General features: G+C 44.6%; 2 protein-coding genes across 2 annotated transcripts in view; one reads left to right on the plus strand and one right to left on the minus strand.

Annotated features, from left to right (window-relative positions):
* Positions 1-4,691: 4,691 nt before the first annotated feature.
* Positions 4,692-186,778, minus strand: FLT3 (fms related receptor tyrosine kinase 3). The gene is made up of 24 exons (XM_077484075.1): positions 186,611-186,778; positions 112,819-112,928; positions 107,832-108,034; positions 102,926-103,041; positions 98,529-98,640; positions 85,666-85,823; positions 85,096-85,220; positions 78,087-78,240; positions 73,366-73,534; positions 69,671-69,777; positions 65,710-65,821; positions 53,844-54,019; positions 52,003-52,103; positions 51,779-51,911; positions 42,686-42,790; positions 26,228-26,338; positions 24,991-25,144; positions 19,860-19,987; positions 17,869-17,990; positions 12,507-12,629; positions 11,219-11,330; positions 11,023-11,122; positions 10,824-10,929; positions 4,692-8,676 (listed from the first exon to the last, which is right to left on the minus strand). The coding sequence occupies exons 1-24, from the start codon at positions 186,660-186,662 to the stop codon at positions 8,587-8,589; spliced, it is 2,979 nt and encodes a 992-aa protein (XP_077340201.1). The 5' UTR covers positions 186,663-186,778; the 3' UTR covers positions 4,692-8,586.
* Positions 186,779-228,302: 41,524 nt separating this feature from the next.
* PAN3 (poly(A) specific ribonuclease subunit PAN3) overlaps positions 228,303-288,358 on the plus strand; it is a 115,743-nt gene continuing 55,687 nt past the window's right edge. The window contains exons 1-6 of the mRNA XM_077484076.1: positions 228,303-228,749; positions 249,299-249,417; positions 251,469-251,535; positions 256,269-256,339; positions 262,980-263,130; positions 287,782-288,029. Coding sequence (XP_077340202.1) covers positions 228,503-228,749; positions 249,299-249,417; positions 251,469-251,535; positions 256,269-256,339; positions 262,980-263,130; positions 287,782-288,029 — 903 coding nt within the window. The 5' untranslated portion in view covers positions 228,303-228,502. The remainder of the gene's footprint in view (positions 228,750-249,298; positions 249,418-251,468; positions 251,536-256,268; positions 256,340-262,979; positions 263,131-287,781; positions 288,030-288,358) is intronic.

Consider the following 288,358-nt stretch of genomic DNA (forward strand, 5'->3'; position numbering starts at 1 on the left):
GATAACACTAAGTTGTTCGTTCATGAAACCGAGATAATCAATGATAGTGAATAAATATTGTGATTATCGTGAGTTTGTGACCACTGTAATGAGGGGCAGAGATGCTGTTCTCTATTTCTAATCACAGCACAATAAGAAGTGAATGTGAAATGGAAGCGTATGAATCAATTCCTCTGCTTCATCTGTTACTGCCTGGTGGTCCCAGTAAAAGATAGAGCAGGCTATATATGATACATAATTAAAGACCTATTGAAGATGGACCATTCATGAATAATTATATTTTTCTAGCCAGGTGCTTGGCTAGAGACAGAGTGCGATTTAGGAAACTACGCTGCAATGCTTTCTGTGCTTTTAACATATTTGAGGCTGAATAAGTTAACACTACCTCGGTTCCACCTTCCAGGGGGAGCTGAAAAGCAGGAGGAGCTATTGAAAGGTTGGCAGCACTGAACTATGGGAGATGTAATTTGAGAAAGAAATTCTGCTATGACAGCAAATGGACAATTGCATTACCATTTGCAAAGAGAGGAGTATTTTCCTGGGCCGAATATAGAGTGATTTTCTCATGCTGTGAGGGGACCGGAGTGTGCACATCTAAATGTGCTACAAGCCTGTGGCCTGAGATAGAAACTGGAATTCTGTTATCCTGTGTGATGAGGACCAGAGACATTCCAGGCTGATCCAGAAGTGACACCTGAAAAGTGGGACTGAAGCTGCTGTGTCGCTGGGACTGGTCGCTGCTTGCAGAAACTGAGAACATAGGGACTGGCCATCTAGCAGCCTTATTCACTGCATGTAGACTTTACTGGGTCTATTCTTATATGCACCACCATAAAGACTGGGCTCCAATGCTAGACGGCTGAAGAACTAGTGCTAAGGACTGCCCACCCAGTAAGCTGCTTCACAAGAACTGTGTCTATTGCCCATAGTAAGAGGTATCACTTTAGGGGGCCTTACATTTCATCATAGCCATTCATTTAGAGTGCAGTGCTATTGGTTACAGATAAGTTATTAAAGCGTTAATCACTGTTACTGTTGCCTATGGCATTGCTTATTGCTGATTTTGTGTATTACCAGTTTTACTATAATTTAAGCAGCTATAACCTAGTGGTCATATTGTCTAGTGAATTGTTATTGACCTTCTTGAATTCTTGAATTTAATTCTTTACTTGCACATTTATGTACATACCAGGTGCAGACTGACCATTGAGGCACTTGGGCAATGCCCAAAGATCGGGGTCAGTAGAGGGCCCCATGAGAGGCTTAGTCTGCCCCTAGAGGTGCCCACACCTTATTATGCAGAAAAGAGAAGGTTTAAGCCCAGAAGAGGCAGTGAACCATGGCATTCCTGCCGATGGTTTATGCAGCATTGGAAGAGGACTGGCCCGGGATGAGAGAGCGAATTTGGAGCCATGGGGATGATGGCAGCAGCAGCCACTTCAGCCACTCTTCCCCCTGGGGAATTGAACGGAGGGGCAGGGCCACAGTCCACATCCCCGCCATGGGGGACAGCTGGTGCTAAACTTTAGAGCTGGAGGTAGCAGAGTGCACTGCACAGTGGAGACATCCTAGAGCTAGCAACCTGCCTTGTGTGCAGCAGGTCAGTGTGTGATTGCCAGCCCAGCAGTTTAGTGTGTCACTCTGGTTTAACCTATACCAGACAGGCTGAGTGTTCCTGCACAGTGCCCATCCACCAAGTGCTATTCCCTACTCTCTATCTAATAACCCTGATTTCTATATACACACAGAGTGCACACTGATATCTGCGTGCCACTCAGTGTGCAGGTATCAGTGTTATATATAGGGAATAGCACTCAGTGTACAGATATCAGACTGACCACTCAGGCACTGCCCAAGGTCAGTAAGGGGGCCCCATGAGAGGCTCCTATCCTGGACTTCACTCATTCCTACTTCATATGTAAAAGGTCAAGGTGGGGAGGAGCAGGCTGATATAGGATGGGGGTGGTGTGCACATGGAGGGCACAGTCTGTATGGCTGGGGACAGTGTATATGCTTGGAGCGCACAGCTCCTCCACAGGTGAGGAGTCCCATGATGAAGAGGGAGCCCGCCCATTGTCCTATGCTCTGTTCAGGGACAGCTCCGCTCATGTCCCTTCCTCTCTGGGCTGGATCTGATCATAGACATAGTTATCAATATTTCCCCACTCCCTGTTATAATGACCAAGAAGTCTCAGGCCTGGAAAAACCTCCCTCTGTCTCTCACTGGGAAGATAAACTTGATAAAAATGAAAATTCTACCCCTTCTATTGTACAACCTTAGGAATTCCCCGGTTTGGATCCCCAAGTCCATCTTTAAATCAATAGATGTCATGATCTCCTCCTTTTTGTGGCAGAGAGGAATCCCCTGTCTCAAATTAGAAATACTACAACATCCTTGGGGGGAGGGGTTCCTCGAAGTTCCTAACTTACTTACTCCTCCTGATGATGTCTCTGTATCCCCGGGAGTGGCCTGTGTGGGCTCCTACGAGGCGCTGTCTCATTTGGTATACAGGGGTCTAAAAGCCCTATACCCACTGACATCCTCCATGCACTCAGTAATGAAGGCATGGGTCATGGCCCAGGGAGAGCAAACGCCTAGCCCAACCAGACTTTCTCCTAATATCCCGCTGTGGAGGAACCCCAATTTAACCCACTTCTTCAGTTACCCGGATCCAGTGGTATGGACCAAATATGGTATTAAAATCTTGCTCCACATTGTATCAAACAGTACTTTATTGTCATTCAATTAATTAAAACTAAAGTATGATTTGCCAAACTCACATTTCTCTAGGTACATTCAATTGCAGAATGCTTTTTGCACACAGTTTGGTAGGGAGCACCTTGACCTTGAGCCCAGCAACCTAGAGCTACTGACCCGCAGTGAATCACTGCAAAAAACAGTTTCCTGCTTACATAAAGATTTATTCCATGAAACAACCCTCCTGTTGGGGCCTTGCAGGAGAGCTTGGGGTGCCATAGCTCTGGGACTGGACAGAGACGATTGGGACGATATGTGGGGGACTGCATTCCAGTATTTAGTATCTAGCAGAGATAGATTGATCCACTACAAGTTCCTACACAGAATCTACCTCACCCGTGCTAGACTGGCAAGGATGTTTGGAACCCAGCACTCCCTGTGCTGGAGATGCGCTGCACCCTTAGCTAATTTTATGCATATTTTCTGGGAATGCCCATCAATTAAAGCTTATTGGTAAGCCATTGCCTCCTGTATAAGGTAGGTCACATCAATCACTATCCCTGTGTCCATTGAGGTGTGTCTTCTACACTTAGTGAAGCCTCTGGCCACTACCAGGGCCATTCAGACCCTTCTTACACTGTTTTATGCTAAAAAGTGCATTATCCTTTCATGGAAGAGCTCTGTGTCACCAACTTTGGAGTCTTGGAAAACATTGGTCAACAAGGAAGTACCCTTTTACAAGGCTACATACTTCAGCAGATGGGCTCTGAACTAATTTGAGAAGGTTTGGGGGGGTGGATAGCTTCCATGGACACGGCATCAGAGTAATCACACTAGAACACAGCCCAGGATCCTTGGTAGGCATAGTAACTCGGAGAGGAGATTGTCTTGAAGGGCTAGAAATTAGTGAGTGGTTGAAGAACTGGAACACTGAATATTTGGGGATAGGCATCAAAGAACTGGCACACTGCATATTTGGGGATGGGCAACGCTCCTTAATTGAACCATGTCACTAGGGGGTGGGGGGGGGGGAGAACGTCACCACTCCACAGAGGATATCTGCTAGATCATATGGGAAGTCATGGAACTGTATCCTTTTGTTATGGTAGACTGCCTCCGGCTGGAGGTAGGAATGTTCGTGTACCTATCTGGGCAAAGTTAGGGGGGATACATCACAAGTTTATGTAATACCTTTTATGTTGTACTGTTTTCTGTTCCGGTAAGTTTGTGGCTGGTTGTTGCCCACAATGTGTGGCTTGTTATAACATGTATTATATAAAACGAAATAAAAAAATTATTTTCACAAAAAAAAAAAATGGACTTGGTTTTTGATTCAGGCCTGCCATACACGGTTCAAATCTCAGCCGGTTCAGCAGGAACCGGTCGAGATTTGAAACATTAATGGGCATGCTGAATGTACCAAGTTGATCGATCGTACAACTTGATTACAACCAGCCTGCCGAATTCTCTTGCGATTATTGCTAGTGGCTGCTATAGCCGCTAGTGAAAATCACTGTCTCCTCCCAGTGGAGATGGCTTCCCTCCTTCTCCCCGCCCCTCTGCCAGGAGAAGACAATGGCCTGGCAGGAGCGCTTCCTGCATCAACACTGTCTGTGTTGATGGGGGAATCAAGCAAATTTCTTTTCTGCAACCACAGGTTGAAAGAAATCTGCTCCGTGTATGGCCCGGTTAAAGTGGACTTTATTTTTATTACTTATGCAAATACATTGTAATGCACTTATTATATTACTTTGTTCACTTCATTGTTACACAGGTGTTTACATAAACTGGAAAAGTGTATGAATGACTGTTTATATATAAGTTTTGGCTTTTGGCACTGCACATTTTTTAGGATGAATTATTTGCTGTTAATAGTTAAAATAAAAAAAAAACAATCATTTTGTATTTTATGAAAATGTTGGATTCTGTATCTAGCAGGGGAGATTTCCACACAAGCATAATGTAACAAATAAAGGCACAAAAACCATGCAGATTTAATATATGTAATATATTTATTGCAAAATGCAGTAACGTGTACAAAATTCTTGTGAGCTGTGAAGCACACATTCTTTTAGCTTATCATTACTTTAAGTGCAATACAGAGTAGTTTATAGCAGTGCATAACAAGTATAGTGTAAAGCAGTGTTTCCCAAACAGTGTCTTAAAGCAAGCCTGTGCTTTTCGACATGTGAAATAACGAAACAGGTTCTCTTTAATCTTCGCTAGTCAGGAAAACTTTGTTGCTTTTCCTTCACTCCTCGATGCTCTCTTTAGCCGCCGGAAGCTAGGAAAGCATCCCTGTGTAAGCTCCAACTTGCTCCAGTCAGAGCTTACATAGAGCTGAGAGCTCTTTCCCCACCACCGCCATGATACAATACTGGGTCAATCACCAAACACTGTCATATGAGAGGATGGCGAGTGAGTCACATACGCCTCCATACTTACAGTAGATGTGTCCAGTATTTTCTTTTTTTCAAAGGCTTAATGAAGTGGTCGGGAGTGAAAGAAAAGTGGGTATGTTCAGCATGGGTGGAGACTTCAAAGAAAACCTGTTGGGTTGCCCATAGTACATGCCATTATTTAATCCTGTAAAAGTGCAACTGCAAGCAAACATACATACACAAATGAAATGCTGACCTACAGATTGAGATACATTATAGCCTACGCCAAAAGATCTGTTGTGATCTGTTGTGTGCTCCTCCCTTGGTCCCTGTCTGCCCTTTAATATTGGTGATGGCACTACCTAGTGTAAGCCATCTGAGCCCATCATCTCACAGAACAGACAAGCCTGATTTCATCCTATGAACTTAGCAGTGTTTATACAGCATATGCAAAATCAGGGCTGTCATGCTCATCCTTGCTTTCCGTCAAAGAAAGGTCAAATAAGCATTTAGTAATATCTGAAATCCCCTTTATGCATACTTGCAGTGATTTCAATGAATTATTAAACATCAAAGCATATATGAGGAGTGCCACAGCTTAAACCTTTAAAGATAAGTTGGCAATGGCAGCATCTCCATTTTCAACCTGAGGTACCCTTTGAGGTCACACTGAGCATACCTTAAACCAGTGTTTCTCAACTCCAGTCCTCTAGGCACCCCAACAGGTCAGGTTTTCAGGCTTACCATTAGGGAGAGTATGAAAACCTGACCTGTTGGGGCACCTTGAGGACTGGAGTTGAGAAACTGCCATAGACCATACCTTCCAATTTTTTGAGATGGGAATGAGGGAGACCTACTAGCAAAAATATATAAGCATATGGCACACACCCTGCCACGCCCCCTTAAAGGAGAGTTATACAAAATAAATGTAAGTTAAGCCCACGCATGCTTTTTTTTTACCACTACTATTCCTTTATACTTGCCTGAAATTTGCAAATGCAGCAATTTAGAATTTGGACCAAAGATTTAGCACTGGGAAACACTTCTTAAAAAGGTAAATTTGAGCCTCAGATCACATCCATTCACTGTCCAACCATGTTGTTTCCTGAAATGCCATTTATAGGCGTCACTTCAGAAATATACATCCACCACTCTGCTGTTTTAATACATACAGTGATAGTAAAGTTTTATTTACTACATATTTCCTCCAGGTTTGTGCAACAATCCATAACAAAACAACTTGTGTATTTTGCCTCTATGCAGAAGTTCCCCTTAATACAGACCAGTAACTACAGCTCCCTTTCTCTCAAGCAGAGAGTTGTCTTGTATATAACCTCCATCCCCTCCCTTAGTTTGGTGATGGGAACTGAGAGGAAGACTAATAAAAAGAAAGGTATGTGGGGGGGGGGTCGGTCCTAAGATGGACACTGTGGGCTACTGTTAAGTGCTATAAAAGCACTCAACAGTACATTGATAAATGTCTGTAATGGTGTTTGTAATGTGCCAATCCATTAACATCATTGCTCTTGGGCTGGCAAACCACCATATACTGGAACTGTGGTGTAATCCCAGTTTGGAACAGCCCAAACATTGTTCCCCCACATCCATACATGGACACATATTTCTGGGAGTCATGTTCTTATAGTTACACCATTAGACATAATTCAAAGCCCCAATATGGCATTGCCAAGGCTAACTAAACTCTAGTCATTTGCTGACCATGAATTATAGATGGCCAAGTGCATGTATAACATATATTACCATTATTAATACAGCCATGCAAATCAAGCAAGTTTTCAAATATAATCATCAGCCTGTTCCTTTCCCCCATAATCACTAATTATTATTATTATTACCACTAATATTCTAACAATTCAAATTTGTCAGACTCTGCCAGGTTAAAGAAATCTTTAGAGGTCTTGAAACACAGGAAACAAGTTGTCTCTGGTACCACATCATGTGCACACCATTGCACTGCCCATTTTCCAGAAAGAAGTAACCTTATTTGAGTAATGCCCAGGATGCCCTTCTGGAACAATGAAACTGCCAACCCTTTGCTTCCAATTGCATCTTAATGTTCACTTGTATAAACATCCTTATAAAAAAAACAATCATCAGATCATATCACCTGACTTTAGAATTCAGTTAAAAGAACACTATCACCCAGTTAAGAAAAAAAAAAAGACATCTGTTGTCATATCTTGATTACCCTATAGTTGTCCACCAAAAACATTCATTTTTTAGTTCTTGGTGAATGCTTTTTTTGGTGAATGTTTTTTTACTTATAAGTGGCAAAAAGAACCTTAAGAAGTAAAAATAACAATGCATGTGAAATAACCACTGAAAAAAATATGAACCCCAATGAAACATGTAGCGTTACTCCAGGCTCCGTTGATTCAGTCACTCGGTGATTCAATCCTTGTTGGGTGCAGCTCCCACAGGGTTCCTCTTGCCCGACTGTCAGAAACTTACAAGGAGAGATGGAAGTGCACACCTGAAGCCGCTGAAATGAAAGTATGACAGGAAGGCTTCTGCTCCTTCTCCTCCCGAACCACGGCTCTAACGAATTTCAACCTCCATGGGCTTACAGTGATTAAAGAGGAGCTCCAGGCTCCTTCAGAAAAAAATGGAAAATTAAGCAGCTACAATATCTGTAGCTCCTTACTTTTAATATAAGGACTTTTACCTGTCCAGGGATCCTACAATGTCCTCACTCGAGCCAAATTATTCAATCGGCTTCAGGTGCAGGCGCTGACATCTAGTAAGGGAAACAGGAAGTGGAGCCTTGCGGGTTCACAGCCTGTTTCCTACTGCACATGTGCGAGTTGCGCTGAGCCTTGTGAATAGTCTCGGAGTCTTCTGGGACCTGTGATGTTTCTTAGAAAGGTGTGACTAAATCCCCATGTTTTTTGAAAATGTCTAGGTGTTTTAAATAGCCTTGCAGGAGGTAAATGTCTTTTTTGCATGTGTGCGCTGTAATATTTTGTTCTGTTGTATGATCTTATGGCTGCACCATCTTTAATGCATCTTTTAGGGTGTCCCCCCCAAATATCTTGTTTGCCCCTTGTGAATGGTCCCGTAGTCTTCTGGGACCTGTGATGTGTCCCAGAAGACTGTGAGGGAAGAAGGGGGGCCGAACGTCCAGCTCAGAGCGATGTGGCGAACTGAGCCGGAAGTGGGAGTGGGTACCTTTCAAAACCAGGTACCCACTCCCCCTTCCCCAAAAAAGTGCCAAATGTGGCAGTGGAAGGGGGTAGGGTGCAAACAAATGGAGATTCCCCTTTTGGGCGGAGCTCGACTTTAAGCCAATGATGGGTGAAATGTGTTACTGGGCGTGGTTCGGGAGGAGATGGGCATGAAGCCTTCCTGTCATACATGAAATTGAGCGGCTTTCGGTCTGCACCTCTCTCTTTCCCTTAATAATTAAAAATATAAAGTTGATAGTGTCCCTTTAATGTAAAAATATTTACAAACAAACCATATTGAATGTTCCCATTTACTGTATCGCTATATAAGCGGTGTGAGCACAGACTGAGGATCCATGTTCTTTTCCTGGCTGTACAAACTGTCAATGATGTTCTTCGAGTTTTGATAAAGCTATATGCACAAAAAAAAAGAGATATTAATTTATTAAAAGGCTGTATAGCTAGTAAATTTGCTATGCTTAACTCACTAGGTTGTGCCTACTGGTGTCAATATAAAACTACTGGGACATGTAGGCATCTATAGGTATCTACTACTATGTTCTGTATACAGACACTTTTCCTAAGCACAAGTTTACATTAAAGTGGAACTGAAGTCCCTGGCCAGAAAAATTTAACAGAAGAGACTTTGTATGCATTCTGGCATATGTGCGTGCCCCTGATGATGTCATATCTGAAAAAAATGCATAGGGCGGAGCCACGCACACACACTACCATGCATGCGCGATTGTCGGTCGCCATTTTGGTTAATGGAGAAAGACCTGCTTTGGATATTGGTGTTTTTACATGCTGTTTTACTATCGACATTAATGCTAGTGCAATACCTTTTAATAAAGCTGGATGTTTTACAACACTTCACTACATAGAGCCTTTATCTTGCAAATCTTTTGATTCATTGAATGTGGGTGAGGATCCATTGGATTGGCTACCAGAAATTACCTGAATGGATGTTCATGCCCCTGCTGTGGGATTTATCATTACTGGTTGTTTGAGCGTTTTAAGAGTAAGGGGGTCACCGGCATTCTAGTATTCCTCTGGTGTGGATATTCCCTTGGTGTCACACTGGCTATTCCTGGACTCCTCTCCAATCTAACACAGAGTCTATATTTGGGACTTTTCTATTTTTTCTATTGCTTCACGGTCTTGAGGTATATCTACAAGCACATTTCACAGTGTGCTTTCTGGACTTTTAATGAATATCATTTGCATGTATATTATTATTTTTCACTAAGGAATGTCACTTATTAATTTTGTTTAGACACACAGTTTGTCATATGCGCTGCACTTTTTTATACTATTGTCTGTGGCAGCAGAAGTAGGAGTCGGGTGGCAGGATAATGTAACTCCAGCTTGCATGTGTGGAAGTTGCTTTAATAGTGCTCTCCCAATGACAAAAGAAAAAAGATGCGGGCACTAAACCTATACAGATCTTTCGTAACTGGTGGAGGAAATTTTGTCATAATATGCAAGTATTCTTTGCATGGGGAAATGAGTAGGACTTAGCTTACTGTATGTAAAGACTGTATGCTTCTAGCAGCTTGTGATCTTCAATAATTACATGAATGCATTGCAGCTTAGGCATACTGATTGAAAGCAACAATATAATACAGTATATAGCAAAGTTGCTTGGTATTCCTGGAATCAATTAAAGAGCTTATGTGTTTTTAAAAGTACAGTTATCTTTGCGAGTTCCAGTTATGAAAGTCTTAATGTTAATTAAAGTTTGGAGTTCGAAATGTATTCTAGTCATGTTTATCTTTATACTACTATCTTCCTTAGGTTTTGTTAACGTTTACAAGCCTAAAATGTTTATATTTATCCTGTGGTCAGTGGCAGCTCTGGCGCTCTATATTTTTTTTGGGGGGGGGGGGCGGCAAACAAACCACTGCCCCCCCTCCAGTTCAGTCAGTAGGGCGGTCAGTCAAATCTCCCGCCCCCACCCCGTTGCTCGCCCATCAGCCCTGCACTTACCCCATCAAGGCCGCGGGCAGCTTCGGTGGCTTCCCCCTACGTCTTCTCCTCGGCGCCTATCCCCCTGCTCCTGGCCGGGAGGAGAAGCAGGAAGACAATAGCGAATATTAATTCGCTATTGGCACACAACTGGATGGGCTCAGGGCGCAATGATCTGCTCCCTGAGCCCAGCCTTTTTTGAAGCCAATTAGAGCCTCGGGCTCTAATCACATGCTTCCAAAAACAAACAAACATTGAAATCCATGCACCTAGTGCCCTGCATGTAGATTAGGGGCCAGTTACATGGATTGGGAGGGGGGGGTGGCGTGACCCTAATGGAGCGGCCGCCACTGCCTGTGGTAGTGCAAGTAGTCCATGGAATAATTTGTGATTTAGGAACTCAGAACATTACAAAAAGTAAGAGCAAGTATGACCAAATTGTGAGAAGAATGGATTAACTAGTAAGGGGACCCTTTACCTGTTTTAAAATCAATAACCTAAAACAATCATAATTTTAAAAAAAATAAAGCAAATGTGGTGACTAACCACAGATGACAGCAGAAAATACACGTTTCTAAAAATGTGGCATACCTCAGATTCTGTATTTGAAATCTGATATCCCAAAAAAGAAACCAGTTCTTTAAATGATGGTCGTTTCCTAGGATCGAAAGCCCAGCAGGACTGCATCAGGAAATATCTGCAGGGAAATGTTTTAAGATGAATATCTTATGAAAACAGATGCTGAGAGTAAGAATAAAAGGGCTCAGGGCGATGATCAATATTCACTCACATTTCATCCGTAGCATAGAATGGCTGGTCCATTTTAAACCCACTTTGTAAGAGCTTGTAAAAGTTTGCATTGACTGGCATGCCTGGATATGGGTTTACCCCTATTGAGGATGGAAATATGATATTTAAATCTGGAGCACAGGGATAGTATAAAATATAATTACTAGAATTACTGTATCTATGCGTAATTGTCATACCAAGTGAGAATATCTCCCAAAGCAATATGCCATATGACCAAACATCACTTTTAATGGTATATAGTCCATCAAAAATGCTCTCTGGAGACATCCATTTAACCGGTAGGCGAGCCTGGAACAAAAACATTAATATAACCTGAGTTATAGTCTTCTGATGAATGGTTTAGTCTGTACAATTCTAGACAGAAAAAGGACAGAATAATCTGGTGCAGTATTTATTTAAAAAATGCACAGACACATAATTGCATAAAATGTATACACTCACATTTATTGGTGCCCAGTCTCTTGGCACCAAAAAAAACAGCCTGTATTCCATAGCACCGTTCCACTTGCTGGAACCAGCGTACATTCCAATTTCTGGAAACGGAAATTACGTCACCACGGGGGGTACGTATCACTCAAACTGGATATGGCACACACGTAACTGTCTCTACATGTTATGCTTGACAGCATCTTCAGGAAGCTCCTTTAGCTTACAGCACCTGGTATTCCAAGGCAGTCTATCATCCAAGTGGAGCTTCCTGAAGACACCGTCTAGTGGAACATGTAGAGGCAGTTACATGTTTGCCATATCCGGTTTGCGTGGTACGTACCTCCGTCAGAATTCACTGAAGCCACACATTTGTGTTTAAGTAATTTCATTTGACAAGGTCAGTCTCTTGCAATCCTCTGCACAGCAGCACTCAGGCTAGGAGAGAGAGAGGGCAACACTAGGAGCCAATAAGGTGTGCACATTCAATGTTGCCAGAAGGAGAGAGTAAAGTGAACAAAGTGATAACCTTATCAGTGTTCTGCTGCTCATTCACTATCACAAGCTGGGGGCAAGGACATGACCAGGTTAAATTGCCTAACTGCAATAGCAAAAAGTCAGGTCACCAGCCTGGATCTTCTCTCTGGCAAGGTTGTGTAAATATGAGGGCTGAATGAACAGAAATACAAATCCTTTGACAGGAAATACAGATTCCCTATATATATTTCAATTATGTATTTACCTGTTTCGTTGAGGTTTGACTTAATTTGTCCTGTATGAATTATGAATAAGGACATTACCAATTGTGAAAGGGGTTTTTAAATTGTATCAGAGAAGACACAAAATGACATTACTTCTGCTAAATAGTACAGCAGTGTGACCCTTCTTGAAATGGGGCAGCAAAGAGTGTGCACAGACATTGTGGCATGGTGTAATGACTAGAACGAATAGCAAATATTTTATTCCTATAGCCCCCAACTATCCACTTGCACTGCCACAATAACACAAAGAACGAAGAGAGACAACCATTTGACTTACATTGCCCTTAACCACATAATTTGAGTCATTTTCTACATCTCTGGCAAGTCCAAAGTCACAAATCTTGGCTACCTTCCCACTACTTATGAGTATATTTCTGGCTGCAAGGTCTCTGTGGATGCACTAAAAAAAGAAACAGAATTATAGGTTGCGATTTACACAGTGGGTAACATGAATATAGCCAAATGAACACAATTTTTTTCCTAGTAATTTCTGGGGATCAGATTCAGGAAGACTGGAAGACCCCCTCTGCCTGGGTCTGTGGATTCTTGTAAAGCACCATGTGCCAAAACATCCCTTCCTCACATCTACATCTCTCTGAATGGACTGCCTCTCTGCACAAGACATGACACAGAGGCTTGATGTTTGTTTCCATGATCAGGGTTGTGCACAATTCAACTCTACCAAGATCTGCATTCAGATCCCTACCTAAGCCTAATCCTACCTACCTAATCCCTACCTAAGCAATGACACCACATTGACGCATTTGATATGACTACTGTGCAAGCTACTGTATATGTCTTATGTATTAAAAGTTTACTATCAAATTTCTTGATGCTGATAGCAACCAAATACATTCTACAGTGTAGAAAGGAAATATAGTTTTGGTTGCTATAGGCGACAAGGAATTCCCTTGTTAACCCCCTTTTGAGAGTTTATGGTCTAGTCATGCGCAGTGTGTTTAGAGCTGCAAGATGTTTTGCATAGGTTTTTGTCCAATTTGTTGTTGAATGTGTTCACACTTGGTGACTGCATCTACACTATGGGAGTTATTTACGAAAGGTAAATCCACTTTGCACTGCAAGTGCACTTGGAAGTGCAGTAGCTCTAAATCTAAGCCCTTGTACACACGGTCAGACATTCTGATGGAAAATGTCCAATCGGACAGTGTTGTCGGATAATCCGACCGTGTGTGAGCTCCATCGGACTGTTTCCATCGGAATATCCGACGGACCAAGTTTTCCAGCTTGGCTATAAAACTTTCCGACGACATGATCCGATCGGACCTTGTCCGATCATGTGTAGAGAATTCCGATCGGACAAAGTGCCACGCATACTCAGATCAAATTCCTACACCAAAGCTATTGGCTACTAGCCTGAACATAGTCCCGTCGTAATGAAATAATGTCATCACACTCTGAACGATCGGACATTCCGACAACTTTGTCCGACCATGTGTATGCAACAGTTTTGGACAAAATCCGTCGGACAAAATCAGACGGATTTTGTTGTCGGAATGTCCGACCGTGTGTACAAGAGCTAAGGGGTAGATCTGAAATGAGCGGAAGCTCTGCTGATTTTATCATCCAATCATGTGCAAGCTAAAATGCTATTTTTTATTTTATTTTCCTTGCATATCCCCCTTGGATCTACAGCGACTTTACTTTCAAGTGCACTTGCAGTGCAAAGTGGATTTGTCTTTAGTAAATAAACCCCATATGTTTTTAACTTTAGCCGTTACCAGTTAGTATACATAAGGGCTGTACTGAAAGTTATGCAAAAGTGGACATAACTTTTTTAATAACTTACACAGATCATTCAAATTTTACATGTTGGTAGCATAACTCTTCCCCTATAGTAACTCTTATTTTTCATTGCAGGTAAATAAAGTATTCCAAGCAGAAGCAACGTGTCATCAGTGAGTTCTTCAAACCTTCATCAATATAAATGGCTCCAACCATGAACCAAAAAATGAAATGTGAATGTGCTAATTTAACAGCCACCCCCTTTAACACTAAACTACCACAATCTAAAATAAAGTAAGGCGCTATTCACTTCAAAGTGTAGACGGTGACCCGTGACTCAAAGTACATGTGTTATTGCAACTTACTCCAAAAAGTAATTGTGACTGCTAATTAATGGCAGTTAAATATAACACAAAAAACAACCTGCAAATATTTCACAAAAAATACATAAACATATGCAAATAAGTGGTAAATCAAAGAATTGGTAAAAAGAAATTAAGAAGAGCTTATGAAAGAAATATCAAAATTGTGCAAGATCTTTAAAAAAGTCTAACTAGTCTGGCTGTGTATTGCTTAAGATCACCTATATAGAAGCACGGTGGATGGGATTGAGTGTTTCGTTGGAGAATCATTGAGTTCTTAATAAAGGAGGTGTGAAGGCTATCAAACATCCACAGAAGGCTACAGAATGTTTATAACACCATTGACATGAGCAGGTCTTGTCACCGGTGACTCTTGTCAATGGTGTCATCACCGTAAACATTCTGTAACAGTCTGTGGATGTTGGACAGCCTGCAGCCCTCCTTCATCAAGAACTCAATGGCAGCACATAGCTTCTGCTTGGGATCCAGCCCTTATATATACAAATTCCCTTGGCTTTACTTTTTTCAAAGGTGTGTTAGGAGGGCTGGATCCAAAAGGGAAAAACATGTTGATCTCCAAGGAAGGGAGCTCGCTGTTATGTGCGGTATCCCTGAGGGTCCCCAGGAAAGTCCAAGTAAAGTGTAAAAAGATAAGAGAGCAACACAGGTCCAGTAAAAGTTTAATGTTCTTGTCAAACGTCAGATGGAGATTATTGTACATTTTGTTGACCTACAATTATGTTACTAGTATAAGCCTCTATTTTGATCCCCAAAATGTGTTGGTTTTGTCTTCTGACTTTTTACTAACAATAATAAACTTTTACTAACCTGTGGTGTTCTTATCTTTTTACACGTTGCCTGCTATAGAACATTAAGGTTTTGTTTTTTATTCTCCGATAGACAGTTCAGAATGACTTACCTGCAGAATCACAGGCTCAGACTTAGGTGGTCAGTAATGATCAAGATTTTGCACACTTGAGCTACTTATTGTACTCAAGCATTACTAAAGCATTTATACACACTATGAGAATATCGGAGAAATGATCGTCCCTTTATTTTTGCATTCTAGTCCTATATCAAAAATGAAGAGGTTACTAAACTTAACCACTTAAAGTGGTTGTAAACCCTTACAAACCACTTTGACGTATAGGTTTAGGAGATATTTCTTGGACCTACAGGTAAGCCTTAATCTAGGCTTACCTGTAGGTCCAAGAAATATCTCCTAAACCTATACGGTTTAGGAGGGATTGACAAATAGACAGGCAACGCTGTCTACGGCGCATGCAGGCGCACTGAGCAGGCTGCAGATCACTGCGATATGGCGCTCGTGTCGGCTCCCGTGCGCGGAGTGACGTCATCGCGGCTCCAGCGAATCACAGCGCTGGAGCAACGAGGCCTGGAAGTCACACCAGAATACATGGCAGCGGCGAAGATGAAGATGGAGGACCGCTTCGGGGGCTTCGTTCTCAGGTGAGTTATTCATAATGAGCTAGTATGCTATGCATACTAGCTCATTATGCCTTAGATCTTGCAGGTTGTATTTTTTTTTTTTAAATAGCCTTTACTTCCTCTTTAAGAACCGAGCCTGTTTCTGAGATTTTACACCAAGTAAATTGATACCCAACATGTCACTCTTCAAAATTGCGCCCGCTCGTGGAATGGCGACAAACTTTTACCCTTAAAAATCTCCATAGGCGACGTTTAAAAAATTCTACAGGTTGCATGTTTTGCGTTACAGAGGAGGTCTAGGGCTAGAATTATTGCTCTCGCTCTATCGATCACGGCGATACCGCACATGTGGGGTTTGAACACCGTTTTTATATGTGGGCGCTACTCACATGTGTGTCCGCTTCTGTGAATTTTTTATTATTATTATTTATTTTACCTTTTATTTTTTATTTTTACACCGTTTAAAATAAAAAAATTCCCTTTTATTCCTATTACAAGGAATGTAAACATCCCTTGTAATAGAAAAAAACATTGCAGGTCCTCTTAAATATGAGATCTGAGGTCAAAAAGTCCTCAGATCTCATATTTAGACTAAAGTGCAATAAAAAAAAAAATCTCCATAGGCGACATTTAAAAAAATTCTACAGGTTCCATGTTTTAAATTACAGAGGAGGTCTAGGGCTAGAATTATTGCTCATGCTCTACCAATCGTGGCGATACCTCCCATGTGTGGTTTGAACACGTAGCACTAGTCATGTATGCTTTCGCTTCTGCACCCGAGCTCGTCGGGATGAGGCGCTTTTAACATTTTTATTTTTATTTTACCTTTTTTTTTTTTTACACTGTTTTTAAAAAAAAAAATAGTGTCACTCTTATTCCTATTACAAGGAATGTAAACATCCCTTGTAATAGAATAAAGCATGACAAGACTTTTTAAATATGAGATCTGGGATAAAAAAATGTAAAAAATGAATAAAAAAATGACCCTTTAAGATCTATGGGCGGAAGTGGCATTTTGCTGTCGCTTCTGCCCTGCAATGATATGGAGATGGGTGGGGGGCCATCTTCCCCTCACTTGTCTCCATGTCAAGCCACGAGAAGGACCCGATCGCCTCCGCCGCTGCTGATGGCTCCGGAAGCACAGCTGAGGGCACCAGAGAACAGCGGGAGAGGGGGGGGGGGCCCTTTCCCGCCACCAATAAAAGTGATCTTGCATCGAATCCGCCACAGAGACCACTTTTATCTTAAACCGGATCGTTCACTGAAGAAGAGGATACCGGGGTTATGGCAGTTAGCAATGATATCCTCCTTCAATCAAATCAAATTACCGATGTATAACGATGGAGGGCGGTCCGGAAGTGGTTAAATTCTCGTACAACAGAAAGCAACTTCGGAAGTGATTTAATGTATTGTATTGTATTCTTTTGTTTCTGAGCATGCATGGTCTGATTTTTTTTTTTCAGACGAAAACTGTACTGATTAAATTAAAATCGTATTATCTGGTATAGTTTGAGAAAATTTTTGCATTTGTCCCTTCAGATAATTTCAGATGAACTGTCATGATCGGCTCTCAAAAGCTGTGTACTAATGATCAGATTATGGTACGATCGCTTTTCTGATAGTGTGTACAAGGCTTTATAAGAAACGCTAGTTGGTTAGGCTGTGTATATTAAACTAAATCTGCCAGTCAAACTGGTGTATCTTTTGTGCAATTACGTGCAGTGCCCGGGGCAACAACAATTCAAAATACATCTGTGCTAATTTGTTCACATTGTTTATGGAAAGTAACCTACAGCATCTGAACAGAGGAAGTTTATATGTAAATGAAGGCAGATGAAGAGGGGAAAACCTAATTGTGAACATGAAAGAGTGATGTCACTTCCTCGAGCCATTTACAGCTCATTCACCCCTCCCGTTTCTCTAGAATTCCTAATTAATCCCACAGTAATCAGACATGTCTATTTTTAGCTGTGCTAAAAAAAAAAACAACAAATAAAAAACAGAAAACCGGTGTGGTGACCGGGTCATACCTCAAAGGTTCGCAAGTTCAAGAACAATCCCATCTATTTGTAGCAACACACTCACCAATTTTGATTCAAGGAACTCCATCCCCTTTGCCACTTGATATGAGAAGGAGAGCAGATCTTCGAGCGTGAGAATGTTCAGATCCTCCTCATTGTACTTCCTGGTGTTTTGGTACTTCATTTCTTTACAAGAAGACACAAATTTTAACTACTTACTTAAAGCTGTCATAAGGAAGACAACCTTTCCAGAACTCTTGAGTATACATGTCATGCAATGTTCTAATTTTATATTAGTCATCACTGTTTGTCACATAAGATGACTGCGAGAGTCAGGTCACTGCTCAGACACAATGACCTCTATTGTAGACTATTCACGTACAATAGACTCCTTTCCTAGAAAAGCTATGTGTATCACCATACATGGGTGCCCCCAGATCTCACAAGACAGATTACCATAAATGGAAATAGGTAGCCTTCCATTGACTGGAGACAGATTGGGTTAGACAAAGTCACACATGGGCCAAAAGTCAAAACCAGATGGGCAGCAACATCTCAAGCTAGGTCACAGGGCAAACCAGGGGTGAAATCCAGGATGTAAGTCAAGGTGTTGGAACCAAATCAAGGGCTAGGGTCAAACCAAGGTTATATATATATATATATATATATATATATATATATATATATATATATATATATATATAGTGAGGGGGTTAGCTCGGCAGTGGGTGTGTGTGACCCCCTGGATGGGTTCACCACACAAAATAAGGCACAGCAGACAGAGTGCAAGTGAAAAAGTGAAAAAAAACAAAGGTGTGGTTTATTCATGCTATATGCAGTGAAAAATATAACAGCAAAACAAAAAGAAACATGAAAAGAAATCCTGGTCAGCTTGACCGCTTACTACACACATAGATTCCCTATCTAACAACTGGGTGCAGTCCAGTCCCTATCTCTCTGGTTTATAAGTTTGTCACACAGGCGTTGACTCACCACACAGGACAGGACAGGACAGGTAGATACCAAACTCCCCAGTTTACACAACACAGAACTGGTTTCAGGATGGAGCATCTCCCTAAGCATGCTGTTTTTTTTTGTAGAGGTCTTAATGAGCCCACTTACTTCAGCTGGGCTCATTAAAGTGGTGTTGCCACCAAAAAATGAAAAAGTGCTTAAGATTCTTAAAAAAAAAAAAAATTGGAATTTTTTTTTTTTACTCACCTCTAAATACCTGTTGCTAGGGGGTCCTTCGTAGTCTGCCTTCTTCCTTGCCCAGGGTGGTGACATCACTTCCCCTCACGCCGCAGTCATGTCGCGCCCTGCTCTGCTCGCGCATGCGCAGTGGGTGCCTGACTGTGAAGCCACAGCCGGGTGCCCACAGTACGAATGACGGCACCGCGAGCAGAGCAGGGGAAAGAGGGGGGGCTTCGTTCCCCCGCATCGCTGGACCCTGGGACAGGTAAGTGTCTGATTATTAAAAGTCAGCAGCTGCAGTATTTGTAGATGGGCACCCCACTTTAACTCTTCCCCTGTAGGACTCCCAGCACTCCCTCTAGTGGTATAAGTCGGCATAAAGCCTGAATCTAGAGCATACTGTACATATTTTCCATCTTGGGTGCAACCAGGTGATTTTACCTGCCTGCTGTCACTATATATATATATATATATATATATAGTCCCTAACTCATATTCATACAACAGGAACCAATTTATCAGCAACTTTGGAGTGTGGGAGGAAACCAGAGTACCCAGAGGACACCCACGCAGGCACAGAAAGAATATACAAACTCCAGGCAGGTAGGGCCATGGTTGGGGTTCAAACTGATGACTCTGGTGCTGCTAGGTGGAAGCGCTAACCACTTGGTGACTGTGCTGCCCTGATCAATCTTCTCCTATAGGAAGAATTGATCTATAGTCAATAACTCATTCAACCGATATGTCACACATGGGAAAGTAGACAGATGTCTCTACCTGCAGTAGTTCTCCATGCAGTCCATGACTTATTCCTGCTTTAATAATCCCTTCAAACATACATGAATAAGACTCTTATTATACCTTCATCTTGGAGGAGCTCAATGTGTCCAGAAGACATGTCCCAATTGTATGGACTTTTGTCACATATGTCAGGTGTAGGAAGTAGTCCACTGTAGGAGCTGTTGCTTACTGAAGTCACAAGTCTGTCTCTACAAGAATACATAGAAGGTACATTCAAGTAAAAAGATACCATTTATGTTATAATTTAATTCAGGAAATTGTGAGAATTTCAGGTTTATACCCATTTCATTAGCATTCTTTACTCATATTACTTTCCAATTCTGAAATTACATGTAAACACAATTAGATCAGATGGACAAGTAGCAATTCAGAAGTCAATAATGTCAGTCTACATATTTTTTTAATGTACTGTAGGTTTCCTCTAAAGTGGAACTAAACTCAAAAAATTACGATTTGTTAAGTTATATGGAATATTTAGAAATGTTATTTGTGACTAAGCAGTACTCTGAAAAAAACTACATTTCGACTAGAAGTCCTTAAGGAAAATAACAATTAACTTCACGGCACTGCCTTTACAAGGTCATTCGATGCCCAGGTTGAAGGTGGCCAACTGTGGGTCTAATAGTGGTGCGCACAGCATGCCACATTTAAATGTATGTAATGTTTGTGGCATGTGTTGAAAAAGTGCCAATGATGACAGCTTAGTGACGCTGAGAGGAAAAAATGTCCCTGCATCTGTGGTGTCACCGAAAGGAAAAAATGTCTAATCATTGGTGGTGTCACTGGAAGGGAAACATGTCCCTGCATCTGTGTGGTCACTGAAAAGAAATAATGCCCCTGTGTCTGTGGTGTGACTGAAAGGAAAAGCTGTCCCTGGATCAGTAAAGTCACTGGAAGAAAAGAATTACCTCTGCATCTGTGGCGTCACTGAAAGGAAAAAAATGTCCCAGTAGTGGTGATGTCACTGGAAGGAGAAAATTTCCCTGCAACGGTGGTGTCACTGAAAGGAAAAAATGCCCCTGTGGTGTGACTGAATGGAAACACTGTCCCTGTGTCAGTGGCATCACTGGAAGGAAAAAAATACCCCCACGTCTATGGTGTCATTGGAAGGAAAATGTCCCTGCATTTGCAGTGTCACTGGTAGGAAAAATTTCCCTGCATTGGTGGTGTCACTGGAAGGAAAATGTTCCTGTATTGGTGGTGTCACTGGAAGGAAAATGTTCCTGTATTGGTGGTGTCACTGGAAGGAAAATGTTCCTGTATTGGTGGTGTCACTGGAAGGAAAATGTTCCTGTATTGGATGTGTCACTGGAAGGAAAATGTTCCTGTATTGGTGGTGTCACTGGAAGGAAAATGTTCCTGTATTGGATGTGTCACTGGAAGGAAAATATTCCTGTATTGGTGGTATCACTGGAAGGGAAAAAATGTCCCTGCATCTGTGGGGTTACTAAAAGTCCAAATGCTCTTGTGTCCAAAGTGTGACTGAGTCCCTATGTCTGTGGTATCACTGGAAGGACAAATACCCCTGCATCTGTGGTGTTACATTGGCTGAATGATTTTGTGGCATTTTCTGAAGAAATATTTTGTCATCTAGGCAAAAAAGATTTCAATGTATTGGGGTATGTGTTATGATGGAAATCCCAAGAATCTGTGAGATGTTATCTATCTACTCAGAGTGGTAATCCAATGCAACCAATCAGAATGAACCTTTTCCTGACATAAGTACTAAAATGTATGGATGTAGTATATACACAAATTCTCTTTTTGTATTTTTGATGGTCTTGTAGGAAGCAGAGCGCTTTAGTCAGCTTATCCGTGTGTTCTTGTGTGTGTTCTCCAAGCAAGGTGTGTACCCTAACATTTATTTGCCCTGCACACTGGCTCCAGCAGGGTGTGCAATTGATAGCATTGTGTTAAGGATGTTTAATACCTAGCAATTAGAAGCTTGGGGGGGGGGGGGGGGGGATTGGTCATACATGCATGGAGTTATTTTCTGGCACAGGGTCTTCCCTCCTGGGCTTTTTACCTGTAAATATGCAAGTATAACACCTGTCCTGTTCATAGTCATTTGGGCCTAAGGATTTGGAGCACTGCAAGGATCTCCCCTCCTAGGAGGGACCCTTAAAAATACTGGCTGCCATGAAGTGCTACATTGAGCCTAGAGGATGCAAAGTGCTGTTGCCCCCCACAATGTTGGTGGTGATTGATTGATTGATTGAGTGGGAAAGTAACACTGGAACCTTTCTAAGTTGTACTGAATTGAGCAGTGGCGAAGCTGGACATTCTTTCACTCAGGCAAAGACTTCGGGGGCCACCCCTTCTGAAAAGGATGGTGTTAATAGAACAGAGGTTGGTGGTTGGTTGAAGGAACATCTACTAACAGAACACATTTTTTACTGAGAACCTGAAATATGACAGAAACTCCTAATATAATGTTTTTTCAATCGACTAATTTTTTTTATTGGGTTTTTTACACATTATACAACAAGGAAAAAAAAAAGAAGAGGACTTATAACATTTCCATCACCTAACCCTACCCAACAACAGTGTAAAAAAAAAAAAAAGAGAGGAAAGCACATCCCTTCCCTATCTGCGTTAATCAGACCCTATTTCAGTTCCCTCCTTCATATTATTCCAAGATGGTACGTATTTTATTTATATTTATTTCGCTCCAGTATTATATTTATTTATTAGTTTCCCATATCATTATTCTACTCATCTGATTGCTCAACCAGATTCAACACTAACCACCAAAGCCCGATCTTTTCACATTTCTTAGGACATCTCCTATGTTTGTAAGTTAGTTCCTCTCATTTTAAATTAAGATTAGTTGCTTTAATCCATTGATCTATCATTGGTGGACAGTTTGATATCCATTTTTGCAAAATAACTTTACGTGTCATATACATAGTTCTCAGCCTCATCACGTGCACTTCAACTGGGGGAGTACCTTCCGTTATAACCAGTAGCAATGCTATTTATGGATCACGCTGTACTTGTGTAGAGCACAAGGAATTCAAAATATCAAATATGGTCTCCCAGTAGCGATGCAATTTGTGGCATCGCCACAGCATATGTATAAGTGTACCTGTGCCATTTGTACATCTTGGGCAGTTGGGTGTAATTGCTTTACCCCATGAATACAGTTTTAAAGGAGTGTAATGTGCTCTATGGATGATAAATAGTTGAGACAAACACTGTGCGGAGGATAAGGATATAGCAGAATGACGGCAACAAAGTGGTTTAGTTATCCTGACCGGATGTCATATGACGTGCCCAGGATAACACAGCCGGCGCGCAACCATGGGGGCGCGCAACACGGCGATCGCAGGTGCTGTGTGTCAGTCTGACACATCACAACTCCGATCTTAATATGAAGCCTCTGACAGAGGCTTCTTACCACGTGGTCAGTTGTGACCAATCGCAGCTGATCATCGCGTGAACCAGTAAGTGCCAGTAAATGACTTTCCTCGGTTCACGCTGACAGGGAGAGCCGATTGGTGGCTCTCCCTGTTCGGGGGGGGGGGGGTCTGTGCTGATTATCAGCACATTATCAGAACAGCCCCCATCAAAAGGTGCCCATCAGCTGCCACTCAGTGCCCAACATCTGCCAGCCTGTTCCCATAATAAACACCCGTCAGTGCCCATAACAGTGCTGATCAGTGCCCACAACAGGGCCAATCAGTGCCCAAAAAAGTGCCAATCAGTACCCCATCAGTATTGCCTGCCAGTTCCCAATCGAAGTGCCACTCAGTTGCTCCTCATCAGTGCTGCCTATCCAGTGCCACCTATCAGTGCCCATCATTGCTGCTTATCAGTGCCGGCTATCAGTGCCCATCAGTTTTTTTCTTTTTTTCTTTATAGCGCAAACATTAAAAACCACAGAGGTGAATAATACCACCAAAAGAAAGCTCTATTTGTGGGAATAAAATTATAAAAATCTAGTTTGGGTGCAGTGTTGCATGACCGTGTAATTGTCATTCAAAGTGCGACAGCGCTGAAAGCTAAAAATTGCCCTAGGCAGGAAGGAGGGAAAGTGCCTGGTATGGAAGTGGTTAAATACATTTTTCAAAGGTTGCCCCCATTCCCCATCACTAAGTGTCTCTAGATCTCTAGTAATAACTGCCAAAGCTAAAATTAATGAAGGATTATATTTTAATAAAAAGGTCTTTGCTTGGCTCTTCAAGGAATGCCGTAACTGTAAATACTGAAAGAATAAGTTATTGGACACACGATATTTCACTGCCAATTTATCTAACCTAGCCACATTTTCTGCTACAATGAGCAATCCTTGGAGGAGATAGGGCGGTAATCAAACTGTGTGTGTGTGTACAGATGATGCCTTTTAAGAGCAATCCTGTCTCATGTGCTGGAAGAGCCCTGTTCTGACATAAGAGGTGAGCAAAACACAGCGCATCTCCTCTCAGCTATCTTCACTCCGCCACATCTCCCCAGCATGCTGCTCCCTTGACCTGGCTCTGAGTGCGGGCGTGGGTAGAGAGAGAGATCAGCGGCCAATCATATAGCATCCAGGGCAGGCTGGACGGGGTCATGTCTGTGTGTCTCCCTCCAGCAGTAATACTCCATATTCCCATCGCACGCATTCCTGGTATGGCTTTAACGGTTTGGATGCTGTAGCAACAACCAGCTGGATACAGGTTCAAGTCACAACATAGATATTTTCCAGCACACCAAGGACCAGCACAAAGTGGCATCCAAACGGTTTAATTTATTGCATGACCACAACAACGTTTCAGAGTCGCTCAGGGTCCCTTTGTCAGGCATGTGACGAAGGGGTCCTGCTTGACTTGGAAACGTTGCACCTTCTTTTGTTGTGATCATGCAATCAATTAAACCGTTTGGATGCCACTTTGTGTTGGTCCTTGGTGTGCTGGCAAATATCTGCATTGTTACTCCCTCCAGCAGATGAAAGCCGTCATGAGGGAGAGGGAGTAGACCGGCTTTCAGTTGCAGAATAGATCAGTACAGGGCATCATTCTGCATTTAAGGCTAATATAGGAAATATTTGAGCTGATCCAACTGTCTTGAGGGGCCAAGAAAGATTTTTTCCCCTCTATGAGTTCAGGTGGATAAATTGCCACTTACTTTTTCTGGTATTAGAAAACAAATGAGTAGTATTTTACATGATAAAAATCAGCACATGAATATACGTAAAAAAAAAAACATTTACCTGAACTTCTCCTCCTGGTTAAAATTATGGTAAAAAGTGAAGGTGTTGTCTTTAATGACATCTGACCATGTCTTGTGAAATGTCTCTCTGTTAGACTTTAAGTAGTTGAGAAGATCACCATAGGGGCAGTATTCAAAAATTAGATACAATGGACCTGCAAAATGGATGGATACAAAGACAAAAACTCTTGTGAACTGATATCAAAGCAAAATATAGAACATGTAACGTGTGTATGTTATATAAACAGCAAAGGTTTGGATGGCAGTAGTCCATATACAGTATAAGTATCTGTAGCACCCTCTAGTGTGTTACTAGTGTGAGGGTAGGTAAAGCATAGTTTGGCTCATATTTAAGCATGATTCATACAATCTGTGTCAGGGTTTATTTGTGTTTAGACTGGATGACACATGCAGACAAGCCTCTGGTGCCTTCCCCTGGGTCTGGAAGTTTGGAGAAACTTCTAGGGGTTAGTGAGCGGAGGCCAGGAGGATTGATCTGCATACTTAGGGGAGTTTGGCCAATCCCCAGCCAGTATGCCTGGCATGGGACTAAGCCAAACCTTAAATATGGATTAGTCATGCTGGCAAGGAGAGTCTGATGGAAGACTGTCGGTGTCCCTTGAGGCAAACCCCCTAGTCTGGGGGGGGGGGGCCTACAAGGGGAAAGACTTCCACATGTAGCAGGTCTCTCTGGAAGATAAAGATATTGGTGTGCTTAAATTTTTCTTAACATTGCCCTGGGAGATCTCTAGAGCAGTTGGGTTAGACTGGTGAAGAGTCAGTCGGGTAGACTGGTGAAGAAGAAGCCAGGTGGGCTGGCATTTCCTGTAGTTGGTAGAGCTGGTAGAGCTGTCTACAAGGGAGTTGGAGGTACTCCAGGATGCCGTTTACAACACTTTGTGCTACTTCCTTAAGGGACTGAGAGTTTCTAATCTTCAAGGGGCTGTTTCACTTAGAAACTGTCAATGTTTGGGAGTGAAGAACCGAATCTGGAATTGTACATAGGGAGGATGTTGTCCCTGGTTTTCATTGCTATCAAGTTGGGCATCCCATAATTCCTATTCCCCATCCAAGTTATTAACTCCTAATAAAAAATAAAAACCAAGCTCAAAGACTGTTCCTTGTGTGTGGAGAAAGTGTGGAAGTTACTGGCCATGCAGAAGTGGGGAACCCAGTCATCTGCAACCCCTACGGGGGGTAGTGCTTCATATAAAACATTGAAAAAAATAGACATTTACCTGATGTGGTACATGCTCCCAGCAAATTCACTATATTTTCATAATGTCCAATCTGAGTCATCATTTTTAGCTCTGACATTAAGGCCTCTTTTTCTGAAGTATCAGGACTTTCTGCAATAAAAGATTGATAAATACATTCACAAGAAGCTGCATTGCTGCAAGGACACTTTAGTCGCCTCCATCCTGGTGAATGTTAGCTATTACCACCTTGGGAACATCAAAAATGAGCAACCTATAGTACATATTTACTACTTATAAAAGTCTTATGGAAGACTGCATTCTCATAATGGTTCATTAATGAAGGCACTGCCTGTTTTTTTAATATTCTAATGCCGCGTACACACGGTCGAACTGTTTGACGTACTTAGTCCGTTGAAACACATTTCAGCGGACAATCCGCTCGTGTGTGGGCTTCAGCGGACTTTTTCAGCGTGCAGTCCGGAGTACTAAGATTTTCGGTTTTTCCAAAAATCTGTCCGTCGTACTTTGGTTTCAGCGGACAATACGGTCGTCAGTATGCTAGTTCGATGGACTAAGAATGGCGCATGCCCAGAAAGGATTTACATGGCGGAAGGGTGCTTTGCTGTGTCTTGGACTTCCTATTTCTAGTCCCATCGTACGTGCTGTACACGTCATCGCGCAAGCTTTCGACGGACTGTTTGTGTATCCGTGTGTGGTCAAGTCCGTTCAGTGGAAAGTACGCCGGATTGTCCGTCGGATTGTATGACGGACTAAGTTCGCCATACAATCCGCTCGTGTGTACGCGGCATAAAGTAACATAGAGCACACTTAGATTAGGCAAGTATACACATCTTTCCTTTACAGGGTAGTTAGTATGGGGCTTTGAATAGGGGTTGGAGTAGATTTAAGTATAGATAGGTTTAGACTGGACTTCAACTTTAAACAAACAAGCACCCCCAAACTATAACATTTCTGTCACCATGCTTCACAGTTGTCATGAGTTTCTTCCCCTGAGAAGTTTCATAGTCTTCAGTTTGCAGCAAACAAGAGTAGCACTCACCCCCAGAGGGGCCCCTGCAGATAGATATGTTTTCCAAGTAGTACAAAGGCTGCCAGTTCAAGCACAGTTCCACCCACGCCAACAATACAGGCTTAGTCTGGGGAGGGTGTCTTTTTAGAATTTATTGCTGAGTAAATTGAAACAGTAGCAATCGATTTGAGGAAAAACTTCTAGCACAAATCCTTATAGTAGCCATCACACATAAAAGACCCAACCAGGTCTTACAATGTCCCAGCAGCTGTCTGCCACTGAGCCTCCACAGGTAGATTCTCAGTGAGGGAGGTACAAGCTCCTTCTCCAGACCAGGACTTCAGAACAATTCCCTCCAGAAAAATTCACTAGCAATCTCCTCCAGGCCCTCAGCTCAGCTCCCGGAGAGTCCCAGACTGCGATTTCTTGTCTCTCTAGCTATCTCCCAGTGAGCAGCAGCCCCAGGGGAAGCAGGTGGGAGAAATTGAATACCCAGCTAAGCAGGGTGTTCCGGCTTTTCGAATTTGCCGCGAACAGCCCAAATTGTTCACTGTTCGCTGAACAGGCGAACAGGCAATGTTCGATTTGAACATGGTTTCGACTCGAAGCTCATCCCTAGTGTACAGTATATAGGGTTGTACACGTATAATATACTTTCTTCCAAATATAGAAAGAATATTATACTTGACTGCTGCCCGATTCTGCAGCTGTCTTTTTTCAGTGTTGGGACTGAGGGACAGTCTGCAAATCACTAGCTACTAGGTCCACAAAGGTCCTTGTAAGGACTGGTATAGGTGTACAATATATAGGGTGCTGGTGCAGGGCTGTGCTGCAGATTACTGCTGGTTTCTGCAGCAGTCTTTTATCAGTGTAGGGACTGAGGTACAGTCTGCAAATCACTAGCTACGAGGTCCACAAAGGTCCTTGTAAGGACTGGTATAGGTGTACAATATATAGGGTGCTGGTGCAGGGCTGTGCTGCAGATTACTGCCCTATTCTGCAGCAGTCCTTTAACAGTGTGGTGACTGAGGGACAGTCTGCAAATCAATAGCTACTAGGTTTACAAAGGTCCTTGTAAGGACTGGTATAGGTGTACAATATATAGGGTTGTGGTGCACTGCTGCTGACTGCTGACCTATTCTGCAGCAGCCTTTTATCAGTGTAGGGACTGAGGGACAGTCTGCAATCACTAGCTACTAGGTCCACAAAGGTCCTTTTAAGGACTGGTATAGGTGTACTATTTGGAAAGCATAGTATAGTACGTTTCCACTGTGCAGAATTGTGACTGCTGAGTGGTTCTGCAGCGATACTACAAAGAGTGACAAACGCAATAAAAAAAAAAGTATTATAACTGGTGTGATAGACCAGTGGCCCCCAAAAACCACAGATTGAGCAGGGTGTTATATACCTTCTTCCACATACATACTGCACTTCTCTAGAGACTTTTGTCACAGGGTCATTTAAAAAATGACAGGCAGAGGAAGAGGCAGGCCCTTCCGCAGGGGTGGTAGGGGTAGGGCAGGAGCAACAGGCTTGAGCCAAAGTGGCAATTTGCAGAAGGTGCATGCGATTACGTCAAAGGACGCATCACCCTTGGTTGAGTGGCTCACTTAGCCTTACTCTTCTGCACCCTCCTCATCCTCTTGATTTGCACCCTCTTCTTCACTCTCTGCTGTGTGCACCCCCAAAGACACTACCACCAACACCACCACCATATACCTTCCGCTTGAGTCACAGGAATTATTTTCCGATCCATATCAAGACATTTCCGATGCGCAGCCACTCTTGGCATTGGATCAGGAAGAGGAGGTAGCAACAACCGCCACTCAGCAGTCTGACGACAGTACCCAGATCAGCCCAAGGAGGAGGTTGGTCCCCGCTGTTGCTGCCTACTCTGAGATCTCTAATTATAGCGATTGCGAAGGTGACGTCGATGATGACGTGTCTAGTGATGTCACGTGGGTGCCCACAAGAGAGGAAGAGGAGGGGAGTTCAGAAGGAGATATGGACCAGCAGATAGGGAGGAGAAGCAGAAAGAACTTGGATTGCACAGGAGGGACAAAGCAGACTGCGAATGTATCAGGAGCGAGGCATCAACCATGTACGGTCACATCTGGTGCTCCCAAGATGCCGGCACATGGCTCCGCAGTGTGGGCTTTTTTTAACTTGTCCGCTGCTGATAATAGTTTGCAGTCAACGCATAAGTCGCGGTAAGCCCAACACTCACCTAGGGACGACCGCCTTAAGAAGGCACATGGGCTGCCATCACTGAGCCCAGTGGGAGCAACGGAACCCACAAAGCCACACTCCAGGCTCTCACCGTCCAGCCTTGTCTTCTACTTCTCCTTCTCCTCTCTCCTCACAATTGTCCTCCACTCCACCTTCCATCACGCCATCCTCACGTTTTTCTGCAAAAAGGCAGGCTTCCGTGGGCCAAATGTTCGAGCGTAAAAAAATTATGACGCTGGATAAACCTCTTGCCCAACGGTTGATGGCTGGCTTGTCAGAACTGATAGCCCGCCAACTACTACCATATAAACTGGAGGACTCGGAGGCCTTTCGAAAATTTGTGGCCATTGGAACACCACAATGGAAGGTCCCAGGAAGGAAGTATTTCTCACAGAAGGGCATCCCAGAGCTATATTGCCAGTGAATGTATCTCTGGCACACAGTGTCGGTGCCAAGATACATCTGACCACAGACACGCAGTCTAGCTGTCATGTACCTGGTGGAAGGAGCCCGGAGTGCAGGGAGCGGCCTCTCGTAAGCCTCTGGCTCGAGATCCCCTGAGAGTGGGAACAGGGACTCTAGAGGTCAGAGGGCACAAGTGCCAAGTCCGTGAAGGTGGGCTTGGTCCTGGAGCTGGTGTCAGGCAGCAGCAGGTGCAGGCGGATGAGACTGGAGCGGCTGGAGAGCAGTCAGCGGCTGGCAGCAGGTGCAGGTAGTACACAGGAAAGGCTGGCAGGCAGGCAACTGGCAGCAGCAGTCACGGAGGCAAACTGGATCAGCAGGCAACAGCAGGGTCAAACACAGGCCGGGTCGTCAATGGGCAGGCAGTAGAGGTACCGAAGGAGAAGGCAGAAGCGTGGTCAGGAAGTCCGAAGGTCAAGGCTGGCAGCAAGCAGGGGTAATCAGGAACAAGCCGGGTAGATCAGAGGCAGGAACAATCAGGTTAAGCAGAGGTAACTCACAGGAACGCTGTAGACAGGACAGCACCGGGCCACTGGAACGGATCTCTTAAGAAGCCCTCTGGGCGCCAAGAACGGTCGCACGGCGTGCCCGTTCGCGCCCACGTGAAACCGTGCAACCGTTCGTGACCCCGCGCACCCGCGTGCGCACGTTCGCAACCTCGCGCACCCGCGTGCGCCCGATCGTACCTGCTCGCACCCGCGTGCGTCCGTTCGTGCTAACGCGCGCCCGGGAAGACCTATTAGCGCTCAACGGACCAATTCTGTGGGTAAGTCTTCCATGGGCCGCTGGAACTCGGGACCGACCATGACATTGCCCCCCCCAAGGGGCAGCCTCCGGATGCCCAATTGAGCCATTTTACTAGGATGGGCCCTTTTAAAGGCAAGAATCAGTCTCCTGGCATGAATGTTGGATTCAGGTTCCCAAGAATTTTCTTCAGGTCCGTACCCTTTCCACTTCACCAGGAATTGAACTTGATTCCGTCTACGCCTACAGTCCAAGATAGATTCCACCTCGTACTCGACTTCACCGTCGATGACCACAGGTTCAGGTGGGACAATCCTCCGGCTGTCAAAGGGATCCGGGATGGCTGGTTTGAGTAGAGCTACATGAAATACGGGGTGAATCCGGAACGATTCTGGCAGTTTTAGCTCAAATGCTACGTCGTTTATCTTCTTTACAATTGGAAAGGGACCCACAAACCTTGGTCCCAATTTCTTAGTAGGACAGGCCAACTTTAGTTTCAACGTGGAGAGCCAAACCTGGTCCCCAACCTTGAGTTCAAGCTCCCCCCTTCTCCTCCTGTCAAAGACTTCTTTATTATGTCTTTGGGTCTTTGCCATGGTCTCCTGCAGTAGTCTGTTGTTGGAGCTAAAGAAGTCGATACTCTCCTGGACCGCTGGTACCGGGCTTTCAGGCAGGTCTTGGGACAAGAAAGAGGGATGGAAGCCGTAATTGGCGAAGAACGGGGACTGACTTGTGGCAGAGTGAATGGAGTTATTATAAGCGAACTCCGCTAACGGGAGCAAGGGAGCCCAGTTGTCCTGAGAAAAAGACGAGAAGCAGCGCAGGTACTGCTCCAACGTCTGGTTCGTCCGTTCTGTTTGTCCATTGGTCTGTGGGTGGTAAGCAGACGAGAGACAAAGATCAATCTTCAAAGCCCTGCAGAGTGCTCTCCAGAATTTAGACGTGAATTGCACACCCCGATCAGAAGTAATGTTTGCGGGGACACCATGTAGCCTCACGATTTCTTTAATAAAAACCTCAGCGGTTTCTGCAGCGGAGGGGGTGCCCTTCATTGGCAAGAAGTGGGCCATCTTGGTTAGCCTATCCACTACCACAAAGATTGTGGAATAGCCCTCTGATGGAGGAAGCTCTACGATAAAATCCATAGATATCATTCGCCAAGGCCTTTCTGGAACAGGTAATGGCTTCATCAGACCCCAGGCCCTGGACTTGCTGCTTTTGTTTCGGATGCAAATGACACATGCCTCCACGTATTCTTTACAATCAGATCTCAACTGGGGCCACCAAAAGGTGCGCTGGACCAACTCGGTGGTCTTGAGGGCGCCGAAATGGCCGGCCAGCGGGTGATCATGGCATGCGCTGAGGACTGGCACCCGAGCCTCCTGGGGAACAAAAATTTTGCCTTCATACCATAGAAGTTCATCTTGGGCCAGAAGTGTGATGTTAGGTGGAGGAGTGGCACCAGCGGAGGCTTGCTTGATCAGAGACAGCAAATCCGTTTGAAGAAGAAGAAAGTTCCCTGAGGTCAGGATGGTATCTGGATGTGGGGAGGTCTCTGGCTCATTGAACATTCGGGACAGGGCGTCCGGTTTGGTATTCTTGGAACCCGGGCGATAAGTTATGTGAAACGAAAACCGGGAAAAGAAAAGAGCCCATCTGGCCTGACGTGGCTTCAACCTCTTGGCGGACTTCAGATACTCCAGATTTCTGTGATCTGTGTAAATAAGGATTGGATGTGCGGCCCCCTCCAGCAGGTAGCGCCATTCCTCAAGGGCCACTTTAATGGCCAATAGCTCCCGATCTCCGACGTCATAATTCGCCTCTGCTTCGGATAGCTTGCGGGAAAAGAATGCGACTGGGTGTAGACGGGCCCTAGGCCCATGTCTCTGGGATAAAATCGCCCCGACCGCAATCTCAGAGGCATCGACCTCTAGGATATAAGGCCGGGTTGGGTCAGGATGCTTGAGGATGGAGGCCGACACAAACAAGCTTTTCAGAGTAGAAAAGGCTTCCTGAGCCTCTGGGGACCATTGAAACTTCAGACCCTGCCTGGTCAGCATTGTGATGGGGGCTATAATGGTAGAAAATCCTCTGATAAATTTCCTATAGAAATTCGCAAATCCAACGAAACGCTGGACCCCTTTTCTGTCAGTAGGAGCAGGCCAATCACGTATAGCGGAGATCTTCTGTGGGTCCATCTCGATGCCATCTACAGAAATTATCAACCCCAGGAATTGAATACTCCGTTGTTCGAAGGTACATTTCTCCGGTTTGGCATATAGCCCGTGAAGTCGGAGTCGGGATAATACTTTCCTGACGTGTTCCTGGTGTTCCGCCAGAGAGGAGGAGAAAATCAGGATGTCGTCCAGATAGGTAATGACGAACAGGTCTAGGTAGTCTCTAAAGATATCGTTAATGAAATGCTGGAATGTGGCGGGGGCATTACATAAACCAAAGGGCATGACTAGGTACTCAAAATGCCCGAAGCGCGTACGGAAGGCAGTCTTCCACTCGTCGCCATCGCGGATGCGAACCAGATTGTAGGCCCCCCGGAGGTCCAGCTTCGAAAACACTGCTGCTGATCCCAGTCTCTGGAAAAGTTCCGGCACAAGTGGTAAGGGATAACGGTTCTTTATAGTTATCTTATTAAGAGCCCGGTAGTCAACGCAGGGGCGCAGAGTCTGGTCCTTTTTTTCCACGAAAAAGATCCCTGCTCCCGCCGGTGAAGTGGAGGGACGTATAAATCCCTTCCTGAGATTATCGTCCAGGTAGGACTTCAAGGTCACCAACTCAGTCTCTGAAAGTGGGAAAATTCTTCCAAAAGGAATCTCTGCCCCTGGAAGTAATTCAATAGGACAATCGTATGGCCTGTGAGGGGGTAAGGTCTCCGCGCCCTTCTTGCTAAACACATCCAGGTAATCATGGTAGGCAGGTGGTACAGCTTGGCGGGTTTCTGCGTCAACTTCCAGGCAGAGCAAGGAAGAGGGGGCCTGGTCGGTTCCTGACAAGCAGTGCTGGAGACAGTAAGGTGAGAGGAACCTTAATTCCCCGGTGGACCAGTCAATAAGGGGGTTATGTGCCTTTAGCCAGGGCATGCCGAGAATGATAGGGAAGAGGGGGGAGGTAATAACATCCAGGCAGAGCAATTCTTGGTGGATCCCGGCAATGGAAGTTAGTAAGGGCTGAGTCTCTTGGGTTACAGGACCGGACTTAAGAGTAGAGCCATCGGCCAGATGTATGGAAAGTCCCCTTGCCCTGGGCCGGAGAGGGATGTTATATTTTGAGGCAAACGCTAAGTCCATAAAGCCACTGCAAGCTCCCGAATCAATAATAGCGTTGGTCTGGACGTTCCCTCCTGGTAGCTGCAAGGAAATGGACACAGTCAAATGGGAGGTAGTACTAGGACAGTCTAACGTAAGGGCAGAAGATACGGAGAGACACTTACGGAGCTTGGCAGGGCAATTACGCACAAAATGTCCAGACCCTCCACAGTATAGGCAGAGATTTCCCTCCCGACGGCGTTGGTGTTCTTCAGGCGTTAAGGAAGGCCTAAGTAAGCCCAGCTGCATGGGCTCCGGGAGATCCTGGCTTGACGTGGTGACAGCGGGAGAGGTAGGAAGAGGAGAGCTGGGAACCCGAGGAAGCATCCATACCGGACAAGGAGTTGTTGAGGACCGCTCCAGGCGACGTTCCCTCAGCCGCCTATCTATCTGAATAGCTAGCTCCACCAAGGCTTCTAGAGTCTCTGGGATGCCCACTCGGGCGAGCTCGTCCTTCAAGGGTTCCGATAGGCCCATGCGGAACTGATAACGTAATGCTGCGTTGTTCCAGTCTGTGTCGGAACTCCAGCGACGGAACTCCGACACATAGTCCTCTACAGGCCGACGACCTTGCTGTAGTGAGTGCAGGGCTGCTTCGGCGGTGGCGGTTAATTGCGGGTCTTCATATAACCGCGACATGGCCTGAAAGAAGATGTCCAAGGTTTCAAGAGAAGGATCTTTCTTCTCTAGTAAGCGGTGGGCCCAGGACTGAGGTTCGCCGGTTAACAGGGAGATGACATAACCCACCTTGGTGGCCTCAAGGGAAAAAGTCCTGGGCTGTAGAGCAAAGAACAGTTCACATGAGTTGCGAAAGGTCCGGAATTTCCCACGATCTCCAGAGAATCTCTCGGGCGTAGGTACCCTGGGTTCGGGTGGCAGCATTACCACAGCAGGAGTAGCAGAAGTTCCGGAAGCAGCAGGAGAAGAAGAAGAAGATAGGGCCTGGACCCGTTCCTCCAGCTGGCTATAGCCCTCTTGTAAACTCTTCACTGCTTGAGTGAGACCTGCGAGGTGGCGGCAAAGTTCATCCATAGGAGAGGCTCCCTGCGTGGGCTCGGACATGGCTGTCCTGTACTGTCACGTACCTGGTGGAAGGAGCCCGGAGTGCAGGGAGCGGCCTCTCGTAAGCCTCTGGCTCGAGATCCCCTGAGAGTGGGAACAGGGACTCTAGAGGTCAGAGGGCACAAGTGCCAAGTCCGTGAAGGTGGGCTTGGTCCTGGAGCTGGTGTCAGGCAGCAACAGGTGCAGGCGGATGAGACTGGAGCGGCTGGAGAGCAGTCAGCGGCTGGCAGCAGGTGCAGGTAGTACACAGGAAAGGCTGGCAGGCAGGCAACTGGCAGCAGCGGTCACGGAGGCAAACTGGATCAGCAGGCAACAGCAGGGTCAAACACAGGCCGGGTCGTCAACGGGCAGGCAGTAGAGGTACCGAAGGAGAAGGCAGAAGCGTGGTCAGGAAGTCCGAAGGTCAAGGCTGGCAGCAAGCAGGGGTAATCAGGAACAAGCCGGGTAGATCAGAGGCAGGAACAATCAGGTTAAGCAGAGGTAACTCACAGGAACGCTGTAGACAGGACAGCACCGGGCCACTGGAACGGATCTCTTAAGAAGCCCTCTGGGCGCCAAGAACGGTCGCACGGCGTGCCCGTTCGCGCCCACGTGAAACCGTGCAACCGTTCGTGACCCCGCGCGCGCACGTTCGCAACCTCGCGCACCCGCGTGCGCCCGATCGTACCTGCTCGCACCCGCGTGCGTCCGTTCGCGCTAACGCGCGCCCGGGAAGACCTATTAGCGCTCAACGGACCAATTCTGTGGGTAAGTCTTCCATGGGCCGCTGGAACTCGGGACCGACCATGACACTAGCAAACACGGGCAGGGAAGGTATATCACTTTTACTGCCCACTGGGTGAACCTTCTGACGGCCGTCAAGCATGTAACCCGTGGCACCTGTGTAGATTTGGTTTTACCGCCACGGATTGCATGCAGGCCTGGCTCTTCTTCTCCGGCTCCTACTCCATCCTCCTCCCTCTCCTCCTTGGCTGACTCCTCCTTTTCCGCTGCTAGCGTCTCTTCTGCTGCACCGCCCAAGCTCCCCAGAACCTATTCGACATGCCAGGTGAGACGTTGCCATGCTGTGCTGCATCTGTTATGCCTGGAAGCCAAGAGCCACACTGGCCCTGCACTCCTTTCAGCTTTGCGTTCATAGGCAGATCAGTGGCTAACACCGCTCAATTTGACAGTTGGTAAAGTGGTGTGTGACAACGGTGTCAATCTGCTTAGCGCATTGAAACAGGGCAAAATTACGCACGTGCCATGCATGGCACACGTCTTAAACTTGGTCATGCAGCAACTCATTGTCAAATACCCTGGGGTCCAGGACATCTTGGGCAGGCAAGGAAAATCTCGGCCGATTTCAGATCTTACATGGCCATGGCTCACCTTGCTGACATTCAGCAGCGACACAATCTGCCGGTCAGGCGTCTTATTTGCGATTGCCCGCCGTGATGGAACTCAACCTTCTATATGCTTGATAGGCTGCTCCAGCAGAAACGTGCAGTTAACGTCTACCTGTACGATATCTGCAGCAGAACAGGTTCTGGGGAGCTGTTTTTCTTTTCACCGTGCCAGTGGCTGCTCATGCGCGATGCATGCAGACTTCTGCGGCCATTTGATGAGTTTACCAAACTGGTCAGTCGCAGCCATGGCGCCATCAGTGATATGGTACCTTATGCCTTCTTTATGGAGCGTACATTGCGTTGTGCCATTGATCAAGCCGTGGAGGAGCAGGAGCGGGAAGATGAGGAAGTCGCAATGCTGGATGATTTCCCGGGGGGGCTACTCTATCTGAGACAAGTCAACAACAGGAGTCTGAAGAGGAGTCAGAGGAGGATGGTGCTGGGGAGGATGAGGAGGAGCAAGAAGAGCATGCTTTAAACCTTTCTGGGATCCCTGTTGTTGTGCGTGGATGGGGAGAGGAGAACGAGGAGGACGACATTATCCTGGATGATGAGCAGGAGCCAGGCCACTACACCGCTTCCAGTTTAGTGCAAATGGGGGCCTTCATGCTCCAGTGTTTTAACAGGGACACCCGTATAAAAAGCATAAGGGTCAAGGACCAGTACTGGGTGGCAACGTACTTAAACCCCCAGTACAAACACAAAATGGCGGAAATGTTACCACCTTCACAGAGGTCTGTCAGAATGGAGCACTTCCAGGCCTTGCTTCGAGAAATGCTACATTCTGCTTTTGCGTGCGCTGGCAGAGGAGGAATTCCCACTCCCAGAGAAAGAGTTGCGGGTACCAATCCAACAGCGCTTGCAAGAAGAGGGCGGTTTGAAGATGTGTTGGTGACTTCTGATATGAGGTCATTCTTTCAGCCGACCCATCGACAGGTCTCATCTGGATCCAGCTTTAGGGAACGCCTAGACCGACAGGTGTCTGACTACATCGGATTAATGGCCGATGTGGACGCTCTGAGGAGTGATGAACCCCTGGACTACTGGGTGGGCAGGGCCTCTGGCCATAGCTTGCCCAATTTGCAGTGGAACTGTTGGCTTGCCCCTCATCCAGTGTCCTGTCCGAAAGGACGTTCAGCACAGCTGGGGGGATCGTGACCGATAAGCGCACTCGCCTAGCTCATGATAGTGTTGACTACCTCACATTTCTAAAAATGAATGAGGCATGGATCTCGAAGGAATTCAACACATGTGACCAGTAGACCAAGTATATCTCTATAAACGATTTATTTAATCGAGCACACAGACCTTTTTTCTACATTTGGCTCACTTCCTTGTACAAAAAAAGCACACCGTACTATATGCCCGTACCCTCCTGTTTGAAGAGGTTGAGCGGTGTCATATTTTTGGGGCCCAGCAGCGAGTTCCTGGTATCAGTGCTGGTGTCAGTGCTCTCTATCTCGGTGCTAGTGTCAGTGCTCTCTATCACGGTGCTGGTGTCAGTGCTCTTACAGTGCTGGTGTCAGTGCACTCTATCACGGTGCTGGTGTCAGTGCTCTATATCACGGTGCTGCTGTCAGTGCTCTATATCAAGGTGCTGGTGTCAGTGCACTCTATCACGGTGCTGGTGTCAGTGCTCTATCTCACGGTGCTGGTGTCAGTGCTCTATCTCACGGTGCTGGTGTCAGTGCACTCTATCACGGTGCTGGTGTCAGTGCTCTCACGGTGCTGGTGTCAGTGCTCTATATCATGGTGCTGGTGTCAGTGCACTCTATCACGGTGTTGGTGTCAGTGCTTTATATCACGGTGCTGGTGTCAGTGCTCTATATCACGGTGCTAGTGTCAGTGTACTCTATCACGGTGCTGGTGTCAGTGCTCTCACGGTGCTGGTGTCAGTGCACTCTATCACGGTGCTGGTGTCAGTGCTCTCACAGTGCTGGTGTCAGTGCACTCTATCACGGTGCTGGTGTCAGTGCCCTCTATCACGGTGATGGTGTCAGTGCCCTCTATCACGGTGATGGTGTCAGTGCTCTATATCACAGTGTTGGTGTCAGTGCTCTATATCACGGTGCTGGTGTCAGTGCACTCTATCACGGTGCTGGTGTCAGTGCACTCTATCACGGTGCTGGTGTCAGTGCTCTATGTCACGGTGCTGGTGTCAGTGCACTCTATCACAGTGCTGGTGTCAGTGCACTCTATCACAGTGCTGGTGTCAGTGCACTCTATCACGGTGCTGGTGTCAGTGCCCTCTATCACGGTGATGGTGTCAGTGCCCTCTATCACGGTGATGGTGTCAGTGCTCTATATCACAGTGCTGGTGTCAGTGCTCTATATCACGGTGCTGGTGTCAGTGCACTCTATCACGGTGCTGGTGTCAGTGCACTCTATCACGGTGCTGGTGTCAGTGCTCTATGTCACGGTGCTGGTGTCAGTGCTCTCACAGTGCTGGTGTCAGTGCACTCTATCACGGTGCTGGTGTCAGTGCCCTCTATCACGGTGATGGTGTCAGTGCCCTCTATCACGGTGATGGTGTCAGTGCTCTATATCACGGTGCTGGTGTCAGTGCACTCTATCACGGTGCTGGTGTCAGTGCACTCTATCACGGTGCTGGTGTCAGTGCACTCTATCACGGTGCTGGTGTCAGTGCTCTATGTCACGGTGCTGGTGTCAGTGCACTCTATTACAGTGCTGGTGTCAGTGCACTCTATCACAGTGCTGGTGTCAGTGCACTCTATCACGGTGCTGGTGTCAGTGCCCTCTATCACGGTGATGGTGTCAGTGCCCTCTATCACGGTGATGGTGTCAGTGCTCTATATCACAGTGCTGGTGTCAGTGCTCTATATCACGGTGCTGGTGTCAGTGCACTCTATCACGGTGCTGGTGTCAGTGCACTCTATCACGGTGTTGGTGTCAGTGCACTCTATCACGGTGCTGGTGTCAGTGCTCTATATCACGGTGCTGGTGTCAGTGCACTCTATCACGGTGCTGGTGTCAGTGCTCTTTATCATGGTGCTGGTGTCAGTGCACTCTATCACGGTGCTGGTGTCAGTGCACTCTATCACGTTGCTGGTGTCAGTGCACTCTATCACGTTGCTGGTGTCAGTGCTCTATATCATGGTGCTGGTGTCAGTGCCCTCTATCACGGTGCTGGTGTCAGTGCTCTATATCACGGTGCTGGTTATCATCTCCTGCACCCTCTTCATAGCCTACCCTGACCTTTCCTCTCCTCCATTGCCTTCATTCGCTCCTGAGTCCCGAATTGTCAAAATTTCACAGATAAAAAAAGAATGCTTGTAGTTGTCGATCCCAGATTCACTTCATACATGTGTTATGTCAGTGGCCATGTGGCGGGACTATGTGTGCACAGCTAGTAAGTATTTTGTGGCTGGAAATATGACCTGTAGGTTTTTAAAGTTTGCCTGCCATTGAAGTCAATGGGGCCCGCCGCGAACTTTGCGGTTCGTAAACTTTTGGCCGCGTTCGCGGTTCGCATTCGCGAAACGTCCCGTCGGAAGTTCGTCCATCTCTAAAAGGCAATAATTTTCATGGTTTTCATGGTTAACCTGCAATTTACACCCCCAACCTCTTTTGAAAATCTAATTCTAGCAGGCAATGCTCAGAAAGGTCTAATCTCAGACATCTACAAAACACTAAATGCCTTACCACTGGAAGCCAAAGGAAAACACGCATATGCACATGATCAAGTGGGAGAAATCCCTCAACGAGGAGATTCTTATAGAACAATGGCGGGCGATATGGTCGCAAGTGACAAAAAGCTCTCTCTTTACTCTATACAAAGGAAACACGTACAAAATACTCCTCTTCTGGTGTATGACTCCAGATATCCTCCACACCATATACCCCTCTAGCTCTGACCGCTGTTGGAGATGTTAAAGAGATAAAGGCACCCTCCTCCATATTTACTGGAGCTGCCCACTAATTGCCCCCTTTTGGATTGCGGTTCAGCAGTTGTTGGCCCGTCTCCTAGAATCACAGATACCCATGACCCCCACATTTTTTCTATTGGGGGTGTTACAGCTAAAACTTCCCACATCATCCAAAAAACTAACACGCCACATCCTTACTCTGTCTTATTGCCCTAAACTGGAAAAAAACATCTCCCTCCCCCTCAGACGCCCTGTACGCCAGAATTAAAGATGTGGAGTTGATGGAGAAAATGACGGCCAGGATACAGGACAGGCTGGAAGCTCATGACAAAGTATGGGGCCTCTGGCACCTCCAAGAGGACCCACCTTGACCAGGTAAAATGAGCTACTATGGTGATGACTTCTTCTTTCTTGTTCTCTCTATCTCTCTTCTTCTCTATCGAGAGTATTCTCGTGACTCTCGCCATCTTGCATAAATAACTACGTAACTACATGATGTTCCAATACATGCTTATCGTGCCCAGACAGGCAACAAAGACTGTTTTACAGTATATTATATGAAGCCTCAAGTAATTGCTGACAAGAATTTTTTTTTTCTCTTTTTTAGTTTTTTTCTAGCATAATGAGTGCTGTAATAATTTCATGTAACACAAATATACTAATAAAATGTTAATTGATACATTTTCATTGTTAAAAACAAAAGTAGAGAGAAAAGTGCATCTATTCAGTGCAGTATGGCTGCTTTCACACAGGCTTTCCAATCAGGTCTGCCTGTCACTTTTCGGGTGGACCTGATCGGATGCTCCATTCACCCCTATGGAATGGCGGATGTAAGCAGTTGACACCCGCTGCTATCCGATCCAATCCTGTCCATGAAATCCAGAGGGATGGTGACCCTATTTTCCATCTGGTGGATCGGATCAGATGGTATCGCATGAAAACGGACAGATGGTCTGTTTTCATCCGATCTCCCCATAGAGGAGAGCATGGCTCTGACAGGTCTGTCCAGGGGTGGACTGACAACTCATGGGGCCCCCGGGCAATAGGAGATTATGGGGCCCCCGGGCAATAGAAGATTATGGGGCCCCTGGGCAATAGGAGATTATGGGGGGCCCCCAGGCAATAGGAGATTATGGGGCTCCCGCACAGTATACACACACACACGCACAGTATACACACACAGAATACACATACACACACTGAAAAGGTACTGGAGAGGCAGGGCAGCTATAATCTTGGGATTTTTAAAAAAACACAGATTTTTACATATTGTCCCTGGTGTTATTGAGGCTGACATCCCTGATGGGGCCCCTTAGTGGCATGGGGCACTCGGGCAGTGCCCGAATGGTCAGTCCGCCCCTGGGTCTGTCTCTGCACAGTGAGACAGACCCGTCATCCACCTACTCAATGGATCGATCCCCACTGAGCAAAGCAGAGTCCGCCAAGTGGACATGCCCATGTGAAAGGACCCTAAAACACTTTAACAATTGAAAAAAACAATGTAGCTGTTGCACTCACTCAGTTCCCTGTCAATCATAGTGCTTTGTTTGTGGCCACATCTGACAAATATGAAACAGGCACCCGGGCTAGCGGTGCAGTGCTATGTGATTCAGTCCTTTCCTCCACTTCAGAGTTACTGTCAGACTGGGCTAGGATGGTGAACACCTACAACTCTCAGAATTCCACACTACAACTTCCTACAGAGAGGGGCTGGTACCCAGCTGAACCATGTATCATCCAATGGTAATAATGTCATTTTCATTAAAGTTGCATTATTATAATGACCAGCATGTTATGAAATGTCATGATGCATTTTGCAGTGATTGCTTAATCATAGGGATCTGGTATACAGTTGGGAAATATGTTGTCTTTATATGAGCCAGAGGTATCAATAAGACAGCTTTGTATTTTTCATGTCATGTAGACAAATATTCAAGTCCAACTGTTGAATATAGCTCTATAGATTATGTGCAGCACTAAATTAAAACATGCCCATGTACACAAACCTCTCTGGAAAAAAAAAAATAAGAGTTTTTTTTTTCCTAGACCACCTCTACTTATGTCAGACTGCCATGAAAGCAATTAGTATGCTACTTTATATCAGTGTAGGGCAACATATTTAAACACACAGCCAAAACTAATTATAGTGTATAAAAAGAATCAAAATCAGTTAATATGAAATAAGATGCTATGAATTAGAACACAGATTTTCAAAGCAGGCAATTGAATCAGTCATAATTTCATTAGATTTGCCTAAATGTATTTAGGTAGACTGGTCCAATCTGCAGAGAATCATACAGTTGGCGGATCATGGTTGTCTGTATTCCTGAACGGCGTGATTTTCTTCTACACCATGTTTTATATCTTTTACCTACCTTTCAGCATTTTGACAGCCACCTGCAATGAGACCCCTGGTTTGCTGATTCCATATGCTGTAGCAGTGACCACTTTTCCAAATGCTCCAGAACCGATTGTGTCACCTAAAATTTATAATGTAAAGAATTAATGTCTGTGTGTTCTGTGAGCATACCACTGTATCACTAGATGAAAGTGTTACTAAACCCTGCATTCACTATAACTAGTCTCCCACGGTACACAGAGCATAAAAACACAATTATTTTAGTAAATATTAATGGCTAAATATATTTTCTCATCAGCAGTTAGAGCAGTCTTGTGACTTCTATCAGTTTCTGGTTAAAGCTTGTATGAGGAGTTATCATTCTCCTCTGACTGACCTATGAGGCTGCAGGACCCCTAACCTTATGTCTAGACAGTGCTGATTGACCCTGTGGCGATCACATTCACCCTCCCAAGAAACAACATTACTCTCTAGCAATACACACCAAACTGAGCATGTGCAGCTTATCACCAAGGCTCTGTTCTATCAGCAGATAGATGGGGGACAGTTGAAGAAGAAAGGGGGGGTTAAGAGAAGACAGGATCAAACAGCCTTTTTACACAATGTTTAGGATTAACCCCGGTTCCACAGTGAGTATAACAAGCATGCTTTAATGCATATACAGACTTATTTTTACTGTTGTGGGATTAGTAACACTTCAATATATAATCTTTATATTAAATGAATTGCACAAAATCTTCATATTATCTTGGATTTAACTAAAGCCAAGAATATAATTCACAGAGCAATAGTCTTATTACAGAGCCATTGAGGCTGCATTCACACTTGGCGTTTTCAAAACACGTGACAAAGCACACAGGAAATACATGCTTGTTAATGGCACATCAAATGGAGTTAGCAGACATGCTTCTTGTCATGCATTTTGTCAAATGTGCTACAAACATACCGAAACACGTGAAGCTCCATGCCTGAAAAGGTTATGGAACTTTTTTGGCACGTTGGTCACATGTAGGGTGGAAATGCACAAAAACCTGTGTAAAAAGAGAGTGGGTGTGCATGTACCCACTACGTAAAGTGTGAATTGGGCTTATATTAGCAAAAACTACTCTGACCAATTCAGCGAACCACTTGCCGACCGCCGCACGACGATGTACGTCGACAGAATGGCACGGGCAGGCATAAGGGCTTACATGTACGTCCTTGCCTGCCCGCGGTCGGTATTCGTTCGGGAGCGATCCCGGACGAGGGGACGGCCATTCATTCATGGCCACCCCCTCGCGATCGCTCCCGACGAATGAAAATGTCCCGTGACATCACTTCCTCTCCTGTAATGTAAACACAGGAGAGGAAGTGATGTATTCTCTCCTCCGTGTCGGTATTTTTCGTTCCGGCACCGAGGAGAGAGCATCGGTGAGTTGCACAAGCACTACACTACACAGTAGAACATGCCAGGCACACTCACACCCCCCCTTTACCCCCCGATCACCCCCCAATTACCCCTGCCCCCCCAGTCACAGTGACACCAATTGCTTTTTTTTTTTTTGCATTGGTGTCATTTGTGACTGTAATAACTGTTAGGGCAGTTAGGGTTAGCCCCCTTTAGTTCTAATGTGCCCCCCTAACCCCCCCAATAAAGGTTTAACCCCGTGATCACCCCCCCTCGCCAGTGTCACTAAGGCTGGGTTCACATTGCAGCGGTTTATGAGAACGAATGTGATTCGCACCGCACTGCAGTGCAAATCACATCCGATCTCTGTGCGATTCGAGTTCAGCCATACAGATAGTATGGCTGAATTCGTGTCGCACCCGCCGCACCCGCCGCAAATTCGCACGGGACCCTTTTTTTGGCCCGCAGCAGAATCGGATCGCATGGGTGTTCACACCATGCGATCCGAGTTTGCAGATCGCACTGCGATATGCAAACTGATCTGGGGGTGTCATTAACATTTCACTGACACTCCCAGCAGTTCGCATAGGGCAGTGTGAACTGTCGCCGGGAGGCATGTGATGCGGGAACCCGCCGCGCATTCGTGGCGTTCCCACATCGCACCAGTGTGAACCCAGCCTAATAAGCGATCGTTTTTCTGATCACTGTATTAGTGTCACAGGTGACGCTAGTTAGGCAGGTAGGTATTTAGGTTCGCCGCAGCTTTTTATAGCGCCAGGGACCCCCATATACTACCGCATAAAGCCCCCTGATTGCCCCCTAGTTAACCCTTTCACCAGTGATCACCATATAACTGTTACAGGTGACGCTGGTTGGTTAGTTATTTTTTTTATAGTTTCAGGGCACTCGCCATTTATTACCTAGTCTCACTAGTGTACCCCTAAATTTAGGGGTGTCTACTTTCCAAAATGGGGTCATTTGGGGGGGGTTTGTGCCATCTTGGCATTTTATGGCCTTCAAAACTGTAACGCCCTTAGAAAGCCTGAAGGCGGTGCTTGGTTTTCGGGGCCCCGTACGCGGCTAGGCTCCCAAAAAGTCCCACATATGTGGTATCCCCGTACTCAGGGGAAGCAGCAGAATTTATTTTGGGGTGTCATTTCACATATTCCCATGGCATGTGTGAGCAATATATCATTTAGTGACAACTTTGTGAAAAAAAAAAAAAAGTTTGTAATTTTCCCGCAACTTGTGGCAAAATATAAAATATTCCATGGACTCAACATGCCTCTCAGCAAATAGCTTGGGGTGTCTACTTTCTAAAATGGGGTCATTTGTGGGGGTTTTGTGCCATCTTGGCATTTTATGGCCTTCAAAACTGTAATAGGTAGTGAGGAGTGAAGTCAAATATTTACGCCCTTAGAAAACCTGAAGGCGGTTCTTGGTTTTCGGGGCCCTGTACGTGGCTAGGCTCCCAAAAAGTCCCACATATGTGGTATCCCCGTACTCAGGAGAAGCAGCAGAATTTATTTTGGGGTGTCATTTCACATATGCCCATAGCATGTGTGAGCAATATATCATTTAGTGACAACTTTGTGTAAAAAAAAAAAAAAAAAATTATTTTTTGTCATTATTCAATCGCTTGAGGCAAAAAAATAAAATATTCAATGGGCTCAACATGCCACTTATCAATTTCCTTAGGGTGTCTACTTTCCAAAATGGGGTCATTTGGGGGGGTTTTGTACTGCCCTGCCATTTTAGCACCTCAAGAAATGAGATAGGCAGTCGTAAACTAAAAGCTGCGTAAATTCCAGAAAACGTACCTTAGTTTGTAGATGTGACAACTTTTGCGCAAACCAATAAATATACAATTATTGACTTTTTTTTTTACCAAAGACATGTGGCTGAATACATTTTGGCCTAAATGTATGACTAAAATTGAGTTTATTGGATTTTTCTAATAACAAAAAGTAGAAAATATCATTTTTTTTCAAAATTTGCGGTCTTTTTACGTTTATATCGCAAAAAATAAAAATCGCAGAGGCAATCAAATACCATCAAAAGAAAGCTCTATTTGTGGGAAGAAAAGGACGCAAATTTTGTTTGGGTACAACATTGCATGACCGCGCAATTACCAGTTAAAGCAGCGCAGTGCCAAATTGTAAAAAGACCTCTGGTCATTTACCAGCAAAATGGTCCGGTCTGAAGGTGGTTAAGCTTCTGGACTGTCTTCCACATTTGGGAAACTAAAAGGAAGCTGCTGAGCTGTTGTTTTTTAATGTTATAAAACATAGACTCAAACGTGTGTTGCAGGGGGCTCTTTGATGAAAGAAATGTAACTTTTACCATTGAAATGAACAGCATCTTGTGATGTCTGAAGGTTTGGCACCTCAATAGGATATACAGTATCTCACAAAAGTGAGTACATCCCTCACATTTTTGTAAATATTTTATTGTATCTTTTCATGTGACAACACTGAAGAAATGACACTTTGCTACAATGTAAAGTAGTGAGTATACATCTTGTATAACAGTGTACATTTGCTGTTCCCTTAAAATAATTCAACACACAGTCATTAATGTTTAAACCACTGGCAGTTTGCTGAGGACAAGCAGACTAAGGACATGGATTACTGGAACCATATCCTGTGGTCTGATGAGACCAAGATAAGCTTATTTGGTTCAGATGTTGTCAAGCATGTGTGGCGGCAACCAGGCGAGGAGTACAAAGAAAAGTGTGTCTTGTCTACAATCAAGCATGGTGGTGGGAGTGTCATGGTCTGGGGTTGCATGAGTGCTGCTGGCACTGGGGAGCTACAGTTCATTGTGGAAACCATGAATGCCAACATGTACTGTGACATACTGAAGCAGAGCATGATCCCCTCCCTTTGGAGACTGGGCCGCAGGGCAGTATTCGAATATGATAACGACCCCAAACACACCTCCGAGACAACCACTGCCTTGCTAAAGAAGCTGAGGGTAAAGGTGATGAACTGGCCAAACATGTCCCCAGACCTAAACCTTATTAACCACTTGCCGCCCGCCCTATTACAAATAGACGGCGGCAAAGTGGTTTGATAATCCTGACCGGACGTCATATGACGTCCTCAGGATTATGACCCGGGGGCGCGCATCGCGGCGATCGTTGTTGCGGGGTGTCAGTCTGACACCCGGCAACTATGATCTCGGTAAAGAGTCTCTGACGGAGACTCTTTACCACGTGATCAGCCGTGTCCAATCACGGCTGATCACAGTGTAAATGGGAAGAGCCGGTGATCGGCTTTTCCTCACTCGCGTCTGTCAGACGCGAGTAGAGGAGAGCCGATCGGCTGCTCCTCTGACGGGGGGGGGGGTCTGTGCTGATCGATTATCAGCACAGCCCCCCCGAGGATGCCCACACTGGACAACCAGGGACACCACCAGGGAAAAGGTAATCCTCCCTAGACCACCAGGGATGCCCATGGTCAGCACAATGGATGCCAATCAGTGCCCATAATGGATGCCAATCAGTGCCCACAATGGGCATCACTGATTGGCATGCATTATTGTTTGGTACTGATTGGCATCCATTAGTACAGTATAAAACCAATGCCGCCTATGAGTGCCCACCTGTTATGAGTGCCCACCTGTGCCGCCTATGAGTGCCCATCTGTGCCGCCTATGAGTGCCCACCTGTGTCGCCTATCAGTGCCCACCCATGCCTATCTGTGCCGCCTATCCATGCCCATCTGTGCCGCCTATCCATGCCCAACTGTGCCGCCTATCCATGCCAATCCGTGCCAGCTATCAGTGCCAATTTGTGCCACCTATCAGTGTCCATCCGTGTCGCCCATCCGTGTCGCCCATCCGTGTCGCCCATCCGTGTCGCCCATCCGTGCCGCCTATCAGTGCCGCCTATCAGTGCCGCCTATCGGTGTCCATCAATGCCACCTCATCAGTGCCACTTCATTGGTGCCCATCAGTGCCGCCTTATCAGTGCCCATCAGTGTAGCCCCATGAATGCCCATCAGTGAAGGAGAAAACGTACTTATTTACAAAGTTTTGAAACTGAAACAAAAAAAAACATTTTTTTTTTCAAAATTTTCGGTATTTTTTTATTTGTAGCGCAAAAAATAAAAACCGTAGAGGTGATCAAATACCACCAAAAGAAAGCTCTATTTGTGGGAAAAAAAATGATAAAAATTTCATTTACAGGTACAGTGTAGCATGACCGCGCAATTGTCATTCAAAGTGCGACAGCGCTGAAAGCTCAAAATTGGGCTGGGCAGGAAGGTGTTTAAGTGCCCTGTATTGAAGTGGTTAAACATCTGTGGGGTATCCTCAAATAGAAGGTGGTAGAGTGCAAGGTCCCTAACATCCACCAGCTCCGTGATGTCATTATGGAGGAGTGGAAGAGGACTCCAGTGGCAACCTGCGAAGCTCTGGTGAACTTCATGCCCAAGAGGGGTAAGGCAGTGCTGCAAAATAATGGTGGCCACACAAAATATTTACATTTTGGGCCCAATTTGGACATTTTCACTTAAGGGTGTACTCACTTTTGTTGCCAGTGGTTTAAACATTAATGGCTGTGTGTTGAGTTATTTTGAGGGGACAGCAAATGCACACTGTTATGCAAGCTGTACACTCACTACTTTACATTGTAGCAAAGTGTAATTTCTTCAGTGTTGTCACATGAAAAGATATAATAAAATATTTTCATAAATGAGAGGGGTGTACTCACTTTTGTGAGATACTGTACATAACTTGGGAGAAAGACCAGAGACTGCTATTTTCTGTTCCCTGTCAACTATTATCAGTTAAGAAAATATTATTTTTCATTCTTTTATTGTGTGCATGTGTATTTCACTAGTACTATGTTGAGACACCTAAATTGCACTTATAATCAGATTCCTTGGGGGTCATTGCAAATTGCCTTAAAATGAACAGTGCCAGGCCATTGCAGAGCTCTTCAAGATCTGATCATTAAAGGAGATGTGTGGCCAAAGCTCTTTTGGTCCTACTTCTCCTGTAGGCCACGGGAGTGCACTTAGTTCTGCATTCCTGTGACCCATATTTAGCCAACAGCAGGGTAAAGTCCACTGTCCACTGATGTCACTCAGCTGGTCTAGGCTCTGGAGAGATCCAAGCTTTAATGTCGGGATCCACTCATATGCCTGACTCAGAGCTCTGCTGAGAGTCTGAGCCAGCTGCTCCTGCCCCCTCCACAGCCCAATACTTCATTAAACATTGGAGGGCAGAGCAGAGGGGCGGTAACTGACAGTCACTGGCTCTCTGCTCTCTAAAGAGTGGGAACTGAATGATTGATCAGCAGCCTTTGATTGCTCAGTTTTCAATGTAGAATCGGAGGGGGACAGGTACAGCATTGGACCAATGTTTCATCCGCCTAGGTGAATATAAAGCCCCATACACACTATCAGATTATCTGCTGATTTTTTCCTTCAGGTTTACCAAAACCATGTAGTAGAAGGGCCTGCCTGATTGCATACACATTGAAACTCCTAAGGTTTGATCTCATATTATATGGTTTTGGTAAATCTGAAGGAAAAACTCAGCAGAAAAACTGACAGTGTGTATGGGGCTTTAGACTTTTTTTTTTTTTCAATCCTGCACTTTTCTTTTAACCACTTGCCAAACCACCACAGTGCATATACTGTGGCAGGTCGGCACGTGCAGGCACAAACATGCACCTTTACTTCATGTGCTGCACCGGGTTTAGGAGCACGCTGCGCACCCCCTGGTTTGTGACAAAAAATTGCAAGCTCCCCAATCCTCCTACTAAATGCCCCAGACTGCCTTCTTTCCAAAAAGGGGTTATTTTGGGGTAATTGTACTGTCCCAGAAATTTTGGGCCTCAAGAAATGAGTTTCAGTATATCAGGAGTCAGGACTGATCAATTTTAAAATACATATACACCATAGTGTAGTCTTCATACAAACCAATTAATACACACTTATTTATTTTATTTTATGGAAGACATGTAGCAGAATAAATTTTGGTCTAAAATTATGACGAAATTTGATTTTATTGGATATGTTTTATGACAGAAATTAGAACATATTTTTAACCGATTCAATACCGGCACTTTCACCCTAACGAGGCCAATTTTGAGCTTTTAGGGCTGTTGCACTTTGAATGACAATTGCGCGGTCATGCAACACTGTACCCAAACTAATTTTTTAGCATTTTCTTTGAGACAGATAGAGCTTTCTTTTGGTAGTATTCAATCACCACTGGATTTTTTTATTAATTTTTTATTTTTTTTAAAGTCTGAAAATTTTGAAAAAAAAAAAAGATTTTTCTCTGTTTCTGTTAGAACATTTTATAAATAAGTAATTTTCTCCTTCACTGATGAGGCGACACTGAAGGGCACTGTTGAGGAGGCACTAATATGCAACACAGATGGGCACTGATATGCAGCACTTATAGGCGGCACTGATGGGCACTAAAAGGCAGCACTGATTGGCATTACTGATGGGCACTGATTGGCGGCACTGCTGGGCACTGATAGGCAGCACTGATTGGTTGCACTGATGGGCACTGATTGGCAGCACTGAAGAACAGGCACTGATGGGCACTAAAAGGCGGCACTGATTGGCATCACTACTGAGCACTATTAGGACTGCACTGTTAATCATTGCCTTGATTATCTGTGTGGAAATGCCGCTGATTGGCTCTACTCTCCTCACACTCTGCCAGTGTGAGGAGAGGAAAGCCGATAACCAGCATTTCCTTGTTTACATGTGACCAGCTGTGATTGGACACAGCTGATCGCATGGGTAAAGAGCCTCTTCAATGGCTCTTTACCAAGGTCGGGGATGCGTTGTGTCTCAGGGACACAGCGTGCCACCGATCGCTACACTGCGTCTCCCCGTGGGCAGAGGTGGTTATAGAAGTTTATAGATTGAGTGATTTTTGTCAAAGAGACATGTTGCTACATTTTTATAGATTTGGTTGGCTGCAGCCTGTGATCAGTGCTCAGTCATGGCTGCCAATGTCAGAATACAATGTCCTCCATTCACCTCATTTGTGTTTCTTTTTTTCATTCAAACCAAAACTAATCTAACAGTGTATGGGCAGCTCAAATGGGTATTAAACCCCAAACCAAAAATGTTATATATTGCAGCTTACTAATCAATAAATGTGGTGGCTGCATTGGTTTTCTTTTTTCTTTTTCCCTCTGTTTTCACCTTGTGATCTGGTCAGTAACACACAACTGTATTAGAGAGCCCCCACCCTGGATGAAGGAGCACAGGGGGCAGCATTATTGCTAATTGGGGGGGGGGGGGGGGGGGGAGTGGGTTAGTAAGTTTAATGCTGCTAGTACATTTAACAAACTGAAGCCAAACTCCAGCTAATATTTTATAAGCAGTTACAGCAAACATTTTTTATACTTTTGAGATAAAGGTTTAACATAAATAAATAAACAAATAAAAAAAGCTGATCATTGTAGGCATCATTGCTAGTAATAGATAGTTTATCTAATCTCTGTAACTAATACATTTGCAAGAAAGCTTTTTTTTTAAAACAGACTTTCTAGGCTGGATCACAAAATGAAATGAGATGCAAGAAAGCCTAAAAAAGAAAAGGAATGCAGCCATCACATCTAATAATTGGTAAACTGCAATATAACAAAATTTTCTTTTGCGTTAGATACCACTTTAAATTACAAATTCTGATTGATTGCTTCGGATTACTGTTTTGCAGAGTATAAAGCAAGCAACTCACCAATTTCCAGATTCTCTCTTGGAAATTCCCATTTTAAGTCATACTCTAACACACTGAAATCAATGTAGATATATTCATTGTCTGAAGGACCAACATACTGGATCATCAGGAGTTGGCTTTCATATTTGTATTTCTTTTTAAGAAAACAAAACAATAATGCATTAGATCAAATACTGGAATAAAGTACAAAAATATTCAATTAAAAAAATAAAATAAAATGTTACCTTCTTGTATTTGCACAACACCACCATAAATACAATGATTACAATAGTTAAACAGAGGCCACACGTTCCACTTGCAATTGAAAAAATAAAATTATTTTGTTCTACAAAACAAAACAAAAAGCAAATCATACAAGTCAATGTAATACAGTTCTACAAAGATAAAAGGTGTATATGGTGTATATGGTAATGCAAACAGCTTGCACTAATGAGCTGGTGACATTTACAATAAACCTGGATTGGTTGCCTTTCCTATATCTATTTGTGTATCTATTATTCCAGCCTTAGGAAATCAGTTAAAGGCGCAGCCCTCTTAACTCAGAAGAATTTCTAAAATACAAAATGCAACACAGTGACATTTTCTTTACCATGGGCACAGAACAGACTGCAGATGGGCACTAATCAGGCTGTATTGATTCTCACTGACCTTGCTGACTTTGCTTCAAAGTGGTTTATTTAAAAAAAAGGTTTTTTACCCTGAAACTTCCCTCTCAAATTGGGGTGCGTGTTATATGCCAATAAATACGGTACAGTATACTATAATATATATATAAGATATATATATATATATATATATATATAGAGAGAGAGAGAGAGAGAGAGAGAGAGAGAGAGAAAGATAGATAGATAGATAGATAGATAGATAGATAGATAGATAGATAGATATTATATATATTATAGTATACTGTACCGTATTTATTTGCATATATATATATATATATATATATATATATATATATATATATATATATATATATATATATATGTGTATTTTTTACTGTTAATTATTTGTGCTGCTTTTTGGGTTCCAAGGAAGTCCTGAGGCACAGCTGCGCACCCATGGGTTTTCCTGACCATCTGCGCATGTATGGGGTTTAATATAGGGAAATAACCCGCACATATGCAGATGTGGCAGAGGGCATTGCCGGACCGGAAGGCTGGGGGAAGAGCCACCTAAGCGATGGACTGAAGGTCTGCTTTAAATTTAACCTGCAATGAAGACATTGGGGGTTATTTACTAAAGGCAAATCCATTTTGCACTGCAAGTGCACTTGGAAGTGCAGGCACTGTAGTTTCGAGGGGGACATGCAAGGAAAATAAAAAACAGCATTTTTGCTTGTACATGATTGGATGATAAAATCGAGCAGAGCTTCCCCTCATTTCAGATCCTCCCCTTTACAGCGACTGCACTTTGAAGTGCACTTGCAGTGCAGAGTGGATTTGCCTTTAGTAAATCAACCCCATTGATCTGAAACTACCAGCACTTTATCCTTGGGGCCTGACTTCTGGGTCAAAATGTATGTAAACTCTAAATCTATTTTTCAGAATGGTTGGCGTGACTCACTGTATTCAGATTTTTTATGTAAATCATTTTTGTGAATCTGTTGCAAAGTTTGTTACTTAGAGGATCCTGTCAGTAACAGCACCTCCCATTGCAGGTTAACAATGCAAATCCATTGCTTATGCCTGGAAGTGGAACCCTAAATCAAGTTTTATTGTAATACAAGTACCTACAGGGATTATTCTTAGAGGGCTTAAAATAAACATTTTAGCTTTAAGCTGGCCAAACATGGATTTAAATTCAGCCGGTTCAGAAGGGACCAGCCGAGATTCGATCCATGTATGGGCAGACTGATTGTACCCAAGTTGATCCATTGACTGGCTTGGGTACAACCAGCCTGTTGGATTTTTTACATTTGCGTACTGCCAGCAGCTATAGCCGGGAAGGCCCCTGGCACTCACACACTATAGGATTTCTGCCTTTTGTTAGAAGGTTACCTAACTTGTAAACAAATTTAAATGGAAAATTGGCAGATAGAATGATACTGAAGAGCTGAACGTACCTTGGTGATTGTATAATGTCTGAGTGCACGTTATCCCAACAGAATTGTTTGCACAACTGCAGATGATAAATGATCCCCCACTATTGTCCAGAATCAGGGAGCTAGTGAATTTCCAGGCCTTTGTGGATCTTTGTGGTGATCCATATGTTATCCCCTCTGTGATCACTTCTGTGCAGCTTTTAAAAAAATAACCTCATTAAAGTTGAAATTCAGGCAGATGTAGGATACATAAAATAATGCAGCTCTGTATTCAAGCGGAATTCCAGCAGTTTCTGAGTTTATTAAAAGTCAGCAGCTACAGCTTGTGGCTTCACAGCCAGGTGCGCACTGTTCATGCATGAGTTTGCACGTTCTGAATATATATATAGCGCTTACTCCCCAAGGAGCTGCTGGAATTTGCCCAGTTTACTCACTGTAGATAGCCCTACAGCCAGGCACACAATCGCAGTAACTGTTTTCCTGAATAACCAGTTTAGGGGTGTTCATTTTTATTTTTTTTTTCATTTTTGGAGAATTTGGATAGGATTGAGGGAATTGAGTGATAGGGATACTCCAAAAACAGAACTATGTACAGGCTGAGGACAGTGAACTCCTTTCTGTAAAGCTGAAGCAGAAGTCCTTGCATATAGCAAACTGTGGACTTGGCTTATAGTACAAGCGGTTAAATGTAAAAATCTTTTAGAGCAACTAGAGCAGAGTTCCTTTACAAGGAATCAGATCAGGGGCGTACTAAGTGGGGGGGCGGGGGGGCGTGCCGCCCCGGGTGCCACACACTGGGGGGGGTGTCAGGCCAGCACCCCCCTCCCCGCAACTGAAGTGTCAGACAGCGCCGTGCCTCGGGTTCGCAGCCCACACAGAGAGAGCCCGAGGCACTGGCAGTGGGCGGCATTGCAGGGGGGGGGGGTGCGAGCAGCACCCGAGTGGAGTGACATCAGCTCAGTGACCCGGCACATTAATTCCCTTCTCTCTGTGGTCACTTCGCGCGGCCGTTCTGATCAGTCTCGGGCAGCGGCTGTCACTCACAGCCGAGCAGAGTGAAGCCGCCTCCCCCTCCTCTATGCACAGCACTGTGTAGACAAGGAGGGGGAGGCGGCTTCACTCTGCTCGGCTGTGAGTGACAGCCGCTGCCCGAGACTGATCAGAATGGCGCGACGTGAGTCACGTGACCACATAGAGAAGGGGATTATTGCGCCGGGTCCCGGATCACTGAGCCGACAGGTGACACTTCACTCGGGTGCTGCCCACACCTCCCCCCTGCAATGACGCTGCCTTGGGCTCGAGGTACCCTATGGGTCCTTAGGGGAGGCTGTGCACTGTAGGGGGGTTCTTTACTGTGGTGGGTCCTGCACTGTAGGGGGGTCTGCACTGTAGGGGGGTTCTTTACTGTGGTGGGTCCTGCACTGTAGGGGGGTCTGCACTGTAGGGGGGGTCCTGCACTGTAGGGGGTCTGCACTGTAGGGAGGTCCTGCACTGTAGGGGGGTCTGCACTGTAGGGAGGGTCCTGCACTGTAGGGGGGGTCCTGCACTGTAGGGGGTCCTGCACTGTAGAAGGGGTCCTGCACTGTAGAAGGGGTCCTGCACTCTAGGGGGGTTAGCACTGTAGGGGGGTTCTGCACTGTAGGGGGGTCCTGCACTGTAGGGGGTCTGCACTGTAGGGGGTCTGCACTGTAGGGGGGTCCTGCACTGTAGGGGGTCCTGCACTGTAGGGGGTCTGCACTGTAGGGGGGGTCCTGCACTGTAGGGGGCCCTGCACTGTAGGGGGTCCTGCACTGTAGAAGGGATCCTGCACTGTAGGGGGGGTCCTGCACTGTAGGGGGGTCCTGCACTGTAGAAGGGGTTCTGCACTGTAGGGGGATTCTGCACTGTAGGGGGGTCCTGCACTGTAGAAGGGGTCCTGCACTGTAGGGGGGTCCTGCACTGTAGAAGGGGTCCTGCACTGTAGGGGGGGTCCTGCACTGTAGGGGGTCCTGCACTGTAGAAGGGGTCCTGCACTGTAGGGGGGTTCTGCACTGTAGAGGGGTCCTGCACTGTAGGGGGGTCCTGCACTGTAGGGGGTCCTGCACTGTAGGGGGTCTGCACTGTAGGGGGTCTGCACTGTAGGGGGGGTCCTGCACTGTAGGGGGCCCTGCACTGTAGGGGGTCCTGCACTGTAGAAGGGATCCTGCACTGTAGGGGGGGTCCTGCACTGTAGGGGGGTCCTGCACTGTAGAAGGGGTTCTGCACTGTAGGGGGATTCTGCACTGTAGGGGGGTCCTGCACTGTAGAAGGGGTCCTGCACTGTAGGGGGGTCCTGCACTGTAGGGGTGTCCTGCACTGTAGGGGGTCTGCACTGTTGGGGGGTCCTGCACTGTAGAAGGGGTCCTGCACTGTAGGGGGGGTCTGTACTGTAGGGGAAGGTTCGGCACTGTAGGGGGGTCTGTAGGGGAGTCTGTACTGTAGGGGGGTCTGCGCTGTAGGGGGAGGGGTCTGTACTGTAGGAGGGTCTGCACTGTAAGGGGGGGGTCTGCGCTATAGGGTGGAGGGGTCTGTACTGTAGGAGGGTCTGCACTGTAGGGGAGGATTCTGTACTGTAGGGGAGTCTACACTGTAGATGTGGGTCTGTATGGTAGGGAGGGGGGTCTACACTGTAGGGGATCTGTGTAACATGCAGAGGGTCCAGAGCTGTGAGGGGCTGTGTAATGTAAAGGGGTGCAGAGGTTCAGGGTGCTATGTTATGTAAAGGGGTCCAGAGGTACAAGAGCTGTGTAATGTAAAGGGGTCCAGAGGTGCAGGCTGCTGTGTAATGTAAATAGGTCCTTAGGTGCAAGGTCCTGTGTAATGTAAAGGGGTCCAGAGGTACAGGGTGCTGTGTAATGTAAAGGGGTCCAGAGGTGCAGGGCGCTGTGTAATGTAAAGGGGTCAGGAGGTTCAGGGTGCTATGTTATGTAAAGGGGTCCAGAGGTACAAGAGCTGTGTAATGTAAAGGGGTCCAGAGGTGCAGGCTGCTGTGTAATGTAAAGGGGTCCAGAGGTGCAAGGCGCTGTGTGATGTAAAGGGGTCAGGAGGTTCAGGGTGCTATGTTATGTAAAGGGGTCCAGAGGTACAAGAGCTGTGTAATGTAAAGGTGGCCAGAGGTGCAGGCTGCTGTGTAATGTAAAGGGGTCCAAAGGTGCAGGCTGCTGTGTAATGTAAAGGGGTCCAGAGGTGTAGGCTGCTGTGTAATGTAAAGGGGTCCAGAGGTGCAGGCTGCTGTGTAATGTAAAGGGGTCCAGAGGTGTAGGCTGCTGTGTAATGTAAAGAGGTCCTTAGGTGCAAGGTCCTGTGTAATGTAAAGGGGTCCAGAGGTGCAGGGTGCTGTGTAATTTAAAGAGGTCAAGAGGTGCAGTTGTGGAGAGGGGGGGGGGTACACAGTAGTGACAAAAAGATATTGAAGGATGCAGAGGTATGCAGGGGACATGGTGGGTGTTTTTACATTTTATGGTGGGGGGGGGGTGCCAGATATAGGATCCACCCCGGGTGCCAAATGCTCTAGGTACGCCCCTGAATCAGATAGATTGAGCTCTTTGGGACACCAGCCGATGTCCCCTTTAGTTAAATACCTAGCTGACTCTCTACAAGAGGGGTGGTAGCAGCCCAAAAGTCTCTAAGATCTCTCAGCAGTCTGTACTCGCAAAATGTCCAGGGACAGTTGGTTGACTCCTTCCAACTTCCAAGCGACACCTTTTTCCAGTGATACCGGACTAGATCTTCAGCAGACCACCCCTCAGCTCTCTGTTACTTCAGCATCGTGAGGCCTCAGGTTGCCTACCTAAGGCCTTATGAACAGCAAGCACATGGTGGCAGCTGTCCAGGCTGGACTGATCCTCTGCAGGAAAAGACCCAGAAGCTCAGTACCTCAGAGAATATTTACAGACTCCCAGCAGCCTTCAGTGCCCAGATCCCTGAGATTGGCCAGGGCTGTATAATATTCAACCTGCCATCTGCATAGCTCCACACCTATGATCCAGAGAATTCTACCACTCCCTGGAAAGCAGAGACCGCTATCAGACTGGCTGATCCTAGCACCTATCCAGGAGGGTGCCATATATATATATATATATATATATATATATATATATATATATATACACACACACACACATGTAGCGCCGGCTCCTGAAGAGCACGCGCTATATGTTTTCAAATTTTATGTTACACCTAAACTTCAGTTTGGTTTGGGTACAATTGTTCCAAATTTGGACCTCAGCATCAGTCTGACTGGACTATAGGATGTTCAGCCTGGCCACGGGGGGCACTGTCTCTTCTGGCAAGCATGGAACCACAGTCTGGTTGGGTGCTTTAAGGTTACCTTCTCTTGGGGCCCGCCCAGTGGGAGTGTCACTCTTGCTGTGCTTCCTGGGTGAGGGTACTTAAGATGCGGATGTCACGTGGTTCAGGGTTCCGGTCCAGAAGTATGTTCTGACTCCATGGTCCTGCTCCTCCTGACCAGCCCCCAGGAAGGCTAGGGCATGGGGTGCGGATAAACCCGACTTATTGTCTCGGGGCTGGGTAGCCCGAGGCAAGGAAACTAAAGAAGGATTCCGAGGTGGTCCCTTTTAGTCTCCGGTAGTTGGAGAGGCCCAGTAACTTCATAGATATCCAGGGGAGGACTCTTCAGAAGAAGGCCACATACGGGTTGGCTTCTTAGCAAGAGCCTGGAGGGGCTGAAGTACCTAAGTGAATCCAGTCTCGTGGGTATCGCCAAGCTGGCTGAAAGATCCAGGTATCACACGAGTTTTCTACAAGTTTTAGTTTCCTGAATGTTCTACAACAACGTCTGTGGCAAAGTCTTATTTCTGTATGTTCTACAACAACGTCTGTGGCAAAGTCTTATTTCTGTATGTTCTACAACAACGTCTGTGGCAAAGTCTTATTTCTGTATGTTCTACAACAACGTCTGTGGCAGAAATTTGTTCCTGAGTTAAGCACCTTGTTGGCTGCTAGGCCTTGTGAGAGAGGGACTATCCAACTTGAGTGATCATCCAGCTGCGAATGGCTATTCTCTGGATTTAGTCAAAGTAAACAAGTCCTTTATTATTGACTTTGACACTAAGAATACTTGAACTTTCTTCCTAATCCTCTGATCCTATTTTAAGAGACCGTTCTTTGACTACGTTTTTGCAAATAAAAATCCCTTTATGCGGATATGTCGTCAGTCTCTAAAGTTACTGGGCCATCTACCACGGGACACCCCTAGACACAAATCGAGGAGGAGAAGGTAGCGGTAAGCCCAAATAAAACCAGCAGCTCCTTCGGGGGTCAGTGCTACACACATACATACATATATATATATATACATATATACACACACATACACACAAACTTATCCAAGCTATTTATTTCACAGCACAAAATCTGATACGTTGTGTTTTTATAACATTTAGGTTGCAAAGCACTGTGCCCATATTTTGGGGAAAACCATCTCAATATGTCGCCTGCCTCTGTCCAAAAAAAAAAATGCATAAGAAGTTATGTTCTTGAAGTCTTTCCTCTGATTCTTTCAGCTGTGTCTGTTGCAAACAGACTTGTTCTTTTCCCAGCTCCCCACTAGAAGTTCCCTTTGCCAATGGTGCATTATGGGAAAGGCCTGGAGAGGGTGCATGTGATGGAGCTGCTTTAGACAAATATAGGCTGAATATAAGTCATAGACTCTCCTGAGCCCAAATACATACATGTAAACGTAAAATGCTTGGTTGTCTGTGAAATTGGATGCCCCTAAAGTCCCGTACACCCGCAAGATTTTCTTATACATACTGTATATAATTGAGGGATGTTGGCGCCAAAGTCTCAAGTCCTACTCATGACAGTATTACTGAAGAACAACTCAGACTTTTATCATTTTACTGGGGTACTAAAGGTATGGGGTCCATCAGTGCTGGACTTGTCTATGGAAGTATCAACAGTGCAAGGTGTGCACAGCTCAGATTGTTTTGGGGAGGGAGAAAAGTGGGGTACAAGGTTTTTTAATTTAAAAAAATGAAAACAGTTTTGCCCCCACTGTCATGGTCTCAGATCTGTGAGTTGGTATTTAATGTCCGCAGACTCAGACAAAAGTGGCAAAACCAAGATGACTGCTCTGCCCCCTTGCATAGTCTATATACATTCAAAGAATTCATAAGAATTATATCAGGGAGCAACACCAAAAGGAACTGTACTCGTTACACTGGCAGAAGCATGGCCAAGGACATTTGTAATGGAATGGATTAAGCCTGATGGGGAACTGAGGGACTAGTTCCCCATCAGTTCCCCTTTACTTTTATTGACAGCGCACTGCAGTGGGAGAATCCATAGTCACTGTTCAGTTAATTAGAGAGTTTTGAATGGGCCTGCACTGTAGGGGGTCTGCACTGTAGGGAGGTCCTGCACTGTAGGGGGGTCTGCACTGTAGGGAGGGTCCTGCACTGTAGGGGGGGTCCTGCACTGTAGGGGGTCCTGCACTGTAGAAGGGGTCCTGCACTGTAGAAGGGGTCCTGCACTGTAGGGGGGTTCTGCACTGTAGGGGGGTTCTGCACTGTAGGGGGGTCCTGCACTGTAGGGGGTCTGCACTGTAGGGGGTCTGCACTGTAGGGGGGTCCTGCACTGTAGGGGGGGCCCTGCACTGTAGGGGGTCCTGCACTGTAGGGGGTCCTGCACTGTAGAAGGGATCCTGCACTGTAGGGGGGGTCCTGCACTGTAGGGGGGTCCTGCACTGTAGAAGGGGTTCTGCACTGTAGGGGGGTCCTGCACTGTAGAAGGGGTCCTGCACTGTAGAAGGGGTCCTGCGCTGTAGGGGGGGTCCTGCACTGTAGAAGGGGTCCTGTACTGTAGAAGGGGTCCTGCACTGTAGAAGGGGTCCTGCACTGTAGGGGGGTCCTGCACTGTAGGGGGTCTGCACTGTAGGGGGGTCCTGCACTGTAGGGGGGTCCTGCACTGTAGGGGGTCCTGCACTGTAGGGGGGGTCCTGCACTGTAGGGGGCCCTGCACTGTAGGGGGTCCTGCACTGTAGAAGGGATCCTGCACTGTAGGGGGGGTCCTGCACTGTAGAAGGGGTTCTGCACTGTAGGGGGATTCTGCACTGTAGGGGGGTCCTGCACTGTAGAGGGGGTCATGCACTGTAGGGGGGTCCTGCACTGTTGGGGGGTCTGCACTGTTGGGGGGTCCTGCACTGTAGAAGGGGTCCTGCACTGTAGGGGGGGGGGTCTGTACTGTAGGGGAAGGTTCGGCACTGTAGGGGGGTCTGTAGGGGAGTCTGTACTGTAGGGGGATCTGCGCTGTAGGGGGAGGGGTCTGTACTGTAGGAGGGTCTGCACTGTAAGGGGGGGGTCTGCGCTATAGGGTGGGGGGGTCTGTACTGTAGGAGGGTCTGCACTGTAGGGGAGGATTCTGTACTGTAGGGGAGTCTACACTGTAGATGTGGGTCTGTATGGTAGGGAGGGGGGTCTACACTGTAGGGGATCTGTGTAACATGCAGAGGGTCCAGAGCTGTGAGGGGCTGTGTAATGTAAAGGGGTGCAGAGGTTCAGGGTGCTATGTTATGTAAAGGGGTCCAGAGGTACAAGAGCTGTGTAATGTAAAGGGGTCCAGAGGTGCAGGCTGCTGTGTAATGTAAAGGGGTCCAGAGGTGCAGGGCGCTGTGTGATGTAAAGGGGTCAGGAGGTTCAGGGTGCTATGTTATGTAAAGGGGTCCAGAGGTACAAGAGCTGTGTAATGTAAAGGGGGCCAGAGGTGCAGGCTGCTGTGTAATGTAAAGGGGTCCAGAGGTGCAGGCTGCTGTGTAATGTAAAGGGGTCCAGAGGTGTAGGCTGCTGTGTAATGTAAAGGGGTCCAGAGGTGCAGGCTGCTGTGTAATGTAAAGGGGTCCAGAGGTGTAGGCTGCTGTGTAATGTAAAGAGGTCCTTAGGTGCAAGGTCCTGTGTAATGTAAAGGGGTCCAGAGGTGCAGGGTGCTGTGTAATTTAAAGGGGTCCAGAGGTGCAGTTGTGGAGAGGGGGGGTACACAGTAGTGACAAAAAGATATTGAAGGATGCAGAGGTATGCAGGGGACACGGTGGGTGTTTTTACATTTTATGGTGGGGGGGGGGGGGTGCCAGATATAGGATCCACCCCGGGTGCCAAATGCTCTAGGTACGCCCCTGAATCAGATAGATTGAGCTCTTTGGGACACCAGCCGATGTCCCCTTTAGTTAAATACCTAGCTGACTCTCTACAAGAGGGGTGGTAGCAGCCCAAAAGTCTCTAAGATCTCTCAGCAGTCTGTACTCGCAAAATGTCCAGGGACAGTTGGTTGACTCCTTCCAACTTCCAAGCGACACCTTTTTCCAGTGATACCGGACTAGATCTTCAGCAGACCACCCCTCAGCTCTCTGTTACTTCAGCATCGTGAGGCCTCAGGTTGCCTACCTAAGGCCTTATGAACAGCAAGCACATGGTGGCAGCTGTCCAGGCTGGACTGATCCTCTGCAGGAAAAGACCCAGAAGCTCAGTACCTCAGAGAATATTTACAGACTCCCAGCAGCCTTCAGTGCCCAGATCCCTGAGATTGGCCAGGGCTGTATAATATTCAACCTGCCATCTGCATAGCTCCACACCTATGATCCAGAGAATTCTACCACTCCCTGGAAAGCAGAGACCGCTATCAGACTGGCTGATCCTAGCACCTATCCAGGAGGGTGCCATATATATATATATATATATATATATATATATATATATATATATATATATATACACACACACACACACACATGTAGCGCCGGCTCCTGAAGAGCACACGCTATATGTTTTCAAATTTTATGTTACACCTAAACTTCAGTTTGGTTTGGGTACAATTGTTCCAAATTTGGACCTCAGCATCAGTCTGACTGGACTATAGGATGTTCAGCCTGGCCACGGGGGGCACTGTCTCTTCTGGCAGGCATGGAACCACAGTCTGGTTGGGTGCTTTAAGGTTATCTTCTCTTGGGGCCTGCCCAGTGGGAGTGTCACTTTTGCTGTGCTTCCTGGGTGAGGGTACTTAAGATGCAGATGTCACGTGGTTCGGGGTTCCGGTCCAGAAGTATGTTCTGACTCCATGGTCCTGCTCCTCCTGACCAGCCCCCAGGAAGGCTAGGGCATGGGGTGCGGATAAACCCGACTTATTGTCTCGGGGCTGGGTAGCCCGAGGCAAGGAAACTAAAGAAAGATTCCGAGGTGGTCCGTTTCCGTCTCCGGTAGTTGGAGAAGCCCAGTAACTTCATAGCTATCCAGGGGAGGACTCTTCAGAAGAAGGCCACTTACGGGTTGGCTTCTTAGCAAGAGCCTGGAGGGGCTGAAGTACCTAAGTGAATCCAGTCTCGTGGGTATCGCCAAGCTGGCTGAAAGATCCAGGTATCACACGAGTGTTCTACAAGTTTTAGTTTCCTGAATGTTCTACAACAACGTCTGTGGCAAAGTCTTATTTCTGTATGTTCTACAACAACGTCTGTGGCAAAGTCTTATTTCTGTATGTTCTACAACAACGTCTGTGGCAAAGTCTTATTTCTGTATGTTCTACAACAACGTCTGTGGCAAAGTCTTATTTCTGTATGTTCTACAACAACGTCTGTGGCAAAGTCTTATTTCTGTATGTTCTACAACAACGTCTGTGGCAGAGATTTGTTCCTGAGTTAAGCACCTTGTTGGCTGCTAGGCCTTGTGAGAGAGGGACTATCCAACTTGAGTGATCATCCAGCTGCGAATGGCTATTCTCTGGATTTAGTCAAAGTAAACAAGTCCTTTATTATTGACTTTGACACTAAGAATACTTGAACTTTCTTCCTAATCCTCTGATCCTATTTTAAGAGACCGTTCTTTGACTAAGTTTTTTCAAATAAAAATCCCTTTATGCGGATATGTCGTCAGTCTCTAAAGTTACTGGGCCATCTACCACGGGACACCCCTAGACACAAATCGAGGAGGAGAAGGTAGCGGTAAGCCCAAATAAAACCAGCAGCTCCTTCGGGGGTCAGTGCTACACACATACATACATATATATATATATACATATATATATACATATATACACACACATACACACAAACTTATCCAAGCTATTTATTTCACAGCACAAAATCTGATACGTTGTGTTTTTATAACATTTAGGTTGCAAAGCACTGTGCCCATATTTTGGGGAAAACCATCTCAATATGTCGCCTGCCTCTGTCCAAAAAGAAAATGCATAAGAAGTTATGTTCTTGAAGTCTTTCCTCTGATTCTTTCAGCTGTGTCTGTTGCAAACAGACTTGTTCTTTTCCCAGCTCCCCACTAGAAGTTCCCTTTGCCAATGGTGCATTATGGGAAAGGCCTGGAGAGGGTGCATGTGATGGAGCTGCTTTAGACAAATATAGGCTGAATATAAGTCATAGACTCTCCTGAGCCCAAATACATACATGTAAAAGTAAAATGCTTGGTTGTCTGTGAAATTGGATGCCCCTAAAGTCCCGTACACCAGCAAGATTTTCTTATACATACTGTATATAATTGAGGGATGTTGGCGCCAAAGTCTCAAGTCCTACTCATGACAGTATTACTGAAGAACAACTCAGACTTTTATCATTTTACTGGGGTACTAAAGGTATGGGGTCCATCAGTGCTGGACTTGTCTATGGAAGTATCAACAGTGCAAGGTGTGCACAGCTCAGATTGTTTTGGGGAGGGAGGAAAGGTGGGGTACAAGGTTTTTTAATTAAAAAAAATGAAAACAGTTTTGCCCCCACTGTCATGGTCTCAGATCTGTGAGTTGGTATTTAATGTCCACAGACTCAGACAAAGGTGGCAAAACCAAGATGACTGCTCTGCCCCCTTGCATAGTCTATATACATTCAAAGAATTCATAAGAAGGAACTGTACTTGTTACACTGGCAGAAGCATGGCCAAGGACATTTGTAATGGAATGGATTAAGCCTGATGGGGAACTGAGGGACTAGTTCCCCATCAGTTCCCCTTTACTTTTATTGACAGCGCACCGCAGTGGGAGAATCCATAGTCACTGTTCAGTTAATTAGAGAGTTTTGAATGGGCCCATTGCAGTGCGCTGTCAATCAGGAGTACAGTGGATCTTATGCCTAGTACACATGGGCTGAATGTCGGGTGATCTCGGCTGGTTCAATAAAAAACAGCCAACATTGGGTACAGGCCAGGGCACAGGTGTATGGCAGCCGGTCTGACAGAAGCCAGCCGTTCGGCCAGCTTCTATTGGACAAGCAGGCTGGAAAACCAGCAGCCCACCAGCTCCCAATCAGCACTCTCAAACAATTTCTGAGAGCGCTGAGCAGAGTGTTCTGGTGGGAAAGCCACCCCCCCCCCCCGTCAGAACACAATAGCTCAGCGGGGGGAGATCACTGTACTAACATCAGATTGTTAGCACAACGGCTCTAACCAGAGCCGTCAGGTTTTTTCTCTGTTCAACCTACTGGATTGAATAAATTGAATGAAAAGAAAAGAGTGGTATGTTCTGCCCACCTAGTGACAAGTTGTTTCTCAAATATGGGCATTATGCCAGTTACACTACTGACTGACTATACTACTGATAGTTATACTACTACTGACATTGGTGCAAATGCTTGCCTGAATTAAGTGAAGGTTGTTCTTAAGGAAACTACTGCCAGAAAAATTGCATTATAACTTTATTAAATTCCCCAGGGAATCTTCTCCTGTTTAATAAGGGGTGGCTAAACAACGACATTCTTGACGGAAAGGAGAGACTGAAGATTTGCTTTATGGACTGTAAGGAGGTGCAGCTGTATTATGTTTTCAAAAAGACACTTTTGACTTGAACGAATTCCCTTGTATGCAAGTCATAAATCACAATGCACCAACCATAGCACTGACTCTCTCCAATATAATAAACTTACTTATGAAACTCATCATAGCTTCTTAGCCATTTCCAGGTTGACAATGGATAGCCCCATGATTGACATGTAATGTTTTTCATATTGGATATTTTACATTCCACCTCAGGCTTTTCTAGTAAGAATAAAAAAAGTACATTTCGATTTATGTTATGCAATTCTTAATTTCATTTCAGTTTCAAGCATACACAATAGATTTAGATCTTGCTAGGACTTATATAGATGTTGGCTCTTTCTAAAATATTGCAAGTATATATGAGTATCTTAAAATTGCAACAGAACATGTGCAGAAATCCTCTTTATATTTACAGAAGAATGGGTGGGCACAATAGTGTTTTGGCTCCACAAGTCTTACCATATTGGTTGGTTTACCTGGGAGGCACCATCTTCCCCCAAGTTAGAATATTTTTTAAGACTGTCAGTAAATGACACTCCTCCCTGATGAGCTCCTGAACTGCTGCTCTGTTTGTCTATTCACATACGGAGCGTGGCTCGGCTACGCACCCACTCTCTCCTCATTTGCTCACTGTCTGTGATTGACAGTAGCAGAAGCCACTGTCTCAGCCAATGAGGAGGAAGAGAACATCCTAGGATCAAGATGAGGCTCAGGTAAGTATTAGGGGGGCTGAGGGGGATACTGCATACAGAATGTTTTTTACCTTCATGCATAGAATGCATGAAGGTAAAAAGCCTTCAGACCTTACAACCACTTTAAGTATACATTTGCCTGCAAGGAATGCAGAGGTGTTCAGTGAATCCGTATGCAGGCAGTGCCATTCTATTGTCTATTGGGACGCACTGACTGCAAAACCTCTACTTTCCAATTAGATATCTGTGCGTGTGCATGTCTCTGAACTGCCACCATCTGTGAACTTGCACTCACATGGTTGTCCAGTTGGGAGCTATGTCCGTTCAGCCTGTTGCACTCCAATAGACATTAATGGGATTGCCTGAATGGGGATGCGCAGAACACCTGTGCATCCTGTGTGTGCAAACACAGCCTTTTGCACTTATTTATGCTTAAAACGTTACTAAACCCAGGAGCCTGCATTCATAATATGGATGCACAGGTGCACAGGACATGGAAATGCAATTATTTTAGTAAATATAAACTGCTAAATACCTTTTCTCATCAGCAGTATAGAGCAGTCTTGTGACTTCTATCAGTTCCTGGTTAACGCTTGTAGGAGGAGTTTTCATACTGCACTGGGCTGTCCTATCAGGATCCAGGACCCCTGAACCTCTGCCTGGACAGTGCTGATTGGCCCTGTACTGATCACATGCACTCTCCCAAGAAAAAAAAATCTCTCCATCAATACACACAAACTGGGCATGTACAGAGTGACTCCAGTAACTGTCTTATCTGGACCTGTTCTGGAGTCAGTGGAAGAATAGGAGGATCTGTGCATACACGATCAAACAGCCTTTTTACACATTTCTAAGGATTACCCTCTTAGGTTCCACAGTGAGTGGTAACAAACATGCTTTACTGCATATACAGACTGATTTTACTAAACAGCTCAATCTCTGTATTTGCGGACGATACTAAGCTAAGCAGGGCAAGCAGGATGTGGAAACCTTGCAAAAAGATCTGAACAAATTAATGGGGAGGGGCAACTACATTGCAAATTAGGTTCAATGTAGAAAAATTTAAAATAATGCACTTGGGTGGCAAAAATATGAATGCAATCTATACACTGGGGGGAGAACCTCTGGAAAATCTAGGAAGGAAAAGGACCTGGGGGTCCTAGTAGATGATAGGCTCAGCAATGGCATGCAATGCCAAGCTGCTGCTAACAAAGCAAACAGAATATTGGCATGCATTAAAAAGGGGATTCATTCCAGAGATAAAACGATAATTCTCCCTCTCTACAATACTCTTGTCCGGCCACACCTAGAGTATGCTGTACAGTTCTGGGCACCAGTCCTCAGGAAGGATGTACTAGAAATGGAGCGAATACCAAGAAGGGTAACAAAGCTAATAAAGGGTCTGGAGGATATTAGTTATGAGGAAAGGTTGCCAGCACCAAACGTATTCTCTCTGGAGAAGAGACGCTTGAGAGGGAATATGATTTCAATTTATAAATACCATACTGGTGACCCCACAATAGGGATAAAACTTTTTCGTGGAAGGGAGTTTACCAAGACGCGTGGCCACTCATTAAAATTAGAAGAAAAGAGGTTTAAACTTAAAATACATAGAGGTTTTTTTACTGTAAAAGCTGCAAGGATGTGGAATTCCCTTCTACAGGCGGTGGTCTCAGCGGGGGGGGCATTGATAGTTTCAAAAAACTATTAGATAAGCACCTGAATGACCACAACATACAGGGATATACAATGTAATACTGATATATAATCACACACATAGGTTGGACTTGATGGACTTGTGTCTTTTTTCAACCTCACCTACTATGTAACAATGTAACTTTTATTACCAGTTTGTTTATTTATGTATTTCTAACAGCCTTTTATGCTTTTATAAATAATGGCTCGGTATTTATATATAAAGTATTTGCTAAAAATGTTATATACTGAATTTATTGTAACATAATAAAGTACTCCCATAGCACTTCAGGAATACCCCTTGTGGTTACATATACCATTAATTGGGAACAAAACAGCTGAAATCACCAAATTGCAGAGGGTGGTTGGTACAATGACCTTACACAGCAATGGAATCTCCCTATACTTCCTCATACACTCCAAAAGGGTTTTGCCAGATTAATCAGATTCTGACCGAAAATGGTATGATGGGATAATAAATTCAGAACTATGCCAGAGGACTGGAACTTATGTTTGTCTTAACTAAGACCCCTTTCACACTGAGGAGCTTTACAGGCGATACAGCACTAAAAATAACGCCTGCGTAGCCCCTGTAAAGCGCCTCTCCTGTCTCTACAGTGTGAAAGCCCAAGGGCTTTCACACTAGAGCGGTGCGCTGCCAGGACACTAAAAAATGTCCTCCAAGCAGCATCTTTGGAGCGGTGAAGGAGTGGTGTATACACCGCTCCTTCCCATTGAACTGAACGGTCACTGCTGTAGAACCGCCGACAAAGCGCCACTGCAGCGGGTTGTTTTAACCCTTTTTCGTCTGCTAGCATGGGTTAAAACTGCCCCACTAGCGCCCGAAAACCCCTCCAAAAGCGACGGTAAACTGCCACTAAAAATAGCGGCGCTTTACCGCCGACGGCCCCGACGCCCCAGTGTGAAAGGGGTCTAAGGTATTAAATATGGCTTGTGCTGGCTGCTATACCAATACCCCCACCCCCTTGGTATAATAACCACACCACAACAGATTGGAGTTGATTGGCCATAACAGCCTTTTATTAACTAAAACATAAATAACAAATGAATAATAGATCAATAACATAATAACCTGAACACAGTGCATAAGGAATGGAACCACAAGGTCCTAATGGGCATCAAAACAAAGAAAGTACTGTACCTGTGTGTCACTTCTTAGCCCGCCAGCCACAAATACAATGACTCGGAGATAACGGATACACATCCCGCTAACTGGGAGCCGTACCCTATACCTTACCTTTTTGTGCCCAAATGAACCTAAAAGCACCTTGCACCCCACCAGTCACCTTACCAGGCTTCTTACACAAAACAAATGATCCAACACAGAATACCAAAATAATGCAGGTCGGGAGGGAGGGAAGTTGTTCTCTGCTGGCTGACCTCTAACTGAAGACCACCCCCACCCCGCTAACAAACCACATCCCCCAAAACTCCACCCATCCCTGACCTTGCCCCAATCAGATAAACTTTCCTTGCTTTTTTAGTTCAGCCAAACTTTCATTACCCCTCCTATACCCAAGCCCCTTTAACCCTTGTCATGCCAGCCCTCCGTCTATTGTTTTTCTTGCTTTACTCCGTGCCTCTCTTTCTATGTAGTTTATACACAGCTGCTAAATGTTTTTGAACGGTAATAATGAAGAACAAAAAAATATAAACTCACGGAATACATTTACAGTGAAGGTTTTCTGAAGCTGGACATCATCATTGTCTACATAGAATACAACAGAGTCTCCGGGCTCATAGTTATGGCTGCAATATTTAGATATACTGAAAAAAAAAAATCAAAGATTAAACCACTTGACCACCGAAAAGGTTTTATTCCCTTCATGACCAAGGCATTGTTTGCTATTCAGCACTGTGCTAATTTACCTGGGAAATGCGCGGTCATGCAACACTGTACACAAATTACATTTTTATCATTTTTTTTACACAAATGGAGCTTTATTTTGGTGGCATTTAATCCCCACTGGGTTTTTATTTTTTGCAATATAAATATAAAAATACAGAAAATAAAAGTGTTTTTCTTCTTTTTTTAAATTTTGCAAATAAATAATCTTTCTTCATAAACTTAAGCTAAAATGTATTCTGCTACATTTCCTTGGTAAAAATAACCCAAATCAGTGTAAAGCATTTAGTCTGTGTGAAAGTTGTAGTCTACAAACTATGATTTATATATTTTAAAATTAAACAGTCATCATGTACAGATGTCATATCTCATTTGAGGCTCTAAAATTCCCCCTGAATTACCCCTTTTTGGAAAGTAGGCAGTCTTATTTAGTAAGAGGCATGGCAAGTTTTTGGGAGTTGTAATTTTTTGTTGAAAAATTAAATAAAATTTTTTTTTTTTACTGGTGACAGAATGTAAAGAAAAAATAAATACATAATTTTGTATTCAATACGTTTTTTTTAAATTTTGTTAAGATTAAGATTTTTTTTATAAATACTCCCATCAGAGTAGTTCAGAGTCATCATAGTGACACTGTCCTACTCTGAGGGATGATCGTGATTTTTGTTTACACTAATATTGCTTATAACAGTGATGATCACTACTATAAGCAATAGTTTCAGTTGTCATGAATGGCTTTCATTTGTGACAGCTTGCCTACTATTGTGATCTGTGATTGACTTCAGCTAATCACATGCTACAGGGTACCAGGTACCATGTGATATCGGTGCGCCAATCACAGCATCACAATATTAAGCAAGCAATCATGAATGGAAGCCATTCATGACTGTTTTATTCACATTGTAATCATGTGATCACTATGATTGGTCATAGAGGTCACATGATGCGGCTGGGTACACGTAGGTCACAGGATTGTGCTGCTGCCTGCACCAGGTCGCCATTACCAATATGTCGCTGAGCCTGTAGCTGCTACCAACTTTCAATAAAAGTACTGTAGTTGGAGAGCAAGTGGTTAACACAGGAATGATTTCGTTTTTTTTTTTACAGTGGCACGTCAGTCAAAACTGAGAATGCCACTTCAGGCCATGAGAAATTTATTGTGTTATTCCCATAGCGCTGTCACTTTAAATGATTTATAATATAAATGTATTTAGACTGCTGCTGTTCAACTAGAACCTAAACATATGGTCCTTGTATCACTATTCCTACTTTGATCACAGTGCTGTCCAAAATTCCTGTCTAGCAATTCTCAAAACAATTGTGCAATGTGAAAAAATATTCAATATGACATACAGTGCATAGTGTATACTAAAGCACCAAACCAGTTTAATATTCCACAAAAAAATAAAAATGAAGAGATCCTTTTACATCAAATGTATCCATCCAATATTGTATAATAAAGTGCTGCCACAAATTGTCCTTTTCATAGTGCTCCTTATTTAAAGTGCTCCAGTGCAGGTCATATGTGCATATATGAGAAAATGGCTTCAGTGCTGTAAATCTTCTGTTCCTCCCTCACTACTCTGTCTGTTAGAACACTCACCTGGATAGTTTCACCCAACATGTTTCGCCTGCTAATCAGGCATATTCAGAGGTGGCTACCTCTGAAGACGCTTGATTAGCTGGCGAAACGTATTGGACGGGACTATTCAGTGACATCATATCCAGCCAGTGGAATGCGCGCCGCGGCTGTGCTTCCTGGTCTCAAAGCAATTTAAACTTTTGTAAAAGTGAGTGTAAATCTGTTGTTTATGGCATTTTTTTAACCCACTATATCCCTCTTATGTTCCCTTTGTACGAGTCATGAAGAGTGTATTCCCTGTTTAAACTGAAGGAGAGGAGGAGTTGCCTGAGCTTTGTAAAGACCCGGGAGGTTAATATCCACATGCCCACGGAGACTTTGTAACTGAGAGGCACAAAAGAATCTGGTGAGTGTTAACAGACAGAGTGGTGGAGGAGGCACAGAAAGTTTACAGCACTGAAGCACTTTTCTCATATATGCACATATGACCTGCACTGGAGCACTCTGAATAAGGAGCAATATAAGAAGGACAATTTGGGGCGATCCAGGCTCTCCAGGACCGTAAGGCCAGGGGTCCAATGAAGAGGGAGCCAAACTGCAGCACAGTAACTGTTGCGGCCAGTATACAGCGGTCGCTCACACTGTGTAAGAAGCCCGGAAGTGATGTCACAGCCTGGCAGAAGTCAGCCAAGGGAATCCGAAGAGTTTGAGCAAACCCTGCTGCTGGGGCCAACTAGGAACTGCCAATGCCAAGGGAGCAAAGAGAATCACACATCGCCGACTGGAGACACTACATATTTCGGGGACAGGCCCCTTCTTCAGGTTATCTCACTGCTGTATAATGGCCCCAACAGTATCTGTGCCTGCAGTTTGGCTCCCCCTTCATCGGACCCCTGGCCTTACAGTCCTGGACGGCCCCCCCATCTGTAGTGCTCCTGTGTTCTTTGTCCAACGGCTTTGTGTTGGGTTTCCCTAAGCCAGTGTTTCTCAAATCCAGTCCTCAGGCCCCCCCAACAGGTCATGTTTTCAGGTTTTCCATTATTTTTCACAGGTGATTTGATCAGTTTCACTGCCTTAGCAATTACCACAGCCGTTTCATCTGAGGGAAATCCTGAAAACATGACCTGTTGGGGGGGCCTGAGGACTGGATTTGAGAAACACTGCCCTAAGCCCCTGTGTCATCCATGCGGCTCCAGCCTCCAGGTACTGTCAGTTTTTTAATCCAAGTCTCTGCATGACCATCAATTGACTGCTGTATGCCTTGGTGAACATTTTTATTTATTTAAAGTGGTTGTAAACCCTTACAAACCACTTTGACCTACAGGTAAGCCTAGATTAAGGCTTACCTGTAGGTCCAAGAAATATCTCCTAAACCTACACGGTTTTGGAGATATTTACTAAAAGACAGTCACCACTGTCTATGGCGCATGTGCAGGCGCACTATCGCCGTTAGCAGCATGCCGTTATGCCGTTAGTGTTGGCTCCTGTGCGCATGCGTGGGAGTGACGCCATCGCTCCTCCAGCGCTGTGAGTGGCCGGAGCAGCAATACCCGGAAGAAGATGGAGGCTCTGCACTACAGGGGACAGCGGTGACATCGCTGGCTCCTGTGTCAGGTAAGTGACACATTACTGGCTACTATGCGATGCATAATAGCCCATTATGCTTTGCCTTTGCAGGGAGACAAAGAAGAAGTAAACCCATCAGGGTTTACGTCCTCTTTAACAATAATAAAAAGTTTTTACTTTGCCTCTGAGGGTCCTATTTATGTCTGCTGATCAGTGCTGTTCACCCCTTTGATTATCTCTTCTGTCCTCATTTGTCTATGAGTTTTGGACAGCGGCGACCACAGCTACATTTCCAAGGAATATTTTTACAGCTCCCCACGTACACATAAGCACATGCATACTGTAGTACATTGATGTATACCTTCTTCCATTCTTTTCATTGATAACAGCACATTTTGTGGGTTTAGACTGATGAATCCAAGCGCATCTTCCAGGGGGAAATGCTTTAAACTCTACAACAAAACAATGTTCTTCCCGGCTGTGTATGTCCTGCTCCTCACTTGTCACATCCATGTCAATAACCCCTTTATCTAAAACGGCATCAGAAAAGTACATTGTAACATTGTAACAGGACTCTAGCTTACATTACTGAAGGTGTACCACCATCTCATCCATTGTGTGTGCAAGGGCCACTGGTAGAGCAGTACAGCCAGCCATTCTAAGCTGCGCTCGGGCCCCATCAGTTTAACTACTTCAGCCGCGGAAGAATTTACCCCCTTCCTGACCAGAGCACTTTTTGCGATTCGGCACTCCGTCGCTTTAACTGACAATTGCGCGGTCATGCGACATTATACCGAAACAAAATTGATGTCCTTTTTTTCCAACAAATAGAGCTTCTTTTGGTGTATTTGATCGCCTCTGCGGTTTTTATTTTTTGCGCTATAAACAAAAAAAGAGCGACATTTTTGAAAAAAGCTATATTTTTTACTTTTTGCTATAATAAATGTTCCCCAAAAATATATAAAAAAATTAATTTTTCCTCAGTTTAGGTAGATATGTATTCTTCCACATATTTAAAAAAAAATAAAAAATCGCAGTAAGCGTACATTGATTGGTTTGCGCAAAATTTATAGCGTCTACAAAATAGGGGATAGTTTTATGGCATTTGTATTATCATTTTTTTTTATTAGTAATGGGGGCGATCTGCGATTTTTATCAGGACTGTGACATTATGGTGTACACATTGGACATTTTTGACACTATTTTGGGACCACTGTCATTTATACAGCAATCAGTGCTATAAAAATGCATTGATTACTGTGCAAATGACACTGGGAGTAAAGGGGTTAACCACTAGGGGGCTGTGTGGTTTAAGTGTGTCCTAGGGAGTGATTTTAACTGTGAGAGGGCTGGGCTACAACACACAGGACAGTGATCACTGCTCTCAATGACAGAGAGCTGTGATCACTATTCTGTTACTAGGCAGAACAAGGAAATGCCTTGTTTACAAAAGCATCTCCCCATTCTTCCTCTCTATGACATGATCGCGGGCACCTGGCGGACATCGAGTCTGTGGGACCCACGGAGACCGTGGCGAGTGCCAGTGTCATTCTGCCGATACATTGACGTGTGCTGGTTGGCAAGTGGTTAAAAGGGGGGGGGGCAGGAGGCTGGTTGTACTGTTGTACTTGCACTGGTTGTACTGTACTGAACTGTTGTACTCCAATCCTCGTCTGCCTCCCCCTGCTAGCTTATCCTCCTCTTTCTCCCTCCGGCTGCACTGCGGGGGGTGTGGTCCTTGCACATGCATGCCTTCCATCTGCTGTCCAGACCCCCCATGTGCCCCTTTCCCCTGCAGCACTGGCTTCCCTCTTCTCCAGCTGCTATAGGCACATAGTGGGATGTTTGTGGATGGAGAGCAGGAAAGTACATATATAATTTATTGGTCCCTACCTTTCCTAAATGAACACAGTGAGTGATCAGTACCAATCACTCATGTGTCCATTCACCACTGAAGCAAAGTAAACTGTGTTTTCTCTGTTTCAGTTTGTGAATGAGCAGGAAGCTTCATAGTGCTTCCAATATATCAATATATTCATTTGTGCAGCTGAGGCTGCAGAGAAAGGGACTGATATCCCTATGTCACCTCTGGCCGGGGGGGGGGGGGGGGGCTGTCAGGTAGGCTGTAGGGGGCCCTGTGATTTCTAACAGCAGCCCTGGTGTGGGCTGTCATGGCTGACTCATATGTGGGTATGTGTCATATAATACATTAATGACAGTCAGGAGTTGCAGTCAGGTGGAAAATTATCAGCCAAACAGTGACCTATTATGCCACGTACACACGAGCAAAATGTCCGACAGAAAAAGTCAGACGGAAGCTTTTCATCGTATATTCCGATCGTGTGTATGCCTCATTAGACTTTTTTTTTTCGAAAATCGTGACGGACCTAGAAATAGAACATGCTCTAAATATTTCCGACTGAACCAATTCCTATTGGGGAAACCGCTCGTCTGTATGCTGTTCAGACGGACCAAAAACGACGCAGGCTCTGAAGCAAGTACGAGACAGAGGCTATTGGCTACTGGCTATTGAAATTCCTTTTTCTTGTCCCGTCGTACGTGTTGTACATCACTGCATTGTTGATGCAAGACAGTTTCAGCGGAATTCCGTAGGAACTCCGTCGCAAAAACCTTCAGAAAACCTCGTGTGTACAGGGCATGAGATGCAATACCTGCTTAGAACTGCCATTGTATTCAGACAGCTGCAGCATCATAGCCAGCAGTGGAGATTCCTGCATCCATGCTGTTAGCATGGATGGTGGAAATCAGTGGATTCTGTCTTGTTCAACTCATGGCTGATTGAATGAAAATTGGGATGTCTATGGCTACCTTAATCCCTTCTTACAAATTCCATCGTTTTTAAAAGTCCAGTGCAGGTTACTAGGATCATTTCATGTAGAAGTTGTGCACATTATATTCTGTACAGCATTCACATAATTGCTTTGCAGTAGTGTTTCCTGGGAACATATTGTAGTTTTACATACACTGTATTGTCAAAAGCATTTGGTCGCCTGCCTTTACATGCACATGAACTTTGGCATCCCAGTCTTCGTCCGTAGGGTTTAATATTGAGTTGGCCCACCCTTTCCAGCTATAAGCCCCCGTACACACGGTCGGATATTCCGACCACAAAATCCTGGTCGGACAAAGTCTTTGGAAAATCTGATCGTTCGGAACATGGCGACGTTCGTTCGTTCCGATGGTACTACATTCAGGCTAGTAGCCAATAGCTTTGCTCTCGTACTTTGATCTGAGCATGCTTGGCACTTTGTCTGATCAGGATTCTCTACAAATGATTGGAAAAAGTCAGATCGGATTTTGTTGTCGGAAAATTTGAGATCCTGTTCTCAATTTTTTTCCGTCAGAAATACCAACGGAAAAAGTCTGATAGAGCCAACACACAATCGGATTTTCCAACAACATAATCTGATTGGACCTTTTCCATCAGAATTTACGACCATGTGTACGGGGGCTAACAGCTTCAACTCTTCTGGGAAGGCTGTCCAAAAGGTTAAGGAGTGTCAAAGAACAAGGGGAATATATGGGATTTTTTAGGTGCAGAATAAATTGGAAAAATATCAAATATAATATTTAAAAGTTTTTTATTTTGAAAACCAGAACAAAAATTAGGTTGAAAGATGTAGTAATAGGCAAGTATAATGTAACACAGTGTTAACAAGACACCATATAATGTAGAAGCCCAACATATGGGCGAAACATGTTGGGAAGTCTACATTATATGCTGTTGTTATGGATTGATTCCTGGTCCAAAAGCAGAATGTATCTTCTATTCTGCCTCTGACCCTAATTCAATGTGATGTGAGTGCATGCATGCAAAAGAATTAACACTGAGACAGTGTTCAGTGTAAAAGCTCCTCATCAACTCTGCCCTTTATTCAAATTACAGCTCCTTTATAGTCAAAGTGACATAAGCAAACGTCATCACATATGTGTGTGTATATGATTGGTTAATCTGTATATCATCCTCTTCCTGTCCAACATCTGTCTCCAGGGACTGAGTGCATTCCAGGATATAGGGGGCATCTTGCATTGAACGGTGGGAGGGGGGAGAGTTAGAAGAACATCTGTTTGTCCTTTTGAGTAAGGAAATCTACTGGCTTTGTTACGTACATATACATGCACAAAAAATAATAAAGATATGAAAGGAAATAATAATATTAGAAGAGGGAGAGGGAGAGATAATATAGTCATTCTATCAGATCCACTACACTGTCTTGTTAAGAAGCCCGACATATGGGCGAAACATATTGGGAAGTCTACATTATATACTGTCTTGTTAACACTGTGTTACATTATACTTGCCTATTGCTATATCTTTCAACCTAATTATTTTTATTCTGGGTTTCAAAATAAAAACTTTTAAATATTACATTTGATATTTTTCCAATTTATTCTGCACCTAAAAAATCCCATATATTCTCCTTGTTCATTGACTAAATTTAGGGATGTGGTGCCAAAATTTAATTGATAGGTCCATGACCAAAAATCCTTTAAGGTTAAGGAGTGTGTCTATGGGAATGTTTGACCATTTTTCCAGAAGCACTTTTGTGAGGTCAGGCACTAATGTTGGACGAGAAGGTCTGGCTCACAGTCTCCACTCTGAATTAATCCCAAAGATGTTCTATCAGGTTGAGGTCATGACTCTGTGCAGGCCAGTCAAGTTCCTCCACCCCAAAATCGGTCATCCATGTCTTTGGAGACCTTACAGATGGTCCAAATTATTTGGTGGAGGGGGAATTATGGTATTACCTTGTGGACAGCCTTCCAAAAAGAGTTGAAGCTGTTATAGCTGCAAAGAATGGGCCAACGCAATATGTAACCCTATAGACCGAGACTGTGATGCCATTAAAGTTCATGTGCGTGTAAAGGCCAGTGTCCCAATACTTTTGACAATATAGTGTATGTGTGATAAGCAGTTACTTTCTTACACAACCACAGCCTCATTTAAAACCAGAGACAGTAAGGCTAAAATTGTTTTGTACAGTCAGAGACTTCTCACATAGATTTCCTTCTGGACCGATTCCACTGAAAATGTTATCCCGAAATAGTCCATATTCCTACCGAATAGTGTAATTGGCACGGTATGGGTCTCATGCTTGTCTGATAAGCAGGATATCGTGGTGTTGCTTCCTCCTATCATCTTTGCAGTTGATGCAAATAACACTTGTATCATTTCATCCCGAAAATTATAGCAACTTTCTAAATTCCATTGCATCTGTAAAAGTCATATTTAGTCAATCACATGCTGTTGTCATAGCTCCTACAGACATTTCATTAACATTTTTATTTCCCTCAATTCTGAACTGTCAGGTAGGTGTGCACAATGTTTATTTTTTTTTCCCATGACATGTTTCCACTTACTTTTTATGCCATAGCTAAGTGGTTGCAATTCAGGCCTGAAAAGCTGCCTATGAGGATACATTAAAAAATTGAAGAAAATAAATGGGGATAAAAGAAGAGTATGTACAAGCTGCAACCAATATTATTTAATTGCTTAATCTGTATCTGTTCCAGAATTCATATTCCTGCATTGCTTGGAGTAAGCATCCAATGGTTTTCACATCCTAGCAACAAGTCAGGACACAGGGGTTGCTTGTTTACTGAGAGTTTTTTTTAGCAAGGCTTTGGAAGGAATCCAAATGGCCTACAGGTAAAGCAATAAAATGAATGATCATTTTATAAATCAGCACACATGTTTAATACCTACTGTGGCCCCTTGACTGCATAGGCTAATTTGTGGATGTGATAGACTCAACCGGGACAGAGGCTTTTGGAGGGGACTGGATGCTTGCCTACCGACTATGGGCCCTGCCATTTGAGGGAGCTGCAAGCATTTAGGAAGATATTCTATTATGTAATGCAAAAGGACATTATTAAGGAGGCCATGATGGTCACTGCTAGCTTGGGACTGGGAATGCTGATTAATGAGATCTGGAAAGCCCGGGTCTTTCACCCAATCGTTTATGGTGTCATTTTGTTGTGTACCTTTGGGGGACCTAAAGGTAAGAGGAGTTGGAGAGGAGGAAGTGGAGTTGTTAGTTGACACTGAAGGTGCGATGAGATTGGTAAGATTCGAACCAAGGGAGAGGGCAGCCATGGAGACCAAGCAAATTTAGTTTTTTGAGGAGAGGGTGGTCAACTGTATCAAAGGCAGCAGAAAAGTCCAAGAGTAAGAGTACGGAATAATGACCGTCTTTACTATTGTTTTTATACCCCAAACAGTAACTGATTGAATTTAACCCTTAGAATAATCACCCAAATATAAACTTCTGCAGTGTTGCTGGATAAATACATTTTAATATAAGAATAGTGTATAGGCACTCTGCGAGGCTAAAAACCTGCTAATATTACCCTTAATACTAAAACATATGTGTATCTTAAACTCATGGCATAATTAATGTATTATTACATGAATAAATAAACTTTATCTGTGCCCATTCCATTTAGTGGTTGCATCGGAAAGCACAGTGTCAATTTTTGAGCTCTATTCACTATTTTGACACTGATTATACTTTCATCGTTTCAGTGTCTCTGGTATGTCAGCTGTTCTTCCATCTGTAGCCTTGTCCACATTCCGATGTTTATTTTGTCCTTTTCGTGTCTTACCTAAATTATCGACTGATCTTATCTTTACAACTGTGCCCTCTTGAAAGTCAGATTCTGATGTGGAAAGTTTGCTTTGCTATCAAGGCATCCTAATTATTAATTATTATTAATTCATTATTAATTATTATTATTATTAATTATTATTAATTATCTCCTAATTAGTTAACTGACAAGCAACCACCCCTAACAGTATAAGGCTAAATCACCTTTATAGGGTAAGCACAGTTGCTGGGGTTCTTTCTATAAGTGGTATTATTTATTTAAGTGGGAGCACTTCAGGCTCTGCATTTAGCAATTGCATGAAGGGACTCCTACTGTAGCACTGTTTTTATTGAATAAGCGCTTGATTCTTTGGTTACATGTAAGTTCATTACCTTTTATATTAAATTTTTCTCTTAAACGGAATTACACTATTGTGGCCCTTATTTTTCTTTGTATGGGTTCAACATTTTGAGTTGGATTTTACCGCTGAGGATTTAACAACTATCTGGGGCACCTGAATGAATAGTTTGATTCGTTACTTCCCTGGAAAATTTGCGTTTGAAATCTCGCATACGAGTGCACAAGCCCTTGTGATCCTTCGAATGTACATTCGTTTGGATCTATTACATCTGGTAAGCCTCTATCTTAAAAGGTGACGGGAATACCACATGGTGTCTGCATGTTAGTCTCATTTAAAGAAGGTGGATGGTGACCCTTATCTCACGTTTGGATTGGATCAACATTTATATAGAGACTCTTTTTTTCTTTTTACCTTGGACTTTTTATTATATACACTTATGAATTATGCACTTAAGGTGTATTTTTTGCACATTTTATGATTTTTGTGTTTAATGTTTTGTTAAACATTGTATGATCACGTATCGTCATGTATTAGGTCACTTCTGTTTGCTTTTTCTAGCGCTACACTATGATTTAATATTTGTTAATGATTCACTGTTTTATATCCTTGTGATTGTGTTAGCAACTTTTTTTGGTTCTTTTTTTGGATAGCGCAGTGTCACAGGGTAAAGTTTTTTGTCTGCATTTAGCAATTGCATGAAGCAAAAATACATGGAAAACTACTTTGAAAAACACCAAACAGATTTCAGATGACCTTGTTTCCCTATTCTGCTCTCCATCCTCACCTCTAAAACCTCTAAGATGCTGGGGCCTTCTTATAAAGCACACTCCTATATTACCTCCCTCACCCTTCTGCTTCTCCTAACTCCTGGAGATATATCCCTAACCCTGAGTCTTTATCATTTAACTGTGTCCAATGCTCCCATCAACTCACACCCTCTGGCATCAGCGGAAATCCACACAATTTAGTTTCTATTGCTCTTCTTCCCAAAACCAGCCTCCCCTTCTCTTGCACCCTTTGGAATGCCTGCTCTGCCTGTAACAAACTCATCTCTTTCCATGGCCTCTTTATTACCAACTTTTGACCTAAAGCAATAGATACCTGCTTCTACACACTCCGATGGCAACACCCTTGACCTTGTATTGTCTTACGTATGCACTTCATGCAATCTCCCCAACAATCTCTCTCCTCTCTCTGATCACCACCTGATTAGATTCACTATCTCCATGTCTTCTACCTCCTCTCCCTCCAACCGCCTGACAGTTACCCGCAGAAACCTTCACCGCCTCAACCCTTCTCTTCTCTACTCTGCTATGACAAAATTTCATTCCTGTCCTACCTAGCCACTTCTGTTCACAACAGTTCACTATCATCCTCCCTAGACAAGCTTGCCCCCCCCCCCCCTCGCAACACACACAGCATCAGGCCCCAACCCATACAACCACGGAAAACAGATGACACCAGAAGTCTTAAAAAACCAAGCCGCGCTCTTGAGTCCCTGTGCTATAAGACTAAGTCTTGCGCCACAAGTTGACTTCAGACCAAAGACTTCAACCAATATAACTCTGCCCTGCAAAAATACAATTCCTGTCTCCTCACTGCCAAGCAAACCTATTTTATCACTCTCATTAATACCTTCTCATCCAGCCCCATCAACTCCTCTCTAACTTTAACTCTCTACTTCATCCTCTACTGCCTCCACCCACTAACTCACTCACTGCCCAGGAGGTCGCCAATCACTTCAAAAATAAGATTTATACAATTTGTGATGAAATCTCCACTGTACAGTTATCTTTCCCACTTAACAGCCCATGTCCACAGCTACACTCAACACTTCCAATATTCAACCCCGCTACTATAGACGAGGTTGCTAATCTTCTTTCTAACGCCTACCTAACCACCTTCCCCCTGGACGCTGCTGTTTTCTCACAAATGCTATAGTCACCCACAGGCTGAATCTTACACTCTCTAACTCACATTTTCAAATTCTTCCTCTCTTATGGCATCTTCCCCAACTCTCTACAACATGCACTAATCATGCTTAACCACTCACAGACCGTAAGATTTCCCCCTTATTTTTTGCGATACGGCACTGCGTGGTTTTAACTGACAATTGCGCGGGCGTGCAACGCTGTACCCAAACAAAATTGACGTCCTTTTTTCCAACAAATATAACTTTTTTGTTTTGGTGGTATTTGATCACCTCCGCGGTTTTTATTTTTTGCGCTATAAACAAAAAAGGCCGACAATTTTGAAAAAAAAAAACAATGTTTTATACTTTTTGCTATAATAAATTTCCACAAAAAATGTAAAAAAATACATTTCTTCATCAGTTTAGGCTGATATATATTCTTCTACATATTTTTGGTAAAAAAAAAAAAAATCTCAATAAGCGTATATTGATTGGTTTGCGCAAAAGTTATAGCGTCTACAAAATAGGGGATATTTTAATGGCATTTTTATTATTATTTTTAGTTTTTTTATTAGTAATGGTGGCGATCTGGGATTTTTAGCAAGACTGCGACATTGAGGTGGACAGATTTTGAAACTTTTTTGGGACCACTGACATTTATGCAGTGATCAGTGTTATAAAAATGTACTGATTACTGTGTAAATGTCACTGGTAAGGAAGGGGTTAACACAAGGGGGTGATTAGGAGGTAAATATGTTCCCTCATGTGTGATTCTAACTGTGAGGGGATGGGACTGACTGGAGGAGGAGAAAGTTCTCTGTTCTGGCTCTCATGCCCGCGATCGCAGGTGGCCGGTGGACATCGCGGTCACCGGCCACGTGCTTTGGGTCCCCCGCCTGCTATCGCTCTTAAAGGTGCCGACGTACATCTATGGTGATTTGTGGGATCGTGCCGACCTGCCGCAATATGACGGCGACTGGTCAGCAAGTGGTTAAAAAGCTTTCTCTTGACCCCACTAATCTTAACCTAAGCTCCATCTCCTTGCTCCCCTTTTCCTCCAAACTCCTTGAACGTCTGGTCTACAATCAACTGAGCAATCATCTTACTGAGAACAACCTTCTGACCCCCTTCAGTCTGGATTACCCCTCAACACTCCACAGAAACTGCTCTCCTAAAACTCACAAACGATACTAATGGCTAAAACCAATGGACGCTATTCTGTACTCCTGGACCCCTCTGCTGCCTTTGATACGGTGGACCACTCTCTCCTCCTCAAACAAAACTCTACTCTTTTGGCTTCTGTGACTGTATTCTTCGCTGGTTCACATCCTACCTATCCCACCACACCTTTAGTGCCACTTACAAATCTACTTCATTTTATCCTCTTCTTTTCTCTATTGGGTTCCTCCAAAGGTTCTGTTCTTGGACCTCTCCTATTCTCGACCTACACCTCCTTCCTTGGTCAGCTAATAGCCTCCCAAGGTTTCCAATACTATTTCTATGCTGATGACACCCTAATCTATCTCTCCATCCCTCAGCTCACTCCATCAGTCTCCGCAGGGATCACTAATTTACTAACAGACATATTAGACTGGATCTCCAATGCAATACTCCCAATGCACAGGTTCCTGCACAAACGGCTTAGATTGGGTGCTGAAATGACAAGCGGCTGGAACTGACTGCAGCCACAAGAAGGAAGTGTCACCAGCACACCAGGATCTCCAAAATTGGGTCCAAAACTTTAATTACATAGTATGAAAAAATAAATGCAACGTTTCAGAGTCACGGAGCTCCCCTGAACCCGCACCTGCCTTCTCCCATCTCCGCCCATCTCCGTCAGGTGACCATGCCCTTTGAGACGTTAAGGCCCCTCAAAGTGTATGGGCTCTACCCCCCTAATGGTGGCCCTGTAGGCAATGCCCCCTTCCGTTCATTGTGAATGCTGCTGCCAGACTCACCCACCTTACCAACTGCTCAGTGTCTTTTACCCCTCTCTGCCAGTTCTTCTATTGGCTTCTGCTCACCCAACAAATTAAATAACAACAACAACTTACAAAGCCATCCACAACTCTGCCCCCAACTTCATCTCTAACCCAGTCTCAAAATACCAACCTAATCGTCCTCTTTGTTCCTTCCAAGACCACCTGCTCTCTAGCTTCCTTGTCACCTCCTCCCATGCTCACCTCCAGAATGTTTCCCGAGCCTCTCCCATCCTCTGGAGCCCCCTACCCCAATCTGTTCAACTATCTCCTACTCTTTCCATTGTTCTTCAGAGAAGCCTATTCTGCCTTCACCTAACAACTGTTTTAAATTGTATTGTAATTTTACTGTCTGCCCTTATACTGTAAAGCGCTGCATAATTTGTTGGTGCTATATAATTCCTGTATAACAATTATTATTATTTTTGGGACATTTATATGAGAGTGCTTTATTGCTATTTGTGTAATTGGTTTGATGATTGTATTTTTTTTGATTAGGTATTGAGTCACCTTTATATGTGGTTCTAGACAATATTGTATTAGCGCCGCTCATATGATTCTGGATTGATTAAGATGTGAAAGTTAAGGGCAAGTTCACACCACATGCAGTCCAGTACGTTTTTGTTCTGCATCAAAAATGCATGGAAAGTAGGTTAAATGGTTTCCAGTGGCATTGTTCACACCAGTACGGTCAGTTTCAAGGCTTTTCGGTTCCAGAAAAAAAAGTTAGAACATGCTGCATTTTTCCTGCACTGAAACGCATCAAAAATGCATGGAAAACACACTGGACCCTAGTATAGTGATGAAAAAACAGGAAAAAAGAAGGAAAAAAAAAAGAACCTGGAATGCAACCAGGAACATATAAAAAACGCACCAAAAACCCTCCGGAACGTATCAAAAGTAAATCAAAAACGTGCATACAGAAACGCATGCGGAACAGATCTGGAGTGCTTTTTGTGGTGTGAACCAGCCCTTAAGGTAAACACTTAAATAATAAGGGGGATGTCACATCTAATAACAAAAACATCAGTAACATGTGCATGTGAGCTGTGGCAAAAAATCCGACACACATGTGACACTAGCCTAGGTCAAAATATGTGCTCAGTGAAAATGCACCACACTTTTTTTTTCCTTTTATTTTTTAGTAAACAATCCTATGTATCCTAAGCAAAACATCTAGCTAAGTTACAATGAGAAACAATATTGCTAATATATTAAGAAAATGTTTACCTGAGTTTGGCTTTCCAAACCAATCATCTTAAACCTAAAAGATTCGTAGATAGCCCAGCACCGTACAACAATGGGATCTCCAATTTTAACAAGAATTTCAGGCTGGCTTTGTCCATCTGTAAGATCTTGAAAATAAATACCGGGTACATTCAAAATGGAAAGTGATCCAGTTACTACATGTAAAAGTGACAGCAGAATGCAGGAGGTACAAGTATAATGCAAGTTGTCATTGATGGTCATGCTACATTTGGATACTAAGAAGGAAATCACGTTTTGTTAGCAACAAACCACACTGTCCTAAGTTTTCCTGCAATGTGTTGTGGTTCCTCCTACTAACCCCAACATCAGTATAGGACACATTAGCTGGAAAATCCACAAGTGTTGGTTTCGGAAGAATTTATCTGGGGATTTGTTCTGGTGGTGTGGGTGGTAGGAGAGGTAAGCATTCATTTTTGTGGTGAATATGGCCAGCACAATGTGTTACAAGAAACTTCATCTTACATCTGAATGGTTAAAAGCACAACAATGCTCCCTTTGTCATATACACATATAGTCTGATATTGTTATTACCTATTGTCTGTAGCTGAGCACACTCTCTACCATGTGCATTGGTAGCACAGCATGTATCATTGTGACCCATAAGACATATGGCTTCTACTTCACGCTGAACTCTCATAATTCTGTAGTTATCTGTCTCGAATGATGACACCAAGCCTTCATTTTCACACCTGGATTAATGAGAACCAAAACAACAAAAAGTATAAATGAGTTGGAGGCTGGAATGGGTCTATTTTTACTAGCAGCAGGCATCTTTGCCATTTAAAAAAACCTAACAATGTATGGAGGTGATGGCGACCTTTTTTATAGCACTGTCTTATAGAAACCTTCCTATCATCTTTAGTGGGCTATTGTTCATTACTCAATGAGGGACAGCATACACAAATTCCATGTTTTTGTTACTTTTTATTAGGGCTGTTACTGATTAAAATTTTCGTGTTTGATTAATCAATTTTTTTTAATCTACTAATTTAATTATAACGCACATACAGATCCAACTACTTTTAGCTGATCTCCTTGCATTGCAACTCTGCATTAGTAAGGCCGCGTACACACGCGCGGACTGTTCGCCCAACTTTGTCCGTCCAACAGTTTCGGCAAACAGTCCGCTCAAAATTAGCATGGACGGACATGGCCACACACGACGAACGAACAGTTTGCTGAAACCGTGCGCGATGACGTGAACGGCACGTACGACGGGACGAAAAATACGACGTCCTATACACTGCATTATAACTTTCGGCGTGTAAATCCTTTCTGAGCATGCGCGGAACTTAGTTTGACGAACAAGCCTACACACGGGCGGACAGTTTTTCGGAAATTCCGTAAAACCTTGTTCGTCAAACTGTCCGCTGAAACTGTCCGCTGAAAGCCCACACACGAGCGGACTGTCCGCCCAAACACTGTTCAGCGGACAAAGTTGGGCGAACAGTCCGCGCGTGTGTACGCGGCCTCAGAGGTAAATGTGGTATACACTATATACCAGGAATCTGCAATTAGCGGACCTCCAGCTGTTGCAAAACTACAATTCCCATCATGCCTCTGCCTCTGGGTGTCATGCTTGTGGCTGTCAGAGTCTTGCTATGCCTCATGGGACTTGTAGTTCTGCAAAAGCTGGAGGTCCGCTAATTGCATATCCCTGCTCTATACAATCACCTGACACTAGTTAGTTTCCACAATTCATGACTTAACTTCACAGTTCACACAAATAAGTTTTAAATTCAAACTGTAGCACTGACGTAAGTCTTTTTTTTTTCCACAGTAACGTGACAATCTCTCCCCCTCCGGTCTAACTAATCACTCTCACCTTATGGTATGGCCCCCTGTCCAAACAGGTGGTCATGCAAGTGGGTATCAAAAGGGTTAAGACGGACCATAAACTTCTCTCACGTCTCCTTAGATCTCAGCAAAGACGTCGGGTCATGGGTAGAAAGAAAAGATCTAAGTACTCACCGCTTAAGTATAAGATTAAATTTTTGTGTTCAAACACAAACTACTCACATAAAGATGATAAAAACACAGCATGTAAAGCCGACATTTGTGTTAGTTCCATAGGGCAGCAGTGGGTAACGTCATGTGTAGCTCCTCCCCTGTATGTGTTACGTTCAATCAGAACTTCAACATCACCAGACTCTTCCCCCCTTCCCTTCGTTAGCAGACGGAGGCACTTGGGGAAGGGGGAAGGAGTCCAGTGATGTTGATGTCCATGACGTCACCAGATCTCCGACGGAACTCCCTGAAGACCCGTAAGCCAGCAGAGAGGTGAGTACCAAACAAAACAATTTTGATCAATCAAAAAAATGTATCGATTCATCAAGGAATTAATCTTTAAGTTCCACAGCCCTACTTTTTATGTTTTTATTATATATGTTTTTAGGATGGCACCTAGAGGAATAAGTTACATATTGACATGGACGAGCAAGTTTGGGGTGGAGGAACATGATTGGCCTGCACAGAGTCCTGACCTTAACACGATAGAACACCTTTGGGATGAATTAGAGCGGAGACTGTGAGCCAGGCCTTCTTGTCCAACATCAGTGCCTGACCTCACAAATGCATTTCTAGAAGACTGGTCAAACATTCCCATAGACACACTCCTAAAACTTGTGGATGGCCTTCACAGAAGAGTTGAAGCTGTTATAGCTACAAAGGGTGGGCCAACTCAATATTAAACCCTATGGACTAAGACTGGAATGCCATTAAAGTTCATGTGCGTGTGTCCTAATACTTTTGATAATATAGTGCAATTAGCGGACCTCCAGCTGTTGCAAAACTACAAGTCCCATCATGCCTCTGCCTCTGGCATCATACTTGTGGCTGTCAGAGTCTTGCAATGCCTCATGGGACTTGTAGTTCTGCAACAGCTGGAGGTCCGCTAATTGCAAATCCCTGACATAGTGTATTTTTGTTACATGTGATCCTATTCCTGAATTTTGGTATGGTTCTGCATTCATTTAAGTTTGTAAGTTAAAGGCAAATTCACATTCATAACCAGCCAATAACATATTTGTTGTATATTCTTAATTTTAGCATTTATTTGCCTTTTATTTAGTTCTTCCTTCATTTTTTTTAATTTGTTAGCCATGTTGGGTCTTTCAACATCTAGAGTTCCTTTGTTAATAGACCAAATGGCTGCTGGAATCATGCGATTGTAGCTGTTAGTCATGCATATTCTACCACAATGTAGGTCACATAAATCTCAGGAGAGAAGCAGTGCATGAAGCAATTTGTGTCACATGAAACACAACCACTAATTAAATTAATTTAAAAATTTGCAGGCAGCATCTCGTTTCAATATATTTTTATTTCAAAGCAAATGAAAGACATCAGGAAACAAAGATATAATGAGGGTCTTAAGCCCCGAGTCAACCAACAAGGCCGTAAGTATAACATATGAATACAGACCGGTCATACAATTATTTTACATACATGTCAAATGAAGCCTGAAATGTGAGTCGAACAGAATGACCGAATATCCAATGTGCTCTTAGTATCCAGAGAATATCGACTAAGGCTGGATTCACACCTATGCTGCATTTTTAGTGCTTTTTGCATTTTTCAGACATGCACTACAGAACGTGTTCCATAGGAAACCATGTTAAATGGGCTGTAGTGCAAATCTGCAAAATGAAAAAAAGCACAAAAAATGCATAGGTGTGAATCCAGCCTTAGGCTTATGTAGTGGAAAGGGGGAAGGGAGGGGAGGCCTCCGCTACCCCAATAGGGATCATACTGTAGCAGAATCCCCCAATACTCCCCCCCCAGTCGTCCCCCCCCCCCCCCGCCTAAAGAGGGTCAAAGAGTGGTTCATTTGTGTGAAAAATTCTAATGAAGCCCCAAACTGTAAAAGGTTAACCAGTTAAACATGTCTGCAGGCAGCATCTAAGACTGTCACAAACAGGCCTGGAATTACATTTTTCTACCCCAATAAACTTACAAGCTTGGTGTCATACCAGTAAGTTGGGGATGGTGGTGGAGAGGTTTGCCCAATCTGCCAGCCTTTAGAATAGTAGGGCAAAGCAGTACTCTACTCTGATAGTAGGGATGAGCCGAACACCCCAAATTCGTACGAACTTTAGAACCCCATTGAAGTCTATGGGACTCGAACGGTCGAAATTAAAAGTGCTAATTTTAACAGCTAATATGCAACATACTGTCCTAAAAAGGGTTTGGGGACCTGGCTCCTGCCCCAGGGGACATGGGTCAATGCCTAAAATGTTTTTAAAAATGTCCGTTTTGGCGGGAGCACTGATTTTAATGACGATTAAAGTGAAAAAAAAGTGAAATATTCCCTAAATATGGTGCCTGGAGGGTGTCTGTAGTATGCCTGTGAAGTGCCACGTGTTTCCCATGTTTAGAACAGTCCCTGCACAAAAATGACATTAAACGGAAATAACATCATTTAAAACTGCTTGCGGTTTTAATGTTATATCTGGTTCCTGCAATATGGTTGAAAATCATTGAGAAAAATGGCATTACCAGCCCCTTTGGGTTTAATGGCCCATTACCAGCCCCTTTGGGTCTTGTACGCATATTAAGGGGAACCCCGTACCCATATTAAAAAAAGGAAATGCGTGTGGCCCCCAGGCCCTATATACTCAGAACAGCAGTATACAGGCGGTGCAAACAAGACAGGGACTGTGTAGGTTTGTTGTGTTAAGTTGAATCTGTTTGTAATTTTCAACTGGTAAATTTTTAAAGTGTAGCTCCAGTCAAAAAAAAATATTTTTAAGCTTTTTGGAAAACATATTTAAGGGTTATCACCCCTGTATAATTTGTTTTGTCGTACATCTTTTTTCATCTCACTTGCTGTTGTCTCCTTCCGTTTGCAAGTAGGAGATGTTTGTAAGTTGGATGTTTGAAAGTAGGGGCCTGCCCTATATGCTCTGCAGAAATGGCGGAACAAGGTGTTGGTTTTGTCACAACATTGTAAGCCCTCAAAGTGACTCTTGGTGGGCGCTGGAGCGCCCTGCTGTGAACGATTATATCAAGAATTGTAATTACATGCCATTGTTGAACAGTGGTAGAAAAATTGACCTTTGGTGGTTGTGGTGCTGGTGCTACAACACTACAAGTCCTCACAGTTACTCTGGGTGGGCACAGGAACGGGCCCTCCTGTGAAATATTATATCAAGAATTGTAATTACATGTCCCTGTTAAACAGGGGCAGAAAAATTGGGCCTTAGGCACTGGTGCTGGTGCCACGACACTGCAACCTCTCCCATATACTCTAGTTTTATTGCAGGAATTAGCACTGCTGCAAAGCATTGGATCAAAAATTGTAATTAAACGCCCCTGTTAAACAGGGGCAGAAAAATTGGGCCTTAGGCACTGGTGCTGGTGCCACCACACTGCAACCTCTCCCATATACTCTAGTTTTATTGCAGGAATTAGCCCTGCTGCAAAGCATTGCATCAAAAATTGTAATTGAACGCCCCTGTTAAACAGGGGCAGAAAAATTGGGCCTTAGGCACTGGTGCTGGTGCCACCACACTGCAACCTCTCCCATATACTCTAGTTTTATTGCAGGAATTAGCCCTGCTGCAAAGCATTGCATCAAAAATTGTATTTAAACGCCCCTGTTAAACAGGGGCAGAAAAATTGGGCCTTAGGCACTGGTGCTGGTGCCACCACACTGCAACCTCTCCCATATACTCTAGTTTTATTGCAGGAATTAGCCCTGCTGCAAAGCATTGCATCAAAAATTGTAATTAAACGCCCCTGTTAAACAGGGGCAGAAAAATTGGGCTGATGGCATCACCCAGAACCAGAAATGTTCTTCCAACATATCAGCGGAGGAGGAAGAGGATAGACAATCAACATAACAGGACAGTCACTCAGCATCAGCATAGGCAGTCTTGAAGGGATGTGATATTTCAAAAAAAATTATTCGGTTACATCAGCTTCAGGTGCTTGGTAGCTGTGGGTGATCCAAGACTGATTCATCTTGATGAAGGTCAGTCGATCAACTGATTCGGTGGACAGGCGCACCATGTGATCGGTAACAAAGCCACCAGCAGCACTGAAGGTGCGTTCCGAAAGAACGCTGGATGCAGGACAGGCCAGTAGCTCAATTGCATACTGTGCAAGCTCTGGCCAGTGATCCATCCTCAAGACCCAGTAAGCCAGAGGATTTTCGGTGGGAAAGGTGTCCAAGTCTGACCTTGCCCCTAGGTATTCCTGCAGCATGTAAATCAGACGCTGGCGATGGGTGCTGGAACCGATCATACCTTGGGGCTGCGGACTAAAAAATTGTCTGAAAGCATCAGTCAGACGGCCACCTTCTCCACCGCTCCTTCTGACCGATGCCTCAGCAACACGTTGTCCAGGACCAGGAGTTTGTAACCTCCAAGTCTCTGGGAACGCGTTGCACAGACCTTTCTGCAAGGCCTCCCAGAGATGTCTCATCCTCTGCTCCCTCTGCGATGGCAAGATAAGGTCGGCAACCTTACCCTTGTACCGTGGATCAAGGAGAGTGGCCAGCCAGTAATGGTCCCTCTCCCTGATCCGAAGAATACGAGGATCCTTCCGCAGGCTTTGCAGGATCAGGGAGGCCATGCAGCATAGGTTAGCTGAGGCATTCGGTCCGGAGTCCTCTGGGTCACTAAGGACAACATGATCCGCAGCTACCTCCTTCCAGCCACGTACAAGTCCACATGTTTCTTGGGACTGTAAATCATCCCTACAAGACTGCTGCTGTTGCTGCTGATGCTGAGTGCCAGCCTCCACCTCCATGCTGACACAATCATCCTCCTCCTCCTCATCCTCTTCCTGTGTGATGGGTGGCACAGCAGGAACACTGTCTGGATAAAGGGGGCCTTGAGAGGCAAGGAAGTCCTCCTCTTCCTGCCTCTGTTCTGCCTCAAGTGCCCTGTCCATTATTCCACCCAGCGTATGCTCCAAGAGGTGGACAAGAGGTACAGTGTCACTGATGCATGCACTGTCACTGCTCACCATCCTTGTGGCCTCCTTAAACAGTGACAGGACAGTGCATGCATCCCTGATCATGCCCCACTGGCGTGGTGAGAAAAAACCGAGCTCCCCTGACCCTGTCCTGGTGCCGTAGTCGCACAGGTACTCATTGATGGCCCTCTGCTGCGTGTGCAGCCGCTGCAGTATGGCCAATGTTGAGTTCCACTTGGTGGGCATGTCACATATAAGGCGGTTCTTGGGCAGGTTCAACTCCTTTTGGAGCTCAGCCAGCCGAGCACAGGCATTAAATGATTGGCGGAAATGCACACAGACTTTCCTGGCCTGCTTCAGGACATCCTGTAAGCCCGGGTACCTGCCCAAGAACCACTGCACCACCAGGTTAAGGACGTGAGCTACACAGGGCACATGGGTCAGTTGTCCCTGTCGGAGGGCGGAGAGGAGGTTGGTGCCATTGTCGCAAACCACCATTCCTGGCTTAAGCTGGCATGGCGTCAACCACCTCTCGGCCTGTCCCTGCAGAGCTGACAAAACATCCGCCCCAGTGTGGCTCCTGTCCCCCAAACAAACCAGCGCAAGCACGGCATGGCATCGTTTTGCCTGCGTACTTGCGTAGCCCCTGGAACGCCTACGGAGCACCGCTGGTTCTGAGGACAGAGCACTGGAAGAGGCCATGGAGGAAGAAGAAGAGGAGGGGATGGAGGAGAGAGGTGTGTCACAACCAATAGTAGCATTTTGGTGGTGGCGGAACAACCTCCAACACTACTGCACCTTGTCCTGCATCCTTCCCAGCTGCCAGAAGAGTGACCCAATGGGACGTGAAAGACAGATAGCGTCCCTGTCCATGCCTGCTGGACCATGAGTCAGCGGTAATATGCACCTTACCGCTGACCGCCCTGTCCAGCGAGGCAAGGACATTGCCTTCCACATGCCGGTAGAGAGCCGGAATCGCCTTCCATGAGAAAAAGTGTCGTTTGGGGACCTGCCACTGAGGAACCGCACATTGTACAAGCTCACGGAAGGGGGCCGAGTCTACCCACTGAAAAGGCAGCAGTTGAAGTGCTAGCAATTTAGCCAAGCTAGCATTCAACTGCTGGGCATGTGGATGGCTGGGAGTGAACTTCTTTCGCCGGTCCAGCAGCTGGGGCAGGGACATTTGCCTGCTATAATCGGACGTGGGTGTACTGCTAGCAGAGTGCCCGGGAGCACTTGGCTGTGACACACCTAATTCTACACCTTCATTACTCTCAGAGCAGGTTTCAGAGAGGACTGAAGGTCTAGTGGGGTTGGAGATCCCAGCTGATGAGGAACAAGGAGAGGTCCGCTTTGTTCTTTGGTGTGGGTCTTTGAGGTACGCTTGCCAACGAGCTGCATGGCAGGTCAACATATGTCTGGTCAAGCATGTGGTGCCCAAGCGGCTGATGTTTTGGCCACGCGAGATACGCTTGAGACATATGTTGCAAATAGCAGCGGTGCGATCTGATGCACTCATCTCAAAAAAGGCCCACACCAAAGTACTTTTAGAATAACGCGCAGAGGCAGCGCCCTGCACAGGCGGAGCTCTGCGGTTTGATTCAGTCGGTGCGCTGCCCCTAAGCTGGCCCCCGGAGGGCATCCTGCCTCGTTGGACATGTGCCTCCTCCTCCTCCTCCTCCTCCTCCTCCTCCTCCTCCTCCTCCTCTCTCCTACCAGGCACCCATGTGGAGTCAGTGGCCTCATCATCCCCTCCCTCTTCATCGCTGTAGCAAACCTGGCAGTATGCTGCTGCAGCTTGTGGAACATGACTGCCAGATTGCTGTCCTTCTTGAGCATCCCCTCTCTCTGCATTCACGCTACTGCCTTCCTCTAGCTGAGTGTCATCATCAGAGCCTACAAAATACTGGGCATCCTCCTGGAGCATGTACCCAACACTGTGCTCAAAGAGTTCAGGAGACTCCTCAGGAGGACGTGGTGGGTCTAGGGAAGGAGTCACTGATGATGACATTGAGACGAGGGAAGACGATGCGTTGGCAGCTGCTTTGCTAGTACCCTGAGACTGGGTGAGAGAGGATGAGGAGGATGAAGAGGGCTTGGTCATCCACTCTACCAAGTCGTTGGCATGTTGCGGTTCAACATGTCCAGCTGCCGAAAAAAAGGACAAGCATGTCCCATGGCCACGTGCTGATGACAATGCACCGTGTCCACGACCAGCACTGTTGTCTCTAGACACAGAGCCTGCTTGCCCTCTTTTATCGGCTCGCGCCTGTCTGCCTCTCCTTGCTGGCCTTCCAGACATGGTAATGGCCTGAAGGGAGTTGGGTAAAACAGCAGTTGGGTAGTGTATATTGTGCTGGAGGCACACAACACCCACTAACTCCTGCAGATGCCTTTATTATAGAACACCAGAGATAAAGGGGTATACTGTACTGGAGGCACACAACACCCACTAAGCCCTGCAGATGGCTCTATTAGAGAACAGCAATAAAGGGTAGATACAGGTGTATATTGTGCTGGAGACACACAACACCCACTAACTCCTGCAGACGCCTTTATTATAGAACACCAGAGATAAAGGGGTATACTGTACTGGAGGCACACAACACCCACCAAGCCCTGCAGATGGCTCTATTAGAGAACAGCAATAAAGGGTAGATACAGGTGTATATTGTGCTGGAGGCACAAAACACCCACTAACTCCTGCAGATGCCTTTATTATAGAACACCAGAGATAAAGGGGTATACTGTACTGGAGGCACACAACACCCACCAAGCCCTGCAGATGGCTCTATTAGAGAACAGCAATAAAGGGTAGATACAGGTGTATATTGTGCTGGAGGCACAAAACACCCACTAACTCCTGCAGATGCCTTTATTATAGAACACCAGAGATAAAGGGGTATATACAGATGTATACTGTGCTGTGCTGGAAGCACACACAACTTCCAATAACTCCTGCAGATGGCAGATGGCTCAAATAGAGAAGAGCTATGTAGGTGGATATAGCGGTGTGTACTGGGTACAGAGCACGCAGACAGCACGCACAAGCTCCTAACACTACTGACTGCAAGCTCTATTATAAAAGATAGATCACTAGCTATATAGGTGAGGTGAATATAGCGGTGTATACTGCGGTCAGGGCACGCAGACAACAACCACTACAGAAGAGCAAGATCGAAAATCGGCCGATAACGATCGGTGTATACTGTGTTGAAGGTACACAGAACAGCCACTAACTGCTTCAGACGCCAACACACTACACAAGGCCGCCGCGCTGGCGGCCTTATATAGTGTGGGGCGTGTACTACACAGCCTGAGCTATGATTGGCCACAGGCATCCTGCCTGTGGCCAATCATGGCTCACCTCGCTGCTGGCGCTGTGATTCGCCAAGCATGCGGGGTCACAGTGCATGCTTGGCCAATAATGAGCCAGCAATGCACTGCGATGACGCAGTGCATTATGGGCCGTGAGCGCCACACGAATTTGGTGCGAACGGCCCATAATGTTCGGAATTCGCCGAAGGGGCGAACAGCCGATGTTCGAGTCGAACATATGTTCGACTCCAACAAGAAGCTCATCCCTATCTGATAGCAATTGGTTCTTGGTGTACAAACCCAGAGTAGGCAAAGTGTAAGTGTACATAGGTGTCCGTTTATGAAGCAGTGAAATCTACTCACTGTTTCATTCTCCGGCATTCACAGAGGAGATCTTTCTCCTCTGTGTGCCAGTTTATGAAGCGGAGTAGATCACTTCACCTTTGGAGGAGTGAAGCAATCTGCAAACGCTTCCAACACTGGAGAACGGCCCCTGATACTGGAATCTCGTGAGACTTTACGAGATTACAGTACTAGAAACTCACAGAAACACAGAGATGTCAGTTTATTAAGCAGTGATAAATTATCACCGCTCAATACACTGACAGACAGCGTGGTTAATGTTAGTAAAATAAAGAGTCCCCCTACATTATATATATATATATATATATATATATATATATATATATATGTTTACACACACACATTATATACACATGTATATACACACACACATTATATACACATGTATATACACAAACATTATATTTATATATGTATATATATATATATATATATATATATATATATATATATATATATATATATATATATATATGTATATATGTATACACATAAATATAAAATGTGTAAAATGGACCCTCGCGCCACTATGTGCTAGACGTGAAATAAATCTACGTGCATAACAAAATATAATGTAACAATCTGTGGAATAACGAAAGTGCAAGTGCTACTAAATAAAACAGAAAATGCAGCGGGACAAAATAGTAAACACAAACTATCACTTGAATAATTAAAAAAGAGTCCTGCGCAAATGATGCCACAAAAAATAAATAATGTATAAAAATGTGAAGAAAACAAGAGTCAATGTAAATATTTCAAAAATAAACACACCAATAGTGTAAGTGTGTAGTGAAAAAGCACTGGAGAAAGAACAGGACCAAATGTTCCAAAGGATCAGGCTCCCAGAACTCTCACCTCAGAGATGGAATAGTAAGGCAAAAGAAAGTAATTCCAATGGACTTCTCCTTCACTTCTCTGTGCACAATCATCAAATGGTATAAACTTCTACCACTAGAGGGCCGATTCAATCTCCTATGAGTAATGCTGCAGCATATGTATCCTCGTGGTATGAAACTTAAAGAAAACACAGAGGGGAAGGGGGAAGGGAGAGAGAAAGGGGACTCCAATAGTGTAGTGGTTTCCAAAACTGAATACATTTATTTAAGAGAAAGCAAATGGACTCTCACATTTAAAAAGAAAATATCAAACAGAAAGAGATCTGGCATGTACAGCCAGTCTTACGCTCGTTCCGGTATTCCTACGGCCACTCCCAGGGAGGAATACCGGCCGTAGGAATACCGGAACGAGCGTAAGACTGGCTGTACACGCCAGATCTCTTTCTGTTTGATATTTTCTTTTTAAATGTGAGAGTCCATTTGCTTTCTCTTAAATAAATTTATTCAGTTTTGGAAACCACTACACTATTGGAGTCCCCTTTCTCTCTCCCTTCCCCCTTCCCCTCTGTGTTTTCTTTAAGTTTCATACCACGAGGATACATATGCTGCAGCATTACTCATAGGAGATTGAATCGGCCCTCTAGTGGTAGAAGTTTATACCATTTGATGATTGTGCACAGAGAAGTGAAGGAGAAGTCCATTGGAATTACTTTCTTTTGCCTTACTATTCCATCTCTGAGGTGAGAGTTCTGGGAGCCTGATCCTTTGGAACATTTGGTCCTGTTCTTTCTCCAGTGCTTTTTCACTACACACTTACACTATTGGTGTGTTTATTTTTGAAATATTTACATTGACTCTTGTTTTCTTCACATTTTTATACATTATTTATTTTTTGTGGCATCATTTGCGCAGGACTCTTTTTTAATTATACACATAAATATGACAGGGGGACATGGTTACAGTGTTGAGGGGTCTGAACGAGGCATAAGGAAGTTAAAAATCTGCCTCTTTCCTCCTCAGATCCCCCCAGATTCTCTCTTCACTACCCCATTCACCACCTTTGAGTTGGTGAATTCTGACACAGATCGCGAGTCAAGCGCTCAGAACGCAGCTTCATAAACTGGCCGTTACTGTGTCAGTCTATGAGAATTCTCAGTGTGCGGAGATAATCGATGGGAGAACATATTCAAACACTTCTCCCTCGATTATCTCTGGTTCATAAACTGTTTATGGGCTGTGATCAGCGGCGATCCTCTGGATCACCGCTGATCACTGCTTCATAAACGGACACCTCAGTACACTATTTCATTGATGAGAATTCACCAGCTGGCAGAGAGATCCCATAGGGTGGCACTAACAGGCAGATCCGTAGCCTGGAACTGAGTGATTACACCTAATGCTGCGTACACACGATCTGAGTTGGAAAAATCTTGGATGTTTTTTCTGAAGGAATTCCGCTCAAGCTTGGCTTGCATACACACGGTCACACAAAAGTTCTCTGAACTTTCGACCGTCAAGAATGTGGTGACGTATAACACTACCACGAGCCGAGAAAATTAAGTTCAATGCTTCTGAGCATGCGTCAAATTGTTTCCGAGCATGCGTAGGAATTTTGCGTGTCGGAATTGCTACAGACGATCGGAATTTCTGATCGGAACTTTTTCCATCTGAAAAATAGAGAACCTGCTCTTAATCTTTTGCTGGCAGAGAAAGTCCGATGGAGCATACACATGGTCGGAGTTTCTGACCAAAAGCTCTCATCGGACTTTTGCTGGCGGGATTTCCGATTGTGTGTATGGGGCTTAAGAATGTGATGCTGGCTGTGTGGGCAGCTGGTTATAGGCAATGCATGAGTGTTATTGCTCAGAATCTTAGCCTTCAATTTGATTGCAGTATTGATGGCACAGTTTTAAGTGTTATAAATCATGTCTATGTCTTGTCAACACATTTTCTTACCTGTAATCACATGGGGTATGCAATTCCCATCGGACCTCAGGAGCAGGAAACCCCTCTGATATACATCTCACCTTTTTTCCCTCTGCAGTGAAATATGGCTTCCGTGGCTTACCTAAAACAAAGAGGAAATTTAGTCTCTAGATGAGGTGTGTATTGCGGTTAGCCGGTTACAGTAACCAGTCCTGATCAATTGGCAAAGCCCAAAAGTAAACTATCTCCAGAAAGGTTAAAGCTCTTTACTGAGACTGCAGTTTATTGCTCACAGCCAGAAACCTAACCAGTCCTGAAATACATCCGTACACCAAAAACAGAAATAACGTCTAGGACAGTATTATTAATATTACTCTCATTATTTTTATTATAACTCACAGCCAGAAATGTATCCAATTATCTGACGATATCTAAAGCCGCGTACACACGGGCGGACTGTCTGGCCAACTTAGTCCGTCGAAACACATTTCAGCGGACAGTCCGCTCGTGTGTGGGCTTCAGCTGACTTTTTCAGCGTGCAGTCTGGCGGACTAAGTATTTCAGAATTTCCGTAATATTGTCCGTCATACTTTGGTTTCAGCGGACAGTCCGCTCGTGAGTAGGCTAGTTCGACGGACTAAGAATGGCGCATGCTCAGAAAGGATTTACACGGCGAAAGGTTGCATTGCTGTGTATTGGACTTCCTATTTCTAGTCCCGTCGTACGTGCTGTACACGTCATCGCGCAAGCTTTCGACGGACTGTTTGTGCATCCGTGTGTGGTCAAGTCCGTTCATTCGAAAGTAGGACGGACTGTCCGTTGGATTGTCTGACGGACTAAGTTGGCCATACAGTCCGCCCGTGTGTACGCGGCTTTACACCAAGAACAGAAGGAACATCCATTATTATTACTCACAGCCATAGGTGTGTGCAGGGCATGTGTCAGGTGTGCCCGGGGACACCCTAATCACTACGTGTTGTGCCGATTCCCACTACTACCTGGTCCCCCCCCCCGTGTTGGCCCCCCACCCCACAGTGCTGCTGGCTTTCCTCCTCTCCCCTGGCTGCTGCGGGGGGCATGTTTCAGGATGGAGAGCATGGGAAGGGTCTACTAAATACAGTATCTCACAAATGTGAGTACACCCCTCACATTTTTGTAAATATTTTATTTTATATTTTCATATGTCAACACTGAAGAAAGGACACTTTGCTACAATGTAAAGTAGTCAGTGTACAGCTTGTATAACAATTTAAATTTGCTGCCCCCTCAAAATAACTCAACACACAGCCATTAATGTCTAAAGATGATGCACAAGAAAGCCTGCAAACAGTTTGCTGAAGACAAGCAGACAAGGTTTAGTGTACATTTTGTGAGTGGCTAGAGCAATGACAGGACACCCGTTGTTCAGGGACAGTGTCAGGGAAAGGTTCTGGAGGAGTAGAGAAAGTACAGGGACATGCCATCCTTCCTGGAATCCGGCACCTTTAGTCCACCAATCTACTGCCAAATTACAACTTGTGAGTCCTCCCAGTTGGGTTGCTTTCCTGCCAGGCCTGTTTGTTTTTGCTGGACTTCTTTTATAATACTGTATATTCTTGAACTGGCACCTGGACTCTGTGTGTTTTCTGCCATGGCATCGCACTGCACCTTCCCGCAAACGCAATCCTCAACCAAGCATTTTATTATGTTTTGAAGTGACGATGGGATTGTCTTTGGGGCCACCTTATAAACTTAATGCAGATAATACCAAGTGTTAGGGTGTGGTTAACAGTCTAGTTCAGTGATGGCGAACCTTGACACCCCAGATGTTTTGGAACTACATTTCCCATGATGCTCCACTGCACTGCATAGTACATAAGCATCATGGGAAATGTAGTTCCAAAACATCTGGGGTGCCAAGGTTCACCATCACTGGTCTAGTTGTTTGTATGACCAGCGCTACATAGAATCCTTCTGTTTCAGTGCATGTCTATTAGTCTGCTCTCATTACCACAAATAATAATAATTGGGTGCCTTTTATTTGAGCTCCAGGACCCGGAGATTGTCACCGAGAACTGACGTATCAGAGAACTGAGGTATATCTCAGTTCTGACGGGTGGAAGGGACGATCCTGTGTCTCTGCATAGCAGGAACTAAAATCCATTACTGGCACTAGTAAAAGCAGCACAGTGTACACAAAAACACTGGCTAGGCATACAGTTAACCGTTTCATCTCCCCAGGTGTTTAACCCCTTCCCAGCCAGTGACAGTGCATATTCTCAGCACTGATCACTGTATTAGTGTCACTGGTTCCCGTAAAGTGTCAAAAGTGTCAGTTTGTCTGCGCTATAACATTCGCGTAAACCAATGCATATATACGTATTGGGATTTTTGCTACCAAAAATATGTAGCAGCATACATATTGGCCTAAATTTATGAAGAAATTCAATTTTTTTTTTACATTTTTATTGGATATGTTCTATAGCAGAAAGTAAAAAAAATATTACATTTAGAAGTTCTGGAGAAAAACAGTCTACCCCAAAAGCCAGGACTTTGTGGTGGAATAAAAATATAGCCTTTATGAAATGGGGTATTATATAATGTTTATTAAAATATGGTGCTGCCAATGCTGGTTTGGTAAGAGATGCAGGCTCTGAGGTTTGCCATCCAGATCTTGGCCTGACTAACCTAGAAGTATGTAGGATGGGAATACATCAGGTGTTATAGGCATAATAAGGATAACAGTACCCAAGCTTTTGAAAGTAAATCTTGGAATATTCCATATTTCTTTCCTCGCAGTTTCCTCTTAAACAGATACAGTGGTGTGAAAAAATGTTTGCCCCCTTCCTCATTTCCTGTTCCTTTGCATGTTTGTCACACTTAAGTGTTTCGGAACATCAAACCAATTTAAACAATAGTCAAGGACAACACAAGTAAACACAAAATGCAATTTGTAAATGAAGGTGTTTATTATTAAAGGTGAAAAAAAATCCAAACCATCATGGCCCTGTGTGAAAAAGTGATTGCCCCCCTTGTTAAAACATACTATAACTGTGGTTGTCCACACCTGAGTTCAATTTCTATAGCCACACCCAGGCCTGATTATTGCCACACCTGTTCACAATCAAGGCATCACTTAAATAGGAGCTGCTTGACACAGTAAGGTCCACCAGAAGATCCTTAAAAGCTACACATCATGCCGAGACCCAAAGAAATTCAGGAACAATTGAGAAAGAAAGTAATTGAGATCTATCAGTCTGGAAAGGGTTATAAAGCCATTTCCAAAGCTTTGGGAATCCAGCGAACCACAGTGAGAGCCATTATCCACAAATGGCAAAGACATGGAACAGTGGTGAACCTTCCCAGGAGTGGCCGGCCGCCCAAAATTACCCCAAGAGCGCAGCGACGACTCATCCAAGAGGTCACAAAAGACCCCACAACAACGTCCAAGGAACTGCAGGCCTCACTTGCCTCAGTTAAGGTCAGCGTTCATGCCTCCACCATCAGGAAAGACTGGGCAAAAATGGCCTGCATGGCAGAGTTCCAAGGAGAAAACCACTGCTGAGCGAAAAGAACATCAAAGCTCGTCTCAATTTCTCCACAACACATCTTGATGATCCCCAAGACTTTTGGGACAACATTCTGTGGACCGATGAGACAAAAGTGGAACTCTTTGGAAGGTGTGTGTCCAAGTATATCTGGCGTAGAAGGAACACTGCATTTCATAAAAAGAACATTATACCAACAGTAAAATATGGTGGTGGTAGTGTGATGGTCTGGGGCTGTTTTGCTGCTTCAGGACCTGGAAGACTTGCCGTGATAAAAGGAACTATGAATTCTGCTGTCTACCAAGAGATCCTGAAGGAGAATGTCCGACCATCTGTTCGTGTACTCAAGCTGAAACGAACTTGGGTTCTGCAGCAGGACAATGATCCTAAACACACCAGCAAGTCCACCACCGAATGGCTGAAGAAAAACAAAATGAAGCTTTTGGAGTGGCCTAGCCAAAGTCCTGACCTGAATCCTATTGAGATGTTGTGGTATGACCTTAAAAAGGCCGTTCATGCTCGAAAACCCTCTAATGTAACGGAATTAGGACAATTCTGCAAAGATGAGTGGGCCAAAATTCCTCCAGGACGCTGTAAAAGCCTCATTGCACGTTATCGCAAACGCTTGGTTGCAGTTGTTGCTGCTAAGGGTGGCCCAACCAGTTATTAGGTTTAGGGGGCAATCACTTTTTCACACAGGGCCATGATGGTTTGGATTTTTTTTCACCTTTAATAATAAACACCTTCATTTACAAATTGCATTTTGTGTTTACTTGTGTTGTCCTTGACTATTGTTTAAATTGGTTTGATGTTCCGAAACACTTAAGTGTGACAAACATGCAAAGGAACAGGAAATTAGGAAGGGGGCAAACACTTTTTCACACCACTGTATAACCTCACCTCTTACTATGACTTCAAAGTGTACGGTGTAATTGATGTTTCTATGCTGAATCAATAGCTTGTATCTTCCAGCTTGCTTTTCGGTGACTCTTCCCAAATCCAAACAAAGTAAGCTACTGCAGAAAAAAAATGACCAGTTAATAACTTTTTCTGGTGATATTTCTTTCTATCAGTATGCAAAAGAATCTTGTCTTAATTTTAGTAAATTCGTTTAGTAATTAGGTTAGTAATGCTAGGCTGTAAATAGACATTTATCAGGCAATTATGTTTCATTACAGCTAGATAAAACTGTGCCCATCATAAGCAGCCTCACTGTGCCCATCATAAGCAGCCTCACTGTGCCCATCATATGCAGCCCCAATGGGCCCACTGTGCCCATCAAAGTAGGCCAATCACGTCCACATTTCAAGTAAAATAAAAAAAATAAAATAATATAAGGCATCCTCATCAGAGCCCCCTTTTACATCAGGTGTCCCAATCAGAGTCTCCCTTTACATCGGATGTCCCCATCAGAGTCCTCTTTTATATTAGATGCCTCTATCAGAGTCCTCCTTTACATCAGATGTCCCCATCAGAGCCCCCCTTTACATTAAATATCCCAGCAGAGCCCTCCTTTACATTAAATGTCCCCATCAGAGTCCTCCTTTACATTAGATGCCACCATCAGAGTCCTCCTTTACATTAGCTGTCCCCATCAGAGCCCTCCTTTACAATAAATGTCCCCATCAGAGCCCTCCTTTACATTAAATGTGCCCATCAAAGTCCCTCTTTACATTAGATGTCCCCATCAAAGCCCCCCCTTTACATTAAATGTCCCCATCAGAGTCATCCTTTACATCAGATGTCACCATCAGTGACCCCCTTTACATTAAATGTCCCCATCAGAGTCCTCCTTTACATTAGACGCCACCAGCGGAGTCCTTCTTTATATTAAATGTCCCCAATCATAGCCCTCCTTTACATTAAATGTCCCCATCAGAGCCCCCTTTACATTAGATATCACCATTAGAGTCCTCCTTTACATTAGATGTCCTCATCAGAGCCCCCCTTTACCTTAGATGCCACCATCAGAGTCCTCCTTTACATTAGATGTCCCCATCAGAGCCCTCCTTTACATTAAATGTCCTCATCAAAGCCCTGATGTACAGGGCTCTGTGCAGACTCTGATGTATGGGGCTCTGATGTAAGCGGACTCTGATTTAAGGGGGCTCTGTGTGGACTCTGATGTAAGGGGGCTCTGTATGGACTCTGATGTAAGGGGGCTCTGTGCAGGCTCTGATGTAAGGGGCTCTGATGTATGGGGCTCTGATGTACGGGGGCTCTGATGTACGGGGGCTCTGTGCAGACATTGATGTATGGGTCTCTGATGTAAGGGGGGGTATGTGCAGGCTCTGATGTAAGGGGGGGCTGTGCAGGCTCTGATGTAAGGGGGCTCTGATGTAAGGGGGGAGGCTGTGTAGGCTCTGATGTAAGGGGGTTCTGATGTATGGGGGGGTGGAAGCTTTGCAGGCTCTGATGTAAGGGGGCTCTGATGTAAGGGGGGAGGCTGTGCAGGCTCTGATGTAAGTGGGCTCTGATGTAAGAGGGGAGGCTGTGCAGGCTCTGATATAAGGGGGTTCTGATGTAAGGGGGGAGGCTGTGCAGGCTCTGATGTAAGGGGGCTCTGATGTAAGGGGGGAGGCTGTGCAGGCTCTGATGTAAGTGGGCTCTGATGTAAGAGGGGAGGCTGTGCAGGCTCTGATATAAGGGGGTTCTGATGTAAGGGGGGGAGGCTGTGCAGGCTCTGATGTAAGGGGGCTCTGATGTAAGGGGGGGAGGCTGTGCAGGCTCTGATGTAAGTGGGCTCTGATGTAAGGGGGGAGGCTGTGCAGGCTCTGATGTAAGGGGGTTCTGATGTAAGGGGGGAGGCTGTGCAGGCTCTGATGTAAGGGGGCTCTGATGTAACTGGGGGAGGCTGTGCAGGCTCTGATGTAAGGGGGCTCTGATGTAAGGGGGGAGGCTGTGCAGGCTCTGATATAAGGGGGCTCTGATGTAAGGGGGGGAGGCTGTGCAGGCTCTGATGTAAGGGGGGTGGAAGAGCTGGAGATCTGCACAGTGAGCAGAGAGTAAAAGGGGGCACAGTGATTACAGAGAAAATGGGGGGGGGGAGATAATTGCAGGGGCACTATAATCATTACAGTACCACTTTACAGTGCTGTCCCCATTATATCACAGTGACCCTGTATATTACAGTGTGGAGGACACCAAGACCAGGGCAGCCACCCCTGCGAATGACTACCGAATCCACCCAAACCCCCCCCATTTCCTGGAAAAAGTGGCTGCTTTTCTTTTCTCTTTCTTTTTCTTAAATGCCCGGGCCTTTTTTTTGTCACAGTCCGGCCTGCTTGACACCCACACAGTTTGATCACCCCTTCCCTGCCAATGTTATTTATACAGTAATCAGTGCGTTTTTATAGCATTTTATCACTGTAATGGTGTCACTGGTCCCCAAAAAGTGTCACTCAGTGTCAGGTTTGTCCACCGCAATGTCGCAGTCCTGCTAAAAATCACTAATCGGCGTCATTACTAGTAAAAACAATAATAAAAAAAAAAGTCCCTAAATCTATTCCCTATTTTGTAGACGCTATAACTTTTGCACAAACCAATCAACATATGCTTATTGGGATTTTTTTTTTTTTTTTTTACAAAAAATGTAGCAGAATTGCTCTAAATTTATGAAGAAATGTGATTTTACATTTTTTTTTTATTGGGAATGTTTTATAGCAGAAAGTAAAAAATATTGTTTTTTATTTAAAATTGTTGGCTTTATTTTGTTTATAGCGCAGAGGTGATCAAATACCACCAAAAGAAAGTTCTATTTGTGGGGGAAAAGGGACATCGATTTTATTTGGGTACATTGTTGTAGGACTGTGCAGTCGTCAGTCAAAGCAAGGCAGTGCCGTATCGCAAAAAATGGCCTGGTTAGGAAGTGGTTAATCTCTGTGTGTCACCAGAGGCCAGTAACTTCATTGGGTATATATAAAATGTTTACAACCACTTTAAAACTGGCCATAGATGGATAGAATTGCAAATGAAAATTCTTAGGAAAACAACATTTCTCAGAACATTCAAATGTCGTTCAAAAGATTTTGTTTGCTTTTAACATTTGATTTTAGAACAAATGGACTTTACTGAACATAAACCACATACACTATTACAAATTTGTTCACTCAAAAAAAAAAAAATTCCATCTTGCAAACTTTCTTAGAACTTTCTTTTCCTAAGGTTTTCCATTTAAAATTATACCCATTTACGGCCAGCTTTACACATACTGTAGGTTTAACGCTTAAAGGAGTTGTGAAGTCTCAAGATTTTTCACCTTAATGTATTGTATGCATTAATGTATTGTATTGCATTAATGTATTGCATGCATTATGTATGCATTAAGGTGTATTGTATGCATTAAGGTGAAAAACCTTCTGTAGTGCAGCTGCCACTCAGACCCCCCTTTTTCTTACCTGAACCCAATCGTTGCAGCATCAAGGAGGAGCCCAGCAGCTCCACCTGCTGTCTCAGGTCCTCCCTCATTTGATAGATTGATAGACATTGGCTCCCGCTGCTGTCAATCAAATCCAGTGACATGAGAACCGGGGAGGTGGGACTGAGTCTTGCAATCTATGTCAATGGATGCAGCAGCAGGACCCGGGAGCAGGCCCGCACAGGTGCCCCCATGGAAAGTGGTTCTCCGTGGGGGCACTCGATGAAGAGGAGGGGCCAGGAGCTCCGCTGGGGGACCCCAGAAAAGATGGATCGGGACCACTCTGTGCAAAACCCTTGCACAGAGCAGGTAAGTATAACATGTTTGTTATTTAAAAAAAAAAATGAACCGTTACAATCACTTTAAAACAGAAATGGAAGACAAAGGATTTTTAGATCATGTTTGACTTCCTAATACCTATACAATGTTAACAATATATAGTGTATGAATATGAATGGACATACCTCTATTAAAGTGCATTTCAATTATGAAATAAATTATTCAAAAGGGCATATCAATGATTTGCAAATGTTTATATAGATCAACCTTGAGATAGGTTTAGAGATTATCCTGGACTTCTTCTTTTACTTCAGCCTGGCCTACAATCTGTACATCTGGTATATTATCAATAGAATTCTATTTGCATAATCTATTTCACAATGGACTTGTTGACATGCACTTTAGTTCGGGTGTGCTTATTCATACAACATCTTAGCCCCAGCTCATGTTAGATTTCTGCAGCTGTTTAATTTTTGCAGGGTTTGTGGCGTAATTGAACACACTCTACAGTAATCAAGATCTAGCCAGAGGAGAGGAACTGAAATTGAACTGGAAAAGATAAGAAAGCAGTGAGTGATTATGCTTTGGGTGGACTTGATCTCAAATGACTTGAGTGTGCGTTTATAATTTATGATTACCATTTAATGTTGCCAAATTAAGTGGCTAAAGGGAGGTTCTCCTGTAAAGAAGAGATTTAAAATGTTCCTTTCCCTTCGCCCATTGTTCGTTCACGTGAAGAGCTATGGTTGCCAGAAAAATATTCTTCATCTGCAGCACTTCCAGGGGTGACAGATTCTTGACCACCACCGAGGACTGTGGTTTCTTCCACCAGCCTCTCCATTACTACGTTCTGCACAGAACAGTAACGTAGGGGCTGGTGGAAGGAACCAAGAATGGACCAAGAATCCAAAACTCACAAAGGTGTGCCAGATGAAGATTCTCTTGGCATCATAGTTCTTCAAGACACCAAAAAATGAATACATGTAAATATTATTTATCTTTTCTTTCTTTTTTTTTATTTTTTTTCTTTTTTTTTTAGTAGAACCTCCTTTTACACTTTTTACTTTTGTGACAAGGTTGCTTAAGCTAGTGATAATAAAATAGTCTTACCTGAACCTAGAAGTCTTTATGATGTGAGAGCGATTTTTCTTTTCTAGCAACCAGACAAATGGTGTTGTCTCATTTATATTGTGTTTTATTTTCAGTCTTACTAATTCAAATATATTGACTTCCACCGTTAAGGCTGCTTTGTATGTGTAGTTTGAGATTTTCAAACAGTTCAAGTCTGTACTTTGGTTAATGGAGCTGGAAACCTGCAACAGTAAAATTATACAAATGAAAGGAATTATATTGCTTTTTAAGAGATATATCGAGTGATCTCTTCTGTATAGAAGTTTGTGGTAAAGAAACAATATTTGGACAAAAAAAAGAATGTTGGGCAACAGACGTGCATGTTACCCCTGCAAAACTGTTGTCATGCTCCCCAGCAACAGCTCTTACCAATGACAGGATCACTAGTGATACACAGGCCTAAGGCTTTGTAGATTATGCAATTCTCTTTACCGCAACCATGGGTTGTGGGAAAGAAAATTACTCAATTTCCCCATGTACACAGTCAGTGTTGATGGGGATATCCCGTCCATGGAGCTGTTGTGTTCTCTCGGTGGGGAGGTCGATCTGCTGAACCAGCCGAGATTCTATCCATCTATGGCTGGCTTAAAAAGCGTGTGTTTCTGGACTTAATTTCTGTTTTAAACACATCAAATCAGTGTGAAGAACAGTTTTGAGGCTGACCTGATTTGAGTTGCATTTTTCAGTACATATCATAATCCTACTGAGATTTATTATAGGTACTTATATAGCGCTGTCAATTTATGTAGCACTTTACACGTATAGTAGTGGTGCAACAAAATAAAAACAAAACTATCAGGATGGACTTTGCCAAACTAAACCTGAAACCAATTATTTTATAAAAATAATTGTATTATACAGGGAGTCCTCGAGTTACGAATCTCCGACTTGCGAACGACTCCTACTTACCAATGGCACGTGGCGTCGGTGGGCACATCGGAAAACAACATCGGACAACATCAGAAAACACCGTTCTGCACATGCCCGCCCGAATTACGAACAAAACCGACTTATGAACAAACAGGCAGTCCCTAACCTGTTTGTAACTCGGGGACTGCCTGTATTAGGTTTTTTAAATGAATATGAATTTATTGTTGGCTGTTATCGGCACCTTTTGAAGCGATGTTAAAAATCCTGCTTGCTGCCTTCTTGGTGCATATTTGGCCAGTTAAATTTAGGCTTTTTAAATTAATATGAATTTATTGTCGGCCATTATCGGCACCTTTTGCAGCGATGTTAAAAATCCCACTTGCTGCATTTTTGGTGCATATTTGGTCAGTTAAAAAAAATGCACCTCCTCATTAAAATGCTTCGGAAACGCAGCAAGAACGCATCAAAAATGCACACGTGTTGCATTTTTTTATGCATTTTTAAGTCATGTGACATATGACAATCACACCATAAGGGCCAGTTCACAGCATAGAAACACAGTGTGGATGGGTTCCGGATGCTTTTCTGCATGCTTGTTTTTGACGTGTTTGCGGTGAGTTTTTGATGCATACCGGTGCATTCCCCCCCCCCTTATTCTTCACCTTAAATAAGAACATGTGTGTTCCAGTGAGTTTTTGGTGTGTTTAGATGTATTCTGGTGCTTTTTTTTGGTGTGTTTTATGGTGTTCCAGTACAGTTCAGTGCAGACAAAATGCAGCATGTTCTACTTTTTTTTCTGAAAACACAGTGGAACTGACCGCACTGGTGTGAACGATGCCATTGAAAACCATATAACATACTATCCATGCATTTCTGATGCAGAATAAAATTCACTGGACTGCATGTGATGTGAACTGGCCCTAAGCAAGGTAAAATTGTGGCAAAATCAAGGTACTTTTTTTTTCTTTTGGCACAAAGCTGAAAATCCTATTTTCGCCCAATAATTTTTGGTGGCCGAAATTTAAGTGCATCACTACTATATTCACATCAGTCCCTACCCTCAAGGAGCTTACTATCTAAGGTCCCTAACTAACATTCATACATACTAGGGCCAATTTAGACAGAAGCCAATTAAATTGCCAGCATCTCTTTGGAGCGCTGGAAGAAAACCAGAGTGCCCAGAGCCAGTGTAATTTTAGCATCACATTTTTATTACGTTTTAGTAATAGTTTTTTCACTAAAATGCCATTTTAGTTTTAGTCTTATTTTAGTCATCTGAATTGTTTGTTTTAGTCTCCATTACATTTTAGTCGACTAAAATCAAATAGGCTTAATTAAATTGAATGCATTATTTAAGTATAGCGCCCTCTAGTGTGCTAAAAGTATTTTTTTTAGGACAGGTACATTTGCAGGCTTGGCTGCTGGCCAAGCCTGGGTGTGTTTTGATGGTCTGGGCTGGGAGTGGCTCAGTGCAGTGCTGGGTGACTCACAGGTGGTGTCACTGGGACCTCCCACTTCTTTCCAGAACATTCTGGTACTTTCTGGAAAGAGGTGGAGAAGGGAGGTGGAGCCACCTGGGGCATTCTAAGGAGCCCTGACCAATCCCCAACTTGGATTGGCATGGGCCAGGCCTCCTTAAATACCTACTGTATGGTCAGCCCAGCTGAGGTGGAGTTTTATTCGGGAGGAAGAATGGAGATGGAGTATTAGGCTTTTGAGGCCTTTGAGGAAGCTCTCCAGTCTGGGGGCTGGGCTCAGGTGCAGATGGGACACTCTTACAACCCACAGAGATGTCCTGGCCAGGAGGCACAGGAGCAGCAAGAGAGGACAGCCAAAGAACACTGCTGGGCAAATCTCCAGGAGATCTACAGAGGCAGCCAAGAGGGCTAGTGAGTGTTCACTCCATCAGGAGGACTGGAGGCACACCTGAGAGGACTGGGATGCAGCGGTCTGGGATGGGTGCAGAACCAGTCTGGAGGATGGTTGTGGCATGGGCAGTGGAAAGGGGCAGCTGCAGCCAGGAGGGCTGGCAGTACCTGAAGATGTGGTACTGGGAGCAGTAGCCAGAGGGAGAGCTAGCACTGGAACTTTTCTATTTGCTACACCACAGGGTCCCTCCCTGTAAAGGGCATTTGTTTGGGCCTGGCTGAGCCAATGTCAGGCCTACAGTGCTAGGTAGTCTGGAAAGTGAAAGAAAGGAAGTGATACTCTGCAAGCAAGTCAGTGCAGGAGGAGAAGAGGAGAATGTATATATGGAGGTGTATATAGTGAGTCCCAACTTTGATTGTTTGAATTACCTGGGCATCTCCTAAGTCCCTATACCTATCCAAGTTTAATCCCCTCAATAAAACATAAAAAACAAGTGCAAGGACTGTTTCATGTCTCTGAATGAGTCAAAGGCGTGTGCCTGGCTAGGGCAGGGTGACAGACAGACCATGACACTCAGCAGCTCCTACAGGGGATACCACTACATAAGAATTTCTCTAGAATTTCCAAACTCATTATATACTCCTGGTCCTGGAGTAAAAATCGAATAACATTTATTGGGGATGGGGAAGTAAATGCGAGTGCACAGTGCAGAGAACTGGTCTGGGGAGGCTGTTATTTTACACAATGCTCAGCACTGCTACCATGCTGGGAGGGGAAACACTCACCACGTAGTCTGCAGGGCATTGTTCCAGAACTCCCAGGCAGCAGGCAGATAGAGGGAGCCTACGTTCCTCAGCCAATACAGCTTGTTAGGAGGCTGGGGCTTTAATAGACATGTGGAGCTCAGAGAAAAGGAGTTGTTCAGGTCGATAAACGTCCCTCCCTCACATTTTGGTTCCATTTTCCTTCATTGACGAAAATTGGAATTGATTTTTGTCATAGTTTTTGTCAATTGAATTCAAATATTATTTTCGTTTAGTTTGTCACATTTGTGTTGAAGGCAAAGCAAACCGAACACAGACTTTTGTTAGTATTTGTGTTAGAAAGCATGTGTTTTCTTTTAGAGACTACTAATTAAACCTCAAGGAGACAGAGTGAGAATGCCTAAATTCTACCAATGCCGATGAGCGTTATGACTGCTGGGAGACATTGGAGAGGAGTTCAAACCCGACAATTTGTGGCCCTTCCCTCAACCCATTTATGCCCCCCCCAACACTTTTTTTTAACCCATCTCCCCTCACTAACACCACTCACTCTAGACGTGGGCATTTTGCGATGTCCTTGTTGCTACTGTATACTGCATGCTTGTAGCTATAGTAAGACTGTACCTGACTGGTTATGTCATGCTTTGCCTTGGAATGTACTTTGTTTCTTTCACTATGGGTTGTATAAATAAAGAATAAAAAAATATATAAAGTATGTATTTTAGCGCTGCTGTGTTTGAATGCAAAACTCAGTGCTACTGTATAGAGCAACATCCGGGTACACAAGCTCTAAAGATGGTGGGCATTTTTCTGAGATATTTTGTTTAAAAATAAATTTGTTAAACAGGTAATAGACACATACTTACTTTAGACATTACATTATGTATACGCAGTGGTGTTACTATGAGGGGAAATGTTTTGGAAAAATAAGCTGTACAGTGATTTATAGGGGAAACCTAGAATGAGTCCAAGTCATGGCATGAAACCATCCACAAAATGCACTACTGGTTATAGTCTCAGGCTGACACTTGCTACATGATAGACCCTATGGCCTTTAAAGGTTTTGGTCACCCAAAAGTTATATTTTATTTAGGTGTGAAGCCTGGTGGGCTTAGTTATTACCTTTCTTATATGATACTTCAACAGAAAGATTCCCTTTTCATAATTCCTGAGTTTGTTCCTGTCCACTTAGGAGCTTGGGCTGTTTTCTATGACCTGTTCCAGCATCTCCTGTTGCGTTCTCCATAAAATAAAACTGATTTTAAAAATGTAGCCATGAGTGTGGGTGCCTCTAATAATGTTCACAGCAGTTGTGCAGACCCAGAAATGGCAGCAAAGGAATTTCAATCAAATCCCTGGGAGATATAATAATCTGTGAGCGTTACCAGAAAAGTTAGCGTTTTTTCCATGTTGTACTCAGTTAGATGTATTTTTCACAAATGAAGCATGGTCATATTACTAACCTCTAATTCAGTCTCTGTGTCTTCTTTTTCTTCATAGTTTGTCATTAAATAACATTTGATAACTGCCGAGTTTTGGATAGTGACCGCAAAGATGCTGAAAAAGATAGTAGCTGGAAAAAAGAAAAACAGAGGTTTAGATCACCTTATTTTACTGTTTTCATTCTCCATATGTCATCCTTTGCAAAAATGTATTTTTCCAAGCAGTGAGGTTTTTGTGCTCTGATTTCATATCTTCTCCTATAGCCCCTGGGTACTTGAAAATTAAAGTAATCAATATCGGCTTACGCTTACCTGTGTCTGCGTTTTTCCATAAAGTCACACTAAACTCGAAAAGAAAAATTCTATACGAGTTCATCCTGTATCCTAGATCAATGATATATGGACATTCAAATTATATGTAAATCCAAAGTTATTTTTTCTTAGTTATGGATAGAATGGAGAAGCGTTAGAAACCTTTCCAGGTTTTTACTGCTACCCAAGGCTCCATTAGAGATATTTACCTTCACTTCCTGTCCTGCTGACAGCAATACAGACAGAAATAAAAATGTTTTTCTTTCGTAGAGTAGGGGAGGATAGAACCCCTGTCATTTTGTATTTCTGGCTATGTGCCTGTGTCAGCTTTCCCTTCATTCCTCTCTGATTAAATTGGGGATCTCTGGGGGGGATTAAATTTGTGGCACTGCAATGCAAAGCATCATAGCCATGGCATGGGTACACCTCCATCTGATGCTTTTCTAGCTTAACCACTTCAGCCCCAGAAGGATTTATCCCCTTAACGACCAGGCCAATTTTTGCAATACAGCACTGTGTTACTTTAACCACTTCAATACAGGGCACTTATAGCCCCTTCCTGCCCAGACCAATTTTCAGCTTTCAGCACTCTCACAGTTTGAATGACAATTACTCAATCATGCAACGCTGTACCCATATGAAATTTGCATCCTTTTTTTCACACAAACAGAGATTTCTTTTGGTGGTATTTAATCACTAGTGGGTTTTTTATTTTCTGTGCTATGAATAAAAAAAGACCATACATTTTGTGAAAAAATTACCTTTTTCTTTGTTTGTGTCATAAAATTTAGCAAATTAGTATTTTTTCTTCATACGTTTTGGCCAAAATGTATACTGCTACATATCTTTGGTAACAAATAACCCAAATTAGTGTATATTATTTGGTCTTTGTGAAAGTTATAGAGTCTACAAGCTATGATGCCAATCACTGAAAATTGATCACACCTGATCACACCACATGTATTAGAGCTTATCTCATTTCTTGAGACCCTTACCAACCAGGAAAGTACAAATACCCCCCAAATGACCCCTTTTTGGAAAGTAGACATTCCAAGGTATTTAGTAAGTGGCATGGTGAGTTTTTTGAAGTTGTAATTTTTTCCCACAATTCTTTGCAAAATGAAGGTTTTGTTTTTGTTTTACAAAATTGTCAAATGAACAGGTTATTTCTCTCTCAGAGCATATGCATACAACAAATTACACCCTAAAATACATTCTGCTACTCCTCCTGAGTATGGTGATACCATGTGTGAGACATTTTCACAGCCAGGCCATATACCGAGGCCCAACATGTAGGGAGCACCATCAAGTGTTCTAGGGACATAAATTACACATCTAATGTCATTACGAGCTATCACACTTTTAAAGGCCCTGGACAATGGAATTGCCCACAAAATGATACCATTTTCGAAAACAAACACCCCAACGTATAATCTATGAGGCATAGTGAGTCTTTTGAATTCTTAATTTTTTTCCAAAAGTTTTTGGAAAATGTGGGAAAAAATGAAAACGCATTATTTATTTTTTTTACACAAAGTTGTCAATTTATAAGATATTTCCAACACATCGCATGTATATAGCAAAAAATGACACCCTAAAATACATTCTGCTACTGCTCCTGATACCACATGTGTGAGACTTTTACACAACCTGGCCACATACAGAGGCCCAACATCCAAGTAGTACTGTCAGGTGTTCTAGGGGCATAAATTACACATATAATTTCCTGACAACCTATAATATTTGAAGGCCCTTCATATTTCTAACACATAGCATGTACATATCAAGAATTACACTCCAAAATAAAAAAATTTGAGGTAAGGGTAAAAAAAAAGTATTACCTGTGGTTTTAGAGGAGACAATTGGTCCAGGAAGGTGTGCCCACAGAGGAGAGAATTGGTGCAGGCAGCAGGCAGGGATGTGCTTAGCGACAACAATAGTAATTATCCAGACAGCAGTATTGTCTATAGTCAGCACAAGGATATTGCAAGCACAGCCAAAGTATTTGTCCATAAGAATTGTCCAGGCAGAGCCATAATATTGGTCCTGGTACACTGTTACCTGCAGACACTCATTACCGTTCTCCAGCCTTTCATAAGCATACTGCCTCTTGCTACAGCTAATTATTTCCATAGTCTAGGTAGCAGGCAGAGGTGTGGTCAGTTCATGCGGCAGGCAGAGGCATGACGACAGTAAGTCAACAGTAGGCTGAGGATCGCAATCAGGTAAGACCTGTGCACACGGTCACAGGGGTAGAGGCTTCATCCACCCAAATCTCTATGAAGCCAAATGGATGAGATATATTGCAACTTTCTTGTACCAGAAATGGAACCTCCTTATTGACAAATAGGGCTGAAGCATTTGGCCGTTGCAATCACCCCCCCCCCCCCATGTAGAGATTGTAATCTTGGACACATGTTGGCTTTTCAATGGGACCTCATCTTCTTTGAACCTCAACTGTAGTGTCATCATGGATGGTGGACATCATGTGCACATTTCTGGTATCCTTCCACCTCAAGGCCAGCGCTTCATTGCATCTCAAAGCTACTCTTTCCCTCCTTCATAGTTTTTTGTGGACTATAGATTGTGGGAAGTCCTTCCTGTTTTTTTCTGGAGGTTCCACAGGCCAGGGTTTTTGCGAGGTATAGTTGATTGAAAAGGGACAGCCTGATTGTAAAATGTATCCAGGTATACGTGGTAACCTTTGTTCAGCAGTGGGTATGCCATGTCCCATACAATTTTTTCAGTTGTGCCCATGTAGGCCGGGCACTCAGGGGGCTGGAGCTGGGAATCTCTTCCTTCATAAATGTGGAACGCATACAGATATCCTGTGACTCTCTCGCAAAGTTTATAAAATTTTACCCTGTATCTGGGCCTTTTGCTAGAAATAAATAGTTTTATTCCCAGCCGGCCTGAAAAGGGTACCAATAACTCATCTACAGATATATATTGATTGGGGACATAGAGTTCTGCAAATCGTAGGGAAAATAAATTTATGAGTGGGTGGATTTTATATAATTTATCGTAATTTGGATGATTCACTGCCACTAGAGTCGACAGGCCAGGGAGAGGCTGTAGCAGTCGAACATGTAACATGTTCCCAACAGTGAATCTATCCTTTAACCCTTTCATGACTAAGCCTATTTTTGGAATTTGGTGTTTACAAGTTAAAATCCATATTTTTTGCTAGAAAATTACTTGGAACCCCCAAACATTATATATATTTTTTTAGCAGAGACTCTAGAGAATAAAACGGCGATTGTTGCAATATTTTATGTCACAGGGTATTTGCGCAGCGGTGTTTTAAACGCAACTTTTTGGGGAAAGGGACACTTTCATGAATAAAAAAAAAAAAAACTGTAAAATTAGCCCAATTTTTTTGCGTAATGTGAAAGATAAAGTTACGCCGAGTAAATAGATACCAAACATGTCACACTTTATAATTGCGCGCACTTGTAGATTGACGACAAAGTTCGGTACCTACAAATCTCAATAGGCGACGCTTTAATTTTTTTTTACGGTTACCAGGTTAGCGTTACAGAGGAGGTCTAGTGGTAGAATTATTGCTCTCGCTCTGACGATCGCGGCGATACCTCACATGTGTGATTTGAACACCGTTTACATACGCGGGCGCGACTTCCGTATGCGTTTTCTTTGCTTCGCGAGCTCGCGGGGACGGCAGGCGCTTTAAAAAAAAAAAATTTTTTTTTTTTTTTTTTCATTTATTTTAAAATGACTAAATTGTTTTAAAAAAAAAAATTTATCACTTTTATTGCTGTCACAAGGAATGTAAACATCCCTTGTGACAGTAATAGGTGGTGACAGGTCCTCTTTATGGAGGGATCGGGGGTCTAAAAGACCCCCCACCCCTCCTTTACACTTCAATGTATTCAGATCGCCGAAAACGGCGATTCTGAATACCAGATATTTTTTTTAAACCGGCGCCATTGGCAGCCGAGTAAACAGGAAGTGACGTCATGACGTCGCTTCCGTGTTTACGATGAGGAGACTGTAACGAAGCCGATTACGGCTTCGTTCCAGTTCCTCCCCAGCAGCCGGAGGCGTCGGATCACGAATCGGTGCTCCCGATCGAGCGGGAGCACCGGTAACAGCGGCGAGAGGCGGCGGGAGGGGGGACGTCCCCTCCCGCTCCTCCGGCATAACAGCCGAGCGGCTTTTAGCCGCATCGGTTGTTATGCCTGGATAGCCAATCGCCTGCTGCAAAAAACAGTACTGGGATGATGCCTGCAGGTGCGGGCATCATCCCGGTATACCCCCCGGAAGCCGAGTACGCATATCTGCGTACGCTCGGCGGGAAAGGGTTAAGGGAGAGTGGTTGGGGGGGTGGGTTGGGGTGCTATAAAAACATGGCTCAACCACAAATTTTTTACCTCTCTTCCTTAAACGTAACTGTAATGCCCTGTACACACAGTTGGAAATTCCGACGGAAAAGGGCCGATCGGATTACATTGACGGAAAATCCGATCGTGTGTGGACTTTTTCCATCGGAATCTCCGACGGAAAAAATTTGGGAGCAGGACTTCAAATTTTCCGACAACAACATCCGATCTGAATTTTTCCGATCGTTTGTATAGAATTCCGATCGGACAAAGTGCCACGCATGCTTAGATCAAATTATGAGGCCAAAGCTATTGGCTACTAGCCACAACGTAGTCCCGTCGCAACCAACGAATGTCATCACGTTCCGAACTCAAATTTTGTCTGACCGTGTGTATGCAACACCAGTTTCGGACAAAATCCATTGGAAAAAATCAGACGGATTTTGTTGTCCGACCGTGTGTAGGGGGTCCAAATCTAGTCTAAGGCCCCGTTTGCACCTGAGCGCTTTTTTGCTTGAAGCTTGTAGCTCAGCAAGCCAAATCCTATTAATTATAATGGCCCCTGTTCACATCTGAGCATTCTGTCACCTGAAGTAAAATGCCTGTCGCTCAAAAAAGTACATGAGCTTCTTTTTGGCAAATTACAAGCGTTTTTGGCCCCTTAGACTTCCATAGAAATGCCTGATTTGAATGCTTTACGAGTGTTTTGTCACGCATTTTCTGTTCAAACCACTAATTTCCTCTCCCTCTCCTCCCCCTAGTGCTTTCTATTGACTAAACAAAAATGCCTGAAGCTGTAAAACGATTGTAATACGCTTATAAAAGGCTTGTAATACTCTTCTAAAAACTCTCAAATAAAAATGCCAGTAAATCGCTATGCTTAGGTGTGAATGCAGCCCTTCAGGACAGCACTATAGCCGAGTGACGGCTATAGAGCGGCTGCACTTTGCTGGGACATCCTCCTGTGCTTGTGCTGCCTGCGCACCCCCTGCAGCATGTATCGCTGTGTCCTTAGGATGTAGCTGATTAGAGATCGGGGGAAAGAGCCAATCACAGTGGCTCTTCACCACGTGATCAGCTTTGTCCAGTCACAAAGGAGAGGCGAAAACCGGCAAATACACACAGGGGACATCTCCACTGACAATCAGAGTGATGATCATCAGTGATGATGATCAGTGCACCCCCACCAGTGCCACCAGTGCTACCAATCTTTGTCAATCAGTGCCCACCAGTGCTGCCAATCTGTGCCCACCGGTGCTGCCAATTAGTGCCTATCAGTGATGCCTATCAGTTCCGCCTAACATTGCTGACTATCAGTGCCCATCAGTGCCGCCTCATCGATGGCACCTTATTAGTGCCCATCAGTGCCACCTATCAGGGCCTATCAGTGCCAATTAATGCAGCCTATCAGTGCCCATCAGTGCAGCATATCAGTGAAGGAGAAAAATTACTTATTTACAACATTTAATAACAGAAATGAAGATTGTTTTTTTTTTTTTTTTTTTATGTTTTTTCAAATCTTTTTTTGTTTTCTTTTAGTATATTCTAAAATGTAGTTTGGGTACAGTGTAGCATGGCCGCGCAATTGTCATTCAAAGTGCAACAGCAATAAAAAATGAAAATTGGCCTGTGCAGGAAGGGGGTGAAAGTGCCCAGAAGGCAAGTGGTTAAAGAAAGAATACTACTAATTAAAGAAGCTACAATGCTTAATCAGCTGGCAACCACTAGTATTTAACTATCTTATCTCTACCTCAAGTTCCCAATTATATGCTTCGGCACATGGTGTGTCTTATATGTACCTCATGTTCCCCATTGTAGATTGTACATTGCACCACAAGATATCTTATTTTTACTTTATGTTCCCCACTGTTCACTGCACTTCAATGTGTCTTTATTTTTACCTCGTGTTTCAAGTTGCATGTTACACCACAAAATGTCTTATTTCTACCTCATGTTCCCTATTGTATGCTTTACCACATCCTTCTCATCCTGTTCTTATTATATACTTATGTCAGGTGGTTCGAAGGACCAGAACTCTTTATCCCCCCACCCAAGTTTAGATACCTGTACCACATATTAAAATGCTTGGTGTAAATAGAAGTCCGTAAGTTCTCTGTCTATCACAGAGAACTAGTGTCAGGACTCAGGAGTGTGAAGCCACCAGCAGACATTAGATGGTGGTCAGACCTGCCAGAATGACCCATAACACGTATGTTTGCATTGACCACTAAATGCATGTTTAAACCAATGAAAAAAGAGGTGCACAGGCCAAATGAAAAGATACATCTCATCAGGTCTTCAACCTAAATAAAAAGTTTTTTTTAGCATTTGATGCATTTTGTTGGTGCCCACCACCTCTCATATTAGACATATTGTGGTAAAGCTGGCTCACATTGCTCACGGTGCTCACGGTGAAACAAAGTGCTCACGGTGAAACAAATATGACACTTTTTTATTTAATTTTTTTACACTATTGTCCCGCCATTTCTAAGTTCCACTTATTTTAACTGTGTTTGGGCCACCCTCAGAGCATTTGAGTGCAACCACTTTTCCCCAAAGACCTGCATGGAGACAGATGTCTTCTCCACATGCCAATTTCTTAGGTTGCGCACATCACGTACAGTATGTGGTCTCTTGCAACCTCACCAGATGTGAGATATCTTTCTCTACCTTCATTTTTTTCCTCGACTACACTCACTTTGTTCCATCAATAATACTACACCACAAGGGTTCTGCTGTCTGTTTTCTATCAGATTTTGCTTTCTGCAAGTCTCTGATTTACAGTATCTGCATTTTGAGAGGTGAACAGTTTCAAGATGTATGTTAAAAACCAACAGAGTTGGGGTAAAACTATACCCTAATACTGGCATATCTTGGGAAGAAAAAGATTCTCAGCATGGAGAATATTTGGCATACATTTGAAAATTTAGACATTTTTGGTGCAGAAAAGGGACCTGTTTTTTTCCTTTTTTCACATACTGAAAGGACCCGAGGTCAGGAGTTTTTAGTCTGATCTATATAGATGTTTTTAAAATGCACTTTTTACCTATCAAAAAGTGTTTTCCAGCACTAAACCTCTCATCTGATTTCTAAATTGCTGCATTTGTAAATTCCAAAAGGGAAAACCAATCTTGTTTTTTTTTTGTTTTTTTTTGTACAATTCTCCTTTAAGGGGTCGTGGCAAGGGGTGTGTGTCCTATGCCTGCATGCTTTTGCTGATAGGTGTCCCTCATTCCCATCTCAAAAAGTTGGGAGGTATGCTGAAGCATGTCCTACATTGTACATACCTCCCAGCAGTGGCGGCCCCCCCTGTAGTGTCAGAAAAAAAAACGGTCCCTTTAAGACGTTTAAAAAAAAGAAAAAGAAAGTCATTTAACATGTGGCGCCGGTCACAGTGCACTATGAGAAGCGCCACATCGATGCTATCACAAGATTGCATCCAAGGCGCTTCATTTGTGGGTTTTTAACCCGCCTTGCGGCGCAATTTAGAGTGCCGACTAGCTTCCGCCCGTAAAATCACTGTGATTCTACAAGCGGGAGCATTGTCATTCAAAGACAGGCAGGTCACTTCCGGGTTTCGCGAAGCAGCCGAAAGCCGGAAGTGACGTCGGCAGCTCCGTTCCTCAGCCCGAGCGGAGCTGCAGGTGAGGTGAGTGGTTCATTGCAGGCAGTTCTCTATGGATAAAAAACGATTTTTATGCCAAATTGCCAATTAATTGAGAAATCTAAATTCACCCCGGCCTTTACTAGACTAGTCAACTGTGCAGGAATTATTAGAGCAATTTTGAAAAGAATATAAATTGAGCAGAGCAGAAAAATAACATAATGCTTGCAGGAGGATCACATGCCATGTGGTATTATTCTTATTCAGCAAAGTGCAAACAAAAGTAAATGGTCTGCTCTGTGCTACTCTCTGTTACTCACAGTAATTTGCTGGCAAAGACATTTTTACAAACCTTTTTTGCATGTTAGTGTAAATATGAGATCTGAGGACTTTTTGACCCCAGATCTCATATTTAAGAGGACCTGTCATGCTTTTTTCTATTACAAGGGATGTTTACATTCCTTGTAATAGGAATAAAAGTGACACCATTTTTTTTTTTAAAACTGTGAAAAAATAACACATACGTGAGTACTGCGCCGTCTCCTGACACTATGGGTGGAAGGAAGTGGAATACAGGGGACGGATTGGGTGGATTATATAAGGGGGAGTGGTTTATGAGAAGTAGGAGGGGCCAACAATGATGGGCGGAGTCTGGCGCCCCCCATCCAAAAACTTCACCAGCCGCCACTGCCTCCCAGCTTTCTGAGATAGGAATGAGAGACACCGATTAGCAAACATAAATAAGCATAGGACACACCCCCTGTCTCGCCTCCTTATTGTACAAAAAGAAAAAACAATGATTAGTTAAACCTACAAGTGTTTTTTTACCACTACTATTCCTTATATTGGCTTTTGGAATTCACAAATGCAGCAATTTAGAAAATGGAGGAAAGGTTTAGCACTGTGAAGCACTTTTTGATAGATAAATAGTGCATTTTATATACAACTACAGTATAAAGATCAGACCAATATGAGGAACAAATGGGGAGGAAAGAGGAACAGAGGGACTTTTTTCTGAATAAGGGCCAGTCCCTCGAAATCATGGACAGTTGAGAACTATGCCTTCTATGTGAAGACTGCAAGACCCTGGACATATCTTGGGAGCATCAGAGAGCAGAGGAGGAAGCCTGGGGAAGCAAGGAATAGGATATTTATAGCTGCTTATTCATTCTCCCCTGGACAAAAGGAACAAATGAGGCAACTGAGGCAACCGCACTGCAAGGGTCATTTGTAACTTTTCATGGTGTTAAGCTTTATGGGTTAGGGAATTGGGTTAGCATTGTATAGGATAAGTTCACCTTAAAAAATAATAATAAATAAATAAATGCACATCTTTTTGCAAGTAAAAAAATGTGCATTTATTTTTTTATTTTTTTACTAGGAGATTGTGGGTGCAATGCAAGGCTCATGCAGACTGTCTGAGTGAGCTGTACAAAATATATAAAATGCGGTTTTATAGCAGCACCATCTTGAATGTAAACGCATTTTTAGGGTGTGCCCCCCAAGTCTGTTGTCAGAGTAAGTTGTCTGTTCGTATCCCATATGGGCAAGCAGTTACACACTGACAGGAAGCATTAATAAACTACCTAGAGAGCTTAACAGCACCCCGGTAGCTCATTGAGAGCTACGAGCCGACAGCAGCAAAGGCTGTCCATGCTTGCAATTCTCCCATTCACAAAAATCTGTGAATGAATGATGCGGATGGGTGGGTGGAGAAGAATCAGCCTCCTGTCACAATGCAGACTCGGGGGTGCAGGGGCAGCAGTAACGTGTTACATGTTGCACACTGAATACGGATGTGATATGTTAAAAAAGGGGAAATCTATCCTTTAAGTGTTAAGAGGTTCAAGTATTATGTAGCACAAACAATTGCAATGTTTTGATAAAATACTTTTTTGCAGTTTTTATTGCATCTTATCTGCTGATCTTCTACAACTGCTTAGCAGGTACTTCCTGTCTACGTGCACTCACTTGAGCAATGGCTGCAGGGCTGGTTTCTTGACTGTGACAAAAGTGGCCTATGCCTGCATCATGTGTGTAGAAACAGCCACTTGTAGTCTCCACTGATAGCCCCAGTGACAGCACAGGAGCACAACTGGGAGATAACAATGGAGCATTGTCCATCCATATCAGGAAATGCCTGATCAAGGACTTTCATAGCAAGATCACTGGGCATCTTATTTTACAAAGGTCAGACGCTACTATAAATACAATTAGTCCATTAAAAAAAATCCATCAATTTATGTGCAGATATAAAGTCCAATAAGAATCCAGGTGCCAAACTTTGCCCAACACCACAATATGGTGAATTTTCAAATAGGCTTCTTATTTATTCCTTCCAGCATAAACTCCACGACGTGTGCTAAAAAAAATGCACACTTACCACAAATATTAACCTGCGATTAAAGGAAGGTCAAAAGTGCTTGGTTTCCCATTAGGGTTTTCAGCCAGAACAAGTCTGATAATCTTCCTCCCCTTTCCATCAACCATTCCCACCATTGGTGCCTGTGGTGGTGCCAGTAGTCCAGCAGCTGGAGCAAACGGGGTAGGTTAAGGTAACTTGTTATACAAAATAGAGACAAAATATGCAGCTGCTCTTTAAAGTGCATCTTATTATAGATGACCCATTTCAGCCAGATGGCACCACCACATTACCATCACAATGACCCATACCCATTTGGAGCAACAGTAGTGTGCATCAGGGGTACACCTGAGCTGTCCATTTGTACAGTTCAAGTAAAACAGCTTGAGGAAGCCACATCCTATTTTTCAACATCCAGTTATGCTTGGCATAAGCATCATAAATCAGGTGTAACCATAAAAGCTGGCGGGTTTCCCTTCTAGAGCTATTTAGAGAAGCCGCTTCAACAGTCAAAGCATCAAGCTGTTGTTGAGCAGATCATCTTTCCTGTTTAAAAAGTACGTTACTTCTTGTGGAGGCTACAGGCTGGGAGATTGGGTTGGAAAAACCTTTATCTGATCTATAAGGTTAATGAAACTATGTGTGTGTCTGACCCCATTCTCTAATAACAAACACAACAAAGACATCTTAAAAGAGCCCAAGTGCTAAAGGGACACTTATAATTTTCTCTTTTAGGAAAGAAAACCATCAGTTGAAATACAGTTACGGTGTCTTTAGGTACCTTTCATTTTCTACAAATAATTTTCTCTGTGCCCCAATACCAAGCCACATATCAGATCAAGTGAAAAAAATGTGTCACCTGGCGCAAAATTATATTTAAAATTAGAGTAAAATCTGCTGCAGTTAGAAATTCTCTACCATTAGTTAGAGGAAAATTGATAATGTACAAAAAATGTAACTGAGCTGATTATAGAGTGCTTACACAGTAAAAACAGAATCGGTGAAATGTGCAAAAACTATAAAACTGTATAACTCTATAGTGCAAATTATTACATTCTCAAGTGCAAAATTGAGAAGTTATCAAAACTGCGGGACACAGGTTTTTAACAATAATTCCCAAAGTCCACTTCACGATTCTATCATTTAAATGTCATGTCCGTGCTATCATGCTCAAAATCACATCCGTGCTACTTTAAAAGCCTTTTCACCACTTTGTGCATCACCACCACCTTCTGAAATGGTCACTCACCAGAGCCTAGAAAAAAACGTTGCCTTTGGTTCATATTGGGGTAAAGCCGCGTACACACGGGCGGACTGTCTGGCCTACTTAGTCCGCCGAAACACATTTCAGCGGACAGTCCGCTTGTGTGTGGGCTTCAGCGGACTTTTTCAGCGTGCAGTCTGGCGGACTAAGTATTTCGGAATTTCCGTAATACAGTCCGTCGGACTCGCATTTCAGCGGACAATCCGCCCGTGTGTGTGCCAGTCCGCCGTACTTTTGAAATGAGCGGACTTTTCCCGCCCGGAGAAAAGTCCGCTCATTTCGAGCGGGTATCCAGGTAGGTGGGGCCCGCGACGGAGACGTCGCTGGCCCCGCCGCCTGGTATGGACTTTAAGGGGAACCCCAACGCCGAAAAAAATCGGCGTGGGGGTCCCCCCCAAGTCCACAACAGACCCTTGTCCGAGCACGCTACCCGGCCGGCCAGGAAAGGGGGGCGAGCGAGCGCCCCCCCTCCTGAGCCGTACCAGGCCGCGTGCCTGAGCCGTACCAGGCCGCGTGCCCTCAACATGGGGGGGTGCCTTGGGGAAGGGGGGGCTGCGCGGCCCCCCCACCCCAAAGCACCTTGTCCCCATGTTGATGAGGACAAGGGCCTCTTCCCGACAACCCTGGCCGTTGGTTGTCGGGGTCTGCGGGCGGGGGGCTTATCGGAATCCGGGAGCCCCCTTTAATAAGGGGGCCCCCAGATACCGGCCCCCCACCCTATGTGAATGAGTATGGGGTACAATGTACCCCTACCCATTCACCTGACTTCGGGGGTCTTGTCCCCCTCTTCGGTTCTTCTGCCGGGCCACCGCGCCTTCTTATAGCTCTTTTACAGGTGGTGGCCCGGTCTTCTGTCGCCGCCGTCGCCGCCATCGCCGCCGCCTTCCGTTCTTCTTCTTCTTCTTCTTCTTCTCCAGGAGATGCTGCCTCGACGATCTCTCCGGCCGGAATGCCAGGGACGCACTGCGCGGCCACTTATATAGGGACAATGGGGCGGTGTCACATGGCTGTCCCCATGTGACATCAACCCATGTGACCAACCCATGTGACATAAAGCCATGTGACACCGCCCCATTGTCCCTATATAAGTGGCCGCGCAGTGCGTCCCTGGCATTCCGGCCGGAGAGATCGTCGAGGCAACATCTCCTGGAGGAGAAGAAGAAGAAGAAGAAGAAGAAGAAGAACGGAAGGCGGCGGCGACGGCGGCGACAGAAGACCGGGCCACCGCCTGTAAAAGAGCTATAAGAAGGCACGGTGGCCCGGCAGAAGAACCGAAGAGGGGGACAAGACCCCCGAAGTCGGGAGAAGAGGCCGGCGGCGAGGAAGAAAGCCGGACTCCTCCGCTAGCAAAAGAGCTACAAGAAGATAGCGGAGGAGTCCGGCGAGAAGACCCCCGAAGACGGAAGACCCCCGGAGCTGTGCAATAAAATATTTTAACCCTGTGTTGTGTTTTTTTTGTACTTTTTTTCACAGGTGAATGGGTAGGGGTACATTGTACCCCATACTCATTCACATAGGGTGGGGGGCCGGTATCCGGGGGCCCCCTTATTAAAGGGGGCTCCCAGATTCCGATAAGCCCCCTGCCCGCAGACCCCGACAACCAACGGCCAGGGTTGTCGGGAAGAGGCCCTTGTCCTCATCAACATGGGGACAATGTGCTTTGGGGTGGGGGGCCGCGCGGCCCCCCCTTCCCCAAGGCACCCCCCCATGTTGAGGGCACGCGGGCTGGTACGGCTCATGAGGGGGGGGCGCTCGCTCGCCCCCCTTTCCTGTCCGGCCGGGTAGCGTGCTCGGACAAGGGTCTGTTGTGGACTTGGGGGGGACCCCACGCCGATTTTTTTTGGCGTTGGGGTTCCCCTTTAAGTCCATACCAGGCGGCGGGTTCAGCGACGTCTCCTTCGCGGGCCCCGCCTACCTGGAGACGTGCTCGAAAAGAGCGGACTTTCCTCCGCGTGTGTGGGCGAGTCCGTTCATTTCAAAAGTAGGGCGGATAGTATGGCGGACTTAGTCCGCCGTATTAGTCTGCTCAAAAAGTGCCGTGTGTGGGCAAGTCCATTCATTCGAAAGTATGACGGACTGTCCGTCGGATTGTCTGACGGACTAAGTTGGCCAGACAGTCCGCCACGTGTGTACGCGGCTTAAGCATTTTCCTGGTGTTTCTCCAGCTAGATGGCCACTAGTTACTCCTCAAATCTTGATATCTCATAAGAAGTAAATAGCCATCACTGTGCAATATGCTTTTGTAAAATGTATTTAAACCAACAAGGTAAATATCCCCAATTATAAAAATGTGCACTCACAATTCAGGTGCCTTTAGACCGGCACTGAGTCATTCCAGCAGTGTGTTTTTTGGGTTAGTTCCGCTACTACGTCTCTCAGGATTGGCGTGCGTTCCAAGTACCGATCTGGTATGGGTTGGGACAGGAAGTGACGTCAGCGATTACCCAGAAGACGCTACACGTTTCGCATAGATACATGCATCATCAGGAAGCTTCTGATATGTGCGAGTGGTTATGCCAATATGAACCAAAGGCAATGTTTTTTCTAGGCTCTGGTGAGTGAACATTTCAGAAGGTGTTGGTGACGCACAAAGTGCTTTTAAAATAGCACGGATGTGATTTTGAGCACACTACGCACCTGAGATTTAAATGATAGAATTGTGAAGTGGACTTTGGGAAATATTGTTAAAAACCTGTGTCCTGCAGTTTTGATAACTTTACAATTTTGCACTTGAGAATGTAATAATTTGCACTATAACTTTGCACTATAGAGATATTATTATTATTATACGGGATTTATATAGCGCCAACAGTTTTACGCAGTGCTTTACAATATAAACGGAGACAATACAGTTATAATACAATAAAATACAAGAGGATTAAGAGGGCCCTGCTCAGAAGAGCTTACAATCTAATAGGGTGGGGCAGGTTATACAAAAGGTTGCAACTGTGGGGAATGAGCTGATGGAAGTGGTAAAAGATTAGTTGGAGACGTGATGGACTTTCCTGAAGAGAGTTTTCAGGAATCTCCTGAAGGTAGCAAGAGTAGGAGATAGCCGGACAGGTGGAGGTAGCGAGTGCCAGAGGATGGGAGAGGCTCTGGAGAAATCCTGGAGACGAGCATGGGAGGACGAGACGAGAGAGCTTGAAAGTAGGAGGTCTTGAGAAGAGCGGAGAGGATGATTTGGGTGATATTTGGAGACGAGATTGGTGATGTAGCTTGGGGCAGAGTTGTGAATGGCTTTGTAAGTTGTGGTTAGTATTTTGAATTTAATTCGCTGGGTGATTGGGAGCCAGTGTAGGGATTGGAGGAGAGGGTTGGCAGACACTGAGTGATTGGTAAGGTGGATAAGTCTGGCAGCAGCATTCATGATAGACTGAAGAGGGGATAGCCTATGGAGAGGCAGGCCAATGAGAAGGGAGTTGCAATAGTCAAGGCAAAAGATAACGAGGGAGTGAATGAGGAGCTTGGTGGTTTCATTTGTTAAAAAGCGGCAAATTTTAGAGATGTTATGGAATTGAATTCTACAAACTTTTGACAACGATTGGATTTGAGGTTGAAAGTTATACAGTTTTGATGTTCTTGCACATTTCACTGATACTGTTTTTAGTGGTAATACTGTATACGCACATATCAGATAAAACTTTGTTGCAATTACATCTTGAAACTCCCCAACCCCCCACCCAGCAATCCTAGAAATCAGTGACAGCTTCCAATAATGGTGAGCTTACTGAATTGTGAAGCTGAACTTATTGCAGTCAGACAGGTTTATCCTTATTTTGCAAAGAACAATATTATACACAATGAGAAACCAGTAGAGCACATATCAGTTTACTGCTTAGATCAGTAATATGCAACACGGGCAGCACAGTGCCTAAGTGGTCAGCATGTCTGCCTAGCAGCACTAGGGTCGTTGGTTTAAATCCCAACCATGGCACCACCTGCCTGGAGTTTGCATGTTGCGTAGGTTTACTCCCACACTCCAAAGACATGCTGGTAGGTAAGTTGGCCCTAGTATGATTGTGATTTAGGATTCTTAGATTGTAAACTCCTTGAGGGCAGGGAGTGATATGAATGTGCAATATATATGTAAATTAATGGCACTATATAAATACCTTTAATAAATATGATTGGTTGTCATAATCATTTAGCACACTGCTTGTTGACTTGCTGAAGTGTTTCCAAACCATAAAATAAAAATATATTGCAGATTACTGTCCTTAGCCTGGTGGCTGCATTCGCTCTTTTTTTTTTCTAGCTACGAACATTTTATTTCTTGTGTAAACTACTAATCAGTGGTGGCTGGTGTATTTTTTGGGGGAGAGGGGTGTAAGCAACCACCCTGAACCCCCCCCCCCCCGAGTGGTACCCACTCTCAGAACGCACTCTCTGCGACCTGAGCCGAATCGGTGCTTCAAAAAACAGTCCCTCCCCATTGCAATCCATGCACCAGTGTCCTGAAAGGGGACAGATGCATGGATAGGGGAGGTGGCGATGGACAGAGGGGGCGGTGCCCATGTGCCTTTCATGAACAGGCCGCAACTGCTACTAATCCTGTAAACCCTCTTGTAATGGAGAGAGGAAGACAGGAAATCAAGGGTGACCACCCATTTCCCTCCATAAACTATAAGGAGTTGGAGACCAACAACAAATTTCTGGGAGTTTATGATAACAGAGTTATGATATTTAACTCTGGTAAAGAAGGCACAACAAAGGTGGTTCCTTTTTAGAAGTCTTAGGGCACTTTCACACTGAGGTGGTGGGGGCGTTGGCAGTAAAGCGCTGCTAGTTTTTGCAGTACTTTACCGTCAATTTAGCGGTGCTTTTGGGCCACTAGTGGGGCGCTTTTAACCCCCACTAATGGCCAATAAAGGGTTAAAAGCACCCACAAAGCATCGCTGCCAAAACGCTTTGGCAGCTCTAACCATTGTTTTCAATGGCAGGGGCGGTTTAAGAGAGAGACAAAACTCCCCCAAAGATGCTGCTTGCAGGACTTTTTCTAGCACTCGGGCTTTCACACTGGAGTGACAGGAGAGGAGCTTTACAGATGCTATTTTTAGTGCTAAAACACCTGTAAAGCGCCCCAGTGTGAAAGTGGCCTTAAAGCAGTATTAAACCCCAAAGTAAACATTTATTATATTGCAGCTTAACACTTCTTAGATGTGATGGCTGCATTAGTTTTCTTTTTTAGGCTTTCTTTCCTTTATTTTCAGCTGGTGATCCAGACAGTACGTCTGTTGTTTTTCAACAGAACACACTCTCCTGCAGATAGATCAGTTTACAGTTTACAGGGATGAGACAAACCATTTAACAATGGCAGGGGAGCTTACAATGAGCAGCTTTCATTTATTCATGTAAAACCTGTATCCCAAAAGGAAAAAAAACTGTTTCTGTAACTGATTACAAAGTGTGAGCTTGAGTTTGGCTTTAAATTGTGTGTGTATTTAAATTGGTCAGTACATCTCCTTTCCCCCAACACTCCAACACTCCTGTACTCATTCATCCAGAATGGGGGCACTCTAAGGCCGCGTACACACGCGCGGACTGTTCGCCCAACTTTGTCTGTCCAACAGTTTCGGCAAACAGTCCGCTCAAACTTAGCATGGACGGACATGGCCACACACGACGGACGAACAGTTTGCTGAAACCGTGCGCGATGACGTGAACGGCACGTACGACGGGACGAAAAATACGACGTCCTATACACTGCATTATAGCTTTCGGCGTGAAAATCCTTTCTGAGCATGCGCGCAACTTTGTTTGACGAACAAGCCCACACACGAGCGGACTGTCCGCCCAAACACTGTTCAGCGGACAAAGTTGGGCGAACAGTCCGCCCGTGTGTACGCAGCCTAATACAGGTGTGTTGGTGTTGGTGGTATCTTACTGGCCAGATCTCCATGTGAAAGCAGAGCGAAAATAGCCTAAAAAAGGAAACAAATGCAGCACCACATCTAATGATTGGTAACCATCAATTTATTACCTTTTTGGTTTTGGGTTTAATACTGCTTTAACTATTTTTAACCCTCGTGATTCTAGCTTTAGTAAATAGATAAGAAAGTATATTATTAACTCGTTTTCATCTTTTTTATTAACATTTTTTCAGTTGCGTCCTGGTTTCTGGTCTAGGCGAAAATAATGCCATACATCCCAGGAGTCTTTATAAGTATTTTTTTTCATCTGGAGGAGCTAAGCATACCAATTTGACAGCACAGTGGTGTAGTGGGTAGCACTCTCACCTAGCAGTAATGAAGGTCACTGGTTCAAATCCCAACCATGACACTACCTGCCTGGAGTTTGCATGTTCTCCCTGTGCCTATGTGGGTTTCCTCTGGGTATTCTGGTTTCCTCCCACAATCCAAAGACATGCAGGTAGGTTAATTGGCTTCTGTCCAAAATTGGCCCTAGTATATGAATGGGGACCTTGGATTTTCGGCTTCTTGAGGGTAGGGAACAATGTGAGTGTGCAATGTACAGGGATAGGGACAATTGTAGACACACACTCAGGTTGAACTGGATGGACTGGTGTCTTTATTCAACCTTACTAACTATGAAACCAATTCTGCCTGTATGCTTGAGCTAAGGGCAGATAGATTCAGGGAGGTAAATACTACAGGAATCATTTGCCCTTACTCAAGATGGCCACAGCTTGAAATTCTAAGGGGTGATTTCTGAAACAAATAAAGCATAGAGGAATGGATGGATGAGTGTGCTTGAATATTAAAAATGAATTCAATAGCATTCAATAGCATTTTCAGTATGCGGTGCTCAGATACAGTTGAGTTTCGCTTTAAACAATATATGAAAGCAGGAATTATAAGATCGTGACCTGACTAGAATGTAAAGGAGAAGAAAAACAGTTGGGTTTAACTTGCTGGCCATTGAAGAACTGAAACAACTATTCAACTTCCTCAGGGCCATTATATATTTAGTGACAGCCTGTGCTGGGACGGGAAGGAAATATGGACTTGTGTTCCATTCTAGCATGTAAATCATTTCAGGCAGCCAGCAACGTGTCATCCTAGCAGAAGCACATCCACAAACACATCATTGTGGCCACTTCACAGCGAGGATGTTGTTGTTTTAGGAAGTACCACTTCTGCACAAAATGCTCACAACTGGTTTATAAAAGTCATTTAAAAATCGTTTTTTTTTTAGTAAGGAAACTAAAATGGTTATGGGTCAGTTTAAAGTGTATGTAAACCCAATTGATAAAGGTATGTAAATAGCCCAATTTGCTTTTTTATATTGATGTGAATGTATAAAAATACCTTCATTAACATAATACATTAACTCATTTTCCCCACATTTGTACACGTTACAACAGTCCACGAAAGTTGTTATATTTGTTACCACTGAGTCTATTACCTAATTCGTTTGCATTAGTCATTGGTTTTTATTACCTCATAAATCAACTTCATCTCCCTTCCTATTGTTTTTTTTTTGCCCATGTCCTTTCTAATCTCCTTTTTCTAGACTTCCGTCTTTGTAAATAAGTGCCCTCTCTAGCCTTTCCTGCATCCATCTTCTTACTGTATGTATATTTCTTTTTATTTCAGGTAAGGGGCTATGAAATATATACAGTATACTGGAGTAGTGTTTCTCAACTCCAGTCCTAAAGGCGCCCCAACAGGTCATGTTTTCAGGATTTCCCTCAGCTGAAACAGCTGTGGTAATTACTAAGGTAGTGACACTGATCAAATCACTTGTGCAAAATAAGGGAAAGCCTGAAAACATGACCTGTTGGGCGTCTTGAGGACTGGAGTTGAGAAAATGGAAAATGTAATCCTTACCTTTCCGTAATTTTCCTTTCCTGGTGCCTATCCCTGGCAGCATACACATGGTTGGTTACTTCACCCCCAACCAAACCACGGGACCAACTTTAACTCTATAAAAGAAAGAGTCAGCCCCCCATATGCCATTCTTGTAAGTAGACTCAAACATTTAAGGATTATAGAAAGGGAGGGCGTATGCTGCCATGGATAGGCACCAGGAAAGGAAAATTACAGAAAGGTAACTATTCCATTTTCCTTTTCCTGGTGCCTTCATGGCAGTGTATGGTAAATAACTTGCTCACAGGGAGGGTTGCTGCAAAAACATTTTAATTTTGATTACAGAGCAGACAACTGCAAAGCTTTTTTCCCGAGAAGTAAGCGCGGCTGGATATATACATATATATATATATATATATATATATATATATATATATATATAGTGGGTCATGAATGTGGTGAAAGATGACCAACTTGCTGCACGACAGTTTCTGGAGAGACTCGTGCTAAAGCCGTCCAGGAAGATGCCATTCCCTGCGTCTAGTGAGCATTGATTGATTTTGGAACCGGAAGACCACTAGCCCGATATGTTCTCTGAATGAGACATACAGGCCAACTAGCTAAGGTTGTCTTTCCTGCCATTCTCTTCTTGTCACAAACACATTAATCTTTACGAAAAGAATGTGTTAGTTCAATGTAATGTTGGAGACTCCTTGCCACATCCAGCTCGTGCAGCTTTGATATTGCCGAATCTTCTGTTATGACGTCACATCCCCGGCGACGTGGCTCCGCCTCTGAAGGGGATAAACTAGTCCCCGGAGGTGCGTGCGAAGCGCCACAGATGCTATACAGCTAGGGGAAGCATGCAGCCACGCTTTGCAGTGTAACAACTGCCAAACCAAGAAGCACGCTTGTGCCAACAAGAGAAAGGAGCAGTAAGCAAACAGGTTGGGGCTGTCTAGAAGCAGTTTTTCTTTTTGTCATAGATGCGGAGGCAATGTCTGAGCTCCTGACCCAAAAAAATCCACAGAAAAACGGGTTCCCCTATCTTTTTGGAGCCTTTAACAGCCTAAGATATGGGACTCCATATACAGGGGAACCTGCAATAATTGCACCACATAGTGGTATAGTAAGTTGTATCCAGGTGATCCTATATCCTGTAGGTTTGAGGACAGAAAAAAAGAGTGGCATATGGGGGGGCTGATTCTTTCTTTTATAGAGTTAAAGTTGGTCCTGAGGGTTGGTTGGGGGCGGAGTAACCAACCATGTGTATGCTGCCATGAAGGCACCAGGAAACACTGTACTGGAGAATCACCATGTTTCTGTGATTATGTGAGGATACTCACATAGATACAGTACATATATATATATTTATATATATATATATATATATATATATATATATATATATATATATATGTGTGTGTGTGTGTATATATACTGTATATATATATATATATATATATATATATATATATACATATGTGTGTGTGTGTGTGTGTGTGTGTGTATATATATATATATATATATATATATATATATATATATATATATATATATTTACACACACACACACATATATGGGCGACCTGGAGGATCGTTTAAATTCTTATGAATTTTAGGCAAAATGGAAATGACTGGTGTAATAGGAATTGTCGCTATCAAATATGACTGTGTGTCATTATCTATTTGATCATTTACAGCTTGTTTTACAATTTTCTTAATTCTATTTAGTATTTGAAAAATTGGATTGGAATCAAGTCTGGCATAAGTTTGATCATCAAATAATTGTCTTATTATTTCCCTTTCATATTTAACCATATCCATTACAACAATAGATCGAATGGAGCCTTAAAGTGGTGTTGCCACCAAAAAAAAAAAGCTTAAAATTCATTATAAATAAATAAATAAATAATTGGGAAAAAAAATGTAAGTACTCACCTCTAAATACCTGTTGCTAGGGGGTCCCTCGTCGTCTGCCTTCTTCAATGCCCGGGTTGGTGACATCACTTCCCCTCACTGTATCCCTACCCATTCACATGGGGGGGCGGGATCTGGGGGCCCCCTTGTTAAAGGGGCTTCCAGAATCCAAAAGGCCCCCGCCCGCAGACCCCAACAAACACCGGGCCAGGGTTGTGGGGACGAGGCCCTTGTCCCCATCAACATACCCAGTCATACTGACTTCATCTGAGGTTAAAGACACACAGCCAAACGTCAATCCTTAAATAAACTTCCATTCAGGTTAATTAACCCTTCCTCTTTCATCTAACAAGTGAGTGGTAAAATTACCTGTTTTTTATTTGGGAGGGCACGTTATCAACTTTAGATTTTTTTTTAGAGGTATTTAATATTAATAATAGTAATAATAATAATATTAGATTGAACTTTTCTTGAAGTAAGGACCAAATCCATTACTTATATGTCAATGTTTTTAGAAGGGGAGATAGTTTAGGACTAATTTTTACTTCAGACCCCGGATCCGTAATAGTTATTTGCCTCTTTATAGTGGTCATGATTCTCTTTGGTTAAAAAATATACCAAAATGACAAATTACTAGAGTAAGAAGGAATTGCACGGAAGATGGAGACTTTATAGCACAGTCCAATATATTGAAAGAGAGATTTTTCCAGAAGGCATATTATGCTAATATGATATCTTAGAAGATTAAATTCAGGAAATGAAAGAGGTACCCGCCATTCCACGCTTATAGATAAAGAAAGGCGCAATAACACTAATCAAGAATTTGGGTTTATCTCAAACTTTCATTCTCAATTTAAAGAGGTTGTGGATATTTTTAAAAAGCACTGGCATATTTTATGTTTGGACATGGTGTTAAATAAAGCATTGCAGGTAAAACCAACTTTTATATATCGCAAAGCCCCCAATTTTTGGGACAAATTAGTGAAGAAAGTACTTGACCCCCCACAAAGCCAAAATCTTTCTGGGATAAGGCAGTTTTTTTCGCCTGTAGAAGGTGTAAGGCTGGATTCACACCTATGCATTTTTAGTACTTTTTGCATTTTGCAGATTTCTACTACAGTCCATTTAACATGGTTTCCTATGGAACACGTTCTGTAGTGAAAATCTGCAATATGCAAAAAGCACTAAAAATGCAGCATATGTGCGAATTCAGCCTAAAGCCTAAAGCCTGCCAGCAAATCAGTTACGCTGTTAGGGGTCTTGATAGATTTACAGTATATCCACATCTAACAATAGAGAGTTTGATATCAAAGAATTTATTACCTGTAATACAGATCACATGGTTTATGTTCTGTTGTGCTCATGTGGTTTAGTGTATGTCATTCTGACAAAATAAACACTAAAATACGCATTACAGAACATATTCACAATATTATTATTGGGTTTAAGTACCACAGTATGTCATTACATTTCAAACAATGCCATAATAAGAACCCATCGGGGTTAAAATTTTGGGAAGTAGATAGAACTTTTCCAGCATGGAGAGATGCAAATAGAGTAAGGGAGTTATCGAAAAGGGGAACAAAATGGATATTTTTCATGAACACTTTATCTCCAAAGGGGATGAATGTGGATTTAGATATTAAATGCTTTATAAGCGATTATTAACCTTATGGGCCTAATCGTAAAATAAACCCTTCAATTCCATTTACACATACACAACAAAAATGATATAGTGCTATTAACGTATATAATAATTGTGGTTATATTATTATTGATAATTGAATCCTTTTCCTCTTATCATATTAAATATCGCACATTTGTAAATAATTCGTTTAGTCACATTGCATGTTTCCTGGAATTAAAAATTTTACCTTTTTGAGTATTAGTCCTCTTTAGTGGATTTAATTTTTTAATGCATTCATTTTATTTATTTGAGTATACATGGATTCATTTAATGCGCTATTATGATGGCGTTTTTTAATTCATATCATCAGTTTTAGTACACACAGTAAATTAAAAATAAAAAGTAAAATGAACATATTAGTATATGGAACATATCTGATTTAACTTAGTGCAACATGTTCTGCCTTTCTTTTTAAATTTTTTAAATCTTTATTTTTTTTGGTTTTGACCTTTGTAACCGTTTAAATGAATATAGAAAGATGGTCTGAGTTCCTAATTATATAACTAATTAGTATATGCTTTTATATATATATATATATATATATATATATATATATATATATATATATATATATATATATATATATATATAAAATGTGTGCATATATTTATAAGGAACCATTTGAGATTATATTAGAAGGCATTAATCTTTACAATTTATTTATTCATATTTATATTTGTTTTAGCGCATCATTATTTATGGGTTTAGAGCCCTGGTGGCAACTTTTTAATAATATAATTGGTCATAAGAGATTGGTTATTTTATGTCAATTTGATGTGAACGATCCCCGGATGATAAGCGACACTGGAAGCAAATTAGTTTTAAGGGACATTATTGATTATTAATATTATTATTATAATACAGGATTTATATAGCGCCAACAGTTTACGCAGTGTTTACAACATTGGGGCAGACAGTACAATTACAAAACAATTCAATACAGGGGGGAATCAGAGAGCCCTGCTCGTTAAAGCTTACAATCTAGGAGGGAGGGTCAGGTTATACAAAAGGGTAATAGCTGTGGGGGATGATCTAATGGAGAAAATAGTGCAGTTGTTAGATGGAGGCAGGATAGGCTTCTCTGAAGAGGAAAGTTTTCAGGGATCGCCTAAAAGTGGATACATTTTAACTCCTATCCAGGTGGTACAGGGACCCCAGATCACTTCACAGAATCTTTCCCTCCACTCCTGCTTCATGCTGGAGATGCGAGGGATGCAGATGGAAGCTATCTCCATATATGGTGGAAGTGTGAGGCCATACAACCCCTTTGGTGGCAGGTTTTCCCCATATACAGTAACCTTTATGATAGACCAACTACACCCATACCGGATGTTGCCTTGTTGTCTATGCTTCCAGGCTCCATACCTTCACAAAAACGCACTCTACTCTGATTCTTCCTATCAGCTGCCAGACAACTTATACCCCTTTTCTGGAAAACCACTACCACCCCTCGCTTATCTGCCTGGGTTTCTGTGGTCAATGATATCATGAGAATGGAAGAGATGATAGCTTTAGATAATGATACATTTGACAAATTTATAGCTCTCTAGCTGATATGGATTGAGTATTCTACCTCAGATGCTCTAAAAGCCTTGTTAACATCCCAAAGCTGAACCAGCTCTGTCTGGCCCCCCTAGCCCTGGCGTGCTGCACCAAGGTTTGCTCACTCCCTCCAAACCCACCTTTTTCCCCCAACCTTTCCCTTTTCTTTCTACTTCCTCTCTACTTATTATCCACAATAATGCCTCAGAACAGGCGACTATAGCTGTACTCTCCATTGGATGTCTTCCAACACCCCATGTATGAAGCTGCCGGCAACAACACAACGGGACCAATAGTGACATATGTGAAACAATAAAAAAATGCCCCAGAGGACGTTAATTTGAATGAAACATGTTGAGTGGAGTCCATGTCCGTGAGGTATCAGGCACGCTAATCCTGTATACTGGTTGATTGACTGCTAGGATATCTTAGATCTATCAATGCTCATTTTTACCGGATTTCGTGTTTAGCACTGATATTGTAATAAAATGTTAATTTAGAGTCTAGACCTCTGGTAAGGAGGCATTTTATATCAATATCAGTGGAGGTGCACTTGGGTGATCAAAATGCACATCAATTATACTCATTGTTACTGGATGGTCATCAAGGAATTAATCTGTATTATTTAGAACAACACCAGTTGTTCACACTTTATGGACACTTATTTATTCAATATCTATGTTTAGAGTGGCAACATTTTTAATTGTTTCAAGAAGATCTAGTAATCAATCAAGTCCCGTTGCTGTGCATACTTGATGACAGGAGGAGAGGTAAGCAAACATCGTGATGACTACATCAATGTTCTGCTGTTCCTTTATTGACCAATCAGCAGGCAGCACGTGTATTCTTAACCAAACTACGCTGCTGCTTTAGTGAAGGTACTTGACTATGATGTTGGACAAGGGCTTCTATATCCCAAGACACACTAACCAGCATTTTAGCATTAGTAAGTAAAATATTTCCATATATATTTCTTCCTAGTGCTTAGATATAAAGGAGCCTGTTATTCCTTCTGAAAATGCTAGTTGCCTGAATGCCATGCAGATCTTCCAATCATGCTTTATGTCACTGACTCAAAACAAATACACTGGTCAAGACAAATGTTCTGATTTCAAATTGACCATTCGAGGTCATTGACTCCATAGGTATTGAACTTAAGACAGATAGGAGTTTTGAAAGGAGGTCTGCAATGACAGCCTACATATTTCACAAACTATAATATTTCCTCCACAAGATGGCAGTCCAGTCATTTTGCACAAGAACAATGAGGATGTGGCGAGAAATGTTAACATGTACGGTATATGAGTGTTGTATAATATGAATTAATAGAGTAATTATGTTAAATGATTGCACCATTTATATTCACTGATAACAAGCGACATTGCAACATACAGCCTAGATGCCTGATTTTCAGCACGGAAGTGTGTGTGTGTGTGTGTGTGTGTGTGTGTGTGTGTGTGTGTGTGTGTGTGTGTGTGTGTGTGTGTGTGTGTGTGTGTGTGTGTGTGTGTGTGTGTGTGTGTGTGTGTGTGTGTGTGTAGGACACGGGTCTGGAAGAAGGAACATGCCATCCTTTGGCACTTACTGTGCTGCCCTTGGGGTCCCTGGAGTCTGTTTTCCTTACCTAGGTGCAGTGCTTACTGAAGTCAAAGAAAGACAAATGTTCTTTAGACTGTTTTCTAGTAGTTAAATGGTTTGTTTTATTTTTTTATCTTACTGTTCTCTGTGCTGTCCATTTTATTTCACTTGTTAAAGAGTAACTCCACTTTTGTAGAGGAAAAAAAAACATTCCCCTCTAGGTGATCTAGGTGATCTATGTACATTACAAGGATTTAAACAAACTTTGTTGCAGATTGCTACCTTTTGTTATTCTGAACAAAATTCATGTGTGTTTCTCTGTGCCCATGTGCTTAAGTGAGTCTAGTGGGAGTGGTTTCATAATTCTCAACCAGCTGCTGCATCTGCAAAGCTCTAATGAGGACAATTGCAGGGTCTGCATCCCTTTAGATGTGATTTTCCATTGGGAGTATCTGGCCAAAAAAAAAATCATTTTTGGTGCAGGGGATGCCAGAAATCCGACTTCTATCTTAGTGCAGACTTCTGTGAAAATCAGTGATCCAATCACACAAGCTGGAAATTATGTTTATAGGGGGCATTCTGTATACATTCTGTGTACAGAACAACTCCATGCAGCCATATTGCATTGCATTTTACAGAAAATTACAGCGCTGCAGACTGAAAAGGAAAGGTAATTTTTAATAACCTCTTGACGCTGGTCGCACACAAATGTGGTCTCTCTGTGTGTCTCGTGCCTGGTCTTTAGTGCCAAGGGGCTGCATATTTGCGTGAATTGCTACTGCACCTGTGTCGAGAGAACGCACGTGCTGCGTACTCCCGGCACAGTTACCATCGCCAAACCAAAAGCTAGCAATCAGGAGTTTTCTGAACACGTGACCAAGTGCTTCTACTACTACACTGTGAGGTGATATTTTCTTCTCATTTTGGCATATCTGACCTGTGGAGAGATGTTCTCAGAGGATCAAGTTTTATGCTATCTTTCATGAACAAGGGCAAGCCTGAGGGGTGTTGGAGCACTGTCAGACCACCTAAAATGTAGTGGTCCCTATCTAAGGGTAAGGGGCCCGATGTGCTATAATGTCGGTGGAGGACTACTATTTCACCTACAGTTTATATCTCAACACACTCTGGGTGTCTCTTAGGATTTGTGGACTTTTATATGTATGAACTTTTAGAAGGCTGCATTTGTGTCACATACTCTGGGGGTTTGCTAGGATTTGTGGTCTTTTTTATGAATGGACTTTCAGAACGCTTCATTTTTCTCTACACGTTTTAATTTTTTACCTACAATTTATGCTAGCTGCAGTCCATAACCCAAGCTCAGTAGAAAATGATTTTGTTTATCGTTAAAAAAAGCAAAAAAAAGCCTGAAATTTTTTGGAAAAAAACAGTTTTCCTTTATATCTGTTATAAAACTTTGCAAATAATTAATCTTTCTTCATAAATGTAGACCAAAATGTATTCTACTACCTTTCTTTGGAGAGAAAAAACAAATAAAAGTATATTATTTAGTCTGCGTGAAACCATGGTATACTGTATATAATATCTTATTTCTTGATGCCCTAAAATGTCAGGACAGTATAAACACCCCCAAAATGGCTCCTTGTAGGAAAGTAGACAGTCTAAGGTATTTAACCACTTTTCCCCCTTAATGACCAGGCCATTTTTTGCAATATGGCACTGCGTCCCTTTAACTGACAATTACGTGGTCGTGCGATGCTGTACCCAAATAAAATTGACGTCCTTTTTTTCCCACAAATAGAGCTTTTTTTTGGTGGTATTTGATCACCTCTGCGTTTTTTTTTTTGTGCTATAAACAAAAATAGACAGACAATTTTGAAAAAAAACAATATTTTTTACTTTTTCCTATTATAAATATGCAAAAAAACAAACAAAAAAAAGTCTTCATCAGTTTAGGCCAATATGTATTCTTCTACATATTTTTGGTAAAAAAATAAAAATCGCAATAAGTGTATATTGATTGGTTTGCGCAAAAGCTATAGCATCTACAAGATAGGGGATACTTTTACTAGTAATTGCAGTGAACATTTTAGTGGGACTGCAACATTGGACAGATCGGGCACTTTTGACACTTTTTGGGACCATACAGCGATTTAAAAATAGCCACTGATTAATGTCTAAATGTCATTGGCAGAGAAGGGGTTAACACTAGGGGGCGATCAAAGGGTTAATTGTTCCCTAGGGGATGTATTTCTAACTGTGGGGGGAGTGGACTGAGTGGGAGTAGAAAGAGATCACTGTTCCTGATCACTAGGAACAGCAGATCTCTCTCTACTTCCCTGTCAGAATGGGGATCTGTCTGTTTACATTGACAGATCCCCGTTCTGGCTCTTTTAGGAGTGATTGTGGGTGGTTGGTGGACATCGCGGCCGCCGGCCACACACATCAGCTTCAGGGTTGTGCTGTGGGCACCTGCGCATGCCCCCTGTAGCCTTTAAAGCGACCGCCGTAACAGCTTACAGCAAATCACGTAGGGGAGCCAACCTGCTCCCGTGTAAGGACAACAGCTGGTCGGCAAGTAGCTAGTAAGAGGCATGGTGAATTTTTTGAAGTTGTCATTTTTTGTCTCAATTGTGAAATGAAGAAAATAAATAAAATCTGCTTTTATTTTCACAAAGTAGTAATTTCAACAAGTTATGTGTAACACATTTTTGCTGTCTAGATGCATAGAGGGGCCCAAAATCCAAGGAACACCTCTAAGCTCTAAAGGGGCTAAAATAGTGCGTCTATATTCCTGACCATCTGTTATGTTTCTTGAGGCCCTGAGGGGCCAGGACAGTAGAAACACCCAGTGCATGCATTCAGACTTCTTGATTCTAGGCAACACGAGATGATCCAATGCAGACCTCTTAATACTTTCCCTGATCTTTGGTGTTTCAGTCACCGAGGATAGAGAAGTCTGAGCAGGACTGTAGGGCTTCCCCCTCCCCTCCCTCTCTTGTTTTGTCTTCATTGGAAAATCTTCTAGATACAAGCATGATACTATAAAAGAAAAAGAAACGAAACAACTACACCCTGTTCCAAATTATTATGCAAATTCTCTTTCAGTGTCACAAAGATTAAATATTTAGTTTTTCAGTTTAACTCATGGATGGCATTGTGTCTTAGAGCTCTTTTGATCACTGAAAACACACCTGTGATAATTAGATTGCCAGGTGAGCCCAATTAAAGGAAAAACGACTAAAAGGCGGGTGTTCCACATTATTAAGCAGAGCACCATTTTCAAGCAATATGGGGAAGAAAAAGGATCTCTCTGCTGCCGAAGAGTGAAATAGTTCAATGCCTTGGACAGGGTATGAAAACATTAGATATTTCATGAAAATATAAGCATGATCATCGCCCTATTAGAAGATTTGTGGCTGATTCAGAGCACAGACGGGTTTCGTGCAGAAAAGACACATTGAGGAAGATTTCTGCCAGATCCATGCATCGGATCAAGAGAGCAGCTGCTAAAACACCATTACATAGCAGCAAACAGATATTTGAAGCTGCTGGTGCCTCTGGAGTCCCACGGGCATCGAGGTGTAGAGTCCTCCAGAGTCTTGCAACTGTGGATAAACCTTCCATTCGACTACCACTAACCAATGCTGACAAGCAGAAACGGCTGCATTGGGCAGAAAAATACATGAAGACTAATTTTCAAACAGTCCTGTTCACTGATGAGTGCCGTGCAACCCTGAACATTCCAGATGGGTGGCGTAGTGGATGGTTGGTGGATGGCCACCCTGTTCCAACAAGACTGCGATGTCAGCAAGGGAGTGGTGAAGTCATGCTTTGGGCCGGAATGATGGGAAGAGAGCTGGTCGGCCTCAGAAGGTGTAAAGATGACCTCTGCAAAGTATCTGGAGTTTCTGACTGACCAGTTCCTTCCCTGGTACAGAAGGAAGAACTATGCTTTCCGTAATAAAATCATATTCATGCATGACAATGCACCATCTCATGCTGCAAAGAGTACCTCTGCATCAATGGCTGCTATGGGAATAAAAGCAGAGAAAGTCATGGTGTGGTCTCCATCCTCCCCTGACCTCAAACCTATTGAGAAGCTTTGGAGCATCCTCAAGCAAAAGATCTATGAGGGTGGGAGGCAGTTTTCATCCAAACAGCAGCTCTGGGAGGCTATTCTGATATCTTGCAAACATATTCAAGCAGAAACTGTCCAAAAACTCACAAGTTCAATGGATGCAAATAAGGGGTCCTATATTAAAATGTAACGTGACCTGTCAAAATGTTTAAAAAGTTAAAATGTTCTTCAAAGTTTGATTTCAGTAAATATGCTGCAAACACAACAAATGACAATTTTCAGTTCTTTACAACCTATAAAGTGTTTTGAAACTTACTGTGCGTAATAATTTGGAACAGTGCATTGTACGTTTTTTATTTAGAAAAAAAAACCTGTTATCATTAGGAGGTTTGTTCAATAAAATTTGAATTGTTCTCTTAATAGTTGATAACATGAGAATTATGCTGACTGTTGTTTACATCAATTATTAACCACCTCGTGCCCGCCCTATAGCCGAATGACGGCCGTAGAGCAGGTGCTTTCATCCGGGTGGCCGTCCCTGGACGTCCTAATGTTTACTTCCGCAATGCGCGCCGCCGCGGGCGCGTATCACGGAAGTTCTGTGTTCGCCGTGTCCCCCGGGGACAGGCAAACACAGATTGCTGTAAACGGCCAATCACAGCGGCCGTTTACAGCGCGATCGGCGTGTCCAATGGGAGATGATCTCATATGTAAACATATGAGATCATCTCTCAGCGCCGCTCTCCCTCCTCACACAGACAGAGTGTGAGAGGGGAGAGATGAACGGCTGCAGCGGCAGCCGCTCTGCTTTGCTTCGATTAAAAAAAAAAAAAGTTAAAAAAAAGTGCCATCCTCCCCCAGCAGTGCCATCCTCCCCAGTGCCATCCTGCCCCAGTGCCATCCTGCCCCAGTGCATCCTGCCCCAGTGCTACCTGCCCCCAGTGCCACCCACCCCAGTGCTACCTGCCCCCAGTGCCATCCACCCCAGTGCTACCTGCCCCCAGTGCCATCCACCCCAGTGCTACCTGCCCCCAGTGCCATCCACCCCAGTGCTACCTGCCCCCAGTGCCACCTGCCCCCAGTGCCACCTGTTGTCAGTGCCATTTGTCCCCAGTGCCATCTGTCATCAGTGCCACGTATAAGTGCCATCTGTCATCAGTGCCACATGTCATCAGTGCCACATAGTGCCATCTGTCATCAGTGCCACGTATTAGTGCTATCTGTCATCAGTGCCACATATCAGTGCCATTTGTCATCAGTGCCACCTGTCAGTGTCACGTGCCATCTGTTGTCAGTGTCACGTGTCATCAATGCCACTTATCAGTGCCATCTGTCATCAGTGTCACGCGTCATCGGTGCCATGTATTAGTGCCATCTGTCATCGGTGGCACGAATTAGTGCCACGTATTATTGCCATCTGTCATCAGTGCCACGTATTAGTGCCACGTGTCTTCAGTGCCACGTATTAGTGCCACATGTCATCAGTGCCACGTATTAGTGCCATCTGTCATCAGTGCCACATATTAGTGCCATCTGTCATCAGTGCCACGTGTCATCAGTGCCACGTATAAGTGTCATCATTGCCACGTATCAGTGCCATCTGTCATCAGTGTCACGTGTCATTGTCCTGGTGCTTCAAAAGTGTAATAAATAGTCAACAAGTTAGATGTGTAATTTATGTTCCTAGAACACATGATGGTGCTACCTGCATGTTGGGCCTCTCTATGTGGCCAGGCTGTGAAAAAGTCCCACACATGTGGTATTGTAATACTCAGGAGGAGTAGCAGAATTTTGTGGGGGGGTGTCATTTGTGGTATACACGTGCCATGTGAGAGAAATAACCTATTACAATGACAATTTTGTGGAGAAAAAAAAATGAAAAATCTTAATTTTGCAAAGAATTGTGGGAAAAAATGACAACATCAAAATGCTCACTATGCCTCTTACTAAATACCTTGGAATGTCTACTTTCCAAAAAGGGGTCATTTGGGGGGTATTTGTACTTTCCTGACTTGTTCGGGTCACAAGAAGCGAGACAGGCCACCAGTACATCAGATGTGATCAATTTTGTGCGATTCGCACCACAGCTTGTAGACTTTCTAACTTTCACAAAGACCAAATAATATCCACTAATTTGGGTTATTTTTACCAAAGATATGTAGCAGTATAAATTGTGGCCAAAATTTATGGAGAAAAATTAAAAATTTGCATAATTTTGTCACAGAAACAAAGAAATATGCGTTTTTTTTTCAAAATTTTCGGTCTTTTTTCATTTAAAGCGCAAAAAATAAAAACCCCAGAGGTGATCAAAGACCACCAAAAGAAAGCTCTATTTGTGGGAAAAAAAGGACAAAAAATTCATTTGGGTACAGTGTTGCATGACTGAGTAATTGTCATTCAAAGTGTGAGAGCACCGAAAGCTGAAAATTGGTCTGGGCAGAAGGGTGTTTAAGTGCCCAGTAAGCAAGTGGTTAAGGTAAATCAGAAAAATATCATTGGCATAATAATTTGGAACAGGGTGTAAACATCAGGTGTATGGACATACAAAATACTGTCCGCTAGAACGTGTAGACACAAAAAAAGCTAGGTAGCTTAGCCTTGGGCTCATGTACACTGCTGCTGGTAAATTTTAGGAGCAGTTGGGAGTTTTTTCAGCTGCCCCTGAACTGTCCTCTATGTTATCTTATCAGTACATGTACACTGGGTAGTTTACAGTCATTTCTAGGCAGTTGGGTTTAGAGGTATTTTTTGGAACGTAAAAAAAAAATGCGTTCAGAAGCTGAGTTTACAGGCATTTCAAGCACCAAACGCTTCTAAATGCGGCTAAACGTGGCTAAGCACGGTAACTCGTGTTTTTAGCAGCATTTTGTTTACATGCATTTTTCATTTTTGGCTATTTAAATGTAGCGCCGGTACTCCTGATGAGTATGCGCTATGTATGTAAATGTAGTTTTTGCCCAAAACTGTGGTTGAGTTTTGGGGTTACTTGTGTGAAATTATGTTTTGGCATCAGTTTGGCTGGGCTGTATTAAGGTTCTGCCTGGTCATAGGTGGGGTTTGCACCTGTGAGAGGCATTAGAACGCAGTCTGGTTGGATGCATTGGGTACAGATCTCTCTCTCTCTGAGCCTATCAGTGGGCGCGTTTGTCTCGCTGAGTATTCCGGGAGAGGGTACTTAAGGTGCTGAAGTCATGTGGTTCTGGGTTTCCGGTCCAGAAGTTGTTGCTGACTCCATGGTCCTGGTCCTCCTGACCAGCCCCCAGAGGCCTTCATGGCCTGGGGTGCGGATCCATCCGTTTCAGTAACTGGAAGGAGGATTCTAAGGTGTTCCGGTGCCGTCTCGGGTTTGGAGAGGCCCAGCAACTCTACATGCAACCAGGGGAGGACTCTTCAGTAAGAGGGCCACGCACCAGGCTGGCTGCTCGGTAAGAGCCTGGAAGCTGAGCTGTTAAGGACACTAATTGAATCTGCATTTCTTGCGGTATCCGTTTGCAACTAAGTTCCTGTGAGCAACTAAGTTCCTGTGAGCAACTAAGTTCCTTGATGCGATTCTGTTCACATTGTGCGCTATAGAAATATTTCATTCATTCATTCATCTAAGTTTTCAACCAAGTCTGTGGCAGAGACTTTGCTAAACTAAAATTACTTGTTGGCTGCTAGTATCCATAAACAAGGATTTATCCAACAGTTATAGAATCCAATTGTGAGTGGCTATTCCCTGGATTATGTAAAGAGAGACTTTTATTGAAGTCAGCAGTTCCAAAGTACCTGAGCTATACTTCATCCTTATACCTTTTATTCCCAACTGAGAGATTGAGTTTGTTCAACTGTTTTATGCAAATAAAAACCCTAAAAAAGGAATACAAGTGTCGGTCTCTGCAGTTACTGGGCCATCAACCTTGGGAACCCTTAGGCCGCGTACACACGCGCGGACTGTTCGCCCAACTTTGTCCGCTGAACAGTGTTTGGGCGGACAGTCCGCTCGTGTGTGGGCTTTCAGCGGACAGTTTCAGCGGACAGTTTGACGAACAAGGTTTTACGGAATTTCCGAAAAACTGTCCGCTGAAACCTTGTCCGCTCGTGTGTAGGCTTGTTCGTCAAACTAAGTTCCGCGCATGCTCAGAAAGGATTTACACGCCGAAAGTTATAATGCAGTGTATAGGACGTCGTATTTTTCGTCCCGTCGTACGTGCCGTTCACGTCATCGCGCACGGTTTCAGCAAACTGTTCGTTCGTCGTGTGTGGCCATGTCCGTCCATGCTAATTTTGAGCGGACTGTTTGCCGAAACTGTTGGACGGACAAAGTTGGGCGAACAGTCCGCCCGTGTGTACGCGGCCTTAGAAAAGAACGACGAGTTACAAGCTGGAGGAGGTAATCGGTAAGCCCAGAAAATTTCTAAAAATGAAAAAAAATAATGTACACATTTTTTTAAAAGCAAAACACACCAAAACGCAGATAAACGCGGAATGTAAACACGGCATGTAAACACGGCAAAACTGACATTTTAAACGTGGGTTACTACCTGTCAAGTTACCAGTAAATCGTAATTTGTAACACTGGATGCAATCAGCAGTAAAATAAAATCAATAGAAAACAGTAGACTCTAGGGGGGATGCAGCATGCAGGCCACAAGCCAGTAAAACTGGGAGGTTCTGTGTGCAGAAAACAAAGATATAACAGGAACTCTCAATGTCTAATCCATATGTCAATGTCAAGAAGACAACAGACCAGTTTATCTTGACTATTTGCTGTCTTCTATATCGTCAGCCTATTCTTTTGGTTTGATATGCTGTCCTGGATTATTAGAGCCCATTCACACAGGGGCAACTCCTGATCCGACTTCAGGTCGCCCCAAGTCGCCTCAGGTCGCCTCAGGTCGGACAACATTTAAAAAGCAATGTAAGTGAATGAGAGCCGTCTTAATGCACACTACTGAAGTCGCTCCGACTTCAGAAAAGGTTCCTGTACTACTTCTATCCGACTTGTAGGCGACCGGTACCCATTGATTTCAATGGAGATCGCCTCCAAGTCGGATCTCCGTCTATACGGAGGCGACTTTGACAGAATTATTAGCTCTGAAGGGGGAACTCCACGGCAAATTTCTGAAAAAAATTTGGCGTGGGTTCCCCCTCCGAGAGCATACCAGGCCCTTAGGTCTGGTATGGATTCCAAGGGGAACCCCCTACGCCGAAAAAACGGCGTGGGGGTCCCCCCCCAGATCCACACCAGACCCTTATCCGAGCACGCTACCCGGCCGGCCAGGAAAGGGGGTGGGGACGAGCGGGCGGCCCCCCCCTCCTGAGCCGTACCAGGCCGCGTGCCCTCAACATGGGGGGGTGCCTTGGGGGAGGGGGGCGTGCGGCCCCCCCACCCCAAAGCACCTTGTCCCCATGTCGATGAGGACAAGGGCCTCTTCCCGACAACCCTGGCCGTTGGTTGTCGGGGTCTGCGGGCGGGGGGCTTATCGGAATCCGGGAGCCCCCTTTAATAAGGGGGCCCCCGGATACCGGCCCCCCACCCTATGTGAATGAGTATGGGGTACAATGTACCCCTACCCATTCACCTGTGGAAAAAAAGTACAAAAAAAAACACAACACAGGGAAAAAATATTTTATTGCACAGCTCCGGGGGTCTTCCGTCTTCGGGGGTCTTCTCGCCGGACTCCTCCGCTATCTTCTTGTAGCTCTTTTACTAGCGGAGGAGTCCGGCTTTCTTCCTCCCCGCCGCCGGCCTCTTCTCCCGACTTCGGGGGTCTTGTCCCCCTCTTCGGTTCTTCTGCCGGGCCACCGCGCCTTCTTATAGCTCTTTTGCAGGCGGTGGCCCGGTCTTCTGTCGCCGCCGCCGCCGCCTTCCGTTCTTCTTCTTCTTCTTCTTCTTCTCCAGGAGATGTTGACACGACGCTCTCTCCGGCCACAATGCCAGGGACGCGCTCCGCTGCCACTTATATAGGGACAATGGGGCGGTGTCACATGGGTTGATGTCACATGGGTTGGTCACATGGGTTGATGTCACATGGTGACCCCGCCCCCTTACCATGTGACATCAACCCATGTGACATCAACCCATGTGACACCGCCCCATTGTCCCTATATAAGTGGCAGCGGAGCGCGTCCCTGGCATTGTGGCCGGAGAGAGCGTCGTGTCAACATCTCCTGGAGAAGAAGAAGAAGAAGAAGAAGAAGAAGAAGAAGAACGGAAGGCGGCGGCGGCGGCGGCGGCGACAGAAGACCGGGCCACCGCCTGCAAAAGAGCTATAAGAAGGCGCGGTGGTCCGGCAGAAGAACCGAAGAGGGGGACAAGACCCCCGAAGTCGGGAGAAGAGGCCGGCGGCGGGGAGGAAGAAAGCCGGACTCCTCCGCTAGTAAAAGAGCTACAAGAAGATAGCGGAGGAGTCCGGCGAGAAGACCCCCGAAGACGGAAGACCCCCGGAGCTGTGCAATAAAATATTTTTTCCCTGTGTTGTGTTTTTTTTTTGTACTTTTTTTCCACAGGTGAATGGGTAGGGGTACATTGTACCCCATACTCATTCACATAGGGTGGGGGGCCGGTATCCGGGGGCCCCCTTATTAAAGGGGGCTCCCGGATTCCGATAAGCCCCCCGCCCGCAGACCCCGACAACCAACGGCCAGGGTTGTCGGGAAGAGGCCCTTGTCCTCATCGACATGGGGACAAGGTGCTTTGGGGTGGGGGGGCCGCACGCCCCCCTCCCCCAAGGCACCCCCCCCATGTTGAGGGCACGCGGCCTGGTACGGCTCAGGAGGGGGGGGGCCGCCCGCTCGTCCCCACCCCCTTTCCTGGCCGGCCGGGTAGCGTGCTCGGATAAGGGTCTGGTGTGGATCTGGGGGGGACCCCCACGCCGTTTTTTCGGCGTAGGGGGTTCCCCTTGGAATCCATACCAGACCTAAGGGCCTGGTATGCTCTCGGAGGGGGAACCCACGCCAAATTTTTTTCAGAAATTTGCCGTGGAGTTCCCCCTTGAGCTCATTCTCTGCTTGGCCTCGGCAAAAGTCGCCTGGCCTGGGGCGACTTGTAAGTCGTCCCAAGTCGGGCTTGAAGTCATCACAAGTCGTTTTGAAGTCGTCCCAAGTCGCGCTGTGATCTTAACTCAAGTCGTGTCCAAGTTGCCTGACTCAAGTCGCCTACAAGTCGTGTTGCCCCTGTGTGAATGGGCTCTTACTGTTGTGTTTTTTTTGTTTTGATTTTACTGTAAGGAGCTTTTTTTGGTGGATGAATAATTGTAAATGTAGGGGTTGATTTACTAAAGGCAAATAAAATGTGCACTTTTCAAGCGCAGATGCACCTCTGCAAGTGTAGTTGCTCCAGAGCTTAGTAAATAAGGGAAAGCTCTGCTGACTTCCATCATCCAATCATGTGCATGCAAAAAAGAGCAACTGCTCTTTCAAATGTACAACAGCACTTGCAAAGTTCATATGGTGTTATTTACTAAAGGAAAATCCACTTTGCACTGAAAGTGCACTTGGAAGTAAAGTCACTGTAGATCTGAGGGGGACATGCAAGGAAAATAAAAAACAGCATATTAGCTTGCACATGATTGGATGATAAAATCAGCAGAGCTTCCCCTCATTTCAGATCTACCCCTTATATTTAGAGCGACTTCACTTCCAAGTGCACTTGCAGTGCAAAGTGGATATGCCTTCTGTAAATAACCCCCATAGTCTAGTTCCCTTTAGTAAAACAACCCCATAGTGTTGACGTATGCTAGAACATGGCAGCCTAGTAAATTAGTATTTACTATTGCATTGTTTTAAGTGGTTTGTTACACAAGGTAAATTAAATATGTTGTCATTTATATGATGCAACCAATATTCTCTGTTTTGCTGTTTTGGTTGCGAAATTACTACTCAATGCCGTTATTGTATTCATTTTGGTACTATGAAAATGAAGGGGAAATCCCTCTTACTAATTTCTTTCTGTTCTGTGTATGTGTGAACCCTTGGGGAAAAACATTTTTTCCTATTGCACGATTTGTTTATCATACGGTACTATATAAGTTAGAGTATGTTGTTGCACAGTTGATAGTATAGGTTGATGTGTATTATGTGGTGCAGAAATGCAATAGAATTCTTTATATGTGTCTTATGGAGGGCTCCCATAACAAGCAGCTTGCTATGGGGCCACTCAGCGGGGGAAGTAGCCAGAAGCAGTGGTGGGGAACCCAAGAAGGGGAGGATCAGGGCTGCTCTGTGCAATACCACTGTACAGAACAGGTAAATACACTATATTATCAAAAGTATTGGACGCCTGCCTTTACACACACACATGAACTGTATTGGCATTCCAGTCTTAGTCCGTAGGGTTCAATATTGAGTTGGCCCACCCTTTGCAGCTATAACAGCTTCAACTCTTCTGGGAAGCTGTTCACCAGGTTTAGGAGTGTGTCTGTGGGAATGTTTGACCATTCTTCCAGAAGTGCATTTATGAGGTCAGGCACTGATGTTGGACAAGCAGGTCTGGCTTGTAGTCTCTGCTCTAATCCATCCCAAAGGTGTTCTATCAGGTTGAGGTCAGGACTCTGTGCAGGCCAGTCAATTTCTTCCACCCCAAACTTGCTCATCCATGTGTTTATGGACCTTGCTTTATGCACTGGTGTGCAGTCATGTTGGAACAGGAAGGGATCATCCCCAAACTGTTCCCACAATGTTGGGAGCATGAAATGTCCAAAATGTCTTGGTATGCTGACGCCTTAAGAGTTCCCTTTCATTGGAACTAAGAACGTCACTGGAACTAAGGGGCCAAGCCAAACCCCTGAAAAACAACCCCACACCATAATCTTCCCTCCACCAAATGATTTGAACCAGTGCACAAAGCAAGGTCCATAAAGACATGGATGAGCAAATTTGGGGTGGAGGAACTTGACTGGCCTGCACAGAGTCCTGACCTCAACCCGATAGAACACCTTTCGGATTAATTCAAGCGGAGACTGTGAGCCAGGCCTTCTCATCCACATCAGTGCCCGACCTCACAAATGCGCTTCTGGAAGAATGGTCAAACATTCCCATAGACACACTCCTAAACCTTGTGGACAGCCTTCCCAGAAGAGTTGAAGTTGTTATAGCTGCAAAGGGTGGGCCAAATGGTGAACCCTAGACTGGGATGCCATTAAAGTGTAAAGGCAGGCGTCCCAATACTTTTTGGTAATATATTGTATAACATGTTTGTTGTTTAACCACTTGCAGACCGGACCATTTTGCTGGTCAAAGATCAGACCACTTTTTGCGATTCGGCACTGTGTCGCTTTAACTGACAATTGCGCGGTCATGCGACGTGACTCCCAAACAAAATTGACGTCCTTTTTTTCCCACAAATAGAGCTTTCTTTTGGTGGTATTTGATCACCCCTGCGGTTTTTATTTTTTGCGCTATAAACAAAAATAGAGCGTCAATTTTGAAAAAAACACATTATTTTTTACTTTTTGTTATAATAAATATCCCCCAAAAATATATAAAAAAACATTTTTTTCCCTCACTTTAGGCCGATACGTATTCTTCTACATATTTTTGGTAAAAAAAATCGCAATAAGCGATTATTGATTGGTTTGTGCAAAAGTTATAGCGTTTACAAAATAGGGATAGTTTTATAGCATTTTTATTATTAATTTTTTATTATTTTTTTTTACTAGTAATGGCGGCGATCTGCAATTTTTATTGTGACTGCGACATTGTGGGGGACCCATCGGACATTTTTGACACATTTTTGGGACCATTGTCATTTATACAGTAATCACTGCTATATAAATGCAGTGATTCCTGTGTAAATGACACTGGCAGTGAAAGGGTTAACCAGTGGGTGGCAGTGTAGGGGTTAAGTGTTCCTAGGGGTGTGTTACTAACTGTGGGGGGGTTGGGCTTTCATTTAGTGAACACTGAGCTCTGCTCCAATCACATGGAGCAGAGATCAGCGTCACTAGTTGCTAGGCAGAATGAAGAAATGTTGTTTACACAGCATTTCCTCTATTCGGCCGCTCCGTGAGACGATCGCGGGGATGCCCGCGGCGATCGAGTCCGCGGGTCCCGCGACCGGACTCACGGGGGTCCCGACCAGCGCGGGAGCGCGCCGCTGGCAGCGCGCTCCCGATGGCAGGGCGGCATCGAATATTGGACGTACCTGTACGCCAATATGCCTGCCCGTGCCATTCTGTCGACGTACATCGTCGTGCGCTGGTCGGGAAGTGGTTAAATAAAATAAAAAATGTGTATTTAGTATAACTTTAGGCATTGTGAAGAAGAAGGATGTGGAAGACACTACAGCCCCTAGAAAGAAGTGCTCTGCATCTATTACTCTATTTTATCACTTCTCCTTCTGAAAATGCTGAAAATGCTAGTTGCCCAGCTGTCTCATGCTTGAGTAATTTCTGAGCCATTCACGCAAATAGGCATGAAGGCAGTAAAGTTGAGTCACGTCTGAAATTCTGACCTGGATACTCGTTCCAGATCAGAAATGACTGAAACCATATCAACATGACTATGTTTTCAGAGCTCAACAATGACAGTCTGCATACTTCAGTCGGTACAGGCGTCCCGGGTTACAAACAAGATAGGGACTGTAGGTTTGTTCTTAAGTTGGATTTGTTTGTTGGAACAGATCATTTTTTTAAGTGTAGCTGCAGCCAAATAACTTTTACATTTTTTGGATAGCAGGGAAGGGTTAATACCCCTGTAATGTTTATTTTGTTTTCTGTGCCCCTCTTCAGAAGATTACACCTCACTTTCTGTCCCTTAGACAATTGGATTTTGAAAATTTTGGGTTGATGTGGAAACAAGCGTTGGTGATCTGTTACCATTATCTGAAAAAATCCTACTCAGGGGCAGACTGACAACTCATGGGGCCCCCGGGCAATAGGAGATTATGGGGCCCCCAGGCAATAGATTATGGGGCAACACAGTATGCACACACACACACACACAGTATACACACACATAGACACACAATATACACACATAGTCTACACACACAGAATACATATACACACACTGAAAAGGTACTGGAGAGGCGAGGCAGCTTTAATCTTGGGATTTTTTTTAGAAACTGATTTTTACATACTGTCCCTGGTTTTATTGAGGCTGGCAACCCTGATGGGGCCCCTTAGTAGCATGGGGCCCTCAGGCAGTGCCCGAGTGCCCAAATGGTCAGTCCGCCCCTGATCCTACTCCCTCTTCCACAGAAAAGTTGCCCTATAAGTAATCTTCCATTTGCAGTTTGGGAAACCTAATCAACAAATTTGTTGGCACTCTTGTTGGGATTTATGTAAATTAAAGTCAATTACTGTGTATACTTATGTCATGTATTAAAGGGAAGAGTTAGGACTATAGAGGATAAATGATACCCAGTAAATGTGGAGAGAAAGATCCAGGGCTGTCTTTAATAATGACTGGACCCGGGGCAAACATTTTCTTGGACTCCACTTCCATGCAATTTCGCTCTCTGCATGCTTTGAGACATACAATAAATAGCATCTAGACTCAAAATCAGTTTACTGAATAAGATCAGGCAGCGATTGCAATTGGTTGCCAGAGGGTACAGTGTATCATTACCACTCACTGACTGGCTGCTAGAGACTACAGCACACATTATGGCTCACTGTAATTTTCTAGAGTTACAGCACATGACTTCTGCTTGTTGATTGGTTGCTAGAGATTACTGTGCATCAATACTGCTCACTGATTGAATGCTAGAGGTTACTGAACATCTATACCACTCACTAATTGGTTTTTAGAGGTTACTGCACATTATTACTGCTCACTAATTGGTTGCAAGAGGTTAGTGCATAACATTACTGCTCACTTATTGGTTGCTAAAGGTTACAGCACATCATCGCCTCACTGCCTGCCTGCATATTCACATGCACCAAAATTCAGGGTGCTTTGGCACCATGTTATTTTGAGGAATCCACCTCCAATTTGATTACTTTTGCAAAACAAGATGTTAAGCTTAATGACCACAATTGTAGGCAGGACTTTCAAGCATGCTCCTTTATGTGGGCAGCATGCAGCAGAAGTGATCGTGGATGTCACCTCAGGGGGACATGATATACATATGAATGCCGCCTCTATTTAAATATCAATGCCGCGGTCCACGACTATTTACATATTAATGCTGCCACTATTTACATATCAATGCAGGTTATTTACATGTAAACATAGGGTCTGCAGTTGAGTCATCTGTACATGGCAATAGGACAGAGCTGGGCAGCAGCAGCACAAGTTTACACTGTAAGATATCGAGACACAGCACGGGACTAAAACTTCAAGGGATGAGGGAATTTAAACTGGGATAGTTGGCAAGTATTAGGCAGCTGCTTTGGACCCCACTACAAGGATGGGGCCCAGGGCAGCTGTCCCTTTTGCCCTGCTTTAAAAACGGTCATGAAAAGTTCTAGTGTTTACGGCTCAGGACAGACGGGAACAATATACCAAAACATGGTCCTATTGGAAAATGTTTGTAAACTCAGACGAGGGGAAGTTACTTCTGAAGAGCTGTTCTGGGGATTGAGGTCCTCCTGTTCTTTTTGTCAATAAACACATGCAATCCATCACCCTGGTTCTTTCCAATTTTCCTTCCTCCTCCCCACTTTTTTTTCTTTTTGTCTCTCTTCTTTTAAAAGGAAATAGAAAAAGAAGGATCTGAAATGTTCGTCCGAGCAAACTCTGTTATAGTATCTTTAGTCATCTCCTTAGTTATGGAAGTGTGAAAATATTTTACATTTCTGTGATCTGCATTAAAATAATATGCTGTTTTTAAATGTTTCTGTGTTAAGTGAGATTTTGTACTTATTTTGTGGTGCATTGTTTTGATGAATGCACAGTTCCTTTGTACAAATAAAGAATTAAAAAAAAAAATAAATGTGGAGAGGAAAGGTATCTTTTCTCAAATGTAAAAGCATAAATGGCGGTTTTACGTATTTGGTAAAGGACTGAAGCCCGGATTTGGTGGTGTCTGAAAATGTACCTTTTGTATTACTTATATTTCTGCCATGATGCTATAGCTACAGTTTTCAGAATTTAGACTTCCCTGTATGCCCAGTGATTGCTGTGAGCTGCACTGCCCAGGAGTGGCAGCTATCGTCACATTAGGGTGTATGTTTTCTGCAAACATTGGCGCTGATCTGCACACAGCTCACTTATGGCAACCAATGAAAACTGTGAGAGGGTCCAAGATTTGCCAAGGTCAAACTCCCGTGTTCACAAGGAAAGATACATGATATAAATGAGAAAATAAAGACTGTAATAGATATATTACAGACAGAGCTTTGGAGAAAGAAAAATATGTTTTGACCTCTACTGATATGAAGCAGTGTCTTAAACTGGCTATGCATAGATGCATAGATTGAAATTTGGACAGTTCAGCATGGATCAACCATATTTCAATGAGTGTGTGGCCATCTCAGCTTGACAAAGGCGATCGTTTGATCAACTTCTACCAAAGGTCATGCTGGAAAACTGATCAGTGTATTCTATGATGGATGCAGCTGTCAGAAAACAATGTCCCGGCTGGGGGGATTCTTCCATCCACCTCATTTGTGTGGATGGAGGAATCTGTTAGTTTATTAAAATTGACCATACTGTGTATAGCCGGCTTTAATCTACAAGACGGGATGCCCTAAGACTTAAAGGGGTTGTAAAGGTAAATGTTTTTTCACCTTAATGCATTCTATGCATTAAGGTGAAAAAACATCTCACAGTGCCGGCGCCCCCAGTCCCCCCGTTTTACTTACCTCACCCCTCGAAAGTACCGCGCTCGCCCCCGCCGTCCTCTTCACCGCTGATTGGCTGGAGTGGAAAGATTGAAAGCAGCGCAGCCATTGGCTCGCGCTGCTGTCAATCACATCCAATGACGCAGCGTGCCGTGGCGGGGCCGTGTGATACAGCAAGCGGCTATAGAACCCCAAAGTGAAATACGAAGCACTCCACATACACTGCACATATTAACTTAATAATAAAGATATAATCCCCCTACCCAATAAACAGACACCCAATAACTGTAAAACATTATAATGATTAATACATAAGCATAACACATGTGCATATTTATATGAATGATGTATTCTGAAATGATGTACTGTATTTGTCATGCACATATGCACCATTCATATAAAATATATAGCGAGTTGTCCTCTGGCAACCGCTGTGATCCAATCCTGTCAGCACAATCCAGACGTATATGCTGGTCCTATTTTCCATACATCTTGCAGATCGGATATCAGAATAAAACAGACTGGTGGTCCGTTTTCTGCATAGAGGAGAGCGGGACTGAGTGTGTTTCCGCTCTGCTCAGTAAGCTTAGATGGACCTGCTCCACCTGCTCAGCAGGGATCATAGTAGCAAGTGGATTCCATCAACTGGAGGCAGCCCTGTGAAAGGGTCCATACAGTCGGTGGAAGAAGCCCACGGTTTGATTAGAGGTTTTGGAGGCCAGATCTCTACATAAGGAGTACCGATCAATGGCCTTGTTATCTAGGATGTTTTTCATCTTTTTTCATACCATTTAATTATTAAAAATAATAAAAAAAAAGGAATGGGACAGTGTTCAAAAAAATATATAATTTTAAAACTAGTAATAATTAAAAAATAAAGTGCTCTCACCCCCCCCCCCCCCCCCCCACACACATATGTATTGGCAATCACACTACACATATTAGGTCTATTTATATGAGGGCATCTATTGATGAACCGCACGGCCACTGTTGCGCTTACCCAGTGCACTCTGGGATCGCTATGTTTTGTGGACACAGATTGGGGTAAAGGCTTAATCACAGTGTCCCTTTACCACATGATCATGATCAGCTGTGTCCAATCACAGCTGATCACAATGTAACCACACTTGAGGGTTATCGACAGTACTTTGCTTATGCTGTCACAGAGAGGAGAGCCATTAACCCGCAAGTGAGAAAGGGAACATCTACACTGATATTCAAGGCACTGGTCAGTGTACCTTATAATCAGTGCAGTAAAAACAGTGCCCATCAGTGTCGCCTATCAGTGCCTCCTCATCAGTTCTACCAATCACTGCTGCCTACGATTGCCTCCTCATCAGTGCCTATCAGCGCTACCTATTAGTCCCCATTAGTGCCAACTATCATTGACCAACAGTTCAATCCTCATCAGTGCCTCTTCATCAGTAAAGGATATAAATGATCTGTTTGCCAAATGTTATAGCAGGAACTAAGAACTATTTTTTTTTCAAAATTGTTTTTTATTTTGTATTTTTTTGGTCAAAAATAAAAAACGTTTATTAAATACCACCAAAAAAATGCTGCATTAGTGTGAAATAAAAATGACTGCACAATTGTCAGTCAAAATGCGACAGCGATGAAAGCTGAAAATTGGCCTGGGCAGGAAGGGGTTAAAATTGCACACTAGGCAAGTGGTTATTCTTACCCGAGCCCCATCAGATCCAGCCATGTGCCCTCGCTGCTGTCTCCCTCCTCAATGGGCAGCTAGATAGCAGCAGGAGCCATTGGCTTCCACTAATGGCAATCAAATGCTCTGAAGGTCAAGCAGAGTGTGGGCTCTGTGTCAATAGATGCCGTCAGGACAGCTTGGTAGTGTACCTGCCTGGGTGCCCCCATGGACAGTGGCTTTCCATGGAGGGCACTCAACAAAGAGCGGGAGTGCCAGTGGGCATCCCTAGAAGAGGAGGATTGGGGCGGGTCTGTACAATACTTTTAAACAGAAAAGATATGTAGAATTTTTTTTTACAGATAACAACTCTCATTTTTTGTGGAGTACAAAGAAATGGAGGATTCAAACCTGTGTGGTAAGTGGAAAATACCATTTTGTCGACGGCTGAAACTTCTACTTATTAGTTAAACTTAGGTATGTTACAATATGATGATCTATTAAGTGGCACTAAAGTCCACTATCACGTGTTCTTTTTAGGGCCCCACCAGGTGGTCTAGTGGGCTAGTATGCACGGAATATTCATTAAATCTAGCATGTTTACCTGTCACACTGAATCCTCCAGAGCCGCATCGTAATTAATCTGGCAGGTGCCAGGGGCTTCCATCTTTGCCCAGTCTTGGCCGCAGCAATGTCACTCCCGAGCATGTGGTTTGTAGTCCCATCAGAGAGACACAGATCGGGGCTGTAAATACACGTTGAGCCATGCATGCGTGGATCATTGAGCACATGATGGTTGGCAGGGAGGAGGAAGGATTTATGAAAGAAGAAACTGCTAGGGTCTCTTCTTTCATAAATATCCTGTCTTTCAACAATTTCATTAAAATTTAAGTTTTCTACTAGTGTATACATTTCTTTTTCTTAATTAGCTCCTGAAGAAGTTTGAAATGAAGAAGATCCACAACCCGGACTGTCACATAGTGGTAAATGTAGAGATGTATTTATCAGTTGCCCCCTAATAAAAAGTGTAACAAAATAATAAAAATATTCATTTCTCAAGCAGATCAGCTGGAAAATGTAATCTCCAATCAGGATGGAGCAGTGGATGCTGTACCTCTAACAAGTAAATCTACAAACCACCAAAACTTTTATTTTATTTATTTTTTCTTTATTTCATAGTAAGAATCGTTTTGAATAATTTTTTAATTTATTATTTTGCAGATCAAGAAGAAGAAAGAGTGGAACATGCACTGGCTAATAATTCTTCTTCTGGCCCTATACGGGTTCCCAGAGGAAGGAGAAGAAGGCAAGTGCTAGCTGGCAGAGTAGAGGCAGCTGGTAGTGCCTCTGTTCAGTTGGAGCCGACCTTAAATTTGTTAAGGGAAAGCTTAAGGGATAGACAATCTATCCAAGATTCTATTCAGTACTCCATTGTTGGCGAAATGAGACGGCCCAATGACAACATGGAGCGTCTTGCCACTGCAGTTTTGCAGCAGCAAACAATTTTCCAAGAGATGCTAGAAGAGCATAAAAAATTTCTATTGCTCGTCTGCATCTTGTTGGTCATATGACGCTACCAAGCCAACAACTGGTCCCCATGGATGATTTAACCACTTACAGACCGGACCATTTTGCTGGTCAAAGACCAGACCACTTTTTGCGATTCGGCACTGCGTCGCTTTAACTGACAATTGCGCGGTCGTGCGACGTGGCTCCCAAACAAAATTGACATCCTTTTTTTCCCACAAATAGAGCTTTCTTTTGATGGTATTTGATCACCCCTGCGGTTTTTATTTAAACATAAATTGAGCGACAATTTTGAAAAAAACGCATTATTTTTTACTTTTTGTCATAATAAATATCCTCCAAAAATATATAAAAAAACATTTTTTTCCCTCACTTTAGGCCGATACGTATTCTTCTACATATTTTTGGTAAAAAAAATCGCAATAAGCGATTATTGATTGGTTTGCGCAAAAGTTATAGCGTTTACAAAATAGGGATCGTTTTATGGCATTTTTATTAATAATTTTTTACTATTTTTTTTTTTACTAGTAATGGCGGCGATCAGCGATTTTTATTGTGACTGCGACATTGTGGCGGACACATCGGACATTTTTGATACATTTTTGGGACCACTGTCATTTATACAGTAATCACTGCTATATAAATGCAGTGATTCCTGTGTAAATGACACTGGCAGTGAAGGGGTTAACCAGTGGGTGGCAGTGTAGGGGTTAAGTGTTCCTAGAGGTGTGTTACTAACTGTGGGGGGGTTGGGCTTTCATTTAGTGAACACTGATCTCTGCTTCAATCACATGGAGCAGAGATCAGCGTCACTAGTTGCTAGGCAGAATGGAGAAATGCTGTTTACACTGCATTTCCTCCATTCAGCCATCCCGTGAGACGATCGCGGGTATGCCCACCGCGATCGAGTCCGCGGGACCCGCGACCGGACTCACGGGGGTCCCGACCGGCAAGCGAGGTGCGCTCGCGATGGCAGGGCGGCATTGAAGATTGGACGTACCTGTACGCCAATATGCCTGCCCGTGCCATTCTGCCAACGTACATCGGCGTGCGCTCGTCGGGAACCGGTTAAACTATGGGAGCGATCCCTCAAACATTTGAATGAATACACACATCTAGGGTTTGTTAAGTTAAATAATTCTCCTAGTCTGCACATAACAGTGGCAATAACCAGGTACCAATGGACAGTAATACATACCGTATTTATCGGCGTATAACACGCACCTTTTCCCCCTTAAAATCAGGGGAAAGTCGCGGGTGCATATTATACGCCGATCCCCACTGTCTGTGAGCTCAAAATACCAAGCGGCACCGAAAAATACCAAGCGCCACCGAAAAAGACCGAGCCGACTGCTCGGCTTTGCTCGCAGTCCCGCCTCCCTGCTTTTTCGGCAGCGCTCGCTCCAGAAACAGCAGGGAGGCGGGACTGCGAGCAAAGCCGAGCAGTCGGCTCTGTCTTTTTCGGCGGCGCTTGGTATTTTTCGGCGCCGCTCAATATTTTCTCGGCGGCGTTCACTCGGTCTGTCTTGGCGGAGGGAAATTTAAACGTGGCCAAGGCTGCAAATGGCGCTGTGCAAGCTGCAAATGGCACTGTGCAAGCTGAAAATGACACTGGCAAGCTGCAAATGACACTGGGCAAGGCTGCAAACTGTGCTGGGCAAGGTGCAAATGATGCTGGGCAAGCTGCAAATGACACTGATCATACTGCAATGATGGACAAGGCTGCAGATGCACACTGATAAGGCTGCATTGATGGGCATTTAAATGTAAGTTTTTTTTCCCTTAAACTTCCCTCCTAAAACTTTTTTCCTTAAAATGCCCTCCTAAACCTGGGGTGCGTGTTATACACCTATAAATACGGTAGTTAAAAACACTGTTATTGATAAGTGAGTTGTGTAGGAGGTTGACCATCACCACCAGCGGCTGCTAGACAGCCTACAAACTAAAAACTTGTGTAGGAGGTTGACCATCACCACCAGTGGCTGCTAGGCAGCCTACAAACTTTTGCACCCAAAACTATCTTTTCCATGCAAAGTGAGCTGAGGAGTACTGCCGCCTGCCTGCCATTTGAGCCGGGGAGGGGACGGAGGGTGTGCACAGCCTGAGTGAAGCGAGTGGCCCAGGGGGGAAATTGGCACCACATTTCCAAACTGCCATTCAAGGACAATTTTGCCATGGACAGCTGCACCGAGTAGGCTGTCACCCATTGCCTGCAGACTGACACCAGGGATAATCGGGAGGATGAAGCGGCAGCAGCCATCAGAGGACTTCTGTCCCTGCCCACCACCTATCAGTCACCTATTACAGAGCCAAAAGAAGTGCTCCAAAATCCTGTTGGCTCTGTGCTACAGGTGGTGGGTGGGCTGGCAATGAGAAAAAGCCTGCAGCTTTGGCAGCAGCAGAGAAGGCCAAAGTTCCCGAACCCCAAAGCTTCCTCCCTCCCCCTCAACATTGCGCCCATGCCTCAACATGTCGCACACCCTACCCCAGGCCCAGTCTGCCCCTGATTTGTCGCCTCTCGTAGAATGACGCATGGGTCCAATGGGCCCACCGGGACCCATGGTAGGGCCAGCCCTGAGTCCAGCATGCATGTGCGGTGGACCGTTCCTAACTTCTTTACATCAAAATACCAGCTCTGGATGTGAAAATATCAGTAACATTCTACTTCTGCCACAGCACCGCTGCACGGCAAAAAAACATGCCCAGAGTAGGGTTTTAATTAAACATAGATGCATTTAGAAGCTGATTGGCTACCATGCACAGCTGAGTCACATTTTGCAATTTCCAGCTTCAGTAAATCAACACCAGGGTGTCTGGGGCTATGAACCTGCATGGGTGTAAAATTCAGCATTGGCTGTGAATGTTGCACATGGCTCTCACAGTGGTTTACATGGGTGCATGATTAGAAAACACACACATATATATGAGATATATGTACTTTTTTTTGGTGAGAGATATATTTTTGTTTTAGAGAGAGATATATTTTTTTAGAGATCTATATATATTTATGTGTGTATGTGTGTGTTTGTGTGAGTGTGTGTGTACAGTATACAGTGTACCATTTTTCACACAAGCGTACTAACATATACACTTATGCAAATGCAGTGCGTACTGGACTCATCTGATGCTCTTAATTTTACACATCACCTTGCGTTATCAGCGATGTATCATCTGCGCAGCTGTCAAAATCACAGCATCGGATGTACTTCTGTAGCCACAACATTGTCTTTGCACGGGTGTACACTGTAATTTACAAATGTGAAGGACTCGGAGGAGATATACATACATATATATATATATATATATATATATACACACACACACAACAGATGTGTGTGTGTATATAGTTATATATATATAATTAAAAGGAAATGCGCTCAAATGATATACTAATTGTATGCTATACTTGGTGTGCCTCAATCAAATAAGCCCACCTTGTGTAGTGAGCAATTCTATTCGATTACAGATGGCGCAAACTACCAGAGCAATTCAAAACAAAAAATAAATATAAATTGTGCTCAAATATTATGTTTAAACATATACCATGTGCAAATCTTTACAATACCATCTACGTGTATTAAACTCCCAAGCCTTTATAAAGCAAATTCTCATAAACAATCAAAAAAAAAAAAAATATATATATATATATATATATATATATATATATATATATATATATATATATATATATATATATATATAAAATTGTGAACAAACCAATTCCAAAAAAACAAAAGAACCCCTCAAGTCCATATATTCTCTCAATTCCAAAAAATATGCTTGTATACTGGGGTGCAATTCCCCTAAACGATTAAATCTTTCTATGTTCACGTGCGTTGCTTCTCACCACAAATCACCCTTCGTGCCACCACCAGCTTACGAAATGGCAACTCACCAGAAATATTTGGGATCTCGCTTTTGGTTCATTCAATGGATAACCACTCCTTATACCCGCTTATTCTCCCATCAGCAATCCACCGATTATGCAGATCCATAAAAAACATATGGAACCTACATAGTGTAAAAACGTTCCAACTTTTATTATAAAAAATGAAAAAAACTGTTTGCACTGACATGATTCTGTGTCAATTAGCCAACACACTATATATATATATATATATATATATATATATATATATATATATATATATATATATATATATATATACACATACATACATAAATATACACACACACAGATATAAATATATATATATATATATGTGTGTGTGTGTAATTGTATAGTTAATGGAATTCTAACCTGCTGCTGATGTATTTTTCACTGCAGTGGAGAAAGTTTTTACTTTCACTTTTGGCCACTCAGGCAGATGGATGAAGGAAGAAGCTATTCTCTGGCAGAGATCTCCTCTTCCTACTAACTCCACCTCTGGGCTGGAGAAGCAAGAAAAGGAGAACTTGAAAGAGAAGCACAGAGATAAAGGGGCATCTCTGGTTATTACATGGGCCGTTTCTGTTGCAGTGAATGCAGCCGTTCTCTGTACTAAGGTGAGAAGAGGAGAATAGTTCTCCAGTACTCATCTCAGTATAATAAACCGGCAATGCTCTGAGATAAGAAGTGATTATCATGACCTTGGCTTATCACAGTTTATTAAACGGACACCTGGATTTGTTAAATTAGTTTAATTCGTTTTCGGAAATCATTTCCTTTCATTTATTTGTATTCAAATTTAATTTTTTGATTTCGGCCGAATTCGAAAAAAAAAAAAAAGATCAAATTTCATTTTTTTCACATCCACATTTTTTTCAATTTTCACATACTGTATAAGAACGTTTTCAGCCTTCACATCAGAAGTTGATGGGACACTAGTATTACAGATGTTTTTGTGCACTGGTACACTGAGACAGATGTTTTGGTGGGCACTGGTACACTGAGACAGATGTTTTGGTGGGCACTGGTACACTGAGACAGATGTTTTGGTGGGCACTGGTACACTGTGACAGATGTCTGGTTGCACGTTGCACATGTTTTTGTACACTGGTACATGCCTGTGACAGCTGTTTGGTTGCACTGGCAAACTCTGACAGGTGTTGAAGGGGCACACACTGCTACTATTACAGATGTTTTGGGGCATGGGTACACTGTGACAGATGTTGATGGGGCACTAGTAGTACACATGACCTGACCTAGAGACAACATTTTTAGAAAGAAAAAATGACCATCATTGTTTGCATCAGCAGGAATGTGATGTACACATTTCGATTTTGTTTACAAATTCGAATTGATTTGAATTCATGACGATTCAAATAATGGATTATTTCGGTCAGATCAGGTAGCCCTTGTACAATGCACATATGGCATGTATCAAGAGATCACAGAAAGGAACTCGTCATCGTGCAGGTCATTTATAATTGGGTTCACATAAAAAACAACATTCCCCCGCCAGGAGTACACTCACATGTTAATGTGCCCTCCCAGCATTCTCAGCAATATTTCCAGTGGTATGTATGTTACAATCCATAATTCAAAATCCGTATGTGTTTTTGATGGTATATGGGTTATTTGAAGACCATATTGTAAAACTTTATTTTATTTATCTGCAAATATTTCACAGTGCCTTTGTTGATCACTATTCACACCACCATAGCCCTGCTCACAAAACTCTATTCTTTTATTTTATTTTCTATTCTATTATTTTATTTTTTACTTTATTATTTTCTATTGTATTATTTTTGAATCAATTTAAATTCATTCTATTCGAAATACGAATTTCAGAAGACGATTACAGTATATTCTATTTTGTTCTATTGTTTTTTCTTTTCTACTCTAATCTCTTATTTTCTGTTCTTTTCTGTTCTCTTCTATTCTATTTGAGTTCAAAGTTATTCTATTCAAATTTCGGAAAGATGATTATATTCTAATTTATTTTATTCTATTGTTTTTTTCTATTCTATTTTATTCTATTCTTTTCTACTTTACTCTATCCTTTTTTATTCTATTCTATTCAAATGCATTATATTAGAGTTTTAGAAGCTGGTTATATTCTATTTTATTCTATTCTATGTTATTCTTTTCTATTCTTTTATTTTCTATTCTAATTGATTTTGTTTTCTATTCCATTTCTTTCATTTCTATTTTATTGTATTCTTTTATTTTCTATTCTGATTTGTCCAGTTTTACTCTATTCTATTTAATTTTTTTTCATTTTTTTTTTCTATTCTATTCTGTTCTGTTTTACTCTATTCCGTTTATATTATATGCTATTCTTTTTTATTCTATTTTCTATTCTGTTTTTTGCTGGCCATACACGATAGAAAATTGTTCAACAAAAATAGTCAGAATAAAAGAAAATCTGTCGAACTTGCATATGATAACGCCATAATTGTATCAATAGATGTCGCCCAGTTATTGATTTTAACTGTTTTCAATCAATTCCATTATTAATGTTTCAAAAATCGTCCATTTCGGTGCAGAAAATCTGACATGTTGGTTAATTAATTTTCTGTACATAAAAATTAGCAATTTGAGAATCGAAGTTAGCCCACTAACATTTAGAAAGTCGAACGATCGAGCGTATTGAAGCGCTTTTTCAAATGATTTTCTTATCGTGTATTGCCAGCTTTACTCATTATTTTATATTCTATTACAGTATATTCTATTACCGTATATTCTATTTTTGTTTTTGAATTTTATCTCAAATTCAAATGTGTTTTCTAATTCAATTTCAAATTCGAATTTGTTTTCTATTTCAATTTGAATTTGAATTCCAGGCTGAATTTCATTTTGTTGTTTTGGACTCATTTAAATTCATTACTACTGTAATTCAGAAATTATTATACATCCGAATCTCCAAATAACAAGAAATTTGTCAGGTGTTGAACCTGAAACTATGTAGGCAACTAGGCACCATCGGATGGGAGGTCAATCAGTCACAGCTCAAGGAAGAACTAGCAACCCTTGGGGGATCCCTGGTTGAAAATGGCTACTTTAGGTATAAAAGTGACTGTTCCTATAAGTGCCCATCTAGATATGCATTTGTTTTATGTATTTCACTGTCTACACTCTAGTTTTTCTGCAGAAGATACAGTCACAGACACCAACAACTCTGCCAAACCATCAATCTACCAGATTTTGGATTAACCCATAACTCCATGGCCCTGTAAGGACCTGTGTTGATGGGCTTTTGCTCACATCAGAACTTCTTCTTCCGCTATACTTGTCAACAGGAATGCAAAATAAGCCTGAAGCAGGTTGATGCAGCTTAGAAGGTGGTCAGATGTAGGTCAGGTGAAGGTCAATTGCACCCGTCAGTGAACTCAAAATGATCTCAAAAGCATTTTAATCTGAACACAAATGCATTCAGAATACATTTGAAAATGTGCTGTACATGTCCATGAATACAAGCCCTAAACATGGTGTTGGCGCTGTACTTGGTCTCAAAAGCACCTAACCATCTACTATACATCTTTTAATATCAACAAAAATCACAGTTTTTTGTATTGATTATTGGCTAACAAATCCAATGTGTCTGCCATAATGTCGCAGTCACAATAAAAATTGCTGATCGCCGCCATTACTAGTAAAAAAAACAATTATTAATAAAAATGCCATAAAACTATCCCCTATTTTGTAAATGCTATAACTTTTGCGCAAACCAATAAATAATCGCTTATTGCGATTTTTTTACCAAAAATATGTAGAAGAATACGTATCGGCCTAAACTGAGAGAAAAAAATGTTTTTTTTATATATTTTTGGGGGATATTTATTATAAGAAAAAGTAAAAAATTATGCGTTTTTTTCAAAATGTATGCACTATTTTTGTTTATAGCGCAAAAAATTAAAACCACAGGGGTGATGAAATACCACCAAAAGAAAGCTCTATTTGTGGGGAAAAAAGGACGTCAATCTTGTTTGGGAGCCACGTCGCATGACCGCGCAATTGTCAGTTAAAGTGACGCAGTGCCGAATCGCAAAAAGTGGTCTGGTCTTTGGCCAGCAAAATGGTCTGGGGCTGAAGTGGTTAAAAAGTCAAGCCAAAGCATGACAAATTGACAGCCCCTGATATTTACAAACAGTTGAAAAAAAAAAAAAAATTTTACAAATTGTTGGTAAATTTACTGACGGATGGCAACCCTGCACATAATGCTGCTCCATCTATAAAAAGACTTGCATTGTTCCTGCCTTCAATGACAGAAAGAAACTGCAAAGGGTTAAGCCGGCCAAGATGGTTCGAAACCCAGCTGAACCAGCCAAGATTTGAACCATGTATGGGCAGGCTGAATGTAGCCAAGTTGAGAGATCAGTCAACTTGGGTACAACAAATCTATTGATTTTACATGTGAATATTGATAGTGGCTATTATAGCAATAATCACTGTGTTCTCCCGGAAGGGTCGGCTCAGCGCAACCCCAACTCCCCCATCCATGGTTGCAGGAAAGTAAATCGCTCCATTTATGGCCGGCTTTAGAGAAAACATTTTATATTACATTTAAACAATATAATAAAATACCCTATTCATGTTAAGCTTTCCTAAATAACCAAGTATAAGATAAGAGCTGGAGAGGAACAGGCTTGCAAAACAACTTCCTCATACTGTATATCGGACATGATCAAATACATGGTATTTTCAGATGGAAAAGATTACCAAATTAAAATCAGAAGTGACAAAGAGGGAAGTTAAAAATGTGAGTTTGTGGATGTAACTACCAATACATAGCCTGTACTGAAACAATAAGTCCAAAACACATTTTATTTCTAAAAATCTGTATTTTTAGACCCTAAGATTATTTACAGCTTTTTGCTCAGTTAAAGTAGACCTCCAGCAAAAAATATATTTTTTGGGGGGGAATTGGGAAGAATCCCCACCAGGTTTTTACTTTTCTCCAATATCCCTTTCCTGTTTTGCTGATGATGTTTTATCATACAAGAATTGAGGGGAACTTTCCAACAGCAAACATATATTAAAATAAAAAATACTTTTCTTTTTAGCAAGGGAAGACTAAGACCACTGTTAGCTTTTTATTTCTTTCTGAGTCCCTGTTGCAGATTTTCCTTCCCCTCCTGTCATATGAAACTGTTGTCAGATGGACCGAAAGTGAGTGTAAATCTCTCTAATAGAGCCCTGAATAGCAGTAAAAACCTGAAATTAGTTGTAATCTTTCACCACTCTATTCAACACTATAAAAGAAAAATGTGGACTTGACATGCACTCTATAAACGGCAGTCTGTCACCAGCTAAAACTGTATTTGCTTATACGGCACTTCATAAATGGGATAAAGTAGCATGGTTTCCTTGTGTCTATCCCTCTATAAATTATGTAATGTAACTTGGCATACAGACACTTGAAAACAATTACTAGTCTAGGTACAGAGTAGTCTAGAGCAGACTTTTTCAACCAGGGTGCCCGGGTACCCTTGGGTGCCTTCAGGTTTCTTAAGGGGTGCCTGGGCAGAATTCCTACAAATAGCCAACAAATTGTATACAAACCAGAGGGTTTATCAAGCCTGCCTTTTAGTTACAGAAAGCCACAGGTTTTCATTGTTCACCATTAAACCTTCTATTCACTGGTCTCCTAACAACCAATGACAGTCAGTTGATATGGAGGACGTTAGGTGTCTGCACAGCATCCTTGTTTGCCCTTCCTATGCCCCTCTCTGTCACTGGGGTAACATCAGCTGAGTGAGGAAGAGAAACATTGGAATACTAGTCAGTACCAGTGTGCAAAGGTGTGTTTTGCTTTGGAAGAATAAATCACCTCTAATGTTGGGTGTCCTATATGTGTGGATGTTGCTGCGATATGTAAAACTGTTTGTTTCGTTTTTCACAATTTAGAATGGGGTGCCTCGACATTATGCAGACTTTTAAAGAGTGCCTTGACTGAAAGAAAGGTTGAGAAACAATGGTCTGGAACAGAAGGTCCCCAAACCCCAGGCCGTGGACTGGTGCTGCTTGCATTGCCGCCTGGGCTCCACTTCTTGTTGGGTTGGCGACTCTCTGCAGAGCACATCTACATGAAAAGCCCTTTGTCTGACACATCTGCCACTGGAAAGAAGTCAATCTGCAGCTTCATTCAATCTCCAAAGACTCCCACCAATGTGTCAGTCTTGCAGCTGCAACTGGAGCAAACTGCCTTATCCAGGAGCCCACTAGTGTCTGCTCACACCTCCCCATTCCAGGGCATGCCGGCTGTGTGTTAAAGCCAATGCTCCCCTACCTCTGCAAAAAGAGATGGAAATTAAGAAGGACCTGCCTTATCTTGCAGTTTCAACTCCATACAGCACTACCAGACCTCACTACACACCAGAATCTTTATTTAAGTGACAAAAAGTAAGCTTTTCACCATTCAAAGACTTATGGGTTGACCAAATCATTGCATCCAAGTTTTGCCTAAATAACATTTCCATGGTGTTATAGTGAACACCACTGCCAACCTGACAAGGGGGAGCCCAAGTGGCCACAAATACTAATTAAGCCACACTCACTCTGTACCAGGTTTTAATGTGGGGAAGCAGGGGGTGTATGTCAACAGTAGTAGACACCAGTCACACCTATAAATGCAGCCTGGGACATGAAATGCACCTTGAAGACTCTGAGGACACATGGAAAAAAAGGTGTTATGGTCAGAGGCGACCAAAAGTGAATTATTTGGCCTCAACACCAAATGATATGCCTGACAGAAATCCAATAAAGCTCACTATCCAAATAACACCATTCCTACAGTAAAGCATGGAGGTGGTAGTATCCTATTACGGGGGGTGTTTCTCTGTAGCAGGGACTGGAGTACTTGTCAGGACAGGAGGAAAAACTCATGAGGCAATATACCATCAAATTCTTGAGGAAAATCTGCTGCAACTTAGTGATTCTGTTTTTGATTTTCTTTTTTTTACATATTGGTGTAATATCTTTCACTTGGATATTATAAGTTGCACTAGTAAATACAGCTGGATAAAGCAAAAACTGTGCCTGTCTTCATTTCAGGCTGCAAAGCAACAAAATGGGAATATTTTAAGGGGGGGGGGGAATTTTTCTATACTCACTGTATATAGTGCCTTCTGCAGCTGTACAGGTGCTACCACTGGAGATGAGAGAGAAGGAACTCACCTTGAGATGGTGGACAGTGGAGACTTACCAACAATGCCACGCCAAGCTCTAGTGAGTGCAATTCAAGGATCGGGAATTTTTGCAAAAGGTGATTTTGTCATGGGGACGGGGGATTGTTTGGGGAAGCCGGGGGAATTTTTGTTTGGGAGGCACACTGTGCTCTACTTACTTTTGGCCTCTACATTCTGTGTGTAATGGTCTCTTGTCCCAGAGCAAAGTAGGCTTCAGTGTTATTAAATCATATCCCTTTAAGTCCCCCACGCTGTTAGCACAATTTGGCCACATTCCCCTTTAAGCTACCCCCCCCCCCCCCCACTGTTAGTACAATTTTGCCCCACCAATTTGGTATAGCATGCTCTGTGTGCCACTATTTTTCCCGGCCCCTGCTCTGCGCCTGTCCCACCCCCAATAAAAGTAGGCATGGTTCGTAGGGTGTCCCTGGATTTTTATTTTGAAGATCAGGTCACCTTGTCCCAAATCCCGCCGCCGCTCAAGCACACACAGACACCACACCTCCTGAGGACTTGGGGGGGGGGGGTAAGCAAATCCTCCATTTGTATGAGCACAGAAATGCTTATATTCCAAATTTCAGCAGTAAAGTATCCCTGGCCATATTATTAAAATGCCAGAAACTAAGAAATAGACAAAGCATCAGGTGAAAACAGTTTGGTCTGTTTAAAAAGCATTGTTTCCTTCTTCCTCTGCTGCAAGTGCAGACACAATTCAGTGCCAGAGCTTGTAAACTGATCAAATAACGAATTTGGGGAAGTATACGTGAATATTTGCTGGATATCCTTATCATTCAGAAACTCTGCTATTTATCCAGGTTAGCTCCACCACATCTATAGCAACTAAACCCGGTTTCAGGAACTAGAGAGGCTACAGTATCCTGTATAGTGATCCCTGCTTTGTACAATTCTCAGTTAGCTATGTAGACTCATTACCCATCATGGCATGTTGGCAGAATTGCTCTTCAAACACTTTAAGTGGGCTTTATTTTCAGGAAAGAAAGTGCGGCTTTTGTATTACGCGACCGTTGTCATTAGCTCTCACAGTGCTCACCTAATTAGGAGCCTATCCCATAACTCCCAACTGTCCTTGATTCCCCCTCATTTTGGTCTGATCCACATAGTTGTATATTAAAATGCACTTTTTATCTTTCAAAAAGTGTTTCCCAGTGCTAAGCCTTTTAACCAAATTCTAAATTGCTGCATTTGTAAACTTTAAAAGCCAATATAAAGGAATAGTAGTGATAAAAAAAAGTACTTTTAGTAGATTTAATTAACCTTTTTTTTGTTAATTCCCCTTTAAGGGGGTGTGGCAGGGGGGTGTGTCCTATGCCTACGTACGTTTTCTAGTAGGTGTCCCTCATTCCCACAGGCTCCCAATCAGAAGACTTGACAAAGCTGTTGGTGACACCTCGGTCAGTGTGCTGGTAATGCACAATTAAAGTGGTTGATTTTTTTTAGAAAAAAAAAAAAACAACATGTAATACTTACTTGCTCTGTGTAAGGGTTTTGCACAGAGTATCCCCGATCCCCCTTTTCAGGGGTCCCCAGTCAGCGCTCCAGGTCCCTCCTTTCCATGGGGCACCCATGTGGGCTCACTCCCTCCTCCCGCTGCTGCATCCATTGACACAGACAGCGGAACTGGGCCCCACGCCCTCCTCCCGTGTCACAGATTTTGATTGACAGCAGTGGGAGCCAATGGCTCCTGCTGCTGTGAATCTGTCCAATGGAGGAGAGCAACAGTGGCTGAAGCTTCTGCGCTTGTGCAAATTGCTGAATCGGATCAGGCTGCAGCACAAAAGGAGAAAAACTTTGAGACTTTAAAATCACTTTAACATGCTCTCAGCACACAACCTCCTGCTGCCGTAGATGTATATGTGTGAAGGCTGGATGTTAGAGCCCAACTTCCGTGCCATTGCATATATACGTTACATAGTCAACAAGAGGTTAACTAACTTAACCTATAGAGGACCATAGAGGGCGCCACTGCTTTGTGCTGGGAATGTGCTCACTTGGCGCCCTGCACTGTGACTGCTTTGTTACCAACAGCTCCCATCACTGTTTACAATCAGGAGCCAGTAGTATGGGCTTACAGTATGATCACATGATCACTATCACAGTCAATCACAGTGATAATGTGACCAAGAAGCCAAGGAAATGCCTCTGGCATTTCATTAAAACACCGGCATCCAGAGACACAAATGGAGTTAAAGCATCTGTAGAATAAGAAATGGTAGGAATGTAATTTAGTAATTTATTGTGAAATTTAGAAATTTGCGGAAACGAAATCTCGATATTATTGGTTCTCACCCCTATGACTTTCTTTATTCTTCTTGTCATTTTTCCCTTACTATTCTACAAATTCATGTATTTGTTTCTTTATCTTCTCTTACCCTCTATGACCTCCTTATCTACAACTAATCTTCAGCTACTAACCATTTCAACACATGTTAAAGAGGTTGTTCACTGTGGAAAAAAATACAATAAAAGTCAGTAGCCACAAATCCTGTAGTTGATGACTTTTAATAAATGGACATTTACCTGTCCAGAGATCAAGCACTGTCCTCACCTGGGCTTGTTCTTGACTAGCCTTAGGCTCGGTTCACACAGGAGTATTTAATGGGAGAAGGATTGAGGGACTTTAAGTAAAATGTGACCTGGTAAGGTCACCTATTTCCATCCCTTGGGACTTAACATGAAAACGTGACCTGGTAAGGTCATGTATTTCCATCCCTGTAGTGGTCAAAAAAGGGGAAGAGCAACGGGGCCGGGACTTTAAATGAAGTGCGAAACGGAACGGAGCGCGACTTGTCAGGCGGCTAAGTCGCCTGGACAAGTCGCCCCTGTGTGAACCGAAAAAGGGGAAGAGCAACGGGGGCGGGACTTTAAATGAAGTGCGAAATTATAATAGAATAATATAAATTGGTGAACAATTGGGGAGTTTTAATAAGTTCATAAAGTTATAACAGACATGATTAGATAATTTACAATAGATAAAAGGTACTGGCAATACATGATGATAATAAGTTCATAAAAGGTATAATATGTACACTATTAGATCCATTATAATTAGTACAAAGCATTAACAATACATCATAGCAGCATATATGTAAAATATGAACGTAACAAAATTCCACAGTTCACCAAATGGAGTTGATATAAGACCATAAAGCATGAAATAGTGCCTGCATGACGGGTAGCCTCAATATTCTGTAGACAATATTTGAATAGAACAGCTGTAAAGAACTTGGATACGACTAGGAAAAACACAACTTCAATAGCTCTACGCGTTTCATGGCTGACCGCCACTCATCAGGAGCAAGCGTGTACGATAACTACAATGAAAAACGATATCAGTATAATATGATAATAATAACAGGCATGACATAAGGGTGGGGTAATAGACCAAACCCCACATAAAGTACATTCTTACATATTATGGTTCACTTGATGGTGACTGACCGCCGGGCTCCACCAGCCATATCGGGGGCACCTCCCCCGGGAGCTGAGATGGGCAGAGCCGCGAAGGCGACCCACAGGGCGCCAAACAAGGCAGATGAACACCCATGAGATAAACCTGTGTGGGAAGGACCAGGACGAGATAGTGATTAGTGGTAATGAAAAGGTGAAACCAGGACAAAAGCAGCCCTGAATATAAGTGTGGTTGTGAAACAGAACAGGTCGAAATTAATGCCACAGATTGAAATGAAAAAGGAAGGGAAAGAAAACAGCCCTGAGAATCAGTGTAATTGTGAAAGAAAAGCAAGTCAAACCTAATGCCTCTGACTGAGATGAAAGAGAGGGGGAAAGAAAGAATGTGATCCGTGAGAAGATTAGTAAAGGAGGACCGGAGGATAGTAGAGAAAGGTTACCCAGTGCATGAAGGCACGCCGGGCGCATCAATGCCCGTGCGGCGGCGCCTTCCGCCCCTCCCTCGAGTGCGCAGCGTGACGTTGGTGGGCGGTGTCCGTGGCGGCGCCTACAAGAGGTGCGATCCTGGCAGCATTCACTCCCGAGACTCCCATGTCAACGGATATCATACATATCTGGGAAGCGGCACTGTTCCTAATTCTGGCATTGGCTCACTTCATGCACTGGGTAACCTTTCTCTACTATCCTCCGGTCCTCCTTTACTAATCTTCTCACGGATCACATTCTTTCTTTCCCCCTCTCTTTCATCTCAGTCAGAGGCATTAGGTTTGACTTGCTTTTCTTTCACAATTACACTGATTCTCAGGGCTGTTTTCTTTCCCTTCCTTTTTCCTTTCAATCTGTGTCATTAATTTCGACCTGTTTTGTTTCACGACCACACTTATATTCAGGGCTCCTTTTGTCCTGGTTTCACCTTTTCATTACCACTAATCACTATCTCGTCCTGGTCCTTCCCACACAGGTTTATCTCATGGTTGTTCATCTGCCTTGTTTGGCGCCCTGTGGGTCGCCTTCGCGGCTCTGCCCATCTCAGCTCCCGGGGGAGGTGCCCCCGATATGGCTGGTGGAGCCCGACGGTCAGTCACCATCAAGTGAATCATAATATGTAAGCATGTACTTTATGTGGGGTTTGGTCTATTACCCCACCCTTATGTCATGCCTGTTATTATTATCATATTATACTGATATCTTTTTTCATTGTAGTTATCGTACACGCTTGCTCCTGATGAGTGGCGGTCAGCCACGAAACACGTAGAGCTATTGAAGTCGTGTTTTTCCTAGTCGTATCCAAGTTCTTTACAGCTGTTCTATTCAAATATTGTCTACAGAATATTGAGGCTACCCGTCATGCAGGCACTATTTCATGCTTTATGGTCTTATATCAACTCCATTTGGTGAACTGTGGAATTTTGTTACGTTCATATTTTACATATATGCTGCTATGATGTATTGTTAATGCTTTGTACTAATTATAATGGATCTAATAGTGTACATATTATACCTTTTATGAACTTATTATCATCATGTATTGCTAGTACCTTTTATCTATTGTAAATGATCTAATCATGTCTGTTATAACTTTATGAACTTATTAAAACTCCCCAATTGTTCACCAATTTATATTATTCTATTATAATTTCGCACTTCATTTAAAGTCCCGCCCCCGTTGCTCTTCCCCTTTTTCGGTTCACACAGGGGCGACTTGTCCAGGCGACTTAGCCGCCTGACAAGTCGCGCTCCGTTCTGTACTATAGAACCGTTATAATAGGAGCGACTCAAGTCGCTCCGACTTAGAAAAAAGGTTCCTGTACTATTTTTGGGGCGACTTCAGGCGACTTGCATTGACTTCTATACAGAAGTCGTTTTGCAAGTCGCCGCTGAAGTCGTGTGCAGGTCGTGTCTGTGAGTCGCGCTGCAAGTCGTGCCGCCCCTGTGTGAACCGAGCCTTAGGGTTCCTGTCTCCGGCATCATAATTGTGGGCAGCCAGCTGTGCTGCTTGCTGCTTCACAGTCGGTTGCCTACTGCGCATACGTGAGCCGCGCTGTGCATTATGAACGGCCCCCCTGTCTTTTGGGATCTGTGACGTGTCCCTAGAGAGTGAGGGGGAGGGAGGGGGAGAGGAGAATTTCCACTCGGATCGGCTAGGCCAATGTTTCTCAACTCCAGTCCTCAAAAACTCCCAACAGGTCATGTTTTCAGACTTTCAATTATTTTGCACAGGTAATTTGATCAGTTTCTCTGCTTTAGTATTTACCACAGTCATTTTATTTGAGGGAAATCCTGAAAACATGACCTGTTGGGGGTAATTGAGGACTGGAGTTGAGAAACATTGGCCTTGGCGATTCAAGCAGAAGTGGGAATAGGTACATGTCAAAACTAGGTAACCGCCCCCACTCAACAAAAATGACATTCCAAATGTGCACTCAAAAGCCGAACTTCCCCTTTTGGGTGGAGTTCTGCTTTAAAGTGTATGTACCTTTGGAAAAGTGTAGGAAAGGGTTTGAACTATTTTTTTTGCTGTCTGTTTCCTGTTGGGGGGATTTTACTTCACCTCTTATCCTGGAGAGACAACAAGAGAGGAAATCTCCCCAAGGTGAAGGCAATTTCCATCCTATACAGTTGTCATTAGAACTTTTGTCACCAGTCATTGATTAAACCCTCACTACTTGCTCTGGTAACAACTTTAATAATTTGGGTCTCAACTGATTTTCTATACTACACCATGATATTCCTTACTACTCTCTTTGGGTCATTTTCTTAATATTATATGAGAGAGATGCCAGGAGGGCCTGGGTTGTTGAACCCATTATGTTACTACAAGATCATCTGGATCCAGTTTATGGTTTGAGAATTAGAAGCTGGAAATATCTGAAGGATGGCCTTGTATTGATAGTTGGTAAATGTACCTTTTATACACACGGTTGGTGGAGCACTATAAAAAGGAAATTATTACCCTGTTTCCCCTAAAATAAGACCTAGCGTGATTGTCGGTGTTGGCTGCAATATAAGCCCTACCACCCAAATAAGCCCTACTCTGTTTCCTCAAAAATAAGCCCTACCCTGAAAAGAAGACCTACAAGGACTTTAACTAGGGCTTATTTGGGGGGTAGGGCTTTTATTGCAGCTATCACCGACAATCACACTAGGTCTTATTTTAGGGGAAACAGGGTAGCAGTGTACGTCTTTCATCACTGTGATTGGAGTCTTTCAAGAAGATCTGGTTTACACTGATGGGACTTTTATAAGATTTTGTATTTTTAGGTTCATAGATTAATGATTATGGCACTATTAATTATACAGTAGCGCCTTACTTTTGTTATTATATTGTGTTAAAAGTGGGTTTACCACTTAAAGGGGCAGCTGCACTTTTCTCATTTATTTATATGTTTATTTGTCAATTTATTTCCAAATAAGGATTTTGATGGCACCACACTTATCATTTTCTCATGTTAAAGCCTAGCTTACATGGCTCAAATTTCAGCCGATTTAGTTGCTGATTTATACATACATAGGCTGAATATAACTGATTCCCCCATCCATGCTAACAACGTGAATGGACAAATCCATTCTGCCCGCTGTCAGAATACCTGAACAGTGGCTGCATTTGTCTGAAAGCAGGCAAACAATTTTCCAACAGTCTCCTTCGAGAAAAAATAGATTGAAAAATCAGTGAATGGGAAATGAACAATGTTGCAAGCATATAGACCAGGAGTAGGCAACCTTTTGAGCACAGCGTGTCGAAAAATGGTTTCAAAGAAATTGAGCGTGCTGATTTTATAAGAAAAAAATGTCAACTTCACACTTTCAATCACGAAAATAAATTTTTATAAAGTAAATGCTGTAAACTATTTTAGTAGTGAGAAATTAGCATCCTGCACTCCCACACCTCAGATCAGCCCCAATTCCTGCAACTCCACACCTCAGATCAGCCCTAATTCCTGAGTATAGAAAAAGAAAGAAATTACATTTACCATTGGAAAAAAACAGGGTCCCCTCCAGGAGATCCCCGCATACAAATGTTGGTTAGCAGGCTTATAAATTTTCACCGGACAACGCTCTGTTGTCAGATTTTCGTATCGCGTGTGCACAAGTCCATCACACAAAAGTCCAAAGTACAAACACACGTGCTCAGAATCAATGCTCAGCAAACGCGACATCAGCAGAAGGTGCCCAAAGGGTGGCGCTCAAGAGCAAAAATTCCACTTAGTACATCACTACGTTCATGTTTGTTGGCCGACAATTGTGTGGCGTTTGTATGCAAGACAAGTTCACGGCACACACCCTTCGGACAAAAGTCTGACGCTTTGTCTGCTGAAAGTCTGATTGTGTGTACAAGGCTTAGGCCGCGTACACACGAGCGGATTGTCTGCCCAACTTAGTCCGCTGAACCGTGTTTCAGCGGAAAATCCGCTCGTGTGTGGGCTTCAGCGGACTTTTTCAGCGGACAATCTGACGGACTTAGTCTTTCGGAATTTCCGTAATTTTGTCCGTCCAAACTTGGTTTTGTCCGTCCAAACTTGGTTTCAGCGGACAGTCCGCTCGTGTGTAGGCAAGTTGGACGGACTAAGTATGGCGCATGCTCAGAAAGGATTTACATGGCCGAAGATTGCATTGCAGTGTATTGGACGTCGTTTTTCTAGTCCCGTCGTACGTGCTGTACACATCATCGTGCAAGTTTTCAGCAGACTGTCTGTTCATCGTGTGTGGTCAAGTCCGTTCATTCAAAAGTTGAACGGACTGTCTGTCGGATTGTCTGACGAACTTAGTTGGGCAGACAATCCGCCCGTGTGTACGCGGCCTTAAAGCTAAGTGAAAAAAAGATATAGCTGCTTTCTCTGCTGCAGGCTTGAGCAAATGCCAGTATATAAGTGCAGGTAGGAGCTCTTAGCTAGGAGACAACTGATGTCCCAAAAGACCCACAGAAGGGACTCCTTATCTTATCAGCGCATATAGCTGCCCAAGAATAGGGACTGCACCCGGGAGAGGCTTGAACCCAGCTGGAAGCTGACGACTGCAGGGATAAGGGACATTTGACCACCATTCACTGACCATGTTGGGGAAGGAGAATGCTGGGAGTGCACTAATCCTTTTCTTTTATAATATTCACTGGTATGGTGCCATGGAGGAACCAGGAAATATATTTTCTCAAGAAAAGTCCATCTTTTTTTTAGGCTGAGATGGTGCTGTTAGTCTGCTGTAAGCAGTTGCAAGCACTTCCTTAAGCTACACATAGATAAATCGCCATTCAGCTGGACTAATGATTGACTTCTGTTGAATGGGAATATTGCAAAAAAAAATCTCAATTGGCCAACTGAAGCCAATTGGCTGCAGCTACTGAGCAGAGGAGATCAGAATTTGATACATCAGAGATAATTCCTCCATCCACCTTGCTTGTGAGGATGGAGTAATTTCTTCATTTTTTTTAATCACCCCACTGGCTGATTAAAAAAAATACCGTATATACTCGAGTATAAGCCGAGATTTTCAGCCTCTTTTTTGAGGCTGAAAGTGCCCCCCTCGGCTTATACTCGAGTCACCGCTGTCTGACTGCCCGAACAGCGTGTCGAGCAGACAGACAGCGGCCATTCTACCTTTCAAAAGCCGCGCCTCCGCCTCCGCCTGTGATAGGCGGAACACTCAATTTCCCAGCAGTCAGTGTTCCGCCTATCACGGACATCGGCTCATCCTCGTACTACGGACGAGGATGAGACGATGTCTGTGATAGGCGGAACACAGACTGCTGGGAAATTGAGTGTTCCGCCTATCACAGGCGGAGGCGGGAGGCGCGGCTTTTGAACAGGGGAATGGCCGCCAGGGCGCCGACGAAGAGCGGCGATCCTGGCATGGGACGACACGGAGGCTCGGGACGGGACGACACGGAGGCTCGGGACGGGACGACACGGAGGCTCGGGACGGGACGACACGGAGGCTCGGGACGGGACCGGACGGAGGCTCGGGACACAGGTAGGCTGGACACACAAGGCTGCACGGACACACACACACACACACACACACACACACACACACACACACACAGGGAGGGATGGATGGATGGACACACACACACACACAGGGATGGATGGATGGATGGACACACACACACACACAGGGATGGATGGATGGATGGACACACACACACACACACACACACACACACACAGGGATGGATGGATGGATGGACGCACACACACACACACAGGGATGGATGGATGGACACACACACACAGGGATGGACGGACACACAGGGATGGACGGACACACAGGGATGGACGGACACACACAGGGATGGACAGGCATATCTCACCCTCGGCTTATACACGAGTCAATAGGTTTCCCAGTTTTTTGGGGGTAAATTGGGGGCCTCGGCTTATACTCGGGTCGGCCTATACTCGAGTATATACGGTAAAAAATTTGTCAGTGGCAGGCCTTAGTCTGCTTTCCCCCAGTGATAAGACAGCAACAATACTTAGCATACATGCACATAAAATTAGGAAAATACATCCAATGGTAATTGCATTTTACGCTTACTATGCTGGTAAAGGTGTCTGCTTGGGATCATAGGTGTGCACAGCCTATTGCATTAGGGTGTGCACCCCTAATCTCAAAAACACATGCACAGTAGAGCAGTGAAGCTGTTAGAAAAAAAAAAGGATTCTATTGATATCAGCAAATATTTTACTTAAAAATAGATAGGACTAGTTGAATTTTAAGGCTGGGTTCACACTGCCGCACAGAGCGGCTCACAGCAGGGGTCCGGTGCATCCTTGTTCACTGTTTCAGGAGCGAATTCAGTCCGAATATTTGGCTGAATTCGGCTTGAAACAGACCAGAAGATGTATAGGACTCTTGTGCAATTCACACCAGAGCAGCTCCGGAGATGTGTGGACCAGCTCCATAGAGATCCGGTCACAATCTCCTGACATGCGAATTGGATGCAAGGAAACCGACATCCAACTTGCAGTAGTGTGAACCCAGCCTCAATGTTACACTATATTGTATTATCTCTAGTTTAAGAGCAATGCTTTCCAAACTATGGTCTGTTGTGATACTCGAGGAGTTATCAAATGATCCCCTTCCCAGAATACATACAGTGAGGGAAAAAAGTATTTGATCCCCTGCTGATTTTGTAGGTTTGCCCACTGACAAAGAAATGAACGGTCTATAATTTTAATGGTAGGTTTATTTTAACAGTGAGAGAAAGAACAACAAAAATATCCAGAAAAACACATTTCAAAAAAGTTATAAATTGATTTGCATTTTAATGAGTGAAACAAGTATTTGATCCCCTATCAATCAGCAAGATTTCTGGCTCCCAGGTGTCTTCTATACAGGCAGGGGCAGCTGCCCTTGGCCCTGTTATTATTGTGGGGCCCAAAGCAGCTGCTCCCTGAGCCCGCAAATTGTTTTCCCAGTGTAGCCAAGCAGCCGATTCCAGGGATGGACTAACCATTTAAAAACTGTTTGCGGCCAGCAGGAGGCCCTATAAGAGACTCTTGGTTTCTTTATTGGGTTGCCATGCCCTCTGGTGGAACAATAGAGAGCCGACTGTGTCCTTCCCACTTGCCTAACCACCACTACCAGGCCAGACTCTCTCTCACGGTCCCTGCCTGCATGCATTAAAGCAGTCTTGTTATCAGCGGTGGGCCAGATTCTTCGGATGGTACACATGGATGGGACTCGCAGGGAGAAGGCTGCTAGACTCGCATTACAGGTGGCTGTCTGAGGGGTGCAGGAAGATGGCAGCCTGCTGGTGAGACGTGTGCTGCAGAGAGGGAGAACCGCACCCTGGAGGAACTGGTGAGTGTCACCCAACCCCCATCTTACCCTGTGTACACCCAGCCTGCATCCATCACCACACATCATATGCCTCTATTGTGTACAGTCACACCCAGGGCTCTGTCACCCTCCTGTCAGCAGCAATCTCTGTCTTATCATTGCTTGTTCTTCCCCCTCCCTGGGTTGCTCCTAGCTACAGGGGCCCGTGTGCCCCTCTTGTCCTATCAGTGTAGCTGAGAGATCTCCCCTCCCACCGCTGCATGGACCACTGATCTCTAAACAGATGTGCTAAGACAGGGTAGAAGTGCAGTTGAGGGATCTCTGTGTACTCACAATCTGCTTGCCACCCCCCCACCTCCTCCTGTCAGCAGCCGACTTTGTCTAATAGCTGCTTCTTCTTCCCCCTCCTCTGTCTAAGCAGAACAAGCAGCCAATCAGAAGAGACTTGATGGGCATGATGGGACATGTAGTCTCAAGGAATGAACTATTTACTGAAACCCATAGTGCCTGAATATACCTTGCTTTTAAAGTTCACCCAGACAGTGCAGTGTTCTGGGGAGTTAGTGAGAGGAATGTGTGGTACAGATCCCCCAGAGAGATACTGATCTGCTGAAAAACATGCAAGCATGTCCCATGTGGAGGAGGCTGCAAGAGCTAGAGGACCGTGTTGCTGAGCCACTGCCAAGCTATAAACCTTGCTGCACTGCCTACTGTAGTCATGAGGGGCAACCCCAGAATCCTGATTGAAGGGACCACTGCTGCTGTGTCGCTGGATCTGGTTAGAGTGCTTTGCAGGCTACTTGCTACCACCACTAGAGACTGAGCCATTAGTAACTACCTAGCCATCTCACGTAAAGCTGTGGTACCAGTAGCAGAACTCCCAGGATCGCAGAGTTTGCACTTGCAACCGGGCCCTGGCATTCCGCCAATGCGGGGGCTCCAGATGGCAGGATAGGGGCCCGCTGAAGACCATGCAAGGACAGATTCCCCCCCCCCCACCCCAGCAGTGATCAGGTGGCTCCCACTGGAGTACTGATCATCCCTGAGGCAGAGCCTGCTGCAAGGCTCGTAGTGGTGATTGGGCGGGATTCAGGGAGGGTTGCAGTAAAGAAATTTGCTTGATTTCCCCATCAACGTAGTCAATGTTGATGAGGGAGCACCTCCTGAAGAGCCATTCTTTTCTTTCGGGGGGGGGGGGAGCACTAGCAACAATCGCATGTAAAATCTTGCAGGCTTGTAGTACCTAAGTTGATCAATCAACTTGGGGACATTCAGCCTGCCAATAAATTTGTCCGGTGCCTGCTGAACCTGCTGAGATTTAAACCGTCTATGGCCGGCTTTAGTCAGGCTGCAGAGCGGACTGGACAGAGGTGTGTGCCATGGTGGCTACTGAGTGGAGATAGTAGCTCTCTTGGGGAGCACATGATAGCCCTTTCAATGCTAGAAGATCCCTGCTGGAAATATCATGCATTTCCACTAGGGTTCTGCTAGCAAAGAAATGGTTAATCATACACTTTCAACACAGATCCAGCAATGAAAAATTAATTAAATTAATTAAATTAAAAAAATTCATTGTGTCCAGTTGTATCATAATGATGTGCTGTAACCTCTAGCAACCAATCAGTGAGCTGTAATGATGTGCTGTAACCTCTAGCAACCAATCAGTGAGCTGTAATGATGTGCTGTAACCTCTAGCAACCAATCAGTGAGCCGTAATGATGTGCTGTAACTTCTAGAAACCACTCAGCAACAGAAATTATGCTCTGTAACCTCTAGCAACCAGTCAGTGAGCGGTAATGATATGCTGCATCCTCTGGCAATTAAGCTCAATCACTGCCTGATCTTCTGTAGTAAACTGATTTTGAGTCTAGCTGCTCTCAGAGCAGATGGAAAGGGAAATTGCATAGTGGGGGCTTAGCGGGGGCCCCAATAAAATGTTTGCCCATGGTCCAATCAGTATTAAAGATGGCCCTGTATACAGGTAATGAGCTGAGTTTAGGAGCACTCCCTTAAAGGGAGTGCTCCTAATCTCAGCTTGTTACCTGTATAAAAGACACCTGTCCACAGAAGCAATCAAATACGAATCTCTCCACAATGGGCAAGACCAAAGAGCTGTCCAACAATGTCAGTAACAAAATTGTAGACCTATACAAGGCTGGAATGGGCTGCAAGTACATCACCAAGTAGCCTGGTGAGAGGGTGACAACAGTTGGTGCGAGTATTCACAAATGAAAGAAACACAAAATAACAGTCAATTGATCTCAATCTGGGGCTTCATTCAAGAGCTCACCTTGTGGCGTTTCAATGATCATGAGAATGGTGAGGAATCAGCCCAAAACTACATGGGAGAATCTTGTCAATGATCTCAAGGTAGCTGGGACCATAGTCACCAAGAAAACAATTGGTAACACACTAAGCCATAAAGCACTAAAATCCTGCAGTGCCCACAAGGTCACCCTGCTAAAGAAAGCACATTTACAGGCCCATCTGAAGTTTGGTAATGGACATCTGAATGATTCAGAGGAGAACTGGGTGAAATTATTGTTGTAAGCAGAGACCGAACTTGTCATGTTTAGAGGAGGAGGTATGCTGCCTTTGACCCCAAGAACACCATCCCTACTGTCAAACATGGAGGAGAAAACATTATGCTTTTTGGGTGTTTTTCTGCTAAGGGGACAGGACAACTTCACCGCATCAAAGGGACTATGGACGGGGCCATGTACCATCAGATCCTGGGTGAGAGCTTCCTTCAATCAGCCATAGCATTGAAAATGGGTCCTGGATGGGTATTCCAGCATGACAATGACCCAAAAAACACAGCCAATGCAACAAAGGAGTGGCTGAAGAAGAAGCACATTCAAGTCCTGGGAGTAGCCAGTCTCCATACCTTAATCCCACAGAGATCAAGATATGTGGAGAGAGCTGAAGGTTCGAGTTACCAAACGTCAGCCTCGAAACCTTAATGACTCGGAGAGGATCTGCAAAGAGAAGTGGGACAAAATCCCTCCTGAGATGTGTGTGCCAACCTGGTGGCTAACTACAAGAAACATCTGACCTCTGGGCTTGCCAACAAGGGTTTTGCCACCAGGTATTAAGTCATGTTTTGCAAAGGGGTTCAATTTCACGCATGGAAGCAACAATCTCCACCTGTGGTATCACAGTGGTTTACTAGGGTGTGCACTATGCAGCAGATGGAGCAACTCACAGCTGCCTTAAGGGAAAGGGAGGAAAAACACAACACTCGCTGGACACACTGGGATCTGTTCCGATTCTCAGACGAATACAAGTCCTACATTTGAATAATCTGCCTTAGAAGAATTTGAAGCCTGGGACTGTCGGCCCTGCCAGAATCCCTTATCCCCCCCCCCTCCCCTCTTACTTACCCTCTACAACTTCTTCTTTACTCTTTATCTCTCCGATTGACACCTCAGGTGTCATCCACTATGTTCTCCCTTAAAAGAGAAAATTTTGGTTTGCAGTAATCCTCTGGTACTGCTCCCACAAAACCAGGACTGAAAGCTACATACTATAAAAGGCACATTGTCCAAGTTTTGTCCCCTAAAGTACAATGGTTTGGTACCTGCCAAAAAGGGACAAGTTCACTTTAACTCTCAGGTTGTCTTTCCCTCTCCTTAATGCTCTCAATCATTAGTCTACATAAGTCCAATAAAACTGTCCTTATTTTGGGATTGGAGGTTCCCACTGCTGTCCAGGTTCAACTACAGGATACAATTGTTGTAGAGTCCTTAGACCACAGACTCCTGATTTACTATAATTATGTGATGGAACCGTGATTGTTTTTTCTATATTATATGTTTGACAAGTTATTTTTATTGTCTATCACTGAATTTCGTAGGTTGACATGTGTGTTATTATGTCATTTTGTACAAACCGCATTCCTTAAAAAAAGATTAAAAAAAAAAATACTAATTTCATTAAAATGAAAATCAATTTATAACTTTTTTGAAATGCATTTTTCTGGATATTTTTGTTGTTGTTCTGTCTCTCACTGTTAAAATAAACCTACCATTAAAATTATAGACTGATCATTTCTTTGTCAGTGGGCAAACATACAAAATCAACAGAGGATCAAATACTTTTTTCCCTCACTGTACAGCGCACTTCACCGTAGGACATCGGTTTCACATTGTACAGTATATCGCATACCAACCACTGGTGAGCCCAACACTTTTGTGAAAGCTATGCAAAATAAATAGACCTTTCTTACCTTGCAGCCAGGGGCTTGGCGTAGAAGCGTATGAGCCCCTGAGTTCTTGCATAATGCTCTCTCCTTCATAGGCAATGCTAAAGTTGCAGCCTTTGTCACTTTGTTCTCTATTAGTAAATATAGCAGCTGCACACCTAGAGCCACCCCCTTATAAACCACAAAACTTCTCCATTTTCAAAACCTGCATGCATTCTGAAAGATACCCGCCTGCCTGTTCAGCAATACATTTACATATATCACTAACCTCAAGGGTCACCAGTTTTTATTAGCTTGTGAGTCACAATTAAATATACCAAGTGGTGGTGAGCCACACCGTTTGTGAAAGGGGAAAACTGTAGTAATATTGAGTACCGTATTTATCGGCATATAACACGCACCCCCAAGTTTAGGAGGGAATTTTAAGGAAAAAACTTTTAGGCGGGAAGTTTAAGGAAAAAAAAACTTACATTTAAATGCTCATCAATGCAGGCTTATCAGTGTCCATCTGCAGCCTTGTCCATCATTGCAGCCTTGTCATACAGCCTTGTCCATAATTGCAGCCTTGTCATGCAGCCTTGTCCATCATTGCAGCCTTGTCCATCATTGCAGCCTTGTCATGCAGCCTTGTCATGCAGCCTTGTCCATCATTGCAGCCTTGTCATGCAGCCTTGTCCATCATTGCAGCCTTGTCATGCAGCCTTGTCCATCATTGCAGCCTTGTCATGCAGCCTTGTCATGCAGCCTTGTCCATCATTGCAGCCTTGTCATGCAGCCTTGTCCATCATTGCAGCCTTGTCATGCAGCCTTGTCCATCATTGCAGCCTTGTCATGCAGCCTTGTCCATCATTGCAGCCTTGTCATGCAGCCTTGCCATGCAGCCTTGTCCATCATTGCAGCCTTGTTATGCAGCCTTGTCCATCATTGCAGCCTTGTCCATCGTTGTACCCTTGTCAGTGTCATTTTCAGCCTTGTCAGTTTTATTTGCAGCTTTTATTTTTAAAAATTGCGCCGCCGAGACGTCCTGTGTATCTCAGCGGCCCTTCGGCCGTTCTCGTCAGCTTTCACCTACTCTCGGCCATTCTCGCCATTTTTTGGCCAGCGAAAGGGGCAAAGGCGGCCCAAAGCCGACGAGAAGAGCCGAAGGCGGCTGAAGGCCGCCGAGAAGGGCCGAAGGCGGGCAGAAGCCGCCAAGAAGGGCCGAAGGCGGCTGAAAGCCGCCCAGAGGCTCCAAGTTGTGGAGAATCGGCGTATAACACGCACCCGCGATTTTCCAGATTTTAAGGGGAAAAAAGTGCGTGTTATAAACCGATAAATACGGTAATCATTTTAAACATTTTACTATAATTGTATAATGTAAGGATGTGTGCTAGTGTGAAGCCAACGCTCTAGTTACTATCTGTATTTTGTGCATGCCAGTTGGGTCAGAAACCGTATAATCTGTCTGTTCCCACTCATTTTGCAAGAGATAGTATTGCATTTTGTAGATGTGATCCTGGAAATTTGTTGACAGAAAATGGCCTTGATTTTTATTTTGACAAACTACATAATGATTTTTTATTTTAAGTTTTTTTTAATTATATTTTATTGAAAACAAATTCATATTAGTGCAGAGTCCATTAGTAGGAACATACAGGAAATGATTAGTTAATCTTCTATATTTCAGAAGAGATAATAGCTTGGGTTACGCATAAACCAAGGACAAACATGGTAATTTCATACCAATTGTAGATTCACTTTGACCCCATACACACAGATTTTCAGCATATTTTTTGTCTTCAGATTTACCAAAACCATATAATATGAGGTCAAACCTTAATGGCGCGTACACGCGATCGCAATTTCCGCTAACAAATGTTCGGTGTGAGCTTGTTGTAGGAAAGTCCGACCATGTGTAGGTAGGCTCCATCGGACATTTTCTGCTGGAATTTTCGACAACAGATGTTTGAGAGCTAGATCTCAAATTTTTCGACAACAAAATCCATTGTTTTTAATTCCGCGCTTGTGTAGACAAGGCCGACACACAAAATTACACTCATGCTCTGAATCAAGCAGAAGAGCCGCACTGGCTATTGAACTTAATTTTTCTCGGCTCGTCATACATTTTGTACATCACCGCGTTCTTGACGTTTGGAATTTCCAACAACAATTGTGTGACCGCGTGTATGCAAGACAAGTTTGAGCCAACATCCGTCAGAAATAAATCCACGGTTTGGTTGTCGGAAATTCCGATCTGTACGCAGCATTAAAGTTTCAATTTGTGTGCAATCAGGCAGGCCCTCGCACTACATGGTTTTGGTAAATTGGAAGACAAAAATCTGAAGAAAATCTAATAGTGTGTATGGGGCCTTAGAGTATGGTAATTAAAGAGGAACTTTACCCAAAACAGTTTGATAAAAAAAAAAGTTCTTTAGAAAGGAATCTATATTCCACAATGATAATTATACAACCAAAATTATTGTGCTCTGTAAATTGCCTCCCTCATTGCTCCTGTTTCTTCTTGTCTGAGGCTGCCATTTTGCTGAAGCTCAGAGCCCCTGAACAGCAGTAAATCATAAAGTGGAACTAAACCCATTGATTTAACGATTTAAAAAAAAAAACAGTTACATTCCTAGAACACCAGGATTGCTAACTGTTACTTGTGTCCTCAACCAAACTGTCAAACTAATAATTGGCTGGTGTCAAAAATAATCACATATGCAGCACCAAGGCAGTTGCAGATCAAGCAAAAGCAGTTCCTTGACTGTAAAGGATAGAAGGGTTTAATTACACTTTAAGGCTATCAGCAGATTGGCCTCTACAAATTCGGCAGTGCTTAAAAATGGAGAGCATTTGAGCATGTGCAGAGCAGGGTGAGACAGTCTCCTACTGGGTTTTAAACATTATATACAGGTATTTTTAAAGTTTTACATAGCTAAACTTGCAAAACGGCCAGTCTGACATGATCTAGCAGGACTTAATTTTCTGACTAAAGTTACACTTTAATGTTCTTTGACAAAAGAACATACTGTACATTCCACATTAATTGTTATGCTACCAAAATGAGTGTGTGCTGTAAATTGCCCCCAGCATTGCTCCTGTTTCTTTTTGCTGGAAGCCGCCATTTGGAAGTCCAGAGCAGTCACTTCCTTATTGGAAACTCTCCCCCTCTCCTTGTTCTAAAAAATAGGATTTTTGTACTCACCATAAAATCTGTAATTCACCAACCGACACAGCTCCTCTCTGTAACCAAATGGGTTGTCAGCCCTATCACTGGAGATACTAGGCAAGTTGTAATACAACACTTCAGAACTTTTAGTTCCGCCCATGGGGCAGTCCCTAGGCTACAACCCCACAGCCCATGGGCGTCCGCAGCAGGGGGCAAGGGGGGTCAAGTGCCCCCCCCTGGAATCCCCAAGGTGTTGCCACTCCCGCCGCCGCTGCCATGCTGCATTATTTTTTTTTCTGAGTCCGCTCTCTCCTGTGTATCACAGCGCTGGATGGCTGTGTTCGGCGCCCCCAGACCATCTCGTGTGATAGTAGAGAGAATCAACGCTCCGCCTATCACATGAGCCGGTCTGGGGGGGCGGGACTGTGTTACAGAGCGGCCGCCGAACACAGCCATCCAGCGCTGTGATACACAGGAGTAGATGCCCATGATCCGTGCTACAGTGCCTGGATAGGAGGATCGAGGGGGGGAGGGGGGCTGCAGTGCTCTCCTCCACCACCGCACTCTCCTGCCCCCCCCCCTGCTCTTCTCTTCCATCACCGCACTCTCCTGACCCCCGTGCTCTCCTCCACCACCACACTCTCCTGACCCCCCCCCAGTGCTCTCTTCCACCACTGCACTCTCCTGCCCCCCCCCCAGTGCGCTCCTCCACCACCGCACTCTCCTGCCCCCCCCAGTGCTCATCTCCTCCACCACCGCACTCTCCTGCCCCCCGTGCTCTCCTCCACCACCACACTCTCCTGCCCCCCCCCGTGCTCTCTTCCACCACCGCATTCTCCTGCCCCCCCCCGTGCTCTCTTCCACCACCGCACTCTCCTGCCCCCCCCCGCTCTTCTCTTCCACCACCGCACTCTCCTGACCCCCCCAGTGCTCCTCTCCTCCACCACCGCACTCTCCTGCCCCCCCAGTCCTCCTCTCCTCCACCACCACACTCTACTGACCCCCCCCAGTGCTCTCCTCCACCACCGCACTCTCCTGCCCCCCCCCCTGCTCTTCTCTTCCACCACCGCACTCTCCTGACCCCCGTGCTCTCCTCCACCACCACACTCTCCTGACCCCCCCCCCCCCCCAGTGCTCTCTTCCACCACTGCACTCTCCTGCCCCCCCCAGTGCGCTCCTCCACCACCGCACTCTCCTGCCCCCCCCCAGTGCTCCTCTCCTCCACCACCGCACTCTCCTGCCCCCGTGCTCTCCTCCACCACCACACTCTCCTGCCCCCCCGTGCTCTCTTCCACCACCGCACTCTCCTGCCCCCCCGCTCTTCTCTTCCACCACCGCACTCTCCTGACCCCCCCAGTGCTCCTCTCCTCCACCACCGCACTCTCCTGCCCCCCCAGTCCTCCTCTCATCCACCACCGCACTCTCCTGCCCCCCCCAGTGCTCCTCTCCTCCACCACCGCACTCTCCTGCTCCCCGTGCTCTCCTCCACCACCACACTCTCCTGCCCCCCCGTGCTCTCTTCCACCACCGCACTCTCCTGCCCCCCCCAGTGCTCTTCTCTTCCACCATCGCACTCTCCTGCCCCCCCAGTGCTCTCCTCCACCACTGCACTCTCCTGCCCCCCCCAGTGCTCTCCTCCACCACCGCACTCTCCTGCCCCCCCAGTGCTCTTCTCTTCCACCACCGCACTCTCCTGCCCCCCAGTGCTCTCCTCCACCACTGCACTCTCCTGACCCCCGTGCTCTCCTCCACCACCACACTCTCCTGCCCCCCCCCCAGTGCTCTCCTCCACCACCGCACTCTCCTGCCCCCCGTGCTCTCCTCCACCACCACACTCTCCTGCCCCCCCAGTGCTCTCTTCCACCACCGCACTCTCCTGCCCCCCCCAGTGCTCTCCTCCACCACCGCACTCTCCTGCCCCCCCCCCCCAGTGCTCTTCTCTTCCACCACCGCACTCTCCTGCCCCCCCAGTGCTCTCCTCCACCACTGCACTCTCCTACCCCCCCATGCTCTCCTCCACCACCGCACTCTCCTGCCCCCCCAGTGCTCTTCTCTTCCACCACCGCACTCTCCTGCCCCCCCAGTGCTCTCCTCCACCACCGCACTCTCCTGCCCCCCCAGTGCTCTCCTCCACCACCGCACTCTCCTGCCCCCCATGCTCTCTTCCACCACTGTGCTCTCTTCCACCACCGCACTCTCCTGCCCCCCCCAGTGCTCTTCTCTTCCACCACTGCACTCTCCTGCCCCCCCAGTGCTCTCCTCCACCACCGCACTCTCCTTCCCCCCCCCAGTGGTCTCCTCTACCACCACACTCTCCTGCCACCCCCTCCAGTGCTCTCCTCCACCACCACACTCTTCTGCCACCCCCTCCAGTGCTCTCCTCCACCACCACACTCTCCTGCCTCCCCCCAGTGCTCTTCTCCACCGCCACGCTCTCCTGCCCCCCCCCAGTGGTCTCCATCACCACCACACTCTCCTGCCACCCCCTCCAGTGCTCTCCTCCACCACCACACTCTCCTGCCCCCCCCCCCCCCACAGTGCTCTCCTCCACCACCACCACACTCTCCTGCCCCCCCCCAGTTTTCTCCTCCCCTGTTCTTGCTGCTCTCCAGCTCTCCCCATCCTTCTCTAGCCACCATCCCCAGTGCTCTCCGCCCCTGTTCCCCCCAGTTCTCTCCCCCCCCGTGCCCTCCACTCCCCCCAGTGCTCTCCCCCAGTGCTCTCCTCTCTCCCCCTGTTCTTTCCCCTCCAGTGCTCTCCCCTCAGTGCTCTCCCCTCCCCCAATGCTCCCCCCCTGTTCTTCCCCCCCCCCAGTGCTCTTCAGCTCTCTCCATCACTCTCTAGCCCCCACCCCAGTGCTCTCCAGCCCTCCCTGTTCTATCTGCCCCCCTGGTGCTCTCCAGCCCCCCCCCCAGTGCTCTCTACCCTCCGTGCTCTCCAGTCCCCCGTCCTTTTTGGCTCCACCTTAGCACCCTCCACTCCCCACCCCTGTACTCTCCTCTCCCCCTGCATTTTGCGCACACCCATGTGCTCTCCACCCCCCATAGTGCTCTCCAGTCCCCCGTGCTTTCCACCCCTGTTCTTTCTGGCCCCCACTGGTGCTCTCAAGCTCCCCCCCATTGCTCTCCACTCACCCCTGCTCTTTGTTCCCCCCCCCAGTGCTCTTCACCACCCCACACTCTTAGCCCCCCCAGTGCTCTCAGCCTACCATGCTCTCTACCCCTGTTCTTGTTGGCCCCCCCAGTGCTCTCAAGTTCCCCCCCAAGCGCTCTCCGCTCCCCACCCCTGTGATCTCTACTCCCCCTCACTCTTTGCCCCCACCCATGTGTTCTCCAACCCCGCCAGTACTCTTTGCTCCCCCTTCTCTCCAACTCTTTGCTCCCCCTTCTCTCCAACTCCCACTCAGTGCTCTCCACTTCACTCCACTTCCCCAGGACCAGAGGGCAGGCAGACTGGGGCCAGAAAATGAGGACAGCTGAAGGTGCAGGTGGCCAGGGACCACTCCATCTCACAGCAGACAGATCATGGAAGGAGCACCGTCCCCATCCAAAACGAGAACAGACCCTGCCTGCTGCTGGCCGTCATGGATATCCTGCTGGCATGCAAGGTACTGTATCGAGCATAAACAACACACCTTCCCACAGACAGGGACTGCAGACTGGGACATGGGGCACAGGAGGGGCTGCAATGATGTGCACAGTGAGACTGCATTCACGGCACAGTAAAGCTGCATTTTATAGACATGGTGAGGCTGCATTTGATGGACACAGTGAGGCTGCATTTGGTGGGCACAGTGAGGCTGCATTTGATGGGCACAGTGAGGCTGCATTTGATGGGCACAGTGAGGCTGCATTTGATGGGCACAGTGAGGCTGCATTTGGTGGGCACAGTGAGGCTGAATTTGATGGGCACTGGTGAGGCTGCATTGAGCTCTTGCATCAAGTCTGCAGTCTCTGTCCATCTCCTGTAGCATGTCTGAAGTCTCTGAGGGAGTCTGGAGAGGAGTCAAAATTGGGAGCACCGCCGGGATGGGGGTCATGGGAGAAGTCAGATTTGTGTGGACTGTGGATAGGAGACTATAGGATAAGACCTCCGAGCTGGAGCCGACTGACTGAGCCCTGCACAGTGCACCTGAGAGGAGGTCAGTGAAAGCACCGCCAGGCCAGTCGGGGGTCATTGATGTAAGGGGGGAGTGAATACGATAATGTAAGGGGCACTGATATAAAGAGTTTCCTCCTTATATTAGTAACCCACCCCCCTTACCTTAGAGTATTCTTTCTGCAGAAGGTGGTTCCCCCCCCCCCACGTTCAGAGTTTCTGGGGTCCCCCTTGATGATTGATCACTTACCACTATTAACTGGAATTTGAATATATATATATATATATATATATATATATATATATATATATAAAGCCCTATGTGATTTCATATCTATATCTAATACTCTCTTCATCAAATGTGCTTTAAAATGCATGGTTTTTCCCTTTCATGAACAAGAAAATAATGACGTTATGCTGTTGGGCTGGTATAATAATGCTGTTGGGCTGGTATAATAATGCTGTGAGGCTGGTATGAAATTTTTTCCAGGGCTGGTTTTTGAAAGCATGGGCGTCCGCAAGGTTACTCAGGTGGCTGCGTACCATGCCCATATAGCCTAGAGAATGTACATCTTTTTACATTGCAATACATCTGTTGTGGCCATATTTTTATCTTGATGAAAACAGCCTATACAGTGACAGTATGAGATCAAAATATGGCCACAACAGATGTATTGCAATGTAAAAAGATGTACATTCTCTAGGCTATATGGGCATGGAACACAGCCGCCAGAGTCACTTCCAATACAAAGTGAAGATGAATTATCTGTTATATAACACATATGTATTACCAGTGTAAAGATTTTCATGAGATTGTCGAAAAGGGGCGGAGCATGAGTGGCCTTGAAATGATGCCCCCCCTTGGAAAAAGTTCTGCGGACGCCCATGCCACAGCCTGCTCAGGCAGAACTCAGTACTTCAACAAGCAGTATAACGTAAAGATAAAAAGGAGGGGCGGGTGCTGTGTCGGTCGGTAAATTACAGAGAAAAGGATTTTACGGTACAAAAATTCTATTTTCTCTTATATTCACAGACCGACACAGCTCCTCTCTGTAACCAAATGGGACGTCCCCAAGCAGTGCCAAACGAGGGGTGGGAAAAACAGCATAAAAACTTCATCCACCATGGCAAATGGGCAAGTGGGAACTAGTGAAACTAAACCCACAAAAAAACAGTAGTGTGTGGAAAAAACACCACCACGTAACCAGGTATCCTCAACAGGAGTGATCCCCAAGATCACAACCATATGCGAAAGTAATGCAACAGTACATTAACCTAACAGAACTGCGTTTTTATCGAAAAACCAGGAAAAAATACAGATTGCATATTTAATTGCAACTATACGGCCGCCTGCAAATCTTTGTGACCAAAACAGGCATCAGCCGATGCACTGACGTCTACCTTGTAGAACTTGGTAAACGTATGGACAGATGACCAGGTTGCCTCCTTACACACCTGAGCGACCGAAGCTTGGTGTCGGGAAGGCCCAAGACGTTCCGATTGCCCTTGTAGTGTGGGCCATGACCGGAAAGGGGGGCACCTGCCCCTTCAAGGCGTAGGCTTGTACTACAATCTGTCTGATCCACCTGGAAATGGTGGCCGACGAGACCGCCATACCCTTCTTTGGACCAGCCACCGAAACAAACAGTGAGTCTGACTTCCAAAAGGGAGCCGTGGCAGACAAATACACCTTCAGAGCCCTAACCACGTCAAGAGCATGAAGGGCCACCTCTTTGGGGTGTTTCGGCTTAGGACACAACGATGGTAATACAATGTCCTCATTGATATGAAAAGCCGAGACCACCTTCGGTAGAAAGGATGGTTGCGAACGCAACACCACCTTATCCCTGTGGATGACCAGATAAGGCGACTTGCAAGACAAGGCTGCCAGTTCCGAAACCCTCCTGGCCGATGTGATGGCCACTAGAAAGACCACTTTCTGGGAAAGAGTCAACAGGGGAGTCTCCCTGATATTTTCAAATGGCGGTTTTTGAAGCGCCGACAACACCAGGTTCAAATCCCATGGGGGTAATGGTGGACGCACCGGAGGGATTACATGTCGTACCCCCTGAACAAAGGTACTCACTAAGGAGTGCGATGCCGGGGTCATTGAAAAAAGGCAGCCAAAGCTGAAATTTGCCCTTTTATGGTGCTTAATGCCAATCTCTGGTCAACTCCTTGCTGGAGAAACAGCAGGATCCTGGATATGGAAAAGGAATGCGGACGCCATCTGTTCTCCTCACACATGGAGATGTAGGCCTTCCAGGTACGATGGTATATCTTCCGAGAAGAAGATTACCTCGCCCACAACATAGTTGGGATCACTGAGTCCGACAGACGCCAGTACCTCAACACCTGGCTCTTAATAGCCATGCCATTAAAGTCAGCGATGGTAAAGCAGGGTGAAAGATTGGACCTTGAGATAGGAGGTCCTCTCGCAATGGCAGTCGCCAGGGAGCGTCTGCCACCAGACGTACCAGGTCTGTGTGCCAGGCCCACTGAGGCCAATCTGGGGCAACCAGGATTACTGGAATCCCCTCGGCTTCCACTCTGCGAAGCAGAACTGACAACAGTTTCAGTGGAGAAAAGGCGTAGATCAGCTGGTACTGATCCCACGGAGCCACCAGCGCGTCTGACGCATCTGCCCACGGATCTCTTGTCCTGGGCACGAATCTTGTCACCTTCCGATTGAGACGGGAGGCCAATAGATCCACATCTGGTGTTCCCCACTTCAGGCACAGCTGCCTGAATATCTCCGGGTGCAATGCCCATTCTCCTGGGTCCAGCCTCTGGCAGCTCAGATAGTCCACCTACCAATTTTGCACCCCCGGGATGTAAATGGCCGACAAGGCCGGTACATGTAACTCTTCCCACCGAAGTATGTGAGTGACCTCCCAAGCAGCGGCTGAGCTTCTTGTTCCCCCTTGGTGATTTATGTACGCCACAGCCGTGGTGTTGTGCGACTGTATCCTGATCAGACGCCCTTGAAGACTCAACGACCATATGTGGAGGCACAGCCTGATCGCTCTCAATTCGAGCAGATTGATCGGCAACTTGGATTCTCCCATCGACCAAAGGCCCTGAGCCGACTGAATCCCCATCACTCCACCCCAGCAGGATAGACTGGCGTCCGTAGTAATCACCGTCCATTTCAGAGGAAGGAACGATTTTCCGGACTGAATTACTGGGGACCTCAACCACCAGATCAGAGAATCCCTGACTGGTTGGCTCACCTGGATCTGTCGATCCAGGGACAACTGAGATTTGTCCCATTTCAATAAGATCTCCTTTCGAAGGACTCTGGTGTGGAACTGGGCATAAGGTACTGCCTCGAAGGAGGCTACCATGAGTCCCAGTACTCGCATGCAAAAGCGGAGTGACGACCACTTGCGGTACAACAGTAGTTCTGAGAGTCTGCAGTTTGTCTGAAGGGAGAAAAACTCTTGATTCCCTGGAGTCCAATAGCAAGCCTAGGTACTCCAGACACTGGGTCGGCACAGTCACCGACTTCTTTAGGTTCAACAGCCACCCAAATTCTTGCAGGGTCCGCATGGTGATCACCACATCCTGCTCTAATTCTGAGGTGGAAGATGCTCTCAGGAGGAGATCATCCAGGTAGCCCACGATCGAGATCCTGCGTTGTCGCAGCAACTCCAATACTGGAGCCAGTACCTTGGTAAAAACTCGGGGGGCTGATGATAGGCCAAAGGGAAGAGCCACAAATTGGTAATGGGCTTTCCCGACTGCAAAACTGAGAAATCTTTGATGCCGAAGGCATATGGGTATGTGCAGGTACGCATCCTGGATGTCTAAGGATGCCAGGGAGTCCCCTTGATGGAGTGCAGCGACTACTTAGTGAACTGATTCCATTCTGAACCTCTGCACTTTTACAAAGTGATTGAGGGCTTTCAAGTCCAAGATCAGATGTACCCCTTCCTTCTTGGGAACCACAAACAGATTTGAGTAGAATCCCTGGAAGCGTTACGTTTCCGGAACTGGTACAATCACCCCCTGATTCAGCAAGTCCCTTACCGCCCCCAACAGGGCCTCCCTGCGAACCCAGGATACGGGTATGCTGGAGGGGAAGAATCTGTTTGGCGGCCAAGAGAGAAACTCTGTCTTGTAGCCTGTGGAAATCAGATTGCAGACCCATTGGTCGGATAACCGGCAGGACCACCGGGCTGCAAACTCCTGAAGGCGTTCCCCCACCCAAGACACGGGTGGGGGCAAACCTTCATGCGGTAGCACCTTTGTTCGCAGGCTTAGTAGGCTTGCGGTTCCAGGGAGGCTTTTGACCGTCTGTGGGCCTCCTGTCGGGCTGGGGACATTTTGTCGAAGCACCAGGCAGACGAAAAAGCCGCTTGTGAGCGGAAAAAGAGGGTCCTTGCCTATGGCATGGCTCCTTAGCCTTCCTGGTCTGTGGGAGTAGAGTACTCTTACCACCAGTGGCATTTTTAATAATGTCATCCAACGAGGCTCCAAAGAGCCGGTCCCCAAGGAAGGGAAGATCCGTCAGGGCTTTCTTGGATGCCTGGTCAGCAGACCAGCATTTTAACCAAATCAGGCACCTCAGCACCACAGCTTACACTGAAGCCCTGGATAACAGAGGGAGAGTATCCAGGCAGGGCTGGTGCAAGGATCGTTGACACCCTAGGCGAAACCTAATTTTGCCACCCCCCCGGATGCGCCCATGACTCCACCTTACCCTGCCCTTGCTACACATGACCTATCTGACCCCTACACTGACCCCTTGACACATAAACTAATCCACCTGACTCCTACTTCCTGCACTACTCACATCACACTGACCCCTACACTGACCTACATGATAATTACACTGACCCACCTGGCACCTACACCGACCCACCTGGCACCTACACCGACACACCTGGCACCTACACCAACCCACCTGGCACCTACACTGCCAATTACACTGACCATCACGCTGACACCTACACTGACCATCACACTGACACCTACACTGACCATCACACTGACACCTACACTGACCATCATGCTGAAACCTACCCTGACCATCACGCTGAAACCTACCCTGACACATACCCTGACACATACACTGAAAACACTAAACTGAAAACACATACCCTGACACATACCCTGACACATACCCTGACTCTGACACATCACACTGACACTGACACATACCCTGACACATCACACTGACACATCACACTAGCACATACATTTACACTGGCATGACACATACACTGAAAACACATACACTGACACATCACACTGACACATACACGTACACTGGCATGACACATACACTGACACATACAAGTACACTGGCATGACACAAACACTGACACATACAGTGGCACAGACACATACACTGACACATACACTGGCACTGACACATATACTGACACATACAATGGCACTGACACATACACTGACACATACACTGACCATCACACTGACACCTACACTGACCATCACACTGACACCTACACTGACGCATACACTGACCATCACACTGACGCATACACTGACCATCACACTGACCATCACACTGACACATACACTGACCATCACACTGACGCATACAGTGACCATCACACTGACTCATACAGTGACCATCACACTGACGCATACACTGACCATCACACTGACGCATAAACTGACCATCACACTGATGCATACACTGACGCATACACTGACCATCACACTGACCATCACACTGACACATACACTGACCATCACACTGACACCTACACTGACCATCACACTGACACCTACACTGACACTGATACATATATTGACCATTACACTGACACCTACACTGACCATCACATTGACACCTACACTGACACTGACGCATACACTGACCATCACACTGACACATACACTGACCATCACACTGGCGCTTACACTGACCATCACACTGACACATACAGTGACCATCACACTGACGCATACACTGACCATCACACTGACGCATACACTGACGCATACACTGACCATCACACTGACATGACACAGACACATACACTGGCATGACACATACACTGGCATGACACATACACTGACACAGACACATACACATACACTGGCACTGACACACATCACACTGACACACATCACACTGACCTACCTGACTCCTACTTCCTGCATTACTCACACACAAACCCCCTCCATACAGCTCAATGTAGATCGGGGAGGATCCATCCTCCTCCTTACCTCTGCTCTTTGATGCTGCCTTCAGCGACCATCATCCGGGCCTCTCCGACTCCTCCGCACTGGGTGTGCAGAATTGTTCAGGAGTCCACGCCAGCGCCGTCCACCCCCTCTGCTGGGGCCACGCCAGCACGTCCACCCGCTCCGCTGGGGCCATGCCAGCGCCGTCCACCCGCTCCGCCTCCATCATATCCCGGCCGGGACCAGGCCAGCGCCGTCCACCCCGCTCCATGATGTCCCCGCCGGGCAGGAGGTCAGCTGACCGACCTCTCAATGCTCCCATCTCCGCCGAGCCCCGCCCCTCCGCTGCACTCACACAGACACACAGCGCCGCTCCAGAGGGACAGGCTGGAGCAAAGGAGTCCCGGAGCAGTGCTGTGAGATAAACACGTGTGAGCACTGTGGGGCGCTCAGCGGGAAACATGGGGGATTGGTGGCGCCGGCGGCACACCACAGGGGGGGCGAGAGATCGGAAGAGGAGCTCACATTGGACAGAGGCCGTGGTTGCGCCCTAGGTGGTAGTGCGCCCTAGGCGGCTGCCTACTTCGCCTAGTGGTAGCGCCGGCCCTGTATCCAGGGCCACGTGACAAACGTACTTAAGGCCTTGCACTAGTTGGTCTGCTAGTTCCACGCAGACAGGGGAGGCCTGTTGCTCTCCCAATTCGCAGTGCAAAACTTTTGCCCACTCAGTCAGTGTCTGCGACACCAGTGTGGATGCCTGCACAGGTCGCACGGCTGACACCACAACCATAAACAAGGAACAAGCCACCGCCTCGGCCTTCCTATCCGTGGGATCCTTGAATGCAGGAGTCCCCTCAACCGGGATCATGGTTACTTTATTTAACCTGGATACCGGGGGTCCATGACTGGAGGAGCCAACCATTTCTTGAGAAGGCTATCCTCAAAGGGGTAATGCACCGCCATGTATTTGGGGACCGAAAAGGTCAGTTGCGGGCGACCCCATTCCTTGTAAATGAACTTATCAAAATAAGTCAGATACGGGAACACCTTAGGTGAACATGCTGGCTTGCGGGACCCAAAAGGGACCGGTACATCAGCAGAGGTATCCGCTGGCTCCTGAATCTTCAGGGTATCACGCACAGCTGTGATAAGTGCTTCAACTAGCACTTTATCACGCACAGACCCGGATGGGGACTCATCCTCACTATCCGAACGGTCCTGGTCAGCGTCATCTGACAAGACAGAGCAGGGGTCACCGACCTCAGCAGGACCCGAGTCTGCATCAGAGCTCTCCCAAGAGGATGGGGGGGGGGGGCAGGGGTCGCTTTTTAGCACCTTTCTTCCCATGCACCGCCTCTATCTTGGCAACGAACGAATTGAGGACCGCCGTAAGGGTGTCCATAGGGACCGAGCAGTCCGCAGGTGACCCGGTTGCAATTGCCTGGATTTCGGGGGAAGAAACACCAGTTTCTGAAGCCATGCTGACCCTACTCTGTCTGCCACTCGAAGGGGACTTAGGACAGTAACAGTCCCACCCTCCTGCTGCCGCTGGCTGAGGGGCTCTAACCTGATGGACTCACCACCCTGGGCCGTTCCGCGCTGTATTACCGCAATGCCTGAAGGTCCCCAGCGTTCCCAGATGCAGAGATAGCAGAAAACTGTGTCAGTGGCCAGCCGGTCGCACAATCGGTGAACACACATGTTCAGAACACAGGAAAACCTTCCCAGCGCCCTGTGATGACCAAACAGGAAGCAGAGGGGCAGCTGCTAGAGCACAAAAAATGTGGTCCGGGTACAAGAAAATGGCCGTCAGTGTTCTTAATATGGAATCACCAGGAAAATGGCCCGACTGAAGCCAGAAGCCAGTCTTACCCTTGCCCATACTTAAAATGGCCGCCGAACAGTGCTATGAGGGACTAGAGATAACATGTGGCAGGCACAGCACTGCACCAACACAGGGGCATGACTACACAGGCATCCAGCACAGGACTAAACTTCAGGACCCAGGCACCCAGCACAGCTAAAACCCCCAGGTGAGAGCCCAGACACACAAACACCTCAGCACATGTACATCCCCCCCACCCTGTGAGGGGGGGAAAGGAGGGAGTCAGGGACCAGGGAGAGAAGAGAGGGGGTAAGAGGGGCCCCCGAATCGACCTCCCAGGGAATGCCCAGCTGCTCCACCCTGCCAGGCAGGGAAAGCTGTATTTACCAGTCCTAAACCTGGGAGACATTCCACGGTAGTCAGCTCCTGATCAGTACAGGGAAGACTACTGGCCTCGGCATACTGTGACGCAGACATCAGTAGCCCGGTCATATGTACACTCTGGAGCATAAAGCTCACCGACCACCTCTGGAGCTGAGGTATGTCGTGGCCTGCCAAGCCTTATCTGCGACCTGCACACGCTCGCTGGCCGGACTGGGGAGACTACAAGGATAAATGAACCAGCCTGTCACCCAGCCGGGTGTTGATAGAAGATCACAGGATCATTCATCTTGTGCAAAAAGCCAAGCTTCTGCATCAAAAAAACACGGAGCTATGGGCCCGCAGGGTTCCTAGGTCTATCTCTTTCACTAGCCAAGAAAAAACTGAGTTCTGCCTGAGCAGGCTGTGGGTTGTAGCCTAGGGACCGCTCCATGGGTGGAACTAAAAGTTCTGACGTGTTGTATTACAACTTGCCTAGTATCTCCAGTGATAGGGCTGACAACCCATTTGGTTACAGATAGGAGCTGTGTCGGTCGGTGAATATAAGAGAAACCATGTCACCTTCACCTTCAATTAAAATATGTACATTTCCAGCCTTAATTGTATGTCTTGGCTCGGACAGAGGGGAAGGCTGACAGAATCTTTACAGTGCTAATTTTTACAGGCTAGTGGCTACCCATGAAGGAGAAAGGAGAGAATATCAGGGAGATAAGATAAGACACTGTCCTTGTCAGTTTAAGTCTTTTGGGTCTTCCTGGCCAGTACTGGCAGTAAAGTTTGCCCTGCCACTTCTCCTGCTTTTCTTTTTTCCCTCCCCAATCCATGTTCCTTCAGCACAGTCTGTCATTCCTGTTGCTTTCTTCTGCCTTTAGCAACAGTAAATCCTAAAAATGTCAGCTGATCAGCCTCTAGAGGCTCTGATTGTAGGCACAGTGTTGGGAATAGAGAGCAAGTGCCGAGCAGAGCGGGACCCTGCATTAATGTATTTTAAACAGTATAGGCACGTGTTTTACATACTGTACGTATACCTGCAAAAGAGGCCATCCTGAAGTGATCTTTCAGCACTTAATTTTCTGATAATTCCATTTTAAGCGTATTCTCATGTACCCTTTTAAAATGTTACTAAACCCAGAATCCTGCATTCACTATATCTGGTCTCCCAGTACACAAAACATGGAAATGCAATAATTTTAGTAAATATAAACTGCTAAATACCTTCTCTCATCAGCAGTATATAGCAGTCTTGTGACTTTTATCAGTGTCTAGTTAAAGCTTGTAGGAAGAGTTTTCATTCAACTCTGACTGTCCTATGAGGCTGCAGGACCCCTGACCCCCTGTCTGGACAGTGCTGATTGCCCCTGTGCTGATCACATGTACCCTCCCAAGAAAAAGAACTCTCTAACAACACACACCAAACTAAGCATGTGACTTCAATACTTTGTTCTATCAGTTGATAGATTGGGGACAGTGGAAGAGGAGGAGGATCAAAGAAGACAGGATAAAACAGCCGTTTTACACAATGCAGAGGATTAACCCCTTAGGTTCCACAGTGAGTATAACAAGCATGCTTTACTGCATATACAGACTGATATTTACTTTGTGGGTTTAGTAACACTTTAAGTACACAGTTAAATTATATTGTGGCGACAAGTCGCGTTCCACTAATTGGTCAAAAAAAGACAGGAAGAGAAAGACAAGTGCAGCAAGAGAATAGGTAAAGAGGGGCATTATGTTCACTCAATATTGGTTTAGTTCTCACCATGGCGTAGCATTTCCTTAAAGAGGAGTTTCCCTTAAAAAAAAAAAAAAAAAGTTTAATCGGACACTTACCTGTCTCAGGGTCCAGCGATTTGGGGGAACGAAGCCCTGCTTGTCCCCCCCTCCTCTCAGCGGCACCGGCATTGCAACTGTGGGCACTGTGAAGCCACAGCCGGGCACCCGCTGCACATGCGCGAGCTCGCCGCGCGACGTGATTGGCCGCGCAGTCATCTGGGACCTGTCACGTGTCCCAGATGACTGACAGGAGGAAGGGGTGGAGCTGAGCCCTTCCTGCGCCGGAAGAAAGTGACATCAGGAATCCAGGCACTGAAGGAGGCAAACTACGAGGGACCACCTAGCAACAGGCATTTAGGTGAGTTAAAAAAAATTCCAAAATGTTTTTTTGTTTTGTTTTTTAGGAATTTTAAGCATTTGGTTTTTTTTGTGTGTGGAACACCACTTTAAAGAGTACCTTCACATTTGTTAAGAAAAAACATTTTCCACTCTGGGTGATCCATGTACATTGTATGGATTTCAACAAACGTTGTTGCAGATTTCTACCTGTTTCTGCTCTGTTTGTTCTTCTTTATCTTTTGGATACTGATTCTGAATTGAGAGTGACTTTTTCATTAATGATCATCTGATGCACTGTCCTAATGAGGAAAGCTACAAGGTATGTGACTCTTTAGGCCTCTTGCACACTGCAGCTTGAAAAAGCTCAGTACAGTTTTTTTTTTTTTTTTTTACTGAGCTAAAATACAATACGATTGCATGATAAACGAGGGCTAAAATCTAGAAACTGATTGGTTACTATGCACAGTTGCACCAGATTCTGAATGCACCAGTTTTAGTAAGTCTCCCTTGAAGACTTTAGGGGAAAAAATCACACTGCATCCGTACCATGTAGTATATACCTTTTCCAAAAAAGAGTTTCAGCTGTGCTGCATTGATGTGAATGTGCACCAGTCACCGGCTCTCTGCTCTGCCCTCTGTGCTCACTGGAGAGCTGGGCTGCGGAGGGGGCAGGAGAAGTTGGCTCTTTTCCGAGCCTGGACCGGCTCTGTGACATCAGCTGACAGCAGACTTCATCCCACTGTCTGCTGAAAACAGTTCTGCACTCCTGAGATCCACAGGAGAAGTACAGCCAAAGCTCGGTCGGCTCTATTTCTCCTTTATTATAAAGTCTGTTCCCATCTCAGTGCTACATGTCTATTTTTATCTATTTTCATGCAATGAGAGGCCCATAGAAGGGAATTAAACTATCACACCTCATATAACATGTTTTGATGCATTGGCAACAGGCATTAACAAGCCTTAGCCCTAGTTCACAGCAGTGTGGCTTTGAAGTTACATGTTACATGTTACAATAAATGTTACTTCAGTGTGACTTCAAAGCTGACTATCAGTGTGATTTTTATGTGGGGCTTGCTGACAGATGTCAATGCAAATTGCACTGAAATTACAGAGAAATGGTACAGAAATCTTTTTTAAAGTTGCTGTGACTTGACTTTGAACGGTTACATTGCCGCAAATGGGGTTTGACTTTAAACTGTCCAGTCGCATAGGTGTGAACCAGGACTTAGGCCCCTTTCACACTACCGATCCGTTCAGGTCCGCCTGTCAGTTTTTCAGGCGGTCCTGAACGGATGCTCCACAGAGCTCTATGGAGCGTCGGATGTCAGCGGTGACATGTCCACTGATGTCCGACCCGCTCCTATCCGAAAAAGTGTGACGGAGGAAAAAGCTATTTTTCCATCCTTCTGAGGATCGGATGACGATGGACACTGCGGTCCGTCGTCACCCGATCTCCCATAGGGGAGAGTGGCGCTGTGACAGGTCCGTCCCTGCGCAGTGTGCAGAGACAGACCTGTCATCTTCCTGCTCAGCGGAGATCGCTCCGGAGATCCCCGCTGAGCAAGCGGATATCCACGGGGCGGATCAGCACTGATCTGCCCTGTGTTTAAGGACCCAACGGAGTCAATGGCTGTTAGACCTAAATTATGGCCAAAAATTATTTTTTGCCATTTGCACAGTAAAAATAAATTACCACAACTGAAGTGTGCCCCATCTCTGGCTGCTGCAGCATATGCTACATACCATGTTTCCCTCGAAAATAAGACCAGGTCTTATATTCATTTTTTCTACAAAAAAACACACTAGGGCTTATTTTCAGGGGCTGTCTTATTTATTTACGGTATGTACGGTATATATATATATATATATATATATATATATATATATATATATATATATATATATATATATATATATTCATATATATTCATATATTTCATGATCCTTTAAAACATGACAGACAGAACAGTGCTTTTGCTGTGTCATTTGCTCTATGTTCTAAAAAAGACCTGGAATAAAACAATAAAATGTTTTTTAAAAAGTTCCTGTTTCCTATGTCTTCTCTCACCCTCTCCCCCTGTCAGCTCAGGAGTCAGCATTATGGCATTCTGTAATCTTAAAGATAAACCTTGGTTAAAGTTGTTGTAAAATGATGTAGTCTCCTTTGTAAAAAGATTATATAATGTGCAGTGTCTCCTTTTGTAACTTTATTGTGGAAAATACCTTATTTACAGTGCCACTGGGCATGTTACCCCCAGGAGCTCTTCTTCCCTGCTCCAAGCACTGCAGAGGGAAGGGCCACTGGCGTCGGCTGGAAGGAGAGGAGAAGATCTCTGGAGGGTCACGTGAGCACCCAGCAGCGATATAAATAAGATATTTTCCACAATAAAGTTACATAAGGAGACATATTGCACATTATATAATCTTTTTAAGGAAAGCATTACTGAAGAATATGTCAGAGCTGAAGAAGGTGCTGAAGTCCATGCAAACTGGAGCTGCAGCAGATGAGGTTTATGTCCCCAGGCTGTGGTATTATAACAGGATGCATTTTCTGTCAGACCAGGCTGAGGTCAGAGAATCCCTCTCTACCCTTCCTTCCACGTGTCCTTCTATGCTCCATTCCACACCCGCTGAGGCCGCGTACACACGCGGGGACTGTTCGCCCAACTTTGTCCGCTGAACAGTGTTTCGGCAAACAGTCCGCTCGTGTGTGGGCTTTCAGCGGACAGTTTCAGCGAACAGTCCGCTGAACAAGGTTTTTCGGAAATTCCGAAAAACTGTCCGCTGAAACTTTGTTTCAGCGAACAGTCCCCTCGTGTGTAGGCTTGTTCGTCAAACTAAGTTCCGCGCATGCTCAGAAAGGATTTACACGCCGAAAGTTATAATGCAGTGTATAGGACGTTGTATTTTTCGTCCCGTCGTACATGCCGTTCACGTCATCGCGCACGGTTTCAGCAAACTGTTCGTCCGTCGTGTGTGGCCATGTCCGTCCATGGTAATTTTGAGCGGACTGTTTGCCGAAACTGTTTGACGGACAAAGTTGGGCGAACAGTCCCCGTGTGTGTACGCGGCCTGAGTCTTCCAACGCCCAACCTGGGCCTTCTACTCAGGAAGAACTGGGGGAGCCCAGCTTGAGCCAGATATAGTATTGTTCTACATATTTTGGGAGTATAAATGAATGATGTTAACTTGATTTTTGCTCTCTAATTGCTGATTTTAGAAAGTGTTTCACATATCAATAGACAGTAGTGGCCAAAACCTTTGGGCCAATAATGAAAAATGCTGGGCTCAGAATGATAGTCTTTTGTATTGGTTAACAATTTGCAACAGTCTTGAGCTGAAAATTGTGTGTGTGTTTGATGAACCAAAAACTAAAACTATGTCCCTTTTTCATACACAGGAAGACCTCAGCCAGGAAGAGGAGGGTGTGAAATGCAGCAGCCAGGAGGTGGCTGTGGAAAGTGGCAGCCAGGAGGAGGCAGGGGTATGCGGCAGCCAAGCGGTGGGTGGGCGGAGGAGCCTGACTGAATCACAGGTCCCTCCCCTCCGCCTTCCATGCAAAAGGGCCAGAAAGTAGAGGGGAATGTGGAGGAGTCGGCTCTGAAGCTGATCAGGGAGACTTCAGCAGCCCTCAAAGCCACCCCCACCTATCAAGAGGCCTTTGCCGCCTTGGCTGCATGCAAACTCCAGCAAATGGAGGAGGGGCAACAGATCTTGTGTGAGGAGCTTATTCTCCACACCCTCAACAAGGGGCTGTTGGGCCAAATCACACAAGCAACACACTTGTGTGATTTGGCCTATGCCACTCCTCCTCCTTCTGCCACACCTCCAGCACCACAGCTACAGCCTGGAAGGAAGCGTGGAAGGAAGACCAGAGTGTAATAACCTGGGTTCAGTCTGGTCTGACAGAAGATGCAGCCACTTGTAGGACCACAGCCTGGGAACATAGATGTCATCTGCTGCTGTTCCGGGTTTCTTGGACTTCAGGACCAGACTGCTCTCCCTCAGACATGTACTCCTCAGGCCACCAATTTTTGCATTTAAATAGTTGATGTGTGCCCTGGGGGCCAAAGGCTTCGCTAATCTCCCCAGTTTCTCCAGCGCTGCCTCCCTCTTCATTTGCTATTGACACCTAAATAAAGTTTTTTTTTGGTTGAAGAAATACTTGCCTATGTGTTTTACTTCAAAAAGGACAGTTTATTTGTGAGTAGGAAGGTACATTTCAAAAATACAAAGTCAAATGAATAACAAGGGGCACCAACACCAAACAACCTCCTGTAGATTAAAAAAGAAAACAATAAATTAAAAAGATAATAATGGTGTTGGGGTACGTTGACACACAAAACACAGCAAAAAAAAAAATGCAAAGATGAGCACTGTCAAAAAATGAGATGCTGATTAAAAAAAACAACCACAAAAAAAAAAATTTGGGGAGATGTGACGAATTAAAATATTGTATTGCTGAAATGAGTAAAAAGAATAAAGAAATAAGTTTGGGAGAAGTGTGTGTGTGAATATGAGCAGCAAAACAACTTCATTCTTGTAGCATTGTAAAGAAAAAGAGAATGCGCTGCATGAAAGAATTTTTAACATTGCAGCGTGACGAATATTCTATATCGAATACAAGCGGTAGTTTTACCTGAGCGAGCTCTTCCGTCTCAGAATTTTATTGTGAGTATGCTTGGCACCTTGTCTGTCGGACTAGGCTACACACGATCAGAACTGACGTGATCGGATCATGTTGTCGGAAAATTTTATAGCCCAGCTCTCAAACTTGGTCCGTCGGATATTCAGACGGAAACAGTCAGATGGAGCCCACACACTGTCGGATTATCCGACAACACGGTCCTATCGGGCATTGTCCATTGGAATGTCCGACTGTGTGTACAAGGGCTTATGGGTAGAGAGGTTTTAAGGTAGTCCTGTATTTCAAAGATGCAATTCTTTGGTCTTCAGTTAGCCTTTATGAAAATTGTATGTGAAGAATTCCTGAATAGCAGAGCAAAGCAACTTGACTGACTTGGCTGTAATAATCAAAGAAATTGAATCTTCCTGTGTTGGCAAGATGCAAATGAGATCACAGCGACTGCTGGTTTAAAGGTAGTGTATCCTGTGGAACTACAAGTAACAGCGAGGTGAATGAAGACCGTGGTGGCTGTATACAGAGTCTATGTGAATGGATGGCCTTATCCTTTAGCCCTATAGGCAATAGCAAGTGGATGGAGACAATGGTGTATGTATACAGTGTCTATATCAATGGGTGGGCAGATGCCCGCTCACCAAATACTGCAACAGATGAAGATGGTGATGATGAAAGTGACTTTACAGGCTCTCCCTCTGGTTCCTGGCTCAGGGGATGGCGTCCGACCCCCGCCGTGGCCTACCTGGATCAGCTACTGTGTGATTCAGATGGAGCAGAAATGGCCTCCAGGCTGTCACTGGACAGTAAAGCAGTGCTGTCCGCAGGTGCTTCAAAGATGCACGTGTGATGACTCTTCTTGTGCAGGCCGCAACTCAGCCTCAGCCTCTTCAGCATGGAGGCCCTGCTTGCAGATCATGCCCGGAGTCACAAGAGAGTGATCCAGGCCCAGCCCAGCCTTTTTATAAGCTCTACCAGAAGTCTGTTCTTCTCTGCCAGCCGGCTTGGTAGTTGCAGTTCCAAGCAGCTCAACTAGAATGTGAAACTTGAGTCCTGGGACTACAATTCCCTGTATGCTTTGCTTCCTGGAGGTGATCACTCTGCTGGCAGGATGTAATGACACAGAGTCTTAGGCCCCTTTCACACTGGGGTGGGAGCGGCGTCTGCGGTAAAGCGGCGCTATTTTTAGCGCCGCTCTACTGTCATTTTAGCGGTGGTATTGAAACCACATAGCCGCGCTGCCCCATTTATTTCAATGGGTAGGAACGGTTTAGGAGTGGTGAATACCCCACTCCTTCACCGCTCCAAAGATGTGGCTAGCAGGACTTTTTTTACCGTCCTGCTAGCGCACCGCTCCACTGGAGTGAAAGGCGCTATTTTTAGCGCTGTAGCGCCTGAAAAACACCCCAGTGTGAAAGGGGCCTTAGCTGGCACTAGGGGGAAACAATCTCAATGTCGCAATATTGCAGAGTGTCTTGTGATACTGCAAGTAAGTTAGTCAGCTCCTTGCTACATCATTTTTTTTTAAAACAATCCACACTTACATCATGGTAGGAGAAATACAGTTTAACCGCTTGTCGACCAGCCGCTGCAGTTGTACTGTGGCAACATGGCTCGGCTGCTTGAATCGCCGTCATGTTTAGATGCTTCCCTTTTTGTCTACTAGGGGCACGCACCCCCTGCTTGCCCACGGAGCCAATGCCAATCGCGATCACCTCCAGGCTCCCGCGATCGCTCTGGGCTCACAGAGAACCAGGATCTGTGTGTGTAAACACCCAGTTTCCGGTTCTCTGAGGGGAGAAGAGACAGATCGTCTGTTCATACAGAGTATGAACAGAAATCTCTTCCCCTACACAGTCCCATCCCCCTTCAGTTAGAACACACACTAGGGAACACAATTAACCCCTTCATCGCTCCCTAGTATTAACCCCTTCCCTGCCAGTGACATTTTTACAGTAATCAATGCATTTTTATAGCACTGATCGCTGCATAAATGCTAATGGTCCCAAAAATGTGTCAAAATAAAAATCGCAGATCGCCGCCATTCCTAGTAAAAAAAAAAAAAATGTATAATAAAAATGCCATAAAACTATCCCCTATTTTGTAGACGCTATAACTTTTGCACAAACCAATCAATATACGCTTATTGTGATTTTTTTTACCAAAAATACGTAGAAGAATACGTTTTTTCAATATATTTTTGGGGGGATATTTATTATAGCAAAAAGTAAAAAAGAATGCATTTTTTCAAAATTGTTGCTCTTTTTTGTGATCAAGTACCACCAAAAGAAAGCTCTATTTGTGGTAAAAAAAGATTAATTTGTTGGTGCAATGTCACACGACCGCGCAATTGTCAGTTAAAGCAACGCAGTGGCAAATCGCAAAAAGTGCTGTGGTCAGGAAGGGGGTAAAATCTTCCGGGGCTAAAGCGTTTAAAGTCTTACTAAAGCCAGAACCTGCATTTACTATATCTGGTCTCCCATAGTACACAAAACATGGAAATGTAATTATTTTAGTAAATATAAACTGCTAAATACCTTTTCTGATCAGCAGTATATCGAATATCTCACAAAAGTGAGTAGACCCCTCACATTTTTGTAAATATTTTATTATATCTTTTCATGTGACAACCCTGAAGAAATTACACTTTTCTACAATGTAAAGTAGTGAGTGTACAGCTTGTATAACAGTGTAAATTTGCTGTCCCCTCAAAATAACTCAACATACAGCCATTGATATCTAAACCATACTGATCACTGGAAGTTCAACATGGCACCTCATGGCATAGAACTCTCTGAGGATCTGAAAAAAAGAACTGCTGCTCCACATAAAGATGGCCTAGGATATAAGAAGTTTGCCAAGATCCTGAAACTGAGCTGCAGCACGGTGGCCAAGACCATACAGCAGTTTAACAGGACAGGTTCCACTCAGAACAGGCCTCGCCATGGTTGACCAAAGAAGTTGAGTTCATGTGCTTGGCGTCATATCCAGTGGTTGTCTTTGGGAAATAGACGTATGAATGTTGCCAGCATTGCTGCAGAGGTTGAAGGGGTGGGGGGTCAGCTTGTCAGCTTGTCAGTGCTGAGACCATAAGCCACACATTGCATCAAATTGGTCTGTATGGCTGTTGTCCCAGGAGGAAGCCTCTTCTAAAGATGAAGCACAAGAAAGCCCACAAACAGTTTGCTGAAGACAAATAGAATAAGGATATGGATTACTGCTGGAACCATGTCCTGTGGTCTGATGAGACCAAGATAAACTTATTTGGTTCAGATGGTGTCAAGCGTGGTGGCAACCAGGTGAGGATTACAAAGTACAAGTGTGTCTTGCCTACAGTCAAGCATGGTGATGGTAGTGTCATGGTCTGGGGCTGCATGAGTGCTGTCGGCACTGGGGAGCTACAGTTCATTGAGGGAACTATGAATGTAAACATGTAATGGGACATATTGAAGCAGAACATGATCCCCTCCCTTCAGAGATTCGGCTGCAAGGAAATATTCCAACATGATAACAACCCCAAACACACCAAGACGACCACTGCCTTGCTAAAGAAGGGTAAAGGTGGACTGGCCAAGCATGTCTCCAAACCTAAACCCTATTGAGCTTCTGTGGGGCATCCTCAAATGGAAGGTGGAGGAGCGCAAAGTCTCTAACATCCACTAGCTCCGTGATGGATAAGTGGACTCCAGTGGCAACCTGTGAAGCTCTGATGAACTCCATGCCCAAGAGGGTTAAGGCAGTTCTGGAAAATAATGGTGGCCACACAAAATATTGACATTTTGGACCCAATTTGGACATTTTTACTTAGGGGTGTACTCACTTTTGTTGCCAGCTGTTTGGACATTAACCACTTGCCTACTGGGCACTTAAGCCCCCTCCTACCCAGACCAATTTTCAGCTTTTGGTGATCTCACACAATGACAATTACTCAGTCATGTAATACTGTACCCAAATGAATTTTTTGTCCCTTTTTTCGTGCAAATAGAGCTTTCTTTTGGTGGTATTTGATCATCTCTGGGTTTTTCATTTTTTGCGCTATAAATGAAAAAAGACCGAAAATTTTGAAAAAAAAAACGCATTTTTCTTATTTTCTGTGATAACATTTTGAAAAATATTCATTTTTCTTCATAAATTTTGGCCACAATTTATACTGCTACATATCTTTGGAAAAAATAACCCAAATTAGTGAATATTATTTGTTCTGTGTGAAAATTAGAGAATCTACAAGATGTGGTGCAAATCATAAAAAACTGATCACACCTGATGTACTGGTGGCCTATCTCATTTCTTGTGACCTGAACAAGCCAAGAAAGTACAAATACCCCCCAAATGACCCATTTTGAAAGTAGACATTCCAAGGTATTTAGTAAGATGCATGGTGAGGTTTTTGATGTTGTCATTTTTTCCCACAATTCTTTACAAAATTAAGATTTTTTTTCCCCACAAAATTGTCATTGTAATAGGTTATTTCTCTCACATGGCATGTGTATACAACAAATGACGCCCCAAAATACATTCTGCTACTCCTCCTAAGTATGGCGATACCAAATGTGTGAGACTTTTTCACAGCCTGGCCACATACAGATGCCCAATATTGAAATAGCACCTTCAAGGGTTTTAGGAGCATAAATTACACATCTCATTTCTCAACCACCTATTACACTTTTGAAGGCCCTGGAGCACCAGAACAATGGAAATGCCCACAAAATGACCCCATTTTGGAAAGATAACACCCCAACATATAATCTATGAGGCATGATGAGTCTTGGAAAATGTGCGAAAAAAATTAAAAGGCATTTTTTTTACACAAAGTTATGCATTTATAAGATATTTCCAACACATAGCATGTATATAGTAAAAAAAATACATTCTGCTACTCCTCCTGAGTATGGCGATACCACATGTGTGAGACCTTTACACAGCCTGGCCACATACAGAGGGCCAACATGCAAGGAACACCATCAGGGTTCTAGGGATACATAGCATGCACATACAAAAAAATTACACCCCAAAATACATTCTGCTGAGCAAAGGGTAAACAAAAGATTACCTGTGGTTTTAGTAGAGCAGTTGTCCACAGGAGGATAGCACTGGTTCAGGCAGCAGGGAGGGACTTGGTCAGCAAAAGGGAATGCAATTGTCCAGGCAACAAGCAGGAATACTGTCCATAGTCAGTACAGGCAGCAAGTCCAGAGTCAGTGCAGGCAGAGATTGTCAGCAGTGCCAAAATATTGGTCCTGGTAGTAGGCAGGAACATGGTTCATGTGGTGTGGTCAGTTCATGCAGAGGCATGATGGCATAGGTCCTACAGGCAGCAGGCAGAAGTAGGGCATCATTCAGGACAGAATGGGGACAGAGGCTTCTCCCATCCAAATCTCTTTGAAGCCTCCGAGTCTCCACACCCTAATCTAGGAATGAGAAAAAAAAACAAAATTGTTTTCTTCGTCCAGAAAAACAATGCTGGAGCCCCTCACATATGTCAGACCCCTGTGTTATGAATCCCACTAGTCCAGTGGCAGGGTACAAGATCAGTCCAAAAGACAGGCAAAAATCATGGTCAAACAGTCCAGGGTCTGTTCCAGATCAGGCAGAGGTATGAACGGAATTGGTAGGCAGAAGCGTGCTCGAATAACAAGCCAGGGTAAGTTACAGAGCAAGTAGAGGCACAAGGGGTGTGAAGGTAAATGGCAGAAAGTGAGGGTTATGTTTACCATACTTCACTAATAATTTAGTAAAGTGTGGTAATAGTCAACTATGCAGAGGCCTGTTTGGGAAGGACATTGGGGACAATAATAAGCGGTGTCTCTTCCAACTCCTCCTATGGTGCATACATGCCTTTTTTCTGAAGTTTTTGGCCTGTTGGTCTGGGAGGGATTTTATCGGGAAAGTGGTATTCGGAGAGTCTGCTAATCACATCGGATCGAATGTTTTCTGGTGGGCCATCCGGGAATATAAGGGCAGTGGTGATTTCCTCCTGGTAGCCAAGGAAGGATTTGGGGCTTTCAGTGGAGTTGCGATAGATAATATAGCTGTTGTATATGGCCAAATTAAACAAATAAATTTAAACTTTTTTATACCACTGGTATGTTCATCTTGTGGCAAGGTAGGGTTCGAACATTTGGTCGTTGAAGTCGGCACATCCCATGAGCATATTGAATTCGTGGATACATGTTGGTTTTTTGATTGGGCCATTCCTCCTAGTGATCTCAATGAATGTATTGTTGTGGATCAAAGAAAGCATGTAGACATCCATTCTGTCTCTCCAATTCACAGCCAGAATTTCCTCATTCCGTAAACTAGCCATCTTCCATCTTCTTAGCTTCTTGTTGACAAGGCTTTGAGGAAAGCCCTTCTGGTTCGTCCTTACGGTGCCACATGCTGGAGTGTTCTTTCAGTGAAGGTTGCGGAACAGGGGCAAACTTGTATAAAAGTTATCTACGTACAAATGGTAGCCGTTCTCCAGGAGTGGGTTTATGAGTTTGCAAACAGCTTTCCCTTTTGATCCCATGTAGTCTGAGCAATTAGGGGGGTGCAGCTGGGCGTCCTTCCCTTCGTATACCATGAAGGCATATGTATACCCTGTGATGCAATATTTTCTATGTTGTTCTCTTTAAAAAATAGATTCAAATCCCTTTCCAAATCCTCCACTATGCCCTGATCATATAGGAGCGATACATCCAACCTGCAGGACCTTTGCCTGTCCGGTATAAATCTTTAAATCCAAGTTGACTAACCGGGGCATGATCCGAGAGGGTGAATGACCTCAGTTTTGCCTTTAATAGCCCCTGTAGAAGATGGTGATCTAAAAAGACATAGTCAATTCTCGAGTTGGATGAATGCATCTGAGAATAATGTGCAAAATCCCTCTCTTTAGGGTACAGGGTTCTCCACACTTCCATAAGCTGCTGTCGGTGTAGTTTTTGTTTAATTACATTGAGATATTTACCTTCTGAATGTAAGGAGATGGGTTGGATCTAGTACAAAATTAAAGTCCCCTGCCATAATTACTTTACCCTCTTTGAAATTTTCTAGTTTATTCAATACCTTTCTCAAAAAAAAGGCACGGATAGACATTTGGGCACTATATATTAATTTAATTTTAAATTAAATGGTGTATTTTTATAAAAAACCTATTGCTATTCCTTTGGATCTCTTATCAGGGGAATATCCATAGAACCAAGCTGGATAATTTTTTGAGTTCAATCCAACCCTAGATGACCATTTAAAATGGGTTTCTTGCACAAAAAAACAATATTAGATGATCAGCTTTTTAATTCCTGCAGTATTTGACACCGTTTACTAGGGCTATTTAGACCTCTCACATTATAGGTCACTATCTCAGACCTGTGAAACATAGGCATCCATAAACCCTTATTCATAAAAACAGAGTATAAAACTTCCAATTTTCCAGAGATGATCCACTTAACTAACACAATATTTAACAAGACACAACAACACAATACGATCCCTTCTAATCTATCCCCAACATACATTCTCATAGACCCCACCTCCCCCCTCCCAATCCTCCCTCCATTGGCTTGCCTGGCTGTCGCCCAATTTATTGGCATCCAGCCGGATAGGGCATCCCCTGGGGGTTTCAGTATGCCCACATGGACCCCCAGACCTCATCCCAAATTCAGGAATGGATCTGAGGAGGCAGGCAGGCATCGCCGGGCCTACATGCAACCCCAAGTGAGCTTTCCCCCTACTGGTCAATTGTTCCCTTATTTTCCTTGTGCTATTTGTTTATATTCTATTACTAGAACTCTAGACTGTTTTCCATTGCTGACAACTTAATATCCCCTATTCGGGGGGTTTCTTCTCCAAATTCTCCAAATTGATACATGGCAAATCTAATTTTCTGCAGAATTCTTTTACGTCCTCTGGAAATCGTAGCTATTACACCTTGATTTTTAGCCACCAAAACAAGCTGGGAAACCCCATCTATAAATAATGTTTTTTTTTGTAACTGGTTTATTAGAGGTTTCAAAGCTCTCCTGCGAGTCAAGGTCTCTTGCGATAAATCCGTGAAAATAAGGATCTCAATCTCATTAAATGTAATCATGCAGCGCTTCTCATGCCATATGCGACTTGTTGTTTTATATCATAATGAGAAAATCTCACTATGACATCTCTTGCAGGTTCTGTTGATGAAAGATTTGTCTTTTGTATTCTATGGACTCTTTTGAAGCGTATAGGAGATGTTATTTCTTTGTTCAGTATTTTATTAAACACCTCACAAACTGTTATTTCAAAATCACTATTTTTCATGGAATCTTTACGTTATTCCGTCTATTGTGATTTTCTTGGTCTTCCAACCTGTATCGGATATTTCTCATTTCCAGCCAGTCTGAGTCTACCCTTGCCTGCAGTTCCAGAATGGCTCTTATGTTCATCGTGATTCCTCAACTCTTTGGAATACATTCTGTATGTCCATCTTGGTAGCATTCAGTTCTCCTTTAATCATGCACTTTAAATGTGACTTCATCTCAGCCATATCCGGCTTTGTAGGAAGCACCTGTGGGTTCTCCAAATCTTTTTCTCTTTCCATTAGCGATTGTGACTTACCCATCTGCTGGATTTTTCCCACTTCTTCTTCCCCAGATCCATTATTTTCCTTCAGTTGACCCTCTGAAAAGGAGATTATTCCCCCACCTTTTCTGCTGCTTGTTCCGATCTCTGATCGACTTTGTCATGTACCATGTACATTTTTATGGAGTTACAATTCTGGCTATCAACTTGGTTGGTTTTACCCCCCTTCCTACCCAGATTTCCCTTTCTCCAGTTGTTACTCCTTTTTTATATATATTTTCAAACTTTTGAAGATACTTATAGTCCACATGAAAATGGTAATGAAAGTAAATATTCAGATGAAACGTACACAGATAAAGGTGCAAGGTAGATTTTACAGATTAAATTGCATTTACTGTTCAGACTATAATTTCACTTGTTCAATTTATTATCAGGTTCCAGATTTCACAACTCACATTTGCATATAATAGTCACAGTAAATAATATCTAAATCAGATAGACAATAGCTAACACATCAGAAGCAGAGCAGAAGCAAACATAGAATGCAGGTATAAGCTTGATGTGCAGATGTAAACAGTCACTAGGAGAGCAAGTATAGAGATTAAGTACAAACTAAAGTCTTCAGATGCACAATTCACTCTTGGACCTAACAATCCATGTATAGAGTATGTGTATAATGTATATTTGCTAAAAGCAGAAAGAGGCAAATAGCAGCCAGCAAGCAAAAGAAGTAGATCCGATATATAGGTGTAGACTCAGATTTTCAGGCTTCAGGCTCAATATAAGTTTTCTATATATGTTTGTATAAACTTTATCGGCTTTAAAATACAGTCCATAGAGCAATATTTGCAGACAGGTGAAGGCAAAATGAAGCAGGACAAGTAATAGCTGCAACAGCTTTTATAATAGCTTTAAATTAAGAGTTCTTATTACAGATCTTACTGCTACATCCAGACATAAAGTCCTCCAATTTATCCAGAAGCGCTTACAGAACGGTTAAGCTCTATAACCAGCAGTAAACCTGTAGTTTACCCTGGAGATTACTTTAATAAATATAGACAGGTTTTTTTTTTTTTAATCAGTTCTACCCTGTCTTCGGCCCTCCTTCACCACCTTCCAGTCCTCTGGAGCTTCTATGTAGGACTAGCTGTCTCACTGCACTGGGCTCATAGGCTGCATTCACCTGCTCCCTCCAGCGTCCCTACTGCTTCCCTCCAAGCGCAGGCACAGCACAGGCAGGAACACAGGCTCTGGTTCCACGCGCCAAACGACAGTCTGACCACGCTCAGGCATCCGCCCCTCAGCCTCTCTCACAAGCAGAAGTCAGGTTCGTTGTTCACTTCCACAGCTGCCCAAGCATCCTCAGCTCTCTCTCTCTCTCCCTCCAGACCAATACGCCCCCCCCCCCAATCGATCGGGGAAATGTTTCCTGTGTCCACCTGGACTTCTGGCTAGGCAGTGAAAGGGGGAATGTTAGCTTCTCATGAATTAGGAGGAAGTCACAGGGGTTCTGAAAGGAATAGGGAAGGCTGGCATGGGACCTAACCCTTTGGGACTGAGGTGACACCCCACTGGTATGTGGCCTTTGCTGAGGTACTGCGGTGCTGGTGGATGGTGGATTCATCTAGCGGGCAGCCTCTCATCCTCTTCTGAGGCTGTCAGTGTTCTACTGCTTAGGACAGGCTCGTAGTCAATGTCAGACTCAGAATCTGAATTTGAGGAGGAATCCGAAACGGAGAGCTCCCCATTGCTCTCATCGGCCGCAAGAATATTATACGCCTCCTTGGCTGAAAATCTTCTAGACATTGTTGGTGATGACAGAAGGCACTGATGACACGTGACACTGATGACAAATGGCACTGATATGTGCCACTGATGACACGTGACACTGATGGCAGATGACACTGATGACACTTATACCAGATGGCATGTGACACTGACAGTTGGCACCGACAGATGTCACTGATGACAGATGATAAGTACTGTGGGCACTGTATTTACTAAACTCACAAGCTGCAGCACAGGTCGCTCTCCCTCCTCATGTATGTATTTTCTGTGTAAGGAGGGAGAGCTGGCAATGAGAGATGATCTCATATGTTTACAATTGAGATCATCTCCCATTGGACGTGCCAATTGAGTGCTAAATAATTAGAACGATCTTGGATGATCTTGAACATGGATTTTGCCAGATGGTAACGAGTAAACAGGACATCCAGGACGCAGGAGTGTACTCACTTTTGTGAGATACTGTAGCAATCTTGTGACTTGTATAAGACTCTGCTTAAAGCTTATAGGAGGAGTTTTCATTCTCCCCTGATCCTCTTTCTGGACAGTGCTGATTGGTCCTGTGCTGATCACATGCACTTTCTCAAAAAACACAACTCTCTAGCAATACACACCAAACTGAGCATATGCAGCCTTACTCCAAATGCTGTGTTCTATCATGAGATGGGATGGAGTACATCCTTTATACACAATGCAGAGGATTAACCCCCTAGGTTCCATAGTGAGTATAACAGGCATGCTTTAATGCATATACAGACTGATTTTACTGTTGTGGATTTAGTAACACTTTAACCTGAAGATGTCAAAACACAGGAGATCACAACCGGGGGGGGGGGGGGGGGGGGGGGTACCGGTTGGGGTGGAAAAGAGAGGCCGTCACAGTGTTAGAACCAGACCTGCCAGATGGCTAACTAGCAGTGGCATTTATGGCTGTTCTCAACGTTAAAGGCAGGCACCTGGAGTACGGAAGGGTCAGCCACAATGTTTTTATGAGGCTCTGCCTTCATTTTCAAGTTGCACAAACATGATAGATAACTGGCTTCTTAAAAAAAAGAAAAAAAAAGGGCTTTTTATTTAGCTTGCAGTCAAAGCTGTCTGGTGCTGAGATGAGTGGAAAATGTAACATGTTCCTGAAGGTGAACTTAACCCTTTTGCTTCCAGAGGTGTTTTTGCATTTTTTGCACACATTTACAAAAAATCCTTTTAGGCCTGAAGATCACATAAACCCCTCAAAACATTACATATTTTCTGAAATCAGAAACCCTAGAGAATAAAATAGTTTTTTTATGCCACATGATATTACCGCAAAGGCCTAGGAAAAGCAACATTTCAGTAAAAAACACACTAAAGTTCATTTTAGGCGGCTCAAATACACAATATTATAAAAGTAGAGGTTGTACCGAGTAGATACCCAACAAGTCAAACCTTAAATTTGCATGCACCCATGAAATGGCGACAAACCTCAGCACCAATTTAGAACTACGGAGGAGGTCTGGTGCTAGAATTATTGTTCTAATTCCGGCTTGCATGGTGATATGTAACGTGTATCGCAATTGACATTTCAGGCATAGGTGCCCTGACTTGTGTATTTACATTTGTACATGCGTATATATAGAGGTCGGGGACCTCAGTTTTTTTTGGAGGGGGATTTTATGTGCTTGGGTGTAACTTTCATTTTTTACAATAAAGTCTCCGAAGTGATGATTTTTTGGTGACAGGTTCTCTTTAATGTCTCCCCTGTGCGCCACTGAATCTAATTCAGTACAGATCGCACTGCATGCATTCTTTCCCAGCTTTGATGTATGACCTCACTTCTAGGTCAGGAACAAAAAGGGGAGGAGAGCAGAGGTGTGTCTGCTCTCCTCCCTTCCCTCTTCCCGGCGGCACCTGTTATGCTGGTCCTAGGCCCACAAATGGGCAAGCGGAGCCCAGGATACATAGCGGGAGGGGGGATTTGCACGCGGGGGGTACTTTACTGGGGTGTGTGGAAGCATTTGGGCGGCAGCAGGGCTAAATGTTAAAAAATACTCCCCTTTGTCTGGAACTACATATTCCAGGCGTCAGGAGATAGAAATTGTGCATCCCTGTAACTGACAAATTACACTGACATTAACGCTCACTAAACTGGATCAAGCACTGAACTAATTATTTTTCCATAAAATGAATGGGCTCAAATCACACCTCAATCGCATATGAATTGCACAGGGCTCTGAGGTCTAGTCTGTCTTCCCAATGTAGGAACAACATTGGGGTGGGCTACAAGGTGAATGATTACTGTGATAGCCAATCAGGGGCTATCACAGTGATTATGTGATCGGATTTGGTTCCTCAGGTTCTGATCGTTGGTGCTAGGGTTGCACTGACACCGATATTGGTGCTGATACTTGTCAGTAGGGATGAGCTTCGAGTTCAAGTCGAACTAATATTCGACTCGAACATTGCCTGTTCGGCGAACAGTGAACAATTTGGGTTGTTCGCAGCAAATTTGAAAAGCCGGAACACCCTATACAAGTCTATGGGAGAAATCTAAAGTGCTAATTTTAAAGGCTAATATGCAAGTTATTGTCCTAAAAAGTGTTTGAGGACCTGGGTCCTGCCCCAGGGGACATGGATCAATGCAAAAAAAAGTTTTAAAAACGGCTGTTTTTTCGGGAGCAGTGATTTTTATTAATGATTAAAGTGAAACAATAAAATAATAAATTTCGTACCTGGGGGGTGTCTATAGTATGCCTGTGAAGGGGCGCATGTTTCCCATGCATAGAACTGTCCCTGCACAAAGTGTCATTTCTGCAGGAAAAAAAGTCTTTTAAAATCACTCACGGCTATAATGAATTGTCGGCTCCCGTAATACAGAGAACGCTCATTAAAAGTCATTGATAAAAAAAAAAGAAAAAAAAAGCGTGGGGTTCCCCTTAATATCCACACCAGACCTGAAAGGCCTGGTAATTGAATTTGGGGGAACCCCACGCTTTTTTTTTCTTTTTTTTTATCAATGACTTTTAATGAGTGTTCTCTTTTACCAAAAATATGTAGATGAATACATATCGGCCTAAACTGAGGGAAAATTATTTTTTTTTTTTTAAATTGAATATTTATTATAGCAAAAAGTAATAAATATTGTGGTTTTTTTTTCAAAATTGATGCTCTTTTTTTGTTCATAGTGCAAAAAATAAAAAAAGCAGAGGTGATCAAATACCACCAAAAGAAAGCTCTATTTGTGGGGGAAAAAAATTCTAAGAATTTAATTTAGGTACAACGTCACATGACCACGCAATTGTCATTCAAAATGTGACAGCGCTGAAAGCTGAAAATTGGCCTAGGCAGGAAGGGGGTGAAAATTCCCTGTAAGTGGTTAAGGAGCAGGGCCGTCACATTCTTAACCACTTAAGCCCTGGACCATTTTGCAGACCAAAGACCAGAGTACTTTTTGCGATTTGGCACTACGTCGCTTTAACTGACAATTGCGCGGTCGTGCGAAGTGGGTCCCAAACAAAATTGATGTCCTTTTTTTCCCACAAATAGAGCTTTCTTTTGGTGGCATTTGATCACCTCTGCGGTTTTTATTTTTTGCGCTATAAACAAAATAAAAGCAACAATTTTGAACAAAAACGCATTATTTTTTACATTTTGCTATAATAAATATCCCCCCAAAATATATAAAAAAAAACATTTTTCTCCTCAGTTTAGGGCGATACGTATTCTTCTACATATTTATTTTTTTACCAAAAATATCGCAATAAGCGTATATATTATTTACAAAATAGGGGATAGTTTATGGCATCTTTATTAATAATTTTTTTTTTACTAGTAATGGCGGCAATCAGCGATTTTTATCGTGACTGCGACATTATGGCGGACACATCGGACATTTTTAGGACCATTGTCATTTATACAGCAATCAGTGCTATACAAATGCAATGATTCCTGTGTAAATGACACTGGCAGTGAAGTGGTTAACCACTAGGTGGCAGTGTAGGTGTTAAGTGAGTCCTGGGGAGTGTTTCTAACTCGGGGGGGGGGGGTGGCTGTGTATGACACCTCATTGATCTCTGCTCCGATCACAGGGAGCAGAGATCAGTGACACTGTCACTAGACAGAACAGGGAGAAGCTTGTTTACATTAGAATCTCCCCGTTCTTCCTCCCCGTGAGGCGATCGCGGGTATCCCTGCGGTGATCGAGTCCACAGGACCTGCAATCGGACTCATGGAGGTCCCAACTGGTGCAAACGCGATGGCACGAGGCAAATTTAAAGGGATGTACCTGTACGCCCATTTGACTGTCTGTACATTGGCGTGCGCTGGTCGGCATGTGGTCAACAAGTTCCCCTGTTGACAGCTGAAGTGTAGATGAAGTCCTGGCAAGTGGAGCTGTTAAAATAAAAAAAAGCAGCCTGGCAATGTTTATCAACAACATTGCTCAGCCTGAGACAGAACGATAAAAAGAAACATTGTTTCTTTTTGTATCTTTCTGTTTTTTTTTAATCTACAGATCAAAGGGACAAACTACGATCTGCAGACGAAGTCAGTTTTTAACCACTTTAACTCCGGAAGGTTTTACCCACTTCCTGACCAGGCCATTTTTGCAATAAGGCACTGCATTGCTTTAACTGCCAATTGCGCGGTCGTGCAATGCTGTACCCAAATAAACTGATGTCCTTTTTTTCCACAAATAGAGCTTTCTTTTGGTGGTTTTTGATTGCCTTTGTGCTTATTATTTTTTGTGTGCTATAAAAAAAAGATCAACAATTTTAAATAAAAACAATATTTTTTACTTTCTGCTCTAAAACATTCCCAATAATAATAAAAAAAAAAATATATATATATATATATATATATATATATATATATATATAAAATCTAATTTCTTCATACATTTAGGCCAATATCTATTGTTACATATTTTTTGTGAAAAAATCCCAATAAGTGTATATTGATTGGTTTGCGCAAAAGTAATAGCGTCTACAAAATAGGGAATAGATTTAGGGACTTTTTTTTTTTGTTATTGTTTTTAGTAGTAATAGCGATCTGTAATTTTTTTGTGCGACATTGCGGTGGACAAATCTGACACTTATGCCGCGTACACACGATCAAACTATCCGGCGGACTTGGTCCGGTGGACCAGAGTTCGCCGGACAATCCGCCTGTGTGTGGGCTCCGGCGGACTTTTTCTTTCCAAAAGTCTGGCAGACTTAGGCCTGATTCACACCTATGCATTTTTAGTGCTTTTTGCATTTTGCACTACAGTCCATTTAACATGGTTTCCTATGGAACATGTTCTGTAGTGCAAATCTGTAAAATGCAAAAAGCACTAAAAATGCATAGGTGTGAATCCAGCTTTAGAAAGAAGTTTTGACTCAAAATCCGGCCGTCTGTGTGCTAGTCTGCTGTACTTTAACGGACTTGCCCACACACAAAGAAAAGTCCGTTCATTTTGAACGCGGCTCCAGGTAGACGGGACTAGCGAAGGAGGTCAATGTCGCTGCCTAGATTGGTGGGATTGACACCTTGCTGGCCCTGTCACCTGGTATGGACTTAAAGGGGAAGCCCTACGCCGAGCACGCAGCCCAGCCGGTTAGGAAAGGGGGTGGGGACGATCGAGCGCCCCCCCTCCTGAGCCGTACCAGACCGTGTGCCCTCAACATGGGGGGTGCTTTGGGGAAGGGGGGCCCCCACCCCAAAGCACTGTGTCCCCATGTTGATGAGGACAAGGGACTCTTCCCGACAACCCTGGCCGTTGGTTGTCGGGGTCTGCAAGCGGGAGGCTTATCGGAATCCGGGAGCCCCCTTTAATAAAGGAGGGCCCCCCACCCAATGTGAATGAGTATTGGGGTACCATGTACCCCTACCCATTCACCTGATGAAAAAAAGTGTAAAGAAAAAAACACAGCACGTTTTTAAAATAATTTATTGCACAGCTCCGATGGTCTTCCGTCTTAGGGGGTCTTCTCGCCGGACTCCTCCGCTATCTTCTGCTCTTTTTCTAGGTTTTTTACTAGCGGAGGAGCCCGGCTTTCTTCTTCGTCGTCGCCGCCACCGTCCGGGGGTCTTCTTCCAACTTCGGAGCGAAACTGTTTGAGTGCCCTCACAGGAAGCTATGGAGGTGTTTTGCCACAGATGTTTTATTATTACATAGTATTTATTTATGAGTATTTTTGTTTATTTAATTTACATTTATTCATTTAATATTATTAGGAGTATTATTAACCACTTGCTGACTGCCCAACTGTAAATGAACGTCATCATTTTGACGTTAAATATCAGGGTTATGGCTGCAGCTAGATGCCATAACCCCGGTATTTTTTTCTTCTTCAGGCGGCTGGCTTCCAGATAAAAGTGATCCCAGGGGTGGATTCGCTAAAAGACCACTTTTAGAAGTGGCGGGAGAGGTACCACCTCCCGCCCACCGCTTTCCGGGCTAACGTTACGGATCTGTAGCGTCTGCAGTTTTTTTTTATAGAGATAAGTGATGGCTAGATGGCCACCGCTAATCTCTATGCCCTTGGATGACCGGAGACACATTGACATCACTACCAGTTCTTGGGCATACAAACATGATTTATTTTTTTTTTTTCTTAAAGCGTAACATTTTTCGATCTTTTGCTTTTAAGGGTAGAGGAGAGATTTGGGTTTTTTTTTTATTTTTTTGTTATTGCAATTGATGTTTACATTGCGATAAAAATAAAACTGATCAAATTATTTTTAAATGGACAGTGTAAAAATTTAAAAAAATAAATAAAAAAAATCAGTTTGCACCACACGTGAGGTACTGCTGCGAATGTCTGAGCGATGCAATGTGAAAGACCGAGTGCTTTCACACTGAGGCATTTTTCAGGCGCTTTAGCATTAAAAAAAATGTGTGTAAAGGGCCTGAAAGAAGCCTCATCTGTGATCCCAATGTGAAAGTCCGAGTGCTTTCACACTGAGGCGCTGTGCTGGCAGGGCATCAAAAAGTCCTGCAAGAAGCTTCTTTGCAGCGCTGCAAAGCGCCTGAAAAACGCCCCAGTATGAAAGGGCTATATATTTTTCAGCACGCGGGCAAATTGCTAGCGATTTGAAAGAAAAGGAGTTGGGACTTTAAATGGAGCACATGGTTTGCAAGACAACACACGGGACGCACTATCGGGGCGGCTTTTGTCCTTCACCACACCATGCTTTTCTTAAAGCCATATTAGGTAAATAGTATTATTTCAGGCACCTTCACTCTCCGCACCTCCCAACAACCAATTTGGCCCACCTTTCTCTTTCTCTGGATAATTATCACTTCACTTTTATTACATAGTTCACATTACTCTCCCTTTTTCTTTCCCCCCCCATTTTTTGGCCTTCACACCCCTGTTCACACCCCTTATTATTCTATTTGGCACTCTTCCTCCCAAACACACTCTCCTCTCATCCACATACTTGCACACACTTCACAATTTCGCTTGCCATCTTCCCCCCTAGGGTGCCTCGTGGTCCTGTGTATCCCCGATGGGTGCCTCTGTTTGTCGCCGCGACGGGGGCGTCCGCCCCAGCTCCCGGTTGCAGTCTTCTTGGATGGCTTACCACTCCTGTCCTTCCACCACTAACAAACATACTTCAGTGAGTATTCTAGCCCTTCAGGGGATGTATCTGCCCCTGGTGTACCCTTTAACCACGATGACTCATTATATCATTTTAACTTTAGAAACATGGCGTATCTGTTCCTGATGAGTGGTCTTGAATCACGAAACGCGTCGAGCTACCAGCCATTTTATATTCACCAACTTTATTGGACAACATATAAATTACTCCTTTAACAGGATTTTTGAGGTCCGAGATCGGGCAGGCATGATCGAGCAATAATTGTTTACCTGATTTGACACTGGTGGTCCCTTGATTGTACCAAGCAACGATATCTGTACCACTGTTATGACTTGTTCTACCTATCTTGCCATTTGATATCATAGTCTGTATGTTCTCACTGTTTATCAGTGTCACTATTCATTCTAGATATTTTGTCAAGTATTAATAGGATATTGTTTTGTATATGAATTATTAAACTGCTTATTTATCCACCATTTTGTGTTGTCTTGCAAACCATGTGCTTCATTTAAAGTCCCAACTCCTTTTCTTTCAAATCACTAGCAATTTGCCCACGTGCTGAAAAATATATAGTCATAATGACAGGGATGGAAATACACGACCTTACCAGGCCGTAATTTCATTTAAAGTCCCAATTTTTTCCCTCTCCCCCCTTTTTTTCTCACCAGTATGAAAGGGGTCTTACGCAGTTTCATTTATAGGCTTTTCTTTAAAGGCAAAAAAATTAGTTCAGACGCTGAAGTTTCCGATGTTTCAGAAGCCAAATCTGGCTAAACGTGGTAACTCGCATTTAGCCGCGTTTCGTTTACAGGCATTTTTCATTTTTGGCTATTTAAAAAATAAAAATTATATATATATATATATTTTTTTTTTCAAACGCGGCATGTAAATGCGACAAAATGAACGTTTTAATCGTGGGTTACTATCTGTCAAGTTTAATCGTTCAGCAGAGGTTGTAAAACCGTCCCGTGTACATTAAGCCTAACTCTAACAAAACAAAACAAAAAAAATTATAATAAGACAATAAATAAAATATTAACCCTAACAAAAAAATTATAATTATAAGTGAATGATAATAATAAAAAAAAAAAGAAGTAAAAGCTGAAAAACCTAGCAACAAATGATGCAAGGGATGATAGTTTTCTCTATTGGCTAATACTAACAGTAATAACAAAAAACCGGCAAAGTTCCAAAACGCCAGAAAAGGTGGTGTGAATGAGGCCTACGGCTGTGCAGACCTATGAGAACCATGGAGGGGGGAACTCTCTCCATTCCGAACTAGAATAACGTCTGTCAGGGGAGAGAGGAAGGGCAGGTAGACGGCTCGGTGGGCCCCTCAGAGCTCCTCCTCCTCTCCGGGCCCAGGTGAGGGGAAGGCCCCGCACACATACAGCCCATGATAAATGAGGCTCCGTCAGGCGGGCGGGCACTGACAGGCCTCGCTCCGTCATTTCCCAGCCTGCACCGGGTCGCGCATGCGCAGAAGTCAGCGGGCTCAGGAAGAGGAAAATAGGAAAACAGCCGAGAGAGAAAAATAAGAAGACGGAGGAGGAGAGGAGGGGGCGGGGAGGATTCCTCATCACCCCCATAGTCCGGCCTGAGGCCCCGGGCCCTCCTTCACTCCACACGGGGCCCCCCGTTCTTTCCCTCCATGGTGTACTGGCCCGGGCCATGAACAGCGGACTGAGCCCGGCCCCCTCGGCGTTGGGGGTTCCCGGGTTGAAGCTGAAGTTCTGCCGTTACTACGCCAAGGATAAGACGTGCTTCTACGGGGACGAGTGCCAGTTCCTGCATGAGGAGCCCCTGGGACTCCATGGCAACAGCCTGTCCGCCTACCCCCCTCCGCCTGTCCTCACCCCGGGGGCCAAGAAAGTGGAGCTGGGGGCCCTGGACGGACCGAGAATGGCCGCTGACTACGGTGAGTCAGGCCTACCGTGTGTGTGTGTGTGTGTGTGTGTGTGTGTGTGTGTGTGTGTGTGTGACACCTACACCTAGGAGGGGGGACTGCAAGACCCAACAGGCCCCAGAGTGAGTGCAAGTCCCAGCCTGCCTGCTGGTCAGAGGGTGAGGGGGGGACTGCGGGTCCCAGCCTGCCTGCTGGTCAGAGGGTGAGGGGGGGACTGCGGGTCCCAGCCTGCCTGCTGGTCAGAGGGTGAGGGGGGGACTGCGGGTCCCAGCCTACCTGCAAGTCCCAGCCTGCCTGCTGGTCAGAGGGTGAGGGGGGGACTGCGGGGGGGCTGCTTACATGCACATTCCCTCAGTACAGCAGGTTTTACAGTATTCCCAGCTCCCCAAGACTGCCCTCTCATGGGAAGGAGTGCCCTCCTATACTCTACAGCCCAGCCAGTTGGCATCTGTTTGATCTGTAGTTGCCATGGTGCGGTGTATATGATCGGGACACCATATGATGGCTTGACAGTTCAGTTGGTAGCAAACACAGCTGTGACCCACCCACCGATCTAACTGTTCTCTAAAATGGTTACATTTAGGGCTCGTTCATACCATCGTGCATGAAAAATGATGAGGAAAACTAACATCAGTTTCCCTGTCCCTCAGTTATGTGCCCCATTAACACCAATGTTCCAATTTTGATGTCTTGTCAGTTTATTTTTATTTTTTCCTGTGCAGAAAAAAATCTGCACTTGATACCAGTGGTGTGAACGAGGCACATGGGAGAACAATTTTTTTTTTTTTGTGCCCTTTCAGAGTGAGTGCAGAAAAACCGATGCACCACGGTGTGAACGAGGCCTAAAAGTGGAACTAAACTTTTTAAAGTGGAAGTAAACCCTCCTATCGTTTCCAGCCATGGAAGCTGCCATCTTGGCATCTGTTTAAGCTTCAACTGCCATGATGCTGCACATGTGATCAGTTATAACACCAGCCATTGGATGGTTTGACAGTTTGGTTGACAGTTCAACCAATGTGACAGTTAGCATTTCCGGCATGCTGGGAATGTAACTTTATTTTATTTTTTAACGATTAAATCGATGGGTTTTCTCCCACTTTAAAGAAAACTCCTCATTCCTGTGATGTGGTAGTTAAAGCGTTATTCTACCCAACAGTGGATCTTCCACTCATTTGTCTCCTTCCCCCTTCCAGTGCCACATTTAACACCTTTTGGGGCGGGGGGGGGGGGGGGGAGAGCGGATACCTGTCTTTGATTACGTCACAGCTCAACTACCTCCTCCTTCCCCTGCCACTGGCCCAGTAGAAGAGTGAAGTGGTGCCTTGCGCAGTAGGGACCTGATGTGAATCCGCAATGCTACACTACCTGCCGGGTTCCCTTACCTGACATGGCGGTGGCAGCACCCTACAGCTGATGGAAACATCAGCTGCGTTGCCAACATTGTGGACTCCAGGACAGGTACATGTCCTATTAAAAGTCAACAGCTGCAGCATGTGTAGCTGCTGGCTTTTAATTTTTGCAGGGGTGGACGGACCTCCTTTTAAAGTGGTTGTTATCCCTTCCATATACCCAATGCAGTTACCAGCCCTCCGGTGATACACAGATGAAACCAACCATCTGGCAGAAGTTGGATAACTACACCTGTAGTCTTTTCTCTATGTCCAAAGTCCAGAATTTTATAAAGCTTATCTGAGCTGTTGGAAAACAGGGCACAGAGATAAAATTACACACTGCAGAGCTCAGTAAGGGGAGCCCTGACAGCTGATTGGAGGGAAGACGCAGCACACAGGAACAGAGCTGAGGCTGTCAATCAGCTGGAGATCCCTCTCAGTCACTTTTTTTTATTTTTCTTTGTCAGGAAAACCTGTCAAATGTGAAATTACTTGGTGCTCCTAATTGAGACAATTACACACTAGAGGGATATGCTTTGTTCATATTGTAAGTCTGAGGTTTACAATCACTTTAAAGAGGAGATCCGCCAAAATTATTATTATTTTTTAAAGTCGGCAGCTACAAATACTGCAGCTGCTGACTTTTTTATTTTTTTTATTTTTTTTTAAATAAGGACCCTTACCTGTCCAAGGGCGTCCGCCATGTCGGCACCCAAGGCCGAACCGTCCCTCGGTCCTCGGCTGCTGCCGCCACCATCTTTGGTTAGGGAATCGGGAAGTGAAGCCTTGCATTGAGCAATTTTGAATGGTCATGCTGTCTTCTGGGACCTGTCTCCCAGCAGACAGTGGGGGTATGGGAAGTGGCGTAGACCCCCCTGTGGGAGTCTATGCCCAGAACTGGGTGCAAATACCTGTATTATACAGGTATCTGCACCCCCCCTTCCCCCTGAAAGGTGACAAATGTGACTCCGGAAGGGGGAGGGTTCCGAAAAGCGGAAGTTCCATTTTTGTGTGGACCTCCGATTTAAATCCCTTGCCAGCCATTGTCCCCTTCAACTATTTCTGGGGGTTGGTTTTTTGGTCTTTTGATTGGCCAGTGGTGGAATGTCATCATCACACACTTGCTTGGAAGTCTGTTATTGCTGGGCATGCATGTTTAGCTGCTCATGTGCATTCAGTGGATGTGAGCAGGCAAGTAGGTGCTTGTTGCAGGAGACATTGCAGGTCTCCTACACTAAAGAGCACCCTACTTAGTTTTGGTTACCTTTTAGTTCTGCTTTAACCTCCCTGGCGGTATGATTAGTTCTGGTTTTAGGTGCTGAAAGCTGTACAATTATTTTGCATGGAAATCTGGCGTTTTATTTTGTAGTCCTGTAATTCTTAGGAATAACGCTCTTAAATCTGTTCAAACCAGAGTCTAGCAGACATCCCGGGTATGATAAAGTTTATAATATAATAAAGAATAATAAAAAATATTCAATAATGTAATCAAATCCTAAAACACTGAAAAAGGGACATGTTTTGGTTGCTATGGACAATCTCCAAATTCCAGGCAGAAAAAACTGTATTTATAATATAAAAGTGCATGCAGGGCATTGCACAGACCACTAGGGACAAAGGGGGTGTGTAATTTTGTAATGCAGCACTGTAATCTGTAAGATTACAGTGCTGTGTTTTGTGTACTTTTACTTTTTTGAATTTGCCGCCGTTCTCCGCTCCCATGCGCCGTAACGTCGCAGGGAACGGAGCTTGGCGGCATTCGGCACTGTGAATCGAGCGGAGGACAGCTCAATCTCACAGCGCGGAGGACATCGCTGGATCCAGGGGACAAGGTAAGTAACTCTCCCTGTGTCCTCCCCTGCATCGAGCGATGCGATCTCGAGTCTGGCTCGGGGGTTACCGCTCCTGTAATTAAAATCCCAACCCGAGCCAGACTCGGGATTACCGCTAGGGGGGTTAAGGCATGCCATGAAGAACTGCCATGGTTCCTCGTGTTCTCATCTACTTAGTCAAGTCATCAAATGGCTGATGTCCTAACGGAATATATTTGCAGGACCATGGTGACTACAGGTTAAAGGGTGGTTAAAGATGGCAGCTCCTTGGCTGTAGGACCCCTTTCACACTGGGGTGTTTTTTGGGCACTTTAGTGATGGAAATAGCCTCTGCTAAGCACCTGAGAACCACCTCCCATTCATTCAACTGACCTTTCACACTGGGGCGGTGTGCTTGTGGGTCGTTCCAAAAAGTCCTGCAAGCAGCATCATTGGTGGGGTTTGGGAGCACTGTTTTTAGCTCTCCAAAAACTCCCTGCTTATTGGAATGAATGGGCAGCGATTTCGGAAGCGCCAGAACGGAGTTTTTAACCCCTTCTTTAGGGGATAAATCGCCGCTTAAACAGCACTGCTTAAACTAACAATGCTTTAGTGCTGACGTGGCCGCAGCCCCAGTGTAAAATGGTCTTGAGGGGGTTTTCTGTCTTAACAAAAAATGTTCCCTATCCTAGTTTTGTCTGGGTTCTTCTGTATAATACTTACATTGACCTACATTCTAAAGCAACTTCTCCCAGAATTTTTCAGATTTGACCAGCTGCACCATGCCATAAACTATCCTCTATATGTTAGAAACAAATCTCACATATTCAAGGACAATACGAGAGGCTTGGGTACACCTGCTCAGCGGCAGCAGCTGTGCAATGCACATTAAAATCTTTGACCGTGGGATTCTCATTCGTACTAGAAGGGAAGGGGCCCGTTGGGTTGCCCATGCCTGTCTTGCCTTGTAGGAACCTCTTCTTTATTTATTTTTCTCCCCTGCACTGGTTCCCTCAGAGGTAATGCAGTGCCTCATACATGTGTATAGAATGTTTGAGGCCTGTGAGTGTTGCCCTGCCCATATACACTGGAAATCTTTGATGGGTATTGTAGTTAGAAAATGGGCTTTGAGTTGTTCTGCCATATTTATCCACTTCAGCTTTTATACCTGTATACTCCTTTATGGACCAGAGGAATTTCCACATTTACACTGTGGGCCTGTTTCCGTGTTTTTTTTTTTTTTTTGTTTGTTTTTTTTTCCCCCTTTTATTCGTTGCAGGCTATTAACCAGTTCCCTACAGCTCTATTGTCATATGATGCCCACAGGAACCCTTCGTCCCTCCGGGCAGGTGTCATGACGTCCTGGGATTCCTTGCATTATGGAGAGCGTGCGCATGCCGCTGGGGGCACATGCGTGCACCTGCCGCATCGCTCAAGACCCAAGGCGTGTGCACCTTGCCCATTAAACGAGCAGGACCGTGGATCTGTGTATGAAATTTTGTTTTAAGAATAACTGAAGGAGTTTCCCCACCACCAACTATATTCTTCAGTGTCTTAAAGTGGTTGTAAACCCTTACAAACCACTTTGACCTACAGGTAAGCCTAGATTAAGGCTTACCTGTAGGTCCAAGAAATATCTCCCAAACCTATACGGTTTAGGAGATATTTGCCCGAAGACAGGCACTGCTGTCTACGGCGCATGCGCCGTAGACAATGGCGCGCAGGAGCACTGAGCGTGGCATCCTCGATAACGAAGATTCCACGCGTCTCGGCTCCCATGCGCGGGAGTGACGTCATCGCGGCTTTGCCGAATGACAGCGGCGGAGCTGCGAGACCCACCGAGAAGATGGATGCGGCGGACTACAGGGGACAGCGGCGACTTCGCTGGCTCCTGTGTCAGGTAAGTGACACATAATGGACTACTATGCGATGCATAGTAGTCCATTATGCTTTGCCTTTGCAGGGAATGAAAGGGGAAGTAAACCCATCAGGGTTTACTTCCTCTTTAATACCATATTTAGTCCAAGTGACTAGATCAGGATAGTCTGTGTATCAGGTTGGAGTTTCTCCATAGCGGCATGAGGGGAAACTGCAGTAGCACTACTCATCTCATTGGCCACTACCCATGCCCTACCAGTTGCTCACATGGATACTGTAACATTATATGGAGCCCTAGTTCCATGTAGCAACAGATGGGCCAATGCCTCATAAGAGCTGACAATAACCACTGCCTCAGGGGCATTTGCAGCATCGTCCTCTCGGGAGACTAAAACACCTATGGGCGCTGACCTGCTGGGAAGTATCTATGTAAATGGGGGAACCGCTAGACCCCCTTGTTTCCATGGCAATTGTAACACTCAAGTTTGATCTGAGGGTTATGCCCCTGCTGAAGGAAATTCGTCAACAGCTGATAAATTTTCTTGAATATGTATTTCAGTATCCAGACCGGTGAATTACAAAATGTATAGATGGGTAAAAATCTTCAATAAATTCACCCTGCCAGGAAGCGATAAAGGTAGATTCTGCCATGCCTGCAACCTAGATTTGAGCTTTAACAGAAGAAGTGAGATTCAATGTAAGAAAATCCGACACCACAAAATTGAAGATTTGCAGACCCAAATATTGCAGGGGTTGACAAATTTGCTTGGAATCTAGTAGCCAGCTTAAAAAGTTAGGAGCCAGGTCTGTGACGGCGATCCGGACCTGTCCCTGGCCTGATATGGAGACGAGTGAGGGGAAGATAGCAGCGCCGTCGCTGCCCCCCCCCCCCCCCCCCCCGTCTCCAAGTCATTGCCCATAGCTCTTAGAGGGACATTTTATTAATTTTTTTCAAATGACAATTTTTTTTTCAATTGCATTTTAGTGTAAATATGAGATCCGAGGTCTCTCTGACCCCAGATCTCATATTTAAGAGGACCTGTCATGCTTTTTCTATTACAAGGGATTTTTACATTCCTTGTAATAAGAATAAAAGTGACACAACATTTTTTTTAAAAGAACAGTGGGAAAAAAAAAAGTTAAAATAAGCAGAAAAAATAATAATTTTTAAACGCGCCCTGTCCTGCCCGCATATAAAATCGGTGTTCGAACCACACATAGGAGGTAGCGCCGTGATCGGTAGAGCGAGAGCAATAATTCTAGCCCCAGACCTCCTCTGTAACTCAAAACGTGCAACCTGTAGAATTTTTTTAAACGTCGCCTATGGAGATTTTAAAGGGTAAAAGTTTGTCGCCATTCCATGTGGGTATGTTGGGTATCAATTTACTCGACGTAACATTATCTTTCACAATATAAAAAATAATTGGGCTAACTTTACTGTTGTCTTATTTTTTTTATTAACTAAATTATTTTTCCCAACAAAAGTGCGCTTGTAAGTCCGCTGCACAAATACGGTGTGACAGACAGTATTGCAACAACCACCATTTTATTCTCTAGGGTGTTAGAATAAAAAATATATATAATGTTTAGGGGGTTCTAAATAAAGGGAAGAAGAGGCAGGTAATATAAAACACTCAGAGGAAGCTTCATTAGCATTGCTGGTTTGTCATACCAACGGCGACCACAAGAGGGCGCCAGATTCCATAAGGAATCATAGGACCGCAGAAGGCCTCAAAGCCGCGGCCTAAATTTTCGGCCGCCGGCGGAACGGCCCGACGCGATCACGCTGGGGGGGTCCACAGAGACAGGATACCCCCAGCTGTGCTGCCCCATGCGCGAGGTCGCTATTTCTAGTCGCCAATGCGACCTGGCGCCCGGGTTTTGTCGAGCCCTGAAATATTGAATCACTTCTATCTGCTGCAGGGTGCAATTGGCTGTGGAACCCTACAATTGGGAGATGGCGTTTTTTATGTGGGAGAATCTGGGCTTTACCCCAATCGACTTTCAGCCCTGAATTTTGCAAAACACAATTTAGGATGTCTAATGCTGCCTTGAAGGAATTATCTGAATCGTGCAGAGAATGTCAATCCATTTTCTAAAGTGAGGGCCAAAAGCCTTAAACCTATATTTCCAATCTATGGAATCAAAGGCCTTTTCCAAATTGAGGAAGACCAATATCCCACCACTGTAAAATCTGGGCCTAACTGGGTATACGTGGAAACCCTACGTAGATTGATATCTTGCTTTCCTAGGCTTATATCCAGTCTGATGCGGGAAAATGTAAAACCAAGTCTAGTAGCTAGCAATTTGGTTAGTATGCTTGCAGCTGGCTCACACCAATATACGGCGGCAGAATGGCACTCCTGCACAAACTGACGTACCTGTACATCAGTCCGCAAAAGCAGGATGGCAGGCACGCATGCCATGGGAGTGTGCCCATTGGTCCCATGGACGCATGTGATCACGAGGAGAGGCAGAACAGGGAACTGCCTGTGTAAACAAGGCATTTCCCTGTTCTGCCTAGTAACATGATGGGTCTTCTGTTCCCTGTCATTACCCCCTAGTGTTTAACCCTTTCTCTGCCAGTGACCTTTATACAGTAATCCGTGGCTATTTTTTTTAGCTCTGATCGCTGTATAAATGTCACTGGTCCCAAGATAATGTCAAGTGTACAATCTGTCTGCTGCAGTGTCGCAGTCCCGCTAAAAATTGCAGATCACCGCAATTGCTAATAAAAATGCCATAAATTTATCCCCCATATTCTCTTGTTCTACCAAAAATATGTAGAATACATATCAGCCTAAAGTGTGGTATGTATGTATCTTCATTATTAAAGTGGAAAAAAAAATCGTCTTGTTTATAACATAAAAACTGTAGAGGTGATCAAATACCACCAAAAGAAAGCTCTATTTGTGGGACAAAAAGGGCACAAATTTTGCTTGGGTACAGCGTGGCACAGCCGCAATTGTCAGTTAAAGCGACGCAGTGTCAAATTGTAACAAGTGCTCTGGTCAGGAAGGGGGTAAAATCTTCTGGCGCTAAAGTGGTTAATGACATGGGTCTATACGAAGAGCACTGTAATGGATCCTTATCTGGTTTGGCCCAGAGCACTATGTGAGCCTCATAAAAGGAAGTAGGAAGGCTATCCTCCTGAAAACATTCTAAATATAATTTTAGCACAAGGGATTTATTGATGGCACCATTCTATTGGCATACTGTCAGGGCCAGGAGCCTTACCAGTGGGAAATGACCCGATTGCGTAAACTACCTCTTCCTTACTAAATAGGTCGTAGGGTAGGCAACTGCAGGGCCTCTAAGGTAGCTATGTCTCTGTGTACATTAGGGTGCTATAGGCGAATACAAGGTCCTGTAAAAGGCTGAAAAATATCCTCCCGGTCTGTTAATAATCCTGTTGAGGACGTGATACAAGGGATTATAGTCAGAGGTGTATCACTGTCGACAAAAGAGCCAATAGTTTAGCATTTTTGTCCCCTTATTCGAAAACTCGTGCCTCACTCTTTTGCAGTTGACAGGTAGCCATGTCTTGATAATGAAGAGGCACATTTCTCCTGCAACGCAGCCAATGTATCCGAGGAGGGCGAGTCGGCATGCACCCTTGCACATTCTCGTTCTTTAACCTGAAAATGCTTCTCTACACTGCTGTGCTTTTTTCTAAGAGCTTTTATGGCTGATGCACACATTACACCCCCCCCCCCCCCCCCCAGTAGTGGTCTTTGAATGCATTCCATTCGATCTGCCAATAATAGTGTCTGTGGCTTTAACACTTCTTCTACAGTGGGCCCCTTCACCCAACCAGGAGACCGACGCCAAGCCCCCCTAGACCCATGAGGCCCCAATTGCAGGGTGATCTGTAATGGGAGTGTGATCCGGAACACCCCCAGGAAGGTATGAGGTCCCAGATACCAAGGCAAAAGCCATATCGATCCTGGAGGATGAAGCATGTACCGAGGACAGATATGAATAGCATCTCTCATTGGGATGCTTCTACCTCCAAAGCTCAGTAAGGGCCTCAGCCCAATGCAATACATCAAGATTAGGGGTCCTATGTTAATTTAAAGTGTCCGATGTATAGTCCTAAGATATTATTGAAATTCCGGGACACGAGGCACAAGTTTCTCCAGTACCTTTATAAAGAATGGTCTCGGCAAAAAGAGGAATATGAGGGCTGAAACAACGAATCGATTATGAAAATGGTAATCGTTAATTGGCCAGTAACCTAATGTGGTTAAACTATAATGAGCCCTTTACAGTAGTGATTTGCTCTTTGTACTATAAATATTAATTTCAGTTCTACAATAAAAAACCTCAGTGTGTATGTATTATAATCTTTATTTATATTTTTTTCCGCAAAACTGCTTTTTTTGGTTCAATATGTCAGTGGAGAAGCTGCAGAAAAGCATGTAATGCATTTTTGCAGCAATTTGTGTCATTTGATCTGTCCTGCAACAAATTGGCCAAAAAAATGCAAAATCACGTGCACAAAAATCAAAGCGCACTGCAGAAACAGATCAAAAGCAAACCGCATAGGTGCGTATCGAGCCTTATGCTGGCCACACGGATCAATTTTCAGGCACGAATATTCAGACGAAAAATAAAATGAATGGTTTTCGTTCAGAAATTACATAGACTGTCAGAAAACTTATTTGTCAAAGGAATTTTCCATTTCCAAACTTTCCTGTCACTGTGGTTGAAAATGAATGTCTTTGACCCCCACTAACGATTAGAAAATAAAACTAACGTTCTTAAAATTTTGTCTTCCTTCAAAAAAATGTGCTTATTATGAGTTTATTTACCAGATTCACCCTTTAATAGTATACCTCTTCTGTCTGTTATTCTGAGTGGATTAGATAATGATGCTCCATACATGCAGCGCATGAACACTGACTGCCGTCGTCCTCCCTCCTCCACACTCAGCGGCGCCGTGCTAACTGTGTGAAACTGACAAGAAACGAAGAGGATCTGTCAGATTTCAGCTTGATGTCGGGGTGGGCGGGACTCAGCAGCTATCAAACACCAGCCAACATTAGGCTGCTTAAGAAAAGGGGCGGGCCACATACATGTAGCGGCCCGCCCAGATCCCATTGGCTGGTGTTTGATAGCTGCTGGGTCCCGCCCACCCCGAACATCAAGCTGAAATCTGACAGATCCTCCTCTCTCCGTTGCTTGTCAGTTTCACACACACTTAGCGTGGCATCGCTGAGTGGGGAGGAGGACAGCAGTCAGTGTTCATGCACTGCATGTATGGGGCATCATTAGTGAGTGGGCTGGTGGCAGCTTAGGCGCCAGGTTGCAATTTCTGGTCGCATTGGCGTCCTGGGGTTTGTCGAGCCCTGCCCTAGCATATGAAGAGAATGTGGCATGTATGGCTCTGCGTGCATCCGAGGAGTCATGGAGTATTGGGGAGAACTCCTGGAACATGTTCATGGTAATCTATATTATTGATGGGGGGGGGGGGAGACGTACTAGGGGACACACCCTCATACAGCTGCAGTGGGGTGTCTCAGGGCTTGACCCTCAGCCGAGAATATGAAAAGGTTCCACTGCTGCCGATCTAGTATGGTGAGTTCTGTAAATTTGTGTGTAGATATATAGATTTATAGATGTCTTCCCCCCCCCCCCCCATGCTACTCGCTAGAAGCGGTTCAGGCTGGGCCATGACCAGAAAACCTGTCCCCTTGTCTGCCTGGCACTGCCAACAGAGGTCATACGTCGCCAGGAAGAATTTGTGGAGCAGTGCTGGGGTCCTGTACCATCTTGACAGGAGCTTATAATTGGTGTCCTGGGTTTTGGCATAGATGGAGGACTTGTGAGTCCATCTAAGGATGCGCTGTCATTTGGTCGAATTGAAGTGGCAATTTAGTTCCAGTTCCCGTTTAATCCCAGGGGCGAAAAGTCTGCCTGCGGTGTATTTAGGAGATTGTAGGCTAGGGATATCTTATGCATTATAGTCCCTGAGGTGAGTTCCTCTAGAGTTGTGAGGGGTTAGATTTTGCCTCTGGGGGTGGGGGGTTTCAAGGAGTGAAGAAAGTGTCCTAGTTGACAGGACCTCAAGTCTAGGTGAAATGGACCCGGAGGGTCAGAGTTCTGCAATAGTGTTCCAGCGCCCTCTGGTACTAAAATGGGAGGCCTGATGTAGGCCCACCTTGCCAGTCCCTGAAAGATCACGTCCTACATACCTGGCGCAAACTCAGGGGTTCCCCAGTATGTGATCTAAAGGTGAATTTGGGGAGGATATGGATGCCTGACAAATGAATCGGGCACAGACTTGTGTTGATGTCTTGATTTATGCCGGTAGGGTCCTGTAGCACCAGGGTGCTCTATTGAGGAGGACTGTGCTTTGGTTTTGCTCCATTTGTGTCCAGAGCTTGGTCTGTTGGTGTCGGCATCAATCTTATCAGCCTCCCCAAATGTACTGCCTGGTGATGAGCGTGAATGTCCAGCACTGCAAGTCCACCATGGTGTTTGGGTAGGATGAGTTTGTGAGTCTCGGGGTCTTTTTGGCCCATATTTCTGTAAACATGGATTGTACCTGTTTAAAGTAGGATGTAGGGATATGAATGGGTAGTGCTTGCATTAGGTAGAGAAGTTTCGGGAGAATCGTCATTTTCCGAATATTACGTCATCCTGTCCAGGAGTGTACGCCCATATGCCATTGGTTTAGCAGTGTTCTAATTGTTTTCAGTAGGGGTGGGAAGTAGAGATCATAAAGCCGCAAGAATGTATGGGATTTGTGTGCTCAAGTACTTTTAAGGTGGTTGTCATCCACTTCAATTTAAAGCTGGATTGTAAGTGCGTGAGCTGTGACTGCGGTATCCCCACACCCATCGCTTCTGATTTGGCAAAATTAATTTTTAAATTGTAAAGTGCCCCGTATGTTGTAAATTCCTGTAGCAGGTTTTGGAAGGGAGTAGGGCTGCAACTAACAATTATTTTCATAATCTATTAGTTGGCCAATTATTGTTTTGATTAATCGATCAGTTAATAACCTTAAAAAAAAAATTGACTTTCATTTTCAACCACAGTGGCGGGAAAATTTAGAAATAAATAGAAAACGTCTTGGTCAAAGGAATTTTCAGACAGTGTATGTTTTTTTTTCTTCAGAAATGAAGTGAAAATTTCAAACAAAATTCTTTCATTCAGCGAATGTACAAAGATTTTTCATCTGAATATTCTCACCTGAATATTGATCCGTGTGGCCAGCATAAGGCTCGGTACACACCTATGCAGTTTTTGCTTTTGATCTGTTTCTGCAGTGCTTTTTGCTGTGTGTTTTTATTTTTGCGCACGTGATTTTACTGCGTTTATTGCATTTTTTTGGGGGCAGATTAAAAAACACAAATTGCTGCAAAAACGCATTACATTCTTTTCTGTAGCTTCGCCATTGAATTGTATTGAACCAAAAAAAAAGCACCGTTTTGCATTAAAGGTCCCTGACCCTTTCCAAATATGCAGTGGCTGAAAAAAGCAGATATGAACATGTCCCATAGGAAACCATGTAAATGAACTGTAGTGCGTTTCTGCAAAAAGCACCAATAAACACATAGATGTGAACCAGGCCTAAGCCCCTTGTACACACGGTCGGACATTCCGACAACAAAATCCTTCGGATTTTGTCTGACGGATTTTGTCCGAAACTGGTGTTGCATACACATGGTCGGACAAAGTTGTTGGAAAATCCGATCGTTCAGAACGTGATGACGTTTGTTTCTTACGATGGGACTACGTTGAGGCTAGTAGCCAATAGCTTTGGTCTCCTAATTTGATCTGAGCATGCGTGGCACTTTATCCAATCGGAATTCTCTACAAACGATCGGACAATGTCCGATCGGATTTTGTTGTGGGAAAATGTTATAGCCCAGCTCTAAAACTTTGTCGGTCAGATATTCTGACAGAAACAGTCCACTGGAGCCCACACCCGGTCGGATTATCCGACACCGCGGTCCAATCGGACATTTTCAGTCGGAATGTCCGACCGTGTGTACAAGGGCTTAGACGTTTAGTAACATAATGGGGTTAAAAACACTAATTATCCCTTTATAGTACAAAAAAGCAGATAATCACCACTACTAGAATGGGTTCATTTTTTTACTGTAGAACAGTGAGTAATATTTACAGTAGTGATTATATTTTTGTACTATAAAGGGCTCATTTTTTTTTTTTTAACCCCATTATGTTATTGGCTGATCGATTACTATTTTCATAATCGATTAGTTGTTTCAGCCCTAGAAGGGAGACAGAGGGAGGAGTGAGAACATAAGGTGTACGCAGATGACCTTATGTTGGGTTTGGTTTAATGTCACACCTGAGATGTTGGGGTTCGATGTAAATATATTTACACCAGGCCTCTTAAATTTAGAATTTGGTCCACTGACATTCTAGGATATGACTGCATACTCATTTGATAGCTGTTCATTTCAGTGGGCTGCCAAATGAATGGGAATGCACAATGTATGACAGGAGTGACTTTTTTAAATTGTACCAAACCGCATGGTACTATGCATTTTGGTGGCTGCAAACAAGCATGTTCTCCTGAAGTGGTTAAAATATATCACTGGCTCTTGCGTATAGATGCATACCTCAGACAGACCTCACATGGTTCAAGTATAACAAGTCTAGGTGTGACGGCTAGCATACACAAACCGTTGGTCAGAGTATCGTATATGCTGGGACAAAGCGTACTGTGTACCTAAATTCCCAATGGTGCTGCAACAGTCAGCCCTGTCTGCTAGACTACAGAACACTTAAACCACCTCCTCCCAATCTGCTCATCTTCCACTATACATGACAAGATGGGATTCTTTCTCAGCAAAACAATGCTGTTACCCTGCACGCGACTTCAGCGACGACATGCAAGTCGCCTCAAAAGTAGTATAGGAGCCTTTTTCTAAGTCAGATCGACTTGAGTCGCTCCGACTAGAACAGTTCCATAGTACAGACCGCGACTTGTCAGACGGCCGAGTCGTCCCTGTGTGAACCGGCTCTAAGGCTTCATGTACATGGGACTTAGAGCTGCACGATTCTGGCTAAAATGAGAATCGTGATTTTTTTTTTTTTTTTTTTGCTTCGAATAAAGATCACTGTTCTCTCATGATTCTTGCGGTGTAACATCTTCTTTCACATTATACAAAAAAAAAAAAATTAGTCTGACTTTAATAAAAAATAAATAAAAAAGCGTTTGGAAAAACCGCTGTGCAAATACGGTGTGACATTAAACATTGCAACAACCACCACTTTATTCACTAGGGTCTCTGCTAAAAAAAAGTTTGGGTGCTCCGAGTAATTTTCTAGCAGAAAATAATAATTTTTACTTTTAAGCAACAAATGTCAGAAAAGGTTTGGAACTTGCGACATTATGGCACACATCAGACAGCTGTGACACGTTTTTAGGACCATTGGCATTTTATACGGCGAACAGTGCTATAAAAATGCACTGGTCACTGGCAGGGAAGGGGTTAACTGTTCCCTGTTTGTAACTGTAGGGGGAGGGGGCTGACTAGAGGAGATGACAGATCATGGGTCCTGGCTCACAGAACAGGGATTTGTGTGTTTACACACATGTCCCTGTTCTGCCTCTTGCCTCAAAATGTCCAAAAATGGTCCGCTCATCCTCTTTCCTGTTTCTGGGCCATGGTGGGGTGTTTGTGCTGTGTGACACGCGTGGAGGCCGCGGCGCGCTCCGCTGACTTAGTAGATCAGCACTTCTTCCCCAGACATACCTGTTATTTCAACTGGTGCACCTGCGGGGCCTATGGATGCTCTCAGCAGTCCTGGAAGCCTTTGTTGCCAGGGTGGAAGTGGCATGCGAGCACAAGGGGGTAACAAACACCCCCCCCCCCCCCCCCCCACTATCTTCTGGGGAAAGCGCTGATTGACTCTGTCCCTGCTGTGAAAGGCGGCCACTGTTCTGATGTACCAGAGGATGCGGACCAGGATAACTCGTGTCCGGGTCAGCACAGGAAAAGGCGTTTGAAGGAGCACATATTACAGTGGTGCGGGATACCCTAAACATGGAGGATACGGCGGGGGGGTCATCTACAGAGGTGTCAGTCCCTTTTCGGTCCCACAAGCCGGCCCAACTTATTTTGATACATTTTATTTACAAGGAGTGGGAAAAACCGCAGCGGGCCTTTTCAGTCCTGAAATGGCGGTGCGTTACCCCTTTTGAGGCACGTCTCTCTTGAATAAATGGACATCTCCAACTGTTGACCCCCCCCCCCCCCCGGTATCCAGGTTAAATAAGGTAACCATGATTCTGGTGTAGGGGACTCCTGCTTTCAAGGACGCTGACAGAAGGGCAAAGGTGGTTGCCTGGTCCATGTTTACCATGGTGGGGTCAGCATTGTGGCCAGAGTTAGCCACGCCCCTGGTTTTGCAGATGCTTACTGAATGCGCTAAATTGTTGCACCATGAATTGGAGAAGTAACAGGCTTCCCTGATCTGCGTGGAGCTGGTGGACCAGTTGGTGCAGGGCCTTGAGTATGTCTGTCTGTCTGTCTCTCGAGCCTCAGTATCAGCAGTAGTGCTACATCACCTGATTTGGCTGAAATACTGGTCTGCGAACCAGGCATCTAAGAAAACACTGGCGGACTTGCCCTTCCAAGGTAAGAGGCTATTTGGAGCCTTGCTGGATGACATTAAGAATGTTACTTGGGGTAAGAGTTACTCCCACAGGGCTGGGAAAAAAATCTATTTGAATCTTGAGTTGAGAGGTTAAAATTTTCAGCAAATCAACTTTTTAGGTGACAACGCTGGTCCCGAGGAGCTCCGGGCAAGAGTTTTTAGGTGAGGCTACGGCCTAGTCTGTGAGGCTGGACGCCGCAGACTAGGCCATAGCCGCGGCCTCTCCTAAAAGCTCCCGGTGTCCATAATAATAATAAAAATAAAAAAAACTTCCTTTTGAAGAAAAAATTTAAAAATCGTCCAGCTCTACCCAGTCCAGAAAAGGGAAGGGACCACACCATAGGCAAGGGCCCTCCTTTTTCCGCTCAGAAGCGGATTTTTAGTCCGCCTGGGTCGGCAGGTAAGTGTTCCCAGTCCGACAAGGTGCCTGCTGAGGGACAAAAGCTAAACAAGCCTTTGAGCAAATCTGTTACCACATGAAGGTTTGCCACCGCCTGACTCTCGAGTGGGGGGCCGTCTACGGGAGTTTGCAGACCGGTGAACCTCCCTACTTTCCGACCAGTGGGTCTGCAAACTGGTTTCCTCTGGGTACAAGATAGCGTTTTTCTTGTCCGCCAAGCAGTTTTTTTTTTTTTCTCCCCCTCCAACCTTCATCTTCTGGTTCATTGGGAGGCCCTGTTTGGGGCAGTACAGGACCTGCTGCGCAGGGTGATAGTACCTGTCAATCTGTAGTCCCAAAGAGAAAGGGGACCTGGACTTCAAGGCCCTCAACAGCTTTGAAAGTACAAAGGTTCAGGATGGAATGGGTTCGCTCAGTGATTGCTGCACTCCATCAGGGGGATTTTCTGGCATCCCTGGACTTTTTTTTTTTCAGCGTCCCTTGGCCACTCATTCAATGAGTGTTTGTTCAGGGGGTTTGACATGTGGCCCCTCCAGTTTGACCACCGCTACCTTGTGGGATTTGAAGCTGGTGCTTCAGAAATCGCTGTTTTAAAAATATTAGGGAGATCCCCTTGAAACTCTCTCAAAGCAGTCTTTCTAGTGGCCATTACATCTGCCAGGAGGTTTTTGGCGTTGGCAACCTTGTCTTGCAAGTCTCCCTACTTGATCCTCCAAGGGTAAGGCGGTGCTGCGTCTGCAGCCTTTTTCTTCCAAAGGTTGTTTCGGCCTTTCATCTAAAATGAGGACCTTGTGCTTCCATCCTTATGTCCTCGGCCATTACACCAGAGGTGGCTTTGCATTCCTTGGACGCCTCCCTTTCCGGTTGCGTCGCATTCAACCAGGGCAATTGGTGCCTCTTGGGCTTTCCCGATATTAAGCGTCTGTTTCCCAGGTGTGTAAGGTGGCAACCTGGTCATCCGTTCACTTTCACAAAATTTACAAGGTTGATGTGAGCGCATCTTCGGATGCTTGCTTCGGCCGCAAAGTTTTGCAGGCAGCTGTTTAACCACTTGGCGCCCATACTACGTCATATGACGTCATGGGCTTTGTGGCGGTATATCTGAATGATGCCTGAGGCCACAGACATCATTCAGATATTGGCATTTTTAGCCGGCGATTCCCTGCACCATAAGAACGATCATAGTGGCTGTTCCGCCGCTTGATCGTTCTTGCGGAGGGGACACTCCTCCCGCCGCCCTCCGGTGCTTGTACCGACTCACTGCTTCCATCGGTGAGTCGGTCACAAGATCCCCCGCCCCCGGATGATACCATAGAGATTTCCGGCGGACCAGATCGTCCCCGGAGTCTCTGATTGTTCGGAGGCCGTACTCCCCGTAAAATCCTTTTCTCTGAAGTTCATTGACGGACACAGCACCCACCCCTCCTAATTTGTACTGCTTTTGACGAACTGAGCTGCTGGATGCAGTGTGAGGGGTTATAGCTGTGCAACTGTTGCTGTGTTTAACACTTTCTGCCTAGTCCTCTCCTAAAGGGACGATATAACGTTAAGGTCAAGAGCTGCTGTGTTTGTCCATGAACTTCAGAGAGAAGGTTTTTACGGCGAGTACAAACATCCTATATTTTTTTTTTTTTTTTTTTTGAGGATATTCCCTTTTTATTAATGTACAACATTGTGAAACAATAGCTATAGCCGTGTTTCAACTGATATAAAATATTATATTTATTTTTTCAGTAGAGGCACCCTTTAAAATTTATGGACAGTCTTGAGGCACCACATTCTAAAATGTAAAAAGACACACTAATGGCTTTACATAATGCAGCAACATCCACACATGGGACACTCAGCGTTGTGTGATTTATTCTTCCAAAGCAAATACTTATTCACACTGGCACTGACTAGTATGCCAATGTTTCTCTTCTACCTCAATTTATCTGTCAGCTAATGTCACTCTAGTGCTGAGGGAGAGGTGCACAAGAAGGTCAAAGATCTGGAGGCAACACACCTTCCTTTAAATCAGTGTTCTACCCGGTTCTGTCATTAAAAAATTATTATTTTTTTTTTTTTTTGTAGCTGCTGACTTTTAATACTCTCACGTGTCCCACAGTCCAGCAATGCGGACATCTGAAGCCTTGCTCCTCTGTGGTGCCGGCATTACTGCTGTGGGCACCCGACTGGCAGCTTCACAGCTGGGTGCGCATGCATGAGTCATGCTGTGCAAAGTGAATGTCCGTGCAGTCTTCTGGGACCTGTGACGTGTCCCAGGAGATTACAGGGAGGGAATGGCTGCCTAGGGGAGATGAGTAGTTGCTTAGGTGGCCTGGAGTTGAAGTAGGAACAGCACCTGTCAAACTAGGTACCTGCTCCCCCTCCAAAATAAAAATGCCAGATGTGGCATGTCAGGGGGTAAGAAGTACTTAAAGCGGAAACTCCACTTTTTGGGAGGAACTCTGCTTTAACTGATATCATTGGTTAGGATGCCAGTGTTTAGAAAGGCATAATGGTGCGTAATGAGAACCTGTGGCTTTGTGCAGCTAAAAGGCAGACTTGATCCACCTGCTGGCTCGTATCCAATTTGATACATTTTTAGGCATTTTGCCAAGGTACCCCAGGGTTCTTGGACACCCTGGTTGAAAAAGGACGTGTAATCTGCAAATGCTGAAAAAATTATATCAAAGAGATCAAAACTTAAATGTAATCGCGGACTGAAGCAAAGCTGAGATCCATTAAAATGGCCTAATGCACAGAAGTGCATATCCTGATCTTCAATAATGTAACCCTGGTCATGAACCTACCTTGTACTGTACAGGGCCTGTACTCTGTAGTATAAGCTTGGGCTTTTGATTCCTGTATGTTCATACTCTGACAGCATGAAACACTCCGTGGCATCTACCTTGCTGCTGTGCAGAGGAATAGAGAATGCTATTAAAACATTCAGTTACTGATTTTCTGTGTTCAAATACATTTTAACTGTTTCCTGTCTGGCTTGCGTCCTCTTTATGGGGGACAAAATGGCACCCCTGCGCAAAACCCCTTACAGGGTTCCCTTTTAAGAGCTGCCAGAGGTGCATGCTACACAGCAGGGGACCTGATGCACGAGCCAGCACGGCTTTGTGTGTGTGTACTAGAGCTGTAACTAATGATTTTGTCTGTCGACTAATCTAGCGATTTTCTTTTTTTGATTAGTCATCGACTATTTTTATTTTTTATTTTTAAGGGGGAGTTGTGGGGAGAGCGTTTGTGGTGTTTCTGGGGGGGCGGCTATGGTGAGAGATCAGGGGTCTTGACAGACCTGACATCTCCCATTTGAGACAGGGAAAGGTACTAGGGACACAGATTCCCCAGTCCCTTTCCAATGTTTCAGTTATGTGAATGGACAATTCACATTCAGAAAACTAAGGAGCCGGGTTTACTGGCTCCTACCTCCGCTCTCCATCCTGAGATACAGGGGGGACGGCTGCATGGGGTGAGGAGAGGCGGACAGATGCACGGAGGGGGACACCCACTGAGAAGAGAGGAAGCAGCGGGGAGGGGGACACGGAGAAGAGGGGGCCAGATGCATGGAGGAGAGGGAGACACGGAGCAGCATGGAGGACGGATGGATGGGGACTGGAGGAGGATAGGGGACAGTCAGCAGTGATCGTGTGTGGGAGAGAAGCACTGCGCTGACCTGCAACTCGTGACGCGTCAATGCCTTTCACGCACGTTGACGTATTTTCGTAATCGTTTACGTTGATTCGTCGTGGCAGCTCTAGTGTGTACACACAAATCCCTGTGCTGTCAAGGGAGAGGAGACATGTTGATTGTTCCTACTAAGTAGGAACAACAATATGTCCTCATCTAGTCAGTCCCATCCCCCGCAGTTAGAACACCCTGAGGGAACACACATTTAACGCCTTGAATGCCTTCCCTGCCAATGACATTTTATACAGTAATCTGTGCATATTTATAGCACTGATCTCTGTATAAATGTCACAGTACCGCTAAACTTGCAGATTACTAGTAAAAAGGAAAAAAATGCCAAATCTTTCCCATAGTTTGTGTGTAATTTTTGAAGAAATTATTTTTTGGGCTAACAAAAAAAAACTGCAGAGGTGATCAAATGCCACCAAAAAGCTCGTTGTGGGGAAAAAGGATGCACATTTTAGTTTGGGTACAACGTTGCAGACCGCAACTATCAAAGTGAAGCAGTGCCAAATTGTAAAGTGCTCTTGTCAGGAAGGGGGTAAAATATATTTTGGGGCTGAAGTGGTTAATTGCATAACTAAATCTGGTGGGGTGTTTCCGTGTACTGGTCCTTATTTGTAAAGTCCTATTAAAACACATTTGGTCCTTCTGTGCAGCATACTGTTCGTGTTCAGTTCTGTTATACATTTTACTGTAATATTCATTTTGTATTTTATTTTTTTTCCCCCATTCTCTCATCAATGTGCTATCCAGTTTCTGGAATTGATGGCTCTTTAACAGATAGCAGTCTTACAGATTCCTACTTCAGCACCAGCTTTATCGGAATGAATGGATTTGGAAGCCCCGCAGAAGCAAATTACCCACGAATGCAGGTAGTAAACTTAAGCCAATCTGTGAGGTGCCTCGAGTGTGTAATCCAGAGATTTAAGCTTATCTTTGAGCAAAAGAGACCACCTCCTTTTTCAGTGTAGCGGACACCACATTGCAAGGGTTTAACATTTTGTTTTAGATGTAGGGGACTGCAAACGGCAGCTTTACCTGTCTGATCCCTGCTTCCACTGGCAGCCACTGCTCTTTTCTCCATGCTACAGCAGTGGACTTTCCCATGGTGTCCCCATGCACAATTCAGGGTTATGGACCCTGCACTTGATGACATTAGAGGACCTGCGACCGCTCGAGTGTTGGAGAAGAGGCTGAAGACCAGACTAAGGCCGCGTACACACGGGCGGACTGTTCGCCCAACTTTGTCCGCTGAACAGTGTTTGGGCGGACAGTCCGTTCGTGTGTGGGCTTTCAGCGGACAGTTTCAGCGGACAGTTGGACGGACAAGGTTTTTCGGAAATTCCGAAAAACTGTCCGCTGAAACCTTGTTTCAGCGAACAGCCCGCTCGTGTGTAGGCTTGTTCGTCAAAGTTGCGCGCATGCTCAGAAAGGATTTTCACGCCGAAAGCTATAATGCAGTGTATAGGACGTCGTATTTTTCGTCCCGTCGTACGTGCTGTTCACGTCATCGCGCACGGTTTCAGCAAACTGTTCGTTTGTCGTGTGTGGGCATGTCCGTCCATGCTAATTTTGAGCGGACTGTTTGCTGAAACTGTTGGACGGACAAAGTTGGGCCAACAGTCCGCGCGTGTGTACGCGGCCTTACAGTGCCAAGGGGGCTGCAAGAGTGGGATTTCAGATGTGTAAAACAGATTTTTATCCTTTGCAGTACCAAGATAGCCCAACTGCACGGGAGCATTTTTCCCTTCCCTGGAGTTAGTTTTAACTTGGGCAAATTTTCATTTGCATCAAAATTTGTTACCAGCATAATATAGGAAGATCTAAAATGTTCTACTTCATTGGATGGTTATTCTGTTATGTGTTTTGATTATATTGGCTAGGGTTTTTTTTTTTTTTTTTTAAAGTGCTGCAGTCTGAGCCTGAGGAAGGAGAGGGCATAGAACTGCACATCACTCAGTGGATCGAGATGGGCTCAGGTAAGTATAAAGAGGACTGGTGGGGGCAGCTGCACTGTTTTTCCTTTTATTTTTTTTTTGTACCACGCTATAGCCAAGACTACAGTGCAGTACTATAGTTCTGGGAGGGCTTCCATAGACATTGAGTGTGCTCTGTGACATTCAGAAACAGGCGATCAGATTGGCGTAAAGGACCAATCATCACACCGCCCCTTTACCATGTGATCAGCTGTTTCCCATCACAACTGACTACATGTAAATGGGCAGTGCTGTATCTGTGAGGAAATGAGTGCTGATAACGGCAAGGCTGTCGGCACACGGTTTACACTGATCATCAGTGAAGAAAAATCACTGATTTGCAAGAATTTGGGATTTCCTTACTGACAATCTTCTGGCAATGCTAGTTACCAGTCACACTGACCCTTTTACTAATTTTGTTGACTCTTTAAATAAAGCATTCCTTATTGCTAATTCTGGCGTAGCACTGCACAGGTTGACTTAGAACAACACTTCATGTAAAACTATATAACCCACAATCCCTGGGGCTCTGTCTAGTCCTGATGCACGTGAAAACCATTACCAGGGCTTAGCATGCTGGAAAAGGTTTAAAAAAAAAAATGTAGCACTGGCACATTTGTGATGAAGTGGTTATGGCTAGGAATGCATGTGACCCAGAATAAGAAGCTGCTTGTCATGCTGATGCACAGGGCCAATGTAGATGAGGTAATCTAATAGTCACAGCACAGAGCTCAATACAATGTAACAGGGATTATAACTACACTAATACCTAGTTAAAACTACAAACATTTTGGCAGTGTACAATGTCTTTAAATGCAAAGCCAATTAAAATGAACTTGCAGAAGCTAAATTCTGATTTATTGCTACTGGTTATACTTGTATGTAATTTTAGCAATTGTACTTCATTTTGTGTGTGTAAATATTTTTTATTTTTTCCTCTTTTGTAGCGAATGACAAACAGCAGCAGTTCTCCAAGCCTTCTCAATGACAGTGCCAAGCCATACACCGGTCATGGTAAGAAGTTTTCCAATATGGGGCAGAATTGCTTTATAATTACAGCATGGTTCAGTAGAGGAATATTAATACTTTTATAGTACCACATTAAAATAGACTTGTATTTTAACCTTTTCCTGCTACAGACCTCTCATGCGTCAGGCCTCAGAAGGGGGTTTTAGACTCTGGGAATGTGTGTAAATTTTAACGCTCTGACTGTCATTCTTCAGGTGGAAGCTATCTGGTGGCTGTGTAGGTTGGGTGGGGGGCGGCAATAAACACAGGTTAACTGCATGCAACCTTTCGTATATGCCTGCTCTATTACAAAGATGGCAGTTATGGTTAAAACACAGGTGTGCTTCAAAGTAGTTGTAAACACTTTTTCATATACATCCACCCACTCCCCTACACCTCAATGAACAGAGCTGAGGCTGTCAATGAGCTGGAAGTTCCTCCCGTCACCATTTTTCTCTTGGTGTCAGGAAAACTTGTTAGAAGTGACTCATGCTGAAAGCAGAGAAACAAGGCAGCCAACCTAACTAACACTTGGTGCTGGTGCACTGGACTGAGAAAGGTACACGCTATATAGGGCTATGCTTTGTTCAGATTTCATGCCTGAGGTTTAAAACCACATCAAGCAATTAGTGCTATCTAAGTTAATTGATGGCTTAAACTTTCCCTGCGGTTTTCATGAATTGGTCCTTCAATAGCAGTGTGTACAAATTCTTTGGAAATCCAGAAAATGTGCTTCTCCTGTGGCCAGTATGTTACTGCAGCACAAGTTGCAAACATTTGGGGGGGGGGGGGGGAACGCTAGAATTTTCTCCAATTCTTCAAATCCCAGAGAAACAGATTGAGGGGCAAACAATTCTCAATTTAAATAACTATTTAAAAAAAACCTTTTACCCATTTCCAAGATTAAAGATTTTTTTGTAAAGGCCACTACTCAGTGTCTGCCAACCCTCTCCTTCAATCCCTGCACTGGCTCCCAATCACCCAGCGAATTAACTTCAAAATACTAATGGCAACATACAAAGCCTTTCACAACTCTGCCCCAAGCTACATCACCAATCTTTTCTCCAAATATCACCCAAATCATCCTCTTCGCTCTTAAGACCGCCTACTCTCAAGCTCTTGTTTCCTCCTTCGATCATCTTCAGGATTTATCCAGAGCCTCTCCCATCCTCTGGAACTTGCTACCTCCCACCTGTCAGGCTATTAGGGGTGCAACGGATTGGATCGTTCCTCGGATCAGTCATGGATAGGATCATTTTTCGGATCAGCAGATAATTGAATTTGCAGAAACTTGTGAAAATTCCACCGCCATATAGTCTCCACTGTAATATTGGCAGCATGGCTGGATACGGCAGAGCATGGCTGGGTATTGGCAGGGTATGGCTGGGTAGGCTGTCAAAGAGCAGCCCTGTGGGCACTACAGATGCAGCCCACAGAGCTGCATCCATCCAATCTCTCCCCCTCCACTGTACAGATCAGTATAGAGAGGGGAGAGAGGATCCGGCGTCATGTCATTTGACGGAGCGATCACATTGAAACGGCCTGGTTGTAGAAAGATGGCGGCTGCTTCAGAGCTAGGTCGAAGCCGCGGCCTTGCCTAAGGCCGTGATCGTGGCATGTGCCGATCCGAGCGGGGTGACCCATTCAGTGATGAGCTGTTGCACCCCTACTGGCTATCCCCTACTGTTGCTACCTTCAGGCCATCCCTGAATACTCTTCTCTTCAAGAAAGCCTATCACGTCTCCAACTAATCTTTTACCATTTCCATCAGCTCATTCCCCACAGTTACAATCTTTAGTACCACCTGCCCCACCCTATAGGATTGTAAGCTCTCCTGAGCAGGGCCCTCTTAATCCTCTTGTATTTTATTGTATAACTGTCATGTATGTATGCATGTCCTGAATAATACGTTTCCAGTAAGCGCATCTTCAAATGCTGCACGTTTTTTGTATGGGGTTTTTTCTTTCTTTTTTTCTTTTTGCCCCTAAATGCTGATATAAACTCTACAATGTGCATAGATACAGAATGACACTGAACAGTGTTTAGGGGCTTCAAATCTGCATTTTTTTTTTTTTTTTTTTTTTTTTTTATCTGCAAGAATGTGTGACAAACACGAAGACCATATACCTTAAAGTGGTTCTAAAGTGTGTGTGTGTGTGTGTGTTTTTACATTTTTCCGCAAAAAGTCCCAGTAACTGTATTGTCTGCCTCCCACACTAAAACACTTTGCCTGACTTGATCTAGTACTGTGCCTGTCTGCAGCAATCTCCTCACTCCCTTCTCACAAAATCTACAGACAGCAACAAGAACCATTGGCTTTCACTGCTGTTAGTGTGGTTGTAAAGGCAGAAGTTTTTTACCTTAATGCATTAAAGCGGTTCTGCACCTTAAAAAAAAGATTAAAAGCCAGCAGCTACAAATATTGCAGCTGCTGACTTTTTTAATTGACACTTACCTGTCCCAGGGTCCAGCGATGTCGGTGGCAGATGAGCGATCGCTCGTCTCTGTTGCCCCCACCGCCATCCTCTGTCAGGGAATCGGGAAGTGAAGCGTTGCGGCTTCACTGCCCGGTTCCCTGCTGCGCATTCGCCAGTCGCGCTGCGCGTCTCTGCTGGTCTCCACTGTGTCCTGGGAACTGTGTGTTTCCCAGAACACAACGGGGGGCAGGACATCTGCGGCAGTCTGTCCCAGAAGTGGGTGCAGATACCTGGATTATCCAGGTAACTGCACCCCCTCCCCCCTGAAAGGTGCCGAATTCTGGCACCGGAGGGGGGAGGGATCAGATGAGCGGAACTTCCCCTTTAGGGTGGAGAACTGCTTTAAGCTAAAAAGCTTTCTGTGTGTGGCACCATTGGTTCCTGCTGCTGTGCCACGGCACCATGTCCTAATGGACACAGGAAGCTGTGGCTCGGATGCCCCACCATAACAAGCTTCGCTGGGGGCTCTCAACAGGAGGAAGGGGCCAGGAGACCCGAAAAGAGGATTTACACGAAATCCTGTGAGCAGCGGTTCCTGAGCCACCCTGTGCAGTTATGGATGTGTCCGCCTGTCTTGGCAGTGTTCTCCCATAGCGCACAGCTCGATATAGGGGGTGCACCCAGAAATGGCAAATGCTGATGGGGGGGGGGGGGGTGGGTTGGGGGAAGAGAGACTACTCCAGAAGAGGAGGTAAGGGGGGCCGCTCTGTGCCAATACTACTGCACAGAGTAGGTAAGAACTCTTAATTTTTAGGTTTAAAAAAATGTATCCTTTTTAGAACCACACATGAACAGGAAGTTTTTGCTGCAGCAGGTGTTAAACAACTTTCTCCAATTTGCACACCGCACTTAATTTAATTTGTTGCGGAGCCTTATAAATAAGTGTCGACATGTATAATTGTGCAGTAAATTGACCAGGTACAGAGTCTCCCGACAAACGCAACTTGAATATAATCTGAGGGTTTTACTAAAGGCATATAGACTGCAATTGCATGCGCAGCTGCTCCCAGATCTTAAGTGTGGTAAATCTTCAGTTTGCAAAGAATAACCAATCTTGGAAGGGATTAACCACTTACAGACCGGACCATTTTGCTGGTCGAAGACCAGACCACTTTTTGCGATTCGGCACTGCGTCGCTTTAACTGACAATTGCGCGGTCGTGCGACGTGGCTCCCAAACAAAATTGACGTCCTTTTTTTTTCCCCACAAATAGAGCTTTCTTTTGGTGGTATTTGATCACCCCTGCGGTTTTTATTTTTTGAGCTATAAACAAAAATAGAGCGTCAATTTTGAAAAACCGCATTATTTTTTTACTTTGTTATAATAAATATCCCCCCCCCCCCCCCAAAAAAAAAAAAATATATATATATATATATATATATTTATTTATTTCCCTCAGATTAGGCCGATACGTATTCTTCTACATATTTTTGGTAAAAAAAAAATCGCAATAAGCGTTTATTGATTGGTTTGCGCAAAAGTTATAGCATTTACAAAATAGAGGTAGTTTTATAGCTTTTTTTTTTTTTTTTTTGTTACTGCGACATTGTGGGGGACCCATCGGACATTTTTGACACATTTTTGGGACCATTGTCATTTTATACAGTAACCACTGCTATATAAATGCAGCGATTCCTGTGTAAATGACACTGGCAGTGAAGGGGTTAACCAGTGGGTGGCAGTGTAGGGGTTAAGTGTTCCTAGGGGTGTGTTACTAACTGTGGGGGGTTGGGCTTTCATTTAGTGAACACTGATCTCTGCTCAAATCACATGGAGCAGAGATCAGCATCACTAGTTGCTAGGCAGAATGGAGAAATGCTGTTTACACTCCTTTTCCTCCATTCAACCGTCCCGTGAGATGATCGAGGGTATGCCCGCGGCGATCGAGTCCGTGGGTCCCGCGACCGGACTCACGGGGGTCCCGACCAGCGCAGGAGCGCGCCGCCGGCGCGCTCCCGATGGCAGGGCGCCATTGAAGATTGGACGTACCTGTACGCCCATAATGCCTGCCCGTGCCATTCTGTCGACTCACATCGTCGTGCGCTGGTCGGGAACCGGTTAAACAGCATTTTTGCTTGCACGTGATTGGACGATGGAAGTCTGCAGAGCTTCTACTAATTTACTAAGCTCTGGAGCATATGCATTTTACAAAGTGCACATTTCATTTGCCTTTAGTAAATCCACCCCAGTGTTTTAAAAGCACAGCGAACTACATTGTGTTAACCATATTGTTCGTTTTTTTTTTTTTTTTTTTTTTTATAGATCCTTTAGGCTCTCCAGCTTCCTCACTGTTTAATGACTTTGCTGGTCTCAGCATTTCTCAGAGACGTAAGGTAGGTGTTTTTTGTTTTTCATATTGACTGACTTTTTTTTTTTTTTTTTTTTTTTTTTTCTTTAGACCTCTTGCTAGCTCTTAATTTTCTCCATTTGGTGCATCTAGTTGGTTCAGAAATATTCTAGAACCTTGCTACCAACCTGTCTAGTTTAGTATATATTTTGAAAAGAGTGGGCTCTGTGCAAAACATTCAGACCAGTGATGCCTTACCATATCAGCAAAGTGATGGTATTCTGCCACCAGTAGAGATGTGTTCAGGATCCCACCAGGAAGGTGACAGCTCATGGACAATCTGTCCAGTTGCAGATCAGGAAATTTCTCGCTGCCTGTGATTAGCCATGTGCAGTGTCTGCTTCCTGGCAGGATCAGGCAGGTGGGATCCTGAACACGCCTTAGCTCCTTCCTGGCCACCAACCTGAAGTGAGGTTAAAGTGATTATAAAGGCAAAAGCATATTTACCTTAATGTATTATCTGCATGAAGTTAAAAGGAAAAGCCTAGTTTCCCCTTCCCACTTAAGTCGCATATCATTTGTGTTCCCCGGACGGGCTCATGCCGATATACGTCGGCAATTTGAAAAGGTATATCTTTGTTATGGCATCAGCTAGCTGCCATAACCCTGGTATCGTCCTCTTCAGTGAGCGGTCTGGTTTCTGATAATGGTGGTATCTGCGACATCACTTGTGGCGGGAGAGGGGGGAGAACTGGCGCAGTTGGTAGCGGCTGAGGTGATCGGGTCCTCTCCCTGGCTTGCTATGGAAATGAGTGAGGGGAAGATGGCTCCCACCCATCTCCATACCATTGCAGGGCGGAAGAAACGTCAAAACGTCACTTCTGCCCATGGCTCTTAAAGCAAGAGTACAGAGTAAGGCTAATATTCATTACCTGCTGAGTATACTCCATCTTCAGGTGACTGGACACTGGTAGACCAAAGGTCTTAAGACAGGAAGTGATCCCCCATATAACCTCTCCCATACAGGAAGCACTTCAGGTGTTTTTTTTTTTTATTTTATTTTTTTCCCACCTGCATGATTTTTGCCTCGGTGTGCCATGACACAAATGCTTTCACAGGAGCGCTGCTGGGCTCAGCAGTTTGTGGTGTTTTATGGCCATGGGGCACACGGCTTTGCCGCACTTGCGCCATAGCCTTTATCTAGGCTTATGAAAATTTGCGTCTTGCGTGAATGCGGTCACACCCATTCGCTGGGACTGCGCACACACGCATAGGACGTTCCAGGGCACACCCAGCTTATTTAAGCTGTGCAAGCCAAGTATGTGGTGCTTCCAGAAGGCAGCTGTGGGACACAGAACAGACAAGTTCAGCGGTTCACTTTTCCTTACCCAGGTCACGTGAGTCACCAGGTGTTGCTTGGCAGGCTAAATGTACTTGACGGGATTGTTGCATAGGGGCTTGGTGAGCCGTATTAAAGGGTCTCTCTTTTTTGAGGTGTTTTAGTTACACCCAAGTACTGTTTGCAGGCATTGAATGTCTTCCAAAAAGAGGAGTGGGGCTAACACCACAGGGAAGGCACACCTACTTCATCAGTAGTTCATGATGAACCTAGTTGTATCCCCTGAAAGGGGGGGGGGGGGGGGAGAGAGAAACATGGTTACTTTCTAGCAGGTGTTTAAAATGTAATTTCTTTATCATTCATTGAGACACAGCAGCTCTTCATGACCTCAGGGTTATATCGCCCCTTTAGGAGTGGACTAGGCTTAAAGTGTTAAACAAAAACACTTGCACAGTACCGCCCAGGGGTCCTACTAGCTACAACCCCTCACACTGCATCCAGTAGCTCCTTTTTTTTTTTTTTTTTTTTTTTTCTTTTTTTTTTTTTTCCTCTTTCTAGTATAGAAGGACCTGGCTCCTGATGGGACCATTTTGTCCTGGGGAATTTTTTTTTTTTTTTTTTCCCCTGCATTTTTAATTCCCGTGATCTTCAATCAACAGCACGGCCATCAAGCGTGAGCAGACCCTAGCTACATGCTTGGTCGGCCACGACATACCACATCTATTGCAGGGTTGACCGGTGAGCTAGGTACACATGACCGGGCTACTGCTGTCTGTGTCAGTGTGCCGTGGCTGGCAGCCACCCCGTACTGCTCGGGTGATGGGTTTGTCTGTGGAATGTGTCCAGCAGTTCCTGCAGGAGTGTCAAGTATGGTTCCACCTGTCTTGGCAGGATGGAGCAGCTGAGCATTCCCTGAGACCTCTCCCTCCCCCTCTTTCCCTCGCTCTAAGACATTTTTTGCTGAGGCCATTTTCTAGTAGCCTCAGGGGGTTTTGCCTTTAGCACTGGCAATTTTCTTCTAGAACAGCATGCTTCCACACAGACTTCTTGTGGATGGCAGAGAGCGGACAGCAGCACGGTACCTGGGTCAGGGTGGTGAGTTCTGCAGGGGGCCCCTCAGTCTTTGCAGCTTAGAGGGTGGATGTTTTGTGTGACTTGCCATAGGTCCCTAAGTGGTGACAGGCGAGTGTGGGTCAGCATGGCGTCAGAAGCTGGCACTTCTTCCCCAGACATCCCTGTGATTGCAGCTGGTTCACCTTCGGTATCTATGGACGCTCTGTCGGCAGTCCTGGAGGCCTTTGTTGCCAGGGTGGAAGTGGCGTGCAGGTGCAAGGGGGTAAAACGCCCCCTCCCCCCGTCTTCTAAGGAAAGCTGATTCAGACTCTGCCCCACTGTGACTGGCGGCCCCTGTTCTGATGTATCAGAGGATGCGAACCAGGACCGTTCGGACAGTGAGGATGACTCTGTCAGCGCAGGAAAAGGCCCTTGTAGGAGCACTTATAGCAGTGTGGGGTACCCTAAAAATGGAGGCTATGGCGGGGGCCATCTACAGAGGTGTCGGTCTCCTTCGGGTCCCACAAGCCAGCCCGCACGCTTAAGGTGTTTCCTTGCTTAACTTATATTGATATGTTTATTTACAAGGAATGGGGGGGGGGGGGGGGGAAACTGCAGTGGGCCTTTTCAGTCCCGAAACGCATGGCAGTGCGTTCTCCCTTTTGAGGAGTTTCCTGAAGAAATGGACATCTCCGATTGTTGACCCCCCCCCCCCCCCCCCCCGGTATCCAGGTTAAATAAGGTAACCATGATTCTGGTGGGACTCCTGCTTTCAAGGACCCTGCCGACACAAAGGCCGAGGCAGTTGCCTTGTCCATGTTTACTGTGGTGGGGTCAGTGTTGCGGCCAGTGTTAGCCATGGGCCAAATTGTTGCACTGTGAATTGGATCATTAACAGGTTTCCCGGTCTGCATGGAGCTGGCAGACCAGTTGGTACAGGGCCTTGAGTATATCTGTGATGTGGCCTTGGATATGGCCCCCTTGCTCCTTAGAGCCTCAGTATCGGCATTATGTCGCCTGATTTGGCTGCGGACCAAGCAGCTAAGAAAGCACTGGCGGCCTTGCCCTTCCAGGGAGAGGGGCTATTTGGAGCCTCACTGGATGACATTAAGATGTTACTGGGGGTAAAAGTACATTGCTCCCACAGTCCAGGAAAGGCAAGGAGCCACGCCGTAGGCAAGGGCCCTCCTTTTTTTTTTTTTTTTTTTTTTCTCGGAAGCAGATTTTTTGTCTGACCGGTAAGAGTTTCTCAGCAGGCACCTTGTCGGACTGGGGATAAAAGCATCCCTGGTTTCGCAAGATTGCAAGATAATCTGTTACCGCATGAAGAGTTGCCCCCGCCAACTCGTGGGGGGAGGTCACCTTCGGGAGTTTGCAGCTCGGTGGACCTCCCTGCTTTCTGACCTGTGGGTCTGCAAAAACTGGTTTCCTCAGGGTACAAGATGGAGTTTGTCTTGTCCGCCAAACAGATTTTTCCCCTCCAACCTTCATCTTCTGCCGGTTCATCGGGAGGCCCTGTTTGGAGTAGTACAGGACCTGCTGCCTACCTATACCGACACCGGAAAGGTTTCAGGGGTTGTTCTCCAATCTGTAGTCCCAAAGAAGGGGCCCGTCTGGTCCTGGACCCCAAGGCCCTCAACAGCTTTGTGAAAGTACAAAAGGTTCAGGATGGAATCGGTTAGCTCAGTGGTCGCTGCACTCCATCAGGGGGATTTCCTGGCATCCCTGGACATCGACGCATACTTGCATGTCCCCATAAGCATCAGAGGTTTCTACGATTTGTGGTCGAAGGCGAGCACTACAAATTTGTAGCGCTCCCTTTTGGCCTGGCGTCGGCAATGATGGTCTTCACAAAGGTGCTAGCCCCAATTTTGGCTTTGCTGAGGCAGCGAGGGATTGCAATCGTGGGTTACCTGGAAGACCTCATTCTGAGGGCAGCTTCTGCCTCAGAATTAAGGGAGACTGTGGCAATCGCCATGCAAACTCTTTGGGAGTTTGGTTGGGTACTGAACCTACAGAAGTCGGTGTTGGTGCTGACAGCCTGGAGTACCTGGGCTTGCTTCTGGACTCCTCAGAGGCGAGAGTCTTTCTCCCTTTGGACAAGTTGCAGACTCTTCAAGCTGCGGTAAAGTTGTTGGTGTCACTCGGTTGTCTGTGTTTTTTGCATGTGAGCCATGGGTCTCATGGTAGCCCCTTTCGAGGCAGTACCGTATGCTCAATTCCACATTCGAGTCTCGCAAAAAGGATATACTGTCAAAATAGGATACATCTCCATTGTCCCTGGAACCGGGAAGTTGTTCCTTCCTCTTCATTGGATGGTGATCACAACAGACGCTATCCTGACCGGATGGGTGGGGGTTTGTAGCATAGTCAGCCCAGGGTCAGTGGGCCTAGGAAGAATCCCACCTGCCGATCGGTGTACTGGAGCTTCAGGCTATCAGCGGTGCCTCTCCACATGTTCAGTGGCTGCAGGGGCATCCGGTCAGGATCCAGTTGGACAACACCGTTCCCCATGACTGAGTCACTCTTTGACGAAACGGACGTTGGTAAGGTGGTGTGCTGATGTCATCGCTGTCTAGGATGGGTGTTTGCCTGCCGGCACTTCTTTATGAACTTTTAATATTTCTACAAATGTAAGTGCAATATTTGATTATAAAATAAAACTGTTTTATTGACTTACACTATGGTGAGTTTTCCTTTTTTCATTGGGATCGTGATTGCTGCTTACTGGTCTGCCCTTTGAGTTTGGATCGTTTGGCTTGTCGTCCTTTTAACCGCAGTTGATTCCTACCATGGGTGTCTGGAGGTTGATTTGACTCCACAGATTTAATACTACAGTCCCTGCTTACCCTCTGGTAAGCGCATATGTTGTGTGGTGGAAGTTCACAAGCACTGGTGTTTCTGTTTGCACAAAAGAATTTGATTGTCACCATTTTCACTTCACTGGACTTTTGATATATAATTTTTTTAGGATTTATCACGTATTACACATTTATTTAATCACATGTTCATTCATGAGTGTGATTTTATATTATGATGATTTTTTTTTTTGGTGTCATTTATTGTCATACTATTACATTATTCTAACTTTATGCGCAGCTATTATGGTATTTGTAGATATCTTACAAATTTGAGCTGCAGCTATATTTTTAGTGGTTTATTTAGCTTTTAGTGCGGCATCTATCTATTTATAAATTTATTATTATAAATTTATTATTATAAATTTATTATTTTACACACACATTGTGCTTCTATCCTTGGCCGTTACACCCCAAAAAGGTGGTTTTGCATTCCTTGGACGTGGTCCGGGCTCTGCCGGTGTATGTCTGCTACGGCTCCTTTTTTTTCGGAGGTCGGACTCGCTGTATCGGTGGCTGGGCCGAAGAAGGAACTGGCGGTCTCATCGGCCATCATTTCTTGGTCGATCAGACAAGATTTTAGTTCAGGCTTATGCCATAAGGGGATGGGCGCCTCCCTTTCTTGTCACTGTGCATTCTACCAGGGCAATTGGTGCCTCTTGGGCTTTCTGACATGACGTGTCCGTTTCCCAGGGGTGTAAGACGGCGACCTGGTCGTCCGTTCACTTTCACTAAACTTACAAGGTTGATGTGAGCGCATCTTCAGATACTTGCTTCGGCCACAAGGTTTTGCAGGCAGCTGTTTAAGGTTGCAACTTCTCCATTGAGGAGCTCTGGTTGTTATGGGTGGAGTTATTGTTTGCGATTCACCCAGCCCCCCCCCCCCCCCCCCTATTTTCTTTTGACACTGCTTGAGGACGTCCCTAAGGTCAAGAAGAGCTGCTGTGTCCATCAATGAACGATAGAGAAAATAGGATTTTTGTACTCGCCGTAAAATCCTTTTCTCTGAAGTTCATTGATGGGACACAGCACCCACCCCCTCCTATTTCTGTTTGTACTGCTTTTGACGAAACTGAGCTGCTGGATGCAGTGTGAGGGGTTATAGCCAGTAGGACCACCCTCTGGCCGCTACTGTGCAAGTGGTGCTGTTAACACTTTCTGCCTAGTCCTCTCCTAAAGGGTTGATATAACCCTAAGGTCAAGAAGAGCTGCTGTCTATGAACTTCTTCAGAGTAGGCTTTTACGGCGAGTACAAAATCCTATTATCTTCCTAGCAAGCGGACTTGTATTGAGTGGATGCTTGGATCCAGTAGATGTTCAGTTATTGTCTTTGGAAGCTTTGTAACTGAAGAAAGTGGAACATGAAAGTGGATTTCTGCTTGTGTTTTTGGCTTTTGTTAACGCTTCTAATGTGGTAGCTAAAACATCTTTTGCAGACTCCTAATCCTACTGCCAGCGAATTTATTCCCAAAGGAGGATCAACGTCACGATTGAGTAACATGTCCCAATCCAACATGTCTGCCTTCTCCCAAGCGCTGTTCTCCCACCCCTCTATGGGAGGTCCTACTTCAGCTGCTCTCGCTCCAGGTAAATACTGGTTTTATAAGAATCTGGCTTAGTGTTACGCCAACCTATATATTCCTGATATGTCTGCTGTAACCTGTACTTGTATGAAAAAATATCCTGTTTGTGTGAAATCCCTGGTGTTCCTGCCAGTCCCTCTGTTTTCCTGTTAAAAACTGACCACGCAAAGCAGGAGAGCACAACACCATGCTTGGTTATCTAGCTATGCAGGAAACGTGGCCTGCTCTCCTCCAATGATCAGACTTTCCCTGACATACCCCACCTGCACAGCCTTTCATTATTGAGATTAGTGTGCTGCTGTTTATCCTCCCCAGCTCTTACGCAGCCTAGCACAGAGGAAATGGGGGGGGGGGTTTATTTACGATCTATGCCCGGATGTTTTGCCTTTAATTTCTATTTTAAACTTAATCGCTTCAACTACTTCCGGGCCGCACATATACTGCGATGGGGTGGCCCGGCTGCACAAAATGTACCTGTACGTTTTTGACTTCTGGGTCTGGGGGTGCATGCTGCCTAACCAAACGCAGCAGAAGCAAATCAGCGGGTCACCTGCAATCATTCGGAGGAGAGACAGAATGCCAGTCTGCCTATGTAAACAAGGCAGACTGTCGTTCTGTTGGACAAGGAGAGGGATCTTGTGTTCCTGCTAATCAGGAGCACAGATGTCTCTTCCTGCAGTCAGTCACTAGTTCCAAAAGTCACTTGGTGTCCACCCACTTTATCCACCTCAATGTTGCAGTCCCACTAAAAATTGCTGATCGCCACCATTACTAGTGTGTGTGTGTGTGTGTGTGTGTGTGTGTGTGTGTGTGTGTGTTTGTGTTTTTTGTTTTTTCTATCCATCTTCTCTCTCCTTATAACAAAATATGTAGCAGAACACACATTGGCCTAAATTGATGAAACTGTGTGTGTGTTTTATTTTTATTTTTTTCCTTCCCAAGGCTTTGCTGCTTAAATGATTAAATTGATGTTCTAGCTCATGCAGAAAGTGTGCAAGAGCCCTTTCACACTGCACTGCCTAGCGCTCCAGCAGTAAAGCGGTGCTATTTGGCCACTAGCGGGGAGGATTTAACCACCTGCTAGCAGCTGAAAAGGCGTTAAAGCTGTCTGCAAAATGCCACCGGAGCAGCGTTTTGCCAGTAGTATCACAGCGCTGCCTCATTGATTTCAATGGGGAGCAGCGGTGAGTTCACAGCTCCAAAGAAGCTGCTGACAGGACTTTTTCTGACGCCCTTCCACGCACTGCTCCAGTCCTCGGGCTTTCACACTGGAGTGCACGAAGCAGCTGTTTCAGGGTGTTTTGCAGGCGCTATTTCTTTATCGTACATCATGGGACACAGAGCCTTAAGTATTTACTTGGTGGGTTATAGCTACCTTCAGGTGTTTACACTGGCACACCCAATACAGGAAGTTGACTCCCCTATATAACCCCTCCTCCTTCCCAGGAGTACCTCCAGTTTTTTTTCACCAGTGTCTAAAGGTGTTGGCACACGTGAAGTTCTGCTCTGCAGAGCTCCAGGAGGGATCCATGCTGGATTTAAAAAGCCTTCACAACCGGATCCATTTCCCCCACTACAGCTCCCGGATGGTACCAGGGCCTTGCATGGAACAAGGTTTTGCCTGTAATGCTCCTCTTTGAGGGCTGGACCCTAAAAACCAGGACTCTTTTTGGTCTTGTTACATTAACTAAACCTGTGCTGAGGGGTGCTATACATGGTCCAAAGGAGTGGAACCTCTATTAAAAGGGCCCCAGCCTTTGAAGATTGAACCACGCTACCCGCTGTGATGGGTGATGTTTGGATTTCTGTTTTACAGCAGTATACTGCAGCGAGGAAAAGGTAAGAGGAAAGCATAGTAACTGAAAAGTCCACCTATGACTTTTCTTTCAATTTATATTGTAAAATGCCTTAAACTCCCCTAGAGGGAGTAATAGTGTGTAAGGGGGTCTCTCTCTTGGAGTACCTTTTTTGCACTATGGCTTCAAGGCTTACTACTAAGGCACCAAAACCACCCACAGGCGCTGGGAACTCCAGACATTCCTCCACATTGTCATCCTCTCCAGAGGTACCTGATATGGCAAGCCAGGGTGAATCATTGGAAGCAATTGGTGCAATTGCTGCTCACACTTCAGCTCCTGTATAGGTGACTGAAGATCCATTTTCCTCTACCCTGCAGGGCTTAGAAGGAAGATTATCGGCTTTAATCGCACCCTCCCTTAAAGGTGATAAGAAGCATGCTAGCTCCCTCTCCCAATCCAAACCCCTTACCAGGGGAACAATGGGGACAGGATGAGGTATTGCCCTCAAACGATTGTGAAAAACAGAGTACTCCTCTGCAGCTTAACCGGTTCCCAACCGGCGCACGCCGATGTACGTCGGCAGAATGGCACGGGCAGACATATTGGCGTACAGGTACGTCCAATCTCTAATGCCGCCCTGCCATCGCTAGCACGCTGCCGGTCGGGACCCCAGTGAGTCCGGTCGCGGGTCCTGCGGACTTGATCGCCGCGGGCATACCCGCGATCGCCTCACGGGGCGGCTGAACGGAGAAATGCCGTTTGTAAACGGCATCTCCCCATTCTGCCTAGCAACTAGTGACCCTGATCTCTGCTCCATGTGATTGAAGCAGAGATCAGTGTTCACTAAATGAAAGCCCAACCCCCCACAATAACGCACCCCTAGGAACACTTAACCCCTACACTGCCACCCACTGGTTAACCCCTTCACTGCCAGTGTCATTTACACAGGAATCACTGCATTTATATAGCAGTGATTGCTGTATAAATGACAATGGTCCCAAAAATGTGTCAAATGTCCTCAGTGTCCGCCATAATGTCGCAGTCACAATAAAAGTTGCTGATCGCCGCCATTACTAGTAAAAAAAATTTATAATTTCATAAAACTATCCCCTATTTTGTAAACGCTATAACTTTTGCGCAAACCAGTCAATTGCTTATTGCGATTTTATATATTTTTATTTTATTACCAAAAATATGTACAATACATATCGGCCTAAACTGAGGGGGGAAAAAAGTGTTTTTGTGTTTTTTTTTTTTTTTTTTTTTCTTCTTCAAAATTGTCGCTCTATATTTTTGTTTATAGCGCAAAAAATAAACCGCAGGGGTGATAAAATACCACCAAAAGAGAGCTCTATTTGTGGGGGGAAAAAAGACGCCAATTTTGTTTGGGAGCCACGTCGCATGACCTTGCAATTGTCAGTTAAAGCGACACAGTGCCAAATCGCAAAAAGTGGTCTGGTCTTTGACCAGCAAAATGGTCTGGGGCTGAAGTGGTTAAACAGTTGACGTTTCAGCTTCACAATCTGAGGTACAAATCCTTACGGACATGGTATGCTCCACTTTCATGCTACTCCTAACAGTCAAGTTGAAAGTCTGGGTTCCTTGAAACCTTCACAACCAGTGCACACATTTCCAGTCCACACATTACTAGAGAAGCTTATTTATACCAAATGGGATCGTTCATTTTCTCCCTCCAAAGAGTCTGTTCTCTATCCTAATGGAGGAAATTTTTCCAAAAGATGGAAAGTTCCAACTGCGATCCAGTGTGAATTAAAGTTTAACTTGCCCAATGGGCAATGCACAAATGTAAAGGATCTGACAGATAAAAAGTTATCATTCCTGCTTAACCGCTTCGCGCCTGCCCTATAGCCGAAAGATGGCAACAGAGCGGACGCTAACTGCCGGGAGGCAGTCCCTGGACGGCCTCCTGTTTACTTCACCTCTGGGCACGCATCGGGGAAGTTCTGTGCTGGCCGTGTCCCTTGGACACAGCCAGTCACAGATCGCTGTAAACGGCCAATCACAGCGGCCGTTTACAGCGCGATCGGCGTGTCCAATGAGAGATGATCTCATATGTAAACATATGAGATCATCTCTCAGCGCCGCTCTCCCTCCTCACAAAAACAAATGTGTGTCAGTGTCATCAGTGCCACGTGTCAGTGTCACGTGTCATTGTCCTGGTGCTCCAGGGCCTTTAAAAGTGTAATAGGTAGTCAGCAAGTTAGATGTGTAATTTATGCTCCTAGAACACATGATGGCGCTCCCTGCATGTTGGGCCTCTCTGTGGCCAGGCTGTGAAAGTCCCACACATGTGGTCTTGTAATACTCAGGAGTAGCAGAATTTTTTTGGGGGTGTCATTTGTGGTATACACATGCCATGTGAGAGAAATAACAATTTGGGGGGGGAATCTTAAGTTTGCAAAAAAATTGTGGGAAAAAATTACAACATCAAAAAGCTCACTATGCCTTACTAAATACCTTGGAATGTCTACTTTCCAAAAAGGGGTAATTTGGGGGGTATTTGTACTTTCCTGACGTCAGATGTGATCAATTTTGTATGATTTGAACCACAGCTTGTAGACTCTCTAACTTTCACAAAGACCAAATAATATCCACTAATTTGGGTTATTTTTACCAAATATATGTAGCAGTATAAATTGTGGCCAAAATTTATGAAGAAAAATTTATAATTTGCATAATTTTGTCACAAACAAATATGCGTTTGTTTGTTTTTTTTTTCTACATTTTCGGTCTTTTTCATAGCGCAAAAAAAAAAACCCCCAGAGGTGATCAAATACCGCCAAAAAGCTCTATGGGGGGAAAAAAGGACAAAATTAATTTGGGGTACAGTGTTGCATGACTGAGTAATTGCCATTCAAAGTGTGAGAGCACCAAAAGCTGAAAATTGGTCTGGGCAGGAGGGGTGTTTAAGTGCCCAGTAGGCAAGTGGTTAAAATCCTCCTTTTTGTCTTTAGCAGGTACTGTTGCTTAGCCTGCAATTGCAGCTATAGGCATCTGTCAGTCCTTAAAAGACCATTTTGCAGAGACCCTTAACGAGCTCCCTGTGCAACAGACAAGTGAGTTGGCCGATTTACCAAAGCATTGTTTTGCCATAGATGCTATAAAGCAGGGATATGCAACTAGCGGACCTCCAGCTGTTGCAGAACTACAAGTCCCATGAGGCATAGCAAGACTCTGACAGCCACAACAATGACACCCAAAGGCAGAGGCATGATGGGACTTGTAGTTTTGCAACAGCTGGAGGTCCGCTAATTGCATATCCTTGCTATAAAGGATTCTATTCCCCAGGCGTCTCGCACTTGTGCTAGTACACATGCGTAGGACCCTTTGGCTAAAAGGTTGAGCTTCGGAAGCACCCTGCAAAAACCTACTGTCTAGTTTCCCATTTCATGGGGAGCGATGATTTGTATAAATACATCATGACAATTTCTTTTTAGTTTGCGGCTAGCCACAGCACCATGGGTATTCACAAAAATACTGGCCTCACCTCTAGCCAGGTTGAGGGCACAGGGCATAATAGTGTTGGCGTACTTAGACGATCTATTAATAGACCAGTCAGTGACTCGCTTAAGGCCAAGGGTACGCATTACAACCTGGAAAGGCTCAGTTGGATCCTCAACCTAGAGAAGTCATCCTTGGAACCAGTAAGAAGCTGGATTACTTAGGCCTGATCATAGATACAGCTCAGAAAGGGATGTTCTTGCCTCCAGCAAAGATCAGCTCCATACAAGAGCTGGTACGGATGGTCAGGTCAAAAACAAATCCTTCAATTCGCCTTTGCATGAGGTTGTTGAAAGATGGTAGCTTCATTAAAAACAGTCCCCTATGCCCAGTTCCATTCATGACTGTTGCAAAACAGAATCCTCCTCTGCTTGTAACAAGACTATCCAAGCATGCCACTATGGCTGTCCCCAAGTGTCTCAAAGCCTCAGTTGGTCGTTGCGAAGCCAGAATTTGCTGAAGGGGAAATCCTTCAGACCAATCTGAAAAGTAGTAACGACAGATGCCAGTCTCTCAAGCTGGGGAGTGGTACTAGACTACTGTCCAGGGACAGTGGTCAAAACTTGAAAGAGCCCTGCCCATCAACATCCCAGCATTTCGGGTAGTGTATCTGGCTCTGAAAACCTGGACCTCCATGATAAATTGTCAAGTCTGGATTCAATTGGACTGTGTGTGTGTGTGTTTTCACCAAGGGGGCACCATCAGTCTCTCAGCTCAGAGAGGTGAACCATATCCTTACTTGGGCAGAAAGGAATGTCCCATCCCGATCGGCAGTTTTCATTCCGGGAGTAGAAATTGGCAGGCGGACTATCCAAGTCACCAGCAGTTATTCCCAGGGGAGTGGTCTCTTCACCCTGAAATGTTTCGGGCTGTTTGCCAAAGATGGGGGACTCCAGACATGGATCTTCTAGTGTCCAAATTCAGCATGAAGTTGGTCAACATTGTGTCCGGAACAAGGGATCCATTCGCATTGCGGAATAGATGCGCTGGTAACCCTGTGGGATCAGTTTTCACTGATCTACGCTTTTCCCCTGGTTTTCAGTTGCTACCTCGACTTCTTTGCAGGATCGAGCTGGAAAGCAAGCCGATAATTCTGGTAGCACCAGCTTGGCCCAGAAGGTCATGGTACGCAGAGATCGTAAAGATGGCAGTGGAGGATCCTTGGCCTCTCCCACTAAGGCCAGACCTGCTATCACAGGGGCCGATGTTCTATCCTACTTTACGAACACTAAATTTAATGGCTTGGCTATTGAAACCCACATTCTGAAGGAGTGTGGGCTTTCCAAGTGTGTTATCTCAACTTAAACCCTCCTCATGACCAGACCAATTTTCAGCTTTCGGTGCTCACTTTGACAATTACTCAGTCATGTAATACTGCACCCAAATTTTGTCCTTTTTTTTTTTTTTTTTTTCATGCAAATAGAGCTTTCTTTTGGTGGTATTTGATCACATCTAGGTTTATTTTATTTTTTGCGCTATAAATGAAAAAAAACTAATTTTGAAAGCGCATTTTTCTTTGTTTCTGTGATAACTTTGCTAATTAATTTTTTTTTTCTTCATAAATTTTGGCCACAATTTATACTGCTACATATATTTGGTAAAAAAAACAAAACAAATTATTTGGTCTTTGTGAAAGTTGGAGTCTACAAGCAGTGGTGCAAATCACAAAATATTGATCACACCTGATGTACTGGTGGCCTATCTCATTTCTTGCGACCTGAACAAGCCAGGAAAGTACAAATACCCCCCAAATGACTCCTTTTTATGAAAGTAGGCATTCCAAGGTATCTAGTAAAAGGCATGGTGAGCTTTTTTTTTTTTTCCCCAAAAATATTTAAGTTTTCAGTATATAAATGTTACAATTACTGTAAAATAAAGAATAAAAGCGTGCGCAGACTCCTTTCCTGATTCGTCTAACATCATCAATATCTAGAATCTGACTAACCATGAGATGTATATATTTTACCAGACTTTAAAGAGCATACAATTCAGCTTTATCCAACCAAACATACATGGGGGACCCCTGTGAGCAATTCTACTAACATTTTTAAGGGATGCCATACTGATACCCCACTGATCCCTTGTTTAAATCGTGGCCTGTTTCCTCCAGACCCTAGACCATAAATCCCAACATTTCGTGAGAAACTTTAGAGAACCTTCTTTAGTTGCCATGTTTTTCATAAATGGAGTCATTTACCAACTGCAGTGCCTCCCCTACCGATGGGGCAATGTCGGTTTTCCAATGCTGTGCAAGCACTAACCGGGCTGCATACAAAACATGTAGTGCTACGGTCCGGCAAAATGTAGGATATATATGTCTACGCTCAGAAGGGCCTGCTCTGCTTTAAGAGGATTTAAGATACCAGTAATTCTCGCTATTACTCTTGCAATTGCCACCCAAAAGCTACGTATGTGTCAGGTTGCCCACCTGACCACATCTTCTCCAACAAAGGTTGGAGGTGTTGCCTTTGAATTTCGCCAAAGTATATGGAGTCTTGTACCATCTGTATCTTATGGGCAGCTTTTCTAAAGTTGGATCATTTTTTATAAGTGTATGTACTTTTAATCGCCTGTGACCACTGATCCCTTGAAATGGTAACATTTAGGTCAGCTCCCCATTTAAGGTGCTGCGTAGACATTTGGAAACATCTTTTGTCTTGAAGGTCATTGTAGACAACTGAGATGCCTTTAAGTTTGGGTGAGGGTTGCCACAGTTCCCACAGCTTCTCTGATAAGTCTACATAGCACACGTTTTTATTTGCCAGAATACTAGAGACCCTGGCGTAAGTTATAAATTCGTTAGCCGGTAGAGAGTGTGTGGTTAGTAATTGTGCAAATGTGTTCATCTTCCCACGGTCATATAAGTCATGTATATAGTTTATTCCATAATTCCCCCAGTGTTTCAGTTTCAAATCAGGGGAAAGAAACGAGAGAGCAGTTAACGGAATTGGGACTTGCTTATATATTTTCGCTGTACTTTTATGTTGAAGGAAAAATTTCCAAGCCTGCAGTGTTGCCCTTATGGTCGGGGGCTGTGTTGATCTCATGGGGTCGGCTATCGTTTGTGATAGAAGTAGGTCAGTAAGGTCTCCCTGTTCAACTTGTGCTTGCTCTATACTGCGCCAGTGAGTCACCTCTGGGGAATGAAACCAGTGTTTAAGCTGGTCTAGTATAGCCGCTATATGGTAATCTCTCAAGTCTGGGTCTCCCATGCCCCCAGCTAATCTGTTTAATGAGAAGGGAATGGGTGCATCTTGCCCTCTTCCCTTCCCATAGGAATTTCGATGGGGAACGCTGCATAATCTTGAAAAAGGACATTGGGAGCTGTATAGGCAAGGCCCTGTATAAATATAATGGTTTAGGGAGTAGAAACATCTTGTATGCAGCCAGTCTACCCGACCATGTCAGATACATTTTTTTTTAGTCTACTCCTCTCCTTTTCAAAGTTTGAAAGTACTGTTTCAAAATTACACTTATAGAGTTGCGAGACTGAAGCTGTCATCACCACTCCCAGGTACTGAATCGAATCCTACGCCCACACATGGGCAGATTCAATCTGCGCCCTCAGGTCTCGATTTACTAAGATCCCCAGAATACTGGATTTAGTGGCATTAATTTTGTAAAAGGACACTGCATGAAATTCTTCCAATTCTTTCCTTATGTACCTCCACTAGTGATCGGAGTGGGTCCTCCAGTGACATTATAACATCCGCAAACAACGTTATTGTATGCTCCTCTGGTCCTACCTGGATCCCCCTAATAAGGGGGTTGGATCTGATCCTCTCTGCCAGTGGCTCCATCATTAGGGCAAAGATTAGGGGTGAGAGTGGACACCCCTGTCTTCCGTTAGTAATGACAAATTTCTCGGAGAACAAGCTTTCCGTGAAGACCTGTGTGGTTGGAGCCGAGTTGAAGGCCAATATGGCGGAGAGGATCCTACCATCAAATCCGAACCTCGAAAGAACAGCCTTCAAGTAGCCTTAATGTATCCTATCAAAAGCTTTCGGCGTCCAGGGACAGGAGGACCAAAGGACCCCTGCCCCGGACACCGAATTAATCAAATTCAAAATCCTTCTTGTAGCATCCGTGGCCTGCCTACCCGACACAAACCATCTGGTCCGGCTGAATCGGCCTCGGTAATATTCCTGCTATTCTTTTCGCCAACAACTTGGCAAATACCTTTTTTATGTCAACATTTAAAAGTGATATTGGTCTAAAGTTTTGAGCCTCATCTGGCTCCTTCCCAGGTTTAGGTAACGTAATCACAGTTGCTTCCAGCATCTCTGGCGGAAAGGAGGACAAGGAGGCAGCAGCATGATGCACCCTCTGCAGAATTGGGGCTAAAATATCCGCGTATCTTATAGTACTCTGAGGAGTAACCATCTGGGCCTGGTGCTTTATTTTTCGGTAGACTAGAAAAAAAAATTCAGAATTTTGGGAAGTGAAAATGGAGCATTAAGCCTGTCTTTGTCCTCCAAGTCTAATTTAGGGGTGGAAATGTTGTGTAGGAATTGGTCTATCAGTTCTGGAGTAGGCTGAGGAGAATCCGCATCCGACCCCAGATTATACAGGCTAGAATAGTAACTGCTGAACGCGTCAGCTATGTACGTTGGGTTTGTCAGCTTGGAGTGTGTAAAGAGGTGAAAAATGTATTTTTTGCCTAATTGCTCTCTCCTTCAATTGGTTGGCCATAAGTTTCCCAGCTTTATTGTAATGTGTGTAGAATTCAGCTTTCAGTTTGAGTATGTTGCATGAGTGTTGTCTGGCTTCCACTAATTTAGAACTGACAACTACTGTAGGGTTGTTTTTATTCAAAGTTTGTAAATTTTCAATTTGCTTCAGTAGGTCATCCATGCGCTGCCTCCTCCTTCTCCCCAATATAGTACACCTCTTAATTGCTAGACCCCTAACAAACTCCTTATGGGCGTTCCAAAGAATAAATGGATCTACTTCCTGATTATCATTGATGTCAAAATAGTCCTGGATATTTTCCTGTAATGCCCTAGCTTCCTCCAATCTATTTTCCATCTGTTTGCTCGTGATGAGAAGGTAGTATTGCCCACTGGTATGGACACCGGAGCGTGATCCGTCCAAGTAATAGTCCCAATGTCTGAATCAGAAATGTGTTGTAACAAAAATGTGTCCAGTAAAAACGTGTCTATCCTTGAGTAGGAAAGGTGTACTCGTGAAAAAAAGAATAATCCCCCTCCGTTGAATGGTGGCATCTCCACACATCATAAAGACCAGTAGATCTTATAAAGTGAGTTAGATCGGGTCTGCTGCCCTTTTGAGGCATCGAGGACACGTCCATCTGTTATGTATTGCATTCATATCGCCGCAGATAATATGGCCTGGCTTGTGCCTCTCTATCTCTCTATCCTCTTTTTTCCATAGTTGGTTCAGAAAACGAATCTGCCTCGTGTTCGGCACATATATGTTAATTCAAGTGTATACCACTTGCTTGAGTTCGTACACTAATGATATACCGCCCATTCACATCCAGGTAGCTAGCTATATGCGTAAACGCCACTGTGTTTTTAATCAGGCTAGCAACTCCTCCCGTTAGCTGAATTTGCATAGTAAACGTGCAGGAATTGTCTGAGATGAGGTTGGGTGATTGCCTTCCCTGAAGTGAGTCTCCTGGATGCAAAATAGGTCGCACTTTTGATTGAGCCTCTTTCCACAACATATGTCTTTTTTTTTTTTTTTGAGGGCAGTTCAGACCATTAACATTCAGAGATGAAATTTTAAAGGCCATTTTTTTGGGTAACTACGGTCTCTGCAATAATGCGTATGTAAGTGTCAGAATGCAAACAAAAAACAGGCGAGGCTGCTTACCCCAGTCGTGGATTCCAACTGGATCCATGTCCCCTCAGGAGGATAGATCTCTATGACCGTGGTGAGATTATTTCGTAGCTCCACCCAGTTGTCAGGAACAGTGAAGAAAACGAGGCTTGCACTTCAACACTCTATTGAGATGTCGCCGATGATCAGGAAAGGAGCGCTCTAATAAAACGAAACATGTAAAGTAAAACACTAAGTCCAGTATTGCTCCTAAGAGCAACTATAACTTCGATAGTAAAACCAGAACGATATTAAGAAGCTCAACTTCACGCAAATACTGCGCTTTGACACGAAGAAGAAAAATTGATTCCTAGAAATCTGAGCAGGGACACCTGCTAACTTATGGGGTTGTAAAGTCATTGGATGCCAGGAGATCCCTCCAGAGAGCATCGTGACTGGGTACGTCTACGTGGTAGGGCACCATGTCTAAACATACGTTTCTCAAGCCTCGGAACAGTTGGGCGAGTTCTGCATGGTATCCACTGCCTCCTCCTGATTTTGGGTAATACCCCATTTCCTCAACCATTGTAAACCTTCCTCCATTGTGGCGATACGGAACTCCTTCTCATCTCTCATTACAATTAATGTTGTGGGATAGTTCCAACGATATGGAATATTGTGATTTCTTAGTGGTTTTGTGATTGTCACTAGGTTCCGCCTTCTTTGCATAGTATGAGCAGATAAGGCTGCAAAAAAGGAGAGCCCCCGAGTACTCTCAGGTAGTCGATCCACCTGCCGTGCAGCATACATACATTTTTCCTTCACCCTGTAGTAATGGATTCTAGCAATAGTATCCTTTGGGTGCTTTGCTGGGTTATGACGTGGTTTTGGAAGCCTCTGGATACGGTCTATAGCCAATTCTTCCAGGGGAAGGTCAGGGAGCACTTCCTTCAATATGTTTAAGAATGCCATTAACTCTTGGGGCTTGATCGTTTCGGGGATCCCTTTTATCTTAACATTGTTCCTTCTGGAACGGTCCTCGAGGTCCGCAACCTTTGACTTGAGACATGTTATGTCCTCATCATGCTCAGTATGTGCGTCTACCATGCTGTTAAAAGTTGTCGTTATCTCTCCCATGTTCCCCTCAATGTGGCTCACTGTCACTCACTTCCGCTACTTCAGCTTTACCGTTCTGCATCTGCTGCAGCATGTCAGTGTGCATTGCACTTCTGAGTGACACCAGCATTTCCTTCAAGGTGGAATCCATCACAGGCTGGTTATTTGTGGGGAATGCTGCTATAGTGTCCTGAAATTCCAGGGTGTCATCTAATTGCATGCCTGTGTCCCCACCTGCAGTATCATTGTCCATCGGCAGCTTCTGCTTAGTTTTCAGGGGGCTGTTAGTGCTGGAGGAGGACTGGGAAGAGGGAACATATGGTGCAGTTCCCACTGCCTGCCTGTCAGTAGTGTCCCCCTTGCTCTTCCTCCCCCCCGCCTCCTCCGCTGATCTCCCTGTTTGCCGCCGTGGCGGTCGCCATCTTGGCCCTGTGTGCTGACTGCATACGGATAGAAGTCTGTCATCTTACCCGGCGGGTTCCTCTCCTTCCTTCTCCTAGACATGATCCGCCACTTGTCCGGGGTCTCTGCTGCTATAAATCGCAGCTACATTGTGCCCTATGCCGCAATGTATGGCTCCGCTGGGTCTGTGGCGAGGAGCTGTGGCTTCACGCTGCCATACTCCTCGCATGGTGAGCTTTTGATGTCACTTTATTTTTTTTTCACACAATTCTTTGCAAAATTAAGACACACGTATGTATGTATGTATGTATGTATGTTTCTCGCATGGCCCCCAAAATACATTCTGCGTATTACAATGCCACATGTGACTTTTTCCCACAGCCTACTCACTTAGAGGCCCAACATGCAGGGAGCACCATCGCATGGATCATAAATTACACATCTAACTTGTTGACTACCTATTACACTTTTGAAGGCCCTGGAGCACCAGGACAATGACTCCTGGCTCTGATAGTTGGCACTGACATTTTACTGTGGACACTTTATATTCATATATTTTTTTTTTTTTTTTTCACCTTGCCTCTGCAGCCGTTCGTCTCTCCCTCCAGCACAGGTTTTTTGCCTTAATGCATAGACTGCATTAAGGTGAAAAACCTTGAGACTTTACAATAAATGTTTAAATTAAAGTGACTGCACAGAGCAATTACCTTTATCAGCGTATAACACTTTTTTTTATTTTTTTTATTTATTTTTTTTTTTTTCCCCTCTTAAAATCAGGGGAAAATTTGTAGGTGCATGTTGTATGCCTATCCCCCGCTGATTGTGAGCGGAGGAGCGAGACCCGCCGAGATCATAGCAGAGTAGGCTCCACTCAGTCACGCCCAGTCCCGGCCTATGATGGGCATAACACGGGGACCGGGTGTGACTGTGTGGAGCCGTGTATGCTCTGCTCTGCTCAGTCACGCCAAGTCCTGCCATTGGACCTGTTATGCCCATCATAGGTTGGGACAATAGGGCACCGAGCGCCGCTGAGATACACAGGACATCAAGCTCTGTATCTTGGCGCCATTTTTAAAACTGGAAAGCTGCAATGACACTGGAACAAGGCTACACTGATAAGTCTGCAAATGACACTGGGACAAGGCTGCAATGACACGAAGGCTGCATGATGGGCATTTTTAAATGTAAGATTTTTTTTTTTTTTTTTCCCCATTTTTAACATTCCCTCCTAAATTGGGGTGCATGTTATACGCCAATAAATATGGTAAGTATAACCTTTATTTTTTCGGGGGAGGGGGGAAACTGGTTATACTTGGCATATTTATCGGTGTATAACATGCACCCTAAGTTTAGGAAGGAATTTTAAAGGGGGGGGGGGGGGGAACTTCAGTATCACTTTAAACCATTAAGATATATAAACCTTCTGCCTTTACAATGGCTTTAACCCTACTTTGCTGACTCGGCGCTCCAGGTTTCCCTGGCGCTTAAATTGGTTTGGTCTAGCTTGGACCAAACGAATAATTTGCATGCTAGGATAGACTAGACTAGCTACTGCTCTGTCTAGAATATACAGTAGCAGCTTGTGGTAATCATCTCTTGTTCAAGCCAAAATGTGGCTTTTTGATCTCTTTAGAGGGTCATTCTCTTTCTCCCCCCCCCCCCCCCCCCCCCCCCCCCATGTGTGGACAGTATGTCTGTCTGTATTTCATCCATCCGTTTTTGGATGAAATACGGACATGCATGCATCCCTATGAGCTAGCAGATGAACATCAGCTGACACCCGATATCCATCCCCGCTGTGGTCCGATTCTGTAGACGGAGGAAAATCCTATTTTTCTATCCGTCTGCAGATCGGAGTAATACAGACAGACGGTCCATGTTCATCGCCCCCCCCCCCGCCCCAAAGGGGAGAGCGGAGATCTGACAGGGCGGTCCCAGTGTGCAGGGACCGCCCTGTCATCCGCCGGCTCAGCAGGAATCATCACAGCTCTGTCCCGTGTGAGACAATATCTCCTTGCTGTGTTTCCTGTACCTAGTTGCCTTCTGGATAATGCACTCATTTTTGGAGCTCTGGCTACAGTAGGTTTGCAGACCCCAAAAACTCCAATGCAAACTTACAAACTTCCCAAATGATATGAAGTGTTCACTTCAGGTGCATGTTTTTTTTTTTTTTTTTTTTTTTTTTTTTTTCCAAATCTCAAAATAACTTTGAACATCTTGTTTTCATGTCATGTTTTTGTTTTACGTGAGCTAAACCCTCACTTCTCCTTTTTTGGGGCTTGCCGTGACATTCGGTAAATGAAAGTAGTTTAAGAAGTGAAAGCTATGCTGTGTTTTGGTGATATTGGCCAGTCTGTGGAAGCTTTAGGTGCTTTTTGAGCCTTGGGTTCATATCTTGGGGTTTCATTCTAATTTCAAAGTGATATTTGATTTTATGATCATTATACTATTTTACAGATGTAAGTTTAAAAATGCATGTCTGCACTCGAGCAATATAAACTCCCCCAAAAAAAATAGGTATGACTTCCCATAAGCATGCAGTGTGAGGTGTGTGTTTAATTCACAGGGAAAAAAAAAAAAAGTGAACCTAGGCAGACACATTAAAACAGCAAAGAAGGAAAAAAAAATTAAAGTGCTTTTAAAATGCTTGTACCTACTGAAGTGACTGGCCTTGAATGACCAGAGATTAAACAAATCTTCCTACATAAGTTGTACCTATGCATCTGCAGAAATTTCTCCTGTAGAGCCTTCTACAAAACCACAGATCAAAGGACTCTTCTCAGCTGCAGGGGACAGGGATATGACATTACACACTGCAGAACTAGCGCACAGAGCTCCCTGTAATCTGATGGTGGTGGGGAAGGACATGCTTTCCCGTACAGATTCATAGAAAAACAGAGCTGAGGCCGAGTCATTATTCCTGTTTTTGAAGGGACGAGCTGTCTCCCGGGAGGCTGTTTGTCTTGGAGTTCTGTCAGCGACTCATGCTGATGCCCACATTGGGAGAGTTTAAAGAATAACCACGCTTGGTGCTTTGGATTTACACTAGTACCAACTACAGAAGGATGTACTTTTTGTTTTTCGTAATTGGAGATTTTTCAACCACTTTAACACGTTAACATGTTAGAGGTTCCATTCACATCTCGTGATTTGGGATCATAGGCAGAATCTCTGCAATTCTACCCCAGATCGTGACAGCGATGCAAGCATGTGACACACTTTTGGGTGCCGTTCTTTAATGGCACCCCCAACACAATTATACTGCGTTAGTTGTGTGGCAAAACATGAGTTTTAAAACTTGCTATGCTTGTCACCCAAAAAGGCACATGAGCTTCTTTTCCGTGTGGCATATGAAATTGTGTGCAAATTGTGAGTGGAAACGCTTGTTCCCGCTACACAAGGGAATGCCACCCATTCCTAGTGTAGCATTTACAGGGTAAAACGTGAAGTTACCACTTTTCGAATGCCTGCGAAAATGATTGCTTTTCAAAGGAATGGCAGTATAGAAGGCAGTCTAATCTTGGCTTAAATCTGATTTTCAACTTCCAAAGAATTGATATCGTGGGGCGAAGGAGGAGGAAAAAAAAGCAAACAGTGGGTTTAACACAAAAATCGGATTCCCATCAAGAACATTCAACGTGGATGTGGGAATTCTTCCCCACCATCAGAACATGCTGATCAGTGTTTCTGGCTCTAGCTAGTGGCACTGATTGTTCATGAAAAACCCTACAGGCTGGTTTGTACACAACTTGATTGTGTGTACAACCAGCCTGCTCATACATGGATTGAAATGCAGCCATTTCCTTATGAACCAGCCAAATTTTGATCCATGCATGGCTGGTTTTAGCATCTGACGCTGGGAGTTGTGGCGTAGGAATAGCAAGTGAACACCAGCATGGTGAGAAGGAGTGTTCGATGACTTTCTCTAAAGAGAAAAATCCTCCATTGCTGTTAAGTTTACTGCTTTTTTTTTTTTTTTTATTTTTTTTTTTTTTTGGTTACATTTCCTTTGTCGTTATGCACAGAGTGGGAGATGGGACTTTGAGCTGTTTAACAACTTAGTTGCCGAGCCTATTTCTGAGATTTGGTGCTTAAAAGTTTAAGGGTTTTTTTTTTTTTTTTTTTTTTTTAATATTGTGAAAGATAATGTTACATTGAGTAAATTGATACCCAACATGTCACGCTTCAAAATTGCACCCACTCGTGGAATGGCGACAAACATTTACCCTTTAAAATCTCCACGGGCGATGTTTAAAAAAATCACGTATGCGTTCGCTTCTGTGCACGAGCTTGGCGGGATGGGGTGCGTTTAATTTTTTTTGTTTTGTTTTTTTACCTTTTTTATTTCACTGGTTTTAATAAATAAATAATAAAAAAAAAAGTGCCTTTTATTCCTATTACAAGGAATCCGCCGCAGAGACCACTTTTATCTGAAAAACAATCGCCAGCTCTTAGGGATACTGGGGTTATGGTAGCTAGCTGCTACCATAACAGTATTCCTCTTCAGTTCAGGAATGGTCTACAGGAAGGAAGTGGTTAACACATTGACACATGTGACACTCCTCCTGCAAGCTGGCAAAATCTTGTCTTGTGCAAAAAAGCCCTTGTTGATAAAAGTAAGAGCCATGCAGAGACTGGTTTTAACACTATTTTGTTAAAGTGCAAAAGCCATAAAATAGTGCTGCAAAGCTAAAAACAGTTTGCTTTACACTCAATCTATTAATGTCTATCTCTAGTAAAAGGTCTCAATTTCTGCTCCTTTGTGCTTACAAGCAAATTAATGCTGTGTGTGTGTGTGTGTGTGTGTGTGTGTGTGTGTGTGTGTGTGTGTGTGTGTGTGTGTGTGTTTTTTCTTCCAACTTGTTTGCTCTCCCATATTTGCATTGTTGCATAACATAGCCCTATGTTCTTGTTTTTGGTGCAATCTGGAGAAGTACAAAAAAAATTCAGCCTTTCTTAAGCAGAACCCAATAGCACTGCAGGAGGGATTTCCCTCATCAACACTGACTGTTTTGATGGGGGAATTTAAGCAATTTTTTTCTTCAACCACATAATGCAAGTCCAATGGCACAGATTATCTTGTTTCTCTGAAGTGTTCATTGTTTTCAGTGCACTTTATTGGTAGATGTGCAGTTGTGCATTGTGAGAAGGAACAGTAAACAACCATTGTTGTTCATTGTGTAGCCTCCTTACCTAAAGAATATGGCAGGTAACACATTTAATCAATCTTGGGCCCCTTTTGCATGAACAGGCCATTTGGGGTCTGCCTGTCAAGTGTTTATTTTGCATACCACATTACTCCATGCAATGCTCTTTATGGAGTGCTGGATGTAAATGGACATGTCTGTTTAAACCCACCGACATCTGAGCCTATCTTGTGGGACAACTTCAAACCTGTTTGCCAGCCAACAGAACTTGAAAGTACAGAAGTTCTCAGTGAAGACCAGACAGTAGGCATAGATCTGTCATCTGTGGCATTACCAGCTGTGCTACACCTTCTCTCCACCCACTGGTTCTAAGGAAATTTAGGGTGAAAAATGCCAATCTGATCCTGGCCACTCACTTCTGGCCAAAGGCCCTGGTATGCCACGCTACTAAAGCTGGCCACAGACTCTCCATGGAAGATGCCGCCCAGAAAGGATCTTCTAATGCTGGGATCGGTGAAACATCCGGAAGCAGACCGACTACATCTAACTGCTTGGTTTCTGAACGTCAAGGGACTGTCTGATTAGTGAAGACCCTACTTTCCAGTAGAAAAAAGGTCACTTGGGCTATATACCTGAGAGTTTTGGGGGGGAAAAAATGTAATTCCCGGTGCACTTGTAAGGGCCTCCAGATCAAAAGTCTAGTGTCGGTCTTAGAATTTCTCCATGATGGAAAGAAGGGGCTGGCATCCAGCACCCTGGAAACCCAGGTGGCAGCTCCATCGGGGGGTGTGGGTTTTTCTTTTTTTTGTGAAGGTCTTTTCAGACATTGATCCTTCAAACAGACCCAGCGTTCCTACCCAAGGTTTCTTTGACCTTTCACCGCTCACAGGATATAGTCCTGCCCACTTTCTCTTCAGCTCCTGCCAGTCCAGGAGAAGAAGCTTTTGACACACTGGACATGAAATGTTTGTTTCTTTATAACAGTCACAGGCTCACATAAAGGAGAGTTTCCAAAAGCACACTGGGCAGATGGCTTAGATTTACAATCGGAGGTCTACAAGCCCAAGGGAGAAATACATCCACCCCCCCTCAAGTATTGCTCATGCTAGGAGATCCATGGCAGTTTCCTGAGCCAAAAGGACCGGTGCTACGCCTGAAAAAAATTTGCCAGGCTGCCATTTGGTCAACTAATCTACATTTCTGACACTATAGGTTGGACTTGCTGTCAGCCGCCGGTCAAGCCTTTGGCAGGAAGGTACTGCAGGCAGTAGTCTCACCCTAGGGGGCAAGTTTCTCGGTTATCCTCTCCAAGGTTGTCCTGAAAGGCGATTTGAGACTTGGTTAGACTCGTGACTGTATTTCTAAGAGCCTTACAGGACATCCGCTACTTCACTCCCTTTATCTTAGAAGTAGTTTTCTGTGCTGTTTTTTTTCCAGTATGCCGGAAACCACACAATAACTGAAGCCATGGTGGAAGAGGAGGGCTTTAAAGTCTGTTTCCTGGAAAATGGGTGGAGCTGCGCTCTCCAAGGCTGTCCTGAAAGGCTCTTAGAAATGCTGTCAACGGTAAGTCGTTTTTTTTTTTCCCCCCAAAAAAAAAAAAAAAAAACACATTCACATAGGGGGCCGGGATCTGGGTGCCCCCTTGTTAAAGGGAGCTTCCAGATTCTGCTAAGTCCTGACAACACCTGCCAGGGTTGTTGGGAAAGAGGGCCTTGTTCACATCAACATGGGGACAAAGTGCTTGGGGGGGGGGGGGGGGTAGGATCCATATATTTTGGGGTGCCGTACCCCCTAATATCTACACAAGAAAGAAGGGCCTGTTATAGCCTTGAAGGGGGAACCCCATGCTTGTGTGGTGGTGGTTTTCCTTTTTCTAAGTTTGGACCGACTTGTGTCAGACCAGTTAAGACGGCTCTCATAGGGAACCATTGACTTGCACAAGTCATGTGAGCTCCCAATGTCGGAGCGTTTGTTGTAAAAGTGTGAACCTAGCCTTAAGGCTTTAGTCCTTTCCACTGAAGATTTCTACCACCTGAATCTGGACATTGGCGGTTGATTTTACTAAAACTGTAGTGTACAAAATCTTGTGCAGCTCTGCATAGAAACCAATTGGCGTGTGTGTGGTTTTTATTTTTTTATTTTTTTTTCCACTTAAGGGAAAATGATGTGGCAATGTAGTGGTTCTGCGCCAAAACTAGGTATGGTCAGATTGCATCAACAGTGGGAGGAGCTTAAAGGTGTGCGTGTAATAAATATATATATATATATATATATATATATATATATATATATATATATATATATATATATATATATATATATATATATATATATATATATATATATATATATATATATATATATATATATTTATTTATTTATTTAGTGTGTATATGTATCTCGGCAGGTCTGTTCGATTGCGCAAACTGTGCATGTGCCACTGGACTGGAGCGCATCGTGAGGACTGTGGCCCGCGATCGTGGTATACAGAGGCAGAACTGGGATCTGTTATGTAAATAAGGCGGATCCCCATTCTGACAGGAGACCTCCATGGAGATCTGCTGTTCCCAGCGATCTCTCTGGTGTTCCAGTGAGCCCAGCCCCCACACTGTAAGAGCACACCCAGGAAATCTCTAGTAGAGGCATAACGGGGATCTGATAGTGTAAACAAGGCGGATCCCCGTTCTGACATGGGACATGTCAGATCTACTGTTCCCAGTAATTGGGAGCAGTGATCTATCGTGTCCCATTGAGCCCACCCCTCTACAGTTAGAACACGCTAAGGGAACACACTTAACCCCTTGATCGCCCCTAGTGGTAACCACTTTCCTGCCAGTGTCATTTTTATACATTGGTGAAATAATTTTTTTTTTGTAATGTCACTGGTCCCCAAAGTGTCACTTGAGGTCAGATTTGTCCGCCTAAACATCGCTAAAACGCTGATTGCAGCCATTACCAGTAAAAGCAAAGTAATTTTTCCTAGTTTGTAGACACAAGTTTTGTGCAAACCAATATTCGGTTATTGCAGGGTTTTTTTTTTTTTCGCAAAAAATTAAAACCAGAGGTGGTGATATACCACCAAAAAGCTATTTTGGGGGGGGGGGGGGGGGGGAGAGAGAGAATCTATTTTTGCTTGGGTACAAGGTCTCTCAACCATGCAGCTGTCGGCTAAAGCTACGCAGTTCTGTGGCAAAAAATGGCCTGGTCATTCAGGGGGTAAATCCTTCTGGGACTGAAGTGGTTAAAGTGATATTTAAAGTCCCTTTTTAAATAACAAACCTGTTATACTTGCCTGCTCTGTGTAATGCACAGAGAAGCCTGGACCCTCTTGAGTCCCTTGCTGGTGCTCCTAGCCCCTCTCTCCAGGTTTCCCCCACTTCAAGCATTTTGCTATGGTGGGGCCCCCAAGCAGGTGCACTCCAAAGCCACGGCTGTTAGGGATGCACCGAAATTTCGACCGCAGAAACATATCGGCCGAAAATGCCCTTTTCAGCAATTTGCCGAAAGAGAAAAACGGCCGATAATAGAGCCGAAAATGGGGCATCGACTTGGTGGGGCACGGGGCTTCACCCCCTACCCCGATGCCACCCATCATGAAAAGCAATCGTGCAGGAGAGCCGCTCCTGTTTGATCAGTGCCGGGAACATCGCAGCTTTAATTTCAATAGCTGTGTGTTCCCGGCCACAGCATACAACCCTTGCCCCTTGTCCGGTGACTTTGATAGATCGATCACCTGCAGGATTGGACAGGTGATCCATCTATCAAAGTCCCGGACAAGGGGGGGGGGGGGGGGGGCAGGAACACACAGCTATTGAACTGAAAGCTGTGATGTTCCCGACCCTGTGATCAAACAGTCGATGGAGGCAGCTCTCCTCTTCCCTTCGCAGGCTGGCTGCATATGACAGGCACTGGTGAGGCTGCGTTGATCTCTTGTATCATCATGTGTGCAGTTTCTGACCATCTCCTGTACCATTTCCCCAGTCTCTGACCATCTCCTGTATAAAAAATGTTTTTAAATATGCATCGGTGTGGTTTCGGTTTTCGGCCTAGTGTGTTTTTTCATTTTTGGTATTGGTTTCGGCACCAAAAAACACATTCGGTGCACCCCTACTGTTCATTCACACATGGAGCCGTGGCTCACTCTGCCCACTCCGTCTCCTGATTGGCTCATGGGCTGTGATTGACAGCAGCAGGAGCCAGTGGCTCCCACTGCTGCCAAAAGCCAATCGGGAGAGCAAGTCCCTGCAGAGTCAAGGATCTCATGGACATCACTGGATCGAGGGGGAGGGGGGGGGGGTTCAGTAAAGTATTAGTATTACTACTGCACACAGGCTTCATGTATAGCGTGCATGAGGGTAAAAAATCTTGTGCCTTTTACAAAGAATGTGCTGTACTTAGAATGCAGTAGTCAAATGTAAACTGCAGCGAGGAAATCAAAACTGGTGAAGTCAGAATCTAGAACAGCTGCACATGGCAACAAATCCCCTTCCAACTTCAGTTTGTTTAGCTTTGAAAGTTAGCTGATTGGGTGCCATGCACAGCTGCTCCAGTTTGTCTGCTCCACTTTTTGCTGCATCTGCAGCCACCAGAGCTTCACCCATAGAAGTTGGTGCTCCACAATCCTCTCATAGTCCTGGGCCTCCAGACATCTGCTGTCTTAGTCCAGGACCTCCATATATCCCCCTCTCCTAATCTGGGACCTTCAGGCACCCACTCGCCTAGTCCAGTATCTCCCTTGTACCCCCCCCCAATCAAAGGGCCTTTACCATACCAACCACCATTTCGTAGTCGGGGCCTCCTCTGCACCCCTTCCCATCTTAGTCCAAGTCCTCCTCCAGCTCCACCGATTCAGAACCTCCTATGCCCTCCGAATCCAGGTCCTTTCCCGCACCAACCCCCGCCCCCCTTTTTTCAAGTTTAGGGCCTCTGCTGTATGCTCCTCTGCACTCCCCCTCTCCTAATTCAGTGCCTTTTTCCCACAATCCTTTTCTAGTCCATGTCTAGCACAGCAAATGTCTGGAGGCCCAGGACTGAGAAGGAGATTCTAGTCCATGTCCTCATCCCCGCCCCCCCACCCCCCCAATCCTTTGCTATACCAACCCCTACCTTCCTAGTCCAGGGCCTTCTGCACACAAACCCCTCGCCTTGTCCTAATGCCTTCCAGTTCCAGGAAGGCTCTCTCATATAATTGTACTGCAGCTGAGACGCCTCCCTCAGAAAAGATATGGGCTGTTTGGCTACTGCGCAGGACTAGGAAGGAGACCCCACATCCCTTCCGTCGGGGGTGCTGCTCGCACTGGGTGCCTCTGCTCTAGGGTGTCACTACCGCTGGTTCAAGTGTAATGGACAGGCAGCACCCACTGCATAGTTTGCCAAATTATCGCTCTGCCTGGCCATCCTATAGAAAAGCATTCCAGAACGCTGCAGCTACTGTTGCTTACCAACATGTTGTCAACCGTAGATGAGGCGTTGCTCTGGAATACCTTTCTATAGGGTGGGAGGAGCAGAGTGCTTCAGTGCCTGTGCTGTCTCCCTCCTATTTGAGTCTGCAGTATTTGGCAAACTATCCTGCAGTCGCTGCCTGTCCATTACACTTGCTCGGTTGGCAGTGACACCCTTAGTGGTTTCCTGTGCGGGTGGATGCGTCCTTGCTCGACCAAGAGTTGACTGCAGGAGCTATTTGGTTTGAATTTTATAATTTGATCTGAGTTTTCAGCTCTGTTAAGGTCCCAAAACCTCGTCTAAGATGTTTATAGGGCCTAGTTTACATGGGCATTTGTTTTCAGAGCTTGTTGAAGGCCCCATGCATTTATGAAATGTTTACATGTTTTATCAAGCGCTTGACAGGTTTGAACCTGCTAGCTACTATACCGCATGTTCACAATGTATCTGGAATTGCTTAAAATCTACGTCTGCTTCTTGCACCAAAATGTTCTACAAAAAATGTAATTTTGCCAGTTCCGGCTGAACCAGCCGACATTTCAATCTGTCTATGGCCAGCTCTACATATAAATGTAATTGTTCATTTCTGTGTGTGTTCAGCTTTAAAGGCCGTGCAATAAGTCTGGCCAGATGTGCCTGCAAACCCAGCTGTGTCATAGTCCCATGAGAGCTATTTCTATAAGCGTTTTTGCACATAGCAGTTATGGCAGGCTTTTAGTGGCATGCCCTAAAACTGTCCTTTCGGTTCCATGTGGAAGTTTCCACTAGTTGTAAGTGAAATGGTTTTTCATTATTTAGGTTTTCTATGTGAATTGTGCAAATTATGACAGTAGTATGTAGGTTTTGTTTTTCAGACTCTGCAAGGTGTTTAGAGGTTTTTTTTATTTTTTGCTTTTCTTTGGTTTCCCAACACAAATCAATCTGCTATTGCATTTCATACTATGCTTTTTAATGATTTTCTGCTGACTTTTGTCTTCAGATTTACCAAAACCATAAAATGTGAGGTCAAACCTTAAAAGCGTCAAATTGTATGCGATCAGGCAGGCCCTTGCACTACATGGTTTTGGTAAATCTGCAGACAATCTGATGGTGTGTATTGGGCTTCAATGTGCTACATAGAGCTAAATATTTGTTTTGACAATTTCTAGCCGCTTTTTTGCAACTATTACATGCATACAATTCACTTTCACGTAATGTACTTTTGAGAAAACACTTTACAGTGCTTAAACATTCATCTGAATCACACTAGAATATTTTAGATAATTTTTTTTTTTTAATAGCAGTCCTAGGTTGCATCGTCAAATGCATTTAACACCCAAAAGCATATGGTAGGTCTATATGTATTCTTTTTAATTTTTTTTTTTTTTTTTTTTCTCTACACTGTGAAGGCTTTTGATTTACAGTTACTGACTCTAGCCATGTCTTTGTCTTTTTTTTTAGGGATGTCGCTGTCTGCCGGGTCTTCCCCTCTCCATTCCCCTAAAATCACACCACACACTTCTCCTGCCCCGCGAAGGCGAAGTCACACACCCAACCCAGCTACTTACATGGTGCCGACTAGTGCCTCAACACCAGTTACTAACTCCGTTTCCCAACCCCCGTCTGCAGGACAGGTTATCCAGAAGGAGACTGTTGGGGGAACCACCTATTTCTACACAGACACCACTCCAGCACCACTCACCGGAATGGTATGTGCAAAAGCATAATTGCAGATGCATATTTTCATTTTGTCGTTAAATAGTAGGAAACTATTTTGCTATAAGTTTGCCTGTCCGTAAGGGCAGGTTCACACCAGACTGCATCGAGCAGCTTGTTCTTGTGATTCTTGATGTGAACTGGCCCTAAGGGTGTTTAAATTTGTTTCAAGTGTTTCCTTTTAGATTTACCAGGTGCAGGCCCTCGCACTACATGACTGGTGTGTAACCAGGTTTAGTAATTTTTGCTTGGAAAGTTAAAGCGCTAAAGTCATTTTAAAAAGAGAAAAAAAAAAAACCTGTCATACTTGCTCTGTGTAGTG

The sequence above is a fragment of the Lithobates pipiens genome, unplaced genomic scaffold (genome assembly GCF_037356315.1).
Source record: "Lithobates pipiens isolate NorthernLeopardFrog02 unplaced genomic scaffold, aLitPip1_a1.2 Scaffold_16, whole genome shotgun sequence".
Classification (NCBI taxonomy): domain Eukaryota; kingdom Metazoa; phylum Chordata; class Amphibia; order Anura; family Ranidae; genus Lithobates; species Lithobates pipiens.

Bases quoted from the DNA above. Each gene is read 5' to 3' on its own strand.
- FLT3 (XM_077484075.1), bottom strand. From the start codon at position 186,662: ATGCAAGAACTCAGGGGCTCATACGCTTCTACGCCAAGCCCCTGGCTG. The intron at 112,929-186,610 runs GTAAGAAAGGTC...TCTTTTTTCCAG, and splicing joins GCCAAGCCCCTGGCTGCAAG to CTACTATCTTTTTCAGCATC. The intron at 73,535-78,086 runs GTAGGAATATGG...ATGCCGTTTTAG, and splicing joins CGTGCCAATTACACTATTCG to ATAAAGGGGTTATTGACATG.